This window comes from Pelophylax lessonae (genome assembly GCF_965119305.1).
Source record: "Pelophylax lessonae genome assembly, chromosome: 7".
NCBI classification, from domain to species: Eukaryota; Metazoa; Chordata; class Amphibia; order Anura; family Ranidae; genus Pelophylax; species Pelophylax lessonae.
In genome coordinates, this window is record NC_138774.1 from 237,418,980 (window position 1) to 237,659,500 (window position 240,521).

General features: G+C 43.2%; 2 protein-coding genes across 5 annotated transcripts in view; one reads left to right on the top strand and one right to left on the bottom strand.

The window, feature by feature from the left end:
* The first annotated feature begins 1,256 nt into the window (after positions 1-1,256).
* Positions 1,257-117,483, top strand: AKNA (AT-hook transcription factor). Of its 3 annotated transcripts, none has more exons than XM_082264499.1 (22): positions 1,257-1,314; positions 29,986-30,365; positions 30,473-31,371; positions 39,562-39,636; positions 46,134-46,290; positions 51,662-51,798; positions 55,890-55,949; positions 56,044-56,165; positions 59,405-59,585; positions 60,580-60,719; positions 62,304-62,765; positions 66,969-67,188; positions 70,001-70,101; positions 71,780-72,000; positions 77,859-77,994; positions 89,375-89,485; positions 94,188-94,279; positions 96,320-96,409; positions 98,210-98,311; positions 101,960-102,064; positions 113,617-113,740; positions 117,238-117,483. In XM_082264499.1, the coding sequence occupies exons 2-22, from the start codon at positions 30,038-30,040 to the stop codon at positions 117,464-117,466; spliced, it is 4,092 nt and encodes a 1,363-aa protein (XP_082120625.1). In that variant the 5' UTR covers positions 1,257-1,314; positions 29,986-30,037; the 3' UTR covers positions 117,467-117,483. The 3 variants fall into 3 exon arrangements, with proteins under 3 accessions (XP_082120625.1, XP_082120624.1, XP_082120626.1); XM_082264498.1 differs by lacking the exon at positions 1,257-1,314 and adding an exon at positions 23,213-23,282; XM_082264500.1 differs by lacking the exon at positions 1,257-1,314 and adding an exon at positions 23,490-23,510.
* A 28,346-nt stretch (positions 117,484-145,829) lies between these two features.
* The window catches only part of LOC309560308 (syntaxin-binding protein 1), a 101,795-nt gene continuing 7,103 nt past the window's right edge, over positions 145,830-240,521 (bottom strand). Inside the window, exons 2-20 of one of the 2 annotated variants that reach the window (XM_082263923.1) lie at positions 223,970-224,019; positions 201,740-201,821; positions 198,815-198,891; positions 191,033-191,111; positions 190,792-190,895; positions 187,172-187,320; positions 185,059-185,143; positions 184,798-184,928; positions 183,201-183,308; positions 182,115-182,175; positions 181,962-182,027; positions 178,946-179,026; positions 177,794-177,932; positions 175,756-175,865; positions 174,619-174,720; positions 168,985-169,070; positions 163,505-163,659; positions 157,804-157,940; positions 145,830-147,391 (exon numbers count right to left, since the gene is read on the bottom strand). In XM_082263923.1, the coding sequence (XP_082120049.1) occupies positions 157,831-157,940; positions 163,505-163,659; positions 168,985-169,070; positions 174,619-174,720; positions 175,756-175,865; positions 177,794-177,932; positions 178,946-179,026; positions 181,962-182,027; positions 182,115-182,175; positions 183,201-183,308; positions 184,798-184,928; positions 185,059-185,143; positions 187,172-187,320; positions 190,792-190,895; positions 191,033-191,111; positions 198,815-198,891; positions 201,740-201,821; positions 223,970-224,019 (1,775 nt within the window). In that variant the 3' untranslated portion in view covers positions 145,830-147,391; positions 157,804-157,830. The remainder of the gene's footprint in view (positions 147,392-157,803; positions 157,941-163,504; positions 163,660-168,984; positions 169,071-174,618; positions 174,721-175,755; positions 175,866-177,793; positions 177,933-178,945; positions 179,027-181,961; positions 182,028-182,114; positions 182,176-183,200; positions 183,309-184,797; positions 184,929-185,058; positions 185,144-187,171; positions 187,321-190,791; positions 190,896-191,032; positions 191,112-198,814; positions 198,892-201,739; positions 201,822-223,969; positions 224,020-240,521) is intronic. The other variant, XM_082263924.1, reaches the window with a different exon arrangement.

A 240,521-nucleotide genomic window follows, 5' to 3' on the forward strand; every position in this document is an offset into this window, starting at 1 on the left:
GTCAGTGTCAGGGGTTGTAGGGTGGTCAGTATCAGGGGTTGTAGGGAGGTCAGTGTCAGGAGTTGTAGGGTGGTCAGGGGTTGTTGGGTGGTCAGTATCAGGAGTTGCAGGGTGGTCAGTATCAGGGGTTGCAGGGTGGTCAGTATCAGGGGTTGCAGGGAGGTCAGTATCAGGTGTTGCAGGGAGGTCAGTATCAGGTGTTGCAGGGTGGTCAGTATCAGGGGTTGCAGGGAGGTCAGTATCAGGTGTTGCAGGGTGGTCAGTATAAGGGGTTGTAGAGTGGTCAGTGTCAGGAGTTGTAGGGTGGTAAGTATCAGGGGTTTCAGGAGGAGTTGCAGGGTGGTCAGTATCAGGAGTTGCAGGGTGGTCAGTATCAGGGGTTGCAGGGAGGTCAGTATCAGGGGTTGCAGGGAGGTCAGTATCAGGGGTTGCAGGGTGGTCAGTATCAGGGGTTGTAGAGAGGTCAGTATCAGGGGTTGCAGGGAGGTCAGTATCAGGGGTTGCAGGGTGGTCAGTATCAGGGGTTGCAGGGAGGTCAGTATCAGGGGTTGTAGAGAGGTCAGTATCAGGTGTTGTAGGGTGGTCAGTGTAAGGAATTGTAGGGTGGTCAGTATAAGGAGTTGCTCAGTTCTCAGTTTTAGGGATTGCTCAGTGATCAGTACCAGGGGTTGAAAGGTGGTCAGTGTTAGGGATTGCTCAGTGGTCGGTATCAGGGATTGCTCAGTGGTCGGTATCAGGGATTGCTCAGTGGTCGGTATCAGGGATTGCTCAGTGGTCAGTATTAGGGATTGCTCAGTGGTCAGTGTCAGGGATTGCACAGTGGTCAGTATTAGGGGTTGCTCAGTATTAGGGATTGCTCAGTGGTCGGTATCAGGGATTGCTCAGTGGTCGGTATCAGGGATTGCTCAGTGGTCGGTATCAGGGATTGCTCAGTGGTCAGTATTAGGGATTGCTCAGTGGTCAGTGTCAGGGATTGCACAGTGGTCAGTATTAGGGGTTGCTCAGTATTAGGGATTGCTCAGTGGTCAGGGATTGGTCAGTGTCAGGCGCTGTAGGGATTGCTCAGTGGTCAGGGATTGCTCGGTGTCAGGGGTTGTAGGGAGGTCAGTGTCATTGGTTGCTCAGAGGTCAGGGTGATCGGCTTTGTAATGTAAATCAGTGTGAGTGACTCGGTAGGAGATGTGGGCGGGGCGGGGAGGGCTGCAGTGAGTGTTGGGTTGTCATGGTGACAGAGCTCCTCCCCCCGCCGCTTTGTGTAGCGCTTCTCCTGACAACCCGAACTGCTCCGGAGAGCCGCGGGACCCCCATGGCCGGGTACGGACATTTCTATCCATTCACCCCTCTTCTCTCTACCCCCCCCCATCCCCCATCACCTCTCATCTCCTCTATCCCCCCACCTTCTCCTTCACCCCAAACTCCTATTAACCCCTCACCTCCCACACCGCCAGACAGGGGGGACCTCTCATATATATCTATAGTGCTGATATAGAAGAGGTGCACAGTGCCCCCCCCCCCCATATATACTTTATATATACTTCTCTGTACTTCCTATAGATGAATATACCTTTCTATAAGTTTATATACTTCTGCACATCTACAGATTTTTATATACTTTTCTATGTATGTATTTCTCCTGTACATGTAATATAATCATATATACTTCTATGGATATATATAGATTCTATTTATATACTTTCTAATGTGTTATATACTTGTATTATATACGGTATTATACAGATAATATATCTCCAGTCTCCATTGTCCCTGATTTCCAGCCAAGTCCCTCTGACCCTCATTCCTCCTCATTTGTCCCTCACTTTGGTCCGATCTATAGAGCTCTATATAAAATGCACTATTTATCTTTCATAAAGACTTTCCCAGTGCTAAACATTTCATCCAATTTATAATTTGCTGCATTTGTAATTTTCAAAAACCGATATAAAGGAATAGTTGTGGTAAAACAAACAAACATTTGTGTGTAACTAATCATTTTATATTATTTGTATAATTCTCCTTTAAGGGGGCGTGACAGGGGGTGTGTCCTATGCCTAAATACTTGTGCTGATAGGTTTCCCTCTTTCCCATATCAGAAAGTTGGGCGGTATGTATGTGTATGTATATATATATATATATATATATACACAGTATCTCACAAAAGTGAGTACACCCCTCACATTTTTGTAAATATTTTATTCTATCTTTTCATGTGACAACACTGAGCCCCCGTTCACACTGGGTCGCCTGACAGGTCGCCGTTGGTCGCCTTCCATAGAGAAGCTGTGGACCCGTTCTAATAGGAGCGACACAAGTCGCTCCGACTTAGAAAAAGGGTCCGGAGCTTCTTTGGGGCGACCAGGAGCGACCTGCATAGACTTCAATGTTATGAAGTCCGTGCCGCCCGCTCCGAGGTCGCGGGGCGAGCAGTGCGCCGTGACCTATGAGGTCGCCCCGGCAAAGTAGCGTCGCACCAGTGTGAACGGGGCCTAAAGAAATGACACTGTGCTACAATGTAAAGTAGTGAGTGTACAGCTTGTATAACAGTGTAAATTTGCTGCCCCCTCAAAATAACTCAACACACAGCCATTAATGTCTAAACCTCTGGCAACAAAAGTGAGTACACCCCTAAAAAATGTCCAAATTGGGCCCAAAGTGTCAATATTTTGTGTGGCCACCATTATTTTCCAGCACTGCCTTAACCCTCTTGGGCATGGAGTTCACCAGAGCTTCACAGGTTCCCACTGGAGTTCTCTTCCACTCCTCCATGACGACATCACAGAGCTTGTGTATGTTAGAGACCTTCACCTTCTGTTTAAGGATGCCCTACAGATGCTCAATAGGGTTTAGGTCTGGAGACATGCTTGGCCAGTCCATCACCTTTACCCTCAGCTTCTTTACCAAGGCAGTGGTGGTCTTGGAGGTGTGTTTGGGTTCGTTATCATGTTGAATACTGCCCTGTGGTCCAGTCTCCGAAGGGAGGGGATCATGCTCTGCCTCAGAATGTCACAGTACATGTTGGCATTCATGGTTCCCTCAATAAACTGTAGCTCCCCAGTGCCGGTGTTCTGTCAGAATTCCATACCCTATCAGAATTCCATACCTCCATCATTTCCGGTTGCGGATCAGCTGTGGCTTCGTCATGAATCAGCTGTAGTCGCTTCACAAGTCCTACTGCGCATGCGCAGAATAGGTAGGGCATTTTGATGACCTCGTAAGGTTAAGGCAAAAGTCCTAGTGTGCATGCGCCGGCGCATGCGCACCAACAGGTCGGGCAGCGGGATATCTGATAAACATCCATCCGATCTCCATGGCCCACACTGCACTGACCCGACACTGCGCCGAGCCGACACTGCAGCGACCCGACAATCCGATCTCCATCCCCCACACTGCGCTGAACAGACACTGCGCCGAGCTGACACTGCAGCGACCCGATAATCCGATCTCCATCCCCCACACTGCGCTGACCCGTCAATTAGACAGTGGGCGTGCGCGTGTGGGTAGGGAATAGGATTGTCCCATTGTCGGCTCGGCGCAGTGTATGCCATGGAGATCGGATGGATGTTTGTTATAAAGATGCCGCTACCCGATCCGTTGGTGAGCATGCGCAGTAGGACTTTTGCCTCACCCCCTTACGATGTTATCAAAATTCACTACCTATTCCGCACATGCGCAGTAGGACGTGTAACGCGGCTACAGCTGGTGCATGATGAGGCTGCACCGGAAATGACGTAGGTAGGGAAATCTGATGGGGTAGGGTTTTCTGATAGAACACCAACAGCACTCATGCAGCCCCAGACCATGACACTCCCACCACCATGCTTCACTGTAGGCAAGACACACTTGTCTTTGTACTCTTCACCTGGTTGCCGCCACACACACTTGACACCATCTGAACCAAATAAGTTTATGTTGGTCTCATCAGACCACAGGACATGGTTCCAGTAATCCATGTCCTTAGACTGCTTGTCTTCAGCAATCTGTTTGTGGGCTTTCTTGTGCATCATCTTTAGAAGAGGCTTCCTTCTGGGATGACAGCCATACAGACCAATTTGATGCAGTTTGCGGCGTATGGTCTGAGCACTGACAGGCTGACCCCCCACCCCTTCAACCTCTGCAGCAATGCTGGCAGCACTCATACATCTATTTCCCAAAGGCAACCTCTGGATATGATGCTGAGCACGTGTACTCAACTTATTTAGTCGACCATGGCGAGGCCTGTTCTGAGTGGAACCTGTCCTGTTAAACCGCTATATGGTCTTGGCCACCGTGCTGCAGCTCAGTTTCAGGGTCTCGGCAATCTTCTTATAGCCTAGGCCAGTAATGGTGAACCTTGGCACCCCAGATGTGTTGGAACTACATTTCCCATGATGCTGATGCACTCTGCAGTGTAGTTGAGCATCATGGGAAATGTAGTTCCAAAACATCTGGAGTGCCAAGGTTCGCCATCACTGGCCTAGGCCATCTTTATGTACAGCAACAATTCTTTGTTTCAGCAAGTGACTTTGTTTTCACTGACAAGTAGCTCCCATTGCTGTGCAATGGAACCGTTCTAATCAGAGCGACTCAAGTCGCTCCGACTTAGAAAAAGGATCCTGCACTAGTTTTTGGCAAAGTTGGAGCGACTTGCATTGACTTCTATTATGAGAAGTCGTTTGCAAGCCGCAATGAAATTGTGAGATACTGTGTATACTGTGTATGTAGCCCCCTAATGGGGCTTCTAAAACATTTTTTTTTTTAATTCGTAAAAAAAACAAATAAAATAAAAAATAAAATTGTAAAAAATAATAAAAATAACTGCTGACACCATCCCCTGCCCTACTGACACTGTCAGTATGGCTTACTGCAAGTGAAAACCCCAAATTCAGTATCTCAGAAAATTAGAATATTACAGAAGACCAATAAAAAAATAATTTGTAATACAGAAATGTTGGCTTAATGAAAAGTATGTCCATGTAGAGTTTAGTATGCACTCAGTACTTGGTTGGGGCTCCTTTTTCATGAATTAGTGCATCAATGGGGAGTGTCATGGGGGCGATCAGCCCGTGGCACTGCTGGGGTGTTATGGAAGCCCAGGTTGCTTTGATAGCAATCTGCATTGTTGGGTCTGGTGTCTCTCATCTTCTTCTTGACAATACCCCACAGATTCTCTATAAGGTTTAGGTCAGGTGAGTTTGGTGGCCAATCAAGCACAGTGATACCATGATCATGTGACCAGGTATTGGTACTTTTGGCAGTGTGGAAGGTGCCAAGTCCTGCTGGTAAATGAAACCAGTATCTCCATAAAGATGGTCAGCAGAGGGAAGCACTAACGGCTCTAGAATTTCCTTGGTAGAGGGCTGCTCTGACTTTGGACTTGATAAAACAATGTGGACCAACATAGCAGGTGACCTGACTCCCCAAATCATAACCAATTACACAATGCAGAGGATTACCCCTTGGGTTCCACAATGGGTATAACAAGCATGCTTTACTGCATATACACACTGATGTGACTGTTGTGGGTTTAGTGACACTTTAAACGCTTGCCCAAGACCAGTTGCCCACATGGAATGTTGGGAAGGGGGGGGGGGGGGGTACGGTCGGCCAAAATATTCCAGGTAAGCGAACAAAAACTTTGAGATGGAGAAAAGTGCCATCTGCCAAAGCATCTATCTCCCTGCTAGCTGCGTTGTCGGTCAGCTGTCTGGGGGGTACCTTGTCACACCTCACAACTCACCCTAGACATCACCTAGGAAAATGGGACAATATACTCCATGTCCCCGAGGGATCAGAACACATGATTTAAAATGGAAGTCAGACGCAGCCAGACAGGGCTGCCGTTAGAAATCGCGGGGCCCCGTACAGACTACCTGGCAGGCCCCCCCCCCCCAAGAAAATATTAAAGATATATTTAGCTAAAATAACAACAAAATCACTATTAGCAGAGATGAGAAAAATATACAGGCTGGGCAGTTGGAGCTCCGGGATCAGAGATACAGAGGGAGAGAAACAAAGTTACAAATAAACTCCTGAGCAGAGATAACATTAGAGCCAGTGCTGGGAGGGGGGCCCACACAGGGAGGGGGATTAGTGAGTGACAACTGTCTCTTTCTCAGCAGATAAAAGCTGGCAGCAGGGAGAGCTTGTATTTGTTGTCCATCACTAATCCCCCTCTCTGTGTGGGCCCCCCTGTGTGCTTGGGCCCCCTACAACAGGGCTGGTGGTCCCCCCCTATCAACGGCCCTGCCGCCAGACCACTGCCACACAGTGTCATCCCCACATGCACCCCGCCATGTTTCTTGGGCTCCTCACGCCCATCGGTAGACCTAGAGCCTTAATGACAGGTGCCACTGGGTAGAGGGAAAGGAGATCAGAGTACGTCTGTGGATCTGCGCTCCGTTAGTTGAGGGACAAGTGAGACATTAGGGGTCTCTAGATAAAAGGAAAGGAAAAAAAAAAGTTTAGAAAATTTTTAAAAAAATTACAGTTACACTTAAGCACTTAAAATCCCTCCCCAAAAAGTGTGCCCCTCCCCACATATACACATGTACGAGCGTAAATGTAAGCGTCGGGGGCCCCTACACACCAAAATGTTGATTGCACTACACATGTCACATATCGCCACGCACGCTGGAGTAAGAGCAATAATTCTAGGCCCATTATTTGTGGCTAACTCTAAACTAATGATCTGTAGGGGCGTATAAAGCGTTGCCTATAAAAAAGATAGGGTACTAAAGTTTGTTGCTGTTTCACAGGCGCAAGCAATTTTAAGCCTTGACATTTTGGGCATCTATTTAGTTGGCGCAACCTCACCTTTTATATTTGACCAAAAATTGGGTGATATTTTGCATTTAGGTGCCCTAAAATGAACTTTAGTGTATTTTTTTACTGCAATTTTGAGATCCATAAACCATTGGACTAATATAAAAATTGGAACTACCACTATTTTTATTCTCTAGCCACTTCCGCACTGCTCACTAGAGCTGTACTGCGGCAAAGTGGCTCAATAACGTCTGGCGACGTAGTACTACGTCACCAGACATTCCCCTCTCTCGGCGGCGCGTGTGCACCGCCGGAGGCTCGCTCCCGCTGTATTCAGTCACAGCGGGAGTCAGGCCAGGGGAGGAGCAGCGGCGATCGCCGCTGCTCTTCCCCGATCGCTGGGGAATCGAGTGTGGAGATCCGCCTGCTTGTGTAAACAGAGCGGGCGGATCTCCTAAGTGACAGACAGTGACAGATTGCAGGGTTCAGCATAGCTGAACCCGCGATCTGTCCTTGTGTCACATAGTCCCCTCCCCCCACACATGTTAGTAAGCACCAGGCATACATTAACCCCTTGATCACCAATAAAAATTAACCCCTTCCCTGCCAGTGTAATTTTACAGTAACAGTGCATATTTATAGCACTGATTACTGTAGTAATGTCACTGGTACCCCCAAAAGTGTCAAAAATGTCAGTCAGGGGTCCGATCTGTCCACCGTAATGTCGCAGTCCCGCAAAAAAAAAATCGCAGATCGCCGCCATTACTCGTTAAAAAAAAAAAACACCAAAAATGACAGAAATCTTTCCCTTAGTTAGTAAACGCAATAACTTTTGCGCAAACCAATCAAAATATGCTTATTGCGATTTTTTTTTACCAAACATAGGTAGCAGAAAACAAATTGGCTAAAAATGTAAAAAAATTTTGATTTTTACATTTTTTTGGGGGGGAATTTCATATAAAAAAAAGTGAAAAATATTGTTATTTTTTCAAAATTTACGCTCTTTTTTTGTTTATAGCGCAAAAATTTAAAATCGCACAGGTGATCAAATACCACCAAAAGAAAGCTCTGTTTGTGGGAAAAAAAGGATGTAAAATTTGTTAGGGTATGGCGTCGCATGACCGCGCAATTGTCAGTTAAAGTCGCACAGCGCCGAATCGCAAAAAGTGGCCCAGACGTAAGACAGCAAAATCCTCCGGTGGTAAAGTGGCTAGGGTAGCCAATCTCAACCAAAGTTCTATGGAATCCTAGGGTTCCTCCAGAGAATGCTAGGAGTTCCTTGAGCCATGGGAGATTGACCTGTCATCTGATGGTGCCTGCATAATTTCTGGGCCAATGCCACTTGGCATATTCAACTGCATGACACCAATGATCTGTCTGTAAGGATGGCAATCTGACCACTACTGTAATGGGGGTGTTCTTCCAACTGACCACCAATGTAAGGGGCATGTTTCTCACTGACCACCAATGAACTGGTTTTAGCAGATGCTCCCCAAGGCCTAAAAATGATTTTAAGGGTTCCTTGGGGGTAAAAAGTTTGAGGAAGACTGTTCCAGGGTATCGGAAAATCTATAACATTTAGGGGTTTTCTTGTGCAGTAGGGAAGCTGCAAAGCTTCGCTGCCGGTTTCCCTTACAAGCAATGGCAGCAGCAGCAGCACCCGAGAGCCAATGGAAAAATCGGCTGGGGTGAAAACTGCGGCAGGCTGGCTCGCTGCGCGAAACGACATAGGGATATGTTGGTTCATGTGAATGGTGCTGGGGCCGCGATTGCCGCCGGGCACCCGCGATCGCTCCCCGCTGAGAGAGAAGGACGTTGTAAATTATCACAGAGCGTCTGTGTGATCCTTCTATATAGGATCACAGGTCTCTATGATCATTTCACAAGCCCATCCCCCATACAGTTAGAAAACACTCCCCTAGGCTCACAATTAACCCTTTGATCACCCCTAGGTTAACCCCTTCCCTGCCAATGTCATTATTACAGTAACAGTGCATATTTTTCAGCACTGATTACTGTAGTATTGTCACTGGTCCCCCCCAAAAGTGTCAAAAATGTCAGTTAGGGGTCCGATCTGTCCGATGAAATAAATCTTTCCCGTAGTTAGTAGACTCAATAACATTTGTGCAAACCAATCAAAATACGCTTATTGCGATTTTTTTTTTTTAACCAAAAATATGTAGCAGAATACAAATTGGTCTAAAAGGATGAAAATGTTTTTATTTTTAGAATTTTTTTGGGGGGGGGGGGAATGTTATATAGCAGAATGTGAAAAATATTGTTTTTTTTTTCAGAATTGTCAGAATTTTTTTGTTTAAAGCGCAAAAAATAAAAATCTCACAGGTGATCAAATACTTCCAAAAGAAAGCTCTATTTGTGGGAAAAAAGGACATCAATTTTATTTCGGTACAGCGTTGCACGATCGTGCAACTTTCCGTTAAAGTAATGCAGTGCCGAATCGCAAAATAATGGCCTGGTCATTAGGGAGGCAAATCCTTCCGGTCTAGAACTGGTTAGGTAATCTTCAGGCCTAAAATGTTTTTTGAAACGTGTGCAAAAAAAGCTCTGGCAGCAAAAAGGTTAAATGTCTACATTCATTGAAAGATGTCTCTATTGTGCACCCTGTCAGGGCTGGTGCAAGGATTTTTGACGCCCTAGGCGAAACCTAATTTTGCCGCCCCATTGGCTCCGCCCCCTTGACTACACCCAGGGCCGGTGCTAGACTATGTGCGCCCTCAGTACAGACCCCCCCTCTCATTACAGACCCCCTCTCACTCAGTACAGACCCCCCCCCTCACTCAGTACAGACCCCCCCCTCACTCAGTACAGACCCCCCTCAGTACAGACCCCCCCTCTCATTGCAGACCCCCCTCTCATTACAGACCCCCCCTCTCATTACAGACTCCCCCTATTGCAACTGGGCAGGGGGCAGAGGAGGATACAGTGTGCAGACCCCCTCTCACTCAGTACAGACCCCCTCTCACTCAGTACAGACCCCCCTGACTCAGTACCGACCCCCCCTCACTCAGTACAGACCCCCCTCAGTACAGACCCCCCCTCTCATTGCAGACCCCCCTCTCATTACAGACCCCCCCTCTCATTACAGACCCCCCCTATTGCAACTGGGCAGGGGGCAGAGGAGGATACAGTGTGCAGCCGCTGCCTTGAGAGTTTCTTGCTCTGACTGTCCATCTCCGGGCAGGAGGCTTGTGACAGGAGGCAGCCGCAGCAGCAGTGAGAGTGAGACTGAGGAGTCTCACTCAGGGCTATCGCAGCGCCGGCATGTCCTGGCTGATTCTGGGACCCTCGGCTACCCTTGGGATGGTGTCACCTCTCTGTGGGTGTCACCCAGGTGTGAGCCGCACCCCCACCCCCATACCGCACCTCCACTGCTCCCGTCCTAGTCCTCTGGGCCGCTGTCACATGATGTTGGAGTGGAGGGTGGAGAAGACATTCAAGCTCTGGGAGGCGCCGCTGCCCCACTGCTGCTCTCCTCCCATCCCAAGCTCTCAGGCCTAGCAGCCCCTCACTGTTTACCTTCTCTGCGGCCTCCATCTCTGGGGCCATCCGCTCACATGTGGAGACAGATGCTTACTCCACACGAATGCCGCTGTTTGCTTCCCTGCTTCCACCACCCCCCAACCAGAACATTCCATGACAACCAGCGACCGTGGCTGCGCCCTAGGCAGCAGTGCGCCCTGGGCGGCTGCCTAGTTCGCCTAGTGGTAGCGCCGGCCCTGTATCTTGTAGAATGATATACTGTATGTTCTCTTTATTTCCAGCAGACTCGGAATTAAGGTCACATTGGTGACGCTCGGATGGGACATGGGATTGATATTGTATCCATCTCTTGGTGTGATGGTCTGACCCATTACCCTGTAATCATAAAGCAGGATGATGATGATGGATGATGATGATGGATGATGATGATGATGGATGATGGATGATGATGATGATGTGTAAAGATTACAGCAGATATTATCTCCATAGCGGCCTCTTTGCTACCAGCTGCCCCGTCTGTGTTGGGTTCCTTTTAATTACAGCTGGTGGACCGGCCTGCTTCCTATTCACAGCCGAGATACTCAGTGGTGTCCTGGCTGTGAGCCATAAACGCTGTGTCCCCGGCACAATGATAAATCTGATCTGTATCACAAAGGCGGCGTTGTCTTCGGAACTCCATGTACTGTGTCATTCCATCTGCAGGTACAGAAGACAAAGTACCAATGCTTCTAAAAAGAATTAATTTTTTTTTTTTGAGTCACTGAAAGGGTTAAATGCTAATGAAGCAAGTGATACGCATAATAAATCGCGATCGTTAATAGATTGTGATCAGTATAATAAACAAGGCAGGGTGTTAGGGCGTACATCTTGGTGTGCGTAATGCGCGGGCCGCTGTGCATTGTACATGCATGCTGCAAACACAGCACTTTTTTTATTTTATTTAAATTGCATATGCCTGCATCATTTTATCCCAATGCGCGCCAACGTACTGCGTTGGCGTAAGCAGGCCCAAATGCAAGGCAAGGCTTTTTGCCTTATTTGTGTGTTGGGACTGCATTGGGCATATAAAATGATATGTTCAGGGCCCTCTGATTCCTCCTGTATTGAATTGTACTGTAACTGTATTGTCTTCCCCACACTGTAAAGCGCTGCGCAAACTGTTGGCGCTATATAAATCCTGAATAATAATAATAATATTCCTGTACGCCAATGTAAATCAGTATCAATCCCTATAGTACTACAGTATAAAAGAAAACCACAGAGGGGGAGGAAGAGGGAGGAAAAAATGGGACTTTGTGATACCAAGACTATAGAAAGAAAAATGTTTTACTAAAAATGCTACATTTTTATTGTGACAACATTAAAATAATCCCTGAAATGAACAGCGATGAAATAATGCAGCAAAAAGCAATTACATACAAAATGAAAAAGCTAAAACTCTATATAGTAGAGATTAGGGTTAGGGCACACATGAGGATAATAGCTACGGATGAACAATGAGCCAGAGCCCCGACGTGTTTCGGCTATTTAAGCCGTCCTCAGGGGGGTGGCATCCGCTGATAAAGTAAAGGATCTCTGGAATAAATATATTTGTCAGTATTGCAACCAAGATTAGATTATAGTGTCCAAATGTGATCATCACCCACCATAACATTGATCAACGGATGCCCTATAAGGGGCAAAGGCCCCATCAGTGCAAGGTGGGGGGGGGGGTTTGGGCTGAGAAGGTGACAAGCATAGGGAAGTGGAACCTCAACAGGAGGGGTGGCATTTACTGGAACCAATACCTTGTTGGTTCCCCCCCCCCCTGCAGCAGCTGAAATTTGGCTTTTCTCCCTCTTCCTCCTGCCAGCTTTCAGCTGCCTGCAGGGGGGCAACTACAGGGGATTGGTTACAGTAAATGCCGCCCCTACTATCCAGGTTCATCTCCCTTATGCTGGTCACCTTCTTAGGCATCCCCCCTTTTGAACTGATGGGGCCAGTGCCCCGTATAGGGAACCAGTGGTGCCTCCTTATTGGTGACCCAGCTTACAGTTGCAGACGAAGTCCTCAGATCACAGGGAGTCGCTCACACTCCAGCTTTTGCATTCCAGTTAATGATGCCCCTGGTTCCAGTAAATGCTGCCCCTTCTATCCAGGTTCATCTCCCTTATGCTGGTCACCTTCTTAGGCCTCCCACCCTTTTGAACTGATGGGGCCAGTGCCCTGTATAGGGAACCAGTGGTACCCCCTTATTGGTGACCCAGCTTACAGTTGCAGACGAGGTCCTCAGATCACAGGGAGTCGCTCACACTCCAGCTTCTGCATTCCAGTTAATGATGCCCCTTGTTCCAGTAAATGCCGCCTCTTCTATCCAGGTTCATCTCCCTTATGCTGGTCACCTTCTTAGGCCTCCCCCCTTTTGAACTGATGGGGCCAGTGCCCTGTATAGGGAACCAGTGGTACCCCCTTATTGGTGACCCAGCTTATAGTTGCAGACGAGGTCCTCAGATCACAGTGAGTCACTCGCACTCCAGCTTCTGCATTCCAGTTAATGATGCCCCTGGTTCCAGTAAATGCTGCCCCTTCTATCCAGGTTCATCTTCCTTATGCTGGTCGCCCTCTCAGCCCTCCCTCCCCCTTTTGAACTGATGGGGCCAGTGCCCTGTATAGGGAACCAGTGGTACCCCCTTATTGGCGACCCTGCATACAGTTGCGGATGAAGTCCTCAGATCACAGTGAGTCGCTTACACTCCAGCTTCTGCATTCAGTAAAGGTCTTGCATTCTTTTTAACTGGTTGCTTAACACATACAGTATGTGCGTGGCAATAGGGTAGCCTTTAATGCCATACACCTCAAGGATGCATCTCTGGGCAGCCAATATTTATGTGCTGAGAACACGCACAAGGGGTACTCCCAGCACAGAGACCTGGGAGACGGTCCCAACTAAAGATCAGTAGCCAACAGCCAATCACAATGGTCACATGATCGCTGACCCTTTACACCTTAGCACACATTCCCCTGGGCATTTAGAACCTTTTAAAGGGATGCCAAGGTGGGCAGGAAGTTGTTAAAGAAGGCAAGGTACTCTGTGATCGGAGAAGGCAAGATCATGGCGTTCATCCCTTCATCCAATCGCATTCATTAGGTCAGTTGTACATAACGCTGCTTTCATTTGTTTCACGGGAAACGTAGTAAATAGTTTTTTTGGCTGGAGTTCATCTTGAAATATTCTATTAATGGACAAATCATCTTTGAATATTAATCTCTGGCATGTGGTCATTTTCAGTCTAGTGACCCCATCATTAGCATACACGCTGCATACACTGAAAAGCCAAGTTGGATAGAAGTCAATAGCCCACCAATTAGAGTTTTGGATTTAGGGAGGAATCTCACACAAATGTACGAGAAGCATGCCAACACCATGCAGATAATAACATCCCCAATAGTAATCAAACCAGAGATGCCAGGCAAGAGTGCCAACCACCTGGGAACTGAGCCAGCGCCATAATATTTCAGATTCATAAATATAAATACTTGGTAGTATAATAATAGTATAATAGTTTATTATTTTCTAAGGCCAAGCACAATGATACTGTGAAAAACATCAATGCCGCACAAATTGCTGCATCCAAAGCAAGCAATACAATCTCCCGCTTTCATTTCTCTAACTACAGCCGTCAGGAATAATCCCCGTAATTTGTATAATATTTTCAAAGCAGCTAGGTTCCAAAATCAAAATGTAATGATAAAGGGGGGGGGGGGGTATCTATCCCTAGAAAGATAATAGAAAGTCCATAATGGGACCCATAAGGGGAATTGGGACAATGCCATACCAAAAAGTAAACAAAAAAAAAAAGATAATGAAAAGAATACAAATAAAGATGAGAAAAATAATATTATAAAATACAAAGTTTTATTGGTACAAGAAAAACATTTAAGACATCTCAATGGAAAACCATTGTTAGGTAAGTAATAAAAACCATAGGGATATACAAACTGGCAGAAATGTGCAGGGAAAATGTGTAGTCTATTTTTCATAACATGGAGGGTGGTATATAATCCACAGTTGGCGCTGTAGTCTATTTTTCATAACATAGAGGGTGGTGTTCTGTAAACCATAGAAAGCGCTGTAGTCTATTTTTTTATAACATAGGTGGGGGTGTTCTGAAGCCCATAGGGGACGCTAGGAACAATGTCACTGCTAAGAGTGCTACTGCATTTCTGACAGGATCAACAGGTATTATATTTGCCATTATCAAACAGATATAAAACAAAACAATTAGGGTTCTATTTGTAAAAGAAAAAAAAAATACTATGCCAATGTCTCGAGCATCGCACAGCTATTGCAAATAATCTCACTAATGTGTCTCATATTTATTTTCTATGATCAGCAGCTCCATCTAGTGGCGATAATGTGGTACTTTCTTGATTGAAGTATTTCAGGGAAACATATTATGGCCACTAGATGGAGCTGACAATCATAGGTAAAAAACATATTATAAAAATAATGGAGAGTCCACAATGGGACCAATAAGGGGAACTGGGACTATGCCATACCAAAAAGTAAACAAAAAAAGATAATGAAAAGAATACAAAAAAGATGAGAAAAGTAATATTATAAAATACAAAGTTTTATTGATATAAGAAAAACATTTAAGACACCTCAATGGAAAACCATTGTTAGGTAAGTAATAAACACCATAGGGACATACAAACTGGCAGAAATATGCAGGGAGAATGTGTAGTCTATTTTTCATAACATGCAGGGTGGTATATAATCCACAGGGGGAGCTGTAGTCTATTTTTCATAACATGGAGGGTGGTATATAATCCACAGGGGGAGCTGTAGTCTATTTTTCATAACATGCAGGGTGGTATATAATCCACAGGGGGAGCTGTAGTCTATTTTTCATAACATGGAGGGTGGTATATAATCCACAGGGGGAGCTGTAGTCTATTTTTCATAACATGGAGGGTGGTATATAATCCACAGGGGGCGCTGTAGTCTATTTTTCATAACATGGAGGGTGGTATATAACCCACAGGGGGCGCTGTAGTCTATTTTTCATAACATGGAGGGTGGTATATAACCCACAGGGGGCGCTGTAGTCTATTTTTCATAACATGGAGGGTGGTATATAATCCACAGGGGGCGCTGTAGTCTATTTTTCATAGCATAGAGGGTGGTGTTCTGTAGACCATAGAGAGCGCTATAGTCTATTTTTTTATAACATAGGTGGGGGTTCTGAAGCCCATAGAGGACGCTAGGAACAATGTCACTGCTAAGAGTACTACTGGATTTCTGACAGGATCCACAGGTATTATATTTGCCATTATCAAACAGATAAAACAAAACAATTAGGGTTCTATTTGTAAAAGAAAAAAAAAATTACTGTGCCAATGTCTCCAGCATCGCACAGCTATTGCAAATAATCTCATATTTATTTTCTATGATCAGCAGCTCCATCTAGTGGCCATAATGTGGTACTTTCTTGATTGAAGTATTACAGGGAAACACATTATGGCCACTAGATGGAGCTGACAATCATAGGTAAAAAACATATAAAAATAATGGAGAGTCCACAATGGGACCAATAAGGGGAATTGGGACTATGCCATACCAAAAAGTAAACAGAAAAAGATTATGAAAAAAAATACAAATAAAGATGAGAAAAGTAATACTATAAAATACAAAGTTTTATTGATACAAGAAAAATATTTAAGATATCTCAATGGAAAACCGTTGTTAGGTAAGTAATAAAAACCATAGGGACATACAAACTGGCAGAAATGTGCAGGAAGAACCCCAGTATAGGCAAAAATATTGAAAATTGTGGACACAGAAACCCCAACGCGTTTCGACATAAAGTCTTCTTCTTATCAAGGATATCTAAGACAGATATATAAAGAAAAATAATGACTATAAAAACATGGAAATAATAAAATCCAATGATGTAACAAGGTACAACACCTCAACAGGTATTACGTACATATGGCAGATCAAAGCATGTAAAGGTCTATATATATGATAGGAAGACCAACTGTGTGTCAGAGACTTAGAAAGGGCACCCCAAAGGCATTGACGGAAGTCCTCTGGATCACAGAAGGGATCATGGAGCAAAAAGGAGGTAAAATCCCAAATCTGAAAATATATATAAAAGATGTATTGAAAAGGGGGGGGGGGGGGGGGTTGTATGTCCCTATGGTTTTTATTACTTACCTAACAATGGTTTTCCATTGAGATGTCTTAAATGTTTTTCTTGTATCAATAAAACTTTGTATTTTATAATATTACTTTTCTCATCTTTATTTGTATTCTTTTCATTATCTTTTTCTGTTTACTTTTTGGTATGGCGTAGTCCCAGTTCCCCTTATTGGTCCCATTGTGGACTCTCCATTATTTTTATAATATGTTTTTTACCTATGATTGTCAGCTCCATCTAGTGGCCATAATGTGTTTCCCTGAAATACTTCAACCAAGAAAGTACCACATTATGGCCACTAGATGGAGCTGCTGATCATAGAAAATAAATATGAGACACATTAGTGAGATTATTTGCAATAGCTGTGCGATGCTCGAGACATTGGCACAGCAATTTTTTTTAATTTTTTTACAAATAGAACCCTAATTGTTTTGTTTTGTATCTGTTTGATAACAGCAAATATAATACCTGTGGATCCTGTCAGAAATCCAGTAGCACTCTTAGCAGTGACATTGTTCCTAGCGTCCCCTATGGGCTTCAGAAAACCACCACCTATGTTATAATAAATAGGCTGCAGCACTCTCTATGGTCTACAGAACACCACCCTCTATGTTATGAAAAATAGACTACAGTCTACAGCTCCCTCTATAGACTATAGACAACCCCCCCTATGTTATGAAAATAGACTACAGCTATCTCTATGGACTACAGAACACCCCCCCCCCTATTTAATAAAAATAGACTACAGACTATAGCTCCCTCTATGGTCTACAGAACACCCTCCCCCCATGTTATGAAAAATAGAAAACATACTACAGCACCCTCTATGGACTACAGAACACTCCCCATTAATAAAAATAGACTACAGCTCCCTCTGTGGTCTACAGAACACCCTCCCCCCCCCCCATGTTATGAAAAATAGACTACAGCACCCTCTATGGACTACAGAACATCACCCTCCATGTTATAAAAAATAGACTACGGCTCCCTCTATGGACTACAGAACACCACCCACCATGTTATGAAAAATAGACCACAGACTACAACTTCCTCTATGGACTACAGAACACCACCCACCATGTTATGAAAAACAGACTATAGACTACAGCTCCCCCTGTGGACTATAGAACATCGGCCTCCATGTTATCAATAATAGACTACAGACTACAGCTTCCCCTATGGACTACAGAAAATCACCCTCCATGTTATAAAAAATAGACTACAGCACCCTTTTTGGACTACGGAACACCACCCCCCATGTTATGAAACACAGACTACAGATTACAGCTCCCCCTATGGACTACAGAACACCACCCCCATGTTATGAAAAATAGACTACAGACTACAATGCTCTCTATAGACTATAGAACACCCTTCATGTTATAAAAAAAAAAGACTACAGCACCCTCTATGGTCTACAGAACACCACCCTCCATGTTATGAAAAATAGACTACAGACTATAGCTCCCCCTATGGACTACAGAACATCACCCTCTATGTTATGAAAAATAGACTACAAACTACAGCTCTCCCTATGGACTAAAGAACACCACCCCCATGTTATGAAAACTAGACTACAGCGCCCTCTCAAGACTATAGAACACCCCCCATGTTATAAGAAAAAGACTAAAGCACCCTCTATGGTCTACAGAACACCACCTTCCTTGTTATGAAAAATAGACTACAGTCTACAGCTCCCTCTATGGACTCTATGAACTTCAGAACACCAGCCCCCATGTTATGAAAAATAGACTACAGCTCCCTCTAGAGACTATAGAACACCCCCCATGTTATAAAAAATAGACTACAGCGCTCTCTATGGTCTTCAGAGCACCACCCTCTATGTTATGAAAAAAAAATCACAGACTACAGCTCTCGCTGTGGACTACAGAACAACATTCTCCATGTTATAAAAAATAGACGACAGCGCCCCCTACGGACTACAGAACACCACTCCCTCCCCCTCCCCCCCATGTTATGAACAATAGAACAGGGTTGTTGTAGTCTCATACAAAGGTGACAAGATTGCTCCTCCATAGATACAGCACCAAGAGTTTAGCATTGTCACTAGTGTCATGGTGTCATGGTGTCATAGTGTCATGGTGTCATGGTGTCATAGTGTCATAGTGTCATGGTGTCATGGTGTCATGGTGTCATGGTGTCATAGTGTCATAGTGTCATGGTGTCATGGTGTCATGGTGTCATAGTGTCATAGTGTTATGGTGTCATGGTGTCATGGTGTCATAGTGTCATGGTGTCATGGTGTCATAGTGTCATGGTGTCATGGTGTTATGGTGTCATAGTGTCATAGTGTCATGGTGTCATAGTGTCATGGTGTCATAGTGTCATGGTGTCATGGTGTCATGGTGTCATAGTGTCATGGTGTCATAGTGTCATAGTGTCATGGTGTCATAGTGTCATGGTGTCATGGTGTCATGGTGTCATAGTGTCATGGTGTCATAGTGTCATGGTGTCATGGTGTCATAGTGTCATGGTGTCATGGTGTCATAGTGTCATGGTGTCATGGTGTCATAGTGTCATGGTGTCATGGTGTCCCCATTGAAATGAGTAAAAAACTCACCAAGGATGCATTATTGGTTTATTGAGTCCATGTCCATGTTTCACAGGTGCAATGATTGGAGTCAAGCAACCAGAAAATGTACCAAAAACACATAAAAAATGCACACATGGGGCATCATTTTCAACGGAGCAATGAGAAAGTTGCCCTTAAAGTGGCTCTAAAGGCTCAAGGTTTTTTACCTTCATGCTTTTCTGTGCAACAGCCCCCCAACCCCCCCCCCCCCTAAAACTTTCCTCAGCCCCATCCCGATCCAGCAATGTGTATAAGAACCTCGGTTCTCTGGGGATTCTTCTTCCTCATTGGCTGAGGCAACAGCAGGAGCCATTGGCTCCCACTGCTGTCAGTCACAGCCAGTGAGCCAATGGGGAGAGAGGGGGGGCAGGGCCAGCTTTGTGTATGAATGGGTGCCCCCATTGCAAGCTGCTTGAAGTGAGGGCCCAAGAGCGCCAGCGGGGAACCTGAGAAGAGGAGGATCCGGGCTGCTCTGTGCAAAAACAACTGCATAGAGCAGGTAATTATGACATGTTAAAAAATATCACTTTAAACTGTATGTAAACCCTCACCTTGTAAAACAAACCATTCAGGTTTGTCTTTAGATATAAAAAACATTCTAAATAACTTTTTTCTCTTTTATATACTGTAGGTGATCACACTCCCTCTGTTATCAGCTGCATAAGAGCTAAGGGAGGAGAAACAGCAGGGCACTGAGCTTCCCAGTGAATAACTGTGTAAGGGGGGGGGGTGTCAGGACAAGTCTGATCATTGGAAGAGAGCAGGCTGAGTTGTCAGCATAGCTAGAGAACTGACCACACTGTGCTCTCATGCCTAGTGTGGTCAGTTTTTCATAGAAAAGCAGAGGGACTGGCAGGAACACCTGGGATGTCACACAAAAGAAGCAATACAAAGAATACTTTTTCATACAAGTAAATGGTACAGCAGCTATATATGGGGAATATGAAATGTTGGGTTTACACATTCTTTAATGTGTTACTAAACACACAACAGTAAAATGAATTTACAATTACTTTAAGACCATAAGATTATATAGCGGTCTGTCTAAGCCACCAAGAAAAAGTGAGATGAGAAGCAGGTCCCCCTCTTTGAGAACTAGATTCAGATCCCACATAGTCTTAGTAGAAATATAGTGGTAACAAGATAGTAGAGCGCACAGGGGAATCCACAAGCAGTATTTCATGTATGACCGTCTTAATAAAAACAGGATGTTACTAAACCCACAACAGTAAAATCAGTCTGTATATGCAGTGAAGTAAAGCATGCTTGTTTTACCCTGTGGAACCTAGGGGGTTAATCATCTGCATTGAATAAAAAGGCTGTTTAATCCTTTCTTTTCTGATCCTCCCCTTCTTCCACACTCCCCAGTACATCACCTAATAGTACAGAGCCTTGTATTGCTATAGTTTTTTTTTTTTGGGAGGGTGCATGTGTTTAACTCAGGGTCAATCAGCACTGTCCAGACAAAGGGTCAGGGGTCTTGCAGCCCCATAGGACAGTCAGAGTAGAGTGAAAACCCCTACAAACTTTAAGCAGACACTGATAGAAGTCACAAGACTGCTGTATACTGCTGATGAGAAAAGGTATTTAGCAGTTTATATTTACTAAAATATTTGAATTTCCATGTTCTGTGTACTGTGGGAGACCAGATATAGTGACTGCAGGGTCCTGGGTTTATTAACACTTTAAGGATCGGTAAGCTTTAACCACTTCTGGACCGGAAGGTTTTAGCCCCTTAATGACCAGGCCATTTTTTTGCCATACAGCACTGCGTTACTTTAACTGACAATTGCGCGATCGTGCGACGCTGCACCCAAATAAAATTGACGTCCTTTTTTTCCCTACAAATAGAGCTTTCTTTTGGTGGTATTTGATCACCTTTGCGGTTTTTTGATTATGCGCTATAAACAAAAAAAGAGCAACAATTTTGAAAGAAAAAAGCAGTATTTTTAACTTTCTGCTACTGTATATAACATTCCCAATAAAAAAAATTTAAAAAACATATTTTTTCATCCTTTTTGGCCAATTTGTATTTTGCCACATATTTTTGATTAAAAAAAATCCCGATAAGTCTATTTTGATTGCTTTGCGCAAACGTTATCGCGTCTACAAACTAGGGGATAGATTTATGTCATTTTTATTTAATTATTTCTTACTACTAATGGCGGCGATCTGCGATTTTTAGCAGGACTGCGACATTGCGGCAGACAGATCGGACCCCTAACTGACATTTTTGACAGTTTTTGGGGGACCAGTGACATTACTACAGTAATCAGTGCTAAAAATATGCACTGTTACTGTAATAATGACACGGGCAGGGAAGGGGTTAACCTGGGGGTGATCAAAGGGTTAAATATGTACCTAGGGGGTGATTCTAACTGTGTGGGGGCCAGACTCGGTGGATGGAAACAGGGCTCCTGAGTTCCGGAATAACAGGAATACAGGAGCCCTGTTTCAATCAGTGACAGATGAGTGGTGTGCCATGTTTACAATGGCACACGGCCTTCTGTCAGTCCCTGCAGCGATTGCCGGGTTCCCATTGGCCATTGCGGCCACCGGACCCGTTGCTTAGCTGCAGAGCTAGAGAGTGGGCATGCGCCCAAGTGCCGCTCCGGCGAGCTGCCGTACGGGTACGGTGGTGTGCGCAGGAGAGCCGGCCTTTCGCTGTATATCTGCGGCGGCTGGTCTTTAAGCGGTTAACCACTTGCCGACTGCCGCACGACTAGTTACGGCGGCAGTCAGCCCCTCACAGGCGCTCGCCTGTGAGGCTCTAGGGGGCGAGCACGCGCCGCCGGAGGCGTGCTCCCGCCCCTGCTCGCTCCCTAACATGTCCGCGCGTGTGACCGGCAGACCTGATGTCCGCCGGTCACTCGCGATCGTCTATTACAGAGGGAGAAAGGCAGGCGGCTGATGTAAACAAAGCCACCTGTCATTCCTCCCTGTGTAAGTGCAGAGATCTAACGGTCCTGCTATGTAGGATTGTATATCTCTGTAGTTACACAAACAGCCACACCCCTTTACAGTTAGAAGCACGCCCCTAGGACACACTTAACCCCTCCTTCTCCAATAAAATTAACCCCTTCCCTGCCAGTGTCATTTTTACAGTAACAATGCATATATATAGCACTGATTACTGTAGAAATGTCACTGGTAACCCCAAAAGTGTCAAAAATGTCAGTCAAGGGTCCGATCTGTCCGCTGCAATGTCGCAGTCCCACAAAAAAAATCGCAGATCGCCGCCATTACTCCTCAAAAGAAAAAACAATAAAAATGACAAAAATCTTTCCCTTTGTTAGTAAACGCAATAACTTTTGCGCAAACCAATCAAAATACGCTTATTGCAATTTTTTTTTACCAAACATAGGTAGCAGAAAACAAATTGGCCTAAAATGTTAAAAAATTTGGATTTTTACATTTTTTGGGGGGAATTTCATATAAAAAAATGTGAAAAATATTGTTATTTTTGCAAAATTGTCATTCTTTTTTTGTTTATAGCGCATGATCAAAAAAGCGCACAGGTGATCAAATACCACCAAAAGAAAGCTCTGTTTGTGGGAAAAAAAGGACGTCAATTTCATTTGGGTACATCGTCGCACCACCGTGCAATTGTCCGTTAAAGTCACGCAGTGCTGAATTGCAAAATAGGCCCTGGTCAGGAAGGGGGTAAAATCTTCCGGGGCTTAAGTGGTAAATATAATCTATTTTGTTTTTTGGGTTTCACACCGTAGTTACATAGTGAGTCTGGTTGAAAAAAGACACAAAGGCCGTCTAGTTCAACTGAAAAAAAGGGGGAAAACAAAATAGCACTTTAAGTAAGCCATTGCCTTCGTGTCAAGTGCGATTTTTAGTTCCGATAAAGCTCTTACTTCATCCCTTCGCGGTTGAACACAACATGTCAAAATGATTAAGAAACTCTTTCCTGGATCAGGAAATTCTGATGCAAGTCATTAGCAAGATTCGTAAAGCCCTGCCTTTAGTATTTGGCTCTGAGAGGGGAGCGGGATTTGTTCATTTCGGCAAGAAGAAAAAAAAAATGTACTGGTGCGTAGACATATAAAGTTATATGATTGAAGTCAGAGAAGTCAGCTGGAAGATTTTGCGGGGAAGATATTACTGCATCACTTGTAGAAGGGGAAGTGGTGGAGGGGGGATGTGGAGCAGAGGGGGGAGGGATGGTTAGAAAAAAAAAAGCCTTTTATTTTGGTCAGCTGACTTAAAGAATCAACAGACATGGCCGTAAGCGGGAGAGAGACACAACGAGAGAGGTAAGAGCGAGAGAGAGATGGAGAGAGAGAGGGTGACAACTGGGGACAATTCGAAGGATCTGTATCCTAGAGGGGAACAGAGGGGATAACGTGAGACGGAGGGTGAGACACCAAATAAGAAGTAGAAGGACAGAATTAGAAATAAAGTGAGAAAGAAAGGAAGAACAAGAGAGAAAAGAGAAAAGTGAGATTGAGAAAGAAAGAAGGACGGAGAAAGAAGTTTGTTGGGTAAGCAGCCATCCAAAGCCCCGTACACACGATAAGAAAATCTGTAGGGAAAATTCGTCCGATGTCCGATCTGACGATTTTCGGATTGTTAGTATGGTGCTTTCCACAGCTGACTCCGACTTTTCGGCCGAAAAAATCCTGATGTGCAAGCATAAAATTTTTGTCGTCCGTCAACACAACATCCGATTTTCGTCTCATTAGTACAGATTTCGACGGAAAAAAATCTTAAGAGCAAGACTAGGCATGCTCAGAGACGAAACAATCCAACACATGACATCACTTCTGAAGTAGAATTCTGTCGTACGGGAAAATTCATATGAAAATAACCTCTTCACTTTCCACATCAGACTAGCATGCCACAAAAAACGGATGACAGATCGTTCGATAATCTGATCGTGTGTACGGGGCTTAAGTCAAGGATCTGAAAGATTTTTGAGCAGTAGATCCAGGTGACTCCAACTTAAAAGCTAAACTCTGGGAAAATGGACCTTGCAGTGGGACCCTTGGCACTTCAAGGGTTAGGTTGGCCAATGATTGTGTCCTCCTTTTGACACAAGCTGACCGTGGGGCAATCTGCAGAATTTTGGTCCATCTAGGCTAGCTTTAACGTCTCGTAAAAGAAGAACTTCAAGTTTCAAAATAAAATTATTAGAAAACAGCTACAAATACTGTAGCTGATGAGATTTTAAAAATCTGTGACTTAAAAGTCCATGGATTCCATTGTCGTCTTCCTGCAGTTGGTTCTTCTGCAGTGCCGTCATCTTGGATTTCAAGTTTGGATGGAAGACAGTGCTGGACTGGTGCCCTTAGAGCAGTGATGGCAAACCTTGGCACCCCAGATGTTTTGGAACTATATTTCCCATGATGCTTATGCACTCTGCAGTGTAGTTGAGCATCATGGGAAATATAGTTCCAAAACATCTGGGGTGCCAAGGTTCACCATCACTGCCTAATGGCAGGTTACTATGTTAAGGGTATAGATGGAATCGCTTCCAATAGGTTATAACCCATTGGATGTATTTTTCACCATACCCTTAACATAGTAACCTTCCATTAGCCAGTGATGGTGAACCTTGGCACCCCAGATGTTTTGGAACTACATTTCCCATGATGCTCATGCACTCTGCAGTGTAGTTGAGCATCATGGGAAATGTAGTTCCAAAACATCTGGGGTGCCAAGGTTCACCATCACTGGCTAATGGAAGCTTACTATGTTAAGGGTATAGATGGAATCGCTTCCAATGGGTTATAACCCATTGGATGTATTTTTCTCCATACCCTTAACATAGTAACCTGCCATTAAGCAGTGATGGCGAACCTTGGCACCCCAGATGTTTTGGAACTACATTTCCCATGATGCTCATGCACTCTGCAGTGTAGTTAAGCATCATGGGAAATGTAGTTCCAAAACATCTGGGGTGCCAAGGTTCACCATCACTGCCTAATGGAAGGTTACTATGTTAAGGGTATAGATGGAATCGCTTCCAATGGGTTACAACCCATTGGATGCGATTTTCTCCATACCCTTAACATAGTAACCTGCCATTAGGCAGCCTCCAGTTGTAATTGTAGGTGGTAGGTGACAGACTCTGTTGGGAGCAAGGGCTGCTACCTTTCTGAAAACGTCAATGGGGGCGCTAGTGCAGGAAACAATTTGGTGATTGGAAAAGAGCACCCAGTGTCCAAAAAAAGCCATGTTTGATGATTTTTATGCTTGTTTGTTGAAGATAAAACCATACATGTGAGGCCAACGCGTTTTGAGGAAATTGCCACCTTGGACTTGGTAGCCGACTTTAACATGCTGTTGAATCACAGCCGGCTTCCAGTGTGCATGTGAAAGATTGGGTGGTGAAGGGAAACTGGTCACCAAGCCTCCTGGGATGTGTTTGATGTTTCCCAGGAGGAAACGAGCAATATCATCTTCGCAGGGGTGTAACTACAGGGGTTGCAGGGGTTGCAATTGCAACCGGGCCCCATGCTCCAGGGGGCCCGTGCAGCTCCACTGTATACCTGGATAGGAGGGGGGGGGGGTGGGGGCAGCATGTAGAGAAATCACTGTCCTCCTTTTTCCTCCTGTAGCTGTAGGAGGAAAATGGAGGAGATTGGTTCCTCTGTTTGCTGCCCCCACCACTCCTCCTATCCAATTCACTTGTGTTCTGCTGTCTCTGGGCCCCTGTGTGCTCTCCTGGTCCCCCCCCCCCTCCCTACTGGGCCCACTGCAGAACTTGTGAAAGGGTCCCGCTGTGGGACCATAATAAAGGGACCCGCAACGAGAGTGAAGGGCCCCAGGATCAGTGGGAGGAGCCCCAGGCTTGAAGGGAAGGGCCCCGGCCAGGTGTCCGGGGGCCCTGCATGGTTTCTTGCACCGGGGCCCTGAAGGTTCTAGTTACACTTCTGCATCTTTGTCTAGAAGTGGGAGTGGGTACCGTCAAGAAACAGTACTCCCCCCCCCCCCCCCACAAAAAAAACCTGTAACTCAGTTACAGGCGGGGGGGGGGGGCAGGAGAGAATCAATGTTGCTTTACTTTTTGAGTGAAGTTTTGCTTTATGTCTAGGGGTGCACTCCAGCAGACTCCCTTAATCTGTGCAGTGTGTCCCATGAAACCTCTTGTCTAGGGCGCTCCGGCCTGTGGCACTGCTGCCTCCTCTACATACAACTCAGGGTTAGTAGCCCTGCATTGTTTGTGATGACACCAAGGGATCACCCGTAGCCCAGAGCGCCAGAGGGAGAAGAGGAGAGCACCAGTGCTGGTCTCACTGAGGGTAAAGTGGAACTTCACTTTAATCCTCATGCTGCTAGCTTTAGTAATTTGATAGGAAAGTATATCATAATTACTTGTTTTAAACTTTTTTTTTACTTTTGTTCAGTTACTTCCTGGTTTCCTGCCTAGGCAGATGATGCCATACATCCCAGGAGTCTTCAGGCAGGGAGGAGAGGAGGAGGGTTTTTCTCAGCTAAGCACACTCTCCTGCATGCAAAATTGAGCTAAGGGCAGGAAGTAAATGCAACATGAATAATTTGCCCTTACTCAAGATGGCCGCAGCCAGAAATGCTAGGGAGTGTTTTTTTTAAAAAAAGCATGTAGACATGGATGGATAGGGGAATTTGGAAATAGCGTTTTTGGTTTGTGGCGCTAAGATGCAGTGAAGATCCGACTTGTAATCAACATTCATATGAATGCCAAAAGTGTTCATCTGTGTTGAGGTCAGAGCTCTGTACAGGCCACTCGAGATGCAGACTATACCAGTGGTCTCCAAACTGCTGCCTGGCGGCCATATGCAGCCCTTTGCTCACCTTATACCATGCACCCTCTCAGGCCCATTACTACACTGCCCCCTGGGCACCTGCATTTCTATTGCCCCTGTCCTGCAGTCAGTGGGATCTCCTTAGGAGATCCAATCTGTGGGAATCACTGGGAGGCAAGCTATCAGTTGTAAACACAACAGCCAGACTTCTGTGTTTACAAGTGATAGTGAATAGCAGGGAGCAGAGGCTGGAGTCAGAGGTGGTGAAACTGAGTTCCACCATGTTCCAGCTGAAAAAAAGCCCTGGATACAAGACACTATTCCTCCCACTGAAACCCAACGATGGGGCATAATTCCTGCTACAGACATCAACAATGTGGCACTATTCTTTTAACCGACACTAATGATGAGGATCTATTCCTTCCACCGATCCAATGATGGGGCACTATTTCTTCCACTGATACCAATGATGGGTCAGTAGTCCCCCCATTGATACCAATGATGGGTCACTATTTCTCCCACCGATACCAATGATGGGACACTATTTTTCCCACTGATACCAATGATGGGTCAGTATTTCCCCCGTTGATACCAATGATGGGTCAGTATTCCCCCCACTGATACCAATGATGGGTCAGTATTCCCCCCACTGATACCAATGATGGGACACTATTTTTCCCACTGATACCAATGATGGGTCAGTATTTCCCCCCGTTGATACCAATGATGGGTCAGTATTCCCCCCACTGATACCAATGATGGGTCAGTATTCCCCCCACTGATACCAATGATGGGTCAGTATTCCCCCCACTGATACCAATGATGGGTCAGTATTCCCCCCACTGATACCAATAATGGGACACTATTCCTCCCACTGATACCAATGATGGGTCACTATTTTTCCCACTGATACCAATGATGGGTCACTATTTCTCCCACTAATACCAATGATGGGACACTATTCCTCCCACTGATACCAATGATGGGGAACTTTTTCTTCCATTGATACCAATGATGGGACACTATTTTTCCCACTGATACCAATGATGGGTCAGTATTTCCCCCGTTGATACCAATGATGGGTCGGTATTCTCCCCACTGATACCAATGATGGGTCAGTATTCCCCCCACTGATACCAATGATGGGTCAGTATTCCCCCCACTGATACCATGATGGGACACTATTCCTCCCACTGATACCAATGATGGGTCACTATTTTTCCCACTGATACCAATGATGGGTCACTATTTCTCCCACTAATACCAATGATGGGATATTTTTCTTTCCACTGATACCAATGATGGGACACTACTTCTCCCACTGATACCAATGATGGGACACTATTCCTCCCATAGATACCAATGATGGGACACTATTCCTCCCATAGATACCAATGATGAGGAACTATTCTTTTCACTGATACCAATTATAAGTCACTATTCCTCCCACTGATACCAATGATGGGTCACTATTCCTCCCATTGATACCAATGATGGGACACTATTCCTCCCATTGAAACCAATGATTGGGGCACTATTCCTCCCACTGATACCAATGATGGGACATTATTCCTTCCCTAAAACCAATGATAGGGCACTATTCTTCCCATTGATACCAATGATGGGACATTATTCCTCCCACTGATACCAATGATGGGACACTATTCATTCCACTGATACCAATGGTGGGTCACTATTTCTCCCATTGATACCAATGATGGGACACTATTCCTCCCACTGATACCAATGATTGGGGCACTATTCCTCCCAATTATACCAAGGATGGGTTAATATTCCTCCTATTGATACCAAAGATTGGACACTATTCCTCCCACTGATACCAATGATGGGACACTATTCCTCCCACTGATACCAATGATGGGACACTATTCTTCCCAATGATACCAATAATGGGTCACTATTCCTCTCACTGATACCAATAATGGGGCGCTATTCCTCCATCTAAAAATGGGACACTATTCCTCTCACTGATACCAATGATGGGGCACTATTTATCCCACTGATACCATTGATGGGTCACTATTTCTCCCATTGATACCAATGATGGGACATTATTCCTCCCACTGATACCAATGATTGGGGCACTATTCCTCCCAATTATACCAATGATGGGTTAATATTCCTCCTATTGATACCAAAGATTGGACACTATTCCTCCCACTGATACCAATGATGGTAGGCAGATGGGGAAGAGAAGTTGGCGCAATCAGACAGTGTGGGTGACTGCAGCAGTGTTAACTGTGGGCAGATAATGGAGTGAAATCCAGTGGCTGTACACTGGGATGGCTGCAGGCTTGTAGAGGGTGAAGCAACCCTGTAAGGTACCAGGAGAGAGAGAGAGAGAGAGCCCAGCGCCGATCTGAGTGTAGCACAGCAGTACTTTATTAACACACAAATTGCAATGCTACTCACAAGAGGTGGATAAAAGCAGGCATCTTAAAATCAATAGGGGAAGGTCTCTGTAGTCACATCCACGGTGGAAGGTCCGGTCAGGCGGGAGCACTGTGATGAGGGAGGACAGCCATCGGCTGATCTGTCATCCCTTTCAGAGGACAGATCAGGTGGGCAAATTTGGGAAAAGCAATTTAGTTTTTCCCAAATGCCAGAAGAAACAGGGCGCTAATGCTCCCCCTAATAACAAAGATTGTTTACTCCCAGTGATGCCAGGACAATTTCTACTTCCAATGGCCACAGTCCGTCTCTCCTAAAGTCTGAAGAACAGTAAACTGGCCCTATGTTTGCAAAGTATGGAGACCCCTGCTCTAGACTAAACTCGTAAAACTGTGTCTTTATGAACTTAGCTTTGTGCATGCTGGAACCGAAAAGAGCCTTCCCCACACTTTTACCACAAGGCTGAAAGAGCAGAGTTGTCCAAAATCTATTTGTAAGCTGTACCTTTGTACCCTTCACAGGAAACACCTAAACCCAATCATTTGTAAAGGTATTCGTTTACTTTTAGCAATATAGTAGGTGCAATGTTTAGGTGTTTATATACTCTGACTTTTTGCTTTGTTAAAAAAAAGCTTGTTCAAAAAAGAGGAAGGAGTAGACAGGAAGGATAGAAACAGCGAGTGGGTGAAACAGGAAGAAAAGAACACGACGTTTGCTAAAACAGTCTTATTCGCTCTACTTTGTGTTCGAGGCGTTTCTCGTATTAGTGCTCTCCTAAATGGCTGCCGTCTGATATATCCTTTCTTTCTGTTTGCAGGTGACATGTCACCTGGGGAGGACTTTGGATCCCTGTACTATCCTCCAAGACCATGGACAGCTACAACAGGCAGGAGGAAATTGGCAGTAGTGAAGATGAGGATCAAACATTTGGAAGGTATATGGACGAGAATGGAGTCATTGGATTGGAGGAAAGAAGACAGAAACTTGATAACCAAGAAGAGGGGGAAGAAGATGAACAACAGCAAATGCTAGGCATGGATGTAGGAGACCTGCTTGGACAAGAAGAAGATGGTATTCTGTTCCCAGAATCCCTTTCAGAGGACAGATCAGGTGGGCAAATTTGGGAAAAGCAATTTAGTTTTTCCCAAATGCCAGAAGAAAGAAGGAACCAAGATTTTATTGGCATTCATGATACGGGTAAGTTCATCTCCTACATCAGGCAGGAAGTTTCATTTCATACCATATTACTGCTATATCTAACAAACCAATAACGATTAAATCTCTATGTTTTTCTAACTGTTTAGATGATCTCAGCTTTGGGGACCAACCTAGTAGGTCTATCACTTTGCCCTTTGCACTTGGACGAAGGCCTCCAAGCAGGGACCAACAGCTGGATATGACTGAAGATGAGGTGGATCAAGGGAGTTCCCTAGGAGCATGGGACGGAGAAGAAGATGAAAACTGGAACACACAGCACTATAATGGAACTGAACAGGGAAGACTTGAGGACTTTGATCAAACTTCAGCAGGAGAAGATCAGTGGGACAACTTCCCAGGATCTCCTGGTGAAGATTACTCTAACATTCCAGGAAATCAGGGTGGTGAAGCAGCTATGAATGACTTTATCTCACCACCCCCTCCTCGGCTTCCCAGCACATGGAATACTAGACTACGTGGTATGTTACGACTATCATCTGGTATAGAAGATGAGACTCTTCCAGAATCCTCACATACAGATAGTGGGGAAGGATCATCAGCCATTCCTCCTGGAGATCATGAAAAGATGTCAAGGGTTACACAGGTGTCCAACCAGACTAAATCTTTACAAGCTAGGTCTACCTTGTCACCTTCTTCTTTGACCAAAATGCAGAATGCACAGAATTCCAATGAGAAGAAAAGCAAAAACTCTATTATTGCACAATATGGCAGAGGTCAGCTCAACTACCCCTTGCCTGATTTTTCCAAAGTTGGTCCCCGGGTCCGATTTCCTCGTGACGAGGAGAGTTATCGTCCTCCTCAGCCACGCAGGCCAGAAAACCAAAGCCAAAGTGCCCCTGTTCTCTTTAAATCACCAGCAGACATAGTAAGAGAGGTCCTGCTGAGCAGTGTTGAAAAGCCAGTCCAAGAATCAGCCATTCCACCCATTGTACCACAAGAATTCAAAACCCCGAAGCAAGCTACGGAACTTGTTCATCAGCTACAGGTGATTATATGGAGACTTTACACTTTTTCTTTTAAGGGTCTACCCAGAAACAGATGTATCTGGTGGCAGTAGCGGAGCCAGAGGGCTAGCTGGGGTGGCAATTGCCACCCCAGACGAAGTCCTTGCCACCCCTGTTGCCACCCCACTGAAAACATTACACTGTTTGATTTAGGGCTGAAACAACTAATCGACGAAATCGATAATAACCGATAATGAAAGTTGTTGTCAACGATTGTCATTATCGTTTAGTTGCTCCGTCGATTAGTTGTGCTGCGTTCTGGACTTTCCCCGCCTGTCAGCGCCGTCTCCTCTGTAAAGCCACCGGCTGCACACACTGTGTCTCAGATCTCGGCGCTTACGTGACCGCCCCCTCTCTCCTCCTTGCCTCTCCGCCTTCTTGCTGACGTCAGTGAGGGAGTGAATCAGATCGAGGGAGGAGAGAGAGAGGAGAAAAGTAGCAGCCGATCACGTGAGCGCTATAGCTGTACAGTGTCCATGCAAGAATCAATGCAGCGTGCCAAAAACAGAATATATACCGGTACTTATCCCGATAAAATAGTTAATATTCCTTAAAAAGTCCAATAATATAATAGAAAAATAAGTGATTAAAAACGTCCGTATAGCACATAGCACATATAGTGGGTCTTTCTATGCTACCTATTTTATATCTCTGGCTGACACGGACGTTTTTATTCACTTATTTTTCTATTATAATATTGCACTTTATAAGGAATATTAACTATTTTATCTGGATAAGCGTTTATTATATTATTTAATAAAAAAAAAAGTTTTGGTATAAAAGTACTGGGAGCATTATGTGCCCTGCAAGTGTTACTTTCAATGATTTTATTCCCAAACAGTGCCCCATCTCTGGTGTTGCCGGGGGGGGGGGGGACAGTGCCCCATCACCGGTGTTGACGTGGGGGGGGGAACAGTGCTCCATCACCGGTGTTGACGTGGAGGGGGGAACAGTGCCCCATCACCGGTGTTGACATGGGGGGGGGGGGAACAGTGCCCCATCTCTGGTGTTGCCGGGGGGGGGGAACAGTGCCCCATCACCGGTGTTGACGTGGGGGGGGGGACAGTGCCCCATCACCGGTGTTGACGCGGGGGGTTGAATACCTTGCCACCCCTTTGCCACCCCTGTTTTAAAAGTCTAGCTCCGCCACTGTCTGGTGGATGTTAGTGGGGGAATCACTTACTGCCATTCTCATTGGTAATATCATCCACTGGTTTTTGCCTATTTGAGACAGAATCTCACTCTTTCTTTGGCTGTGGGAAGTGTCTCACATATCTTGCTGGAAAATGTAAGAGAAGGCAAAAAATCCAGCAAGAAAAATGAGGCTGGCCCATGTTGACCATGGCACCAGGGTAGACCCAGAAATGAATTTTTAGAGATGTTCTCACAGGAGTCCTGTGTTATGGAGTACCACAACACAGAAGTGAAAATGGGTGTGGAGTTATAAAGTCTTATTACAAGCACTGAAGAATAAACCAAGCTGCGTATGTGTCTAGCTAGGGAGGTTGCATACTGTATAGTCAATACCTTTAAATAGCAGAAACAGCCAAGCAGGAGCACAGGCCAAGCTTAGATCCTGTTAGTTAGATATGAGATGGGGAGTGTAGTGTTTCTAGTATAAGACATCAATTACACTTGTGGGTGGGGGATATAATCTAGGTTGAGCTGTGTTCTTACCTCCCCCCAACTGTTCCCCTTTAGGTTGCAAGGACAGAGAATAGGGGGGACACATATTAACCACTTAAGCCCCGGAAGATTTTACCCCCTTCCTGACCAGGGCCTATTTTGCGATTCAGCACTGCGTGACTTTAACGGACAATTGCGCGGTCGTGCGACGCTGTACCTAAACGAATTTGACGTCCTTTTTTTCCCACAAACAGAGCTTTCTTTTGGTGGTATTTGATCACCTGTGCGATTTTTTGATCATGCGCTATAAACAAAAAAAGAGCGTCAATTTTGCAAAAATAACAATATTTTTCACATTTTTTCACATGAAATTCCAAAAAAAAAATGTAAAAATCTAAATTTTTTTGCATTTTAGGCCAATTTGTTTTCTGCTACATATGTTTGGTAAAAAAAATCACAATAAGTGTATTTTGATTGGTTTGCGCAAAAGTTATTGCGTTTACTAACTAAGGGAAAGATTTTTGTCATTTTTATTGGTTTTTTTTTAACGAGTAATGGCGGCAATCTGCGATTTTGTTTGTGGGACTGCGACATTGCGGCGGACAGATCGGACCCTTGACTGACATTTTAGACACTTTTGGGGGTACCAGTGACATTACTACAGTAATCAATGCTATACATATGCACTGTTACTGTAAAAATTACACTGGGAAGGAAGGGGTTAACTTTATTGGAGAAGGAGGGGTTAAGTGTGTCCCTAGGGGCGTGCTTCTAAGTGTGCAGGGATGTGGCTGCTTGTGTAACTACAGAGATATAAGATCCTGCATAGCAGGACCGTATGATCTCTGCACTTACACAGGGGAGAATGACAGGCGGCTTTGTTTACATTAGCCGCCTGCCTTTCTCCCGCTGTAACGGACGATAACGAGTGACCGGCGGACATCGGGTCCGCCGCTCACACACGCGGGGATCCCAGTGAGCGAGCGGGGAGTGCGCCTCCGGCGGTGCGCGTCTGCCCCCTGTTGGCTCGCAGGCGAGTGACGTACCCATACCCATGCAACTATGTGGCAAATGAGGTTTACTGTTGATAAATGTAAAGTTATGCACTGGGGGGGGAGGGGGGAAGAATATACATGCATCATACATACTAGGTGGAGTAGAACTGGGGGAATCCATAGTGGAGAAGGATCTGCGTGTTCTGGTGGATCATAAGCTTAATAATAGCATGCAATGCCAAACTGAGGTTTCCAAAGCAAGCAAAGTCCTTTCTTGTATTAAGAGGCATGGACTCCAGAGAGAGAGATATCATTTTGATAGGAGGATTATGATATGAAAGAGGGGGACTCTGATGTGAAGGAAGAGGGGGACTGAGGACTCTAATATGAAAGAGGGGGGCTCTGATATGAAAGTGGGTACTAAGGACTTTGATGTAAAAGGGGGTTGGGACTCTTATAGGAAAGGACTGAGGGGGTGAGGACTATGATATGAAAAAGAGGGACTCTGATGTGAAGGAGGAGGGGGGCTGAGGACTCTGATGTTGTGAAAGAAGGAGTGAGGACTCTGATATGAAGGGGGGGGGCTATGATTTGAAAAAGGGGAACTCTGGTGTGAAGGGGGGACTGAGGATTTTGATTCAAAGGGGAGCTTTTAAATGAACGGGGGTGGGGGCTAAGGACTCTAATGTAAAAATGGGGGGGGGGGACTCTGATAAGAAGGGGGGGGTGAGGTCTGTGATATTCAAGAGGGGAGCTCAGATGTGTGTGAAAGGGTCTCTAATGTAAAAGTGGGGTAAGGACTCAGATGTGAACAAAGGGGGGGGGGGCTCTGAGCGCAGGGGGTATAGAACAGGGGGCGGCTCCAAAAGCAGAGGCAAAGGCGATTGTCTTTTTAGTTTTGTTTCTTTTAATGGAAAAATTAGGATTATTTGTTATCACATACAGTATACAAGAAGGTGATTCTCCGTCATCTCACCACTTCCCATATACACAATAGTAGGAAGCGGTGGAGAAAAGAAAAGACGAGGGGTAGACAATAGGGGCTGACATATGGAACTGTACAGATGTCAGAAGTAATGATATTGTTTCTTTTATTTATTACTTGATGACGTATAACATGTAGACTATTACCATTGTGCTGGATGGAAATATAAAATGACAAACTTGTATGGTGACAAAAGCTGTCCTATGCATGATGGATACTCCAATGACCATTGTATGTCTCTTACATGATGGATACTCCAATGACCATTGTATGTCTCTTACATGGTGGATACTCCAATGACCATTGTATGTCTCTTACATGGTGGATACTCCAATGACCATTGTATGTCTCTTACATGGTGGATACTCCAATGACCATTGTATGTCTCTTACATGATTGATACTCCAATGACCATTGTATGTCTCTTACATGATGGGTGCATGATGGATACGCCAATGACCATTGTATGTCTCTTACATGATGGATACTCCGATGACCATTGTATGTTTCTTACATGATTGATACCCCAATGACCATTGTATGTTTCTTACATGATGCATACTCCAATGACCATTGTATGTCTCTTACATGATGGATACATGGATACATGATGGATACATGGATACATGATGGATGCATGATGGATACTCCAATGACCATTGTATGTCTCTTACATGATGGATACATGGATACATAATGGATGCATGATGGATACTCCAATGACCATTGTATGTCTCTTACATGATGGATACATGGATACATGATGGATGCATGATGGATACTCCAATGACCATTGTATGTCTCTTACATGATGGATACATGGATACATGATGGATGCATGATGGATACTCCAATGACCATTGTATGTCTCTTACATGATGGATACATGGATGCATGATGGATGCATGATGGATACTCCAATGACCATTGTATGTCTCTTACATGATGGATACATGGATACATGATGGATGCATGATGGATACTCCAATGACCATTGTATGTCTCTTACATGATGGATACATGGATGCATGATGGATGCATGATGGATACTCCAATGACCATTGTATGTCTCTTACATGATGGATACATGGATGCATGATGGATGCATGATGGATACTCCAATGACCATTGTATGTCTCTTACATGGTGGATACTCCAATGACCATTGTATGTCTCTTACATGGTGGATACTCCAATGACCATTGTATGTCTCTTACATGGTGGATACTCCAATGAACATTGTATGTTTCTTACATGATTGATACTCCAATGACCATTGTATGTCTCTTACATGATGGGTGCATGATGGATACGCCAATGACCATTGTATGTCTCTTACATGATGGATACTCCGATGACCATTGTATGTTTCTTACATGATTGATACCCCAATGACCATTGTATGTTTCTTACATGATGCATACTCCAATGACCATTGTATGTCTCTTACATGATGGATACATGGATACATGATGGATGCATGATGGATACTCCAATGACCATTGTATGTCTCTTACATGATGGATACATGGATACATAATGGATGCATGATGGATACTCCAATGACCATTGTATGTCTCTTACATGATGGATACATGGATACATGATGGATGCATGATGGATACTCCAATGACCATTGTATGTCTCTTACATGATGGATACATGGATACATGATGGATGCATGATGGATACTCCAATGACCATTGTATGTCTCTTACATGATGGATACATGGATGCATGATGGATGCATGATGGATACTCCAATGACCATTGTATGTCTCTTACATGATGGATACATGGATACATGATGGATGCATGATGGATACTCCAATGACCATTGTATGTCTCTTACATGATGGATACATGGATGCATGAGGGATGCATGATGGATACTCCAATGACCATTGTATGTCTCTTACATGATGGATACATGGATGCATGATGGATGCATGATGGATACTCCAATGACCATTGTATGTCTCTTACATGGTGGATACTCCAATGACCATTGTATGTCTCTTACATGGTGGATACTCCAATGACCATTGTATGTCTCTTACATGGTGGATACTCCAATGAACATTGTATGTTTCTTACATGATTGATACTCCAATGACCATTGTATGTCTCTTACATGATGGGTGCATGATGGATACGCCAATGACCATTGTATGTCTCTTACATGATGGATACTCCGATGACCATTGTATGTTTCTTACATGATTGATACCCCAATGACCATTGTATGTTTCTTACATGATGCATACTCCAATGACCATTGTATGTCTCTTACATGATGGATACATGGATACATGATGGATGCATGATGGATACTCCAATGACCATTGTATGTCTCTTACATGATGGATACATGGATACATAATGGATGCATGATGGATACTCCAATGACCATTGTATGTCTCTTACATGATGGATACATGGATACATGATGGATGCATGATGGATACTCCAATGACCATTGTATGTCTCTTACATGATGGATACATGGATACATGATGGATGCATGATGGATACTCCAATGACCATTGTATGTCTCTTACATGATGGATACATGGATGCATGATGGATGCATGATGGATACTCCAATGACCATTGTATGTCTCTTACATGATGGATACATGGATACATGATGGATGCATGATGGATACTCCAATGACCATTGTATGTCTCTTACATGATGGATACATGGATGCATGATGGATGCATGATGGATACTCCAATGACCATTGTATGTCTCTTACATGATGGATACATGGATGCATGATGGATGCATGATGGATACTCCAATGACCATTGTATGTCTCTTACATGGTGGATACTCCAATGACCATTGTATGTCTCTTACATGGTGGATACTCCAATGACCATTGTATGTCTCTTACATGGTGGATACTCCAATGAACATTGTATGTTTCTTACATGATTGATACTCCAATGACCATTGTATGTCTCTTACATGATGGGTGCATGATGGATACGCCAATGACCATTGTATGTCTCTTACATGATGGATACTCCGATGACCATTGTATGTTTCTTACATGATTGATACCCCAATGACCATTGTATGTTTCTTACATGATGCATACTCCAATGACCATTGTATGTCTCTTACATGATGGATACATGGATACATGATGGATGCATGATGGATACTCCAATGACCATTGTATGTCTCTTACATGATGGATACAGGGATACATGATGGATGCATGATGGATACTCCAATGACCATTGTATGTCTCTTACATGATGGATACATGGATACATGATGGATGCATGATGGATACTCCAATGACCATTGTATGTCTCTTACATGATGGATACATGGATGCATGATGGATGCATGATGGATACTCCAATGACCATTGTATGTCTCTTACATGATGGATACATGGATACATGATGGATGCATGATGGATACTCCAATGACCATTGTATGTCTCTTACATGATGGATACATGGATGCATGATGGATGCATGATGGATACTCCAATGACCATTGTATGTCTCTTACATGATGGATACATGGATACATGATGGATGCATGATGGATACTCCAATGACCATTGTATGTCTCTTACATGATGGATACATGGATGCATGATGGATACTCCAATGACCATTGTATGTCTCTTACATGATGAATACATGAATACACGATGGATGCATGATGGATACTCCATACTCCAATGACCATTGTATGTCTCTTACATGGTGGATACTCCAATGACCATTGTATGTCTCTTACATGGTGGATACTCCAATGAACATTGTATGTTTCTTACATGATTGATACTCCAATGACCATTGTATGTCTCTTACATGATGGATGCATGATGGATACGCCAATGACCATTGTATGTCTCTTACATGATGGATACTCCGATGACCATTGTATGTTTCTTACATGATTGATACCCCAATGACCATTGTATGTTTCTTACATGATGCATACTCCAATGACCATTGTATGTCTCTTACATGATGGATACATGGATACATGATGGATGCATGATGGATACTCCAATGACCATTGTATGTCTCTTGTCTTCACTTATTGTATCTTTTTTGTAAGTTGTACTCAAAAAGTATCTGATTTAAAAAAAAAAAGAGGAGGCTCTGATGTGAAGGGGGGGGGGGGGTGGAGCTCTGATGTGAAGGGGGGGGGGATCTCTGATGTGAAAGGGGGGGGGGGATGGAGCTCTGATGTGAAGGGGGGGGGGTGGGGAGCTCTGATGTGATAAGGGGGGGGGACTGTGGAAAAAGAGGACTTTTGATATAATCAGGGACCCCATTTTAGACTGGGGTGCCTCAAGATTTTGTATATTCACAAAGGGTGTCATCAATGGAAAAGGCTGAGAAGCACTGGTCTGGTATACACATGGAGTATCTATTGTGAAAGTGTGAGTAGTAATAGTGATAATGAAATGATATGACTGCGGTGTATTTCCTGCATCCCCCCCTCCTCCATTGTTTTCCTGTAATTGTAGAGAATATAATCACCTTCCTAACCCGTCCTCTCCTCCTTCTCCCGTCTCTAGGAGGATTATCACAAGCTGCTCACTAAGTACGCAGAGGCTGAAAATACCATTGACCGTCTGCGCCTGGAAGCCAAAGTAAGACTACCATGTGGATGGATTGCCCGGACCTGTCACGGCACATTCATGTTATGGGCGTTTCTAATCTGAAAACTGACATTTGCCACCACATTCGCTGTATTGTTGAATTTAGAATGAAAATCAGGAGACAGTAACCTGTACATTGTACAGCTGAGAAAGTCAATGCACCCTACCAACCTGTACCTCCGCTTTCCCAACATTGGGGTGAATACACTTTTGTCAATCTATGCCCCAATCCAGGAGGGGCACCCATCTTGGCCCAGCAGCACCCGGCTGTCATGGAGCGCCAATGATTATATATAGAGAGACACTTTTAGGGCTTGTTCACTCTAGCAGTGCTCTCTGAAGAGTGATTTGCATTTGGATCGCTCTTCAGAAAGCATTTGCCAGACAGCGTGGAGGCTATATATCACCTCCTCGCCACTTGCTTTGACCCCTTGAACCCTGCACTAACACATTGCACACAGTAGCCCCATTAACTTGAAAGCCGCAGGGGGTATAATTCCTACTGTGGCATGCGTACACCCCCAGCTGCTGCCCCTGCATCCAAACTGATAAGAGGCATGGAGGAGCTCAGCTATGAGGAAAGATTAGAGGAACTGAATTTATTCTCTCTTGAGAAGAGGAGATTAAGGGGGGGTATGATCAACATGTATAAATACATAAGGGGTCCATATAGTGAACTTGGTGTTGAGTTATTCACTTTAAGGTCATCACAGAGGACAAGGGGGCACTCTTTACGTCTAGAGGAAAACAGATTTCATCTCCAAATACAGAAAGGTTTCTTCACAGTAAGAGCTGTGAAAATGTAGAATAGACTCCCTCCAGAGGTGGTTCTGTCCAGCTCAGTAAATTGCTTTAAAAAAGGCCTGAAGTCTTTCCTGGATGGACTTAATATAAATGGGTATTAATATTTATAGGTAAAGTTGATCCAGGGATCATCCGATTGCCTCTCGGGGAATCAGGAAGGAATTTTTTTCCCCTGCTGTAGCAAATTGTATCATGCTTTGCTGGGGTTTATTTTCGCCTTCCTCTGGATCAACAGCGGGTAGAGGATTGTGTATATGGGATTGTATGGTTGGGTTTTCTTTACTGTTTTTTGTTTTTTATTGGTTGAGCCAGATGGACTTGTGTCTTTTTTCAACCTGACTAACTATGTAAAGGGGAAGTGGTCGGGGGCGATAAAACTGTGGCTCAACCACAGGGTTTTATCACCTCCCAACCACTAGTGTGAACAAGCCCTTAATCTGAGCTATCAGTTTGATGATCCGTAGCACTTCCGCCATTGATAGAACACCTTTTATTTTTTGTTTTCACTGAATACAAGGCATTCGCTGATTGGACAAGGTGGAGAGGAGGGATCATGATCTCCACCACATCCAATCAGAGAATTAATTGCATTGAACTATGAACGGTGGCAAGCCATGTTCTGTGTGTGGAGGGGGGGGGGTAACATGGAAGATCACTATCAAACTGGCCCAATGAAACCAACCACATTATTCTTGAAGTTCAGCTGTAAAGCCAAACTTTGGTTTTCTTTTTGGATAGATTACTGAGGGCTTAGTGATGGTGAACCTTGGCACCCCAGATGTTTTGGAACTACATTTCCCATGACGCTCAACTACACTGCAGAGTGCATAACCATCATGGGAAATGTAGTTCCAAAACATCTAGAGTGCCAAGGTTCGCCATCACTGATTCCATCTGTTAGGTTTTATGGGTTTTTTAGGGAGATTCACCTTCTCTCATGGTCCTGGTGACCACTTGAGGGAAAATCCGAAATTTCGAGTTCTCCCCAGAACCGGAATAGTTCCCATTCGGAACAAATGTTCCATGACATCAACTGTCTAAGAGGGGATTTTCCTCACTGAATAATAATAGATTTCTTCTTACTTCCTGTTGTGTCTACAGAACAGGAAGTGGGGAAAATATTCCCAATGGGACACAGACGTCTAAAATAACCTGAAAGAGGTTTTAAACCATCCCCTTCTCTATCCAACATTTAAATGTTTTGGCTGTAGAATATTTTAATATATTTGCATCTTAGCAGCTTGCAGTTCTTTAAAGCCTAACTTCAGGAAACTTGAGAATTCTCCCTTGCAGTGGGACGGTGCCCGCACTGCCAGGGTTAACTGCTCCATTGGGTCTAGGGGGCATGGAAAAGTAGATTTACTTACATGATCCTCCACGCTGCTAGACTAGCCCTCCATCCCTTCTCCCTCAAGCTCCAGTGACAAAGGTGTGCGCAGCCTATTGCATTAGGGTGTGCCCCCCCCAAAGCTCAAACGCGCATGCCTTTCTCTGCAGCCTCAGCTGCACTGGACAGTGAATGAATGGGAAGTGCTCTGTGCGAAGTGGCTTCCTATTCACTCACAAACTGAAGCATAACTGAAGCAAGTTTACTATGCTTCAGTTATGACTGAACACAGTGAGTGAGTGTGTTCACTGTGTTTATTTAGAAAAGGAAGAGGCTGGTGAATGGCACGAATTAGCCCCTTCCCCCACTCTCCATCCTGAAACATCTCCAGCAGCAGCCATGGTGAGAGGAGAGGAGCAAAGCCAGCAGCACTGTGGTCGGGGGGCGTGCAACACGGGGGCAAGCCGGGCAGAGGGGGGAATCTGCACCGCACAAAGTGATTTGGATGTGCTCAGACACCCCATGCACACGCCTATGCCCAGCGATCTAAGGTCTTAACATCATCAAGGCCCATGGCCCTGCATTCGATGTGATGATGCTGAGGGCCAGTCTACTGCCGGAACATGGGGCAGCGCCATCTGCAGGGAAAGCGGAGGATCAGGAAAATAAAAGCCCCACTATATTTTCAGATTTTCTGGAGTAGGGCATTATGATAACAGTGCCTTTTTGCTTATATCTTGTTGCATCTTAGTTGAGTTAACAAATATAATACTGTAAGTAGTTCAAGACTTTTTTTTATGGTTTGAAAACATTGAGGTCGAAGCTGGAAGTCTTACTAGATGTTACAGTCTTGTTATAGAAGGATCTCGGCCATCGATCAGGATCACCAGCAGGAGGAAGGAGGTCCTGATTCCTCTATATAGATCTTTAGTGAGACCTCATTTAGTATGCTGTATCCAATCCAATCCAATTCCAATTCTGGAGACCTCACTTACAGAAAGATATTGATAAGGTAGAACGAGTCCAGAGATGGGTAACAAAAATGGTGAAGGGTTTGGGGGATAATAAATATTGAGAGCGACTTCAGGAACTTAAAGCGGTTGTAAAAGGCTGGACTTTTTTTTTTTTTACCCTGCAAAGTCATAACATGCTAGTATGAATCGCATACTAGCACATTATGTTAAAATTACCTTAAAACGAAGCCCCCCTGCGCTGAGATGTCAGAGCTAGAGGGTGCTTCCATCTTCACCCGTCTCTGCTTCCGGCTCTGTGACTGGCCTGAGCCACGATAATGTCACTCTCACACACGCGCGCAGGAGCCGCCGTTTACGGCACAGGGCTCTGAAGGAATGGCACAGGTGCGCCAGTGATGTCACTGCCTGCATATACACCAGTAAATATCTCCTAAACGGTGCATGTTTAGGAGATATTTACACTACCTATAGGTAAGCTCTATTATAGGTTTACCTATAGGTAAAAGCCAGAGATGGAAGTTAACTTCCACTTTGATATGTACAGTCGGGAGGAAAGAAGAAAAAAGGGAGACATGATGGAAACCTTTAAATACATCAAGGGGGTAAATAAGGTTTAGAAAGGCAGTTTTTTTTTCTATATGAAACCAAAATCAAGAACACAGGGACGTGACCTCAAACTAACTGGAGGGAAGTTAAACAAATCTTATTGTACTGAATATGTCTTATGCCACCATTTATCACTTGTTCTGTGGTATCATTTACAATGTCTGTCTTGTTCCACCATTCATCATACCAGTCCTATGAGATAATTTAATAAAATTGTTCAGTATGCCCTATTGTCCTACTTCTTATCTAAGGTTCCTTCAGAGGTAGCAATGGTTTTCTTGAGCAGTGAGCCATGGCAAAATGATCTTCTGCCTGCCAGTGCCTGTATAGTTGCAGCACCAATGTTTCTTGTCAAAGTCTGTAAGTTACTTATCTTGCCCATGTAGCGCCCTCTTAGTGTGGAGGAGGTTGCTAGGTAATTTTAGTCTGGCTCCCCTGTAAATCCGTAGAGCAGGGGTTGATTGTTTGTCTACTCAGTGTCTCACAGCCTGCTGCTCTGTTACTTCCTCCTGTCTTCTAGAGAATTTTAGAATCATAGTGGGAGGAAGAACAGGGCGTGCACCCTAAATATTTAGGGAACTCCAGCCAATCCCTGGGGAGGCGTGCCCAGAAAGTGGAGGAAGAGCTCATAAGTAGTCTGAGACCTGAGGCAGCAGGGCAGTGTTCCTGGGTCCAGTCCTGCCTGAGGAGACCCCTGTGAGTGAGCCCCCTGGTGCAGAATCCTAGAGGAACCTGTGAGGAGGACATTGAGGTCCCCGCTACGCTTAGCTATGGGGCCTATTTTCAGATCTGTGTCCAGGGACCAAATTGGGTCTGTAGAAACTCACTGGAGAGAGCCAGGAGGAAGTTGGTGGGAGAGAGTCCAGTTGTCCTATAGTGGTGTAAGTCTACATCTCCCTCACTAGGAAGAGCCTGGTGGATATTGACAGGAGGCAACCAGTGATCCTGTGGCTGAGTAGATGTCCCCCAGTGCTGAAGTAACTGTGTGTAGCTTTTAACTCTGAAAGCAGTACAAGTCACCAACAGCATCGAGATCCTGTGAGACATTCAGTCTTGTGCATTGCAGCCAGAAATTGAGGAGTTCTCAAGTTATCCAGTTCTATAGTTTTCAGGGTATCCCAAGCTCCTTCTCTCTATCCCAGTTCCCCAGTTATTCCAAGGATCAACTACCCTTTCAGTAAAATAATACTTTCTAAGATTAGTTTTGAATTTTCATCCAGTTAGTTTAAAGTCATGGGAATGATGAACTGGGATAGGGAGAGGGAGCATGGGATACCCTGAAAATTATAGAACTAGATAACTTGAGAACTCCTCAATTTCTGGCTGCAATGCACAAGACTGAATGTCTCACAGGATCTCGATGCTGTTGGTGACTTGTACTGCTTTCAGAGTTAAAAGCTACACACAGTCACTTCAGCACTTGGGGACATCTACTCAGCCACAGGATCACTGGTTGCCTCCTGTCAATATCCACCAGGCTCTTCCTAGTGAGGGAGATGTAGACTTACACCACTATAGGACAACTGGACTCTCTCCCACCAACTTCCTCCTGGCTCTCTCCAGTAAGTTTCTCCAGACCCAACTTGATCCCTGGACACAGATCTGAAAATAGGCCCCACAGCTAAGCGTAGCAGGGACCTCGATGTCATCCTCATGGCTTCCTCTAGGATCCTAGGGGGCTCACTAACAGGGTCTCCTCAGGCAGGACTGAACCCAGGAACACTGCCCTGCTGCCTCAGGTCTCAGACTACTTATGAGCTCTTCCTCCACTTTCTGGGCACACTTCCCCAGGGAGGTGGCTGGTGTTCCATAAATATTTAGGCTGCATGCCCTGTTCTTCCTCCCACTATTATTCTAGAATTCTCTAGAAGTCAGGGGGAAGTAACAGATTATTTAAACCTGAGAGTAGATCATGACACAGTGGCTCTGAGGAAGATGCGTATGCCTTGAAACGCGTCAACCGTCATCCTAATAGGACAAGGGACATTCGTATGGACTACTCTCGATACTCAAGATTTTGAGTCCGATGTGATTGATTTATACCTTTGCTTGTGAGTAGCCATTTCTATGTTTTAACAATAAAGCCTATATTGAGGATAATGCGCTAGGTTGGTGCGCCTTTCTTTGTGTTTCTTGTTGGAAGTAACAGAGCAGCAGGCTGTGAGACACTGAGTAGACATAAAAAATCAACCCCTGCTCTACGGATTTACAGGGGAGCCAGACTAAAATTACCTAGCAACCTGATCTACACTAGGAGGGTGCTACATGGGCAAAATCAGTAACTTGTAGATTTTGACAAGAAACATTGGTGCTGCAACTATACAGGCACTGGCAGGCAGAAGATCATCTTGCCATGGTTCACTGCTCAAGAAAAGCATTGCTACTTCTGGAAGAACCTTAGTTAAGAAGGCTGGACTATAACAATTAAAATAGGACATACTGAACATAATTATTGAATGATGTCATAGGACTGATATGATGAATGGTGGAACAAGACAGACATGGTAAATGATGCCACAGTACAAGTGATAAATGGTGGCATAAGACAAGTATGGTGAATAATGCCACATAGCAACTAATATGCTAGGTTAAGAAAGTGTAGTGGTGGTTTAATAATCGGAACTATTTATGATTTTCTGTTAGATTTATAGATGTAGATGTTATTGGTTTATCCTACTATTTTTTGCATTTTCTGACATGCTGTATGGTCCCACCAGTATTGGTAGAACAAAGTTTGAAAAGCTATATTTTAATACGAACGTCTTCTTTTTTCCCAGGTACATCTTTACTCTGACCCCGCACAACCAAGCCACAGCGTACAAATGGGAACATTCATGCAAGGATCAAAAGTCATGGAGTTCACCATACCTCATGCACAGGCAGCAACCTTCAGCTCAGTCAATGAGGACAATGTCATAACCAGAAATGACACAGGTACACTGAGAATTTATTTTTGGAGGATATAAATAACGGATGGAAAAAAATCTACACAATTTTCTAGGTGGTCTTGTATGGCTGGTAGTATTTGGTCACATTCAACTTGACTTGTTCTGTAATGTTGAAGATGTTTCACAGCTTCTTCTGTTCTAATGAATGCAGAAGACATGCCTCGGATCAGCTAGTTAACGTTGGTAACATTACAGAGCAAGCCCAGTTGAGTAAGACTAACTACAACTTGATACAGTATATCATGACTTGGATAAATGAGATCCTTCATAGGCCCGTTCTTCTATGGTTTACTAAGGTCCTTCATGCAAGACTTTTGGTTCACTTTTACTGTGTAAAAAAAAAAATGTCGAAGTTTCTAAATTATTTTAAAAATTTTATATAGTTTCAGTGTTTGTCAAAGTATGGGAGGTGAAATTTGAGCTGTTTAGGTTTCAAGTGTATCTAAATGCAGCACTTTTTTATTGGTCTTGGAATTATGTAGAGAAGGGTGTAGTTTTAGGGTACCCCACTTCATTTTTCCCACCCTCCAACTGCTCCCCCTTAAGCTGAAAAGGCAGCGAGTGGGGGTATTTACACATGCCACAGCCACAATGCTATTCTTCATGGCCCAATTGAATATGATCCCCCGTTGTGCTCTGCAGGCAGTACTGCCCTCCAAAGGCAACCCATTCACCTGCCTCAGATTACTCTTCAGAGGGCTAACACTAGTGTAAACTAAAAAATCATAAAAACTTTCTGCACACTGGGGTTGATTTACTAAAACTGGAGAGTGCAAAATCTGCAGCAGCTCTGCATGGTAGCCAGCCAATCGGCTTCTAACTTCAGCTTGTTCTATTAAACTTTGGCAATAAAACCTGGAAGCTGATTGGTTTCTATGCAGAGCTTCACCAGATTTTGCACTCTCCAGTTTTAGTAAATCAACCCCAGTGTGTTGATATGTGCCAGGAGCTGCGCCTACAAACACCCGAATACTAGATGGTAGACAATTCACATGTGATGTAAGTGTGCATCCACATATCAATAAAAAGCCAAAGGAATGTCCTCAAAATGAATAAAAAGCATGCACCAAATAAATGTGTCCAGTGCAGTGGCGTAGCGTGGGGGGTGCAGGGGGGGCCAGCCGCACCGGGCGCAACATCTGGGGGGGCGCATCTGCAGTGTCACTCTGTCTGTCTGACTCTGACATACACAGTTCACACACTGTCTGCGGCTGCCTCCATCTTTAGGCTGGGATATGTCCAGCGCGGCCGCCCTATGGCTGAAAATGGTGGCTCAGGGCGGGGCTGGACTGTGCTTCACCGGTCCAATGGTGTAGGGTGGGGTGGAGTTGCAAGCCAAGCCAAGCCCCGCCTATGCCGCCTCTCCTCACTGCTCAGTCAGTTTAGCAGCTAGTGTGTCAGCAGCCTGGCGCTGTCACAGAGTGGGTTTTTTTATCACCTGATTAGAGCCAGAGGCTCTAATAGGCTACAAAAAAGGGTGGACCCGGGGCGCAGAGCAGTGCGCCCCAAGCCCACCCATTGTGTGACAATAGCGAATGAAAATTCGCTATTGTCACACAGATCCTCCTCCTGGCCAATCCGAGACCCGCTTCATGATTGGCCGAAAGGCGAACGCATGCCATTGGCCGAGGATGAGGTGGGAGGACTCGAGGAGATGCGGGGAACTGAGGAGTCTGCATTGAAAGGGGGCAAGATGATCTCTCTGCATTGAAGGGGGGCACGCTGGTCATTCTGCATTGAAAGGGGGCACGCTGGTCATTCTGCATTGAAAGGGGGAGCGCTGGTCTCTCTGCTTTGAAAGGGGGCATGCTGGTAATTCTGCATTGAAAGGGGGCACGCTGGTCTCTCTGCATTGAAAGGGGGCACGCTGGTCATTCTGCATTGAAAGGGGGCACGGTGGTCTCTCTGCATTGAAAGGGGGCACGCTGGTCTCTCTGCATTGAAAGGGGGCACGCTGGTCATTCTGCATTGAATGGGGGCACACTGGTCATTCTGCATTGAAAGGGGGGACGCTGGTCTCTCTGCATTGAAAGGGGGCACACTGGTCATTCTGCATTGAAAGGGGGCACGCTGGTCTCTCTGCATTGAAAGGGGGCACGCTGGTCATTCTGCATTGAAAGGGGGCATGCTGGTCTCTCTGCTTTGAAAGGGGGCACACTGGTCATTCTGCATTGAATGGGGGCACGCTGGTCTCTCTGCATTGAATGGGGACATGCTGGTCATTCTGCTTTGAAAGGGGGCACGCTGGTTATTTTGCATTGAAAGGGGGCACCCTGGTCTCTCTGCATTGAAAGGAGACAGGCTGGTCATTCTGCATTGAAAGGGGGCACGCTGGTCACTCTGCATTGAAAGGGGGCACACTGGTCTCTCTGCATTGAATGGGGGCACGCTGGTCATTCTGCATTGAAAGGGGACACGCTGGTCATTCTGCATTGAAGGGGGGCACGCTGGTCATTCTGCATTGAAAGGGGGCACGCTGGTCTCTCTGCATTGAAAGGGGGTACGCTGGTCTCTCTGCATTGAAAAGGGTAGCTGGTCATTCTGCATTGAAAGGGGGCACGCTGGTCTCTCTGCATTGAATGGGAGCACGCTGGTCACTCTGCATTGAAAGGAGGCACGCTGGTCATTCAAACTTGTATTTAGATGCATTTTACTTTACATCAGTATTTTCATAACAAACAATACATGTGCTTAGGGGGTAAGGGTTTCTTTAACTAATCTAGTGGAAGAGACTAAAATCCCGTGGGTTAGGGGGCGCAAATTACTTGCCTTGCCCCGGGTGCTGACAACCCACGCTACGCCACTGGTCCAGTGACCGAATCAAATCAATATATTGAACATCTTCCAGGTCAATCTCCAACCATCTACCAGTAAATCAAAATTCACCTTGGTGTGAAATAAACATCTTCTGTGCCGTTCACCAAGTACTCAAGAAACTCTTACCAGACAAATTTGATCTCTTGGAGCAAACCGATCAATATAGCATGTTGAAATAAAACACTCCAGGAACTCTGTAGTATCACACATCCAGGCAGCCTGATATCAAATCCAGTCCAACTTAAATCCTCAGCACACCAGGCAAAGCATCCAAAATGTCGGCATAAACATACAGAGAGACAGCGCCATGCCTCCAGCTGTCGGAGGGTAGAATGACATCACCAATTAAGTCCCGCCAACACGTTTCGCAGTCAATGAGCATCGTCAGGGGAACAGGAGCAAGCTTGGTGAAGGGCACAGAAGGTGTTCATTTTAGTTTATTTTGATTCACTGGTGGATGGTTGGAGAATGACCTGGAAGATGTTCAATACTTTTGATTTATAAATATTCGATCACTGGACACTTTGATTTGCACACTTTATATGGTGCGTGGTTTTTTAATTTTGAGGACATTCCTGTGGATAATTTTTTTATTTTTTTGTCAATAAGTTTTTATTGAAGTATATCAGTTACAATAGAAAATGGAAAAAAACAGAAAGATAACAGCAGTGTACATCACCTAAGCACACGGGACATAATGTATAATAGGTGGGCCAATCATGGGTTACATGCAACTATCATTAGGCAACATCTTCATTAGAAATTCCCCTAATTGAAAGACAAAAACAAGAATTTGATATTACATCATTATATAGGCATCATGAACAGATTAAGCATGGAGGAGCCCAGAGAACAAATATGGATAATTTTCATGAAGGCGTGGCCAATAGACAATTCAGAGAAGGGCTCTACTCTGAGAATCTAGCGGGGCAATTCCTGTGGATTTTTATTGATGTGCTAGTGTAAACTAGCCTTAAAGCCGGCCATACATGGAACAAAATTTGGCTGGTTCAACAGGGACTGCTCGGGATTCGATCAATCTATTTGCAGGCTGATTGTACCCAAGTCAATTCATCGATTGATTTGGGTACAACCAGCCTGTTGGATTTTTTATATGCAAATATTGCTAGCGGCTATAGCCACTAGCAGTAATTATTGTGTTTTGCCGGCTGGGAAGGCTCCCCATGCACCCCACTGGCAGAACGCAATAGCGCTGTGGGAAGCATTCCTACATCAACTCTGACTGTGTTGATGGGAGAATCAAGCGATTTTCTTTCCTTCCATTCGTGGGGAAGGAAAGAAAGTCAAATCCACTAAGTGGTTTTCCCTCTCTATACAGAGATTCCTCTTACAAATGCAGCAGTTGGGGGAGCACGTATGCAGCTGAACGCAACCTATTCAACTAAATGGAGGTGTCCTTCAATTGCATGCATGTGGGGTTCAAAGGGTTAAAGCAGGGTTCTTCAAACTACGGGCCCTCCAGCTGTTGCAGAACTACAAGTCCCATGAGGCATTGTAAAACTCTGACATTAACAGACATGACTAGGCATGATAGGAATTGTAGTTCCTGAACAACTGGAGGGCCATAGTTTGAAGACCCCTGGGTTAAAGCATTATATCACTGTTCAGAGTGCAGAGAGAAATGCTAGTGTAAACTAGTCCTCACTATGGTTTTTCTGAGATAGAAATTAAAGGTAGGTGGCAAAAAAGTTTACCCTGTGTGTGTATATACTGTATATATACTGTGTCTATCTATCTATCTATCTATCCATCCATCTATCTATCTATCTATCTATCTATCTATCTATCTATCTATCTATCTATCTATCTATCTATCTATCTATCTATCTATCTAAATTAGATCCAGTTAAATCTTTAGGGCAGGGGTGTCAAACTCAATTTCATTGCGGGCCACATTAGCATTATGGTTCCCTTCAAAGGGCCAGTTATATCTGTAGGATTAGATGTCCAGAGCACCCCACGCCCCCTTACACCTTTACATGGGATGTCAAGAACCCCCCACTATCAGAAGTCAAGAGTCACCCACCCTTCCTTACATCACAATGCACCCCCTTACCTTGTCCTGCTGCCAGGAAGGAAGATGCAGGTAGATCTGGGAAGAAGTGTAGGGTCTGGAGGATAACCAGAGGAGGGCTGGAGTCAGCTTCCAGAGTCTGCTGAATGCTGAGACCATGGGAGGCAAAGGCAAGGTGGTGTTGTGGCTGCACAGAGAGGTGCAGGATCTGAAGAAGGAGTTATGCCCTCCACTCTGCTGCGGACTGCAGAGAAAAGGGGGGGTGGGCAAAGATGAGCCTTTCTGCAACTGCACAAAGGAGTGCAGGATCTGGCAAAGGAGTTCTGTCCTCTCTGCTGCCGACTACAGAGACAAGGTGGGGCAGAGACAATGGGGGTGCCACAGCTGCAGGAGAGGTGCGAGGGCCACATGAAATGACCTGGGGGCCGCATTTGGCCCGCGGGCCTTGTGTTTGACACCTGTGCTTTAGGGCATACTGATAGACAATTTCTCCACTTGCTCCTAGGTTCCTCTGCTCCTCTGAATCAGTCAGGGAGTCCCTCAGATGCCACTTTACCAGACACCTCAGGTTCTTCCTTTCTTCAGGGACCTGAAGACAGTGCTTCCATTCTAAGATCACACCTGGAGACCCTTCATAGAGAGGTTAGTGTATATCCTTCATGTCTTCCTCTGGAGCCCCATAAGACCGGAATTACCTTAACATTCCTAAAGCTCATCATACACTAGCAGAAATGTGTTTGAAATGTTTCATTTTAAGCACACTCGTTCAATTTTCAACAAATTGACATTGGTTTCCAACCATAGTGAGGAGAGAATTCAAAGGAGCAGGATGGAAACATTTTTTTTCTAGAGAAAATGAAATTCTAAACAGTGAATGTTGTTTTCATTTGGCAAAGTTTATTCGTTCCAAAATATAATGTTAAAAGCGAACTAAATTTTGATGTAATTTTGAAAGACATTCGTCAAGCCATGGGAATGCTCATATGATTACTTGTACAAATGTTTGTTCCAAAAACAGTGTATGGCTTTCTGAAACAACCAGTGCATTGATTACGTCAGGGCTTCCAGGAACACAGTGCAATCCCATTCTCCGGAGGAATAGAAGGTTTCTATGGAGAATGAAAACTGGCAGTACTGATACACACTATTTTTAGTGCACATCTTCTCATCTCAAGCTTTGTATTTGTTATCCAAGGTACACCCAGTAACAGTTGTATGCCCTGCAGAGATATATTATATATCTGGAAGATGTTTCTAACCCAGAAAGCCACGTGTATTCTGCATGTGTTTGCAGCCCTTTATGGAGGTCCAGTACAATGACATACATCAGTGATCCCCAATCAGTGGCTCTGGAGCTTCATATTGCTCTCTGCTGTGTCGCATGTATACAATGATATCCATGAAGCGTGACTAGAGTATAACAACCCGAGTATGTTAGGAAAATTGGGTTAAAATTCCCAGGCATCCAGGAGCCCAATCAAGTCAGGTGAGGAGACAGAATCAGATGCCTTTTGAAGGCCAGCATCCCAACGGGACTGGAGTAAAGATATAACATTACCTGCGTGCCTTACTTGGTTAGAGCCCTGCCTACTAGGAATAAATCTCACTTGATCCTTATGAACATACACATTGACAAAAGATGATACCCTGTTTGTTAAGATTTCGGTTAACAGTTTAAGGTCATTATTGATCAAGGATATGGGTCTGCAATTCTCAACCTCTCCCAGATATGGGTATACAATATGCTTATTCCAGGGCAATCAAGAAACAATGCTACAAGTTTGCTGCCTGAAGTGAACATATTGTATACATGGATAGGTGGGAAGGTCCCAGGTGGACCCTGTTGATCATTATTGGCTATGTACATATATCTGTGATGCACATGTATCAGTTGTTGCTATGCCTGATCACCTAGATCAGTGGTCTCCAAACTGCAGCCCTTTCCTTGCCTTTATCTGGCCCTTGGGACACTATTCCATCCACTGTTGGTGTCAGCAGTGGGGCATAATTCCTGACGCAGACAACAACAATGGGGTACCGTTTCTCCCACTGACATGAAGCAACCATGGGGCACAATTCCATCCATTGATACCAACAATGGCCCACTATTCCTCGCACTGACACCAACAATGGTGCACTATTATTAGTAAATCCTGAAGGCGCCAACTCTAGTAAGATACTTAAATCTAACAAATGACTGCTGCCCTTTTATGTGTAGTGCACACAATCAAACAATCTAAAGCCCCGTACACACGTACCGAATGTCGGCCGAACGATCGGCCGTCTTTTGTCCAGTGCTGTCCTGTCGGCTGAAAAGTGCAAAAGACTGCACACGAATTTTGTCCACCAACAACAGCCGACTGCAGAAGTTATGTCATGTGATGGTTAACTTTCCGTGTGTTTTTTCTTTTCTGAGCATGCCCAGTCTTGCTAATCTGCTGTTTGTCGAATTCTGTACTGACTGGCGAACAATCGGCCGTTCTGGTGACGGCCAACAAAAATTTTATAGCCTGCACACCCGATTCTGTTCGGCCGAAAAGTCGCTGTCGGTTGTCGGAAGCATCATACTAACAAGCCGACAATCGGCCGATCACTCATATAGATATATACATTTTTTGGAGGGACACGCAGTAAAATAGCACAGGTATTTTGGTATATAACAGCGCCTTACTTTACTAGATTAAGATTGTTTGAATGGTGCACTATTTCTCCCACTGACACCAACAAGAGGGTACAAATTCCTCCAGCTGACACCAACAATGGGGCACTATTTCTTCCACTGACACCAGTGATGGGACACTACTCCTCCCACTGACACAAAAGATAGGGCATTGTTTACTGGATGCCAGGACATTTTCTACTCCCAGTGGCCCTAGTCATGTAATCAAATAATAGCCATCATTGCGCAACATCCCATTCAGTTTTATTAAAAAAGCCTTTAAAAGTTTTACACTCGCGTGTAAAAGTGCCCTTAGACCGGCACTAAGTCTATCTAGCAATCCACTAATCCTGTGCAGCCGTCGCTCCGTTCAGTGGAGCCGACGTACGTTAAAAGCCAGGGTTTCAAAGGGGGTCGGGAACCGGGAGTAGCGTGAACCTCACTCCACTAGCCTCAACGCGTTTCGCAATAGCCATGCGTCATCAGGAAGCTTCCCGATGACGCATGTCTAATAATGATGGCTATTATTTGATTACATGATTGCATGAGAGAGGACTGCTCCAAACAAAACAAGGTGGATAAACCACCTATCTCCTGCGCTCAGAAAAGCCGACTCCTTGACTGCTCTGCCCACGGGACTTTCAAAATGGCGTCTTGGATGGCTAGGATCCTGCTGCCTAAAAGGACTGGGGCAGTCCAACAATACTGCAAACAAGAAACACAAAGAAAGGCGCATCGACCTAGCGCATTATCCTCAATATAGGCTTTATTGTTAAAACATAGAAATGGCTGCTCACAAGCAAAGGTATAAATCAGTCACATCGGACTCAAAATCTTGAGTATCGAGAGTAGTCCATACGAATGTCCCTTGTCCTAATAGGATCAAGGCATACGCCTCTTCCTCAGAGCCACCCTCAATACTCCTCTTCCTCAGGCCAAAGCCTATATTGAGGATAATGCGCCAGATCGATGCGCCTTTCTTTGTGTTTCTTGTTTGCATGAGAGGGGAGCCTGTTGAAGCGAACAAGGAGTCAGTGGAATGCCGGTGCAAACATCTGGGAACACAGGAGAGATCCATAAAGGGAATTAAAAGACATTTATATTGACCAGGCCCATACTGCACTGCCGTTTGGTGAGTGTGGATTTTGGAAGGTGGTGGAGATAGGCATGATAAAGTTGGGTGTATCAGCATATGAGCAATTATGCAGACTATTACTATTATTGGCACGGAATGGATTAACGGACACTTCATTTTGTACACAAATATTATAATTTTAATACTTTTGTTGTACATTGTCAATGGTGTTGAAATATTTATATTTCATTTTGATTTGGGTCAATAATAATTAAGGTATCGGTTAGCGCACCTACTTATAGATCTTTGTTCGGTTATACTGCTACCTATAGATTGCTAGACCAAACAATAATTCCTGTGTACCTCAAAGGATGATAAAAAAAAATAGGATTTTTGTACTCAGTGTTTAAAATCATTTTCTTGGAGTCCATTAAGGGTTCCAGGAATTCTTACAATTCTAGACTATCTGGTTCTCCTGTAGGCAGCAGTATAACCAAAAAATCTAGAATCCTCTGAATTCTTGTCTTGGAGTCCATTGAGGGTTGCATGAATTCTTACAATTCTAGACTATCTGGTTCTCCTGTAGGCGACAGTATAAGCCAAAAATCTAGAATCCTATGAATTTCTGCCTTGGAGTCCATTGAGGATTACAGGAATTCTTCAAATTCTAGGCTATCTGGCTCTCCTGTAGGCAGGTATCCTGAAAATCTTGAATCCTACGAATTCCCGTATGTCTCAATGGACACTAAAGAAAGTTTTAGTTATGCATACCTTTTTGGAGTACAAGTCAATACCCCTTAATGGTAATGAACTGGCTCCAGCGCATGCAATACCCACACATGCCTCTACATGCGATCTTCAGCAGCCCCAGAGCCCTGAATCCATATAAATAGACTTTATTAGCATTTTCCAAGAAGAATAGCTGAAATTTCATTGGGTCATTTGTGCAACAGATCCAAATGCACTGTACACTAATTGAAAAATCTTTATCCTTTGCAGGTTGACCTCTTTGAGGGGCTGTTGCAAGGTGGAAACTTGACTCCTGAAGAACAGCAACAGGTACAGGACAATAATTAAAGGGGTCTGGTATCTCTCTAAACTGAATTCATTTTTCTGTGTGTATGACCCTTTATGTTGTATGTTTTCCATCCAGGCTGTGCGAGAGCTCCGTGGCTCTCTAGACGTACTAGAACGCAGGTACTTACAGGCCCAGGAAAAGTATCGCCAAGAACAGCGAAGTGCTGGGCGTCCATTTCAGGAACTGGATCCACAAAGGTAAGTACAGCAAATAGACATTGTATAGAGAAGAGAGTGCTCAATGCTTTTCAAAACCCGTGCAAGTTGGTTTTCAATAATTTATCTGTTCCAGTGGTGTATTTTGGTTTTGTGCTGCCCTAGGCAAGACTAAAATTTGGCACCCGCCCTCCCCTCCTATGTAAATTTGCCCCACCCCTTCCTGTTTAACGGATGTGACTCCCTCCAAAATTGAAGGACTACAAGTTCCAGCAAGAATCCCTGAGACCTCACGAGAGGGGGGTGGGAGAGAGAGAGCACGCGCGTGAGAGGAGGGGATGAAAGAGAGCGAGCGCACAAGCGAGAGGAGGGGTCCTCTGGGCCCTCGGTTAGCCTGTCTTCCTGTTGATGTCCTAGCTGGGAGCAGAGAGGAGGTTTGAGAAGGAGTGCAGGCTCTGGGAGGCGCCATGGATCATGCCCCCGCTGCTGCTCAGGTCAGGGCGGTGCCGTGGCAGTGGAGGTCTTCTCCCTCCCGGGCTCTCGGTCCTCCAGGGCCGGCCGGCTGCCTGCTTAGTGTGTGAAGATGCCGCAGCTCAGCAGCAGCAGTGGCTGCTGTCGGCGGCGGATTGGCAGATTTTGCTCCGTTGCCCTGCACCCCACTGTCACCAGACTGGTGGGACACTTTGGGCACCCCAAGCACTAGGCGCGGAGAAGGAGGAAGGTAAATCCTCCTCCACTTTGAATTCTAGGCAGGGCTAGGGAGTCACAGCTGTGGCGTCACTGGTTGCTAGATGCCAGGCGGCTCTAGCAACCAGTGGCCAATAGAGTTTCAGATGGAGGCGGGGGTGGCTATTTTGCTGCCCCCCTGGAAAGTGCCGCCCTAGGCCTGGGCCTTGTTAGCCTAGGCCAAAATACAGCACTGATCTGTTCAAAACAATCAGCGACATATAGACTTTAGGAGAGGACCATGTCAAATTGGGTAAAGTTCTGTTTTAAGCTGAATAGACAAATAAAGTTAAAGTGTATCCAAACCCAAGAACAAAAATGTAATATATTGCAGGTTACCAGTCCTTAGATGTGATGGCTGAATGGGTTTTTTAGTACACAGTGATAGTTCGGAACAATGTAAATCATAGGAGTGCTGCACAAGTATAGTTCATAAGTTGAAGATAATTTACAATACTTGTTTAGGTTTGGATATTTCAGGAAGGTGTCTTTAACCACTTCCCCTCTAGAGCTAGTTTTTTTCATTCTTTGCATATCTGATTTTGGCTATGAATTTACTTAAAACCCCGTAGAATAAAAAGATAGTTGTTGCAATTTATGTTGCCCGGTGTTTGCACAGCTGTTTGTTTTCATGGATAAAATACACTAAAATGAATTTTAGTGAAACAAACACTATATAATACAACATTTTTGGTAAATATAAAAAAATATAAAAAATGAGGTTGCATCAAGTAAATAAATACCAATATTTCAAGTCTTTAAATTACGTGTGTCTGTGATATCGCAAAAAAATGAAGGTACAAGAAAGATTCTTCATAGGCCACACTTTAAAATTCTATACAGCTCATGGTACCTAAAATTATCCATAGGCAGCACTTTAAAAGCCTTTACAGCTCATCAGTTTAGAATCAACCATGAATTATGGTCCTAGAATTATTGCTCTCACTCTGATGTTTGCGGCGATACCCCACATGTGTGGTGCAGCCTACATACAGGAGTAGGGTTACATTTTTTTTTTTTTTTAATTAAAAAAAGTAAAAAAAAAAAATATATATATATATATATATATATATATATATATATATATATATATATATATAATTTTTATTTGACTTGTGATATCATTGGGCAGTTGAGAGATACTATTAGACCCCCAATGTCTCCCTTGTTCTCCAGTGCAGTAAATCAAGCACAGATCGTACTTGATTAGCTGCATCCCTAGCTACAGCAAGCATGAAATGACCAATCTGAAACCTTAAATATGGAGCTCTTACAGATTTATAAACCACACAGAAAAAGGGGAAAGTTCCTCAATCTCCTCCTCGTCGTCCTGAAACCATCTATTGTGGTCCTGGGCTGTCAGGAAGAGCAGGAAAACCTGGGAATTACGGACCAGGTGGGAGGCGGGGGGTTGGAGGACCGTCACACTGCCCACACTTTAAAATTGATTTAGCGGCTATGCAGCTAGTGCAGTTCACTCTCTGGATGTCCAAAAAGGTGAAGTAACTAAAGTCAGAAAGAGCTGCTTGTCAGAAATAATTGTAGTATATTCTATTTTTCAGGACTTCTTCAGGGGAAGAATAAGGTATATAACTTCTAGAAAATCACATATAAACGTAAAGAACAAAGAAATAACAAAAAAATCTAACTAATCTACTAATTTGGGATGTTATTTGCAATAATTTTTATTGAAATTTTTGTGAAAAATAGAACATCGAAGGTACAGAAAATAATACTGTTAACATAGATGCAACAGTCACGATTGTCCTACTGCAATTACAGAATAAAAAAGTAGAAAATTAACATTCACAGCATAGGCAGCCGCTATGCACCGCAGCCTGGGGAGAGTGAGAAGTCTCTGAACAGTTCCACATGAAACAGAACAATATCAAACGAGAACAAGCATTGGGAATGCAAGCAACATAGTACAATGAGGAATAGGGGCAAAAAATGTGGGAAGTAATAAAAAAGGGAGAAACCCAACCCCCCAACATTAATTTGGGATGTTAACAGGATATCATACTTAAAGTGATACTAAACCTAAAAACGTTTTTTACCTTCATTTTTACCTTCCCTGTATGAAGAGGAAGAGAGGGGAGAAGAGATCTGCGCTGTGTACAGCTGCATTTATTCTCCCCTTTCTTTCTCGTCACACAGCATTAGAGCAGCAGCGGGAGCCATTGGCTCCTGCTGCTGTTAATCAAATGCAATGAAGAGGAAATGGGGGGGCGGGCCTAAGTCCCGCTGTGTAAGTCTATGGAGCGTGGCTCCATAGATACACAGGTCAGGAGCGAGCACGCACCGTATCCCCCCATAGCAAATGGCTTGCTATGGGGACACACAAAAAAAGAGGAGGAACCAAGTTCGGCACCAGGGACCCGAGAAGAGGAGGATTGGGGCTGCTCTGTGTAATACCACTGCACAGAGCAGGTGAGTATAACATGCTTGTTATTTTCATAAAAAAAAATACTTTAGTAACACTTTAAATATATCATAATATATAATTTGGCTCTACACTTCGAAATGTATTGATATGTGGCATCTCTTCTTCACAGAGAACTTGAAGAAGCCATATTCCAACTGGGAGTCCAACTGGATGAACTACTAGAAAGAGCAAACCATTCCACATTGTCCAATCCCAGCACAGACCTCACACGTACTATTCACCATTTAGATAATGCCCCATTACCATCAGCAGTGGTGCCTATTCCAACAACTCAGACCCCGTACCCACAGGTCAGTTACACATGGCCTCATGAATGAAAAGAACTTTTTTTGTTGCCCCTAGCAACTATCTGTATTCTCTTTTTTTTCATTGATAAGGGCAGTACATGTCATGTAGTAGTATTGATGGACAAAATCTGAGATCTCATTTGTAAAGGGTTAGTTCACCATTCAGAAAAAATGAAAATAAAAACCCGCACCCCTTCCCAAGTGCCCACTGTACTTACCACAGTGGGTGATTAGTTGTCAGAGCACACACAGCCGGTGCAGCGGTCCATGGATTTGAAATCCCCACTCTTCTTATCCTTCTTTCTGTATGCTTTCCAGGAAGGATCAGAGCAATTCTGATTCGTTAGCGCCAACACAGGACTGCTTTGACCAATCAGAATAGCTCTGATCCTTCCCAAAAGCCCTACAGAATGAAGGGAAAAAAAAAGAAAAGTGGGGGATTTTAAAGCCCTGGACTGCTACACAGGCTACGTGGGCACCAACAGCTCATCGTCCCCGGAGGTAAGTATAGCGGGGACTGGGAGGGAGGGTGTACAGTAGGGTGCTCACCTTTCAGAAAAGGTGAACTTACACTTTAAATGCTGATTACAAATTAAAGAGTAAATGCACTCTATGTGCACTTTTCATTGCCCCCTTCCCCCACAAATTTAACAAAGGCCTACTCTGATGAGATCTGTCTTCTTCAGCCTTGGATTTGCAGTGTATGGCCTTTCTATTTGAATGAAAGGGGTCACATGTATAGGAGGTGCACTAACTGGCTGTGGGTTACAGGTAGGTATTTGCACTTACTAAATCTATATGGCAGGGGAGTCCACTAAGGGGCACATACCCTTAAAAGAAAACATCTAGTAATTTGGCATCGCCTTTTCATTTTATTTTCAATTCTACTTGTTAGCCTAGTTTCATTCTTCTTATAATTCACATGCAGTTCTGGGCAGCCTTACAATTTTAATATAGTATGTTCTAGATAGAATTATCCTCATGTCTCTGTCTCTAGGTCACATCCCCAGGCCCCCCCGGACTTTCTGGCAATGCTATGGATACATCAATTAAAGAGGATCCAGAAGAATGTTTACCTCAACCAGTCCGTTATAAACACATGCAGCTGGAAAGGGATTATGGCACTTTGCTATCCACGTAAGTGTGCACTGCGTCCACCTCATCTTTTCAACATTCTGCATTGTATCAGGTTAATGAGTATGAGCTTCATTGCATTATAGTGGGGTAGTCATCAGGCTTAGGCTACAAAAACTACATATGAAGTGGGGGTGATAAGAAAGATATGGGGCTGATAAGGAACTTGAAGCATCCCTATCACCGTGTCACATACACGCACATGAACTTTAATGGCATCGCAGTCTTAGTCCGTAGGGTTCAATATTGAGTTGGCCCATCTATTGCAGCAATAACAGCTTCAATCATAGTTACATAGTTTGTGAGGTTGAAAAAAGACATCAGTCCATCCAGTTCAACCTATGATGTGTGTGTGTGTTTGCAGTTAACCGTACATTGTATACCCCTGTATGTTGTGGTCTTTAAGTTGCCCATCTAGTAGTTTCTTAAACTATCGATGCTCCCTGTTGATATGATTGCTTGTGGAAGAGAATTCCACATCCTTACTGCTCTGACAGTGAAGAACCCCTTACGTAATTTAAGGCTAAACCGTTTTTCCTCTAGTTTTAGCCTTCTGGGAAGGCTGTCCACAAGGTTTAGGTGTGTGTCTATGGGAAGGTTTGACCATTCTTCCAGAAGAAAAGGCCTGGCTCGCAGTCTCCGCTCGAATTTATCTTAAAGGTGTTCTATCGGGTTGAAGTCCGGACTCTGTGCTCCACCCCAAACTCGCTCATCCATGTCTTTATGGACGTTGTTTATGCACTGGTGCGCAGTCATGTTGGAACAGGAAGGGGCCATCCCCAAACTGTTCCCACAAAGTTGGGAGCATGGAATAGTCCAAAATGTCTTGGTATGCTGATGCTTTAAGAGTTCCCTTCACTGGAACTAAAGGGGCCACTCCCAACCCCTGAAAAACAACCCCACACCATAATCCCCGTCCACCAAATGATTTGAACCAATGCACAAAGCAAGGTTTATAAAGACATGGATAAGAGAGTTTGGGGTGGAGGAACTTTACTGACCTCAACCCAATAGAACAGGCACCTGCTGTGTGCGCACCTGACTGTGTGAATTATTGCTGCCGCATTACGCTGCACCCCACCAACACTCATTCACTTCTATGTCTTGTATACAAGGGGGTAGTCCTCTCTAACCAATCCAGAAGCAGCACTGAAGATCATAGGGAAAACCAACTGATATATCTGTACAACTGAGCCTTACTTAAAGTAGGTGAATTATGAGATGGCTGCACATTTACAAAACACCTGATCGTCACTATATCGTCTTAAGGGAGGGCCCTGTGTGACCCTAAAATATTAGCTACACATAACGTGTGTGACTTTGTACCAATAAAAGTTCATAATGTTGCAACTTGAATGTTAGTGAGCTTTCCTCACTCCCATCTCTAAGTCAGACATCTTTCTAATAGTAGTTAGAATTGATTTTTTTACACCTGATTTATTAGTTTTTTCCTTCATTATTTTTAATTTTTCATCTTCCTATAAAATATATCATTAGTAGCTAATATGATTTGACTTTTGTTGCAGATACAAGTACTGTACCAATTGGTAATACCTGTATATATTCTTTGTGCTTATAATTCTATAGATATAGCAGTTTTAAGTCCCTTCCAGATGCTCTGGGACTGGAGCAAGACGAATGGCCTCAGCAACCTCCGCAGATTGCCAAATCGCATGATCTCCAAGATAGCAGCCCTGGACAGCAGCAAATTCAACCCTCCAGATCACAGGATCACGCACAAGCTAGAAGACCATCTGGGCTGATGACCCCTCTTAGCAATCAGAGTTATCATGACCATGCACAGGCTGTCAACTCACAAACTAGGGCAAAGCGCCAATCTCCAAGAACCCGCCAGCAGCGTCATTCAAGGTCCATTACTCCTCAGAGCTTTCCACCGGCTGGAAGTTCCACAGATGATAGGCATGCCAATAGTCCAGTTAGTGGCACCAATGTACCCGTCACACCATCTCCCACAGAACAACGGAGAGCATCTTCTGTGTCTAGCAGACATGGCATTGTTCCAGATGAGGAAACATCATCATCTAGAAGGTACTATATCTGTCTGTCCCTCTGTTGAACCTGCTTTGTGTACATATATAAGGTTTAAGGGTAAGTATACCAAAAATAAGTTTTCACACTGCCAGTTTTGATCATCTTCTATCAAAAACTCCTGAATTCCTTTCCCACTCCTTCCCAAATCTTTTGTGACAACCCATACCCCTACCACTGAATCATCTAGATTACCTCTATAACGCCCTGTGATATCAATCACTCCTCCTTGATTCTCCGTACAATTTAATTTGACCTGTAGCTTTTTCCCTTGATTTTCAGAAGACATGAACCTTTCTATATCCACAACAGCAAACGCCAGGAATGCCCAGTGTCACCCCTGCTGTATGCTTTGGTGATAGAACACTTGTTCGTGACTTTGAGAACTAACAAGTCCATCAAAGGTGTATCTTTAGGGAGAGAGTGCCACACACAGGGTACCCTGGTTCCCCAGGATGTAGATTGGTCATGGGACCATCATGTAAAAATAGAACCTTTCTATATCCACAACAGCAAACGCCAGGAATGCCCCGTGTCACCCCTGCTGTATGATTTGGTGATAGAACACTTGGTCTTGACTTTGAGAACTAAAAAGTCCATCAAGGGTGTATCTGTAGGGAGAGAGTGCCACACACAGGGTACCCTGGTTCCTCAGGATGTGGATTGGTCATGGGGCCATCATTAAAAATAATAAATGCTAAAAAAAAAGCCCTACAGGCAGGAAAGAAAAAGCTTAGATATTAAGTAAAAACTAGTGATTATTTTCTATTTTTTCACAGTTAGACGGGAACAATTAATAACATGCTAACATTCAAAGGGATACTTAAGATAACATGGCCTCCACAAGAAATGCCTAGTAAACATTGGCTTTAAAGCCATCGTGTTGGGTCTCTAAAGAAATCCAAATGTCAGTTTCCTGCAATAGAAAGGTAGTATAGTCAACACTCTGGTAGCCTGTGACCTAACTATCCATATGTTCTGCCCTCCATCAATAACTCACTAGAGTATACAGACTGTATTGCTTGATTATATAAGCAGATACAGCGTCCCAAGTGATTTCCAACTCACCTATATAGATGCAGTCTAAAGCCTCGGACACACGCACCGATTGTTGGCTGACCGATGGGCCGACTTTTGTCCAGTGTTGTTGTGTTGGTTGAAATGTGCTCTAGACTGCACACAAATTTTTTTGGCCAACAACAACCAACTTCAGAAGTGATGTCATGTGCTGGTTTACTTTCCGTGTGTTTTTTCTTCTCTGAGCATGCCTAGTCTTGCTCATCTGATTTTTGTCGGCCGAATTCTGTACTGACTGACGAACAATCCGCCGTTCTGTTGACGGCCAACAAAACTTTTATAGCATGCACACCAGATTTTGTTCGGCCGAAAAGTCGCAGTCGGTTGTCGGAAACATCATACTAACAAGCCGATAATCGGCCGATCGGACGTTGGCCGAAAATTTACGGCCAACAATCGGTGCGTGTGTACGAGGCTTTAGTAACTCATATAAGCTTAAAAGACCAGTTGTTATTTTTAATTATTTTTGAATAAAGTTCCCGTGAACAAGCCACGTGGTTCTAATATAATTTCTTTCAGGGGCCTTTGTCCCCAACTTGTCCTCTGACCGCTACACAACTGCTGAGTCTTGTCATGATGTAGGGGTCAGAGGAACCAAAATGCGCCATGGTGGACAAAGCATCCGATACTCCTAAAAATGTGCAATGCAAAGGGAACTGATGGGGGCTGCAGTGCTGTTACAAAGGGAAGGTGGGATTCATGTGTAACCAGAGTGGGGAGTATATTAGCTCTTTTTTATTTTCAAGGAACTACCACTTTGATTTTTATGTAGACCTCTTGGTGACCTAACAGGGTCTCTTAAATGACAGTCCTCATACTGTATTAACGTTGTGCACTCGGAAAATACCACAGTGTACCATAACTTTTGCATTTTTCGAGCAGCTGCCATTATTTCTGTTTCTCTTTGACAGTCCAACTTACATCTTCAGTGTCACTAAAGTTGAAAGTGAAAGTAACACTAAAAAAAATGACATGAAAGAAAGAACAGTTCTGTCTTACGCTGTACAAAATGTAGTGTGAGTACATTCTGGGGAATTCATAAAGAGCATCACTCTGTATGTTTCTGTCATGGCTTTGGACTGAAAATGTTGGTACAGGCGCAATGTGCCCCGGACTGTCCAAACCAACACTCACTGTAATGTTCAGTACAGCTTAGCTTCCTCCGTCCACTGCCTGCTATCACAAGGGAACCAGTCCCTCAGATTCCCCATCAGGCTTCACCCACTGTCATGGTCATTGGTTGCTGGGGGCCGGATGACTATGAAGCCAACAGTGTCCTTGATGACACCCATGCCACCCTGCTAAACAGCATGCAGAGACAGGCACTCTGCCTGTCTCTGTACTCTAAGTTAGAGTTGGTTGTAACTACCTCCAGTTTTATCTATGAACTGGATGTAATGCTCTTTGAATTTAGTGCAACCATAGCGCCACTTTGTAAAAGCAGTACTTTGTATTGGATAGCAAAGTTGTTAGCACTTCCGCCTAGCAGCACTAGGTTTTTTGGTTCAAATCTCAGCCACGACACTACCTGCCTGGCAGCCTGGAGTTTGCATGTTCTCCCTGTGCCTGCGTGGGTTTTCTCCGGATACTCCTGTTTCCTCCTACACTCCAAAGACATTCTGGTAGGTTAATTGGCTCCTATCTAAAGCCTTAATATGTACACAATATGTATGAATGTGAGTTAGGGATCTTATATTGTAACCTCCGTGAGGGCAGGGACTGATGTGAATGTACAATATACACAATATTACCAAAAGTATTGGGACACATGCCTTTACAGTCACATGAACATTAATGGCATCGCAGTCTTAGTCAATAGGGTTCAATATTGAGTTGGCCCACCCTTTGCAGCTATAACAGCTTCAACTTTTTTGGGAAGCTTGTCCACAAGGTTTAGGAGTGTGTCTATGGGAATGTTTGACCATTCTTACAGAAACGCAGTTGTTAGGTCAGGCACTGATGTGGATGAGAGGTTAGCTTGCAGTCTCCTCTCTAATTCATTCCAAAGGTGTTTTATCGGGTTAAGGTCAGGACTCTGTGCAGGCCAGTCAAGTTCCTCCACCCCAAAATTGCTTATTCATGTCTTTATGGACCTTGGTTTGTGCACTGGTGCGCAGTCATGTTGGAACAGAAAGGGGCCATCCCCAAACTGTTCCCGCAAAGTTGGGAGGATGAAATTATCCAAAATGTCTTGGTATGCTGACGTCCTAGGGGCTCCCTTCACTGGAACTAAGGGGCCAAGCTCAACCCCTGAAAAACCACCTCACTGCATAATCCCCCCTCCATCAGTGCACAAAGCAAGGTCCATAAAGACATGGATGAGCGAGTTTGAGGTGGAGGAACTTGACTGGCCTGCACAGTGTCCTGACCTCAACCCAATAGAACACCGTTGGGATGAAAAACAGCGGAGACAGCGAGCCAGGCCTTCTTGTCCAACATCAGTGCCTGATCTCACAAATGCGCTTCTGGAAGACTGGTCAAACATTCCCATAGACACACTCCTAAACCTTGTGGACATCCTTCCCAGAAGAGTTGAAGCTGTTATAGCTGCAAAGGGTGGGACAACTCAATATTGAACCTTACGGACTAAGACTGGGATGCTATTAAAGTTCATGTGTGTGTAAAGGCAGGGGTCCCAATACTTTTGATAATATAGTGTATGTGTTAAGTACTGCGTAAATTGATGGCGCTATGTAAGTACCTGTAATGAAATAAAAATTAAGAACTATATAACTCGGCCTGCACGTGTCGGCAAAGCTACCAAAACTACGGGAAGGGATTTTTTAAATCGGCCACAGGAGATACTTCATTTAATTCCCCATATTGTGGGGCGATCTGTTATACTTGGTCTCCCTAATTTTAAATGTGTGGGTCCTGCCCTTGTATAACTATACCCAGATTCATGGCGGCATAAAGAAATAATGTTAGGATTCTGTTTCATGAAGATGATTTTCTTTGTCTGGGTTTAGCTAACAACTGTCTGAGTGGTTTATCACTTGTCATAGCTCCCTCCATAACCTAGTATGGAAAAGAATGTGCAGTCCAGCACTCCCACAATTTCATCTGTTAGGTTGCCTGTGCTCAGTGTACATGTTAATTAATAGATGTGTGTCTGTGTTCTGTCAGAATGTCGTATGGGTCAAAGACTTTTCCACAACGTGTATCACAGAGCTCCCCATTGCCCCAGCTGAAAGAACAGTCCCCCCGTACCCCCACCACCGAGCTTTCTGTCAGCGAGGAAAGCATCCAGGAATCGCCATCTCATAAAAGCAGCATAAGCATGAAGAATGTCAGCCCTTCAAGTCACAAAGGGTCACCAAGGACTTCTAAAGGAAGCATCGCACAGGTAAGAAGAGGAATCCAACTATTTGCATACACACAAGTGATGGGTATTTACAAATGTCAGCCACTATATGAAAACCAGGGCAGGGAAAAAGGGATATAACATCTATTAGCGGAATGGACAAAGAGATTTTGAAATATATAAGTGAGCAGTTTTATCTGCCCAAGGACTTGTAATTTGCCTCTGTCAAGTCTATTGGTTTTATATTATATATATATATATATATATATATATATATATATATATATATATATATATATATATATATATATATATTGGTTAAAAGAGTCCTTGTCATCCAGTCTTGTCATTCACATATCTCTAGGAAACTGTAAAGCAACACCTATTGTTCCTACTTGAGATCTGGGGCTTCCTGGCTTCTACATGCTCAGTGAACTATGAAAGAGGATCACCATACTACTTATGCAATGTTCAGGAAGTAGTGATGTCACCAATCTTGCTATTGTTGGGTGCCTCCAGGCAAGCGATGCAGGCTTCCCCAAAGTGTGGAATCCAAGTGGCAGTTGGTCTTCATCAGACCTCTGGATGGTGGAGATGGACTGGGATACCCAGTGGTCCTTGTTCACTTTGCTGTAAACTGACACCAGGTCATGGCTCTCAAGATCGCCCCCACCAAAAGGGAGGCAGGAAGAGAGAAGTTACTATTGGCAGATTGTTTTTCAGGGCTGCAGACAAGAGAGTAAACAGGTCCAGGCAATGGTCAAGGCAGGTGGTAGGCAAGAGAGTAGTCAGGTCCAAGCAGGAATCGAGGCAGGTGGCAGGCATGAGAGTAGTCAGGTCCAAGCAGAAATCGAGGCAGGTGGCAGGTATGAGAGTAGTCAGGTCCAAGCAGGAATCGAGGCAGGTGGCAGGCAAGAGAGTAGTCAGGTCCAAGCAGGAATCGAGGCAGGTGGCAGGCATGAGAGTAGTCAGGTCCAAGCAGGAATCGAGGCAGGTGGCAGGCAAGAGAGTAGTCAGGTCCAAGCAGGAATCGAGGCAGGTGACAGGCATGAGAGTAGTCAGGTCCAAGCAGGAATCGAGGCAGGTGGCAGGCAAGAGAGTAGTCAGGTCCAAGCAGGAATCGAGGCAGGTGACAGGCATGAGAGTAGTCAGGTCCAAGCAGGAATCGAGGCAGGTGGCAGGCAAGAGAGTAGTCAGGTCCAAGCAGGAATCGAGGCAGGTAGCAGGCAAGAGAGTAGTCAGGTCCAAGCAGGAATCGAGGCAGGTGACAGGCATGAGAGTAGTCAGGTCCAAGCAGGAATCGAGGCAGGTGGCAGGCAAGAGAGTAGTCAGGTCCAAGCAGGAATCGAGGCAGGTGGCAGGCAAGAGAGTAGTCAGGTCCAAGCAGGAATCGAGGCAGGTGGCAGGCAAGAGAGTAGTCAGGTCCAAGCAGGAATCGAGGCAGGTGGCAGGCAAGAGAGTAGTCAGGTCCAAGCAGGAATCGAGGCAGGTGGCAGGCAAGAGAGTAGTCAGGTCAAAGCTGGAATAGTGGCAGATGGCAGGCAAGAGAGTAGTCAGACCCAAGAGGGAATAGTGGCAAGTGGCAGGCAAGAGAGTAGTCAGACCCAAGCAGATTTCTAGGCAGGCAGTAAGCAAAAGCATAATGATGTCCAAGCAGAAGTCTAGGCAGGCAGCAAGCAAGAGAATAGTCAGGTCAGTTCAGTCAACGAACAGGCAAATATTATAGCTGCTAGGTAGATGGTGAGAAGACAGCTATTTCAAAGGAGCTTAAATAGATTACCTGGTTAGATGACATGCCCATTGCCCAGCATCGTTACTGCAAGTACCAAGTCCTGGCAGACATTCTGCAAGTACCATTGAAAGTCCTGGCAGCGATTCTGCAAGTACCATTAAAAATTCCTGGCAGGGATTCTGCAAGTATCATTGAAAGTCATGGCGGGGATTCTCCAAGTACCATTGAAAGTCCTGGTGGGGATTCTGCAAGTACCATTGAAAGTCCTGGTGGGGATTCTGCAAGTACCATTGAAAGTCCTGGTGGGGATTCTGCAAGTACCATTGAAAGTCCTGGCGGGGATTCTGCAAGTACCATTGAAAGTCCTGGCAGGGTTTCTGCAAGTACCATTGAAAGTCCTGGCAGGTATTCTGAAAGTAGGAGTCCCTGGAAGTCCTGGCAGGGATTCTTAGAGTGCCGTAACAGCTTTACAGTCTTGTAAAGATGGGTGAATCAAAAAACTGGTTGGACAAATCCTTTGGCGATTAAAACTGCCCAAAAAACTCTGTACTTAAAGTGGAACTATAGGCATTTTTTTTCCTTTTGGATAGAGCAGGGGAGAGTTATAACCCCTGTCAGATTTTTTTTCGCCATCTGTGCCCCATTGGAGAGATTTTCCCTCACTTCCTGTCCCATAGCCGAAACAGGAAATACCTGCAAATTAAGGGAATTCCTGGGGGACCCCCAGGTCACCAGAACTAGTGTCCTCATTGGAAGATTTCCCCTCTATTACTTTTCTGGGGACAGCTTAAATTTGGGATTTTTCACTTTCAATGATAATGGTGAACAGGACAAATAGAGAGGGTGAATCTCCCTAACGGGGGCACAGACAACAATAAAAACTGACAGGTGATGGAATCCCTCTGCACTGTATCCAAAACTAAAAAAGTTTTGCCTTTAGTTATACTTTAACCGTTTGTCTGGAGATTTAATACTCCGTTTTAAAAAAAAGTAATCCCCTCTATAAACACGTGCCTTAGTATAATGTTTTATAATATAGTTTACAATGACGATTAGAAACTAGATTCACAGACTAGAATATATCAACAGTAAATCAAAATTTTCAACTTATTTTTATTACAGAGAAGAATTTTGTCCCCAGAGACTGATAGTGGTTTCCTTGGTTCAGAGAGTGGGCGCTCCTTCCCACGCCAGAAACAGAGACATCAGCTCAGTCTAAACAGGTAGGTACACCTGCACTTCAAAGTCCTAATCCTTTACATTCCTGGGTTTATATCCTGCATTTTAGAGGTGCAGATTATCCAAACCAAAAATGTAATACATTTGCAGCTTACCTATCCTTGGATGTGCTGGTGATCCTGCCAGTAATACACTTCCTGTCCCAGTATGACAACACTGTTTCATCATACTGTATCTATGGCGAAGCAGTGTTGTCACCAAAGGACAGGACTTAAAAAATACCACCAAAGCATGGGGAGGTGTTTTATAGTCCACAGAGATTGCTGGGAACAGTGTAATAAATGTGACAGATTCATTTTCATCCATTTCATCTTTTGAAATGTTTCCTTGCATTAAAAATTTGCAAAATGGAATAACTTTGTAAAAAAATCTACACATGTGGGGGGCTGTGACATCATTCTGGCATAGGCTGGAGCCAGGAATTAAAAAAAATATATAAAAAAAGTTTTAATTTTACTTTTCAATACTTTTTTTTTTTCCTGGCTAATGTGCCAGAGGTACAGGGGAGCAGGCATAGAGAGAAGGCTGTGTAAAATTGGGTACAGTTCTGCTTTAAGTCTAGAACAGGCATGTCCAACCTGCGGCCCGGGGGCCGCATGCGGCCCAGAGCCCCAGGCAATGCAGCCCACTGCCCCCTGACAATTTTTTTTTTTTTTGATGGGGAAGAAGGAAGTTGGGTCGGGGGCATGGCCACAGCGGCTTCCAGCTAACTGTAGGACGAGGCTGCCTCGGAAGGGATCATCCTCTAGTTGTGTTAAATTAGTGCTGGGGGGGGGGGCGGCAGCGCGGGAAGGGCGCGGCGGCGTTTTATTACTTGTATATCTTAGCTATAGTATATATTTTATATGCGGCCCAAGAAAATTTCACTACACTCAATGTGGCCCAGAGAAGCCAAAAGGTTGGACACCTATGGTCTAGAAGGTACAGGAATAAGCATTAATATTTACCTTATTGGTGCCAGCAGGCTTCCTCCATCCATGCAACTGGTCCAGGGCTGCCACCTCTCTAAGGTGCTCTCAGCTGCGGGTACATGCTCATTGCCTCTATGTTAAATGCAGAGTTAATAGCCTTGCATTATTTGTGATGATGCCGAGGGACATCACACAGCCCAGAGCACCAGGGAATAGAAGACAGCGCTGGAGCAGGGACTAGGGTAAAAGATACAGCTTCTTCTGATACCTCTTGAAATAACCAGCATCTATCCCTTGCAGTATGGGGGACCCTACCATAAGGCTATTTTTGTTTTATTTTAAAATTTCCAGAGTTCAACATAGTGCCGGTTCACACTACTCCGACTTGTCAGGCGACTTGGTCGCCTGACAAGTCGTGCTCCATTCTGTGCAATTGGAACCGTTCCGACTTACTACTTTTGGCCGAAGTCGGAACAACTTGCATTGACTTCCATTATGTGAAGTCAGTGCATGCCGCACCGAAGTCGTGGTGCACGGCGACTTGTTCAAGTCGCCCCGAAGTCGTGTTGCCATAGTGTGAACCGACACTTAAGTAATATCAAATAACCAAATGAATATGCCAATAGCAGAAATGTAAAACATGCTCTGGTGGTCCTCAAAGACTGGTTAAGAAAAAAAAATTACAACCACAACTATATAGGACTAGCTGTTGTTTCCAGAGTAATTCACTGTAAGCCTTACTTCTTTACAGAGAGGACTCCCCTGTAGCAACACAAGATTCCTCTAATGCTGCTGTGAACAATGAAAGACGACGCTCTAAAAATGGCGGCAGTAACTTCTCTGGGGCCCACAAAGTGTTACGTGACAATAGAGAGCAAAATAACCCCTGGATGGGTCCATTGGAAGCCAGCTCTCCCTCCCTGGGGCCCAAGAGCCTTACTGACAGTGAGAGCAGGGAACAGAGCCACACTGGTGAGTGTTGTACAGTATACGGTTATAGTTTGATTGACAGTTTCCCCGTCATGGAACTTTTTTAATGTTAGAGAAATATGGAGCTTTTTTGGTGGCATTTATTAACCACTGGGTTTTCTTTTACTGTATAAAGAACAAAAGATCAATTAGCACCACAAGATTTGCTAGCCACTGCTACATACACTTATGGCACTTTTCCACTGCAAGTACCGGCTCGGCTCTACTCTGCCCTGCTTGGCCCGGTTTGCTTTTCCACTGCTGGTACCGCATGGTACGGTGTTGGAACGGTTCGGTACGGTACGGTATGGCTTGCTTTTCCACTAAAGTAGTACTAAAGTTAAGTGGGTGGGATAACAACGGGGTGGGTGGGATTCTCTGACCAATCAGTGGCTAGTAGTGACTGCATGCAAAGGATTGTGGGATATGGTACCGGGTATGGTACCTCTTGGAACCACAATCAAGGTGGTACTGTTTTTGAGAGCCGTACCATTCAGTTCTATGCAGTTGAAAAGCGCCGCCGTACCGTACCGAACCGAACCGTTCCTACACCATACCATGCGGTACCAGCAGTGGAAAAGCACAAAAGCGAGCCGAACCGTTCGGTTCCATGCAGTGGAAAAGCGCCATTATAGCCAAGCTCTTCTATTCTAACTGTACAAGGAAAGATACCCCCCTGTAGACCTTTTATGCTTTCATCCTGGAAGAGGGAACATTTTCAGCAGTTTGCACTGGGCAAATGTTTTTCATTGTCGTTTCTGTATGTTGCTTAGATGGCCACCATTGACAATGAAAAGAAAACCAACACACCAAGAAGATTCTAAATATGTACTGAAGTTCCATATCAGCAAAAAAGTTACACTAAGGGCTCTTTCAGACGGCCGCTCCGCTGCTTTAGTCCGCTGCGGGACTTTTTTTTTTTTTTTCACGGAGCGGATGACATTTGTGTCATCCGCTCCGTGTGCCCGCATATCATCCCATCCGTTTGCGGATGATATGCGGACATAATGTAAGTATATGGCACTGCGGATGTCAGCGGATGACACCGCTGACATCCGATTTTCCTTCCTTTCAGTTTTTTACACGGATGAAAAAATAGGGTTCTGTTCCGTTCCAAAAAACGGAACAGAACTGAAAGGAAGTAAATCGGATGTCAGCGGATGGTACTCCGCTGACATCCGCAATGCCATAGACTTACATTATGTCCGCAAATCATCCGCAAAAAAATAGGATGAAGCGGAGCGGCCGTGTGAAAGAGCCCTAAGTTTCAAGTGTCACCTTGAAAAAAGGGCCACCGTGCTCTCGAAACGTTGGTATAAATTTTTTGCTGATCTGGGTGTCAGGAATCAGCAGCTAGCATGACCAGATATATAAAGCTACACCAAGAAACAGGGACTAGACCAAGAATATATATCTTTAAAGTGAGATTTATTTACAGTGGATGTAGGATCAGCAAAGTAATATACATGAAATGCATGAAAATCAAACTGAAAGACAAAATGCAGCAACCCACACAACTAACGAAACAAATATATACAAATGTGAAATGTGCAAGGCAGGGGAAAACCGGAGGAGCGGATGGGAAGGAGGTAAACAAGACTGAGATAGGAACAACAGGGAACAAGGCAACAGGGTACTGAATACTGGGCAAGAGAAAGATCAAAAGGTAATGGCAACATAGTCTGGCAGCAGCACAACAAACGGGGTACAAGGCAGGAGCAGTCAAAACACTGACACAAGAAGCAATAGCAGAAGTGGAACTTAAGGCCCGTACACACGTACCGATTGTCGGCCGTAAATATTCGGCCAACGTCCGATCGGCCGATTGTCGGCTTGTTAGTATGATGCTTCCGACAACTGGCTGCGACTTTTCGGCCAAACAAAATCTGGTGTGCATGCTATAAAATTTTTGTAGGCCAACACCAGAACGGCCCATTGTTCGTCAGTCAGTACAGATTTCATCCAACAAAAGCAAGATGAGCAAGACTAGGCATGCTCAGAGAAGAAAAAACACAAAAGTACACCAGAACATGACATCACTTCTGAAGTTGGTTGTTGTTGGCCGACAAAATTTGTGTGCAGTCTTGAGCACTTTTCAACCAACACAACAACACTGGACAAAAGACGGCCGATCGTTCGGCCGACAATCGGTACGTGTGTACGGGGCTTTAAGTACCCTCCCAGCCGGTGTGGCCCGGTGGAACCTGCTGGGAGACACCTGCTGACACTAAAACTGCAGCTTTACGCCCAGAGAAGCACAGTACCCAGGGCAACTGATAGGGCAGTACAACCAGCCCTGTTGTACCAGGCCCGGGCTTCATCAGCTCTACAAGGGGCCCGGGCAGCATCACAGTTAATTTCTGCATGCTAAAAAAATTGATTTTTTTAAAACCTTTTCTTAATTTTTACTTTCTTGGGGGTGTAACTACAATTTCCCGGGCCCTATTATGTCAACAAAAGGGTCCAGGAGGTGAGTGCAGTGGCGGGACTTTTTTTTCATTTTCAGGGGCGCATGTATTTGTTGATTTGCTACCATACAGTCCCTGCTGCTGCTGTCCACCGCCTTGCCTGGTGGAGGGATACAATAATTCTCTGCTCAGCTCCCGCCTCCTCTACTCAGGTGCCGAGAGTGATCTTGTAAGGCGACAGACGGCTCAGCAGCTGACAGGGAGCAGCAGGAGGACAGCGTGGCTGCATTGGACATAGTGAGTGAAGAACAGAGGATAGAGTCCTCACTGTGTCCTATGACCATCAGCATGAAAATCAGACAGGCTGCAGGTGGCATGTCACAGTGTCACATGGCTGCTGGGGGTGCTGACTTTATTAAGCTATGGCTGTGCTGAGTGGTACTGCATAACAAAGTCAGCACCCCCAGCAGCCATGTGACACTGTGACATGCCACCTGCAGCCTGTCTGATTTTCATGCTGATGATCATAGTACACGGTGAGATGCGACTTTAAACTTGTGTTTGGGGGACAGTAAACATGTGCAGTCAAACCACTCCCCTCTAACCGCTTACTGCCCATTGATGTACCGATGTTCTATCAGAATAGCGCTACCTATCAGATTCCGCTAGCGGAAGTGACGTATGGACTAGAACAACTTACTGCGCATGCGCCATGCATTCCAACATGGCCGCTATGCGTTCTAATAGGTTTCCTAATGTAACAGAACATGAAGCAGAACATGAACATCTTCTTACACCTACGTAAGTCTTGAATTTTACATTTATTTTAGCAGTAAACTCACCTTATATACTAAAATAGACTATTTCACTGCAACCGAGTGAAATAGTCTATTTCACTTTATAATCAGTTTGTCACTGAGCAGTGCGGGGTGTACCAAGATGGCCGTCACCACCTTCTGACTGCAGGTTTCTCACTAAACTTACTAGAATACAATAATACAAATGTAATACTGTTATTTATTCTATAAGGTGAGTTTACTGCTAAAATAAATGTAAAATTCAGGACTTGCGTGGGTGTAAGAAGATGTCTGCCTCTGCTTCATGTTCTGTCACATTAGGAAAGCTATTGGAACGCATAGCAGCCATGTTGGAATGCATGCGCAGTAATTTGTTCTAGTCCATATGCAGGGCTGGCCCAAGACATTGTGCTGCCTGGGTCCAAAAATTAAATGCTGCTCCCCTCCAAAATAAAATTACGCCCATCAAAAGGCACACGCAATTTTATTTTATGTCATGATAAGTAAAATTAAAATGTATCAGGAAGTCAGATTTATATGCAACAGCACCTTGTCTACATTCACAATTATAGGACATACAATTATGTTTAATTCCAAACCACAAACTCCAGTATTATTTTGTTTGTCTGAATGTCTGACGTCATTGCGCACACCACAGTCACATAAGGAATGTTCCCCAGAGGAGACGCTCCGCCTCCTCATACTCATCAGTTCGCACTACGGGCGGCAGTATGAGATGAGGAAATGCCACCTGTAATGTGCCACAAACTGGCGATACACAAAACTGCTGAAAAAAAAAAATTCTTGGGCATCAACTTGCTGCTCCCCTCAAAGTGCTGCCTGGGTCCAATGGACCCAGTGGAACCCATGGTAGGGCCGGCCCTTTCCGTATGTCACTTCCAGTAACAGAATCTGATAGGTAGCGATATTCTGACAGAACACCGGCACGTCCCTGGATTGGAAGGGTGATTTCTTGGTCATCCCTGCAGCATTATAGCCCCAGCGATTTTGCACAAAGTAACATAAATAATAAAATAAAACGTAAAACCTTTTTAAAGCCCCCATTCCCCCTTGCTCATGCGTAATTGCAAACATGCACGTTGGTCCCGCACGTAAACGGTGACAAACCTGCATTTTGTTTTGAGGCGGGGCCAGGGATGGGGTTGAAGGGGGCCCCATGTAGGCTGTACAGGGCCCCATCATTTCTAACAGCAGCCCTGACAGTACCACCAGCAGGTGAACCTGACACTGGGACTTCAGTAGATTCTGCTTCAGAATTTGCATGGTAAAGCCATGCACCCACCATTAAAAAGGTTTACATATGGATGTTAGTGCGGTATGGTTTGATGAATCGCCATTGGTAACAGTCTGAAGATATAAGTGTAAATGTATTTTGCATACCTCCCGAACTCTTTGTGCACAAAATATGGACACACCCACCATGTCAACATCACGTCCTCGTTGTATGAAGAATTAATATGCAAAAAAATGATCCGGTTAACTTTTCTTTATATGAACATTTTGTCAACCAGGGTACCTCCCGAGGTTGTTGGCCATGGCTGATTGACCTACCATTTGTTGGTGCCTATATAATTTTAGGTCCAACAACATTTGGAAGGACACCATGACTTTTTAGCGGTCTGTAAGCGTGGTATGTGACCACAACTGTAGGGAGGCATTTTTTCCTCTGGCCACCAATGTAAGAGTCATTTTTCCCACTGACCTCTCAATGAAATAGCTTTAGCAGGGGTCCTCTGAGAACTTAAATTTTCAAGGGTTCCTCTGGGTAAAAGGTTGGGGAAGGCTAAAGCCCTGTACACACGATCAAATTATCGAATGATTTGTCGTCTGTTTTTTTGTGGCATGCTAGCCTGATGTGGAAAGTGAAGAGGTTATTTTCATACGAATTTTCCCGTACGACAGAATTCTACTTCAGAAGTGATGTCATATGTTGGATTGCTTTGTATGTGTTCTTTCGTCTCTGAGCATGCCTAGTCTTGCTCATAAGATTTTTTTCTGTCGAAATCTGAATGGAAGTATATCAGTGGCTCATGAGCAGGCTTTGCCCCTTCGGGTGCAGTCAGGAGGAATGCGTTTCGGTGAAACCAACCTCATAAACACGTTCCTGCCAACTGTCGATACCAGTAGGGGCAAAGCCTGTCAGTGAGCGGCTAACATGCTTCCAGATTTTTTATTCCACAGTCTCTTAACATCCTTTTGTCCTGGCGGTGTATTCCTTCTCTTGCCCATGGCCAGGGCCCTCAGCCTTGGCAGGGGTTTTGCAAATATCAAAATTCCTTGATGAGTGGATGTCATTCTGGAGGAGTGGCTATTCATAGGCAGGCTGCATTTGCATGAGACCTGATGCTGAGCCTCTATGATTAAAAGGACTGAAATCCAATAAGTCAAATGGGCAGAAGAGGGAAGAAAGGGCTAGATGATGTGAACATCCAAATATGGTGGTCTTAATCTGATTTGCTGCAGCTTCTAATGCTCACAGTGTGCAGTGAAATCAGGATAATCAGAGATTTCAGTACAGGAGAGGAGCCTGTACAACTGTACAAGACTGAAGGAATGGCTGAAGTTCAGCTTTAAACATTCAAAGGAACAATTGATGACTTCAGGGTTCTTTGTAATAATCTCTCTGCTCTTACAGATGAATCAGACTCCGAACAGGAAAGATCAAATGATGTTATTGGTAATGTGTCGTCTGGAGCCTCTCTACTTCCTTCACCTACTGACGAACCATCCCAGCCTCTGCGGAACATTATGGAGTCTCGCGTAGCCAGAGAGTAAGTCAGGAATTATATGTTTTATTAAAAAGGAATTATGATTTTTCTAGAATTTGCTTTGGACCATCTTGTGTGTTTCCTGCTACCCTTTTAAAGCAGTGGTGATTGGTGTTTGGTGGAAGGAACTCTGGTCAGTCACAGAACACCATCATGCCTTTGAACTGAGAAACTTGACCACTCTTTGAATCTATTCCTAGCACAGCTACAGTTTCTCATTCTTCCTGCAATGTATTTGCACTCTCTACTTCTGAGGGTGTCTAGTAACTGTGCTGGCCCAGCTCCTCTGCTTTGCCCCTCACCCACCTACCAAACCCTTTATGTAGCTGACAGGGGAGAAGCAAAGGGGGATACTATATGACAGTGCCCAGCAGCAGTCTCAGGACTTTTTTGATGTCAATGCAAGGGAGGTTTTTGCAGGTACAGAACATGCAGATGCATAATATGGTCTCTTTAAGCCCAAACTGAGATTTTCCTTGTTGCGGATTCACAACCCCTGTCATTCAACTGTCCAATAAAAGAGGTTTGGAGAGCAGTAGAGAATTGGCACTGTCCATAGGGGATAGGGCATATTCAGAGAAATGAACGACCTACATACCGTCTGACTCTAGGATCTAAGGGGTCTCCATCAGGACTAGGGTTGGCACCATTTGTTAAGGCCAAAACCAGACAATTGCCAAACTTTGTCTTCTTTTCTCAAAGGTGTGGCATTACTACGGGTTGTCTTTTGTCACTTCAAATTTTATCTATAAACTATTGAATTCGTAAAAGAAGAATGCTTCCAAGTTACTACATAAATTGCCAGGTTTTTAGAGAAAGAACCATTATTAAAGACTAAAGTGTTAGATATACCACCATGTTACAGATATATGATGCAATACATTCTTGAGTCCCAATATCAACCACACACTCTAGAGCAGCCATTCTCAGTCAGTGTTCGGTTGAACTCCAGGGTTCCTGAAGAGGATACTATGGGTTCCTTGAGCTGTGGCTGATTTGACATCCCATTTGGCAGTACCTGCACAGTTCTGGGGCCAGTGCCACTTGGCAGAGTCAACAGCTGTCTGTAAGAGTGGCATTCTGAACAACAGTGTAAGGGTTGCATTCTTCCTATTGACTATCAATGTAAGGCGTAGTCTTCCCACTGTCCACCAATGTAAGGAGCATTCTTCCCACTGACCACCAATGTAAGGAGTATTTTTCCCACTGTCCACCAATGTAAGGTGTATACTTCCCACTGACCACCAATGAAAGGAGTATTTTTCCCACTGTCCACCAATGTAAGGAGTATTCTTCCCACTGACCACCAATGTAAGGAGTATTCTTCCCACTGACCACAAAAATGTAAGGTGTATTCTTCCCACTGACCACCAATGAAAGGAGTATTTTTCCCACTGTCCACCAATGTAAGGAGCATTCTTCCCACTGACCACCAAGATAGGGCACATTCTTCCCACTGGTCACCAATAATAAGGCACACTCCCCCCACTGACCACCAACATAGGGAGTATTCTTCCCACGGACCACCAGTATAAGGCACATTCTTCCCACTGACCACCAAACAAAGAACCATTCTCCCCACAGACCACCAATGAACCAAGGAATTAGTTTAAGCAGTGGTTCCTTGAGATCTGAACATTATTTACGGGGTTCCTGTAGGGGGGGGGGGTTAGAAAAGCTGCTCTAAAGTTATAGGCTGTGAACTCCCAATGGACTACCTCCAGTCCACACTGATCAGCACAGATTAGTGTCTCTGTCCTCAAGAGCTCCTTGCCAAGATGGTGTATAGTGCGGCACTGTCTGTCTCATCACCCTCAACAATCACAATTGCTGCTCACACAGCCAGCTAGCTGAAACCACCAACTCACTGATAGTTTGAATTTGTTCTGAGAGCATTTCACCACCAGTTCTGGAATATCCAATAAGTAGAAGACTGATCTGTAGGGAGAAGAGACTTCCGAGTGGCGGCTTCTGGAAAACGACCACTTGCTACTAAATGATCTACTAGATATATAATTTTACTACACAGGCTGCACAAAACCAGACAAAAGGTTTAGAGCCATGTAACCTGGACAAAGAGTGATAACTGGGCTGTCCAGTTGAACATTGGACAGTTCGCAACCCTAGCATGGGTACAGAAATCAATTTGATCTAGATGCAGCACTTCAGCTCTGTTGTTACCAAAAAAAATTTTAGGCCAGGTTAAGTTAAAGATAGAAAACATTTTTTTGAGCCTTTTTATATTTAATATGGTAACAGAATTACCCACAAGCACACTTTTTTGTCTAAATCAGGTTTTCGCAAGCTTTTCAGTCACAACACCCTTAAAAAGTATGCAAACTCTTGAGGCACTCCAGTCTAAAATGTATAAAAAAGGTAAATGTTACTTATCAATGGAAAATCTGTGCCTGAGATGATGCACACAGCCACCATGATGAAATTAAACTTCAGAAGCCTCAGGTCAGAGGTGCCCCCATCACATCAGAGGTCCCCCCTTCCCATCATAACCCTATCTTACGACTCCACAAGCATGGCAGAAGGTGGTAGGCAGAGCAGGTCTGGACGGAGGCACAATTCTGTACTCTCTTAAATGCTGGGGGTGGCCCTGCATGCCACCTGCCCTAGATAAGCATCAAGAAAAAAACAAAAGGAGCTATGCCCATAGGACTTTTCTGAGTGGTGCTGAATAAAATGGTACAACGAAATATTAAAAACGTTTTAATATTTTGTTGTACCATTTTATTCACCACCATTTAAAAAAGTCCCATGGGCATATTTCCTTTAATTTTTTTCTGAATACTGGGGACTGAGTGCTACCCTGGTTTGAGCTTAGACGGCCTTCTATTTTTTCTTGTAGATAAGCAACATATTTCTGCCTGTCATGATGCAAGTGGGCCTGCCGCCAGCACCATTGCAATTAATAATATTGTCTGTCATGGCTTCAGAGTGTCATTGGTTGTTATGGCGCTGGCGGACGATCTGCCAACACATGATGGTAATATAGGGCAAACTGTATCCTGTGCTTGTGGCACCCTGAGCAAACCCAAACAGCACCCTGGTTGAAAAATGCTGGTGCAAATACACATTCTCAGCCTTTCCTTATAGTTTAGGTCTTGAAAGGCCCATTCTCCATATCTCTGGTTTAAAGATATCCGTTTTACGAACCGGTGCTCAGTAATGAATTATTTACTCAAGACAGAGTCTGAATAAGGCATCTTATTATGGCGCTTTTCCACTGCATGGAACCCGAACGCTTCGGCTCGCTTTTGTGCTTTTCCACTGCTGGTACCGCATGGTACGGTGTAGGAACAGTTCGGTACGGTACGGCGGCGCTTTTCCACTGCATGGAACCGAACGGTACGGCTCTCTAAAACAGTACCACCTCGATTGTGGTTCCAAGAGGTACCATACCCGGTACCATATCCCACAATCCTTTGCATGCAGTCACTACTAGCCACTGATTGGTCAGAGAATCGTTGTTATCCCACCCACTTAACTTTAGTACTACTTTAGTGGAAAAGCAAACCATACCGTACCGTACCGAACCGTTCCAACACCGTACCATGCGGTACCAGCAGTGGAAAAGCAAACCGGGCCAAGCAGGGCCGAGTAGAGCCGAGCCGGTACTCGCAGTGGAAAAAGTGCCACAGAGTAAAAACCATGCCTCTTTTTTACTTTTTACTTCTTTTAAAAGTTGAAATCGACACAGATATGAAAGACACAAATTAATGCATCTCTACTATGATTAATATGCCATTAAATGTTTTTTTTTTTATGAATGCAAGTAGCTCGCCTTGTTTTATCTAGGCATGTACCTACTATTTCCACTGCATATTGCTGTACCATGTTTCTTTTGCCTTTAATAAAAACCGTTTAAAAAGGAATGCAAGTAGCTCAATAGGACTTTGGCATCATCTTCTTGCAGTCCTTGTGCAGCAGAGAGAGGGAGAAGCAGCACAAGGAGCCAATGAGTGCTTATGTGCTAACAAGGAGCATGCTGGTAGAAGAAAAGAGAGATGTGCCAATCATTCTGCTGCTTCTCCTTTCACTGTCCATTCACAGGGAGGGGCATTACTTGTAAGTTAAACTAAAACTGCAGCAGAGAAAAAGAAAAATGTTTCATGCCCTGTCAGACAGAACTGTGCTATGTGACAGAGCTGGGGAAATCTCAGGACTGGGTGGACAGAAATGCAAATCCTTTGGCAAGTGAAACAGCTCTCATATATGAATTTTCTCCGGTGTATTTAGCGGTTTGCCTAATATAGCAAAAACAGATTTCTATTGCATGTTGTGCTAGAAAAAAAGAGAAGTCTTTTAAGGAACCAAGAGAATAAACTATTAAGAAACAAGATTGTTTTTTCGTTTGTGTGTCAGCAGACCACTTCCAGGTGCTCTGCTACAACTGGGTACACTATATTTGGCGAGAAGCTTTTTTTCCCTCTAATTGGGTCTCTAAAGTATTTTCTAGCTCACTAGGCACATCTGTGTACACTTGAATTAGCTTAATTGTCTAAACCAGTATTTATTAAGTGGAGGATTTGATGAAAACATGGTCTGTTAAGGATGCTTTACCCTAGAGTGCGGCCAATATAGTGACTTACTCTACTTCTCGCTCTGTAAATATAATTTTAGTGACAGAAAAGAGCTGTGCACAGAAGTTATGTTAGAAGATCGGACAGTTGCTGGCTAAAGTGGGAGTTCCACTTTAAAGTAGCATGAGAGCTGCCATTGCTGCTGGAAAACACTAGGTTGTCTAGAATCAGAATCTTCTAATGGCGCTTTTCCACTGCATGGAACCGAACGGTTCGGCTCGCTTTTGTGCTTTTACACTGCTGGTACCGCACGGTACGGTGTTGGAACGGTTCGGTACGGTACGGCGGCGCTTTTCCACTACATGGAACCGAACGATATGGCTCTTTAAAACAGTACCACCTCGATTGTGGTTCCAAGAGGTACCATACCGGGACCATATCCCACAATCCTTTGCATGCAGCTGACTGTTTGTCACTACTAGCCACTGATTGGTCAGAGAATTGTTGTTATTCCACCCACTTACTTTAGTACTACTTTAGTGGAAAAGCAAACCATACCGTACCAAACCGTTCCAACAATGTACCATGCGTTACCATGCAGTGGAAAACCAAACCGGGCCAAGCAGGGCCAAGCAGAGCCGAGTAGAGCCGAGCCGGTACTTGCAGTGGAAAAGTGCCATTAAACACATATCCAACTAAACATGCAGCAAGTAAAGAGTAAAAAGATATCAGCATACTTGTTCCAGATCAGTGACTCGTAAAATATTTATGCCAAAGGGTCAACATGACAGCTAGACAACTAGAATTTCCAGACGGAGAGGTTTGTGGACACCTGACCATCACACCTACTTTATGGCCAAACGTACGTAGACACGCCTTCATATATGTCAGCAGACTAGGTGTTTCCAGTGAAGGTTACAAAGACATTTTGGACAATTGTGCACTTCCAACTCTTAATGGCAATAGTTTGGTGAAGGCTCTTTTCTGTTCCCGCATGACTGGTCCCCTGTGCACAAAGCCGGCTCTATAAAGACTTTGGTGTGGAGGAACATGAAATGGCCTGCAGAGCCATGACCTCAATCCTACAGAACACCTTTGGAATGAATTGGAACAGCAAGCTAGGCCTTCTCATCTGGTATCAGTACCAGGCCTCACCAATGCTATTTTGGCTGGGTGAGCACAAATTCCTACAGAGAAATGCTCAAAAGTCTTATTTAAAAACTTTCTAGAAGAATGGAGACCGATATATCCACAAGGGGAGGGGACAACGCCATAGCAAAGTCCATGGTCATGGAATTTCCAAAAAGCTCATATACAGTAGGTGTGATGGTCCGGTATCAACAAACTTTTGGCCATCTTGTGCATGTACAGTGGGTACGGAAAGTATTCAGACCCCCTTAAATTTTTCACTCTTTGTTATATTGCAGCCATTTGGTAAAATCATTTAGGATCATTCTTCTTCCTCATGAATGTACACATAGCACCCCATACTGACAGAAAAACACAGAATTGTTGACATTGTTGCAGATTTATTAAAAAAGAAAAACTGAAATATCCCATGGTCCTAAGTATTCAGACCCTTTGCTGTGACACTCATATTTAACTCAGGTGCTTTCCATTTCTTCTGATCATCCTTGAGATGGTTCTACACCTTCATTTGAGTCCAGCTGTGTTTGATTATACTGATTGGACTTGATTAGGAAAGCCACACACCTGTCTATATAAGACCTTCCAGATCACAATGCATGTCAGAGCAAATGAGAATCATGAGGTCAAAGGAACTGCCTGAAGAGCTCAGAGACAGAATTGTGGCAAGGCACAGATCTGGCCAAGGTTACAAAAAGATTTCTGCTGCACTTAAGGTTCCTAAGAGCACAGTGGCCTCCATAATCCTCAAATGGAAGACGTTTGGGACGACCAGAACCCTTCCTAGAGCTGGCCGTCCGGCCAAACTGAGCTATCGGGGGAGAAGAGCCTTGGTGAGAGAGGTAAAGAAGAACCCAAAGATCACTGTGGCTGAGCTCCAGAGATGCAGTCAGGAGATGGGAGAAAGTTGTAGAAAGTCAACCATCACTGCAGCCCTCCACCAGTCGGGGCTTTATGGCAGAGTGGCCCGACGGAAGCCTCTCCTCAGTGTAAGACACATGAAAGCCCGCATGGAGTTTGCTAAAAAACACCTGAAGGAGTCCAAGATGGCGCGAAATAAGATTCTCTGGTCTGATGAGACCAAAATAGAACTTTTTGGCCTTAATTCTAAGCGGTATGTGTGGAGAAAACCAGGCACTGCTCATCACCTGTCCAATACAGTCCCAACAGTGAAGCATGGTGGTGGCAGCATCATGCTGTGGGGGTGTTTTTCAGCTGCAGGGACAGGACGACTGGTTGCAATCGAGGGAAAGATGAATGCGGCCAAGTACAGGGATATCCTGGACAAAAACCTTCTCCAGAGTGCTCTGGACCTCAGACTGGGCCGAAGGTTTACCTTCCAACAAGACAATGACCCTAAGCACACAGCTAAAATAACAAAGGAGTGGCTTCACAACAACTCCGTGACTGTTCTTGAATGGCCCAGCCAGAGCCCTGACTTAAACCCAATTGAGCATCTCTGGAGAGACCTAAAAATGGCTGTCCACCAACATTTACCATCCAACCTGACAGAACTGGAGAGGATCTGCAAGGAGGAATGGCAGAGGATCCCCAAATCCAGGTGTGAAAGACTTGTTGCATCTTTCCCAAAAAGACTCCTGGCTGTATTAGATCAAAAGGGGGCTTCTACTAAATACTGAGCAAAGGGTCTGAATACTTAGGACCATGTGATATTTCAGTTTTTCTTTTTTAATAAATCTGCAACAATGTCAACAATTCTGTGTTTTTCTATCAGTATGGGGTGCTATGTGTACATTCATGAGGAAGAAGAATGAACCTAAATGATTTTAGCAAATGGCTGCAATATAACAAAGAGTGAAAAATTTAAGGGGGTCTGAATACTTTCCGTACCCACTGTATAAGGGGCTACTGGAGCAGCCATATCTGCTTGCTGCACTATGCGATTTCTTTCATGCTTGGTAGTGGAAAACAGTGATGATGCTTCACTCTTCTTGACTTTTAAAGGAGAAGGTAGGGGTTGTTAAAAATAAACATACATACTCAACCCCCATGGTGCAGCATCGGTGTGATGCAGAATTTGTCCCCCGCTGGCTCTAAGCCCGAAAACTGAATGATCACATGACCGCTGATCGCTGAGTTCTTGGTAAGCTTAGAGCAGTGAACATTGACTGTCAGTCATCGCTCTCCGTTCTGCCCCTCCAGTGCTCACTGTAGTGCTGGGCTGGGGAAGGGGCGCGAGTGTCTGAATCCGGCGAGAGGCTGAGCCAGCTTGCCGATCAGGCATCTGCATGGATCACGTCAATATGGTCGGGATCCTTCCAGAGCCTAGAGCAGTTCTTTGAGGTCAGCAAACAGCAGGCTTTAGCCCAATGTTGGCCGATTAGAGTCACAGGAGAGAATAAGTAAGTTCAGGCCTATGACCCACAAAAGAAATATAACCAAAAAAAGCTTTGGCCATACTTCTGTTTAAGTCTACTGCTGATCTGACTATTTTGGAAGGATTCAGCTATTATTATTGTATTTGGTAAATGTATTGATGCGCTAAACGTGGGATAAAAAAAGCAGCACCTGAATTCCTGAACCCAGGGAATAAAAATTAAATGTAAAATGTGAAGGTGTGCTAAATATGAAAATACTCAGGGTAAAAAATTCTCCTAAATGGTGATGAATAAATGAAGGTACTCATTTAAAAATGCCAATGTGAAAAAAGTAAACATAAGAAATCACGTCAAATAACACACTCCTGCTTCTTTAAAGCACAAAAGATGAGAAATCAATAAAAAGTGAAAAGTACTGAGTGAAGTGAAAAGTCCAGAGAAAGTTCCACTAAAACATGCAAAAATGTTCAATTTTCGACGAGAACAGCTAAAAATATTATTCTTGTTGGGGATAGCTTTGTAAATGGATCCCTTTATCAGTATAAGCAACTTTTTATACATCTAAGGACCAGTGCTGACAAGTTTTGAGCTTGTGTTTTCGGCATTAGTTTGACATCAGTTTAAAATGATTTTTAAAAATTAAATCAGAATCAATTAACAGGTGCATTTGTCCTGCACCTTATCGCCTTCTGACCTGCATTTACCTGCTTTAAGTGCGTTTTACATTCCTATAGCTTTGTATGTGAATGCAAAATCTATACGATGTGAAAAAAAGCCCATGGACACAGGTCCTTCATTTTAGTCTTCCAGGGATGTGAAGCTCCTATCTCTGTTAAAATGTAGGGTCCTAAATGACCCTGAGTCAAACAAATGGAGGAATAGTACCACGAAGTTGCCCAGGGTAAAGTCTAGAGAGCCCAGGACAGGTCATTGGAGGATATATTGAACAGATTTGGGAGAACATTTCTTTTAAGAGCAATAGCACATGTGGGTCCTATCAAACGAGGGGTCTTAAGGGCTGATTGGAATTGGTTGTGCAGCAGGTTAATCATCTTAGTGGAAGAAGGGGAAAAATATCTTGTTCTGATTGTATCTATTGGTTATATGAGGAACTCTCCATTATTCTCGGTATATAGGCCACTTCTTCATTTTGGGTAGGGTCTGAAAAACCCATTTCCCTTTGACCTTTGGGAGTCACAGGATGGTTCATTTGAACCTATGTCTTTTCTGAGCCCAGATGAAATATAAGAAAGTGCATTCTGTAAGAAATGTTGTTAGTAGTGAGTGAGTCACAAGAGGATATTCATATTTATGATGTTGTTCCTTCCAAACCGTGTAAACATACCCTTATGTCATCTCTCTAGTCTAGAGCAAGCTTGAACATCCAAAGCATAGGTTTCAAGTTTGGTTAATAAAGTTTAGAGAGTTCATCAGATATTGGTTCCCAAATATCTACAGTGAGAGGAAGACCATTTCAGTGAGAAGAAACTGCCATTGAGTCTTTGGATAATAAAGGACGGGAGTAGAACTCCTACAGCCTCTGATAGTTATTTTCGTAATTAGAAGTCATTTAGGAAGCAGGTCATCTGCGCTCACTGCTACTTTGTGGAATTGCACTCAGCAGGGATTTCCATGGTAAGGACAAATAAAGGGGGGAGAGTGGGCAGCCTTGCCTGGTGCCACTGGTAAGATTGAAGGCATTGGATAGAATACCATTCGCTTTGACTGCTGCAGAGGTGGTAAAGTTAAACGTCCGGATCCAATTTATCATATTTAGTACTAATCAAACGTGTGACAGCTGACCCAGTCGAATGCTTTTTCTGCATTGGTAGATAGCAGACCAAGAGTCAGTAGGAGCAAGAGTGGAGGTTTCGTTTGGTGGGCATGATGGACTAGGTTTAGGGTTTGGAGGGTATTCCTGTTGGGAATTAATCTGTCTTGGTCAGCTTAAATCAAGGCTGACGTGTGGTAGAACATGGTTTGCAAGGATTTCCATGAACATTTTCAGGTCTAAGTTTAACAATGCAATGGACCAGTAGCTAAAGCAGTTATCGAGAGTCGTACCTTTCATGTGGATCTGACACATTTTTGGAAAGGGTGTCTCTTGGAAGGCGTTTACCATCTAAAATGGCGTTGAATGCTGTGGAAAATATAACCAGACAAAGTGAATTCAGCGGGAGAAGGAGCCTGGCTTTGCCTGATTTCATGGAACAGATAGCAGAATCTACCTCTTCAACAGGCATTTGTGCTTCTAAGATTTTTCTCCATTGGGTGTATAGATGGGTGGGGGTACCCATCAATCTCAGACAGGAATTTATTAAGGTGTCCTTGTGTATTTAGATTTGATTGCCTCTCCAAGAGTTTACCTATTTGCTGCTTGTTCCTAGTAAGTGCTCTGCATCTGGTCAGTTGAATTTTGACATTACCCAATAAATGGTCATTGAGTTCGTTGCTAAGGGTTTTTAGGTTTAGTGGCTACTACCATGGGTTGTGTCTGTGAGATTATTCTAGCGCTTTGATTTAATCAAGGACAAAGTCTAAGGGTGGGAGAGAGAGTCTAACAGTGGGAGCCAAGACAAATCAACATTCTGCAGATAAAACACTAACGCGTTTCCCATTGGGTAAGGGGTGGTGTAAAGTTGGTGTCTTCCTGGTCATTGGTAACAAAAAAATTATCTAGTCCTTTCTGGTTCACCTTTTAGCTGGAGCTAGAGATTATAATGCTCTATTTCGGGAGAGCCAAGCATCAATCAGTGCTAGAAAGCAATAGGAAGATTCCTGAAAGTACAGTGTGTGACTTGGAAGAGTAGATCTTCAGAGCCAGACATGGATGAGTAATAAATCGGGAATGACTCATGATTCCCTTCCCCATACCATAATCATTCGATAAACACCCATGTCTTTTCTATGCCCCCCCCCCCTTCTTCCTCAGCACTTCCTGACTCATCCCGGATCTCCTAGGGTTTGTGTTTGGTTACAGGTAACTAGGTGTTGCTATATTCCACAGGTGAAAGATTGCTGACTGTTTGCCAAGTTAGTTTGTTAGTATGAACACTATGGGCATATATGCAATCAATATAATATTTGTGAACCTCTATGTTTACACCGATGTGCCTATGCATGTACACAAGGAATGATATTATCAAACTGCACAGATATGGAAGAGTCTGCTAAGAATGTCCTGTAAGTATTAAGAGCAATATCCAGTTTGATTTCCCGGTCGACCGCTGATCACTAGGAAAGCTGACGTATCTTCTGCATTGTAAAAAGTTCTGAGATATTAAAAGCTTGGCAGCTGTAGTATATCATGCCATGGCTTGTTCTGTTATTCATGTTCATTGGATTTTTTGTTTTCTCTCCCTCCAGTGAGGCCATCCACAATTTACAGAAGGAAGTTACTCAGCTTCGTCACCACCTAGAGAACAGCCTGAACCGATCACCAGCCCGAGGGAAGATGTGCAAGCCAGCCATTGTTCAGTGAGTGAATGGAGTTATGAGTAAAAATATCATCAGCCTTGGCATTTTTTATTTATTTCAGGTACATATGTAGCACTGAAAATTTTCTCAGCGCTATATATATATATATATATATATATATATATAAATATATTACATTAATTTCAGTCCCTGCCCTCAAGGAGCTTACAATCTGGGTGCCAAAATATTCATCTGCTAACCGCGCTTGGGGTGCCAAAAACGATTTATGGCACCGCAAGCACAATGTGCATTTTCAACATGTTTCTGAAGGGCGCAGCAAAGCATGCATTTTCTGTGTGTTTTGTCATGGTTTCCGGAAACACTAAGTGTGAAGGCAGCCCAAGAGGTAGCAATGGAGGGGGGGGGGGGCAGCATTAGGTGCCAATCAGGCCCTGTTGCACTGAGAAAACACATCCCAACAGAAGAGATGAAATTGTTGACCTCATCAGTCTACCTCTTTATTGGCCAATCACAGGACAGCCTGGGAAGGTGACCTACCCGTATTAAATAACTGCATTTGGGAAAAGTCAGGTCACAAACTTGGCTATGCTGTCTGGCAGGATTGTGTAAATCTCATGACTGAATGGACAGTATATAAATCTTTATTAGGTCAAATAGCTTCCATATAGTGCTGTGAAAAAGTATTTGCCCCATCCTGATTTTTATTTTTTATTTTTATTTGCATTCTTTTTCACACATACGATAAATGATTCAGATCATTAAACAAATTTGAATATTACACAAAGATAACCCAAGTAAGAATGCAGTTTTTAAATGATGATTTCATTTATTTAAGGAAAAATCCGTCCAAATCTGACTGGCCCTGTGTGAAATAATCCCCCCCCCCCCCCCCCCCACCGAACCGTAGTTACAAAGTTTTTCAGAAAGCGGTGTTAAATTTTTCTTGCCACACCCAGGCCTGATTACTACCAGACCTGTTGAATCAAGAAATCACTTAAACAGAAGCTGAAGCACAAAGTAAAGCACGCTCAAAAATCTCAAAAAGCAACACATCATGCCACTAAAGAAATTTAGGAGCAGATGAGAAACAAAGTAATCGACATGTATCAGTCTGGAAAGGGTTACAAAGCCACTTCTAAGGCTCTGGGGCTCTAGTGAACCACGGTGAGAGCCATTATCCACAAAAAGAGAAAACTTGGAACTTGGAAAACTTCCTAGGAGTGGCCAGCCTTCCAAAATGACTCCAAGAGCATGGCGACGACTCATCCAGGAGGTCATAAAAGAACCCAGAACAACATCTAAAGAACTGCAGGCCTTACTTGCCTCAGTTAAGGTAAATTTTCATATTTGAACAATAAGAAAGAGACTGGGCAAAAATGGCATCCATGGGAGAGCTCCAAGGCGAAAGCCACCGCTGACCAAAAAGAACACAAAGGCTTATCTCATTTGCCAAAAAATCATTCTGATTATCCCTAAGACTTTTGGGAAAATATTCTGCGGACTAATGAGAAAAAAGTTGAACTTTTGTCTGGTATGCGTCCCGTTACATCTAGCGTAAAATTAACACAGCATTTCATAAAAAGAACATCATACCAACAATCACACATGATGGGGGTAGTGTGATGGTTTGGGGCCACTTTGCAGCTTCAGGACCTGGACAACTTGCCATAACTGATGGGACCATGAATTCTGCGCTCTACCAGAAAATCCTGAACAAAAAAAAAAAAAAAAAGGACTGTGCTTGGCACTAGTGATCGACCATTATTGTTTTTTTAATGCCGATACCGATATTTTGGTCATCGGATATCCGTATCGGCCGATATTTTCGGACATGTAAAAAAAATTTTTTTTTCTAAAGGTACTCCTTGTGGAGGGATCTGGGGGTCTAAAAGACCTCAAACCCCTACTCGGCACTGAAAAGCATTCAAAACGCCAAGTTTGGCTGTTTCGAATGCTGTCAGTTTTTTTAATTCGGCACCGAGTACCCGTAAGTGATGTCATGACATCACTTCCGGGTTTTTTACATGGAGACCGGCGCATGCGCACTTGCGGCAGGGATACCGGCTTTCACGGGGACACATCTTCATGCTACACTGGGTCTTCTCTTCGGTGGCGGCGGTGGAGGTAGGATGCCCGGGTCTCCTGGTGGAACCGTGGAAGGCGGCGGGAGGGGGGGACGTCAGCCGCATCGGTTGTCATTGCAAGTCAGCCGACCGTCGCCTATGGACACCGGTACCGGGGTGATGCCTCTAGCTGCAGGCATCACCCCAGGACATGCACTTTCCCTAAATATCGGCAATATCGGTAACCTCAGGGTTCTGATTCCGATATATATCGGGGAAAGTGCATATCGGCCCCCGATATATCAATGTTGCCGATAATCGGTCGATCTCTACTCGGCACCCACAGTGGTCACTGTGGTGAGAGTGAAATACAGGACTTGATAAAGCGCATGCTTGCGAAACGTGTCATCACGGCAACTGACTCAGCCTGTGTTCCACACTGGTTCCCTGAAGCTTCCCTTGGCTCTTCCTGCTTCTAGGGAATAAAAATGGAAGGGGCCAAAGAAAAGCCTCTGAAGAACGGCTGCATAAAGGGATGCTCAGACCAACTTTGTATGAATAATCAAAAATTCTTTATTAAGGATCAAAGTAACACATTGTCTAAAAATTACCCCCGTCATAGGGGAACAGTGTACAAACCATGAAAGGATACAGAAAATGAACTGACCACACACAAGACATAAAACCAAAAAAGAGATCACACATACAAGGCCGGCCTCACACATACACTGGAAGATCAGACCAGCAATGACCGGAGTAAGCTGCATACATTCCAACCGGGAATATCTGAATGCTGCTATCTCATCGGTTTGCTGGTCGGCATGCCACAATGATATATAGTACCTGGTATGATTAATAACCAATATAGCTGCACCAATGGTTCAAAAGGTTGAGAACTTCAAACTTTAAACTCTAATTTTGTCGACCCTATAATTCAAAATATGCTGTGAACTATTGCAATGCAATGCAGATCTAAACCTATACACTTCTACTGTCATTGAGAGGCATATAGGCTCTAAATTATCAACATGATTTCACCATGAAAGAGGGAAGCGTCTAGAGAAATGTCTGCACACCGATTAATATAAACTGTAAATAGAGCCAGTCCTTGACATGGATGATGGCTAGTATCTTGAAAAAGATGAAGTTCAAATCCTCAAATAACTTTTGGTTTGCAGAATCGGGCCAACTTAGAACCCCTATGGCAGAGAGTCTCTTGCTGTAATAGTGAGTGAGGGTGCGGGAGCAAGGGAGAGACGCAGTATATGGGGAGGACTGCGCGGGCTCACACCAAACATAGGCTGTATCCCATACTGGTCAATTGTGCCATTGGCCAGGTGACGGCCGTGAATTGATTGGCATATATCCACTGTATAGCTGGGTCAGCTTGGTGGTCACGGCCTTTTCTCTATCCCCTTTATAATGGATGCTTATGCTCACCATGCACTGGAAGTCTTGAAAGAAGGGACATCTGCACAACTGGCAAGTTGGCAAGATCAAGATCAACACTCTCCAGGAGGTAGGTGTATGTGTGTCAAAGTCAACATTCAAGCGAAGACTTCACCAGAGTGAATACAGAGGGTTCACCACAAGATGTAAACCATTGGTGAGCCTCAAAAACAGGAAGGCCAGATTAGAGTTTGCCAAACAACATCTAAAAAAGCCTTCACAGTTCTGGAACAACATCCTATGGACAGATGAGACCAAGATCAACTTGTACCAGAGTGATGGGAAGAGAAGAGTATGGAGAAGGAAAGGAACTGCTCATGATCCAAAGCATACCACCTCATCAGTGAAGCATGGTGGTGGTAGTGTCATGGTGTGGGCATGTATGGCTGCCAATGAAACTGGTACTCTTGTATTTATTCATGATGTGACTGTTGACAAAAGCAGCAGGATGAATTCTGAAGTGTTTCAGGCAATATTATCTGCTCATATTCAGCCAAATGCTTCAGAACTCATTGGACGGCGCTTCACAGTGCAGATGGACAATGACCCGAAGTATACTGCGAAAGGAACCAAAGAGTTTTTTAAGGGAAAGAAGTGGAATGTTATGCAATGGCCAAGTCAGTCACCTAACCTGAATCTGATTGAGCATGCATTTCACTTGCTGAAGACAAAACTGAAGGGAAAATGTTCCAAGAACCAGCAGGAACTGAAGACAGTTGCAGTAGAGGCCTGGCAGAGCATCACCAGGGATGAAACCCAGCATCTGGTGATGTCTATGCGTTCCAGACTTCAGGCTGTAATTGACTGCAAAGGATTTGCAACCAAGTATTAAAAAGTGAAAGTTTGATTCATGCTTGTTAATCTGTCCCATTACTTTTGGTCCCTTAAAAAGTGGGAGGCACATATACAAACTGTTGTAATTCCTACACCGTTCACCTGATTTGGATGTAAATACCCTCAAATTAAAGCTGAAAGTCTGCAGTTAAAGCACATCTTGTTTGTTTCAACTCAAATCTATTGTGGTGGTGTATAGAGCCAAAAATATTAGAATTGTGTTGATGTCCCAATATTTATGGACCTGACTGTATATCGTTTAATTACCTACTGTCATAAGACTGCTCAGGTCTTCTACTCCAAACTACTCTTACAATTTCAACCTCATTTGGTAAATGGGGCGAGGGAGAAACTGGTTTTAGGGACATGAGATAAACCTTATGTGTTCTTTGCAGGAAGCAACATGATGAGGAAGGTCCGCACTTTTCCACTGGCTTGGAGTCACCCATTTACAGACTTAGGGCTCCAGTTAATGACTCAAGGGAAGGTAAGTGTCTCGGGAAGAGCAGAATTGCTTATTCCAGTGAATTGAATCATTTTGCTTTTTTTAAAAAACGTCCTGTCCAAAATTTCCTGACTCTGACGCGCTCCCAGCACAAAGACAGATACATATATATGTGGCCCCAAGGAAAAAAGCCCAGTCCTGTGAGGTTGCATACTGTTGGCACCAAGGGGTTAATAAAAAAGTTATACCCGCATTTTTGGTACAGCAATGATGCGGGAGGGAAGGATCGCACATGTAAACCACTGCAGAACATTGCCTAAACAGTGGTATGATGCCAAACCCTGTAGCTACCAACAGATGCCCTACAAGCTGATTCTGGCTCGAATGACTTTTTAAAAGGTTTCTTGCCTTGCTGGTGGAAAATACCTTGGGTTTGTGGTCATGCCGCGTGCATTTTGTTTTGTCCCCCACCTCCTGCTATTGGTTAGTTAGGCCATCTATTACTTTAAAGTGTAACTAAACCCCCATCATAAAAAACATAAAAATCAAATGGTGTATTTCATGCTGTTCATACTGAGTCACTGAGATTTATTTTCTATATTCTGTGAAAAAGCTTGTTGATCCTGCTGCTCTCTGTCTCCACTTTCTGTCCATGTCCTCAATTCAACTAGGGATTTTGTAGCTTTGCTGGCAACTCTGCACATGCTCAGTTTTCAGTGAGTTTCTGTGTGGAGCATTTCCTCCCTATCACATCTGAGCAGTCCATAGGACTATAGAGCAGTGATGGCGAACCTTGGCACCTCAGATGTTTTGGAACTACATTTCCCATGATGCTTATGCAGTGTAGTTGAGCATCATGGGAAAAGTAGTTTCAAAACATCTGGGGTGCCAAGGTTCGCCATCACTGCTATAGAGTCACACATGTGGGCCTATACAGAGTGGGTAAATGACAGCCCACTCCCTCCCTCCCTCCTCCTCCTCCTCCATGCCATGGGGATAAGATATTACATGTAGATTGATGGAGGTTTCACCTCCCTCTTATTTTAAGACACAGGCTAGAGGGGAGTGACACAGCCTGTGTCTGGCAGAAATCCACCCACGCCATGTTATTTCCAGAAAATAATAAAGAATTGATTTCAAATATATATTTGTATGCCAATTTAAAGCAGTTTATTGATAATATTTATTTATTTTTTACTCTGTATTCCAAAGGCTGTTTTTTTTTATATTGAACATGTGATCAGCAGCAGAGGACTAGAAGCTCCTCCTGCTTATGTTTCCCTGCAGACAGGCTGGGAAAGAGCTGGGTCATGTGACAGCTGTAAATCGATTAGGAAAAAGGTACTTGAATGTTTTTTTTTATATTAAAATAATTACAATGCCATCATCCACATACAGAAATAGAAGGGATAATGTAAATTAAACAGTGCGTGTTTAGTTCTACTTTGAGGCTAGGTTCTCAGTAGCCTGTGTGGTAAAACACAGCATTTTACCATGCAGGCTAGTGCGGTGTTAGCTTTGGCATCATTTTCTATGTCCCATGGCAGTGACCAGTGTTTATCCAGTGCAGAAAAACACAGGCCAGCCCACTGCACATCCTTAGAATCCAGGTATGGGGTGTGGAGGCTCCTATCAAGCTGGAGCTCAACTTCCTAAAACAACTACCTAATAATAAGTATGGCACTTGTAGGTTATACCCTAATGGCTCGTTTCCACTGAGCTTTCTGGTACGGTTCGGTACGGTACGCTATTTATGCCGTTTCCATTATGAATGGTACCCTAATTCCGAACTGTACCGTACCACTTTTTTGGTACCCTTTCGCACATTAGTACCGTACCAAGAGGGTGGAGCTACACTCTGCAGAACTTGATTGGTTGACAGAGAATCGTCGATCACAGCTTTCTTGCTACCCCACGCCTATCATCACTATTGGCAGTGTAAACGCAAGGTGTACCGTTCCGAACCGTACCGTACTGAACCGAACCGTACCGTACCACTCAGTGGAAACGAGGCATTAGTGACGCATTTGCCTGTGAGGGAAAATCCACCAAATATTTTTATATTGATTATGTGATTCACAGAACACCGGTGGAGAAACTCTGTGCCACATGGCCATGACCGTACTCACCAAGCTACTCAAGGAGGAAAAGGAATCCAAGGGCCATTTACAGGTGAGTTATTGGAACTTATGGTAAAGCTATCATGCGAGAAACATGGTGACCACCATTGCGGACACTCTTTTGAAAATGCTAGCTGTCTGGGTAACCCAATTTTTAAACCACAGATCCAAAACAAGGTATATTTACACCCAGAGCCATAACTATTTCCATCTCCAAGGCCTCCTAATTTCTCTAGCAATACAACATAGTGATTGTTTTCATAGCAATCCTGTAGATGTACTCAACCTATACATACACACACACATGAACTTTATCCATCTGTATTAGCAAATGCTATCTGCGGACATCTCTGTGTAGCCAGACAGCCCCGGGCCCCCTGTTCCAGGACCTGCAGCCGTCAAATAATCTGCAATTACTATAGTGACACCCTTGTTTAAATTTTAATTTCCATCTCTGGTTACCAGGCCTGGCTCTCAATCTTGGAACATTTGTTCTCCTGCTTGGCAAAGCCATCCAAAGAAGTTCATTAATGTCTATTTGTAGCCCAAAATCATAATTTCTGGAGACAAACTATGGTTACCTGGTCTGGCGCCCAATCTTAGAGCTGCTATTCTGTTGCCTGGCAAAGCCATCAAAAAAGTAAATTAATTACTATTAGTAGTCCTAAAAATCATAATTTCTGTAGTCTAACCATGGTTACCTAGTCTGGCACCCTTTCTTCGAACCCTTATTCTGCTACATTGCAAAGCCACCTAAAGTTATTCATATCTATTTGTTGTTCTAAAATATTAATTTCTGTAGTTTAGACCAGTGGTCTCCAAACTGTGGCCCGGGGAGCCAGATGCAGCCCTTTGCTTGCCTTTATCCAGCCCCATTCCTCCCAATGGCACCAACAATGGGGCACTATTCCTCCAATTGATACAAACAATGGGGCGAAATTCCTGTAACCGATACCAACATTGGGGCACTATTCCTCCCATTAAAACCATCGATGGGGTATTGCCTACTTCCATTGTTTCAGTCACTTATCTCCTCTTCTGGGGACCCCTGCAGGCGATATTCGCTCCTCCTCTTCTCCGAGTGCCACCATAGCAAGCTGTGTGCTATAGGGGCACTCGTGCGGGAGCGCTCCTGAGCCAGGCTGTGTGTGTCTATAGACACACACAGCGTGGCTTGGGCCCCCATTCCCTCCTCACAGGATTTTATTGCCAGGAGCAATGATGATTAGCTGGTCTGGTGCCCAGTCTTATAATCCTTATTCTGTTGCATGGCAACACCAACCAGAGAAGTTCATCAATAACTATTTGTAGTCCTAAAATAATTTTTTCTATAATCTAACTATAGTTATCTAGTTTGACACTGATCTTGGAACCTTTGTTTTGCTGCATAGCAAAAACATTTAGTGTCAGATGTGAAAATTCTTCTGGTAGCTTTGTGGTGCACCAAAGCAAAGATTCCAAGATTGGGCACTAGCCCAGGTAACTATATCTAGAGATTCCACAAATAGACCCCAGACCAGGACCTAAAATGATATGTCTGTGATTACTTTCTCTGGCGCCCAGTTCTGCTGTATGGCAAAGCTGCCTAAAGAATCTCCTCCGACTGGCAGGAGAAATGCAGAGGGGGTCATAGACCAAGTCATTCAGTGTCAGATGTGAAGATTCATCAGGTGGCTCTGTGGTGAAGCAACACAGAGATTCCAAAATTGGGCACCAGACCAGGTAACTATAGTTTGAGATTCCACAAATGGACCCCAGACTAGGCATATATAACTTCTTATACTTTTAACCTTTTCCTTTTTTTTTTTTTCTGAAACAGGGTCACATTAAAAATATTTTTTTGCTTCCTTAGGAACACAGTATCGGTTTTCAGATCCCTCACCGATTCCCATAACTGAACATGTCAGTGTGCCTTATTGCCAGAGATGTCAAGAATCTGAAAGAAAGAAGCATGGTATGAGTCACTTAGATACATCTGTATAATCAAGCGTATTTACTGGGATTTCAGTAGAAGATGAAAAAGGTTTCATGTACAGTTGACAGATGCTTTGTCCATCATCTGCACTGAGCTCAGGCTGGAGAGAGGACATCCTTACATTGCAGCTGGGAGGGAATACAATTACATATAATAGTAAGGCCTGATTCACACAGGCACTATGGCTGAAGCGGCTGGGAGCTGTGTGCCGGCAGCCTATGTTACTCTATGGGGATGTAACGGTTGTACAGACACTCGCGAACATCATAGTTTGACAGGCATGCAGGGGCAGGTGAGTGGCACCAAATACAGACTTTGCTGCAGACAGAATCACATTAAAATCTGAAATTCTTCTGCTGTGAATTTTGAAGATGAATTGCTCCACAGTGCCCACAGCTAAAGAGGTTTATTTTACTTAATGTCCATAATCTGGCCATAGGTTCACTTTGTTCCGCTTGAATCGGAGCATAAAAATATCTGAAAAAACCCATGCTAGTTAAAAATGTGATATACACAATTCAATAACCATTAATCTAACGGTAAGTGTAGAAAGTCCACGTGAAGAAAAATAGTGAAGAAGATCTTCGACAGCAAAACTGATCTTTAAAGTTCCAACACCAAAATGAACGGGAGCTCCTTAAGTGACACCCACCACCTCAGTTAACAAGGGTGTGGTCAGGGTGCCAGGAAACCAGACCACATGGGGATGCAGGTAAAATAAAGCAGTTTATTGGAGCAAACAATCATAAACGCACAGCAAGAGTAAGGAAGGGAGAGCAGGAACAAGTCGGAAGTCCAGAAGCGGGTAGTCCAGAAATGGATAGTTATCCAAGCCGGAGTCGAGTCCAGAAGCGGGTAGTCATCCAAGCCAGGGTCGAGTCCAGAAGTGGGTAGTCTACTGATGCCGGGTCATCTTCCAATGTGGGGTCGAGAGCCAGGAGAGTCGTCAGCCAAGCCAGGTCATAGGAACACAGAGAACAGAAGACTGCTAGCAGAGATGCACCTTGGAGCACAAACGCAAGGGCAAGGACTGCAACCCATCAGGTGATAGATATAGTCAGGTTGCAGCATCATCACTATGCGACACCCAGGCAGCAGGCAAGTGATGATGCAATCAGAGTTTATAAGAGGCAGCAGTCTGCACATGTCCAAGATGGCTGCCAACTGGAGGGCAAGGTAAGACATTGACAGGCACTTACTGGATCATGTGAACCTTCTATTGCTAGAAATGTCAACCAAGCTTTGGTAGTAACCCTCAATGGGAAGCTGTAAACAGATATGCCCTCCTATGGTCTCAGACACCCTTCCCTTATCTCCAGGCCAGCCATATCATGTGCCACGGATCAGGGTAGATAAGGGGAGAACGCTCCAATAGTGTAAAACAGTATAAACTCTTTTTTTAAATATTTAGATTGCACTTACATGATTCATGTGTAAAAATTGCCTTGTAAAATAATCATTGCCGGCAAAGAAACAGGAACAGCCCCGTAAGAGATTCGTTTTAAGGAAACATGTTGGACGAGGCCGCATGCTGACATTACTGCATCCCCACTGACCACCAGAAGCGCGGGTGGACTGTTCCCGTTTCTTTGCCAGCAAGCATTATTTTACAAGGCAATTTTTTACACACGAATCATGTAAGTGCAATACTAGTTTATACTGTTTTACAGTATTGGAGCGTTCTCTCCTTATATACCCTGATCCATGGCACATGATATGGCTGGTTTGGAGATAAGTGGCGGGTTTCTGAGACCATAGAAGGGCATATATGTTTACAGCTTCCCATCGAGGGTTACTACCAAAGCTTGATTACCTTTCTAGCAATAGAAGGTCCACGTGATCCGGTAAGCACCCCTGTTAACTGAGGTGGTTGGTGTCACTTAAGAAGCTCCCATTCATTTTGGTGTAAAGACTTTAAAGATCGTTTTTGCTAATGAGGATCTTCTTCGCAATTTTTCGTTTACTTTCTACACTTTAATATTTTTATCACAATAATTATTTCACGGTTGGATTAACAGGTTTTTGAATTGCTTATATCACATTTTCAACTAGCGTGACTTTTTTTTTGGACATAACAGATTTTGAACTGTGGATACATCACATAGTTTAGCCGCTGCTTTCACTTTTATATTGAAGTCTCTACAGACATTAGCGTGGTTTTAAAACTAATTTTACTGTAAAAATATATGAGCCCCATGGTAGCTCTTTGGCATCATGCTGCTCTAGGCACACCAGATAGATGATCCCTTATTGTAGAAGTTCCAGTCTATGTATCATGTAATTTTTTTTTTAGGAAAAGCTAATACTAGAAGGGGTTATTGGAGGAAGCATGCACTATTCTTTATATTTACAGCTAAAATACACCTGTATTTGTGGTGCCCAGGAGCCTCAGCTGCTGCCTAATTCTGACTTTAACACTGAATTACAAAATTTGCTGTATGCGGGCATACGCTGATACTTGTATTTGCTGGCGTACACATAAATTTGTAAACTTGGTGTTGCCTCTCTTTCCCAGCCACCCAGGGCACACATTCGAGATATCCATTATGGCAAATGCAGGGACCGGTTAATGTCACCAATATTATCCATATATGCAGCACTGCAAAGACATAGAATATAATTCATATTCATTATTGTACCTTCTGTGGAACAAATGTTTACCAATGTACTTGCCAGAACATATATGCAGACTTATTTTTAAAGTTGAACTAAACCCCCTCATCCTTTACAGCCAAGGAAGCTACCATCTTAGCCTCTGTTTGATCTGCAGTTGCCAAATTGCTGCACATGTGATCAAATATCAATAGATGTTAGGGTCCTTTCACACGGGCTTTCCGCCAGGCGCACTCAGTTTTGCTGAGCGGGGATCGATCCGCCGATCCCCCCTGAGGTCCGTCCCTGCTTACTTTGCAGAGGTGGACCTGTCAGAATCCCGCTCTCCTCTATGGGAGGTCAGATGAAAACGGACTGCCTGTCCGTTTTCATCCAATTCTACTCGATCTGATCCTCCAGATGGATGGAAAATAGGGTTTCCATCCATCTGGATTTCACAAACCACATTGGATTGGATAGCAGTGGATGTCGGCAGAGATGTCACCGCTGAAACCCCCTGCTCCATAGAGGTGCATGAAGCATCCGATCAGGTCTGCCTGAAAAAACTGACAGGCAGACCTGATCAGAAAGCCCACGTGAAAGGGGCCTAATGGTGCAAAAAGTACACCCTTAGCATCAGAAAATGCTATTGCCCCATTCAGCAGAAATTACTTCTTGCAGGCATTTTGTATAATTGCCCACCACTCTCTGGTATTGACTAAGTGAAATGTTTTCCCACGTCCATGCAAAATTCCTTCAGTTGCAAGACGCTTGCATGAGCTGCCTATTTCCCCCCTATGAAATTTAAATGGGTATCAAATCAGGGCTTTCATTGCATCCAATCACATCCTTCGTCTCATTCTTTAGCCTTCACTAGTTTAAACACTTGAATCCAATTGGTTCTTCTGGGAGCTTGTTGAGATTGGACATTAAAATTTACCAGAGATGGCAATGGAGTACAGAACACTTTGCAACTTTGCATCTATAGTCTGTTCTTTTTTTAAATGTTGTATTCCATAATTGTGTTTTCTGTAGTTACCATGAAAACATCCAAGGAGAAGGAGGAGAGTGTCCCTCCTACACACCCAGCCTGTCCACTATGTAAGGGGAAGAATGGATCTGATAATACAACAAGAATTGGTGAGTTTATTTTAAGATGTAGAACTACAAATTATCCTAGTGATCAGGAAGAGTTTATAAGAGATGGTGTCTGATCCAGAACAGGGATATTTGTGAATGGTAACTATAGAATTACAAAAGACACCAAAGGATATTTCCCAAATTCCTTTAGGGGCTGAGTGGAAGTTGGCGAGCAAAGGTGAGTAGGGATTAGGGAGTTTAATTTATAAGGGGGAATAGAGCTATAAGAGGGGGCTGAATAAAGGTTGGTAGGCAGAAGTGAGTGGGAACCTGGGGGTTTAATTTATAAGGGGGAGTAGAGTTATAAGAGGGGGCTGAATAAAGGTTGGTAGGCAGAAGTGAGTGGGAACCTGGGGGTTTAATTTATAAGGGGTAGTAGAGCTATGAGAGGGGGCTGAATGAAGGTTGGTAGGCAGAGGTAAGTGGGGATCGGGGGGTTTAATTTATAAGGGGGAATAGAGCTATAAGAGGGGGCTGAATAAATGTTGGTAGGCAGAGGTAAGTGGGGATCGGGGGGGTTAATTTATAAGGGGGAATAGAGCTATAAGAGGGGGTTGAATAAAGGTTGGTAGGCAGAAGTGAGTGGAGATCGCGGAGTTTAATTTATAAAGGGGAGTAAAGTTATAAGAGGGGGCTGAATAAAGGTTGGTAGGCAGAGGTGAGTGGAAATTGGGGAGTTTAATTTATAAGGGGGAATAGAGCTATGAATGGGGGCTGAATAAAGGTTTGTAGGCAGAGATGAGTGGGGATCAGGGAGTTTAATATAAGGAAGAGCAGAGGGGAGTATAAGAGGGGGCTGAATAGAGGTTGGGGAGCAGAAGTAAGCGGGACGTTTAAATGACTTCTAAGGAAGAGTACCAAGATGGGACTGGTTGGAGAGCAGGGAGCTATAAGAGGGGACTGAATGGGAGTTGGTGAGCAGAGATAAGGGAGTATACATTACCTAAAAGGGTAAATACAACTATAAGTGGAGCTGAGTGGAGGATGATGTGCAGAGGAAGTTGGGGAACATGGAGGATAATTGACTTATAAGCAAGAGTACTAATGTAAGAGGGGGGTGAATGGAGGTTGACAAGCAAAGGTGAGTGGGGAAAAGGGAGTATAATAGACTTTAAAGGTTGAGTATTTATAAAAAAGGGGGCTTGTAGGTTGAATGCAGCATGTGCGGCAGCAATAATTCACACAGTCAGGTGCGATGTAAAATTTATATTGAAGTAATGTAGCAACAGTTCACAACAAACCCGGTAGGAAATAAGCAGATTCCAACCAGACTGACAGCATTTGTTTAGAGGGTGCATAATGCACCCTAGGCATCTTATGGTCAATCGGGGAGATTTCCAGAAGAGATGTGACTCTATACGCTTTCCCTACTCGTCAGGAACCTTTCTCTAACGCTAATACTGTCCTAACAGGCGAGGTACTTGTCCCTACTCTACTAACCCAGAAATGCGAGTCAAAACTGGGAGCTAGGGCCTTTAATTGGCTCTATAGGCAAAAAAAAAAAAAAGGGTGCACCGACCTAGCGCATTATCCTCAATAAGGCTTTATTTGTACAACATATAAAACATGGCTACTCACAAACAAAGGTAGAAAATAGTCATATCAAGCTCAGTCGCTCCAATGTCAGGAGTAGTTCATGTGTTAGTCCATATTCCTGTAAAGATGACGGCTGATGCGTTTCAAGGCTCAGCCTCTTTCTCAGAGCCACTGTGTCATGACCAACTCATAAGTTTAAATAACAATGCATTGCTCAAACCTCCTCCCTCAGATCTCGGGAGCCCCTCCCTCTAGGGGTGTGGCAGTGATTATATACCCTTCCCTCTTGTACCACTGCCATTTGACCCCCAACAGGGTTGGTTAATGAAACCCATGTGATAAATGCACCGCAGTTATATGCTCAAAACAACATAGCACAGTTACACATACAATCGAATAATTGAATAGGCTCTGCCTGACCTAAGATGGCCACCAGAGTCACATGGGATGGCAGCTACCCCAGTACCCAGTAGGGATGATCGAACGGTTCGGGTCGACCATCGGTTCGACCCGAACTTTGGGTGTTCAAGGTTCGGCCGAATTTAGAACTTTTTGCTGAAAAAGTTTGGAATTTGGCAACCAGAACCGACCAAAATGCAATGGTTCAGGAAATGGGCTTTAAAAGCCTGTGATTGGACCAGAACCATTAGCAAAAGCCAATTGAGGGGGCAGGAGAATGCTAGGAATGTGATTGGAGTGACTAGGGGGTCCATAGTCCAATCATTAGTGAATACGCCCCCCAGTATATAAGATAGCCCCCGCCAAATTCCTAGCATTGTTATACAGGGACATGGAAGAGAGTGGAAGCAGTTCTGTTAATTTTACTTTAAAAGTGTCATTTAGCATTTATTAGTGTGAGGAAAGGGATATCTAGTGTAGTTAGAGTGCTCCTTTACACCTTAGTTAGCTTCAAAAATTTAGTTTCTGTAGGGAAAGTGTGAAGTGTCAGGGTGACCGTAATGTAGTGTAGGGTTAACTGACTGTTATGGCAGGGTGACCAAACCCTTCCATATCAGGGTGACCGTAATGTAGTGTAGGGTGAACTGACAGTGACTGCTATGGCAGGGTGACCAAAAAAAAAAGATAGTTTCTCTCAAGTCACTTTCGCTGCAGTAATATGGCTTCGCCCCCGTCAGCTTGCTTTTTGGCTGCAGGCGTCTATAGTGATTTATTGAGCACATGTTTGGAGTCAGGCATGACATCTGAACATGTGAATAGGGGGTATATATATATATACACACCCATGTATGTATATATACACCTAGACATATATAGGTGTGATAGTAGCAGAAATATATGCTTGCGCTAATGAAATCATTTACACTAATATAGTTACGCTCCTATCACACCTATATATGTCTAAGTGTAAAATACATATAAGTATGTGTGTATATATACCACTATACACAAGTTCAGATGTTTTGCCTGCCTCCAAAGAACCCAAAAAAATGCCCAAAAAAACGCTAGCTCCAAAAAAAAAAAAAAATGCCCAGGTGTGATTTTGCAGGCATTTTTTTGGGGTTTTTGGAGGCAGGCAAAACATCTGAACTTGTGTATAGTGGTATATATACACACATACTTATATGTATTTTACACTTAGACATATATAGGTGTTATAGGAGCAGAGCCATAGTAGTGTTAATTATTTCATTAGCGCAAGCATATATTTCTGCTACTATCACACCTATATATGTCTAGGTGTATATATACATATAAGTATGTGTGTATATATACCCATATACACAAGTTCAGATCTTTTGCCTGCCTCCAAAGAACCCAAAAAAATGCCCAAAAAAAACGCTAGCGCCAAAAAAAAAAAAAAAACGCCCAGGTGTGTTGTTGCAGGCATTTTTTGGGGTTTTTTGGAGGCAGGCAAAACATCTGAACTTGTGTATACGGGTATATATACACACATACTTATATGTATTTTACACTTAGACATATATAGGTGTGATAGGAGCGTAACTATATTAGTGTAAATAATTTCATTAGCGCAAGTATATATTTCTGCTACTATCACACCTATATATGTCTAGGTGTATATATATATATACTACATACATGGGTGTGTATATATACCCCCTATACACATGTTCAGATGTTTTGCCTGCCTGAAAAGACCCCAAAAAATGCCCAAAAAAACGCTTGCTACTAAACCGGCAAGGTGTGAAAAGAGAGAAGCCACTATCCTGTTCTATAAGTGACCTAATACAAACAATCTTTTTTTTTTCTGGTTCTGGACATGCTACAGAGCTGAAACTTCACGGGTACACTTTTTAGACCCCCCAGATACTAAATCCAAAGAAAAAAAATTTTTTTTTTTTCAATAATTGGCTCTCTATCAAAAATGACAATTTTTAAGAACTTTTTTTTGTGTCATTAATAGTCCCTGGGGCATGACCCAGAACCCTAGTCACTTTTTTTTAGGGCTTCAAAATGGTGTTTTTTGATTACCGAAGTTCGGGTCCCATTGATTTCAATGGGGTTCTGAAATCCGGGCCGAACTTTCGGGAAGTTCGGATGTTCTGGCCGAACCGAACTTTTGAAAAGTTCAAACATCCCTAGTACCCAGTAAGTCATAGAGGAACCCTGTTCCTTTTGACTTCCTCTCCTACAATATTGCCACAGCGGGAGGGCGCCACCTGTCACTGATAAAGTAGACTGCACCTGCCTACAGGTTGATGAGCAAAGGTAAGTGGGGATAGGGAGTCACTAATATATCACTTATAGAAAGGGAGGTACAGATTTGAGGGGACTGAATTGAGGTTGACAACCAGAGAAAAGTGGGGAACAGAGAGTATAATAGACTTATAAGCTAGAGTACTAATCTAAGAGGGGGCTGAATGGAGGTAAACGAGCAGAGGTGAGTAAGGAACAGGGAGTATAAGTTACTTTAATAATATACTTATAAAGGTAAGTACAGATATAAGAGGGGGTGAACGGCGGACAGTGACCATGAAGTAAATGACTTATTAGCAAGAGTACTAATCTAAGAGGGGGCTGAATGGAGGTAGACGAGTAGAGGTGAGTAAGGAAAAGGGAGTATAAATTACTTTAATAATATACTAATAGGGATAAGTACAGATCTAAGAGGGGATTAACTGCGGACAGTGATATTAGCAAGAGTACTAATGTAAGAGTGGATGAATGAAAGATGGTGCGCTGAGGTGAGCAGGCAATAGGGAGTATAAATCTCTTAAAAAATTGAGTAGAAATGCAAGAGGGAGTAAATAAAGGATGCTGGGCTAGAGGGGCAAACTAAGGGCTCATGCACACTGGGCATCAAAAAAAGCCGCTTTTACAGGTGTTTGACTTTTTTCAACCTCTAAATGCCCCTCTAGGTGGGCCTATATGCCCATGCACACATAGGCGTTCAGAGGCAGAAAAAGACATCACTTGTGCATTCAGTAGAAGAGCAAAAAAAAAAAAAGATGGATGATAGATGCGTTCAGCTCTTGAGCGTTCATTCATTCCAATTTCCACAATAAATTAACATTCTGGCCAATGGAATGAACTCCCAAATGCTCTGAGGCATCTGAACAGGCCTAAAGGTTTGTGAAATGTGGCTTTAGGTGTGTTTTGAAAGCTGCGTTTTCCTCCCCTGGACACCTTTGCTTCTGCTGTATGTATATGAGGCCTAACTGTGATGAATGAAGCTTTTCAGGAGTCAAGAGTGAGTGTAGAAGGCCAGCGGGACTTTAGCTGTAAGGGGTCGAAAATTTGATTTGTGTTGCGGGGGTCAGTGGAAGTAGCAGGGTAAAGGTCAACAGGGTAATTTAGGCTGTTGTACAGAAGTGATGTGGGAGCGAAGGGGTGAACAAATGTATGCAGAGAGTGGTTAGCCGGGATCAGGGCAGCGTTGACCTGTATTGGGGGAATTAATGGAAATTGCCAGGGAGAGGTCAGCTGTGATGGGGGGGATATATGGAGGTGATAGGAGAGGTTAAGGCAGATTGCCGGACACAGGAGAACTACGAATGGGTGATTCATAGAAATAATAAAGGGGTAAATGTCGTTAGCTAGGCAAAAGTAACCTGTCTTCAGAGAAGTCTATGGTGGGGAAATATTATTTTGCTAAACCAGCCTTTTTGGTAATATGCCTAAAAATTGATCAAAAATTGTATACAAGCCAGCAGGTGGATGGAACCTGCCTTTTAGTTACAAAAAGCCACAGATTTTCATTATGCACCATTATGACTTTCTAGACCAGGCATGTCCAAAGTCCGGCCCGCAGGCCAAATGCGGCCCCCGGGCTGCTTTTATACGGCCCCACAGGTAATTTGGATAAATACATTGGCATCATTCATGACTTTTTTTGCTGCCATCATTAATCATTATCGGTTCATATAGTGCTTATATGTGGTTAACCTTTGTGTGACTATTAGGGAGCACGCATGCTCCGGATTGAGATGAATACATTGTAAAATCTCAGTTAACGTCAGTTGGTCTAAATCAGTTATCAATATATTTGAACACAACATGTATACTTGGTGTTATGTTCCTGTTCATATTTTTTTTAACTTAAAAGTTGACAGACAACCTTTATTACCAATAATATGTAATGTACTTTACAATGTTCCTGACATATATTTCAGCTTCCTGGATTTTTTTTTTAATCTGGCTTTCAGATATGAAAGGCAGAGCGATTTAACATCCGTTTAGATTTGTCATCCATGTGATAAAAGGAAAAGTATGCCGTTTGCAATAAACTTTGCATAAAATAGTTAGTTTGTATTTAATTTGAATGGTCCAAAGAATGTCAGGTAAAATGGTCGGCCCTCACGCATGTTCACTTCATCAAATCTGGCCCTCTTTGAAAAAAGTTTGGACACCCCTGTTATAGACACTGGCATCCTAACAACCAGTGATGTCATTAGTTGATCAGGATGTCTGTCGCCTCCACAGAACTCATGTTTGACCCCCCTGTGCCCCTCTCCCTCAGCACTGGGTCACATTAGCTGACTGATGGAGAGAATTTGAGGGAGACGAGAAACATTGGAATACTAGTCAGTACCAGTGTGTAAAAGTGTTTTTGCTTTGGAAGAATAAATCACCACTAATATTGGGCGTCCTACATGTGTGGATGTTGCTGAATTATGTAAAATTATTAGAATAGTTTCTTACATTTTAGAATGGGGCGCCTCGAGATATAATTTTAAAGGGTGCCTTGAGATTCTCTATAGTTTGACCAGCATTACACTGACACCTACAGGCAAGATTGTTAACTACATAAGGATGCAAAAGACCCAGCATTAGCTAGTTATCTTAGAGCAGATTGGGAAGGAATAGATCCTCTGTCCGGTTTTTATTGCTGTCTGTGTCCCGCCATATAAAGAACTTCCTACACTTGTTGTCCCAGTGACAGGTTGTCCAAGGAACAGGAAATGGGGAATCTCTTTAATGGGGATAGAGGAACTCATTCATTTATTTTTAGCAATGTGGGGAAGGATTAGAACCCATGCTTGGCATGTACTGCTTTTTATTTCTTCTTCTGATGTCTCTAGGATACGAAGGGAGGTTATCCTCATTAAAGTCACAGGCAGAAATCAAATCCTGACAGAGGTTCTAACCCTTTCTCTGCTCTATGCAAAACTAAAAACAATGCTTGTGCTAGAATTTACAAGCAAACCCCACCAAAAATGTTGTCCAGTTTAGGTCAGGGGGTCTGCTGGACTTTTAGCCTTTTGTTTTTCTATAACATGGTGGTGACAACCCTCTGCCATAGTTCCTGGAGTTTCCTGGTTACCTTGGAGCCTTGGGTGTCCCCATCAACCTTGAGTTGTCACCAATCCTCCAGCTGCTCCCTCTATAGTATAATATAGAAACCTCTACTAAAGGTAAATAACAGATCACCACTGACCCGCCTTTCGAAAATACCAAATAGTCTGGCTGTCAGTATTTCTGAAATCACAGAATCGTGAAAGGTATGCAGCAAGTAACGCGATACTGAAGTCAGAATTGCCAATATGCTTACTTGTGCTTAGTCAATGACTCAGAAAGATTAGAAGACGCTGGATCAGGAAGGCTGCCAGGCAACTAGCATTTTTAGATGGTGGTCTAGCAGCCCGTGTATTTCTCTCAGTACAGGCTTCTTTAAAATGGAACCGTAAAGGAAGAATTAAGCCCTGCTAGATCATGTCAGGTTTGCAGGTATAGCTATGTAAAACATTGAAAAATAGGTGCAGATACTGTTTAAAATCCAGAAATGCACTCTCTTACCCTGCTCTGCACATGCTCAGTTGCTCCCTATTTTCAGCCCTGTGCCTAAAATCAGAGCCACAAGAGGCCAATCAGCTGACAGCTTTAAGATTTACTGTTGCTGAAGGGGGAAGAACAACAACAGGAATGACAGACTGTGTGGAGGAAACACAGATAAGGCTAGGTTCACACCTATGCAGGTTGCGGCTGATGCTTTTTCCTGCCATTTTTGCGTTTTTTTTTTTACATGTGTTTTTAATATGTGTTACTGTTGCCAGGGGAAGGTGTCTTGTCATTCAGGAAAATGCACCAAAAACACATGCACATGCATTTCCATTGAAGTCTATGGAGCCAAAACGCAACCTACTGCGAAAAAAATCCCTGACCCTTTCCAAAAAATGCAACAGTTAAAAATGCACAGATGTAATTGTGACTCATAGGAAATCATGTAAAGTGGTTGTAAACCCTCTCATATACCCAGTGAAGTGGACATCCTCAGATGATACACAGAGATGCAACAAATCCTCCTACATAAGTTTTACTTGTTTATCTGCAGTCTTCTCTTCCCTAAACCCCTTCAAAAGGGCAGAATCATGTTAAATTCCTTCATCTGTTGGGAGCAGAGAGGAGGGGGCGGAGAGCTTCAGTTACACTGTGTGAAAGCTGATTGGAGGAAAGGCACACACCTCCCTTCACACAGTACACAGGAGCTAAGGAAGGATACAGAGCTGTGTCCTTAATAGAAAAGCTGTGAGCTGAGCTCTCCTCCCCCGTCACAAATTTATCTCTTTATGTGTCGGGAAAACTTCTCAGAAGTGATTCATGCTGATAAAAGTGGAACTAGAGAGAAACAACAGCGAGCCTTGGAGAGAGAGTAAAGTAAACACTACAGATATATGTGCTTTGTTCAGATTTATTGACTGAGATTTACAACCACTTCAAATGAATTGTAGTGCGTTTTTGCAAATCTGAAAATGCACTGCAATACGAATAGGTGTGAACCAAACCTTAGGGAGAGAGAAAATAAAAGCAGGATAGGTGACAGGACAAACTCTGCCAGGGAGACACAAAAGAGTTAAACTTTGAAGGATAGTGTCTTCTCTTATCTCCCCTCATGGACAGCCGGTGTTCCGTGAAAAAACCATACCCGTGAGAAAACCATACCCTCGTCACTTCCGGAGGGTATGGTTTTCTCACAGTAGTGTTTTTAACGTTATACTTGCCGCGATTACATTAAAACAGCTCCTCTGCAACATTGCTCATCCCCGCTCCTTCCCCTGTCACTTCCCTCATTTCGGCTAATTAATATAAAAGCGGCTCACGGAGCAGACATATCTCATTTCATACACCCGCTGCCGATTTCATATTTATTAGCCGACATAAGGGAAGTGACAGGGATACCAGCGGGGATGAGCAATGTTGCAGAGGAGCTGTTTTATTGTAATCGCGGCAAGTATAACGTTAAACACATACTCCGTATTATTTCCATCCCCTCCGAGCATGCGTACTTCTGATCTTCTCTGCTGTTCCTTGAAGTTTCCGGGGCTCTGAGCATGCGCACTGCTGCGCTGCTCAGCAGTTTCAGACCGGAAGTGACGAGGGTATGGTTTCTTCACGGGGTATGGAAATCTAACGTTACACCGGTAAACTTCAGCACTGTAAAACTTCTGTCAGCCTTCCCCTCTAACTGAGCCAAGACATACAATCAAGGCTGGAAATTTACATATTTTAATTGCCGAAAGTGACAACGTTTTTAGGATCAAGGAGAAGGGGAGGGTTTCCAATAAGGAAGTGACTGCTCTGAGCTTCAACAAAATGGTGGCCTCCAACACAAAGAAACAGGAACAATGCTGGAGGCAATTTACAACACATACTACTTTTGGAAGTAGAATTATTATTGAGGAATGTATGTTTTTGGTAAAGTGATTGTAAAGTCTCCTTTTTTTGTTAAAAACAGAGCAGCCTAGATCCTTATCTTCTTGGTTCCCTCCTTGGCTCTCCTGGCTCCTTCCTCCTGTTGAGTGCCCCCACACCACGCAGCTTGCTATGGGGGCACCTGAGCTGAGCCGAGCCGCTGCTCTGTGTGTCAATTCAGACACAGAGCTGCGGCTTGGCCCCGCCCCTCTTTCTCCACATTGGCTCACTGAATTTGATTGACAGCAGAGGGAGCCAATGGCGCTGCGCTGCCATCTCAGCCAATGAGGAGGGAGAGTCTCAGGCAGCTTAGACACTCCTGCAACATTGCTGGATAGAGATGGGGCTCAGGTAAGTATTAGGGGGGATGGAGCACACAGTAGGCATAGAATGCATTAAGATAAAAAAAAACTTTTGATTTTACAACCACTTTAAGGAACATTAATTATCAAACTTTTATGGGTAAAGTTCCACTGTTTCTTCTTCTAGAGCCCTCCTAAAAGGAGGGGTAGTTGAACTCCCCAGTATCTACTTAATACTGAAATATCCGTTTTGACTGGACTGACTCTTTGCAGTCCCTATATAGTAAATATACACAATACCAAAAGTATTGGGACACCTGCCTCTACAAGCACATAAACTTTAATGGCATCCCAGTCTTAGTCCATAGGGTTCAATATTGAGTTGGCCCACCCTTTGCAGCTATAACAGCTTCAACTCTTCTGAGAAGGCTGTCCACAAGGTTTAGGAGTGTGTCTATGGGAATGTTTGACCATTCTTCTAGATACGCATTTGTAAGGTCTCTGCTCTAATTCATCGCAAAGGTGTTGGGGTCAGGACCCTGTGCAGGCCAGCCAAGTTCCTCTACCCCAAACTTACTCATCCATGTCTTTATGGACCTTGCTTTGTGCACAGGTGTACAGTCATGTTGGAGCAGGAAGGGGCCATCCCCAAACTGTTCCCACAAAGTTGGGAACATGAAATTTTCCAAAATGTCTTGGTATGCTGACATCTTAAGAGTTCACTGGAAATAAGGGGCCAAGCCCAACTCCTGTTAAGCAACACCACACAATAATTTCCCCTCCACCAAATGATTTGAACCAGTGCACAAATCAAGGTCCATAAAGACATGGATGAGCGAGTTTGGGATGGGGGAACTTGACTGTCCTGACCTCAACCCGATAGAACACTTATGGGATGAATAAAGTCTCGTACACATGCACCGATTGTTGGCCGTAAATTTTCGGCCAACGTCCGATCGGCCGATTGTCGGCTTGTTAGTATGATGCTTCCGACAACCGACTGCGACTTTTCGGCCGAACAAAATCTGGTGTGCATGCTATAAAATTTTTGTTGGCCGTCAACAGAACGGCCGATTGTTCGTCAGTCAGTACAGATTTCGGCAGACAAAAATCAGATGAGCAAGACTGGGCATGCTCAGAGACGTAAAAACACACGTAAAGTAAACCATCACATGACATCACTTCTGAAGTTGGTTGTTGTTGGCCGAAAAAAATTGTGTGCAGTCTAGAGCACATTTCAACCAACACAAAACACTGGACAAAAGTCGGCCGATCGGTCGGCCAACAATCGGTACGTGTGTACGAGGCTTTAGAGTGTAGACTGCCAGCCAGATCTTCTCATCCAACATCAGTGCCTGACCTCACAAATGTGTTTCTATAAGAACGGTCAAACATTCCCATAGGTACACTCCTAAGACTTCCCAGAAGAGTTGAAGCTGTTAAAGGCTGCGCCAACCCAATATAGAACCCTACAGACTAAGACTGGGATGCCAGGAAAGTTCATGTGTGTGTAAAGGCAGGCGTCCCAATACTTTTGTTAATGTAGTGTGTATTTTTCCACCAACAGAGGTCTACCCATTCTGACTATTATTTTTCCTACAGGAATGACTGATGGTGAACACAGGCGTCATCGGAGGCATCAGAATTGCCAGCACTGGTATATGAGTCACCCTCCTCCGATCAGCTACATCCCCAGTCCACTCGTGCCTTACAGCCCTCCCGTCATGTGAGTTATTCCTTTCATTACAGAGATGTGACTCTTTACTGTGACCATTTATTAACCTAGTATATGCTTACAAAGCTGTCCATACAAGGATAGATGTATTTTGTTCAGTCTGCAAGCTAAACAAAAACATTCTCACAGATTCCTCCACCTACGCTAAACAGCACGGATAGACAAATCTCCCACTGCCGGCTATTATATTGTGATACGTGTGTGATAGCGCTGGACTATTGCAAGTAGAAATTAATCCAAATAAGTAAGGAATAAAGTGAATATTTCTAGCCAGAGTTTAGTTTATGGTCAAAGTAGGTACCCAATACTGGGCCTAGGCTGCTGCCCTCTGGTCACTGGGGTCAAGTCGATTAACAAGTGGACAATTTGTGGGTGTGTGATTAGGAACTCCTATTACAGATATCTTTTCGTAAATTTGTTTAAAATGCTTGTTTGTTAAGAACATCAATGCGTTTCGAAAGAAAAGGTCTCACCCTTCTTCAGGGCTGAAACAGAGATTTGTAATGCAATTCAGCTGAAATAACACAGAAGGCCTGACTTGAGACTGAACTGAGGCTTGTGTGTCCTACTGACAAAGAAAAGAGCTGGTCTCATTTAAGCCCTGATGAAGAGGGAATCCTCTTCATCCCCAAAACGTATTGGATGTATCTGATGTTCCCAACAAAACATTTTAAACAATTTTCAAGCAAGTTGCAAGTTTGTAGTAGGTGCTCCCAGGGCCGCTGATAGGGGGGGGGGACCACCAGCCCTCTTGTAGGGGGCCCGAGCACACAGGGGGGCCCACACAGAGAGGGGGATTAGTGATGGACAACAAATACAGAAATCTTCCTCCAGCATCTGAATCTGATCTGTCCCTCTCCCTGCTATCAGATTTTATCTGCTAATAAAGATACAGTCGTCCCTTCAGTAATCGCCCTCCCTGTGTGGGCCCCCCTCCCAGCACTGGCTCTAATGTTATCTCTACTCAGGAGTTTATTTATAAATTTGTTTCTCTCTCTCTCTCTCTCTCTTTGATCAAAAAAAATTTTTTTTTTTTAGATTTAGCAGGAATTATGCGAGTTATGTTATATTTGTGTCTGCTAATAGTGATTTTGTTGTAATTTTAGCTAAATATATCTTTAATATTTTCTTGGGTGGGGGCCTTGCCAGGTAGTCTTTACGGGGCCCCGTGATTTCTAACAGCAGCCCTGGCTTCTCCTAACCACATACCTAGAGGCTACTGATTTCTTACAGCCGTGAGAATACCTGAACAGTGACGGTGGCCAATTGGCTGCAGGCACTGTCCACCCTACAATTTTTTGCCCAATAAAAGTATTATTGTGCAAGTTGGTGACAGCAGGTACACACGTGTCGAATCTTAGATGATTCAGCAGTGGCCAGTTTAAAGTGATTGTAAAGCCTCACCTTGTAAAACAACCCATTCAGTTTAAATAAGAAATGAAAGGCAAAACATTTGTGTATAGATAAAAAAAAAAACAAAAAACACACACCTTACAAAATACCCTTTTTCCCCTTTTTGTATAAGTGATCACATTCCCTCTGTTCTCAGCTGCATAAAAGCTGGGGGAGGAAAAGCAACAACACACTGGTCTTCCCGGTGAATGGCTGTGCAAGGGGAAGGGGGTGTCAGCACAAGTCAGATTATTGGAGGAGAGCATACCGAGTTCCCAGCACAGCTAGAAAACTGACCACACTGTGCTTTAATGCCTAGTGTAAGCAGTTTAGTCAGGAAAGCAGAGGGACTGGCAGGAACCTCAGGGATGTCACACAAATGAAGCAATACAAAGAGTATAGGATACTTTTTCATTGAAGTACACTGTACAGCAGGCACATATCAGGAATATGAAATATTTACATGCTGTCATTTACATTTTTTTTTTAAGTCCTTTTCAAGAGCAAGTTCCAAAGGTGCCAGCAATCTATTGGCCAGAAAGCCTCCTCAGTGCACCCCTCTGATTCTGGCTTCACTTTGTTTCCCATGGCTTAACTTCCTGAACAGGAGGGCTAAGCTCCGCCCTCAGATCCATATCATGTCTCCATGTAAAAAATGAGCCAACAACCAGATTAGGCTCCATGGTGTAAAGACCATGTAAAACAGCAAGACGCTTCCCATGCCTGGAGTCTCATAGCTGTATACAGTATCTGCAACGTGAGACAGGTCTAAACTGACCATACTGTACGTGGTTAGGTTTTCGTTCGTTACATTTGTACGAAAATGAGAAAAAACTAATTACTAATTACTTTCCAAAGCCCTTTAAAATTGTGTGCAGACCTGTTATTTTAATGGATTCCCATATTAAACAGGTTTGTTTTTTGCTTACAAGGTCTTTGAAAGACTAATGCAATGTTTGATCTAAAGGGATTTTTTTTTTTAGTAACAACTTGCAGACCAGGCTTTCTCTGGCTTTCTCTGGTGTTTACAACAGCGGACCGTCCTTCTCTCTCTGCGGGGAGCGATCACGGGTATCAGGCGCCAATCGGAGCCACCTGACAAATGCCTTGGTGACGATCGGGGGCGGGAGCGCTCGCCCCCTATCTCCTCCCTGCTGACGATCGGGGCGGGAGTGCTCGCCCCCTAGCTCCTCCCTGGCGAGCGACGTAGACCTACTTCGTTCTGCCTGTACGAGCCAGCCTGCCGCAGTAAATATAACGTAAGCAGTCGGGAACTGGTTAAACAAAAAAAAAAAAGAAGGAATTTTGAAAAAAAATATATATTTTTTTACTTTCTGCTATTCATAATAGCCAATAAAAAAAATGTTTAAAAATCAAATGTATTCATAAATTTAGGCCAATATGTCTTCTGCTACATGTTTATGGTAAAACAAATCCCAAAGAGTGTGTATTCAACGTTGTAGCGTCTACAAACTTTGGGATATATTTATTGAATTTTATTTATTTATTTTTTACTAGTAATGGCAGCGATCGGCGACCTATAGCGGGTCTGCGATATTGCGGCAGACAATCGGACACTGACACTTTGTAAGAACCAGTGACAGTAAAACAGTGATCAGTTCTAAAAAAATTTACTGATCACTGTACTTATGACACTGGCTGGGAAGCACTTAAAAAGATCTAGGGTGATTAAAGGGTTAAATATGTGCCTAGCCAGTGTTTATGTATGGTGTGTGCCGCTTTTACTAGGGGAAGACATGGATTCTAGTCTCTGCTTTCCAGAAACACGGAGAACATCGAGTTCCCAACACCTGCAGATCGGCTTCTGCTGTGAATTTTCACAACAGAAGCGGCCTACTGGGGGTGTGCTTGCGCCCCCTGCAGGCAGAAGTCCGGAATCAGGCATATATACGTGATCGAGCGCACAGTAAAACTGCTGTAGGGTGGTCGCTAAGTGGTTAAAGAGAACTGGTCAATTGGTCATGAATGGCCAAGGTACAAGCCTCTCATTAATTATTCTGACTTGATGTCACAGTTGCTTCAGCCTTTGTTTCACCTTGATATGTATACTGACCCCCTTTCCTTTTTTTTTCCAGATACAGCTCTCCACCTGGCATCTATGTTCCTGCTGGGTATAATGTCGCTGATGTAAGATCTTCATTTTCAAGGGCCCCTTCCCCCAGTTCAGACATCTTGCATTTGGATGATTTAAGCCGGGCATTAGAGTCAGCCAAAGAAATGAAAATAACCAGCAAACGAATGTGCCGATCTCTGACCATGGACCTCAGCATGCAGCGTAGTCTTCGCGGTTCTTGTCTCTTCTAGGGACCAGCAGAGCCTTAGATAATATTTTAATTGCACAATTTCAGAAATTAGCTGTGAATAAATGTTGTAGCCGGATTTCCTAGAAGCATCTGCACTCACCTTTTTCTAGATAGAGCCCCCTTGTAGCACAAAACCTCTGACTTGCTATACAAGACATCTCCAGTCCAACAATCCAGTCTTCATGGGCTCTGTGCATTGGATACAAGTCTAGGCGTGCACATGAATGGCAGTCATAGGGCACTTCAGTCATTTGGTGGTTATAGCATTATCATCTATAGGTGGCCCTGCCTGTGAAATCCATCTCAATGAAATAGGAGATGAGTTGGCCTAGGGACCAGAAGCACTGGCCAAATCTTAAATCAGTCGTAAAATCTGTTATTCCGAATGGTAATGGACTTTATTAAGAACAAGAAATTCAGACATGAAGCTCTCTTTATAACCTCTGCTTCCTACCCATAATCATAATATCTAGGTGGAAAAGGGAAAAGTCCTGGAAGTCGCACATCTCTGCAAAACCCCGTAAGAGAGTGTATGATTAGCCCAGGCTCCAACCAGGCCATGCCCCCAACATTTTGCTCTAACGATGGAGCTTAATCATTGGCAACCCTAGTTCCCCATGACTAAGCTCTGTAAATGGAGTAAAACGTGTTGGAGGTGTGGCCTGACTGGAGCCCATGTTGAGACGGTCATAAAAATTCTTACAGGGTTTAGCAGAGATGCGCAACTTCAAGGACTTTTCCCTCATCATTAGATGTCTAGAGCTGGGACGAGCTGTGTCCTTGTCTGCACCCATACGATTGCTACATACAGTGCTGGGACAAGGTCATCCAGCGCCCAGGGCAAAGATGCTAAACTGCACCCCCCCTTAGGGTTAGGGTCAGGGCACCCCTATCCCTGCAATAAACCATTGCGCCCAGGGCAGCCAGACCCCTCCTGCCCACCCCTTGTCCCGGGCCTGGCTACATAAAAGGACCCGATGGAGCCTTGAGCGGCACCTGTCAGTTTTGTTTGGGCCACATATTATCTAGGTCTTTAGTTCTATACAGTTCCTAACAACTCCATGGTACATTTTGGATATTTTAATACTGTAGCCCAGCCATTCTCAACTAGAGTTCCTTCAAAATAATGGACTATATACTGTGTATTAAACAAACAAAAAAAAATCATACATGGAGCTCTCTTTGTAACCTTTGCTTCCTGCACATGGTCATAATATCAATTTCTTTGATACTATGCAGATTTTGCAACACTGTGATACATTTTGGATATCCATTACTCTAGCCCAGCCACTCTCAACCAGGGTTCCTCCAGATGTTGCTAGAGGTTCCCTAAGCTGTGGCTTGACCTACCCCCTGATGGTGTCATCATAGTTCCAGGCCCAATGCCACTTGGCCGAACCAGCAGCAGACTACCAATTTTTTTTCTGTAGCTGTCTGAAGGGTGGCACTTGTTCATCACTGTAAGGTGAGCGTTCTTCCCTGTGACCACCAATATATGGGATATTCTTCCTAATTTATTAATTTTAGATGGAGTTTCCTGAGATGTGAAAATTATTTCAATGGTTGTTCATAATTGAACAGGTTGAGAAAGGATGATCTAGCCTATTTCCCCTCATCCCCCCATAAAAATAATTGACTATACCAGAGGTTTCCAAACCTTCTAAACAAAGGGCCAGCTTACTATATTTCAGACTTTAGGGGGGGGCAGGATTGTGGCCAGTGGGGGTAGAAAATACCTTGAATTCAGTGGAAATAAACAATGCCTTAGGCTTGATGGTCAGTGGGAGTAAAGGAATTACATAGCACCTTTGGTCAGTAGAACGAATAGTGCCCCATCATCGATATCATGTTGGAGGAATAGTGCCCCATCATCGATATCATGTTGGAGGAATAGTGCCCCATCGTAGATATCACGTTGGAGGAATAGTGCCCCATCATCGATATCACGTTGGAGGAATAGTGCCCCATCATCGATATTACGTTGGAGGAATAGTGCCCCATCATCGATATCACGTTGGAGGAATAGTGCCCCATCATCGATATCACGTTGGAGGAATAGTGCCCCACCATTGATATCACGTTGGAGGAATAGTGCCCCATCATCGATATCATGTTGGAGGAATAGTGCCCCATCATTGATATCATGTTGGAGGAATAGTGCTCCACGATTGATATCATGTTGGAGGAATAGTGCCCCATCATTGATATCATGTTGGAGGAATAGTGCTCCACGATTGATATCATGTTGGAGGAATAGTGCCCCACCATTGATATCACGTTGGAGGAATAGTGCCCCACCATTGATATCACGTTGGAGGAATAGTGCCCCACCATTGATATCACGTTGGAGGAATAGTGCTCCACGATTGATATCACGCTGGAGGAATAGTGCCCCACCATTGATATCACGTTGGAGGAATAGTGCCCCACCATTGATATCATGTTGGAGGAATAGTGCTCCTCGATTGATATCACGCTGGAGGAATAGTGCCCCATCATTGATATCATGTTGGAGGAATAGTGCCCCATCATCGATTTCATGTTGGAGGAATAGTGCCCCATCATTGATATCATGTTGGAGGAATAGTGCCCCATCATCGATTTCATGTTGGAGGAATAGTGCCCCATCATTGATATCATGTTGGAGGAATAGTGCCCCACCATTGATATCACGTTGGAGGAATAGTGCCCCACCATTGATATCACGTTGGAGGAATAGTGCCCCACCATTGATATCACGTTGAAGGAATAGTGCCCCACCATTGATATCATGTTTGTAGTAATAGTGCCCCATCGTCAATTTCATGTCGGAGGAATAGTGCCCCATCGTCGATATCATGTCGGAGGAATAGTGCCCCAACATTGATATCACGTTGGAGGAATAGTGTCCCATCGTCAATATCATGTCGGTGGAATAGTGCCCCACTGTTGGTGTCAGTGGGAACAATAGTGCCCCAAGGTCCGGATAAAGGCTAACAAAGGACTGCGTCTGGCCTGCAGGCTGCAGTTTGGAGACCACTGGACTAAACAGTATACAGAACAAAAAATTCAGACATGGAGCTCTCTTTATAATGTCTGCTTCCTACCCATGACTGTAATATTTGGTACTATGCAATTTTATTTTGAACACTGTGGTACATATTTGATATCTATTACTCATTCCCCTACAAATATTTCCCTGCACCCCCTAAAAATAATGGACTATGTAAAAGAAAACAGACCTTGAGCTCTCTTAATAATTAACTTCAGCTTCCTACCCATGACCATAATACCTCTGTCTTTGGTACTATACAATTTTTTACAACATTGTGGTACATTTTGGATGTCTATCTATTAATCTAGCCAGTCATGGTTTTGCTTAGCTAAAGCACTGATCTTACTTGGATAACAAAAATGCTTTTGTATTTTTCTGTATTTATATTTTTGTATTCAATTTTTTGGTATGAAACTTAAAAAATTTGTAATAATAATTTATGTATATTTATATGTCTGAAGAACAGGAATTGTTTTCTCTCGGCTGCTAGAACAGTTCTATCGTTAACATTTTTAATAGCCCATCGACCTATTCCATGGTTCTGCTGCAAAATACACATTCCTAGATTTGCGCTCATGTTTTTTTGTGTGTCCAGTAGCAAGATGCAAATAAGTTTTGTCGCCTTGATGACTTTAATTATGTGATAAGTCTTACCAAATTAGGAAAATATGTCTGTCCGATCATGTCTAATGTATTTATTGTTGTATGATGCGGTCTTTTTAGTTTTACATTTCAGATTATGTTTGTTTTTGATAGCAATGCAAATCATGTTTGTGGTTTTATTTTTCCTATAAGAAAAGGTTACAGTTTTAAACTGTGAAGGATTCATGATGGCAGCTTTAACCAGAAACTATTTTGGTGTGTACGATGCTTGCTGGTAATGTGAAAGAACAAAAATGTAGATATATTTTTTGTATTTGATTATTAAAAAATAAAAAAAAAATTTTCAGGCCTCTTCTTAGTAATTGCTGCTAAAAATATTAATTTAAATGCATTTACCTGGAGTCTGGTTATGATTATAGCAAAACATAAAAAAAAACTAAGACTTAAAGTGTCATTAAACCCCACTGGCGGCTGGTGCTTAATTTAATAGGGGGGGGGCAGCCCACAGCCCCCCAGACAGCCAATCACATAACCCCCCTATCACTCGATCGCCTGTCAGGCCCCCCGCCAGCTCCTGCACTTACCCCATGCAGGTGGCGACTTCACCCCTGCGAGTCCTGGCAGTCGATTCTCCTCCTGGGCCAATCAGGGATTAGGACTCGCAGCCAATCGAGTCTTAGGACTTCTGGCCAATCGGGACTCAGGACCCACTTCCTGATTGGCCGTGAGGAGAAACAGGAAGACATTGGCAAATATTAATTTGCTAATGTCACAAAACTGGGTGGGCTCTGCGCCCCAAGCCCACCCTTTTTTAATCCAAGCTATAATCATGTGCTTCTAAAAAAAAGACCCATTGGAATCAATGCGTCCAGCATGTAGATTAGGGGTCGGGCGCAGGGATCGGGGGGGCGGCGCCCCTGCGCCCTGTATGGACAGGCCACCACTGGTAAACCCACATAATTAAAAACTATCAATAAATTGTGTATTACATGCTGTTCATACTCTGTCAGTCACTATGGGTTTCATTTTCTGTATTCTGCTAAAAACTGGTTGATCCTGCTGTTCTCTTCTTTCTCCCCCCTTCTATCCATGTCCCCACAGCAGTTTGGGGATTTTGTAGAGCAGTTTGCAGCAGCTCTGCACATCCTCAGTTTTCAGTGTATTTCTATCCTGAGCATTTCCACGCTATCACATCTGAGCAGCCCATGTGACTATAGATTCACACGTGGGCGTATACACAGTGTTTAATGACTGCCCACTCCCTCCTCCTCCATGTACACTAACCAGCTAAACACAACAGGGGTGAGATATTACATCTTGATTGGTGGAGCCTTCACCTCCCTGTTATTATAAGACAGACAGGAGGGGCAAGACACAGCCTGTGACTGGCAGAAATCTGAATGTTATTGCCAAAAAGTAATACAATTTGATATAAAATGTTATAATAAATAATACATTTATTTTGAAATATATATTTATATGACAATTCAAAACAGTTTATTGATAATTAGGTAATTTTACACTGTATTCCAAAGGCTGGTTTTTCATTTTGAACATGTGACCAGCAGCAGAGGACTCCTGCAACTGTTTCCCTGCAGAGAGGCTGGGAAAGAGCTGGGTCATGTGACAGCTGTATATCAATTAGAAAAAAGGGTACTAACAATTTTTTTTTTTTTTTTTATGTAAAATAATTACAGTGCCATCATCCATATGCAGAAATAGAAGGGATAATGTAAAATAAACAGTGTGCGTTTAACCCTCCTCTTCCTAAAACATCCCCTAACATAACCCTTAACAATTAATCCCACCACCCGCAGAGCACTTAAAGCAGACTTTCAACCTATTTTGCTTCTTTGAAAAATATTGTTCCCCCCTCCTTAAAGAGGATTTTTTTTTTTTCTTCGCTGCAAAGTAAATGTATAATGTGCTAGTAAACATCGCATACTAGCACATTATGTGACACTTACCTGCAAATGAAGCCCGCGTTGTCCCTGCTGGCGGCCGCATCCATGTTTGCCCGTCTTCGGACTCCAGCTGTATTACTGGCCGGAGCTGCGTGATGCCACTCTCACGCATGCGCGCGGGTGCCACCGGTTAAGGCACAGGGCTCTGAAGAAACGACATGGGAGGCCATTCTTTCAGCATCATGATGAGCATCATCGGCTGCATGCGATGTGAATATCTTCTAAGGGGTGCAAGTTTAGGAGATATTTACAGTACCTATAGGTAAGCATTATTATAGGCTCACCTATAGGTACAAGTTATAAAGGTGGGTTTACAACCACTTTAGGCAAAATTGCAGATGTATTTTTTTTCCCCTTGTTGGCAGCCATTTTAATTTTCGTCTATAAGAAGTTTTATCACTGCATAGGAACATCATACATAACATAGAAACATAGGCAGGATATACACTATATTGTCAAAAGTATTGGGACGCCTGCCTTTACACGCTCATGAACTTTAATGGCATCCCAGACTTATGGTGCCCATACACTAGACGAAAAACAGTTTGAAAATCTGTCATTTGGACAGTTTGTTTTTCAGCCAGCTAATGGGCATAAATCCGTAATCGCTTGTGACATTTTTGAGCTGAAAAAAACTAAAAAGGACAAGTGATGGGAAATTTCTGCCGATTGAAGGATAAATTGAAAGGTTAATGTGTTTCTCGTCCAAATTGTTTGCACTAAGTATATGTGACAAAATGAACAAATTCATTTATGTTATTTGAACCATTTATCGATTCAAAATTGGTTGTTACATGATGACAAATTAATTTGCTTCCACGGTTGATTGTTCATTATTCAAAAATTAATTTGAACAATTTTTCGTATAGTGAATGGCCAGCCTTAGTCCATAGGGTTTAATATTGAGTTGGCCCACCCTTTGCAGCTATAACAGCTTCAACTCTTCTGGGAACGCTGTCCACAATGTTTAGGAGTTTGTCTATGGGAATGTAAGAATGGTCACCCAGAAGCACATTTGTGAGGTTAGGCACTGATGTTGGAAGAGAAGGCCTGGCTCGTAGTCTCCGCTCTTGTTCATCCCAAAGGTGTTCTATCAGGTTGAGGTCAGGACTCTGTGCAGGCCAGTCAAGTTCCTCCACTCCAAACTCGCTCATCCATGTCTTTATGGATCTTGTTTGTGCACAGTCATGTTAAAACAGGAAGGGGCCATCCCCAAACTGTTTCCACAAAGTTGGAAGCATGAAATTGTCCAATATGTCTTGGTATGCTGGAACTAAGGAGCCAAGCCCAACCCCTGAAAAACAACCCCACACTATAATCCCCCTCCACCATATTATTTGGACCAGTGCACAAAGCAAGGCCCATAAAGACATGGATGAGCGAGTTTGGGGTGGATGAACTTGACTGGCCTGCACAGAGTCCTGACCTCAACCCAATAGAACAACATTGGGATGGATTAGAGTGGAGACTGCTAGCCAGGCCTTCTCGTCCAACATCAGTGCCTGACCTCACAAATGCTTGGTGATTGGTGGGCAATCTGGGACGGCCGCAATGAGAGTGAGTGGAGCTGTCATAGATATATCTCTATATATATATATATATAGGTATATATGTATATATATTAGTGATCGACATCGTTTTTTCGTTGCCGATACCGATATTGCCGATACCAATATTTTGCCGATCACATATCGGTATCGGCCCATATTTTCACACAAATAAAAACTACCCAAAAAAACACATAATTCGACACAAATCTCTTAAACATGTTAATCTTTATTTATTAACTTTTTTTAACATTAAGTGCTCGTTCTTCACACCTTAACTGCGTAAAAACTGATATGAAAACTTCAATTGCAGGGACATTTGCTTTGCATTTCACATCATCTGATTGTGCATTAATGCATAATAAAGTGCTGCAGTAGTGGACTCGCACACTGCAATATGTTACTGCAGTGCAGTCAGTGCAAAACAGCTAGAAAAAAAGCTAGACAACAACAACAGCTACACAAAATACGCATACGCAGTGGATTGGATGGACTGGAGTCAGTGGAAGAGGACTACCTCTGCAGTAAGGCACTGACTGCAACTAATGCAGTGCAGTCAGTGCAAAACTGCTAGAAAAAGAGCAAGGCAACAGCTACACATGTCACAGTGGATTGGACTGGAGTCAGTGGAGGACTACCTCTGCAGTCAGGCACTGACTGCAACTAATGCAGTGCAGTTAGTGAAAAACTGCTAGAAAAAGAGCAAGGCAACAGCTACACATGTCCTAGTGGAGTGGACTGGAGTCAGTGGAGGACTACCTCTGCAGTAGGGCACTCACTGCAACTACAGCAGTCAGTGCAAAACTGCTAGAAAAAAAGCTAGGCGACAGCTAGACATTGGATTTGGACTCTTAACAGCAGGGCACTCACTGCAACTACTGCAGTCAGTGCAAAACTGCTAGAAAAAAAGGTAGGCAACAGCTAGACAGTGGATTGGATTGGAGTGGACACTACTCTTTTCAATACTCCCAGTTAAGTAGAACAATATTATAATGCAGAAAGCAGAACATTTCAGCATGTCCATGGTCACATGTTAAAGGTCTTCTGTTTTGTTCAAACAATGCTGCAACTTCGTAAACATGCTCAGGAGGAGTGGAGGACAGAGGAGCAGAGAGAGAGAGGTATCTTCTAGCATGGGAAGCAAGTCTTTTGTAGCGTGCCTCATTTTCTCTCCACCACTGAAGAGGATGACTTCTTCTGTCAATTACGGCTTCTTTCAAATAGAGATGAAGTTCATCATCCAGGCTCATCGTTGCAGATTAATAAGAAACTGAATCCTCTGCATGAGGCCCCAATAAAACACTGAAAATGTCCTGATCAATTTGAGGGCGATGAAGCAGATTCTTTTCTGTTCGTTGACTTATTTTTGGACATTAGTCTCTTTTTTCAGCATGCTGCTCTTCATAAAAGTAGTGTTCTGGACTTGTCTTTTCGACAGGAACCTCCTGCACCTCCATGTCTTCTGTCAGCCATTGTTTCGCCTTAGCCAGAACATCATCAGAAGAGAAAGCATGGTTCTTGTATCGAGGATTCAAAAGACTTGCAAGCATAGCATTTTTAATCTCTTCATGCTTCTCAAAACATATATCAATCAAAGCTCTTTGGCTTGGCAGACCATTATTTGAAAGTTGGAGGGTGTTGTGTGCCATGATGACACAGAGGTCTGACGTATCAGCAAGCCTCATTCCTTTAGGCATGTTTGCTCCACTGTCTCAAAGTTACGCAAGAAGAATCATTTGGTCTGTGTTGATTCCCCATTCTTCAAGCATGCCTAGAAACATTTCTCTACTGTACTGTGTGGGATCCTTGCATCACTTTTCTAATTGCCTTTTTGTCCATCCGCTGTCAATGAAGTGGCATGTAAGAATGAGTAGTGACTCGGACTCTGTTTGTGACCAGCAGTCTGTCCTGAATGAGAGTGAGTTGCCAGCATTCTCTGGTTGCAGCATAGCATTTACTTTGTCAACTACCTTTTAGTGTAGCTTTGCCAGCATTTCGGTTTGATAATACTTCTCACTCTTCAGTGTGTAGCTTGGCTCAAGCATGGACATCAACCGCTTAAATCCTGAGTCAGACACCATTGTAAATGGCTGGTTATCAGTGACAATCATCTCTATGATTAGTCTGTCCAGCAGTTGCGATCTTCCATCTGAATCTAGACAGTGACATCTGTTGTTTTTTTTTTTACAAACATATCTGGTATTGTTGCCTGGGATAGTGGAGGAGGTATTGAATCAAAATCACATTGATATTAATTTTGTTTTTTTCCGTGCTGCATGATACAATTCAATATGATGAACTCTTAGATGGGCCCAAAGATTTGACGTATTTTTTTTTGCAGTTACTGATCCCATGCTTATGTTGTTTGTACCTGTGTTGCACACTGCTGCTTTTCCTGGAGATGGTTGAGATGAGAAATAGTCCCAGACCACACTTTTACTCTTTCTCTCCTCATCCATCTCCATTTCAACTTGAAAGACACATAAAAGATTAAAGAAATGGCTTGCTGAAGCTGAAGTTGCTGCTGATGATGGCACTGGCACCCTGTTGTGGGTTGGTGGGTGACGCCTGGCAGTGTGGCTGGCTTGGTGTCACCCGGTTCTGGGTGGCTGGCTTGCAGGAACACTGTGGGGGCACTGGCTGGCTGGCTGGCTTGGTGTCACCCTGTTATGGGTGGCTGGCTGGTTTGGTGACTGAAGTCACCTTGTTATTGGTGGCTGGTTTTCAGGAACAGTCTGTGGTGGCTCCAATTTTAGTATATGTGCTGCCGAGGCAAGCGCCTGTGGTGGCTGGTTGGCTGGCTTGGTGTCACCCTGTTATGGGTGGCTGGCTGGCTTGGTGACTGGTGTCACCTTGTTATTGGTGGCTGGCTTTCAAGAACAGTCTGTGGTGTCTGGTTGGATGGCTTGGTGTCACCCTGTTATGGGTGGCTGGCTTTCAGGAACAGTGTGGTGCCTGGTTGGCTTGCTTGGTGTCACCCTGTAATGGGTGGCTGGCTTGCAGGAACACTGGTGGGTGGGTGGCTGGCTTGATGTCACCCTGTTATGGGTGGCTGGCTTTCAGGAAAAGTCTGTGGTGCCTGGTTGGCTTGCTTGGTGTCACACTGTTATGGGTGGCTGGCTTGCAGGAACACTGTGGTGAGTGGCTGGCTTGGTGTCACCCTGTTATGGGTGGCTGGCTTGCAGGAACACTGTGGTGGCTGGCTTGCTTGGTGTCACCCTGTTATGGGTGACGGGCTTGCAGGAACACTGTAGTGGGTGGCTGGCTTGGTGTCACCCTGTTATGGGTGGCTGGCTTTCAGGAACACTGTGGTGGCTGGCTGGATTGATGTCACCCTGTTATGGGTGGCTGGCTTGCAGGAACAATGTGGTGAGTGGCTGGCTTGGTTTCACCCTTTATGGGTGGCTGGCTTGCAGGAACACTGTGGTGGGTGGCTGGCTTGGTGTCACCGTGTTATGGGTGGCTGGCTTGCAGGAACACTGTGGTGGCTGACTGGATTGGTGTCACCCTGTTATGGGTGGCTGGCTTGCAGGAACACTGTGGTGGGTGGCTGGCTTGGTTTCACCCTGTTATGGGTGGCTGGCTTTCAGGAACAGTCTGTGGTGCCTGGTCGGCTTGCTTGGTGTCACCCTGTTATTGGCGGCTGTCTTGCAGGAACACTGGTGGGTGGCTGGCTTGATGTGACCTGTTATGGGTGACTGGCTTTCAGGAACAGTCTGAGGTACCTGGTTGGCTTGCTTGGTGTCACCCTGTTATGGGTGGCTGGCTTGCAGGAACACTGTGGTGAGTGGCTGGCTTGGTGTCACCCTGTTATGGGTGGCTGGCTTTCAGGAACAGTCTGTGGTGCCTGGTCGGCTTGCTTGGTGTCACCCTGTTATGGGTGGCTGTCTTGCAGGAACACTGGTGGGTGGCTGGCTTGATGTCACCTTGTTATGGGGGGCTGGAATTCAGGAACAGTCTGTGGTGCCTGTTTGGCTTGCTTGGTGTTACCCTGTTATGGGTGGCTGGCTTGCAGGAACACTGTGGTGGGTGGCTGGCTTGATCTCACCCTGTTATGGGTGGCTAGCTTTCAGGAACAGTCTGTGGTGCCTGGTTGGCTTGCTTGGTGTCACGCTGTTATGGCTGGCTGGCTTGCAAGAACACTGTGGTGGGTGGCTGGCTTGGTGTCACCTTGTCAGGTGTATTGGGGTGATTAAAATAATAATAGAAAAAAAATGGATTTAAAAAGCCATGTATATTCAGTCTTATATAGATTGTGAACAGCGGAAAGTTCATATGTACTTGTTAAACAAAATTTCTCTTACAATAGGGTCTTATAATTTCAACAGAGGTCTTTAAGGTGATACATTGACATCTCCTCAGATAAGGGTCAATTAACGAGACACCATACTAGTCACTGATTTTAGCCAGACGTTTGTCTGTATTTAACAATAGCCCAGTATACTCTATCAGACATATGAACTATAAGTTTTTAAAGATACATTATTATGTGTGAGAAGATATTAGCAATAATTATGTCATTATATTATGTAAGGCATATACATATATATTTAGGAATGTTATATCACATGTTGGGTTTATATTCTTGCTAAATAACAAATCTCACTTAGGTAAAAGTAATTCCACTTAAATTACTTCATTTTAAGGCATGTGGTAGGAGTGCTTATATAAGCGTTGCTTTAGAATAGACTAAGTAATAGATCTTCCAATCCTAGACGCTATGTCTGAGAACCTATGGCATGGTCAAATAATTAATGGATCTAAACTAGCCAGACAGGTCAAAGGTCATCAGATAAGGATATATTCTAATTATTTTAAATATAAAATTTAATGAACGGTACAATACTGCCCCCTTTGGACACACTGATAAATGCAGTCTTGGGATAATTCAGATATTTCCAATATAAAAATATATATTGTATTAAAAATATAATTATTGAAATGGCATTACTTGCCAGGGTAAATGATGGAGATTAGATGGACATTTATGTATGTACTGAGAGTATGGACAAAGTTTTATGTTGTGTTTTATGGTTACTCTTGAACATAGAGAAATCATCATTTAACTTTATTACAGAAAACATTGGGTTAATTATTAAAGAGGTGTGACTATGACCTCACCAGTTAAGGTATAGAATATCCCAACCACTGGGGATAGTGTTCCTCCCTCTGGGTTTAACTTATGGTAATTTTAATAGCCCTTTGCTCATACCATATAAAAGGAAGAACCCAGATAGGACACATGACATTGCCCAACATACAATACACATATATCACACACACTACTACATCCCTCGATATACTCATCCAGACATACTCCATCTTTCTCCATCATTCATCTGAAACTTTGAGGGAAGCCAAACAAAACTCCTCCCTCACTGACCACCATCTTAAGAAAGGCGTCCATCTTAGGACTCTGGTAACGACCATTTGAAGCTAGCAGCCATCTTAAGTGTGGTAAATATAATCTTGCTGTGTTATTTGATTTTATTCAATATTGTTTATTTCCTTCCTTATATGTTTTATATTGCATATTTAAGGGTAATAAGATTACAATCCCAGCCGTATAAACCATAGTAGACTTTTCTCTAAAAAGCTGATTTTTATTTTTATACATTTTTATTAATAACCGATTTAGTGCATTATTTGCAATTTTAAGTCTTCCGTTTTGCATGGCTTATTCTCACTCCATCTGCAGTGAAGTGACTTTCGGCTATGCGATTCGCAGACAATTGTGGTCTGTTTATATAGAACAATTACCTATGGTTTATGCTATACCTGGAGAAATGGTAATCTTGCTTTCACTTTCATTATTGAGCTAAACATCACATTGCATTGATTGTTTGAAGTTAGTATTTTATGTAGTTATCTTTTTGTGTCATTTAAGTTTGATCATATATTGTGAATACATGTCTGGTGAATAAATATTTTTATATATTCCATACTGTAGACTGTACTCACTAAGATTGGTATATGCTTTTAAAAAGAAATTAATCAATTAAAAAGAATTCGCTACATATTGATTTGTGGAAATAAGTGAAGATTCTCCTTCCTCACAGATCTTTGCTTATTGACATAAATAGACACTGTTATATTCAGAGCAGTATAAATATTCTGACATAATGAAGTACGAGCGCAAGATATTATTAAATATTCTTACAACCTTGTTATGGGTGGCTGTCTTGCAGGAACACTGGTGGCTGGCTTGCTTGGTGTCACCCTGTTATGGGTGGCTGGCTTGCAGGAACACTGTGGTGGGTGGCTGGCTTGCAGGAACATTGTGGTGGGTGGCTGCCTTGCTGGAACACTGTGATGGTGGGTTGGCTTGGGGTCATCCTGTTGTGTGGGTGGCTGGCTTGGCGTCACTCACTCACTCACCCTGGCCTGTTGTGGTGGGTAGCTGGCTTGCTGGAACACTGGTCACGGTGACTTGGTGTCATCTGGGTGGCTGGTTGCTTGCTTGCTGGGCCTGTGGGTGGATGGATGTCTGGCAGCGTGACCGGACCAGACTGCAGCTGGCTGTAACATGAGGCAGTGTGAGGCAGTCTTAAGTGCAGCGCGCGGTGAAATGGCGTCACGTATAGGCGCGCTTGCGTGGGAGGCAGTGTTAGAAGGCATAACTTGTGCGCGCAACATACGGAATGATGTCACGAAAATATCGGCAATATCAGTAAATCAAAAGGCCGATTCCGATATATTGGGGAAAGTGCATATCGGCCCCCGATAAATCGGTGTTGCCCATAATCGGTCGATCTCTAATATACAGTGCCTTGCGAGAGTATTCGGCCCCCTTGAACTTTGCGACCTTTTGCCACATTTCAGGCTTCAAACATAAAGATATAAAACTGTAATTTTTTGTGAAGAATCAACAACAAGTGGGACACAATCATGAAGTGGAACGAAATTTATTGGATATTTCAAACTTTGTTAACAAATAAAAAACTGAAAAATTGGGCGTGCAAAATTATTCAGCCCCTTTACTTTCAGTGCAGCAAACTCTCTCCAGAAGTTCAGTGAGGATCTCTGAATGATCCAATGTTGACCTAAATGACTAATGATGATAAATAGAATCCACCTGTGTGTAATCAAGTCTCTGTATAAATGCACCTGCACTGTGATAGTCTCAGAGGTCCGTTTAAAGCGCAGAGAGCCTCATGAAGAACAAGGAACACACCAGGCAGGTCCGAGATACTGTTGTGAAGAAGTTTAAAGCCGGATTTGGATACAAAAAGATTTCCCAAGCTTTAAACATCCCAAGGAGCACTGTGCAAGTGATAATATTGAAATGGAAGGAGTATCAGACCACTGCAAATCTACGAAGACCTGGCCGTCCCTCTGTGTATATATATATATATATATATATATATATATATATATATATATATATATATATATATATACTTTAACTTATTTATAGATATTTATTATATTATAATTTATGATTTTGTGTTTCAAGGGAGAGAGAGCACACTGTACATGCACAAGTTTTAACATGGCAGAATGCTCGTTCATGTGGTGCTGCAGTTGTGTGTCCAATGTAGCAGCAGGCTTGCAGCTAGACATCTAGGACAGGGAGGGTCGGTCGCATTCATTTTTCTGACAGGCTTGGGAGAGGCCTACAGGTATAACAATTAAAAGAAACTCCTTTTTTAACTGCTGCACACTTTTAAAGCTGAAATTTAGTAATTCTTTTTTTTTTTTTAAGTGTAGCACTGCCCCCTAGAGGACTGCTGGATATTACACTTTGGGGATTCCCCTGAGTTACCCGTAGCAACTGGTTGCAGAAACTTATCACTTTAAGTTCTTGGCTCAGTCAAAGATCAGTCCAGGGGATGTTGTTTTTGTGATTTTAATGTAATTGGGATGGAAGAAGGGATGAATGGGATAGTCCAACTGTTAACTATTCACAATGCTGAGGACTTCTAACTTAAGAATGCGATAGGACCGCTGCTTCATCCTGCCACTTGAATGAAGATGAAGTTAGTGTTTCTAAGGTATGTCTCTTCAGGGTACTCCCCTAGTACCCCCTTCTAACTGGGCTAGCTGACACCCATCCACTGACTCTACACTCCGGAGTGGTCCCCTTCCTGGGCAGACCCCTGGACAAGTTCCTCTGTACTCACGGACACTGTTTTTCCAGATTCAGCTGTGCCCCAACTCCTGTAGTCAGCTTCTCCTGGACCTCTGGGTTCAGACTCATGCCCCTGGTACACCAGCCCGAATGCCTGTGACCACCACCAACTGTTGCTGAAGAGGAGGCAGCCACTACCCTCCTTCTGGGACCTGGCTTCCCACCCAAAGACCTCTGCCTCATGTGCCCATTGCTTTTTACACCATTTCCCATAATGCACCACTGTCTGTGCCAACCCACTGGAACAGTACCTAAAGCCTGTGTACCAATGGTCAGGTTTCCTCCAGCATTCAAAGTGCCTCTCCATTGGATCTGCTGGGGACACTCCCTGAGACCAGATGAATACACATTGGGAACACTGAGCAGGACTAACTACCAATCCTTCTCCCTGATAAGCAGAGTACACCTAGGTTTTGCCTGTTGCTCCTCTGATAAGCAGACAGAGCCAAAACTACTCTTTCTGCCTAGCACCTGACTAGGAGGGTGCTACATCAGCGTACCAGTGATGGTGCTTACAACGAATGATGAGTTTCCTGTGATGCTTGTCATCCTGTCCCTGAAGTCTTCCTAGGTCCAGTCCTTGTACTCTATATGAGTAGAAGAGAGAAGCCGCTCAGGTGAGGCTGAGTATACCGGTGCTGGTCAGATCCGCCACCCAGAACTAGCACAAACCAAAGAAGTTGGACCACACTCTGAAATATATGAAATCAAATATGTCTTTTATTCCTCGTAATCCATACAGACAGTACATCAAGGGACATGCCAGGTTGACGCATTTCACGATACAAATGATCGCTTACTCATAACCACACAATGGAATATCGGTGATAGACTAGCATTTGTAGGCAGAATGTCAGTTGACAACACTGCGTTGTAATTAAACACACCTGAATCAAATCAATACAAAGAGGTCCACAAATGCGAGTCAAAACACCTTCAAACCAGATATTAAAAGACAAATAATCTCAGAGTCCCTCAACCAGGGAGGAAATTGACCACAATCAAACAGCTCAAAACCTAGACAATATGCAAAAAATAAAATAAAAAATAAAAATTATGTTGCAAATGTATCAAAAATCTGTCAATTTGTACTTTGCAGAAAAATCTTGTTGATTGTCAATTAACATTCAAAAATAATAAAAACTGAAAAAGAAAATAAGGAAAAATAAGTCAAATTAAGTGATCTGATTATTATTGATTGTGTATTGTGAAAGAAAAATATTGATGATTAGAAAAAATATATATGTGTAATAAATAATCCACAAATACTGTATATTAATGAATAAAAAATGAAAAATAGTGACCTTAGAAAAATATAATAAATAAAAAATTCAGTGCAACTGTATAAAATAATAATAGAAAGCTGCTATGCACTAAAGGATCAATAAACCAAAAGTCCCAATAACAAATATATAACAAAAAGTGCAGCGCTATCAAATATGGATTATGAAGATGATATCAAGGAGAGCAGTCCACAGGTGCAAATTATGGTGAAGCATGCACAAGATATAAACATTCAGTGCTATTCAATGTCCTGGTAATCCTCCATCCAGTCTCATTAGCCTCTCACCTCACACTTAGCCCCTGTGTCACCAGACAGGCTAGTAAGTCACAGGTCCATAGGAAAACAAAGCGAATGGACTTCATGAAGTCCCGCCCAGTGGGATGTAACGCATGCAAAGGGGGAGGGGCAGGTGACATCACCCGCCATCCATTGGGGTCGAGACCGCTGTGTGTAATACGATCTGCTCATCACATGCACTTGTATAGTGCTTTACAAGGTAATTTTATGATTTTATGCTATGTTCAATAAAGTAATTTATTGCAGTAATGCACTGTCCGGACCTTTGTTTTCCTATGGACCTGTGACCCGCTTTATGGACCTGTGATCTGTTACCTGTGAGCCTTATTTTCTGATGAAGAGTAACAATGATCTGATCTATATTGGTGATATCCTTGGAGAAAGTTTATGTCTTACAAGCCCATCTGATGACACAGGGGCTAAGTGTGAGGTGAGAGGCTAATGAGAATGGGTGGAGGATTACCAGCACATTGAAGAGCACTGAATGTTTATATCTTGTGCATGCTTCACCATAATTTGCACCTGTGGACTGCTCTCCTCGATATCATCTTCATAATCCATATTTGATAGCGCTGCACTTTTTGTTATGTACTTAGAAAAATATAATAAATAATTATGAAAAGTATATATAAAAATATGTATTAATGTGCAAGGTGAATAAACATCAAAAAATTATATTTTTCAAAACAAAGAAAAAACCATCAAAAAGAGACCAAATGACGATCAAAAAACATGCAAATATCTATAGAATCATATAAAGTATACATACATGTACAAATATTTGAACCGACATAGGTCTCACTAACACCATTGGAAAATGTATCTATAGATGGAGTATTTATAAGGACAATAAAAAGTATCTGTCAGGATCTGTGTCATTACATGGGTCACCTGCTGGTGGCACTGTTGTTCCTGGAACTGAGGGGCGCAGTTCCAGGGCCCACCAGCGGGTGTCTCCCAGCAGCTGGACTGTTCTTTTAATTAAGCTGCACCTGAGGAGGACTGCTGAGGGAATATAAGCCCGCCCTTCACTGAGGCTCAGTGCTTCAGTATTTTCTCTGCTAGCCGTGTCCCTGTCTGAAACCTGTATCCTGAAACCTGTATCCTGAAACCTGTATCCTGAAACCTGTATCCTGAAACCTGTATCCTGATCCTGAGTCCTGTTCCCTGCATCCTGCTTCCTGTACCTGGCTCCCTGCTTTCCTTGTCTCCTGTCCCTGTCCTGTCCTGCTATTGTTTGCTCCATCCCTTTGTATATAGTTTGTTAGGTTCTATTGGGGTTTTGTACTGTTATCATTTATATTTTGTTTACTTGTTTATGGTCACTGGTGTTGGTATTGGAGTGTGTCATTTTGCTTAATAAACTTATTTACATCTTTATCCATCTGGGTCCTGATTCCTTGGTGCAGCCAACTGATCTGATCACCCTTGCTGGATGCCTGCATGTGGTATCCCTGACAGAATACTGAAGCCACTAACGATCAGATCGGTTGCACCTGGGAATTAGGAATTTTCTGGTTGTTGCAAGATGCAGTCAGAGGAGGTCTTTTATTTTTCTTTGCTTGTAACAGAAGACAGGGAATATTGTCGCCAAATTTTGAGAACTTACACTAGCGAGCAGTTGTTGGAATGCATCCGTCTGGCCCACTCGTTTGTTGACAAAGGCAGAGTTTTGTTCAAAGAGATTCAGCCACTTATTCAGCTCTGTGCAGAGTTGGCTTTATCTAATACCCCTAAGGGTGGTGATGATTATTCTCCTCCTTTTAGTGTCTCTCAGGTGGTATCTCTTGTGTGGCTCTTGGAAGATGATAAACCCTATTTTATTGAACATTATTCAGTGTATTCTCCAGAGGCCCTGTTGGATTGCATGAATGCTGTATATTCTCTAATCAGACAAGGGGGTTGTAAATTGAGTTTTGTTCAGGCCTTATTGCAAACCTGGTCAGATCTTTCCAATTTAGCATCAGCTAACTCACACCAATCCACTTCTGCCTCTGGACACCAGTTTTCTCAAAGTTTATCCTCTCCGTTACCCGTAGCAACCACAGCTGCAGTTAGGTATGGTTTGCTTTCCACTGCTTGTTCATATCCTGGTTTAACGAGTTGCACTTTTCCTGCATTTAACTCTGTGAAAACTTCCTCTACTACTCTGTTGCCTCTAGCAACCTCTCAGAAATTCTCCTCTGTAACTGTCTCTCCTTTTCCACCATCTCCCAATACTGCCATTTCGCTTCCATCTACTTCACAATCTATTCATAGCCCTGCAACCACTAGCAAGATTTCTGTATCTAAACCTAAAAAGAAAAGGAGATTTTTCCCAACACATACAATTATACCTGTTACCCAGCCTGCTGATCCAGTGCCCGCTGATCTGGTGCCTCCTACTGAGCCTGCTGATCCAGTGCCCACTGATCCGTTGCCTTCTACTGAGCCTGCTGATCCAGTGCCCGCTGTTCTGATGCCTGTTGTTCCAGTGCCCGCTGATCCAGTGCCCACTGATCTGGTGCCTCCTACTGAGCCTGCTGATCCAGTGCCCACTGTTCTGATGCCTGCTGTTACAGTGCCCGCTGATCTGGTGCCTCCTACTGAGCCTGCTGATCCAGTGCCTGCTGTTCTGATGCCTTCTGATCCAGTGCCCGCTGATCTGGTGCCTCTTACTGAGCCTGTTGATCCAGTGCCTGCTGTTCTGATGCCTGCTGATCCAGTGCCCGCTGATCTGGTGCCTCTTACTGAGCCTGTTGATCCAGTGCCCACTGATCCGGTGCCTCCTACTGAGCCTGCTGATCCAGTGCCCGCTGTTCTGATGCCTGTTGTTCCAGTGCCTGCTGATCCAGTGCCCACTGATCCGGTGCCTCCTACTGAGCCTGCTGATCCAGTGCCCACTGTTCTGATGCCTGCTGTTCCAGTGCCCGCTGATCTGGTGCCTCCTACTGAGCCCGCTGATCCAGTGCCTGCTGTTCCGGTGCCCGCTGATCCAGTGCCTCCTACTGAGCCTGCTGACCCAGTGCCCACTGATCCGGTACCTTCTACTGAGCCTGCTGATCCAGTGCCCACTGTTCTGACGCCTGTTGTTCCAGTGCCCACTGATCCGGTGCCTCCTACTGAGCCTGCTGATCCAGTGCCCACTGTTCTGATGCCTGCTGTTACAGTGCCCGCTTGTCTGGTGCCTCCGACTGAGCCTGCTGATCCAGTGCCTGCTGTTCTGATGCCTGCTGATCCAGTGCCCGCTGATCTGGTGCCTCTTAATGAGCCTGTTGATCCAGTGCCCACTGATCCGGTGCCTCCTACTGAGCCTGCTGATCCAGTACTCGCTGTTCTGATGCCTGTTGTTCCAGTGCCCGCTGATCCAGTGCCCACTGATCCGGTGCCTCCTACTGAGCCTGCTGATCCAGTGCCCACTGTTCTGATGCCTGCTGTTCCAGTGCCCGCTGATCTGGTGCCTCCTACTGAGCCCGCTGATCCAGTGCCTTCTATTCCGGTGCCCTCTGATCCAGTGCCTCCTACTGAGCCTGCTGATCCAGTGCCCTTTGATCCGGTGCCTTCTACTGAGCCTGCTGATCCAGTGCCCGCTGTTCTGATGCCTGTTGTTCCAGTGCCCACTGATCCGGTGCCTCCTACTGAGCCTGCTGATCCAGTGCCTGCTGTTACATTGCCCGCTGATCTGGTGCCTTCTACTGAGCCTGCTGATCCAGTGCCCACTGATCCGGTGCCTCCTACTGAGCCTGCTGATCCAGTGCCTGCTGTTCTAATGCCTGCTGGTCCAGTGCCCGCTGATCCGGTGCCTCCTACTGAGCCTGCTGATCCAGTGCCCGCTGTTCTGGTGCCCGCTGTTCTGGTGACCACTACCCAGTCTGCTGACCCAGTGCTTGCTGTTCCAGTGCCCGCTGACCCAGTGCCTGCTGTTCCGGTGCCTGCTGATCCGGTGTCTCTTACTCAGCCCGCTGATCCGGTGCCAGCTGATCCCGTGCCCGCTGTTCTGGTGACCACTACTGTGCCTGCTGATCATGTGTCTGCTGATCCTGTGCCTGCTGATCCTTTGCCTGCTGACCCAGTGCTTGCTGTTCCAGTGCCCGCTGACCCAGTGCTTGCTGTTCCGGTGCCTGCTGACCCAGTGTTTGCTGATCCAGTGCCTGCTGAGCCACGGTCTGCCGCCCTGTTTGATGTGCCACTGTCTGTTGCCCAGCCTGGTGTGCCACTGCCGGATATCCTGCATGCCGCTGGCGCTCCCCTGCTTGATGTCCAGCTTGCCTTCAGTCCCAGTGTTGGGACATGTGTTGCAATGAGGGCAGGTGTATCCCTAATGTTACGCCTCTTCAGGAACTTGACCTGTGGGGTGCCAAGACGGCTTCCAGACCCTGGTGGTGGGGCGCATGATCAATTGCTGGACTCTGGTGGCACGCCTTCCGGCAAGTTAAAGGACTTTGGCCTAGAGAGTGCTAGAAGACCCGCAGACATGGAGGGGAGACCTTTTTGGACTTTTGGGGTAGAAGCACAATGGAGCGTCCGGAGGCCGCTCCTTAAAGGGGGGGAACTGTCAGGATCTGTGTCATTACATGGGTCACCTGCTGGTGGCACTGTTGTTCCTGGAACTGAGGGGCGCAGTTCCAGGGCCCACCAGCGGGTGTCTCCCAGCAGCTGGACTGTTCTTTTAATTAAGCTGCACCTGAGGAGGACTGCTGAGGGAATATAAGCCCGCCCTTCACTGAGGCTCAGTGCTTCAGTATTTTCTCTGCTAGCCGTGTCCCTGTCTGAAACCTGTATCCTGAAACCTGTATCCTGAAACCTGTATCCTGAAACCTGTATCCTGAAACCTGTATCCTGATCCTGAGTCCTGTTCCCTGCATCCTGCTTCCTGTACCTGGCTCCCTGCTTTCCTTGTCTCCTGTCCCTGTCCTGTCCTGCTATTGTTTGCTCCATCCCTTTGTATATAGTTTGTTAGGTTCTATTGGGGTTTTGTACTGTTATCATTTATATTTTGTTTACTTGTTTATGGTCACTGGTGTTGGTATTGGAGTGTGTCATTTTGCTTAATAAACTTATTTACATCTTTATCCATCTGGGTCCTGATTCCTTGGTGCAGCCAACTGATCTGATCACCCTTGCTGGATGCCTGCATGTGGTATCCCTGACAGTATCCTATTATCTATGTCTGTCTGTGGGAAATTTATCATAAATTACCATAAACACTGTTTTACACTTATTTTACACTTTTACAGGTTAGGACATTAGCAATACTCCATTAAAAAATCACTCAGCAAGTGTACTTATTATATTAAATATATAAGACTATAAATAGTTAACAACCCCGAACTACAATTTGAGAATTGAACAGTTATTCATATGTGTCAATCAGTAGAAATATTTAAATAAACATAAACCGCATAATTGACAACATTCTCATCGGTGAAATCTATTCATAAAAGAAGGATATTCATATCGCCATGCAAAAAACATTTTTTCTCATAATCCAAAATATAAAAAAATAATATGTAGTTTTGAGATTGCCGGTAAAATAAAGTGGCAGTGCAAAAATAATAGATACCCCATTATAAATGAATATAATTGATGCACTGTCTGTATGGATTCGTTTATGAGGAATAAAAGACATCTTTGATTTCATATATTTCCGAGTGCGGTCCAACTTCTTTGGTTTGTGCCAGTCCTTGTACTCTTGTCTTCCGGTTTTTCATTCCTGGTTCCTGTCTGGTCCTAGTTCCTGTTACTTGCCTTGCCTGTTATTCCTGCACCGCTGGACTCCCTGGATTTTACCACCTGCAAGACCTCACTAGAATTCCTCCTGCACTTACCTTGGCCATGGTAAGGGCATTGTACACTTCCAAATGTTTTTGTTGTTTTTACCTAGGATGTCGTTTATAGTCTCTGTGTTATCTGTTCGCCTTAACTTGTAATGATGGGCTCACATGTAGTGGCTGCAGATGTAGTGTCATGGCTGATCAATTCCCCTATGTCCATGTATTCATTCACTGAGCTTGTCACTTTTTGTTAAAGGGACAGGTAACTTCTTGTTAGGGGTCACACAATATCCAATCTTTGCCCCATCATTTCACCTGTGTTACATCACAAATGCAGGAGTGGTAGCATGATAAAAGAATGTATTGTGATCTCTCTGGTAATTGCTGTGCCTGCTTGTGTCTGTGTCAGATCTAATTAATGTTTAGCCCTCACCTGCATCAACACACATCAAACAAACATAGGGATTGTGGGATATATAGCTTCTTCACAGGTAATGTCCATTCTTAGACGACAGAGCTCATACCTTAACCTGTGTAGTGCCATTCAGAATCTTCTGTTTGAACACAAACAGAAACTTCTAACACCAGAATATAAAGATTTATTCTACTATAGACTGTGCATACAGAGCAACAAATGAAACCTTGAAACTACATGATCAATGCACACCTTATGCAGATGGAGGTGCAGGTTTCTAATGCCTTTAATGACTACATCCCAGTTCAGTCTTTTGCCCTACTGTTGTTACCTCTGGCAATGACCTTGGCTACCCACTTTGACTATTCCAGTCTTTTACTCAGTTTCATTGGGAAAAGGCCGCCTGTTAAGGTCTGATAATCAGACTTCTGGTTCTAGTTCTTAACCACTTGCCGACCGCCGCAAGTACATATACTGCGACGGTCAGGCCCTCACAGGCAAAGTGACGTATGGGTACGTCACTAGCCTGTGAGGCTCTGGGGAGCGAGCTCGTGCCGCCGGAGGCGCACTCCCGCTCCCGAGCGGTCACGGACCCCCCGGCGCTTGTGACCGGCGGACATCGGGACGATCGTCGGTGGAGAGGGAGAAAGGCAGGCGGCTGATGTAAACAAGCCGCCTGTCATTCTCCCCTGTGTAGAAACAGTGATCATACGGTTCTACTATGTAGGACCGTTGATCACTGTTCCTACAGCTCAAGCCACAGCCAATCACAGTTAGAATCACGCCCCTAGGGACACACACCACCCCTCCCTCTCAAAAAAAGTTAACCCCTTCACTACTAGTGTCATTTTACAGTTACAGTGCATATGTATAGCACTGATTACTGTAGAAATGTCACTGGTAACCCCAAAAGTGTCAAAAATGTCAGTCAAGGGTCCAATCTGTCCGCCCCAATGTCGCAGTCCCGCAAAAAAGATCGCCGCCATTACGCGTTAAAAAAAAACAACAAAAATGACAAAAATCTTTCCCTTTGTTAGTAAACACAATAACTTTTGCGCAAACCAATCAAAATACGCTTTTTGCAATTTTTTTTTAACCAAACATATGTAGCATAAAACAAATTGGCCGAAAATGTTAAAAAATTTTGATTTTTACATTTTTTTTGGGGGGAATTTCATATAAAAAAATTTGAAAAATATTGTTATTTTTGCAAAATTGTCACGGTTTTTTTGTTTATAGCGCATGATCAAAAATCGCACAGGTGATCAAATACCACCAAAAGAAAGCTCTGTTTGTGGGAAAAAAAGGAAGTCAAATTCTTTTAGGTACAGCGTCGCACGACCGCGCAATTAAAAAGAAAGTCAAATTCTTTTAGGTACAGCGTCGCACGACCGCGCAATTGTCCGTTAAAGTCACGCAGTGCCGAATCGCAAAATACCCCCTGGTCAGGAAGGGGGTAAAATCTTCCGGGGCTTAAGTGGTTAAAGTGGAACTAAAGTCCATAAGTACTCACCTCTGCTCTACTCGTAAGTACCAGCAAAGCACATAAAGGGTTGTTGAACAGCTAAAGAAGTGTTTCTCAAACTTTTTTCAATCAAGGCACCCTTTAAAATTCCATACAATTTTGAGGCACCCCATTCTAAAGTTTAAAAATGTAACTAATAGTTTTACATAACGCAGCAACAACCACACACGCAGGATGCCCAACATTAGAGGAGATTATTCTTCCAAAGGAAACATACCTTGCTTTGAACCTCATTATGTGGGATTTTTAGAGGTAATCCAAACAAATTTATAAAAATAAACATTTATTTAAAACATAGTTTCTTATAAAAGGACAATTACATGTAATTTAGACAAAAAAAAGCATATACATTTGTAAACATGAAGGACAAAAATATCAATGAGAGAGAATAATTGGGAATATGGGAGCACTTTTTTTCCTTCCTGCACCCTGGCATTATATCTTGTGCCTGGATTTCCTTTGTGTATATACTGTACATATATACATATGGCTATGATATATTTTCTTATGCATTTCTGCTCTTTCTTTTTAAAGTTGGGCATTGGAATTGGAAACCCCCTTCCAGCGATCTTTGTTGCAACATTACAAGTTGATCCCAGCTAGGAGGTCTTTTAACCTGTGGAAGTACTCTAACCAAATGGTCATATATATTATGTAAGCCTTTCTTTCATTCCATATACTTATGAAATGTTGGTGAATATACTTTTGTAACACACAACTTTAATGTAAACTGTATATTACAGAAGTGGTAGAATTGTCCCTAAGGAAAAATCTGTTACACATTTTGAAACGCGTTGGATTTTCCCCTTCTGTGGTAACAACCATGCTGTTGTCCTTGGATCTACACAGCAACCAGCTGTGAAATGCCACTCTGTAAATCGACCATATTCCCAATTGTTCTCTCTCATTCATCTTTTTTTTCAGCCTGTTAGTGCTCAGACCATACGCTGCACACTGCATCAAACTGATCTGCATGGCTGTCATCCCAGAAGGAAGCCTCTTCTAAAGATGATGCACAAGAAAGCCCACAAACAGTTTGCTGAAGACAAGCAGACTAAGGACATGGATTACTGGAACCATGCCCTGTGGTCTGATGAGACCAAGATAAACCTTATTGGTTAAGATGGAGTCAAGCGTGTGTGGCGGCAACCAGGTGAGGAGTACAAAGACAAGTGTGTCTTACCTACAGTCAAGCATGGTGGTGGGAGTGTCATGGTCTGGAGCTGCATGAGTGCTGCCGGAAACCGGGGAGCTACAGTTCTTTGAGGGAACCATGAATGCCAACATGTACTGTGACATACTGAAACAGAGCATGATACCCTCCCTTTAGAGACTGGGCCACAGGGCAGTATTCCAACATGATAACGATCCCAAACACAGCTCCAAGATGACCACTGCCTTGCTGAGGGTAAACGTGATGGGCTGGCCAAGCAGGTCTCCAGACCTGAACCTTATTGAGCATCTTCAAACGGAAGGGGGAGGAGTGCAAGGTCTCTAACATCCACCAGCTCTGTGATGTCATCATGGAGGAGTGGAAGAGGACTCCAGTGGCAACCTGTGATGCTCTGGTGAACTCCATGCCGAAGTGGGTTAAGGCAGTGCTGAAAAAAATGGTGGCCACACAAAATATTGACACTTTGGGCCAATTTGGACATTGTCACTTAGGGGTGTACTCACTTTTGTTGCCAGCGGTTTAGAAATGAAAGGCTGTGTGTTGAGTTAATTTTTTGTCTAAATTGCTTGTAATTGTCGTTTTATAAGAAACAATGTTTTGAATAAATATTTATTTTCATAAATTTGTTTAGATTGCCTCTAAAAATCCCACATAATGAGATTTAAAGCATTTTTGATTATGTATCAGGGATGATGGCAATCACACCTCTAGCCACCAAGTAATTTTTTTCTTATAAGAAAACATACCTTTGCACACTGGTACTGACTAGTATTCCAATGTTTCTCTTCTCCCTAAGTTTCTCTCCCTCATCTGTTATCACCAGGTATTCATATGCTTGTATCACCAATCAATGCAGGACTTGGCTTAGTGATTCAAAGAACAGTGATTCTAAACTTTATTATATGATGTACCCTTATGTATGCCTAAATGATAGAGTTCCTAAAAGCTAACACCACATCCTCATAGCCAAAAATGATTATACCACCAATCAACACAGGATTTTAACGGTGTAGATATGCAATAGTATTGTATAAAAATAGCAGTTTATTTAATATAATATATATATAAATAATAAAAGTAATAGTACTCCCAATGGGTATGGTTATACCATGATAGGCAACATTCAGGTAAGATTCTAACCCATATACACTACCCTCGACCACTCCCTATCCAGCTATTGTATTCTGAGAAGAGGAAGCTCCTTCTAAAACTAGCTAATGATCAGAAGATGATAGCAGGGTGGTAGTCTTGAAGTAGCCTTGTTCTGGGGAAGGTGTCAAGAAACTACAATCCTCCCCCTATTTTTTGATTATGAGCATATTCTGGAAGGAGCTTCCTCTTCTCAGAACACAATAGCGGGATAGAGGAATGGTTTAGGGGTAGCGTATTTGGATGCATATCTTAAGCTGGCTGTAGATGAATAGAATTTCAAATTCCTTCCAAAATTCTCAGAACATTCAAATGTCATTCATAACATTTTGTTTCCTTTTAACGTTTGATTTTGTAATGAATAGACTTTACCAAACAAAAACCACATACACTCTTAGAAAATTTCCATTCTGCTGCCCAGAATTTTCTTGTCAGTGCAGTCAAGAAACAAATCCCAATTTAACCCCACTAATGATTAGAAAAACAAACTTAGAACTTTCTTTTTCTAAGAATTTGTGTTCAAATTTCTACTCATCCATGGCCAGCTTTACCTGAATATTGTCTATCATAGTAGAACAATGCCCATTGGGAGCACTATTGTCTTTTTATTTATCTGATTCTATTAAATAAACTGACATTTTTTATACATTAATTTTGTATGTGTGACACTTTAAAGTCTCGTGCTGATTGGTGGTACAAGAATATTTGGATATGGAGTTCCATACCGGGCTCATTTCTATTCTGTAGATTGAGAGGAGAGGAAGTCCTGAGATAGGACAATGTTATGTCTTGGACCTTTCTATCCCTTAGTCCCACGTAGAAGTAACCCAATAATTCTTTCTTTGCGGAGTGTAGAGTGGAGCTATCTACAAAACACGTTGACCGCAATCTTGTTCACAAACCTGTGAAATAGGATGTTCAGTATAATGCAAATATACTGTATACAGCATGTGGCCTGTGTTTGTCAACCATTTATCATTGGGGGGCCGTTGTAATAATTGTCAGGCCTCGAGGAACCCCTGCTAATAGTTACTGTATCTACAGCTCATGGTACATAAGCATGAACACTAAGTCAGTTAAAATGAATTCTAAGGTTTCATGGAATCCTGGTTGAGAAAGCCTGTGAATCTTACAAACTTTTATACAATATAAATAATAAATCTTGATTTTTTTTTAATATATCTATTTGTTGAACCTTTATCCTTTGAGTGCCAAAGTCCCCATTTGTATTCTTCTTTTGGTGTACTTATTTGCTAGTTTGGGATGGCAATCTAGGGCTTTAGCTCAGTTTTACCCTTGTTCTCTCCTGTCTTTTTCGGAAAGCATTGGATACAGAGATGTGGTTGTCGACATTAGCTTTTAGGTACTCCATCATTTGGGTAACCATAAGGGTACATCGTATAATAAAGTTCAGAACCAATGTCTTCGGCAACAGAACCTTTCTGTATTATTATAAGATACTTTTAACATAATCACTGCGTACTGTGCATCTTTAAATCTCTTTATTACTTGCAGGCAAAATGACAAACTGTTTCACAGAACAAATATTACAAGAAATGAAGGAGTGAGACTGAGGGCTCCGTAAACTTGTCTAAGATTTATCGTTTATTCATTCAGATGTCAACCGCTTCTATAGCAGCAGAGCAAGCAAGAACTAAAATTGTACCATATAGTGAATAACTGAACACACTGATTTTCACATCCAATAAAACACAATCAGCGCAATTTGAGGAAGTTTTGTTCTTGAGGAGATGTTTTTATGTTGGTATGATGCTGCCCTAGCTCTCCCCCCCCCCCCCAAAGATATAAGAACTGTAACCCCTGCCTTGTGAAATAGATTGGAGTCCACAGTCGCTGTTACAAAATGTTCTACCTTCATAATAGACCAGCTCCTTCAAGGGTAATTTCATTCAAGAAATTAATTTGAGTATTTCCTGATCATAAGTATGAGGCAGTTTGTAACTGGAGTATAACTTATCCTTATCCGTTCTCCGTTAGAACCGGGTAATTTTCAGACCTCCGTCTCACTCCTGCTTTCTAGAAACATAAATATCTCTTCAAATATATTATATATATATACGACAGAACTAAATTCAGACATTTAGTTCGCTACACACAGTAAGGATGCAAGCATTCATTTCCAAGAGCTGGGGCAGGACAAGCTCACTCAGATACAGAAACACACATTTCCAGAACAGTTAACAAATCTGTGGGGAGGTCGAAGGCTTAGGAAGAACTGCAGGGGCCTACGTAAATATAAGCTATGATTGGAAATAGTCATGGGGCACGCATGTTCTAGACAGTGTTTGAGATGCATGGCATCACCAGATTATTACCCCATCAAAAGTTGTGCTTTATAATATGGGGAAAGCTACAGGCTCTAATGTCCTGCCATATTCCTGCACGTCCAGTGAAAACATGGTAGGAATGTGCATTGTGGAAAACATAAAAGTGAATATAAATAAAGCAATGTAAAGAGTAGCAAAATCTGGATACAGATTATATGCTACAGAAATACGACTGAGAGGCAAAGTCAAAAGTGCAACACGGAAGAACTCAAAGTACGAATGGATGATTGGGCATACATCCAAGCTAGCGGCAGATGTGTGAAAAATAGTCAATAATCCAAAAACACAAGATCCAAAATGCGCTGGGATCATTACAAGTTCCAGGACAAACAGACAGAATACAACCTCCACAATGCAGGGCTCACAAGAAAAAGAGGGGGAGAGGAGTACAAAATGGCTGACCTTACATCCATGCCATAATGTAAAGAAGCCTCGATCAGAGGCCATGAATTAGCATTGGTTTAAAAATAGGGTTGGGCTGGAGGAACTCCCTTTCTGCTGGTGGGGCAAAGAATAAACTGAAGATATGTCTTCAGCAGCCAATTGTCAGGTTGGGAGTGGGTAAAAGAAGGTTTGGGGGGAAAGATAGGCTACAACATCTGGGGAGACAGGGGAAATCTAACTGCTGATTTCATCATCTGTCTTATTCATTCTCTTCAGAGCATCCAGGAGTTTTTGAGGGGTGAGGATGTGAGTGGAGCCTGCAACACAACAGAGGAAAAAGAAGAAGAGAGAATAAAGAGAGATAAGTATACAATGACTGGAATAATTGATCTTCGTAAAATCCAAAAACATTCTTCTTGTGCATATTTCTCCTATGTCAGTGCACTGAAAAGTCCCCCCAAACCCAAGGAAAAATAACGGGGTAAAATACAGTTGTTCTTAAAATTCCTCCCTACAATCAGATTTAGTGCCAACCCTAAAAATTCAGTTTTGATCAAAATCCGTGTTGGTTGCTTTAAAAAACAAAAATCCAACCCAACTGGTTCCATTTTGGATATACATACCAAGACAGAATCATCCTCTCCATTCCAGTTGCCAAACCTTCCCACCATTAAAATCTTCATCTATGGAATCTAATGGTTTGGAGAAGAGCCCCAAGACCAGTGACACTACATGGTGGGAGTCAGGACCAGAATCTCTGGAGGAGAAATCTTGCCATTGGTAAATAATATCTCAATGGACAGACCCTGCAGCCTTTATTCAAAACTGATATAATGGTTTGGGTCTTAAACATCGCATTGCTTTATTTATAGAAATGGTTTGAAGACCATAATCTATCTGATGTAATGGGCCAGGCACTCCTCTATACTACTGAGGGAAGGAATACCAGACATGGAATGTAAATTAATTTTTAGCATTTTGCTTAACTATCTTCTGATATTACTAAAAGGGTTTATGTCCTAAAAATGTTTAATTTAATGATCTATATTACAAATTATGGCTTACCTATAAAAGATTAATATATGCTGCTTTCCTTGTCTGTGTCTTAACTATTTATCTTAAGAGCTATAAGCCAGAGGTTATCTGAACTCTGACAGTGCTGCCCTGCCAACTGCCTGATCTCACAATGATATTTATTTACTAAAGGCAAATAGGCTGAATTTTCCCTTAGCTTAGTAAAGGAAGTAAAGCTCTCCTGACTTCTATCATTCAATCATATGCAAGCAAAAAATATTTTTTTTTTCTTTGCATGCAATTGGGTATTCATTACAAAGTTACTTTCCTCCATATTCACTAAACTAGGCAGGGGCGTAACTACAGGGGTTGCAGGGGTTGCAATTGCAACCAGGCCCCATGCTCCAGGGGGCCCATGTGGCTCCCCTGTACACCTGGATAGGAGGGGGCGGCGGGGGCAGCATGTAGAGAAATCACCGTCCTCCTTTTTCCTCCTGTAGCTGCAAGAGGAAAATAGAGGAGACTGGGTCCTCTGTATGCTGCCCCCGCCACTCCTCCTATCCAGTTTACTTGTGTTATACTGTCTCTGGGCCCCTGTGTGCTCCCCTGCCCCCCCCCCCACTTTGCTCCTTCCCCTCTCCTGCCGGCTGCTGCAGGGGATGTGTCACAATAGAGAACCAGGAAGGGGTCGGTAAATATGTAATTTACCAGCTCCTTCCTTTTCTGAATGGACAGAGTCATAGTCAGTGACATTGTAAAAAAAAAAAAATAAAATGATAAAAAATAATATCACCATTGGGTGAACTTCCAGGATCGCAAAGGTCACACTCCTGTGACCGGGCCCTGGCATTCCACCACAGTGGGGAAGCCTTATGATGACAGGAAGGGGGCGCATTGCAGAACTCCCGCTGCAGGACTGTAATAAAGGGCCCCGCAATGAGAGTAAAGGGCCCCAGGATCAGTAGGAAGAGCCCCAGGCTTGAAGGAAAGGACCCCGGCCAGGGTTCTGGGGGGCCCTTCATGGCTTCTTGCAACAGGGCCCTGAAGGTTCAAGTTACGCCTCTTTTTTTTGCCTTTAGTAAATCAACCTCATACTGCCTCTCAGCTTCTGGAAGTGGCTAGCAGCACTAATAACAGAACTCTTTGTTTTTGATACTGTTGTGCACACCCAGAAGCTGGAAAACATGCAGTTGACAAGGGAATAGCTATCACTTCTAGAAACCATTGACCCATTACTCTGAAGCTGAAGAGAAATACATTGTAAATAAAACAAAATAATGGGTGGATAACTAGGCCTTTAAAATTATAAATTTTATAACTTAAAAATTAAAATTAACTTTTATAATTTAAAAATTAAATTTTATAACTAGGCCTTTAAAATTATAATTTAGGACTCATCCACAGCCTTGTATGCTTAGAACTCTTTAATAAGCATATGTGTTATAAGACACAAGGCTTACATCACACCATCATTCCATCTGTTGCCAAACTAAAATTCCCAAACCTAGATCAGCCAGTCCCTTGATCCATGGACATATGGGGAGATAAAACTTGGACCCCTTTCATAGGGACTGTGTCCAGCCTGATCAGCAGGGAAACCGTGAAGACCCCCCTACTGAATCGAAGCAGAACAGAACAAATTTCACTTTTATTGCTGCATTTAAAATCTGGAGCTTTCATGACTCATTTTAGAACTATAGTAAATATGTGATCCCCTGCAGATTTATAAGTTTGCCCACTTATAAAGAAATTAAGGGTCTATAATTTTTATCATAGGTGAATTTTAAATGATAGAGACAGAATGTCAACTAAAAATCCAGAAAAAAACACATTATACAAATGTTATCAAAAGAGCTGCAGTTCAGTGAATAAAATAAGTATTTGATCCCCAATCAAAACGTGACTTAGTACTTGTTGTAGAAAACCTTGTTGGCAAGCACAGAGGAAAGATTCTTGTAGTTGGTTAACAGGTTTGCACACATCTCAGGAGGGATTTTGGTCCACTCTTCTTTACAGATCTTCTCTGAATCCTTAAGTTTTCTTGGCTGTCTCGAGGTTTCAGCTCCCTCCATAAATTTTCTATAGGATTAAGATCTGGAGACTGGCTAGGCCACTCCATGACCTTAATATGCATCTTTTTGAGCCACTCTGTTGTTGCCTTGGCAGTATGTTTTGGGTCATTCTCATGCTGGAAGACCCATCCACGACCCATTTTCAGTGTTCTGGCTGAAGGAAGAAGGTTCTCACCCAAGATTTTACAATACATGGCTCCATCCATTGGCCCCTCAATGCGGCAAAATTGGCCTGTACCTTAAGCAGAGAAATAACCCCACAGCATAATGTTTCCATCTCCATGCTTGACTGTAGGGATGGTATTCTCAGGGTCATAGTCAGCATTTTTCTTACTCCAAACACGGCGAGTCGAGTTAATGCCAAAGAGCTAAATTTTGGTCTCATCTGACCACAGCACTTTCTCCCAATCCTTCTCTGAATCATTTAGATGTTTATTGGCAATCTTCAGATGGGCCTGTACATGTGCCTTCTTGAGGAGGTGGACCTTGTGAGCGCTGCAGGATTTCAGTCCATGGTAGCGTATTGTGTTACCAATGGTTTGTTTTATGACTGTGGTCCCAACTGCCTTGAGATCATTCACAAGCTCCTCCCATGTAGTTTTGGAATCCTCACTTTTGTCATGATCATCCTTACTCCATGAGGCGAAATCTTGCATGGAGCACTAGACCAGTGTTTCTCAACCTTTTTCCAGTCAAGGCACCCTTTACAATTCCACATAATCTTGAGGCACCCCATTCAAGAATTTAGAAACAAAATGAATAGTTTTACATAATGCAGAAACACCCATATGCGTAGGAAACCCAAAATTAGCGGTGATGTATTCTTCCAAAGCAAACACCTTTGCATCCTAGTATTGACTAGTATTTCAATATTTCTCTTCTCCCTCAGTTTCGTTCCCTCTCAGCTAATGTGACCTGTGTACTGATGGAGAGGGGGAAACAAGGGTGTTGTGCAGGTGCCCTATGTCCTCCTTATCAACTGATTAGGTCATTGGTTGTTAGGACACTGGCAGCTAAAATGTTGCAATGGTGCACCATTAAAACCTCTGGCTTTATGTAACTAATAGGCAGGCTTGATCTACCTGCTGGCTTGAATACAATTTTTGGAACAGTTTCTAGGCATTTTGCCGAGGCACCCCTGAAGACACCTGAGGGCACCCTGGTTAAAAAAGGCTGCTTTAGACCGAGGGAGATTGATGGTTATTTTGTATTTCTTCCATTTGTGAATAATTGCTCCAACGGTTGTCTCCTTCTTACCAAGCTTCTTGCTGATGGTCTTGTAGCCCATTCCAGCCTTGTACAGGTCTACATTCTTGTCCCTGAAAACTTTTGACTGCTTTCCGCCCATGATTGTGAGGTTTGAATGGAAGAAAGGGATTATGTGGACAGGTGACTTTTATATACATAACCAGCTGTCAGTAGGAGCACCTTCCTAAATTGACAGGACAAATCTGTGTACCACATGAACAAATACTATAGCCAGTCTGTGGGAGCCAGAATTATTTTTGGTTGGTAGGGAATCAAATACTTATTTTACTTACTGAACTGCAACTCAAATTATAACATTTATATCATGTGTTTTTTTTCTGGATTTTTGGTTGATATTTTTGATATTTTGTCTCTATCATTGAAAATGCACCTATGATAACAATTATAGACCCTTCATTTTCCCTTCAAGTGGGCAAAATTTCTAAATCTGCAGGAGATCAAATATTTATTTTCCCCACTGTATGGGCTGCTGTATATAAACAGGCTTGCATCCTTTAACATCAGACTACCTCAGATCCTTCACATTTAGGTCCATTGTCTTTTTTTGGACCTGGACAGGACCGGAAGGTAATCAGATGTAAACAAACACAAGTCAGTTTATATCCGGCTGCCCCTAGACTAACATGAAGCTTCTGATCAGGTCTGCCAAAAAACCTGACAGACTGGCTTGATTGGACCACCCATGTGAAAGGGGCCTTTGTTATTACAAAAGCAAGTCAAAAGCAATATCCTTTTCGGGTGGTTCTGAGTTAATTTCACTTGTGCTTGAGTTGCTTTTGCGTCCATATTGAACTGATACTTTGCTCCAACCTTTAAAAAAACTTTTTAACATGGAAGAAGCCTTAAAATAACTTTAAGGTCTCAGGGAAGCCCTACTAATAATTACTATATCTGCAGCTCATGGTAAATTAGTGCAGTGATCAGCAGAAAGAATGCTTCCTACATTTATGGTCATTGGAAAGACTCCCTTCCCCTTCTATAGATAGCTAAAAAGATCACTGATATCAGTGGTTAAATATCCGAGGGACAGAAATTGGTAATTGTTCAAGGAACCCCTACCAATCTCTGGAGGAACTCTAAGGTTCTACAGAACCCTAGTCAATAAAATTTGCTCACGGAGACAGCGTGAGCTCCGTGAGGAGAGGCCGTTGGTGATATCACATAGGACCGGGTTCCTCTTTTGGCAATACAATTACCCTTTAGCATCTGCTTTAAAGCGAGGGATGCACTGGATAGATCGATTCCCCTGCAACAAACGGATACCTCCCACTATCATATCTGTGACTACCAATACATGCTTGGCGGCTAATAAGGGACAAACCAGTGGAGCCATATGTGATATGTCCGCACATTAATTGGACACCCCATTTTGACCAAGGGGTTAAGCATATAAATAATGCCTGCTCTGTAGACAATTTTTCAGGAATCGCCTGAGGAATCGACTAAGCGAAACGCGTCGCGATTCCACGTTTACCACAAGTGAACCCCATATCTGTATGATCTCTTATCATGATCTATCATGATTTGTTATTTATCTTATATAAGCTGCCTTAGTAACTAGAGGCATTGGGGCTCCAGTGGTTAACTAAGCTTGTGTTATGACTCATGTGCATGTATTTATTATGTTCTATTGAACACATATCTACTGTTATATTTTGTACGTTTATGTGAAATAAATGATATATATATTTTTAAATGATTATTGTATTTATTCCCACCAGGAACAGCACTTACTAGTAGCCTATAAAGTCCCAATTTATTCGAGAGGTTGAGAGACCCCACTGATTTGTGGGATTCCCTCACTCCCCTCTTCTTTTTTCTTTTTTTCAATACTCTGTACAATGTTGACTTTGGGAAGTCAAAGAATGCAGGACACCATTATTTGGACTATAGATTTATATATAGTAAACAACTTCTGAAATAATAATTATCATAAAAAAATAAAATATTGAAGATCTATATTTTAGGGCTGAATACTTAAAAAAAGAATGCAAAAGCAATTTCATATACAGGACATGCATTATGCCACCCTGCATTAACTCTGATTCTTAGCTTGGGTTTTTTAGTTTGACAACCATCTAACAATGTATGGAATGTTAAGGCTTAGTGAGAATTTTTTTTTTTTACGTCATAATATGTAATCTATGTAGACTGCAATTAACAATTTAAGTTACCAAAATAGGCTGTAATATTAGCTGTCACCATTTTAGGAATACAAAGCAAGTCCCAAGTAGAACAAAGTAGAGCCAATCACAGGCCACAAATGATGGATCAATAAATCAAACTGCAAACTGCCGTTTTAGTATAAAGGGCCAAATGTTTACACGGATTTAGTTATGAATAGAAATAACACTTATATGGGTTGTTCTGATGGGGACTGGCATGAAGAACATCTTATACAAATTTATCACCCATAAACATACAGAAGATATCACACAGCCTTCCCAAAATCCCCGGCATGCAATGTCCTCTTGGATGCCCCACCCGACTCCCCCACCAGTTCAAAAACTGCCTGGGGCTCATTTAATAGCATGCATTTAGGTACGACATTGGCATTAGCTTTCATCTGGTGGACAGTGCAAAAAAGTAGATAATGTAGAGGGTCAAACACTGTTTATGTGTTGTCTTTGCAACCAGATTCCAGGTGTCATCATTCCAGTGCAAGTTACTAAATGGCATGAAAGTTTTAATAGGTTGCTATTAATAATACAGACACTTTGTTCTTTCAGGATCTTTGATTTACCCAAGGCCTATGGATTAGTGGTCATTCTTGCCAATGTTGTCCTTAAATCCATGAAAGTGAGCTCCCATGGTGTCACACATCCCCACCCCCAAAATCAATGCTTGCTGAGCTGGAATCTGTGGCATGCACAGATCCCATGAACGAGCAGTAAACATAAAAAGTGACTCGCATGTGCTGTGGCCCAGTCCCTGCCCAGGGAGAGAAGGAGTTAATGGAACAGTTATCTCTAGTATAATGCTGATAATGCCAAACAGTTGTGGTTCAAACCAAGAAATCAGTACCATTTGAATCATCTTCATAGTTATATTATGGTTGGAATCCAAATTAATACAGCTGTACCCATCCGGGTCTTTTCATTTAGTGGTAATTTACAGTGGGCCCATTGACAGGAGAGTAGACATTTTTCCAGAATTCAGCCTAATTAGGATATAATGGTGGATATTGGGATATGGGAACTCTTGCCTTGTACTTGAATGTTGGTGGTGTCTTGCCAATGGATGGGCAGATTCATAGCCATACAGAAAATGTTTGTGCTACAGGATATGAGCCATGGGTACACAGGTATTAAACAGGTATTGGATGGACTGCTTTGGCATTAACCCATTCTCCACCACAGCAGGGAGAAGTGCATGTTCCTTGCCTTGATTTGTGCGTCATGACTTCATGCAACCAGTGACAATGTTTTTGGTGGCAGCCTACAGCCACCTTCCATGTAATTTATTCTTACAGAGATAGCGGTGGGGCCAACAAGTGAGCCGCTTGCAGAACTATAAGCTTGAAAATGTTTGTCCCTTGATGAATATGACAAAAGGATTTATGGAAAAGGGATGAAGAGGAGCATGTGATGATACGATGTAAGTTGTTGATGCCCTGTGTTACAATTATGTGACAACAGCATTTTCTTGTAATGTTACAGTGTGACTACCATAAAACAGAGATTCTGTATATTATATACTACATTAATTCTAATTTTAATAATGAAGCCAATAGCTTTGCAATAGTAGTAGATGTAGCAAACACTATAGGACTCATGGTCCTTAAAGGGGCAGCTTGAATCTCAGTATAAGGCCCCTTGTCTCTATCTCCTCATTGCCACAATCCAAACATCATCATAATATTTTTATCATCTAGCAGTGGCTTTTGTGCTTTGGAAGTTGCTATATTGTATTAAGTATTTGAGTGTATGGCATATTCTAAAAACATGATATTGTGGGCTTTTCATTAACCCTGAAACATGTAGTCATGCCCCTAAAAGGTGCCCTTAGGCAAAGGTTCTTGCAGCTATTTTCTGACACCGGCCGGGCTATCTATAAAGAACCTCAAAGTGCTGTTGAAGGCCTTCAGATTATCCAGCAGCAGAGACAGTTGGTATAGTGAAGTATGTATCACCATGCTCTGATGAAGAGATGTCAATGAGTGACTTGGACCCTTAGAGCTCTACATGAGTGTGTAGCACTCCTGTATGGTTGCTGACAATAATCAACAGTTATTTGTTCTTGAGAGTGAGAATCATCATTAAAGATAAATGTTTGGGAGCATTTTTATATGAACAAAATGTTTACAACATACTTCACTTTGCCAGCATGATCTTCTGCCTAAGATAGTTGGAATCATCAATATAGAAGCTGCAAGGTTGCATAATTTAGACTGTTTTAGGAGGTTATTGTAGATATAAATTTGTCAACCAAGGCACCAGAACAGCTGTGACATTGGTGTATCCTTAAAAATGCAATCTTGGTAAAAGTGTATTGGTTATGCCCCGTACACACGCATCGATTATTGGCCGGGAATTTTCGGCCAACGTCCGATCGGCCGTTTTTCGGCTTGTTAGTATGATGCTTCCGACAACCGACTCCGACTTTTCGGCCGAAAAAAATCTGGTGTGCATGCTATAAAATTTTTGTTGGCCGTCAACACAACGGCCGATTTTCTGTCAGTCAGTACAGATTTCAGCAGACAAAAATCTGATGAGCAAGACTGGGCATGCTCAGAGAAGAAAAAACACACGGAAAGTAAACCAGCACATGACATCACTTCAGAAGTAGATTTTTGTTGGCCGAGAAAATTTGTGTGCAGTCTAGGCACATTCCAACCAACAAAACACCACTCTGGACAAAAGTCAGACGATCGGTCGGCCGATAATCGTTGCGTGTGTACGAGGCATTAGGTTGGAAATGTTCACTTAAAATATTTCTACTGTCTACAAGCAAAATACAATCATTCTTGTGGATGTAAAGATTGGGGGAAAATATCCACTTGCATCAACTGCACAATTTGTAATTATACCATCAGAACATTAGGCAAATCATGCTTAGGTTCTATAACAGCTCTGTTTGACCAATTTATAATGTTAGAATGTTATACTAATCAAACACAAGATGGTCTTCACTAAATTGTGATGCTGTTGGCATGATTGCCAACGATGACTGGAATAACTGTAATGTACCTTTAGACATCAGAGGATTATCCTTGTCAGTAAATATCAAGGCAATGTCTTTGGAGTTGAGTAGATTATATCTAGACTGATATGGGTGCAAATAATGTCTGGAGTGTGTGCTGAGTATACATAACATGTGAGCATGTATGTCCATCTGCCTTTCGTGTGGCTGAGACATCATTTAGTACTCAGATTGCATCTTAACACCCATGCAAAGTCTATGGTCAATTGTTCATATACTGAGTATTTAAAGAAACCAGTGCAAAGAGAAATATGTTGATTGCTATTGATGAGTTCCTTCATAAAATGCTGAATGCTGGGCTGTCACATTGATTCTCTAAGATGGAGTGTCAAACCAAATGTCAAAAAAATTATGAAGTTTAATTCATCATAAAGTTTAAAAGAACAATCCAACATGTTGTAGGACTTCTTAATTGTCCCCTTCATCAGGTCTTAAAATTGCTGGTAAAGGTCTGGTTGGTCTCGGGCTTGAATGGGTTACCAATTGTAAATTTTAAATGTTAGTATTAACTATTTATTCCATTCAAGGCGATACAATACAGACTCCTACCAGCAATTTTAAGCCCTAATGGAGTGTCTCTTTACAACCTCCAAAACATGTCGGCTTATCCTTTTGAATTTGTATGATGACATAAACTCTCAGCATTTGACCTGGTGATCCTGAGAGAGGGTCTACCACGACAACCATCTAACCAGCATCTTCAGAAGGAGAGGTCAGCACTGGTAACATACAAAGTTCTCTTGCTCAGGATTTTGTTCATCTAGATAGTATATAAGAATTTGAATGTTGATGATTCAATGTCCATAAGGAGTGTGGAGAAAAGGAACAATTATGGAGGATATGGGATGAGAAATGAAAGCAACAAAGGAACACTGAGATAAGTTTGGGTAAGGGATGTAACAATGAAGAAAGCATTACACAGGGTCATAATATAATAAGAGAAAAGAAAGTTGGGTCATATATTGATCATGGGGTGACATGATCAGCTGGAGGCAACAGGACACATTTTCAATTCTTCCTAGAATGACATCTACAACAGAAATAAAAACCAGCAAGCATTTTCCTATAGTAAAAACGAGAGGAATGAATCAGTGACGTCCGAGCTGAGGGTGAGTGGGGCAGAGATATCCACAAAGGGTGGGGGATTTGGGGGTATTAAAGTCTCTCTTTACTTTTTTTTAGTCCCAGCTCGTTAGACCTCACTCCATGATGGGAGACGGGTCCTCGAATGACACCCGACTGCTGTCTCGGAAGTCTGGGTGTCTGAGGTCTCCAAGAAATTTGATGGGTGTTAATATGTGAGTGGAACCTGTGAGAGAAGAAAGGGGGGCTGACAAAGGCCTAAGACGGACAGGTAGGAGCAGTATAGGGATAAAGAGAAGGGATTGTTAAAGGACTAATGCAAAGAATAGGCATGCGGAAGAGAGGCATGGTATAGAAACACAAAATAAAAAAACCAAGGAAGCAGCAAATAAATGAAAAATGCATGGCGGCATAGATAAGAAAGGTAATAAGCATAACCAATGCTGAAAACAAAACAGCAAAATAGGCCTTTCTCATAGACCAATATGAGGCAAAATAGGTAAAAACAGGGTGAGGGGTGAATAGCAGAAGGATAAAAACGACAAGGAGAAAAACTCTAAGGAGGCAGAGCCAGCAGAGATGCTTTGGTGATTCTGAGTTATTAGGAAAAGCAAAGCCAAGATAGGATAGGAGCAAGTAGGAGGATGTTTACAGGAGAAGGTCATTGGGAGGCTAAGATAGAAGGAGGAAGCACAAGGGAGTTTGAGATAGAAGATGAAAGCACAGGAGGCTCAGACAGAATGGAAAAGCACAAGGGAAGATGCTTAGACACACATAGAATGTGGGAGGCTGGGGCAAAAAAAAGGGGGTGAGGTGAGGCTGAGGCAGATAGCACAAGTGAGGTTAAAAGAGGAAACATGGGAAGCTGAAAAAGTAGAAGGAAACACATAGGAAGTAAAATAAAAGAAATAAGGACAGTGGAAGCGGAGTTAAAAAAGGGAAGGACAGGGTAGCTGAGACAGAAGAAGGAAGGACAGACAGGGGAAGCTGAGACAGAAGAAGGAAGGACAGACAGGGGAAGCTGAGACAGAAGAAGGAAGGACAAGGGAAGCCGAGATAGAAGAAGGAAACAGATGGGAAGCTGAGATAGACACACACACGGGAAACTGAAATTAAAGAAGCAAGGACAATGAAAACAGAAAAAAAAGGACAGGGGAAGATGAGACGGAAGAATGAAGGACAGGAGAAGCGAAGTCAGAAGAAGGAAGGACAAGGGGAGCTTAGATAGAAAAAGGAAGGACAGGGGAAGCTGAGATAAAAATAGAAGGACAAAGAGGACTGAGACAATAGAACAGTACAGATGATTCTCAGACAAAAGGAAGAAGCACAGGGGAGGATAAGGCAGAACAAAAAAGAAAATGAAAGACTGGGGCAGAAGGAAAAATCACAGGTACTGTAAGGTTAAAACATAAATAGGAAGCACAGGGGAGACTGAGATAAAAGAAGGAAGCACCGGTATGGCAGAAGGAGCAGATAAAGGGGGCAAAACTGGAAGAAGGAAGCCTCAGACAGAAAGAGGAGACACAAGGGAGCCTGAGACAGAAGGAGGAGGCCCAGAGGTGGCTGAAACAAAGGGAGAAAGAAGAGAGGTGGCTGAGATAGAAGGATCAAGCATATGGGAGGTTGGGACAAAAGAAGGAAGGACTGGAGAGGTTGAGACAGAAAGTTGAAGCATAGGGGAGACTGAGGTTGAAGGAAGAACAAAGAGGTGGCTGAGACAGAAGGAGGAAGCACTGTTACTACAGAAGGAGGATACCTTTGAGGCAGAGCTAGAAGAAGCAAAGGCTGAGATAGGAAAGGGGAGCACAGAGAGGCTGAGAGAAAAAGAGGAAGCACAGGAGGGCTGAGAGAAACAGAGGAAACACTGGGGTGGCTAAATCAATAGAATGAACACAATGGAGGTTAAGGTTCATGGAAGTTTAAGAGAGAGAAGAACGAAGCAGAGGGAGGGTGAGACAAGAAATGATGCATTGTGTCAGAGAATGGAAGCTAAGCAGAGGTTGAAGAAGGAAGAAAGAATCTTATACATTCACATAAATGTGCCATAAAAGTAAAAATATGACTATAATAAATTTGTAAAGCCAATCCATGGCTTTAATCGACATTATGGAATAGAAAAAAAAAACAATACTGCTAATACTGTCAAAAACACCTACTGTCCTCAAAGTTAAAATGTATTATTTTTATAATACACAATGCTGTGTTTAAAAAATGGATGGGCAATACAAAAGAAAAACACTACGGATTCCCTTTAGGGTAAACCATTCTTGACCGAAATGCCTGCACTGCCAATGCTGGCTTCCTTCAGATGAATTTTTTAGTTCTTAAAAATAAGAACTAAAAACTAAGAACTAAAAATAAGATCACTATAAGAGCCTTTTTAAGCTCTTATAGCGATCCTTCTGCATTACTAGTTGAAACAATGTCTAGAAACAAAGTTCAAGTCCACAAACTCTCTAAAGTTGGCCAAACTGATAAATTTTCGTATGAACATCCTCAGTACATTTGACATCAGAGACTTGAATTTTGATAAAAAATATAAAAATTTTGTTCACTTTTAACAATCAATTTTGGAATAAATTAAATTTCCAAAACAAAAACCAAATTAATTTTTCAGGCTTGTTTACACTAGGGGGTAGCATAACCATGTGGTTGAGCCACGTGTTTACAACCCGTTAACTGCTCCTCCTTAAGTTGGAAAGGGGGTGGGGGTGTACACATACCAAGGCTGCGAGGCTGTGCTTAGTGGCCAGGGCAGGAAAGACACCCTCTTTCACATTCGGCAGGAACTGCTGCTTGCTGAACGCGACCCATTCAAGTGAATAGGGCCACGCTGCAATAACAGTCAAGGTATTTATGAAAGGTCCCCAAACAAATATGCAGCTTAAAGTTTCAAACAGTGTAGTTTCTTTGTATTCAAAATGCAAAAAATACATTATAAATCCAAACTTAGCACATTTTTGTGAATGGCATCCCAGGGCTCTAAGAAATAAGGAATGGCAGAAGGAGGACATAAAGCTGAGTAGAGATCACAATGAGAAAAAAGGAAACAGAGGAGCACCAACATAATAGACAGAGATGGCTTACTGCATGACACACATGTATGGGGAATTCATTGGATGGGGTATAGTTCAGCAGTGAAGAAAGGGGAAGCATAGTAAAGACAGACAGACTGACAAGAGACAGTGAAAGACAAAACTCTTAACAAGAAAGACAGAGAAAGACATTAGACGTACACTTCTCTAGAGGTGAGAAAACTGCACAAAACTCAGATTCTCCACAAATATAATTATTTATCATTACATTGGATTGGACTTCTACATCCAATGTCAAAGTTCCATCAAATTGAAACTTCCCTGGTGGGTAGATGGCTGGCACAGCCAATGATAATTTAACATATTAATAGCTTTTATTTAAAAAAATTAATTTTTTAACAATTTTGTAATACTTTTTTGCTTTGGAATAGAGGAAACGAAGCCACATTTTTTTCACCATACGAAAAATGTTCGTCTTAAAGAGCAACATTAGCGATAACAGACAGACGTTTTAAGATTAAAATCACCATAAACAGACGCAGATTTATTTTACAAGGCAGTGCATATAGTACAGCTGCTGTTCAAACTGCTGCAACACACAGCAACAGTTTATGGTCGTCATGGCATTTATAACCCCATGGTTGCATTGGGTTATAGCACTCTACTGACTGCCTTGTTAAATAAAACACACAGACTTCAATGAGACAGGCATAAAGACCGTTCCAGGGTGAACACACATTAATATGCAGTAACACGAAACAGACACCCATTCTACAGATACAGACATACTTCTCTATAAGGCTACAATGGAAAGAGTTGGTATTGCCTACATCATCCATGTTCCACTGGTCATCCTTCCACCAGATGTTAAAAAATGACAGCTGGATTTGGATTTGCGGAGTTGCAGTACTATTGACAACCTTGGGCTTAGTAGAGAATAGAAGCATGGAGGCAGGTAAGGCAAATTAATTTAAATTATACTTCTATAGTGCTTTTCTTCCAGGAGACTCAAAGCATTTAGATCGTGATGCAGCCATCTTGGGTGCACTCAATCAAGCCAATTAACCTACTAGCAGTGTGGAAGGAAACCAGAGTCCTCTTTGGAAACGCACGCAAGCCGGACATACAAACTCTATGCAGAAAGTGTCCTGGTCAGATTTCAAACCAAAGACCCTATTGTTTTAAGGCAGAAGTGCTAACCACTAGGCACCTTCTTCAATGATGAGACCTTTTTCAATGTTATATATGCCTAGGTAATACAGCACAAAGAGCACATAGCTCCTCTATTGTAAAGAAAAAAAACTATCAAAATTGATAGCATATAAAGTTGATGGATTCCAATGGATGTGACATCTGCTTTTATTTTCCTACTTTCATATCATTGTGAACTTGGTACCCACCAACCAAGAGTCATTCTATGTTTGACTAGTATTCTTGGGTCTTTAAATGACCAGCGTTCTGCTAGAAATAAGCTTTTCATTATATTTTAACTTTCTTTACAGAAAACCAATCGTGGCAGCTGGTAAATGAAGATGGTGACTGATAGTGGTCAAGTCATCAACTTGAAGAAGTAACAAGAATGTAAAGAAAACCAACCTGCCAGGTTGACTTTAGGCACACACGTACGTAAAAAGGGGGAACTTAGCATGCCTGCCAAACATCCCCCAATAGCTGGGTATACTATGCCAAACAATTCAGTATACATTGTCAGCATAGCATCGCATCCACTCACAAGTTACATCCAACACCATAACTGTAGGCATTGACTTTCCTTATTTGTCCTGGGGGATCCTATCCTGGTAAAATGATTGCAGTGTCACCCAAAAACTGCCTGAAATAACATGGGTGCTGCACCAAGCACCTGCCGAGATGTAGCCTAAAGAGCACTGGACTGCATTAACTGTACAAGCTTATTAAAATAGGCAAAAGACAATGTAATTATGATAAACTGAACCTGGCAAGCTCTAAACCAGGCATGTCCAACCTGCGGCATGCGGCCCGGAAACGCAGACAATGCGGCCCACTGCCCCCTGACAATTTTTTTTTTTGCTGGGGAGGAAGGAAGTCGAATCGGGGGTACGGCCACAGCGGCTTCCAACTAACTGTAGGCAGAGGCTGCCTCGGATGGTAGCATCCACTAGTTGTGTTAAATTAGTGCTGGGGGGGGGGGGGTGCAGCAGCGCGGGAAGGGTTCGGCGGCGTTTTATTACTTATATACCTTAACTATAGTATATATTTTATATGCGGCCTGAGAACATTTCTCTACACTCAATGTGGCCCAGAAAAGCCACAAGGTTGGACACCCATGCTCTAAACTGTCCTTGGGCTGAGCCCAAACTGTCCTTGCTCCAAATCTTAACCACAGCCCCATCACACTGCATGCCAGGAGCATCCTCTCCAGGAAAGCAGATGATGTCCTATGGGAGGCCAGGAATGGGTTAAACATATAAAAATAAATGTAAACTCACAATCACACAATATCAGTCATATACTGAAATAAAAAAGCACATAGATAGGGACAATCTGAAATGGAGGAGACACAGCTAAACACAAACTATGGGCAATCACAAACACACGTGAAACGCACTCAAAAATAGACAAATATACATAATGAAAGAGACAGACATGTAAGTTATGATGGACGCACATACGCAGCTACATACGCACAGATTAAAGTGTTTCTGTCCACATCCCAAAAGCAGATCCCAGTAAACAGCCCTGTGCATGTTGGGTGATCTATGCTTACGTCACTCACCTATAAGGACTTCCCATTTGCCACTGGCCTGAGATACCTCATATGCACATCGCATCTCACTGAAAGCCACTCCGCCAAGAATGAAGATGATCAGACGTGGACCAGCCCGGTACTCTCCTGGAGCCTTGTTCTTGTGCCAGTGTCCATAGCGGGCACTGAGGATAGAATGTTCAACAAGTTATGATGTTCAAATAATCCATTAAAAAGAAGAGTATATTTTTAACATTGACTGGTATATAGCAGCAAGAATCTTCCTGGTGGAACCACTGGCTTCTTTCTGATTTATTTTGCTTTCCTCTGGATCAGCTGTAGGTGTAGAATTCTGAATTTCTAGTTTTTCTATTTATTTTTCGTTATTGGTTAAACTAAATAGACTTTTCAACCTTAATAACTATGCAACTATGTAATGTAACCTAATTTTAGTGTCTAGGTCAGCCATATGCAACCTTTTTATCCCAAAGAAACCCTTGCTATCACCAGATTCAGGGACAATCCGCCACCGATCAAGGAACCACTAGGAACTTCTAGGGTTCAAAGGAACTTGGGTTGACAATGACAGTTTCAGGTAATGGCGCAAGGGCTATCAAGTTTTGTTAAACAGTAATCAGCACGGATTTACAAAAGGGCATTCTTGTGAAACCAATCTATTAACATTTTAAGAGGAGGTGAGCTGTGAGCTAGATAGGGGGAGACCTGTGGATGTGGTGTACCTGGACTTTGCTAAGGCGTTTGATACAGTCCCCCACAAACGCTTAATATATAAAATAAGGTCTGCAGGCATCGACCACAAGGTCTGCTCTTGGATACAAAACTGGTTAAAGGGGCGTGTCCAAAGGGTGGCAATAAATAATGTATACTCAGACTGGACTTGGGTGGAAAGTGGGGTCCCCCAAGTCTCAGTCCTGGAACCAATCTTGTGCAATTTATTTATAAATAGCATTGAGGACGGGATCAGTAGCTCAATATCAGTTTTTGCAGATGACACTAAATTGAGCAGGTCAATAACCTCACATAGTGAGGCAGGAATTCTACAGAGCGTCCTGAAAAAAATCACAGAGTGGGCAACTACATGGCAAATGAGGTTTAATGTGGAGAAGTGTAAGGTTTTGCATTTGGGGACAAAAAACATAAAAGCACAATACACCTTAGGGGGGAACCTCTGGGGGAATCAAAAATGGAGAAAGATCTGGGAGTCTTAGTAGAAGATAGACTTAACAATAGCTTGCAATGTCAAGCTGCAGCTGCCAAAGCCGGCAGAATATTAGCATGCATAAGGAAGAGGATGCTTTCCAGAGACAAAGCTATATTCCTGCCACTTTATAAAACTCTGGTCCCACCGAATCTGGAGTATTCTGTCCAGTTTTGGTCGCCAGTCCTAAGAAGGGATGTGTTGGAGCTGGAAAGAGTCCAGAGAAGGGCAACTAAACTGATTAGGGGATTGGAGGACCTTAATTATGAAGAGCGCTTACAAGCGCTTGATTTATTCTCTCTAGAGAAGAGACACCTGAGAGGGGACATGATAGCAATTTATAAATACCTCAATGGTGATATCAACATAGAAAAAAAAACTATTCAGTCGCAAAGAATGTATGATGACACGAGGACATACAATGCGATTAGAGGAGAAGCGATTTAACCTCAGACTACGCAGGGGGTTCTTTACAGTACTACAAGACTGTGGAATTCTCTACCACAAATGGTAGTTACTGCAGGGAGTATGGCTATTTTTAAAATACTCTTGGATGTACATCTCAAGGATAAAAACATTCAGGGACATGAGAAATTAATACGTCCACGCACGCCGACACAGGTTGAACTGGATGAACTATTGTCTTTATTCAACCTTAACTACTATGTAACTAAAAACATAGGTTGGCCTACAGTCTGGCTAGGGAGCATCCCAATTCAGTATACTAATTTGGAAAGCAGGGCAAGTATAATTTTTTACATGTTCAAAGCCACTGACTATAACATTGACACTAAATACTGAATGATACAAATAGTTATAATATAGCCAAATACTAAGATTCTGTGATGATTTTTTTTTCCTGGTATCTCAGTGAAACATATGGTCTCACTATAATACCATTTATTCAGTCAATCCAAAATTGTTATCGTTAGTAAACTGGTAATTCCGTCCTTTGGAAAAGCAAATAAAGTTGCATATTAATGTCAAATTGATGCAAAAGTGTGCTATAATGTGCTATTGTGCTTCTATTGTCAGTGAAAATTATCAGTTAAGTGTGAATCTAGTGATAGCTCAGTAAGAGTGTAGTGACCATTCATTTTTACTTTAGTGTCTGTTTTGTGAGTGTAGTGTGACCATTCTTTTTTACTTTAGTGTCAGTTTAATTTGTCTGGGCAGGTTTCCTGCAGTACATATCAGTGCATTACTGCACGTTTAACGCAGTATATATCCATGCGCTACTGTACGTTTGACCCAGTATATATCCGCGTGTTACTGCACGTTTAATGCAGTACATATCAGTGTGTTACTGCACGTTTAACGCAGTATAAATCAGTGTGCGTTACTGCACGTTTAATGCAGTATATATCAGTGCATTACTGCATGTTTAACGCAGTATATATCAGTGCTTTTCTGCACATTTAACGCAGTATAAATCAGTGCATTACTTCACGTGTAATGCAGTATATATCTGTTCATTACTGTAAGTTTAATAGAGTATATATCAGTGCATTACTGCACGTTTATACATACAGTAATGCACTAATATATACTGCATTAAATGTACAGTAACACACTCAAATGTACTGCGTTAAAGTGCAGTAATGCACTAATATATACTGCATTAAACGTTTAGTAACACATTCAAATATTCTGTGTTAAATGTGCAGTAACGCTCGGATATATAGCGGGTTAAACGTACAGTAACTCCCTGATATATACTACATTAAACGTGCTGTAACACACGGATATATACTGTGTTAAACATACTGTAACCCGCTGATATATACTGCGTTAAACGTGCAGTAACGCATGGATATATACTGCATTAAACGTACAGTAATGCACTGATATATACTGCATTAAACTTACAGTAACGAATGGATATATACTGCATTATACGTGAAGTAATGCACTGATTTATACTGCGTTAAATGTGCAGAAAAGCACTGATATATACTGCGTTAAACATGCAGTAATGCACTGATATATACTGCATTAAACGTGCAGTAACGCACACTGATTTATACTGCGTTAAACGTGCAGTAACACACTGATATGTACTGCATTAAGCGTGCAGTAACACACGGATATATACTGCGTCAAACGTACAGTAGCGCACGGATATATACTGCGTTAAACGTGCAGTAATGCACTGATATGTACTGCAGGAAACCTGCCCTGATAAATTAAACTGACACTAAAGTAAAAAAGAATGGTCACACTACACTCACAACATTGACACTAAAGTAAAAATAATTGGTCACACCACACTCACAAAACTGACATCAAAGTAAAAATGAATGTTAACGCTACACTCACAAAACAGACACTAAAGTAAAAATGAATGGTCACTACACTCTTACTGAGCTATCACTAGATTCACACTTAACTGATAATCTTCACTGACGATAGAAGCACAATAGCACATTATAGCACACTAACTCGCTAGCAGCACTAAACAGAGCCCTGTTCTATCTCTCTCCATGCCAATATCACACTGCAAATAGCCGCTCTGGGGAAAATATTTTTATAGTGTGGGGCGAGACTAAGAGCAATGAGCCATGATTGGATAGAGTCATTATTACTTTCTCCAATCATGACTCTGACAGTGCTCTGTGCCCTGACTGGGCAAAGCTTTTATTGCTTCAGCCAATTTAGGGCTTCCAATGCACTGTGCAGCGGCGCAGTGCATTGTAGTCATTCAGCGGGCCGAACAAATGTTTGAATGCTCCGATAATTCGGGTGTTTGTCGAATAAGTGAACATCCAATGTTCGACTCAAACTCATGCTCGGGCCAAACCGCTCGCACAACTCTAATGTACAGGTTCCAAGCTCCAAATGAGAAGTATGAGTTTACATTAACCCTTACTAGGAAAGGTCCCTGAAACTGAGTCACTGACACTAATTTGTTTTAACTTTTGAGTGCACTGGCAGCCGGCAGGGCTTTCCTGTGAAGTGCAGGGGGGGGGGGGGGCTGCTATATAATGTAAATTGGCTGTGTTATGTCAATGTGGGGGCTGTTTTATGTCAATTGGGGTTGTGTTTTGTCAATGGGGGGCTGTGTTATGTCAACTGGGGGGCTGTCTAATGTTAATGGGGGGCTGTGTTATGTAAATGGGGGCTGTGGGCAGTAATCATGATGCATCTATAATCGTTCACATGATAATAGTAATCGAATCGTATCGTGAAACCAGTGAAGATGCACAGCCCTAATGGACAGGCACTCGAGGCAGAGCTGGGGGAGAAAGAGGAGGATTTCTTTTCCTCTGAAGGCCCGCTTTATGCAGACACCATTATTCCTTTGCCACAGAACACACAAGAGGAGAGGGAGGAGAAGGAGGAGGATTCTGGCAGCTTTGGAGGCATTGAACAGAACAAGACATACGTCAACCCTTAACAAATGTTTTTCCCTCCCCAGAACCCTTGGGAGTAGTACCGACTAGGAGGAGGCAATTCCAGATACTGTAATCCTCAATGACCCAGAGGAGTCTGGTTCTCATGCCTCCGCAAACTTGCAGTGCATGGGCTCCCTCATTTTTCAAAGCCTGCAAAAGGACCCGAGAATACGTGGTATCAAGGAGAAGGATCACTATTGGTTGCCAAACCTCCTTGACCACCATTACAAGGGGAAAGTCTCGGAACTCATCCTGTCCCCACAAAGGGAGCCGACTATCAAATCTCCTGAGGACACATTAAAGAGGAGTTTATGTAATGCCTCTCCCGACTCTGGTAGGTTACAGTCCCGTGGAAAACATTGCTTTAAAGCTCCTGTTGGTCAAGAGAATTGGTGGAGAAGGGGGCTGCCTCAGTGATGCCTTTCAAAACTCTTTTAGTCCTCGGCGCCCAGGGCTATCAGACTACACATCTCAGTGGCACCCCCCCCCCCCCACTGCACGCTCCAGATGAGTGGCTGGCAACCAGTGGGTCACAGCTTTATGTCTACTCTAACATGTACTGCTGTCACACCAACATGCCCACTCCCCATTCTATCAGCCCCTGAAAAACACACCTTGCATGTGTAGCTACCTTCTACGTGCTAGAAAGCAACTGATTGGCCATGTATGCACAGTGCACGCTTTATGCCAACAATGCCAACAATGGGCAGCCAGAGCATTAGCAGCCGGAAAGTTGAGTGCAGTTCTTCATACCTACCATGGGCTCTGGATGATCCTGTCACAGGACTGCTACCATATGCTCGAATTATCTTTATGTTTTTGGAATTTTTGCACTTATTAATTGTTCCACCTACTTAAGCTCAATTTTTCATATACAGGGCAATTGGCATACCAACCTCACAGCCGTTGTACTAAAAGAAGCAGAGGAGCGTGTGGAGATGTATGGGTAGTGTTTTGTGTCCAGCTTGTCCTCAATGGTATCCTAGATCAAAGAGAAATAGGGAATTTAGAGATCCACTCAATGAAAAGGACAGATCCTGGACAGATCCAGGAGAATGATCAACTAAGGACACACTGAAGATAAAAGAAAACAAAATACTCCCTAACTTCTCTCACTTCAAGAATACTTCTCTTAAAGAGGTATTAAACCCAAAAGCAAACATTTATTATATTGCAGCCTACCAATTCTTTGATGTGATGGATGCATTCGTTTTCTTTTTTAAGCTTTCTCTCTTCTATTTTCATCCTGTGATCTAGCCTGTTGTTTTTCAACAGCACAAGCTCTCCAGCAGAATGTATCAGTTTACATGGATGAGACAAACTGTTTAACACTAGCAGGGAGGATTAAAAGCATCAGCTTCTATTCATGGAAAACCTTTATCCCAAAACGGAAAAAAACAGTTAGATGTAACTGCTTATAAAGTGTGAGATGGAGTTTGGCTTAAAGTGGAGTTTCACCCAAAAATTGAACTTCCGCTTTAAGGCCTCCTGACCCCCTCACATGCCACATTTGGCATGTCATTTTTTTTGGGGGGTAGCAGGTACCTAGATTTGACAGGTACCCGCTTCCACTTCCCCTCGGGCCGCCTAGGCGGCTCAATCGAAGTTCTCCTCTCCCCTTCCCTCCCTGCAATCTTCTGGGACACATCACAGGTCCCAGAAGATTGCCCGTCCACTCAGGACGCGCATGCACAGTGCCCACCTGGCTGTAAAGTCGCAAGCTGTCACAGCCAATTGCCCACACTAGGCGGCGCAAGCAAAAGTTCTCCTCTCCCCCTGCAATATTCTGGGACACATCACAGGTCCCAGAAGATTGCCCGTCCACTCAGGACGAGCATGCGCAGTGCCCACCTGGCTGTAAAGTCGTAAGCTGTCACAGCCAATTGCCCACACTAGGCGTCGCAAGCGAAAGATCTCCTCTCCCCCCTCCCCCCCTGCAATCTTCTGGGACACATCACAGGTCCCAGAAGATTGCCCGTCCACTCAGGACGTGCAGCGCGACACGCGCATGCACATTGCCCATCTGGCTGTGAAGTCGCAAGCTGTCACAGCTGGTTGCCCACACTAGACGGCTCAAGTGAAAGTTCTCCTCTCCCCCTCCCTCCCTGCAATCTTCTGGGACACATCACAGGACCCAGAAGATTTCCCATCCACCCAGGACGCGCAGCGCGACTTGCACATGCGCAGTGCGCACCCGGCTGTGAAGACGCAAGCTGTCAAAGCCGGGTGCCCAAACTAGGGATTCCAGCACCGCCGGGAGAAGAGGGAGAGAGCCAAGGCTCCGGCCGGCCGCATCACTGGACCGTGGGACAGGTGAGCGTGTGTTTATTAAAGGTCAGCAGATACACTTTTTGTAGCTTCTGACTTGTAATTAACACAAACATGGGTGGAATTCCTCTTTAAATTTGACAGTGTCTTTAAATATGCTAATACATTTAACACTATGCTCCCCTCAGACTAAAAATGCTGCTGATCCTACTGTTCTCATTCCTCCACTAAGTGTCTCATTAATGCTGAAATATTCCATGTTACAGTACAATGTAATAATAGAAATAATGTGATTTGATCGTCCTAAAACCATATCAAGTATGGTGTCGGGATTATTTAAGTGATAACACAGCCATTTGCCCGACAAACAACGTGCCACTGAATTCCCCTTCAACCCCAAGACTACATTTCCCCCTCCCCCCTCATCTTTTTCTGGGAAGGGGGGTGTCCCTGAATGGCAGTTTTGAAATGAGGACACCCTAACAGGCACTGATGTTGGAGAGAGGGCCTGGCTCATAGTCTCCACTCTAATTCATCCCAAAGCTGTTTTATCGGGTGGAGGTTAGGACTCTGTGCAGGCCAGTCAAGTTCATCCCCAAACTGTTCCCGCAAAGTTGGGGGGCATTAAATTATCCAAAATGTCTTGGTATGCTAACACCTTAAGAGCTCCCTTCACTGGAACTAAAAGGCAAGCTAAACCCCCTTGAAATACAACCCCAAACCATAATCCCCCCTCCAACAAATGATTTGGACCAGTGCACAAAACTGTCCTGACCTCAACCCGATAGAACACCTTTGGGATGAATTAGAGTGGAAACTGCGAGCCAGGCCTTCTTGTCCACATCAATACCTGACCTCACAAATGCGCTTCTGGAAGAATGGTCAAACATTCCCATAGGAATTCCCATTAGATTACACTCTTGAACCTTGTGGACAGCCTTTCCAGAAGAGTTTAAGCTGTTATAGCTGCAAAGGGTGGGCCAACTCAAGATTGAACCCTACGGACTAAGACTGGGATGCCATTAAAGTTCATGTGCGGGCATCCCAATACTTTTGGTAATATAGTGTATCTTACCCCTCCCTATGCAATCAGCACTCCCCAACCCTTCAAGTATAAGAGTTTCCATTGCTGACCTACTGAAAATACTAGTAGCCTGGTTTAATGTTAACTCATAGGCCCTAATACTTTATCAATGACTGATGCAGAACAAGTACGCAAATCAGGAAAATCATAGGAAAGTCAGGATCCTTATTGGCATACTTCGTTCTGGCGTGTGACTCAAATTATTGGCAACTCGTTTTTCAGAAGCAGATTGAAACAATGGCAACCTCCATGTTTCTCTCACGATAGGCTTCCTTTAAAGTGGTTGCAAACCTCGGAAATGAAAAATTAGCAAAGCATATCTTTCTATAATGTATATTTTTTAATTACAGGTACTTATATAGCGTCGTCAGTTTACACAGTGCTTTTTATATACAGTATATTGTACATTAACTTGCCTTGATCCAAAGCACCTAGTGTGATTTCCATTTCCTCTATCATTCCTTCGCTATCTGCATGAGTCACTTCTGAGAGTCTATGCCGACACCAAGCAATCCCGGGAGATGGCCCTACCACACCCCCTCCCCTCCAGCACACTGCACGTGATTGACAGCCTCAGCTGTGCATGTTTTCCTATGAGACTGTGTAGAGGGATGGGAGTGTCCATTCCCTCCACTTAGGTCTCTTGTGACATTTAGCCCCCTTCTCTATGCTGTGCAGTTTATGACATTATGACATAAGATTCTCACCCCCCGCCTTCTGGAGCTCAGAGATGCTGTGTAAAATGTGTGCTATAGGAGGCTGTTGAGTAGACCAAGCTGCAGACAAACATGTACAACTTATGTAGGAGGATTTGTTTCATCTCTGTGTATCACCTGAGGCCAATCACTTCACTGGGTATATGTAGGGGTTTACAACCACTTTAAGTCATCTCCTTAGGTAGAGAATTTATATTGCTACAAGCAGTATACTGTTATATTTCTCTTTCGCTATCACATTGCTTCTTCAAGCCAATGCATATACTGTATAACAGGGGTCTCCACATGTTTCAGTCTGAGGGTCATATCCACTATTTTACAACTATTTGGGGGGCCAAAAACAAAAATAACAATCAGTTTTGTAAATGACAGATTAAAATCTTTTTTTGTAACATGATTCAGAATAAAAAAGAAGGATCTTTAGTAAAACATTATGGTCCCCATCAGATCCCTGCCTTTCATCAGGGTTCCCATCAGATCCCTTCCTTTCATCAGGGTCCCCATCAGATCCCTTCCTTTCATCAGGGCCCCCATCAGATCCCTTCCTTTCATCAGGGTCCCCATCAGATCCCTTCCTTTCATCAGGGTCCCCATCAGATTCTTGCCTTTCATCAAGGTCCCCATCAGATCCCTGCCTTTCATCAGGGTCCCCATCAGATCCCTGCCTTTCATCAGGGTCCCCATCAGATCCCTGCCTTTCATCAAGGTCCCCATCAGATCCCTGCCTTTCATTAGGGTCCCCATCAGATCCCCGCCTTTTCACAGGGTCCCCATCAGATCCCTGCCTTTCACCAGGGTCCCCATTAGATCCCTGCTTTTTTCAAGGTCCCCATCAGATCCCTGCTTTTTATCAAGGTCCCCATCAGATCCCTGCTTTTTATCAAGGTCCCCATCAGATCCCTGCTTTTTATCAAGGTCCCCATCAGATTCCTGCCTTTCATCAAGGTCCCCATCAGATCCCTGCCTTTCATCAGGGTCCCCATCAGATCCCTGCCTTTCATCAGGGTCCCCATCAGATCCCTGCCTTTCATCAAGGTCCCCATCAGATCCCTGCCTTTCATTAGGGTCCCCATCAGATCCCCGCCTTTTCACAGGGTCCCCATCAGATCCCTGCCTTTCACCAGGGTCCCCATTAGATCCCTGCCTTTCATCAGGGTCCCCATCAGATCCCTGCTTTTTTCAAGGTCCCCATCAGATCCCTGCTTTTTATCAAGGTCCCCATCAGATTCCTGCCTTTCATCAAGGTCCCCATCAGATCCCTGCCTTTCATCAGGGTCCCCATCAGATCCCTGCCTTTCATCAAGGTCCCCATCAGATCCCTGCCTTTCATTAGGGTCCCCATCAGATCCCCGCCTTTTCACAGGGTCCCCATCAGATTCTTGCCTTTCATCAAGGTCCCCATCAGATCCCTGCTTTTTATCATGGTCCCCATCAGATTCCTGCCTTTCATCAAGGTCCCCATCAGATCCCTGCCTTTCATCAGGATTCCCATCAGATCCTTGCCTTTCATCAGGGTCCCCATCAGATCCCTGCCTTTCACCAGGGTCCCCATCAGATCCCTGCCTTTCATCAGGATTCCCATCAGATCCTTGCCTTTCATCAGGGTCCCCATCAGATCCCTGCCTTTCATCAGGGTCCCCAACAGATCCCTGTCTTTAATCAGGGTCCCCTTTAAAGTCCCCCTCTTACATCAGAGTACTCAGATTCCCCCTTACTTAAGTGTCACCATCAGAGTCTACCCTATAAAATGGTCCCCATTAGAGTCCCCTTTACATCATGGTCCCCATCAGAGCCCCCCCCTTTACATCAGGGCACTCGGAGTCCCCCTTTTATCAGTATCCTCATCAGAGTCTACCTTAAAAAAGTCCCCATCGGAGGCCTCCCTTACATACGTGTCTCCATCAGAATTTCCCTTACATTTGGGTCTCTATTTTAATTCCTCATTACACTAGTGTCCCCATATAGAGTATACCTTACATTAAGGTCCCCATGAGAGTCCCCCCTTACATCAGGGTACCCATTATAGCTCCCCCTTACACCAGTGTCTCAATCAGAGTCCTCCTTACATCAGGGTCCCCTATCAGAATCCCCTCTTTTTTATATATCCCCATGAAACCTGCCCTGGAAATTGCAGGGAGGTTGGGATAGGGAGGGAACAGAGACCAACTAATCGGAATCCTTAGTCTGCCACTGACCCTAGCTGCGGGCCAGATAAAATCTCGAAGCAGATCCCTTGTAATCCACAGGACATAATTAGGAGATCCCTGGAAAATAGCTAACTTGTTCCTTGACCTATTTTTTTACTAATTATTTTACTAAACGATAAGCTTGTACAGGCTGAGCTCTCAGTCCCTGATGATATCCCTGTACCCCTTTTATACCCTTTCTACACCCAAAGTAACAACTAAAAGACAAGATTCATGGTACAAATCCAAAAATCCAGCAAAGGCGTATCTACTCACCTCCATGATATCTTTGACAACCGGAGTCCATCGAGACAACTGATAGGTCTGTTCGCTGATTCTCTCTTTCCGGTCTGGTTTGCTCCTGCGGCGAAGTGTGGACTAAAGATTGAGCAAATTATTATTTTGTGAAAAGACAAAGTGACAGTTTTAGGAAAAAAATAAATATTTCCAATATACTGGCCTGATCCTGATCAAATTAATTAAATTAAATTAAAATTGAATTAAACTGCCCTCAAAATTCAGATGATGTATTTATTATGTGAAGACCAATCACAGTGTGCAGCAACCCACAGCAAGCAAACAGGTTTTATTTAAATCAGTGGGGATGAATTCTGACTGGTTACTACACCTTACTCTTATTTTATGTTTTTGTGTAGCGCCAACTGCATGTATAAAGTTAATAAATATATACATACACATATACAGTAGTATTCATTGCATACATAAATACGTTTTCTTTCACTATTCTAAATAGTAATCAGCTAAGGTACAGCAAGCTGTCACATAGCAGGCCGTTGGTCCAATCAGTGAAGGTGGCGCATAACAAAGGGACAGGGATGATGGTGACATCATTGACCTTGTGACATCATTGATGTCAATGGCATTGTCTAAATATGACCATGTAGCCATATTTGGATAATTACATCAGCCAGCATGGGTGCCAGTTAGGGAATTTCACAGCTGCAGCTGATTGGGCCGGTGGCCAACTATCCCATGGGCTTGGCCCAAAACTTAGCTCATCACTAATTCTGTCATAATGTATAGATGTGATCTATTCTACATGAAAAAACAGGAGCTATTCATATAAATTGTGAAATAGGGCTCCTTGAAGAAAATGACCAGACTCCATTCTGTATGATATATATATATATATATATATATATATATATATATATATATATATATATATATATACACACACACAATATACAAAATAAGATGATTGCAGTGATCTTCGTGGTTATAGAGAGACAGCCTATGAAGGAGCATCTCTAAAAATGAGTTGTGTGTGTGTATATATATATATATATATATATATACACACACACAATATATGTATACAGTATATACAGTACATATATACATATACACACGCACATACATACTGACCTTACCATTTAGAAATATACCTACATCAGTAATGATGGGAACTCCTAAATGACCCATGTTGGTGATGATCTCACTGTCTTCTGGTGGGATCTGTGCATGCTGAATCAGCTTATTCAAATTCTCTTCAGTGATCCCTAATTGGGAGAGAAAAGAGACACATTTAAGCAAACTATACAAGAGGGCATTGGAGATGAAGAAGCAAGATCTGTGGTCAGATTTTGCCATATACATGATCTGGTACATTTATGACAAGGCATCAGATGCAGCATAGACCTTATTATATTGGTGTATCTTTTATGCTTTATACCAAAATCTAAGAACTACCATACATGGATTACGATTATAAAGTACTATTCATTACATGAACTAAACATTTAGACCAGTATGTTGGTATCACGTGTCTGGTATATGAATGATTTCCGGTTTCCTTCCCATCGTCACCCGGTATAGCTGGTGTTACCTTAAACAGGGCCGTCTTTAAGGCAGGGCAAAAGGGGAAGCTGCCCCGGGCCCAATCATTGTTGTGGGGCCTAAGGCAAGTGCCCCTTGAGCCTGCACTGCCTGAGAATAGTTGATAAGTGGATTTGGGAGGGCCCAAGTAAATTCTTGCCCAGGGATCAATCAATAATAAAGACGGCCCTGACCTTAAAGCAGCCTTTCTCAGCCTTTGAACATGGAGGAACCTATGAAAAAACTTACCAGTCTCAAGGAATCCCTGCTTATAATTACTATGGTATATCTACAGCTCACATATCTACAGCCTGGAGTGATGGCCATTGGAGGGAATACTCCTTACTAAAGTTCATTAGTGTCAGTGGTAACTGTTCTAAGAGGAAGACATCGCTCACTGCTCATTGCTCGAGGAACCCCCTACCAATCTATGCAGGAACCCTTGTCTACCCCAACAACCTGCAGTTTAATACTATGTATTAGATCATAAGCTTCTGCCTTGCAACACTGGGGTCATCAGTTCAAATCCCAGCCAGGGCTATATCTGCATGGAGTTGGCATGTTCTCCCTATGCTTGAGTGGGTTTCCTTCCACACTCCAAATACATGCTGGTAGGTAGGTTACCTAGCTCATGTCTAAAAGTTGGCCCAAGTATGTAGGCAGGGACTGATGTAAAAGTTCAGTATGTAAAGCCCTGCGTAAAATGTCAGCACTAAATAAATACCTAGTTACATATAGTTACATAGTAGGTGAGGTTGAATAAAGACCATAGTCCATCCAGTTCAACCTGTGTAGGTGTGTGTGGCTGTAATCATCTCACATAGCCCTGAATGTTTTTCTCCTTGAGATGTAAGTCTAAGAGTCTTTTGAAAGCCACCATACTTCCCGCAGAAACCACCTCTTGTGGTAGAGAATTCCACAATCTTGTAGCCCTAACAGTAAAGAACCCCCCACGTTGCCTGAGGTTAAAACGCTTCTCCTCTAATCGCATTGTATGCCCCCGAGTCCTCATGCAATCCTTTCGACTGAATAGCTTTTTTTTTAAATATATAAGAACATCTGGTGTGTATGTAGGGTGCGCAGGTGCTTCATTTGACCATTCTGTTTATGTACTGTAAGATGAAGAAGGGGGCGGATTGAGTAGTTTCCAAGTTGTCAAGCCTATGGACCACTGAACGTTTATGTTCAAGGAAAGGGAAGCAAAAAGAGGTACCTCATCAGTGCCAAGCTAGATGGACTGATGAAGGACAATTGTTGGCAGCTGAAAGAAGAGTTGGGTACAGTCTGGTGTGTAGGACACGGGTGTTCACAAACCAGGAATGTCACCAGGCACTGACCTCGGGTTGTGCAAATTTTCAGTGGACTGGTGGACATAAGAGGAACAAAAACCACAACGTTCAAATTGTTGGGGATGAGATCCAGAGGAATTTATCCTTTTTTACTACTAAAAGGGTTCTCCCGGAGAAGTTGGACTTTCCTGTGTATGCTTGCCTCGTGTTTGAAGGCCCCCTAAATATTTGGGATATACTAGTAATGTTGTGGGCATTTCAATATATATGGCAGATAAGGAGATAGGGAAGAACATGCATTCAAACACAGTCATTGCACTTACCGTTCTTAAGGAAGATGTAAAGGAGAATGATGCGAATTTTATCATATGTACTGACATTTCCATCCAGGAGAATGGGTACAATTGCCCTCATAGGATCTTTGATCTTCTCACCCTCTGCATCCGTGCCCATAGCGAGATCCTGAGGAAAAAATCATACAATATTATGGAAGTGTCCTCCTTCTCCTAATATTAGAATCAGAAAAGTAACAATGTGCTAATACCATAAAATAATGGGAGCCAGTCTCCTATGTCAGGAATACCATAGAGTACAGAAGGTGCAATGACAACAGGACACATGAGGTCAGGCTGGGAGGCACAGATATGACTGCTTTACTACAAGCAATGTGTTTATATTACATAAAGTGCATTTAACCCCCAAAAACTAAAATGTTATGGATTGCAGCTTTCCAGTCCTTAGATGTAATGGCTGCATTAGTTTTCTTTTTTTCAGGCTTTTTTCTTTTACCTGGAGATCCTGCCAGTAACACTTCCTGTCCCAAGGTGACATGTTCTCTCTCACTGTACTGTATCTACAATGAGCAGCTTTTTTCACCCTAGGACATGAAATGTGTTAGGACTGTAGAACACCTCTGTCTATTATCATCTTCATACCAAAGGGGATGATGTTCTGTAGTTCACGTAGATGAACTCAGCAGAGCTGATAACACTATTTGATAACACTATAGGATGGGACTCCAGGTCCGGGGTGATACTAGGACCTGATATACCCTAACTCTTTTCCACTGCCTGATCAGCCGACCCCTGTTTCAAGACTCAAACTCCGCCCACTGAAGCTTGCATTAAAAGGCCTCATGCAAACCTAGATTTTTGCAAACACAAATTTGTTTGCACTTTTGTTTTTAGCGTTTTTCGCAAAGTAGTTCACGGAGCTTATTGCAGCGTTCATTTTTGCGCATCTTTTACTGCACTTAGGTAATGTACTAGGAGGTGGCTTAAACTTAGGTATTGCACTAGCAGGTGGTTTCAATTAGAGTATAGCACTAGGAGGCTTCCTTCAACCTGGCATTGCACTAGGAGGTGGTTTTAACTTGCAGAATGCACTAGGAGAGGCTTTAACTTGGGTATTGCACTAGAAGGGGGCTTCAACTTGGGTATTGCACTAGGTTCCTGCAGCGTTACATCATGTCTCACCTGCTCCACGCGGCAGAGTTTATCCACGGTTCCCTGGTAATGCTTCATGCAGTCCTCAGCCAGGTGTAGGTGAGTGGAGTACTGCAAAGAAATCATACTCTTTACTAATTACAGTATAGCAATGCAAATGTTTACAGTCATGGCCTGACAGAACTGGAGAGAGTATCATTATGACATTGACACATGAAATAGCGCTAGGCACTCTGGACTTAGGAGTCAAAATTAAATGGGCTGGTTTTAAAAGAGGAAAGCGTGTCCATTGGAGGGATACGTGATGAATGTCACTGGAGAACTGGGTGAGGGACATTTGGCCTTAGGCCAATACCAATATTTAGGGCAGCCATCAGAAACTTTGGGGCCCCTTACACAGCTTTAAGCCTGGGCCCCTCCGGGCCTGACCACCAACATTCCGTAGGGCCCATCCTCTGGCCGTCCCACCGAATCTGCCTACTGGCCATCCCGCCGAGTCCTTCAGTGCACCCACTTCTATTTTAACACTCTTACAACTTAATAAATGAAAATTAATACAATCCATCAAAGAAACATCCCCATATTATTAAGCAAAGAGACATCCCAATCCAACAAAGAGACTGCCTCATATATTCAGCAAAGAGATATCCCAATCCATCAAAGAGACATCCCCATATATTCAGCAAAGAGACATCCCAATCCAACAAAGAGACGGCCTCATATATTCAGCAATGAGATATCCCAATCCAACAAAGAGACGGCCTCATATATTCAGCAAAGAGATATCCCAATCCAGCAAAGAGACGGCCTCGTATATTCAGCAACGAGATATCCCAATCAAGTAAAGAGACGGCCTCGTATATTCAGCAACGAGATATCCCAATCCAGCAAAGAGACAGCCTCGTATATTCAGCAAAGAGATATCCCAATCCAACAAAGAGACTGCCTCATATATTCAGCAAAGAGACATCCCAATCAAGTAAAGAGACAGCCTCATATATTCAGCAAAGAGATATCCCAATCCAGCAAAGAGACAGCCTCATATATTCAGCAAAGAGATATCCCAATCCAACAAAGAGAGCCTCATATATTCAGCAAAGAAATATCCCAATCCAACAAAGAGACTGCCTCATATATTCAGCAAAGAGACATCCCAATCAAGTAAAGAGACGGCCTCATATATTCAGCAAAGAGATATCCCAATCCAGCAAAGAGACGGCCTCATATATTCAGCAAAGAGACAGTGCAATCCAGCAAAGAGACATCCCTTCAGCTGCATCCGCTTACTCTGCAGCCGCCATGCTTTAGCAATTGCTAGGTACTACAGCTGCAACTACTCTGTCTCCTTGGTTGGGGCCTGGGCGGCCGGCCCCTCGGAACGCCTGGGCCCCTTACACGTGTATGGGCTTTCCCCCTCTGATGGCTGCCCTGCCAATAATATATGTTCCGACCCTAAGAGGGAATGTTTTACTGTTCAGAAATGAATCAAAGTAGGGTGCACAGATAATGACATTTGCAGAGAGTTGTTTGGAGGTTTACGATTACAGCAGTGGCCATTGACTTCCCTTATATCTTTACCATATACCAAATTTTTAAACCACAAAGAAAGCTGATGCTGGAATGTAAACTTGACCATACACGGTTCAATTTCTGTTGACTCAGACAAAATTCCCCTGGTGTTGACTCAACAAAATTCAACTGAAAAGTAGCCAGGTGGAAAGTTGTCAGCCAAATAGCGACTAGATCCAATCAGATTCAGTCACTGTTTGGGTATTCAAGCTAATTCTATAGCTGAACACAATAGGAAGCTGTGCTGATTCCTCCATCTACACTGTTCAGTATGGATGGAGGAATCTATTGATTTTCTCTCATTCTGTTCATGATCTAAACAAGAGAAATCTAGCCACGTATGGCCAGCTTAAAGCTGTACCTATCATGAAAGAGCCACTTGGCTTTGTTTGCCCCCCCAGGCCAGAGGGTCTCAGTCCACCCCTGATTAATGTCTACAGAAAACATTGAAGCACAGTGGAGGTTCCCTGCAGATTTAGAAATGCAAACATTAACTTCATCACTTTCAGGGAGGCTGTAATATGAGTTGTAGTGCTGATTTTACTATAAGTATGGTTGAGATCCTGTCCAGTAGTAAAGTGATTGCTATGTCTGCTTATGGTAGTATGACCATGGACATTGGTGTGCACAGACTATTGCATTAGGGTGTGTACCCCAAAGTTCAAACAAACATGTGTGTGCGTATATATATAGGGCATATATGGGGCAGTGATGGTGTCAGTAGGGCAGAGATTAGTGTTAGTTGGGCCGTGGGCAGTGTTAGTATTTTTTTTTACAATTCTTTCAGGAGCCCCATTGGGAGCTTTGGTGAAATTTGGGGGGTTTCATTTTTGTGACAGAGATGTCTCTTTTGTGTGACAGAGAAAGAGGCTGAGGACAGAGATTCCCCAGCCCCTTTCTCTGCAGCGTCAGCTGCACGGGAGAATGAATGAATGGGAAATGCTCTGTACTGAGCGGCTTTCTGTTCATTCACAAACTGAAGCCTAGTAAACACAGTATACTAGGCTTCAGTTATGAATGAGCACAGTGCGTGATCTGTACCAATTACTTACTGTGCTCATTCAGAAAAGGAAGCGGCCGGTAAATGACACAGGCCCAGGCAGCAGGGGGAATCTACGCCACACGGGGGTGATTAGGGTGTGCCCAAGCACACCTGGTACACCCCTGTGCATGCCTATGACCATGGATCAGATCTGTTGCAGTAGTAGAGAGACTTCTTTGTCTGCTGACCTTACATGGATAACATCAAGTGCAGAGAGATAGCTATGTCTGTTGACTATTCAAGGAGCATTAGAACGTATTAGAAGTAGTAGTAGAAGGATTGCTATTTTCGCTGACTATACTATGAGTGTGGATCACAGTATAGTAATAATAATAATAATAATAATAATAATAATAAAGATTTTGCTATGTCTGGATCAAATTAGTGTAGCAATAATGAGATTTCTGTGATATGTTATTCAATATCTCCACTTACCTTGCTTAGCTCTTTTTGGTACTGTGGCATCTTCTTCAGCATTTGAGAAAGATCCCTCATGGTTGCCTAGGACAAACAGAATGAATCCATTAGTACTACTGTGGATAGGTTACCTAGTGGTGTTACCCTGTACCGGTATGAAGATTCAATCACCTTGTCACCTGTGTTCATCCTCTTGCTGGAAGAAAAGTCCTTCAGAGAGCGGGTCACCTCCCTAGAATTCAGAAGAACAGAACAAGTCAGCTAAATAGGAATAATCTTATAAGAACCGTTAATAATTAATTTTTCTTTTCTTTTGCTGTATCCCACTGAGATTTTCCTCATTTAATTTCTCTAGAAAGAAATATAATTGGAAGGAAATCATTCCTTCACCTTCAGGACTGAGTATTCTCCCCACTCCCTTTTGTTACAATTGCTAGGACCTGGAGATCATCTGCTCAGGCGCCTAGCACTGCATTACAGGAGGAAGTGGAGAGAGTCACATGTGCCTCCATATCAGGAAGCACTGTTTATTTCTCTTTTCTCCATGAGAATGAAAGAAATGGTTAAATGTCCCAAGGGAAGGACACTATATGCAGGGATGGGAGGGGATGATTTAAATGAACTTGTTTGTAGGCAGGTGCAGTCTACTTTCTTCACTGCAGGTGGCGCTCTTTCACAGTGGCACTGCAGTTGGAGAGGAAGTCAAGGGATACACAGTTCCTCTATGGTTTCCTGGGTCACTGGGGAAGCACGCGTTTGGATGCTGATGCCCCATGTGACTCCAGCAGCCTTCTCGGGCTGGGCAGAGCTTACTTAGGACCCTGGCTCCCAGGCTTGGAGTGCTTTTGGCATGTTGGTAGAGTAGTGACAAGTATACCACCTGTTAGGGACAGTACTAGCAATAGGGAAAGGTTCCTGATGAGGAAGGAAAGCGTAGGATCGCAACCCCTTTGGACATCTTCCTGTTTGGGGCACTGGACGGCCAGGCCACATTCCACTCTCTCAACAGACGCTATCAACCCAGATGCCTGACATCTTCACACCGTTGGAATTTGTTAGTGTACCCAGCTTGGCAGGCATCCCCCTGGGGGTGTTGTGAACTGTTGTTTCTTTATTACCATTTTCTATTGCACTTGCCTGTGTGAGTAACTGCCGCCGCACACGCTGCACCCCACCTACATGTTGGTTTGCCCTCCGTTGCTAACCCACATGTTCACTTTAAGGTCCTATCTAGCCTCTTTAGGCCAAAGTACTTACTGGGAAACCTCTGCAATGTGTTTGTGACGTAAGGTCACCCAAAGATCATCATCTTCATCTAAGAGGACCTCCTTGACTCGCTGTTCTCCTATACCACTCGTTTCATACCTAACAAGACAAAGATATTTTAGAGACTTAAAACTATAAAACTGTCATTACAGAAAAACAGGGCTTCTGCTCACAGCAAACAATCAGATCCATTTTTCATTTTTATAGAAAAATTATAGATAACCCTAACCTGGTTGCTACAGACAGTGGATCTATTTAAAGAGGAACTTCAGATTCATTCAGCCAACAGTAAAATATACATTTGCATGATATTGTTTAAATATAGGAAAAACTTATAACCCTGAAATGAAGAAACACTACAACACATGTCAAAGTGAAACCATACACTAGATTTAGAGAAATACAAGTCATCGAACTAATGTAATCTAACAGCTAGAATAAATAACTGCCTGGACAAGTACTGTATTTTCTGGCGTATAAGACTACTTTTGAACCTCAAAAAAATCCCCCAAAAATGGGGGGTCGTCTTATATGCTGAGTATAATATCTCCAAGGTAAACCTAAGTATAAGTATTACCGGTAGATGTAATTTCTCAAGACGCTGGCTGTGTGGGAATCTTGTACCGGTATACCGTATGTACCGTAGCTTCAGCTACATACAGTGTACCGCGCTGAGCCAATCAGGGAGAGCGATGTATTCTATTATTGAATGCAAAGCCTGCTCGGATTGGCGGAGTAACATCAGCCCGCCTCTCTTACTCTGTCAATCCGAGCAGGCTTTGCATTCAATAATAGAATACATCGCTCACTGTGATTGGCTCAGCACGGTATACTGTATGTAGCCGAAGCTACGGTACATATGGTATACCGGTACAGGATTCCCACACAGCCAGCGTCTTGAGATTACATCTACCAGTAATACTTATACTTAGGGTACCTTGGAGATATTATGAGAGATTACATGTATTACAGTACTAGGGTACCTTGGAGATCTATGAGAAATCTGATGTTTTTCAATGGTGTTGCCTTGCTTCGGAAGGGGGATAGTCTTATACGGCGAGTATAGCCCAAAACCTATGTTTTAACTTGAAAATTAGGGGGGTCATCTTATACGCCCAGTCGTCTTATACGCCGGAAAATACGGTACACGGAACTGTACAAACACATTAATTTATCAACAGTCCACTAAGAGATTATTGAAGAGAGTTGTTAAACAGTAAACTGTGGCATCCTCAGCATCTCTGTTCAAGGTCTTGTCCTACAGGTGATGATGATAATAAATGCCGCATGCACAACACCATCCATAAGTTTAAGAGGAGAAGCAGAGCCAATCCATGAAGGAAGGGTGCTAGAAATGTTGTGCAGAGAAGAAAAATACAGATTTTTGTATTAAGTTATATTTCAGTGTCTGTCATGTGCACCCCAAAAGAAGTAAGGGTGCGCGCCCTATAGAACCCAAAAATCAACATTTATCTCTGAAGCTACAGAGTAATTTAATCTAGACACTTAGATAGGAATAGTGCTGTTTCCTAGAGTCTTCTTTAACAACCAGTTTTATTATATCTGATATGTCAACTTTTTATCTTACTTATAAACATCATTCTCCACCGGCAGAAGGTCATAGCTCATGGCCTGGAAGGTTAGCTCATGCAGAACGGGGGAGGCAGGATCGAAACCCCGATCCAAGATAATGAGTTGTGAACGAGCCTTGTCTGGGCCCTGGAATTGAAGAGAAGAAACCAAACGTAACTAAAGAAGTTCACTACAATATTTATTTATTTATTTTAGAATGGCCTTCATTAATGAGATCTTTTCCATTCCCAATGACTGTAGTTGTTTAATGCCTCACCTCCCCCATTGTGGGATCATCAGCCTTGTATGCATCAAGCTTATCTTGGATCAGCTGCGCAAGCATTGCGTTATCCTTGTAATCTCTGCGGGGAAAACATACGGGGTAATCACTTTTCTTATGTAACCTACTAAACTTCTATAACCAGTTGCACTACACAGCATCCTACAGCCTCAATCCTTCATACACATAATAAGTATACATCACTGTTTAATCTCTATCCCGTTCCTTTTTCAATCATTGGTATTCTCCAATGCAATATGCTCACTCTTTGGAGCTACTGTGTCTATACCTTTATACTGAACTTAATCCCAAAACTAATCTGTTTTTACGTGAATTTATAAATAGACACTAACCCCTAAATCCCAATTAATTCATTTGCTGTATTTTTTCCTGTTTAAAGATTACAACATACAGTACCTGATTCATTGCCGATGCTTTCAAGCTGTAAAAACTAAAGAGTAGCTAGCTTAAGATATCAAGGTTAATTTACTAAATGCAAATAGATGGTTTACTTTGCAGGGGAATATGTACTTTGCCTGGGAAATTTCCCTTAGCTTAGTGAAGGAGGTGACTTCCATCATCCAAAAATTACCAACCCGGATGCACTGCTTTTGTTGTTATATTAGAAGACATTGAAGAGTTGATTGAAGGAAAATAATAACCTAGCTAGGCTAAGAGTGAATTCTCCGTAAGGGCAAGAGGTCCATCACCCAGGGGCATGTCCTCAAATGCTATGCCGATGTCCAGTCACCTGAAGTTATGAGTCTATAACCCAGGGTCTATGAATATAAAGCATGTGTCCTGTACTGTACAATTAACCTTTTCATGCAGGCCATACGCATATATGCAGCCTTCCGGCAGGTCTTAATGCTGAGAGGCCGCATTTATGCATATCAAAATGTAAACAATGCTGTGCTGAGAGCTCACTCCCTGCGCGCTACCGGCACAATTACCGGCTGTGACCGCACTGACTGCCAATCACCGAGGTCACATGATCGAAATGCCCTTCTCTGCCTCCCGGCATCTGAAACTTCTTAAAGGGCCGGGAGGCACCAGCACTAAGGGGTTAAGGGATACTGCTTTTTTTCCTTGCACATGACTAGTTATACTTTGATAAGTACATTTTCCACACATTCACTAAGTTAAGAGAAAAATTGCGTACAAAGTGAACACCCTATTTGCCTTTCAGTAAATCAATGCCATTGTTTAATGCATTGTAGTAAGTAACTATAACACTTACAAGGAAATATTACCTCTCAAAGCGATCTCAGACCACCACTGATGGTACAATTATGAAAACTCTGGATTTTTACTTTATTTTATTGGGTGTGTGCACGTGTTCACATTTCGGACTTTGCTGCTTCCTCTGTCACTATGTTAGTAGGGTACAAATCTATCACACCCAAGACAGCTCAGCCCCTTTCTACTTCTAAAACTGTTCTAAAACTGTGACAGCCATGGTAAAAATCTATTTCACTAAGCTAAGGGAAAAAGATCCCAAGGCTTGGGTGATGCATTGTCCACTGTTTAAAAAAACTGTCCATCAATCTGTCCCCCTAATTGCACACTGCAAGCTATCTGCAAGCTATTCTAAACAATAGAAGTTGCCTACAGGGTCCTACATATAGTACTACTGCAAAGAAATTACTAGAAAGGTAAGAGATCTTTTTTTTTATTATTTTTAGGACTTGAGGAGATACCGCCCCATGTTATACCGCTCCTGAGTTATATGGTTTACTATTGATTTTGTATTTTTCCATTATTTACGCCAATGTTATTGGCTTAATGTTGCATTCTCTTGTGTTTTTTAAAGCCTAAAAAAAATGTATTAAAAAAAAGTAATATAAGGTATACTGTGTGAATGAGAACACATAACAAACATATAGTGGGGGTTTCTCAAACGTGACTGCCTATAAGTAGCCTATATAGAGTAATTTGTCCAAATAAATAGTCAGGTTAACAGTTGTAGCCAGGATCATCCTGCAGAAGGAGAGCCTGAACGACTAATTCCATTTTTCCCCTAAATTCCTTATTTCTGTTTACAAGTAACTGGTTCCATTGTGCCCTAAGGAATAACCTATCCCCTGACAGATCTGCTGTAATAACCCACCCGCGGTAGCGCACAGCTGGATATTCTTTCAAGGTGGCACATAAAGTGGCGAGCTGCTCTGCAAGACGCTCCAGGATTGGGTTCTTCATCTGAGCTTTATGAGGACTGTAGAAACTGTGGAAGGAATCTGGGTAATCCAAGGAAAATACCTAGAAGATATGATTAGTAAAAGTCTAGTGAAAAAAGACATTAGATGGGTCAAGGCATATAATTAAGGTATACCATATATACACTGTATGGCTAAAAATTGACACCCTTCCATTTCATTGAGCACTTTCAATCTTGTGGTAACAGTTTTAGGAGGGATCTTTTCTGTTCCAGCATGACTAAGTTCCTGTTAAGCCCCATAAAGACATGGTTGGGTGAGTTTGGTGTAGAGCAGGAATCCTCAAACTACGGCCCTCCAGCTGTTGCGGAACTACACATTCCATGAGGCATTGTAAAACTATGATATTCACAGCCATGACTAGGCATGATGGGAATTGTAGTTCCTGAACAACTGGAGGGCCATCGTTTGAAGACCTCTGGTGTAGAGCAACTTAAGATGGCTTACACAGAGCCCTGGCCTCAACTTTATTGAACGTCAGGATGATTCTGAAAAACGCCTATGAACCAGGTCTCTTCATTGAACATCAGTTCTTGACCCCCACCAAATGTTCTTGTGGCTGAACATGCTCAATTTCCCACAGAAACACTCCAAAATATTATGGAAAGCCAAACTCGAAAAATGGAGGCTGTTTTAGAAAGGGATGGGGGTTGGGGGCAACTATAAATGAATGGCCATGGTTTCGGAACGGGATATCCAATAAGCTCATACACTGTAGGTCTGGGGGTTCCAATTAAAGCGGAGTTCCAGCCATTTACTCACCTGTCCAACGGTCCAGCGATGCAGCCGCCGGAAGCCTCGATCCTCTCCCTCGGCGCCGGCATCACTGCTGTGGGCACCCGGCTGTTACAGTTTGCGGCTTCACAGCCGGGTACCCACTGCGCATGCGCGAGTCGCGCTGTGCGCCGTGATTGGCCGGCAATCTTCTGGGACCTCTGACGTGTCCCAGAAGATTGCAGGGAGGGAGGGGGAGAGGAGAACTTCCTCTCAGGGCGCCGCGGCGCTCCGAGCGGAAGTGGGAGTGGGTACCTGTCAAAACTAGGTACCCGCTCCCCCCCCCCAAAAAAATGACATGCCAAATGTGGCATGTCGGGGGGTCAGGACTCCCTAAAGCGGAAGTTCCACTTTTGGGTGGAACTCCGCTTTAACATGATTTACGTACGATGCTAGTGGTTTCTTTTTACCTTGCTATTCTGGAACTTTTTTCTACTTGTGCCTGATTACAAGTTCTACTATTCCTTTCTCTTTTTTACAATGTACTTTAAACAACGTTATAAATAGCATCGAAAACAGCTCAGCTCTAGGAGTCCAGAAGAAACCTGCTAAAGTAAGACATTTTCGACTCTTAGACGTACATCTCAAGGATCAGAACATTCAGGGCTATGTGAGATGATTACAGCCACACACACCTACACAGGTTGAACTGGATGGACTATTGTCTTTATTCAACCTCACCTACTATGTAACTATTCTCAATGGGGATCTCGGCATAGAAAAACAGCTATTCAGTCGAAGGGATTGCATGAGGACTCGAGGGCATACAATGCGATTAGAGGAGAATCGTTTTGACCTCAGGCAACGTGGGGGGTTCTTTACTGTTGGGGCTACAAGATTGTGGAATTCTCTACCACAAGAGGTGGTTTCTGCGGGAAGTATGGTGGCTTTCAAAATAGAGAAGGTGCCTGATTTTGTAGCTTATTTATACAGACCTCTATTAGTCTTAAAGCTGAACTTTAGGCAAACAGCTACGTACATAGATTAAAAACATACAAAGGAGTGTTTTTACCAATACAGCAAACAGCTCAGCTAGGCAGATAACACCACTTACAGGTAAGGAATACAGTGGTGTCCTTCCTCTGCCTAAGCCTGCAGATTGGACAGTGAAAGAACTTATGGGAGGGAAGGGGGGGGGGAGGGCGTGGCCATCCTTTTACTCACTCTAGTTTCTCGTCTTACCAGTATGTCCTTGGCAGCACATTTTCATGCAGAACACTTGATTGGTTCCCAGTCCCACCCTTCCCCTTCCCAGTCTCTGTGTTACTGTATAGGGCAGTGATGGCGAACCTTGGCACCCCAGATGTTTTGGAACTACATTTCCCATGATGCTCAACTACACTGCAGAGCGCATGAGCATAATGGGAAATGTAGTTCCAAAACATCTGGGGTGCCAAGGTTTGCCATCACTGGTATAGGGCATGGGTGTTCAAACTGTAGCCCTCTAGCTGTCCCATGAGGCATTGCAAGTCTACCAGTTACAAGCATGAGTCCCAAAGGCAGAGGCATAATGGGACTTGTAGTTATGCAACAACTGGAGCACTTTGCCACTTATTGTTCTTTCTGCAGTCCCTGCAGACAGTTGTCTGTGTTTCCCTTACTTAGGTACTTACAAAGGACAGTAGACAAGTGTTTGGATTTATTTCTTTCACACTATCTTATTTTTTTCTGGTGCTATACATCCCTTTTCTATTTTTTTTCTATGAAAGATCTTGCGAAACAGAATATCAAAGGTGGCACAAATCATATTAGGGGGGCTGAAGGGAGCACAATTGTGGAAGCATTGACTTGTAAAGGTGCTGTAATAGCATTGATGTCTAGCAGTCTCATACAGTGTGCCACTAATCAATGACTGTTGCCTGAAGCATGTCCTTAGTTTCAAACCAGGCTTTTGAAGTGGTTGTAAAGGCTGAAGGTTTTTTTTACCCTTATGCATTCTATGTATGAAAGTAAAAAAACGTCTGTTTGCAGCATCCCCCCATCCCCCCCAATACTCCCCTGAGCCCCATCTTGATCTACCGATGTGCATTACAGCAGCGGTTCTCCCAGGTCTCTTCCTCCTCATTTGCTGAGACAAAGCAGTGAAAGCCATTGACTCACGCTGCTGTCAATTGCACCCATGGAGGAGGGAGCTGGGGGCAAGGCCAAGCCGCACTCTGTGTGTCTTATGGGCACACAGAAGCAGCTCGGGAGGGAGCAGTCATGAGTGCCCCCATAGCCAGCGGCTTGGTATGGAGGTACTTGGCAAGGAGGAGAGGCCAGGAGTGGCGGCGGGGGACTATGCAAAACCACTGAACAGAGCAAGTAAGTATCACAAGTTTTTTTATTTAAAGAAAAAAAACCTTAAGCCTTTAATATCACTTTATAGTGTCTGCAGCCTCTGACCCTCTCTTGTAGCTCTTCTATAGTCTTTGACCATCTCCTGTTGCATGCCTGCAGTGTCTAACAGCTTTCTGAAGCATTCACTTAACATTACGGTCAGCCCTTTTGTGATGTCAGGGGCCACACTTGAGGCCACCTACAGTATATCAAGAAAGTTGACCACCACTGGTATAGAGAACTACAAGAAACTGATACCAAATCAAGCTCATGTACCTACACAAGTTGCATTTAAAAATATATTTAATGATATATTCATGAAAACTAAGCTAATCAATGTAATAATATTATATCTGCCTGTAGATTAGCCTTAAAATACAGAAAGCCCTCACCGCTCAAATTTTTCTCACGTGACACTTACCTGTGACTCATAGGGAAGGAATGCGATGTTGATTTCGGTCAACGTCTTGATAACTTTGGATGCTCGTGACTTGACCAGCTCATTAAACAGGGTGTCTGGACAGGCTGTGGAAACAGGTTATAAAACAATAAGCACAATGGCTGATGGAAGAAACTAAGGGTAAGATGCGGGGGGGGGGGGGGGGCACCAGACCGGGGAGGAGATAGGAGGGAGATCATCTCAGTGTTAGTGACACACTTACAGTCTGTAAAGAAGACGTGTGCTGCTTTGTACTTAGAGGAAGAAGGATCTTTGAAGTCATTGATGAGGGAATGAACAGACTGCAAGAGAAGGAAGGAGCGTGAGAGGAAGCCGAAGGTACAAGGTGACAAAGATAGAATAAGAGATTGCAACAGCAATGTGCACAAGCTATGGATTTGAAATTAAAGTTCCTGTATGGCCAAAACTCTTCTAAAGTTTTGGATAGAGTTTGGAAGAACTGAAACCCCTGCCAGATTTTTTTGGCCTGTGTATATTTAAGGAAAATTTCATCCACTTCCTGGCCAAGATGCAACTTTATAGGAAATCCCTCAAATTAAGGAACTGTCCCTTTAGAAAGGTGTTCCCACTCTGACCCTTGTTCAAGGAACAACTTCAAATTTTAGATTTCGCCTTTCTTTCTTGGTGACAACCATCACCAGTACAAATAGAGGGAAAAATCTCCCCTGTGGGCACACAAGACAGCAATAAAATTTGACGGACGGTCTAACCCTTCTCTATGTTATCTAAATGACAAACAAGGTTTTACCTAGAGATACACTTAAAAGTGTCTATAGACCCAAGTGTAATATATCAGCTTTTGTTATATGCAAACAGTCAATAACCCCATTGGCTTCTTATGTTTTCTAAGACTCTGGCAGCTTGATATCTCTGTACCAAACTTCCCAGACTCATCCTCCTGATTGTCCATAGGACTGCCAGTAGATTCCATAATGAAAACAATATGACAGTCAAGACGGTATGCATGATATGACCATGCTTAAGCATTCGAATCATGGAGAGAACATTCATTATTGAAATAGGGAGGATGACAACAGTGAATTGAAGATACTGCTGATACTACTTAGAGGGAGGAACAAAAGTGATTGCAAAATGTTCTATAAATTGTCCAATTGATTGATTTGACCTCCAAAAAGTAGTTGACTAAAGGTTGTGAACATGTCCCAAACACATACGGTTGTTAATACTAATGCCTATGGCTAGCTTTACAAGCTGTTTTCAATAAAGGCAGCAGGAGGAGTGAGACATTGACATCCCAAAAAACACAAGAAGCTACTGGTGAAAAAAAATATTTATCGGAAACCAACATTTAAATGATCTTTTAAAAATACATTTTTAAGGAAGGCCACCACCCACCCACTAACATTTACCTTCCCTGATCTGTCTGAGTCTAATCCCTGTTTAAGCTTTGAGTAGGAGCTTATATGGGGCCAATGATCTCATGTCTCATATGTGATTGCGTTTTGGTCTGATGATTGAATTCTGAGTCCCGAACATTGCACCCCGGGAGTGAGGAAAAGGTCACATGCTCCCCAGTACCCAGAAGTACTGGGTATTTCTGAGAGCCCCTCACAGGCAAATAGAGTAAAGGGGGAACATAGCAAAGGTGGGTTCTAATGGGCGAGGGAGGTTGGGTGGACTGTCAACAGAATCTTTCACTTACCCAATAAAGAATGATGTGGTTCCATTTGAAATTTGTCAAATAGCATTAAAAACTTTAAATGGCTTTACCCTCTGTCTTTAGTTCCCCCAAAGAAAGCGCAGGAACACCAAAATCCAGGCTGCTCTTTAATGCAAACCCTCTATGGTTGCTGATCTGATCCTATTGCCTCCTACCTAATGTGCAATACTACTGGCCCATCACATGATGCATGTCCTCACTAATCAATATTAACATGCATAAAGCAGAGACTGGTGGGAAGGTAGGGATTAGAGTACAGGGGCTTGTCAATTTTAGGAAAACCTGTCATTTTAACCAGAATTTGAATGGTGTCAAAGTCTCTTTAAATGCTTTAGGAAAAATCTCTATATCTAGAATACTCCTTTTAAAGGAAGATAGAAATATGGTAGCTGCTATTGTTGACTTGTTTTTAAGTGTACAGGCTCAAGGGTTACATATTTACATAGCTAGTAAAAAAAAAAAAAAAAAAAAAACACAATTTCGTTCAACTAATTGAAAAAAAAAAAAATAGAAAACTTCCATATACAGGATCTTATACCCATAGTAGATCCAGAGGAAGGCAAAATACCCCAATGCCCCAAGCATGATTCAATTTGCTCCAGTGAGGGAAAAAGATTCCTTTACTGGGCCCAGGAGGAAATCAGAAATTCTCTGGACCAACAATCCCTGTTAATATTCATTTATATTTTGTGCACTTAGGAATCAATCCAGCTCTTTTTTTAAACAATCTACTGAGCCGGCCGGAACTAATTCCTAAGGGGGCCCTACCTTGAGGGTAGTGATCTATATCCTAGCTTCACATCCTAGTGAGCCATTAATCTGAAGTGCCTTATTGCCTGTCCATACTTGTTCCAGGTCAGTGACTCTCAAGGACATTAAAACAAGGATCAAAATGAAAATAGTGGAGCATGCACCGAGTTAGCAATGGCAGCTCTAATATTTCTGTGCTGAAGTCCTATCGTTAAAACAAAATAAAAAAGGTAGGATAATAGAAGTCACCAAGGACCAATAACTGCTGTCTGTATATTGTATTATACAAACAATTGAAGGCACATTACAGCATGAGTTATGACAATAGTCTTGTGTGTACTGCTCCACAGCCACCAATTAAACGGAACTAGATTGCATCTTCTAGGCGGGCAGAAATCTGACGGGTGTTTGTAGGCAATATAAAATGTTCTGTGAGGGGCTAAGTCTTGTTTTCCATCAGGAAGTTTTATTGACAGTAAGGAAACCCTTCCTGCTCTTCTACATATAGTCTTCAAAGGATTGATAGACGTTAGGTATTATTTTAGCAAGCTGATTAATAACAGAGTTAATGTAAGGAAAAGCAAGAGCCAGCAGGGAAGGGAAACATTGGTTAAATACATATTCATTTTACATTGATACTGTTGCAGTTAGTTCGGTACAGCCTAGCCATTCAATAATACGATACTCAAGAACAAACAAAAGCCCGACGTATTGAAGCCAATGCATGGGTACTTTTACGTTGCTACTTCCACTAGGCATGACTCCTCTATTGATGTGTTTTGCCCTCAATCAGGGTTTAATCATAGGGATCAGGTCATCCCTATGTTAAGCCCTGATTAATGGTGAAATGTGTCACCCATTGGGTCCCACACTGAGCCTAGCACTTGTGGCCATTGGCTATATTGAAGCACAATCCAGAAAGTATTAAACATAAAGTTTGCAAAGACAAACTCCAGAAGTATTTTTTTTTCAGTTTTGGATAGAGCAGGTAAGGGTTGGAACTACTGTTCATTTTTTATTGAGGTTAAACCGATACCGTCTTTTTACCGGAGAGAATGAGTACTGATACTTTGGTCAAGTGTTTGCCAATACCGTGTACCAATACCTTTGCGGTGCCATTTGAGCCCATACAATATGAATAAGCTCAAATTGCACTGCAAAGAATTTCATGCAATTTGAACTGGAAGTCATCACAATTCCTGCCTGAATTGCATGCTGTGTCCCGCACCGCTCCTGTGTGAACCCAGGCTGAAGTCACTATTGGCACTTTTCCACTGCAAGTACCGGCTTGGCTCCACTCGGCCCTGCTTGGCTCTGTTTGCTTTTCCACTGCATGGTACCGCATGGTGTTGGAACGGTTCGGTACGGTTTGCTTTTCCACTAAAGTAAAGTGGGTGGGATAACAACGATTCTCTGACCAATCAGTGGCTAGTAGTGACAAACAGTCAAGGCTGCATGCACAGGATTGTGGGATATGGTAACGGTACGGCCCTCTTGGAACCACAACTGAGGTGGTACTGTTTAAGCGAGCCGTACTGTTCGGTTCCATGTAGTGGAAAAGCGCCGCGGTACCGTACCGTACCGAACCGTTCCAACACCGTACCATGCGGTACCATGCAGTGGAAAAGCGCAAACGCAAACCGTTTGGTTTCATGCAGTGGAAAAGCGCCATATGATAAACCTGGGTTCACGCAGGAAGGGTGGGGGGAACCGCAAGTGATTCAGACAGGAGTTGCACCGCATTCTTGTTCAAATCACATGCAATTCTTTGCAGTGCGATTTGAGCTCATTCATTTTGTATGGGCTTAAATCGCACTGCAAAGGTGCAAATAGTACAAATACTCATGCAAAACCCTTTTTTTTTATTGCTGTTTCCTTACTTATTTCTCTTCATTTCCTACCCATTGACCACAATAGAAATGACAGACAACAACCGAAACCTGAGAGATGTGGGCGGAGGCATACCGGAGGTGACGTCTGACGAGCTGGAGCTCGTGGAGTTTACAAATTTTATATTGTGTAAAAAGTGAGTACCCAACCTGTTTTTTAATCAATAAATATTTTAAAAACTATAATGGACTAGGGGAACCCTTTTTATACCCGCACATACAGTATTTCACAAAAGTGAGTACACCCCTCACACTTTTGTAAATATTTTATTATATCTTTTCATGTGACAACACTGAAGAAATTACACTTTGCTACAATGTAAAGTAGTGAGTGTACAGATTGTATAAAAGTATAAATTTGCTGTGTATATGGCATGGATATGAAGATTGTCTTGGATTATAACATACAATATAAGAAAGTGGAACAAATTATCACCAAATACTGGCCAGTATTAAAACAGGATAAAATCCTTGGACCACTGTTATCAGACAGACCTAATTGTGTTTATAAACGGGCCCCTAACCTTAGGGATAAAAAAAGAATGTTATCGAACCTCTGAAAATGAATAGTATGTTCAATTGGAGGATCAAAGGATTCCGTGCATGCGGACACTGTTACAGTTGTGTAAGAGTACCCGAAAATATTAAAAAGAGGACGTGTTTTGAGAATCCCCTTACTAACAAAGTGTATGAAATCAATGATTTTGTGACTTGTGACACGGAGGGCGTTGTGTACGCCATTAAGTGTCCCTGTGACAAAATATATGTAGGTCGTACAAAGCGAACTCAAGAAGAAAGTATACAAGAACATGTCTATAATATTAATAGAGGTTTTGACAAACACTATTTATCTCTGCTTTTTTTAGAGAGCGACATAATCAAAGTTGTAAGGGTTTACAATTTTGGGGAATTGAAGCTCCCAAAAAGCATTGGAGAGGGGGCAATTTTGTTAGAGAATTAAGCAAGAGGGAATCCTGGTGGATATATCAGTTAGGTTCATTAGCTCCTGGGGGTATTAATAAAGAATTTGATTTAGAATGTTTTATTAGTAATTATTGATTTTATTTCAAAGTGACTATCTTTTTACATAACATATTAGTTTTATTTTAGAGTTTTTATATATTTTTATAGATATCCCCCCCATTATTAGTATTATTATTTTGATATATTTATTATAATAGCATATATTTTTTTTATTTTGGGGTGATGCATATATTTATATATATATATGTTTTTATTCTGATTGTTATATTGGGGTGTCTAATTCACATATGCATTTATTGTATTGGTTATTTATGTTGTTTAAATCGTGATGGTGAAGGAGAGGAGATTACTGACAGCTGCTTCTGGCCGTCCTTTATGTATAAAAGGGAATATCATACACAAAATGGTGGCGCCCATTGAACTACGATAAAATGGCGACTGATACTCACCATATAAATACAGAGACAGCCTTCCGTCCAATCATATCCCCCTGAGGAAGACACAAGGTCCCTGTGTCGTCACGCGTAGGGGAGGGGCAAGGACGGACGGAAAGCTGCACTGACCGAGCCTGTGACTGAGAGGCTGTCGGCTGTTGCCGCTCGTGCTAGGCTGTTGGTCTCACCGCACCACCACGATACCTGCTTATTGATGCCCATGATAGATTGGTGCACTCTAGCATGTGAGTAGTTTATACATTTATTTAATAAAAAATTTTAAAAAGATTTCAGCACTATCAAGCTTCTTTTCCTTTATATGACACCAAGGGTGTGCACCAGACGGAGTGATACCCTATAGAGGATCTCCACCTGGGGGGATTGAATAGATCCTTTTTCAGCCCAGGGAGGCATTAAGCGTTTTTTACACGAGCTCAATTGAAAAGTCACACGTGATAAGTTGAGCGCCCAATCACCCCTGAGGAAGGAGCTGTATGGTTGACTTTGAAACGCGTTGGGTATACACCTCAGAATACAGCGGTTTCCATCTGCCGTGTGATTTTATGTATCGTATACAGCTTGCCATTTTTTAACCCATTGTTAATTTTCTTTAATAAATTTGTTTGTTCTTTAACGTTGTGAGCTATTCATATTTAATACTGTATTTGTGCCTGAAAAGTCCCACCCCTAGGGGAAATTCTTTTCGTAGTTTATATTCCGGATGTGGCACACCTGAGAGTGACCCAACATGAGCACACATTTTGTTTTTACACTTCATACATTGGGACTTATTTGCACATTACGGATTTTTGTACATGTTTGCTTACACTATTATTTATTAATTTATGTACAGTATGTGATTGTACACTATTGATGGTATTTATTTTTTTCACTTCTATGATATTTATTGATTTATTTATTTATTTATATATTTGATCACTGGTTGTTTCACTATTGATTGCGCAGCATTTTTTGATATATTGACATTTGACATTTCCTCTTTTTCCCCAGTGAACTGTTCCTGACACCTATTAACTTTAAGCAGAATACATCATCCACCCCAACCCATCATGGTCTGATTACAGCAAACAGATTTCATACTTTACTGATCTGAATGCAGTTAGCTGAGATCTGATCAGGTGGTATAAATTGTTAAAATTTAGAGTGTTTCATTGGTCTTTGAACTATTTTTTAATAAGCAAGACTTGATTTATTGCATTTGACAATTCACCAGTGTTTGGCCAGATCAGGTGGGCATCTAAATTCTGTTTCAATATTCAAACTTGCATTTTCAAGGAACTAAAGATCAACAGTTTTACTGAGCATTAAAAGGAAAAGTACGGTATATCCAGGGCTATGAGAAACTAGGGTGGGTATTTAGAAAATAATGCAAAACTATCAGGACACCAGCAAAGGTGATCCACATTCCAGGACCCACATGCAAACAATGGCAGCCCATAGAGGACACGGGTTGAATGAAAAAAAATTACTTGTTTCCTCCATCCACACATTCAAGGTGAATGGGGGAATTCTCCCTGCTGAGCTATTGTATTCTGATGACAAGGAGGCTTCCACGCCATCAGAAAACACTGATCAGCCCTGCCGGTTATATACTGCAGCCCTAATCGAGTGGGGAAAATCCAACAGAGCGGTTGTACAGAAGTTGATTGGTAGTTCATCTTCTGTACAACCTCTCTCAAAAAATCTGCCTTTCCTCTCCTGAATTGGCGAAATCTTAATCCATGTATGGCCAGCATTATCTGTAGATTGTAAAGGCCCACGATAGCAATGGGGGAAAGGGAAGTGAAAGGGGACAGAGGAGGCAGGAAAAGGGTTAATATAGAAATACATTGTGGAAAAAAACAGAAAATAACTAATACCCTCCATGAGCCCAAAACAAAGGACAAAACAAAATAATTATAGGAAACTGAGGCTAGATGGATTCAGCATTTCATTTCCTTCAGATAATGCCAGATAATGCCAGAGAACCATTCTGAAGGTGATATAAATCAGATTTAGAAACTTTTTCCAGTTTTTTTGTCTTGCATAGATAAGCAAGCTGTCAGCCCTTACCTCTCTCCTCCTTTACCCTACTATTGACATATGCTTGGCTGAGCTGGCCAAACTGAAACTACAAGCTATGAACCAATGCTTGTAGCAGTTGTATTGGATTTGCTCATCTGACCTCCTTCGGAAACCCATACATACATATAAAAGATAAATATGGAGTTCAGTTACACTGGTACCTTTTCAGAGGGTGTGATCAGGTATACTGCTTCCAGGCTTGGGAGTGGTTCCCTCCGCTTGTTAATGTCCTCAACAACTGCAATGAAAAAATGATTATTCGCAACAAGCCGCAATATACACACACACAGTGCCTTTAAAAAGTATTCATACCCCTTGAAAGTTTCCACATTTTGTCATGTTGCATTCAAAAACATAAATGTATTTTATTGAGATTTTATGTGATAGATCAACACAAAGTGGCACATAATTATGAGGTGTAAGGAAAATAATAAATGGTTTTCAAACATTTTTACAAATAAATATCTGAAAAGTGTGGTGTGCATTTGAATTCATCCCCCTTAACTCTGATACCCCTAACTAAAATCCGGATGAACCAATTTCCTTCGGAAGTCACCTAATTAAGTAAATAGAGTCCACCTGTGTGTAATTTAATCTCAGTATAAATACAGCTGTTCTGTGAAGTCCTCAGAGGTTTGTTAGAGAACCTTAGTGAACAAACAGCATCATAAAGACCAAGGAACACACCAGACAGGTCAGGGATAAAGTTGTGGAGAACTTCAAAGCAGGGTTAGGTTATAAAAAATATCCCAAACTTTGAACATCTCATGGATCACTGTTCAATCCATCATCAAAAAATGGAAAGAGAATGGCACAATTGCAAACCTACCAAGACATGGCCGTCTCACTAAATTGACAGGCCGGGCAAGGAGAGCATTAATCAAAGATGCAGCCAAAAGGAGAGAATCTGTCCACTGGACAAGTATTAGTCATGCACTCCACAAATCTGGTCTTTATGGAAGAGTGGCAAGATTTGGTGCACACATATTCATGTGTTTAAATTACCCAGTCAAAGTCCAGACCTAAATCCAACTGAGAATCTGTGGCAAGACTTGAAAATTGCTGTCCATTAAATTTGACAGAGCTTGAGCTATTTTGCAAAGAAGAACGGGCAAACATTTCACTCTCTAGATGTGCAAAGCTGGTAGAGACATCCCCAAAAAGTCTTACAGCTTTGATTGAGAAAGGTGGTTCTACAAAGTATTGACTCAGGGGGGCTGAATACAAATGCATGCCACACTTTTCAGATATTTATTTGTACAAAATTGTAAAACCATTTATGTTTTTTTGTTAAATGCTGCAAATACAGAAAAATAACTGTTAGTCGGCTAGATATCCAGTGTGCTCCTAAATTATGCTGGGCTAAAAAGAAGTATTGTCAGCCTGCCCAAATTGTTTTCTTTAGCAGTACCATCCTTTTCCTTTTCTCCATAGTATGGGGTAGTACAGCAAGGGAGGGAGAACTTGGCAGAGCTGACAACAATGCTTGGGACTTCAGTGCAACAGAGGCACTGTTTTGTCAGTGCTGGCTGACCCCTCTGCCTGCGGGTGCTCGGACTGGGCAAACACATAAAGACAATTTAATGTTCCAAGGCATAGTCCACTTTAAAAAAAAAAAAAGAATAAATCCACCAACATTAAAGAAAGAAAAATTGTGCCTTTATTAATTTGTTGCATTGGAGCCTGCAAAGCATTTCAACTGCAATCAGATTTACAGGTGGAATTTACTGGCTTCCTTCAGCCCTAGGTGTGTACAGAGCAGCAGACTGTCTCCTATGGAGCTGGAGGAAGTGAACAATGGACTATCAGTGCGGTGATTTTATCGCAATTTTCCTCCATTGGGTTCTACAAGTTCCTCTGCCACAGTGGTTGATGGGACAAGTGGCCTTTCCATTCACAGATCCTGTGAATTGATCTGTGAATAAAAGGTACAGTACCAGTTCTTAAAAAGGATATTGGGGAACTGGAGAAAGTGCAGAGAAGGGCAACCAAACTGATAAGAGGCATGGAGGACCTCAGCTATGAGGAAAGATTAGAGGAACTGAATTTATTCTCTCTTCAGAAGAGGAGATTAAGGGGGGATATGATCAACATTTATAAATATTTATTTTATTTCAGGTACTTATATAGCGCTGTCAATTTACGCAGCGCTTTAATATACATAAGGGGTCCATATAGTGAACTTTGGTTTGAGTTGTTCACTTTAAGGTCAACACAGAGGACAAGGGGGCACTCTTTCTGTTTTCTAGAGGAAAACAGATTTAGTCTCCAAATACGGAAAGGTTTCTTCGCCGTAAGAGCTGTGAAAATGTGGAATAGACTCCCTCCAGAGGCGGTTCTGGCCAGCTCAATAGATTGCTTTAAAAAAGGCCTGGATTCTTTCCTAGGTGTACATAATATAAGTGGGTACTAAAATTTTTTTTTTTAGGTAAAGTTGATCCAGGGAATAGCCGATTGCCTCTCAGGGGATCAGGAAGGAATTTTTTTCCCCTGCTGTAGCAAATTGGATCATGCTTTGCTGGGGTTTATTTTCGCCTTCCTCTGGATCAACAGCGGGTATAGGATTGTGTATATGGGATTGTATGGTTGGGTTTTCAATACTGTTTTTTTTTTTTATGGTTGAACCGGATGTACTTGTGTCTTTTTTCAACCTGACTAACTATGTAACTATGAATAGGTGGAGCCACACACAGTCACACTAAATACAAATAAAACATGGTGTTCCGGAGAGGAAAACCCAGTGATTCAAGTAGGTGTGGGGCAGTGGCGGTTTGAGGGTGGAGGGCTGGGAAATGTGACCATGTTTAATGTTATGCCCTAAATATGGGTGTACCATGAAAAATGGTCAGAAATGTTGACTATTTCTATAAGGGTGGGCTAGTGGCAATGACCTTGAGAACCAAATTGGGCCTGCTCCAGTTTCCAAGAACTTATCGCAGAAAAGGCGAATGGTTAGAGGTCAGTAAGTTAGAGGTGACAACAGATTTTCGCATTAACCTGAATTAGAGGTAATACCGATTTTTTTGCAGGTTTATTGGTTTACCCAAGCTATTTGCATCTACAATTTCTCCTTTCCTATTCCTTACTTGTTATCCCTTCAGTCATTATATCCGTCATCTTGCAGCATGATGATAACATGCGTGTGCTCAGCTGGTCCACTACCAGAACCTGCAAAAAAAACACAGAAAAAAAAGGTATGAGGTGGTAAAGAAAGCAATAGAAAAATAGAAAGAGCCCGACGTAATGATTGAAACCGTAAACAATGTTTATGACAGCTAATCCGGCTCATTTTCTAAGCCATTGACCTAGAACAAACATGTAGGTCAGGAGTTCGGACTTCATCCTGACTTTTAATCATCATGTTTGTTCTGGGTCAGTGGCTCAGAAGATATTAAAACCAGAGACAGTCATATAACCAGTACAGAACAGAACAGGTTTCCATTGTGTCCTAAATGGCTCATTCAAGTACAATTCCAACCAAATGTTCAATTCAAATTTTGTATTGTTGTTTGAATGTGGACACCATGGTGGAACACCCCCATCAGAAGTGCCATCAAGGCAAAGTATGATGATATACCTCCTTCCTTATGGCTTGGTTTTTTTATTTCTATTGTAAAAATAAGCAGAATAAAAAAAATACTGTAAACTGATACATATGGTCATCAGGATCATATGGGCTCAATTAATGGTGTGCAGATTTTGAAAACTTAGGAATAGGAATTATTCACATAACAATGTAGAACAGCTCACACTGATATGTCGAAGTAACTATGTACTATAATGTTGGTGGATGGGAGTGGTTTGAAGCAGTGGGAAGATGGATACCGTATGGCCATGTTTGCTGGATAGAAGATGTTTTGGAGAAGGAGGTAAAAAATTTGCAAAAAAAAATAAAAAAGTGGTGGGGGCGGTGGGAATGGGGAATGCAATGGATAATTTGGGGATGCAGAAGGACTAAAGCTGGCCATACACAGTTTATTTTTTTTTTTTTTTTAAAGGTTTTTTATTAAACAAACAAAACACAGTACACCAAAAGAAAAATGGCAGTGCAACATAAAAGAGAGGATACAGAACATACAAAGCATCCTCTCCAATCATCTAACAAAATAAAACCACAGTACAGAGAATACCCAGTAATCGTGGTAAAAGGGGGGGTAACACATTATTATAAGCAAGATATAACGACACATGCGGAGCAAAAGAAGGCACTGTAGACATCGCCTAGGAGGCGTCAGACACCGAGGAGGCAGTAAGATCAGAGTCTACCCAGAAGGACCAGATTTTATTGAATTTCTTCGGACATCCTCTGGCCTCATACGTCAGTTTATACAGAGGCAGAGCCTGATTAACAATAGAGACCCAAAATGGAACGTCAGGGGGTGTGGAAGATTTCCAACGGAGAGCAATAGCTTTCCTAGCATAGAAAAAGAGCAAACGCAGAAATAGTTTCGTGCGAGCCGGAGCATCCTCATCATCCACATATCCTAGGAGACAACGAAGGGGGTTACAGACATTGGACAATTGAGAGATATCAGTTATAAAGGCCGTCACCCCTGACCAAAAGGCACGGACAGGGGGACATTCCCAGAACATGTGAAAGAAGGATCCCACACCATCAGAGCACTTAGAGCAGAGAGGGGAGGATAATGTACCAATTTTATGAAGGAACAGGGGAGTGTAGTAAGCCCTATACAGGAATTTTAATTGTATGACTCTATCCCTGGAGGAAATTACAACCGGGATTTGTTCAGGAAGGACGTCATGCCAAACCTCCTCCGTCAAGTCCGGGACGTTTTCACGCCACTGGGACTCAACCACCGCCAAGCGCTTAGACTTAGAATGCAAAAGCCTACGATAATACGTGGAGACCAGTTTCTCATGTGAAGAGTCAGAGAGGAGATATTCCAAGGGGGATGGCTCCAGCGAGACATCCCGGAGGCCGAACTGCGCAGCCGCCGCATGTCTCAGCTGGAGGTAGCGAAAATGAGCCGTAGATGGTACAGCAAAAGTGGACTGCATGTCCGCAAAGGACCGGAAGGTTCCCCGGACATACAGGTGATCAACAGACTTCACCCCAAGACGGGCCCAAAAAATACCGTCGTCCCGACCGAAAAACTCCCGAAACCGAGGATTGTGCCAAAGGGGGGCATTAGGGGAGTACGACCCCGGAGGGTCGGCCTCACCCAATGCGGTAGCCGCAAAAACCCGTAGAGTGACCGAGATAAGCGCAGTGTTCGGCCTGCCCATAGTAGATCTACGGTGCAGCAAATTTTGCAGAGATTCATAGGACGTGAAAATAGCCGCCTCCAAGGCCGCCGCAGCATGATTGTCCTCGGGATGGAACCACCAATGTGCGTGTGCCAACTGGGAGGCAAAATAATAAAGGCGTAGGTTGGGCGCTGCCAGTCCCCCCGCTAATACAGGTAACTGTAACGCATCTCTGGCCACACGTGCCGGCCGACCCCCCCAGATAAATGAAGTGAAGAGCGAATCGATGACCTGGAAACGACGTTTGGTAACATATATCGGGGAGTGACTCAACACATACAGAAATCGGGGAAGGAACATCATTTTAAAAATATTGATCCTACCCAAAACCGTGAGAGGAAGCTGGGACCAGAGCTGCAAAGAAGATTTAAGTCGGGCAACCAAGGGATCTAAATTATTGGGGAGGAAACGAGACAAGGGAAGTTGAATGTCAACCCCCAAGTATCGAAACCGATCTACCACCTGGAGAGGGCATAATGCGAGAGAAGGGGGCAGAACCTGGGGATCCAGGGGGAACAGAGTAGATTTACTCCAGTTCACCCGGAAACCCGAGAAGTGACCGAAGCGATCAATAATGGACAATAGAGTGGGGAGGGATTGATGTGGATCCGCTAGATATATCAACATATCATCCGCATACAAGGAAACCTTTTCCTCCAAGCCATTGATCACAAAGCCCGCAACAGCCGCACACTGGCGGATCTGCGCAGCCAAAGGCTCAATGGCCAGGGCGAAAAGCAACGGGGACAACGGGCACCCCTGCCTAGTACCCCGAAAGATGGGAAAGGAGTCAGACACGGAATTATTGACCCTGATACGGGCACGAGGGAGATAATATAGAAGTTGTACCCATTTTATGAACCCCGGTCCGAATCCAAATTTCGCCAATACCTCCAAGAGATAAGGCCACTCCACTGAATCAAAAGCCTTGTGAGTGTCCAGGGCCACCACAACCCTGGCCCCCACAGAATCATGAGTCGTCTGAAGGTTGGTAAAAAGTCTACGCAAGTTGATCGAGGTAGACCGGCCAGGAATAAACCCCGACTGGTCCGCCCCGACCAAGTCCGTGACAACCGTATTCAGCCTCCTCGCGAGGACCTTGGCCAAAATCTTCACATCTGTATTAATAAGTGAGATCGGACGGTACGATTCACAGAGAAGAGGGTCCTTGCGCGGCTTCGGGATGAGTACTATAAGGGCTTCCGTCATGGAGGGTGGCAGACGTCCCTCCTTCAGAGCACAAGTAAACACTTTCAACAAATGGGGGACCAGCAATTCCCTATAGTGAAGATACCATTCAATGGGGAAACCATCCAAGCCAGGTGTCTTATTATGTGCAAACGTAGTTATGGCCTTGTCAATCTCCTCTGTGGTCAAAGGGGAGTCTAAGAAGCGAGATTGGTCGACCGACAATGCGGGCAATTCAATATCATATAAAAAATCATCAAGTTCGATAATAGTGTAATGGGCCTGGGTGCGGTATAAAGAGGAATAAAATTCAACAAAACTATGAAGAATATCAGGAGTTTGTTCTACAATGACACCGGCCTGGTTGGTGACCCGGGGAATGATACAAGGTTGAAAATCCGGCCTAGCCAAGTAGGCCAACAAGCGACTGTTTTTGTCCCCCAGTTCAAAAATTCTTTGATTCTGATATAACAGTTTTTTCTGGGTGCGCTCAATAAGGACGAGATCCAAATCACGGGCTCTGGCCCGCCAAGCGGCGTGATTCTGAGGGGAGGGGTCGTCAGAGTATTGCCGTTCAGCCGTATGCAATGCCCGTTCGGCGTCAACCAACTTGGTCTGACGCGCCTTCCGAGCATGGCCTATGGCAGACGAGAAGGTGCCCCGCATAGTGGCCTTGAAGGCGTCCCAGGTCAGCAGTGCCGACCCCTCCCGTCCATTGAGCGCCCAGAAAGAATTCAATTCCGTGAGCCCCTGATCAGTCACCGCAGGGTCCGCCAGCCACAGAGGGCTTAGTCGCCACAATTTATAATTAGGTGGGGACCCCAAAGCAAGGTCCACCAGCAAAGGGGAGTGGTCAGATACCGCCCGAGGGAGGTACCTGATCCCCGAGAGCGGACCCAGCAGTTCCCGAGAGAGCAAACAGAGGTCAATCCTAGATAGAGTGTGGTGTGAGCTCGAATATCAAGAAAACTCAGTAATCCCCCCATGTTTCCACCTCCAGGCGTCCGTGAGGTCCAATTTGTCTAAGTAGGAGCGCAGGGGGGTATGTTGGGAAGAAGCAGCCCCAGAGCGGTCCAAAGCATTGTCGAGGACCGTGTTAAAGTCACCCGCCATAATAAGAGGGCCCTCCGCCATTTCCAAAACCAAACCCAAAACACGGTCAAAGAATGACTTAGTAAACGGCGGGGGGACATAAACATTCACCAGGGTATAAGGTTTGCCTAAATATTCAATAACAAGGATAACAAAGCACCCCGAGGGGTCCGTCTTTAAATGTTTAATAGTGACTGGAGCGGATTTGGCAATCAAAATGGACGTGCCTCGGGCATAGGAAGAGTATGTAGAGTGTAGCGCATACGCCACGTGTGCCCGCTTAAGGGCCATAACCCTGGACCCCTGGAGGTGTGTCTCCTGTAACAAAACAACGTGAGGACTATGGCGTTTTAAATAGTCAAACATCAGAGACCGTTTCACTTTAGAATTTAGCCCCCTGACGTTCCATGAGATTATACGTAGAGTAGACATAGGAATATACCAACAATCAGCGTTAGCGCCCCGTAGGTCAGCCCAAAAACAGGCAAACCCCGAAGGGCCAAGGCACAACCAGCATCTGAGAGGAGCCCAGAAAAAGGAGTACACATAAGACATAAAAAAAGTGACCACAGTAACATAGTAAACAAAATCAACTGCATCGCATAAGGAGAGAGCATGACCCCAGAAACAAAAAAAGGAAAAACTGTACCGACCCTGTGGATCAAAATGGTGCAAACAAACAAACCAAAAAGAAAAAACCCGCCTAGACCCGCAGGTTGCGGATGGCAATGGTAACAAACACCCCCTCCCCCCACCCTAGCCCACCCGGCCCTCAAACCCCAACAATTGAGAGCTTTGTAGCCCATAACAACAAAAGGAAGTCAAATGCAGGGAAACGTGGATCTGCTCGTCCTGTAGTAGACAAACGAGAAAAAACAATAAAAAGGAAAGAGATGAGGGGGGAGCCCCCCCACCCCAAAAATGCCCATCAGAAAAAACAGAAAAATAGGAACCCCGACCCCCAGAAAAAGGGAATAGCCATCTGTCCCAAAAAATCAATCAGGCGAGAGAGGGTCCATGAGGAGCACCAGGACGAGCCCAGAGCCCAACCATACTATCAGCAGACAAACAGTCTTTCATCTAGGAGGAGACCGCCGGTCCTGGCGGCCAGGAGAGCCACGGCCCAAGGAGTCCACCCAGTGCGCAGCCTCCCGAGGATCCTGGAAAAAATGAGCCTTGCCTTGAGAGATGATCCGGAGACGGGCAGGATAAAGCATACTATATGGTAACTGGAGATCACGCAGCCGCCTCTTAACTGCCATAAAGGAGGCCCGCTGCTTTTGGGTGGCTGCAGAGAAGTCAGGAAAGATGGAGATAGCATTATTATTGTAGGAGACACGGCCCTTCTCCCTGGAGGCCCGTAGCACAGCCTCCCTGTCCCGGAAATGCAGAAGTTTAATGAGAAGAGGACGAGGTGGCGCCCCCGGTGGCAGGGGGCGCAGCGGCACCCTGTGCGCCCGTTCAATGGCGAATAATGGAGAAAAAACATTCTTCCCAAAGGTGTCAAGGAGCCACTTTTCCATAAATGATTCGGGGGTCTTTCCCTCCGCCCCCTCAGGGAATCCCAGAAAGCGGAGGTTATTACGTCGGAGGCGATCCTCCATGTCAGTGATCTTATCAATGGTGGCCGTGTGACCCCTCTGTAAATCAGACACAGTGGCCTGCAAGGGGCGGTGGGCATCCTCCAGGTCGCCAATACGTTGCTCCGCGTTGCCCACCCTATGGCGGAGATTATGGACATCCTGCTTCAAGAATGACATCTCCATCCTCACAGACTCAATTTGAGTAGTGAGAGAGGCCTGACAATGGCGGATGGCATCCATGATGGCAGCAAGGGATGGCTCAGGCCTATCCACCCCCACCCCTGCCTCAGCAGTGGGGTCTACGGGGGATGAAAGAAGAAGGTCACTCACAGTCTCATGCCGGTGCAGGGAGGAAGAGTCGTCAGGCTCCGAACCACCTCCGTGGGAGAGAGAGGCGGATGACTGCAAGGATCGTGCAGCAGCAGCTGGCTGGCTCGAGCTCCGTGGCGGGCCGGCGCCATCTTGGGACCGCTCGAGGAGGGAGGCCGACGGCCGGGATCCAGGCGCCTCCGGACCAGGGGGACCGATCTTCACCATCTCCGCTGATGCACCGAGGGATCAGGAGTACACGGGCGTCGGAATCAGGTGAGTAGCGGCTCGGGGTTCCACAGGATCACTGAAGGATCAGGGCAAGCAGGAGAGAGCTCCGGGACCGCGCTGCTCTCACATCAGTAGCCGGCCACGCCCCCCATACACAGTTTATTTTACTTCATTCAGCTAGAAATTAAATTTGTGAAGTTAAGTGAATGGGGGAATCTCCCCGGCAGGACATGCTCTCTTTATTATATAAAGTGCCAATACACAGTGCAAAAAGGTATGTGATATAACAAATAATCACACCAAATAGTTATACATAATCATAAAGTGCAACCTGCAAACCATGTGCAAAAAATTGCTGTGAAATATACTGTATATATGAGATGCACCTAGTCAGGGTATCACAATAATGAAATAATTCAACGTGATAGTCCAATAAATATATAAATAGTGCTATCAGCAAGTGCCCATACGTCTTTGATAACGCCCAAAGGGGAGGGCGAAACGCGTCAACGCAATTTCCGGCTTACAGCTATCGTTACGTCACTTCCGGTGCGGTGGAATGCACCCGGGACCAAGGACTCGTCCCGAGCGCACACTGCTTCCAGGAATTTTTACCACACCGGCTCCTTATCCATTACAAGCCTGAGTTTATTCTACAAAATGTGAGTGTTACTCTATGTGAAACTTAATAAAAGCATTATTACGAAGTTACACTATTGTGAGTTTTTCCCTTTAAATATGCATACCGGGCCACTATATCCATTGAGAGCTACAGACATCAGCCTTCCAAGGATTTTCCATCAGGTTCCTTACTAGGACACAAGCTCCTTTTGACCCTCTTGGCTATATAGCTCAGAGGTCATCTGAATCCGGTAAGTTAAACATTCAAAGGGGGAGGATTGGCACATCCCACTGCACTGGATTGCTGGCATGATTTTGCACTTTTCTCCTGGCACTTGAGCACTTTTGGATTTCTTTGGACACTTGCTGATAGCACTATTTATATATTTATTGGACTATCACGTTGAATTATTTCATTATCGTGATACCCTGACTAGGGGCATCTCATATATATATTTCACAGCAATTTTTTGCACATGGTTTGCACGTTGCACTTTATGATTATGTATAACTATTTGGTGTGATTATTTGTTATATCACATACCTTTTTGCGCTGTGTATTTGCACTTTATATTGAGGAATTTGGGTTTACCTAATTTTTGAGCAGCAGCATTTAGGTTAAACATTTATTTATCCATAGCGCGGTACACTTTTGTTTATATATCTCTTTATTATATGCTATACCTTAAAAATCCTGTTTATTGGAATTTTTTTTCCTATAAATTCTGTTTATTGGTACAAGGTCACAAAAGACGAAAAAATAAACCAAATAACACAAAACTGCAGTCAAGTGGCCTTCTCAGGGGCTTCATATTATTGTAATCCCATGAGAAATTAATAGCAAACAAGGGTAACACTTAGAGCCTGTTCACACTGCCGCAACCTCTAAGTCGCCTCATAAGGGGCGACTTGTTAGCGTGACTTTCAGCGTGACTTCAGAGCGACTTTGCGCGTTTTCAGCGCGACTTGTATGATAGACGACTTTGTACGACTTTGTATTTGGCCAATCAGAATATGATGGTTCTGGGTCATGCTCAATCACACAAAAAAAAGTTCTTAAAAATTGTCGTATTTGATAGAGAGCCAATTATTGAAAAAATTATTGAAAAAAAAAAAAATGACATTTTTGGATTTAGTGTCTGGGGGGTCTAAAAAGTGTACCTGTGAAGTTTCATCTCTGTAGCATGTCCAGAACCAGAAAAATAGATAATTTTTCTTAGAATTTTTAGAAGCACAGGCATAGGGCTCCTCTCCACCTGGGCGTTTTTGTTGCAGGCATTTATCGGGCATTTTTGGAGGCAGGCATGACTTTTTTTGGATTTAGTGTCTGGTGGGTCTAAAAAGTGTACCTGTGAAGTTTCATCTCTGTAGCATGTCCAGGACCAGAAAAAAAAGATAATCTTTCTTAGAATTTTTAGTAGCACAGGGATATGGCTCCGCTACACCTGGGCGTTTTTGTTGCAGGCATTTTTTGGGCGTCTTTGGAGGCATGCCCAAAACGCCCAGGTGGAGAGGAGCCCTATGCCTGTGCTACTAAAAATTCTAAGAAAAATTATATTTTTTTCTGGTTCTGGACATGCTACAGAGATGAAACTTCACAGGTACAATTTTTAGACCCCCCAGACACTAAATCCAAAAAAAGTCATGCCTGCCTCCAAAAATGCCCGATAAATGCCTGCAACAAAAACGCCCAGGTGGAGAGGTGCCCTATGCCTGTGCTACTAAAAATTCTAAGAAAAATTATCTTTTTTTCTGGTTCAGGACCATTTTAATGGAAAGTCGGATCACAAGTCGCTTCAAATAAGATAAGGAGACGACTCCCATTGAAGTCTATGGGACAAGTCGGATACAAGTCGCCTCAAAGTAGTACAGGACCCTTTTCAGAAGTCAGAGCGACTTCAGTAGTGCCAATTAAGATGGCACTCATTGATTAACATTGGTTTTGTTATGTCAAGCGACTTGGGGCGACTGGAGGGCACACAAGTCGCCTCACAAGTCGCGGCAGTGTGAATGGACTCTTAGGCAGGCCATACATAGTTACATAGTTACATAATCAGTCAGGTTGAAAAAAGACACAAGTCCATCCGGTTCAACCAAAAAAAAAAAAACAGTATTGAAAACCCAACCATACAACCTGTTGATCCAGAGGAAGGCGAAATTAAACCCCAGCAAAGCATACACAGAGTAAATTTCTTTCCTGCAAGCACAGACAGTGTTGAAAAAGGAATCAGCAACTGTCTTCTCCTGGCAGTGACGGTTCCCCCCCCCCCCCCCCCCACCTGGGAGAAGACAGTGATTACCGCTAGTGGGTATCTGGAAAGTAATCTGTCAGGCTGGTTGTACCCAAGTTGATCGATTGATTAACTTGGTACATTCACCCTGCCCACTAAAAGATTGAATCGAGAATCAAACTGTGTATGGCCGGCCTTAAGACATATAGGTGTGGCCCGCACTGTCAATAAACAGGAAGGCAAAAGATCTGTACCCCAAACAGATGGGTGGCCCCAGATAGTGAAAGTGTCCACGTAGAGAACTGGTATCCCCTACAAGGAGCATCTGCACACCTCAAACATTGTCCATTGCAGAGGCCGTGGTGAGTTCTGCTAACAACTTTGAGCAAACCCTTTCATTATTCCTCGGGCAGCCCCGGTTGTTGTAAGTATCCTTATATGTATAACAGTAAGCTAGCATTTACTAATTGCTTCCAGAAGGAAAGGTATAGGGGAGCAGGTTTCTTTCAGGTCATGGTGATGGACTTCCTGGTGTAGAAGAGAAGACCAATCATAGATCATTTTGCTACCGTGGGTATCAAATTGTCTACTAGGCCCACAAGCAAATACTCATAGATGACATCAGAGAGGTATGTGAAACTCCATTATTTACACCCATCACTAACTCCCAATAGCTGGTGATTGCAGGACATGTCCAGAAAATATAGGAGAAATCTCCAGGAGAATGGCAGCACCTCCAACACCCCTGGGAGTGTCCATTTTTAGAAGTCAATAGGGAGTAAAGTAGGCCCTATGGGCTACTCTGAACAAGGGTTCAGAAAAGGAGATCCCACATGCCCTCCTAGTCTTCATGATCTAATTCTAGGATGTTCCACAACTACTGGTGCCAAAGCCCAGACAAATCAGGTAGGGACACTGAGATGAGGTGAGCATAGAGATGGGAGGTAGGTATCTCAGAGCAATTCATCCTAAGTAGATCAGACTGCTGCACCATCAGGGATGCATGAAGAAATAGACTGTAAAGCATGGGACAACTGCACGTATCTAAAAAAGTGAGAGGTAGGACATTGTCGTCTAAAAAGGGCTGGGCTAAAGGTCACAGAGGTTGGTTCACTACTACATGTGAAATGACTTTAATCTTGTATTTAGCCCAGGCTCCAGGTTCAGGCAAAATGTGAAAGTGGGGTAGAGTGGGATTAAGCCATAGTGGGGCATTTGGAAATACAGCAAACTTTGGAAAACCCTTGCACACCAAGCCCACCTTCCAGACCCTAAGTGTGGAAAACATGGAAGGAATCAAGGAGTGGGGGCTCTGGGGCCTCTAATTAGGAGAAACTGTTGGACTTCTAAGGAATGCACCACTGCATCCTCCAGTACTGTAGAGGTGTTGGACATATCTGGGTATAGCCACAAAGAGGCTGTAACCAATTGGAAAGCAAGAAAATATTTCTGGCAGTCTGAAGGGGCCAAACACCCTTAGAAAGTAGGATGCATTTAGGCCTGGTTCCAAGTATAGAGGGTGCAGGAATCGCACCTGTTCCCTGTTCTTCCAGAAGCGCATTTGTGAGATCAGGCACTGATGTAGACAAGAAGGCTTGGCTCAGGGTCTCCCCTCTAAATCATGCCAAAGGTGTTCTATCGGGTTGAGTTCAGGACTCTGTGTAGGCCAGTCAAGTTCCTTCACCATAAACTCACTCATCCATATCTTTATGGACTTTGTTTGTGCACTGGTGCACAGTCATGTTGGAACAGGAAGGGTCCATCCCCAAACTGTTCCCACAAAGTTGAGAGAATTAAATTGTCCAAAATGTCTTGGTATGCTGACAGCTTAAGAGTTCCCTTCACTGGAACTAAGAGGCCAAGCCTAACCCCTGAAAAACAAACCCACACCAAAATCCCCCCTCCACCAAATGATTTGAACCAGTGCACAAAGAAAGGTTCATAAAGACATGGATGAGTATGTTTGGGGTGAAGGAACTCGACTGGCCTGCACCTCAAACCTGAAAGAATACCTTTCGGATGAATTAGAGCAGAGACTGTGAGCCAGGCCTTCTCGTCTACATCAGTGGCTTACCTCACAAATGTGTTTCTGGAAGAATGGTCAAACATTCCCAAAGACACACTCCTAAACCTTGTGGACAGCCTTCCCAGAAGAGTTGAAGCTGTTATAGCTGCAAAGGGTGGAACAACTCAATATTGAACCCCACAGACCAAGACTGGGATGCCATTAAAGTTCATGTGCATGTAAAGGCAGGCGTCCCAATACTTTTGGTAATATAGTGTAGCACTGATGCCACAAAGTTAACACCACAACAGCATATTTGCCATGAGGATCAGTATGTACAGCCTCTATCACACAAGGGAGAGATTTGCTGATCAGCACAGAAACCCCTCTAGAGAATGTAGAATAGGGGGCGTGAAAGGCCTTTTGAACTCAGGATTTTTTTAACCACTTTAACCCTGGAATATTTGGCTGCTCAAAGCACAGGCCCTATTTTGCGATTCGGCACTGCGTGAATTTAACGGACAATTGCGCGGTCGTGAGAAGCTGTACCCAAACGAAATTTATGTCCTTTTTTTTCTTACAAATAGAGCTTTCTTTTTGTGGTATTTGATCACCTGTGCGATTTTTATTTTTTGCGCTATAAACAAAAAAATAGCGACAATTTTGAAAAAATAATAATATTTTTCACATTTTTTTTATATGAAATTCTCAAAAAAAAAAAATGTAAAAATCAAATTGTTTTAACATTTTAGGCCAATTTGTTTTCTGCTACATATTTTCGGTAAACAAAATCGCAATAAGCGTATTTTGATTGGTTTGCTCAAAAGTTATTGCGTTTACTAACTATGGGAAAGATTTATGTCATTTTTATTTTTTTATTTTTTTAACTAGTAATGGTGGCGATCTGCGATTTATTTTTTTGTGGGACTGCGACATTGCGGCGGACAGATCGGACCCCTAACTGACATTTTTGACACTTTTGGGGGTACCAGTGACATTACTACAGTAATCAGTGCTATAAATATGCACTGTTACTGTCAAAATGACACTGGCAGGGAAGGGGTTAACTTTATTGGTGCTCAAGGGGTTAAGTGTGACCCTAGGGGCGTGGTTCTAACTATCAGGGGGCGTGGCTTGTTAGATCATCACAGAGACATATGATCCTACATAGCAGGATTGCATAGCCTCTGTGATGATCTAAGGGAAAATGACAGACGGCTGTGTTTACATCAGCCTTCTGTCTTTCTCCCTCTGCTGCGGGAGATCGTGAGTGACCGGTGGCCATCGAAGCCAACGGTAACCCGCGGTAGCTTCCCAGGGAGTGAGCGGGAGATGGAGCGCGCCGGCGGCGGTGCGTGCTCGCCCCCTACAGGCGGCTGAGCGAGCGACGTACGGATATGTCGCTTTGCCCAGCAGCGGCAGAGTGCCGTAGTATATGCACGGTGCGCGGGGGTAAAGTGGTTAAGCACCATAAGTTTGCTGCCCAAATGATGTGTCTTTTGCATGCCTGTTTAAATCTGAAGTTAGGGTCCTGGACATTCCAGGAAAGAATTTATTATTTCTTTTTTTTATTTAAATTGTATTTATTTTCTCAGCACAAAGAAGAATCACATACATAAAAATCAAATACAAATCATGAATAACCCCCAAGAACATTTCTATTACCCCTCCTTCCTCCCTCCCACTCTCCCGTCCTCCCTTTTATTCCTGTGCCTCTCTCTTCTGTTCTTTCTCCCCACCTCCCTATATCCCTCTCCTTCTCTCTCTTTATCTCTTATTCTATACATATTTCTACGTATTTACTTGTTTTCTTCAAATCCATCCACTTTTCCCAAATTCGTATACATTTTCCATCTTATCCTCTTCCCTACTGCATAGATACTCCATGTTGTATATATGATCCACTCTTTTAAACCATTCCTTTACTGAGGATCTATCTGGGTCAAACCATCTCTTTGGAAACAACTGTGCTGCTCCCATATTGTTTTATCGTTTTTATTGTTACTATGAAATAAGCAGCACCATGGATCATCTGGTATTTCTATACCTGTATTTCTGTAATGCATTGTCCTACATCTTGCCAGTACTCCCGGATTTTAGGACAATCCTACCTTAAGTGGGTCATTGTCTATTTCTCATGACAGCCTCTCCAACACTGTGATGATTCATCTGGTTGGTATTTTTGTGCTCTCTCTGGTGTTACCATCTTGACATACATTTATAATTCGTTTCAATTGTATTTATGTTAACCGCCATGCTATGTGTTGCTCTTAGTATTTTACTTATTTGTCTTTCTTCTAAACGTGTTTCCAGCAACCTTTCCCATTTTTTAATGAATGGGGGTAATTTCGGCTCTGTCAACTCTGTAAATATTTTGTAGATCTGGCCAATAGAGTGCTTTGCACCCATCTGTGTATTACAAAGCCGTTCAGCAGGGGCGTAACTACAGGGGTTGCAATCGCAACCGGCCCCATGCTCCAGGGGGCCTGTGCAGCTCCCCTGTACACATGGATAGGAGGGGCGGCGGGGGCAGCATGTAGAGAAATCACTGTCCTCCTTTTTCCTCCTGTAGCTGCAGGAGGAAAATGGAGGAGATTGGTTCCTTTGTATGCTGCCCCCACCGCTCCTCCTATCCAGTTCATTTGTGCTCTGCTGTCTCTGGGCCCCTGTGTGCTCCCCTGCCCCCCCCCTTACTGTGCTGCCTCCCCCAATGTGCTCCCTCCCCTCTCCTCCCAGGTGCTGTAGGGGATGTGTCACAATAGAGAAGGAAGGGATCGGTAAATATGTAATTTACCAGCTCCTTCCTTTTCTGAATGGACAGAGTCATAGTCAGTGACATTGTAAAAAAAAATAAAATAAAATGATAAAAAATAATACAATTAAAACCAAAAAAATAAAAACTACTGACACCAGTGGGTGAACTTCCAGGATCACAAAGGTCACACTTGCGACTGGGCCCTGGCATTCCACCACCATGGGGCCCCAAGATGGCAGGAAGGGGGCCCACTGCAGAACTTGTGAAAGGGTCCCACTGCGGGACCGTAATAAAGGGCCCCGCAACGAGAGTAAAGGGCCCCAGGATCAGTGGGAAGAGCCCCAAGTTTGAAGAGAAGGGCCCTTCCTGGTTTCTTGCACCGGGGCCCTGAAGGTTCTAGTTACGCCTTTGCCGTTCAGATTGGGTTTAAATCTTCTTCTGCCTGAATTGGCTGTGGCAGGGTTGATAAAAAATGCTTTAGCTGTAAGTACATAAATTCATTCAATATCATCTGATCTCCCTTGTGTTTTAGTTCTTGATATTGCCAACTCTTTCCTTTTTTTTATTATATCTTTCAACTGTGTGTTCTTTATCTATTCCCCAAATTGTGCTCCATTACTTGGTGGAAAAAAATGTGTGCCTGTTAGTGAAATAGGTGGTGAACTATATTCCCATTTTGCTTGTCTGTAAACTTTGTCCCATATCTTAAATACATTTTTAGTCAATTCATGTGTTTCTGCATCTAGTGTTCTAAACCTCTTTGGGATCCATATATTGTTCAATAATGCCTTACTAAGTGTATTTTCTATCTTTACCCACCTTTTTCCACTTTTAATCTCAGTCCATCCTACCATTCATGCTAACAATACTGCTTCACAATATCTTTTGAAATCTGGTGTAGCTAAACCCCCGTGCAGTTTGCCGTTACTTAATACTGAATATTGGATTCCCCGGTTTCTTATTTTGAAAATTAACCAAACGAACCTTGAAATTACTGATTATATTGTTCTAAAGTATGTCTGTGGAATTGTTATTGGCAGAATCTGGAATTGTCTGGATATTGTGAATTGTGTTATTGTGAATCTGGATTTTATACAGAATTTTCGGTAATATTACCATCTTTACCTATTTATTCGTCCGATCCAGGAGATGGGTCTGCTAGATATTTTTTTAAGTTCTATTTTTATCTTGTTTAATAGTGGAATAAAGTTTACTTGGTATAGTTTCCCCAGTGATGGGGTTACATTTATCCCAGATATTTTATATCTGCTTTCCCTCATGTAAAAGGAAATTCATTCCATAGGGCTTGATCTTCTTCTTTACTCCGACTTATATTTAGAATTTCTGATTTTACTGGGTTTATCTTTACGTTAGACAGTTCTCCGTATAGTCTTAATTCTCTTATTAAGTTTGGTAATGTTATTCTGGGATTAGTTACGTAAACAGAACATCATCAGCATATGCTGCAGTTTTATGTTCATCATCTCCAATCCTTACCCCTCCTATGTCTGTACAGCTCCTTATAGTTGCAAGTAGTGGTTCCAGAGACAACACAAACAGGAGGGGCAAGAGTGGACATCCCTGTCTCATTTCGTTGAACATTTCAAAGGGTGGTGATAGGCTCCCATTGACTTTGACAGACACTGTAGGGTGATTATGAAGTGCTTTTATCCATCTTATCCTAGGGCGCATCCCTAAGTCCTCAACTGTATCATCATAAATCTTCAGTCTACCCAGTCAAATGCTTTTTCGGCATCTATTGACAGGAATAGACCCGGTGATTTCCCAGTTTTCAATTTGTGTAATAGGAGTAGCGTTCTTATCCCATTATCTTTCCCTTCCCTTGCTGGGATGAATCCTGTCTGGACTGTTTGGACCCATTCTGGCATCAGCTCCTTTAATCTATTAGCTAGAATCTTTGCATATAACTTTGTATCCACGTTCAAAAGAGTAATTGGCCTATAGCTGGAGCACAGAGTTGCATATTTCCCTTCTTTGGACATAACTGTAATATAAGCCTGCAATGATTCTTTCCTCATTTCTTTACCTTCCCCCAACCTATTGATTTAGCTGCAGAGTTTTGGAAGCAGTTGCTCTTTGAACTTTTTATAATATTGGATTGTTAACCCATCGGGTCCTGGGCTCTTCCCTACTGCTGTATTATTTAATGCTATATTAATTTCTTTATATGTAATTGGGTCTTCTAAAACTTGTGCTCTTTCTTTTGTTATCTTAGGAGGATTTGCTTTCTTTAAATATTTTTTGTATTTTTTGCTTGCTTATAAACTCACTTTCTTGAGTCCATTCTTGCCTTACAGCATATAAGGCACTATAATAGTGTAAGGTTCTGGCACTCTCAGTGCCTCCTATCACATTATTTCCGGGTGATTTCCATCTACCTAGATAGAAGAAACACATATAGGTGTGTTTCCCTTTAAGACTGATGCTGTCATCACTCAGCGCCGGACTAGATGGCTATTTAAATCGCCGGTTCTCACTCACATGTGTTCGTTCAAACACCCTTACCTGGATGCTAACTTGGCTTGAAGCTTTCATGCTTGCAAGCATACCTCGCTGACGGAACCTCGCTGCGCTGATCCCTGTATCCCGCTTCCGGATCATCCGCTCCTCCTGAACCAACCTTCGGCTGTATTGCTATTAGTGCTAAGTACCCCGCAGGGGAACCCTCTATAAACTTATACTAAGCTTACATTATCTAGCTCTGCATAGTAAAGACTATTTATCACATCTGCATATCTAGATTGCTAGCTCTTAAGACTACTGCTACTTATTCCTGCACTGGGTTGATCTCTCTTGTATGTCCACCTGCTACTCTGTCATCTGCTACCATACATAATTGCTAAACCTACCTGCATCCATCTGCTACTCTCTTACCTTCAAGTGTCTGTCACCTACCACCTCCACTCAACCTGTCTCTTAAATCTTCATCACTGTGTTACTACATACATAAAGTCACTCTAGGAACCAGCTTGTTGAGTGTGTGTATTTACTAGCTGAAGTAAGACCTTCCACACATGATGAGTCATTGAGGTTGGGAATGGTATCTCAGCATCTCTCTTACATGACTACTGAAGTGGAATATTTCTGCAGCTGAAAATCCACACCATACATGAAACGCAGGAGCGTTACAGATTGAACGAACCTACAAATGGATTCAGCAGAAATAACCACTCAGGTGACACAATTAAAACAGCAAGTAACTGGGTTAATACACGCACTTGCTGAATTAAAAGAAGACAATCAGGCTCTGTCGCAGCAGGTAATTAGACTGACACAACTTACCTCTGCTCAGTCCTCTGAACCCAAAATAAATCCTCCTTTGGTATTTACAGGCGATCGCAAAAAATTTCGCGAATTTAAAAACGCATGTGAGTTACTTTTCTTGTTAAGACCCCGTACCTACCTTACTGATCATATTAAGGTTTGTACTATTATTTCTTACCTAACAGGCGATCCTCGGGCCTGGGCAGACTCTCTTTTTGAGAAAAACGACCAGCTTCTTAGCTCCTATGCCTTGTTTCTAGCAGAACTTACTAGCCTATATGATGATCCCAATAGGCAGAGTACTGCCAATTTTCAATTAAGATCCTTGAACCAAGGTGGGAGACCTGTGGAAGACTTTGTCGCAGAATTCAAGAGATGGACCCTTGATTCAGAATGGAATGATGCATCTCTGAAAACCCAATTTAGGCTTGGCCTATCAGAGGCTGTTAAAGACGAGCTGGCCCGAGCGGATCTGCCAAAAACCCTGGATGCATTGATACAACTCAGTATCACCATAGATAGAAGACTACGAGAAAGGAAGTCTGAAAAAATGGGAATGCCATTATCCAGTTCTTCTCGGATTTCGGCCGTTGACCCCATTCCTAAACCTGCTCCAGGTAACCACAGACCCCGGCTACCTAGGGAAAATAGGAAACCAAATAAATATGGTGATCCTGCCTGGTCATGGTCCAAGCCTGCCTTAAACAGTCAGCCTTGTCACTCTGACACATCCCATTTGAACCCTGATCCTACAGAGATGGATGAAGAGCCTATGGAGATTGGTGCCGTACATACTAAGTTGTCCTTACAAGAAAAAAGAGATCACAGGAGAATCTGTGGCCTTTGTTTTTATTGTGGTGAAGGAGGACATTTCATTACATTCTGCCCAATCAGACCCCATAGGCCTAAGGCTCTCCCAATGGAGGCCAGGCGAATCCGAAGGGTCTTCCCTGAAAAACAGTCTGGAAATTACCAAGGCTGTTGCCAGCCCTGTCCCCGTTCTATATCAGAAAAGGACACCCAGAAATTGGCAGATGTTGGTATAGATACTCCTATTTTTGCAAGCACATTTTTAGCTTCCAATGAAAACATTGAGATTCTTGCACCTGACTGCGTACGCGCTTCTAATGGCACGGTGGTATGTAGGAAGGATCTGAGGATGTTTGAAGAAGCATTGGTTGCTAGGACTACTAGGATTACTTCGGATGGTTATGCGTCCGATTCTAGTGAGGGGTTCATGTAGCAGACACCCTAACAACAAGTGATCCGATTTTCATATCGGCAACAAGTGATCCGATTCTCAGATCGGTTACCAACCTGATCCGATTTTCATATCGGCAACAAGTGATCCGATTCTCAGATTGGTTACCAACCTGATCCGATTCTCATATCGGCAACAAGTGATCCGATTCTCACATCGGTTACCAACCTGATCCGATTCTCATATCGGCAACAAGTGATCCGATTCTCACATCGGTTACCAACCTGATCCGATTTTCATATCGGCAACAAGTGATCCGATTTTCATATCGGCAACAAGTGATCCGATTCTCACATCGGTTACCAACCTGATCCGATTTTCATATCGGCAACAAGTGATCCGATTCTCAGATCGGTTACCAACCTGATCCGATTCTCGTATCGGCAACCAGTCTTATCCGATTCTCGTATCGGCAACCAGTCTTATCCGATTCTCGTATCGGCAACCAGTATTATCCGATTCTCATATCGGCAACCATTTTTTTTTTCCCGATTTTCATATCGGAAACCAGTCTCATCCGATTCTCGTATCGGCAACCAGTCTTATCCGATTCTCGTATCGGCAACCATTTTTTTTTTCTCTTCCCGATTTTGGATCATCCGCTCCTCCTGAACCAACCTTCGGCTGTATTGCTATTAGTGCTAAGTACCCCGCAGGGGAACCCTCTATAAACTTATACTAAGCTTACACTATCTAGCTCTGCATAGTAAAGACTATTTATCACATCTGCATATCTAGATTGCTAGCTCTTAAGACTACTGCTACTTATTCCTGCACTGGGTTGATCTCTCTTGTATGTCCACCTGCTACTCTGTCATCTGCTACCATACATGATTGCTAAACCTACCTGCATCCATCTGCTACTCTCTTACCTTCAAGTGTCTGTCACCTACCACCTCCACTCAACCTGTCTCTTAAATCTTCATCACTGTGTTACTACATACATAAAGTCACTCTAGGAACCAGCTTGTTGAGTGTGTGTATTTACTAGCTGAAGTAAGACCTTCCACACATGATGAGTCATTGAGGTTGGGAATGGTATCTCAGCATCTCTCTTACATGACTACTGAAGTGGAATATTTCTGCAGCTGAAAATCCACACCATACATGAAACGCAGGAGCGTTACAAATAGCTGTGAAAAACCCTGGCTATTTCAGTTGTTGTATGTACTATCTCCTTTTTTTCATTTTCAATTTTCTCTATATAATTTATCACCTTTTTTTATTTAGGATTCTTCCTAGATGTTTTCCAGGTTTTTTCCCCCATTTACACCTTTCTGTAGCCACTCTTTTAAAAACCTGTCTTGTTTCCTGTTCTATTACCTCTTTTAGCTTCTCCCTTTTTACTACCAGGGCACCCTGTATCTTTTTATCTGCCTTCTTTTTATGTTGTTGTTCTAACTCCTAGATTTCTGATATTATTTTTTTCTTATTTGCCCCTATGGAGATTAGCATGCCCCTAATATAAGCTTCATGGGCTTCCCATATTGTGACTTCTGTGGCACCTAGGGTTTCATTTAACTGAAAATATTGTTCTATTTCTTTTTTTATTTTGTTTAACACCTCTTCCAAGAAAGAATTTTAAACAACTTACAAGCACGCAGAGTCCAGGTGAGAAACATATGCTATTAGTTTCAGGGTAACTGTGTCTGGGGGACATTGACATCTGATGGGCAACAACACCACAACACAACACAACCAATCCCTGAGAGATCCCAAGAGGCGCCTCCAGGGTATTGAAGAAAGGGGTTTGATCCCCATCTATTACCCAGAGCTTGCTGGGATAAAGAAGGCTGGACTTGATGCCCTTGTCCCAAGGATGCTTGCAGATCTCCATGTATGATCTGCAGATTTAATGAATCTTATTGGGGAAGAGTACCATCTTTGAGTTTTCATACTGCATGTCTAACTTGGTTCTAGAAACCAGCAGGACAGTCACAGTAGGTAAGCAGGAGAAGTAAGAAGGGCCATGGTGATGCCCCTGGGGTGGGAGGCATATAGGGGACTATATGGGCCCGTTCCAGCACGAAGGTTGATCGCATATTAGAAAGTTTAGAGAGCCTGGTCAGTAGCTGTTTGTCGAACTCCAAGTTTGGTCCCCTCTGCTCAGTCAGGCAGGCCAAGGATTCTGATGTTGTTTCTTCGGAGCCTATTCTCCATATCAGTGGCCTTCTCCTTGAGTGCCTTGACCTGGAGCTGGAGGGCATTGAGTTCCCTGAAGTCTGACGGAACTGTGCCTTCCATCTGCAAGATGTGATCCTCTACTTCGGTTAGGTGGGAGAACTTTTCTAGATGATGACGGATTAGACAGGACAGGGGTCAGTGGCCAGAAAGTCTATCTTAGAGGTAATTATCTCTTTGCATTTTGTAATCACAGCTTGCATGTCCACACTTGAGGGGCTGTCCGCTTTACCATCCCCCATGCAGGCCTGGGTGCCGACCAATATGGCTTCAGCTGGAGACTGCGTGGTCAAGACAGCCACCATAAGAAAAGAGTGGGGAGTACTAGCCCGGGCCTGAGTAGTGTGCGGGTTGCACAGAGAAATCTAAACAGCTGGAGATGGAGCATGGGCACACAGGAGACCTGATGCTTAGTCCCTGGGGTGAAAAAAGAGGAAATCAGCGCTCAAGCAACTGGTCTTGTTCACATCCCAGCCACACCCTGTTTATTGGAAATTTGTTGGATAATCTACTATTGTGGTGTCAAAATGTATTATAGATCGGCATATTTTGTTTACAGGATTGGAGTTGAGCTTTAATTTTTTTCCTAGATACTTCCTAGGCAAGCTGTCAAATGCTCTCAGTCAGGACCCTTTCTCCAGGCTCATTTTCTGGAGCAGCAATTCTCAGCCAGGGTTCCATGAAACCCTTGGGTTCCTCCAGAGGTTGCTTAGGGTTTCTTTGAGCTGTGGCTGATTGGCCTCCCACCTGATCATGTCTGCGTAATTCTGGGGTCAACACCACTTGGCAGAGCTAGCAATGTTTCACCAATAGTCCTTTTAACTGTCTGCTATGGTGGCAGTCTCACCACCATTGGGGGTGGGGGCATTCTACCCATTGGCCACCAGCATAAACGGCATTCTTCCCACTGAATTGATTTTAGCAGGGGTTCCCCGGAACCTTAAAATTACTTCAAGGATTCCTCTGGGGCAAAAAGGTTGAGAAAGGCTGTTCTAGAGTAACACACAAGAAATGTATCTCCCTACATGTCTGCAGTATTGCATTTTACAAACCTTGAGATCTAGCGAGCTAGCTCAGGATACATTAACATTTTTTTCTAGCAGCCATGAATGCTTTTTTTGTTAGAGGTCAGGAAAGACAGAGTGCTTCTCACGCCCCCATGCCCTCTTCTAAAAAGTGCCATCTCACCAGTGGCATCACTGACCCTTCATACATTTCAAGGACAATGCCTTAGAGCAAAACAAAAAAGCAACTGCAAACTTCACATCTGTAAAATTTAATGTAATGATAATATAAGGCACAGTACCTTCCATTCTCCTTTCTTCTTAACCTTCCTGATCACATCATGCATGATCTCTGTAACATAAAGTAGCATTTTTTTAATTATCATAAAACATTTCAACTCAAAAGTCAGATTTTTTTACTTAACATGCTTATAGGAAACAAAATAATAAAGAATTTATTGCAAACATAATCCAACACTGAAAGAGTGAAGAACTACGCACAACTGGGCAATATGTGCATGGTCACGATAAATAGCACCTATATAGATTTTAAATAATGCTGTCACCCATGTAAACATTTCAGTGATTTTTCTAACTTCTGTTTCAATACATTTTTAGCAAAAGTTTTCAAAATTAAAAATAAAGATGTCCAGGGTGTAGACAATGCTACACATAAATAAGCTAAAGGGCCACCTGTAAGTCCATGGCTACACAATCAATATTGTAGCTAAAGACTTTTGTCAACTATTCACTACTAGTCAACTACGTAATCAGTTGCCTCATTGAACTATTGTCATTTAAAATTAAACAAATTAATTTAAACTTAATTAAATGTAATTTTACAATCAATGAATTTAGTGTGTGGATATCACCAGATATGAAAAATAATAAATATAACCAGAGGAACACAATGAGCTGTGAACAGCACTACATGTGATGCAGATTTTTTGGAGATATGCTAACATATGCCCCCATTCCTTCATTCTGGACTCCCTATGTCTCAGAACCTCTACCCTACAATTTTAAAACAGCTGGGATTACTGCAGCAATGCCGTATCTAATAATTATCAGAACACATTTACATTTTAATGTACCAGCTGAGAACTTGAAGATCTGTTTGCTGTTTATCAGGAATTTACATATATACTGTATATATTTTATATATTTGACACAACTTGCTAAATAAATGTCTAGTAGAAGTGCCCAAGTATCACCTGGATGAATTATACAACCAACAAAATTCAGCCCCATACTACTTTCCCAACAGCAGCTGCAAGGACTTCACCTGCATTGTTTGGTAGGGGGCTTTGTGAACCATATCCTATTGTTCTCTAGAGATAAAAATGGTACCTGAGGGCATATGCCGTACATACACACTGCTCATAGAATATTAGCATGCATGTCTATTTACTTAATGGGGAAGAAAAGATTTCAATATACAGTAACACAGTTGACAGATTCAAACACAGTGCATTACTATCTTGTAGAAGCATAAATTATTCCAGAAATGTTTTTTTCTTCATGTTTTTTTTTTACTTGTTCTTTGTTCTTTTCCTTCAATTGTAGGTATGGGCTGCCACCATCCCTATATATTCTTCATGGTCAACCCTACAAAAAGCTCCATTACAATAATCCACTAAAATAAAGGATAAAAAGCCACGTCTGCTTTTTTCTATACGTTTTCTTAATGGGGTGTGCTCCTAATTTTAGGTACAAGAATTAATACTGTCAAGACTCCCAATTTTGGCAGGGCCAGAACATGGTGGCATGTTTTGGGTCACATATGGCACTTTTCTACTGCAAGTACCGGCTCAGCTCTACTTGGCCCTGCTTGGTTTTCCACTGCATAGTACCGCATGGTACGGTGTTGGAACGGTTCGGTACGGTTTGGTATGGTTTGCTTTTCCACTAAAGTAGTACTAAAGTAAGTGGGTGGGATAGTGGGTGGGATAACAACGATTCTCTGACCAATCAGTGGCTAGTAGTGACAAACAGTCAGCTGCATGCAAAGGATTGTGGGATATGGAACCGGTATGGTACCTCTTCGAACCACAATTGAGGTGGTACTGTTTTAGCGAGCTGTACCGTTCGGTTCCATGTAGTGGAAAAGCGCCGCCGTACCGTACCGTACCTAACCGTTCCTACACCGTACCATGCGGTACCAGCAGTGGAAAAGCACAAAAGCGAGCCGAACCGTTCGGTTCCATGCAGTGGAAAAGCACCTTTGGAAAGATATGAATAATCAAGCTTGATGATATCACAAACATAGAACAAAAAGTCGAATGGCCATTGCACTGTGTTCGTAGGTATCAGAAACAGTAAACTGTAAAAAAATATCTGTATTTACTGAATCTGAACTGAATTTATCTGTATTTACAAAATGGTCATATTTTAGTTCTCTTTAATAATTATGTTTCACTAGGTCCCATTTTGTACAAGGCACAGAGACTAAAGAATATGCCATGGTAAAATTTGTGCTCAAAAATATGTTGGATATTTACCACAGATCTCACATAATGCAGAGAGGTATAGGCACAAGACATCATATAATACACAAATATTGAGCATTAGGAGATTGGCAATATAACCCAGGCTTTGATGAGTTGTGTGCTAACACCATCATATTTGTAGTGTCTATATGCTTCTGTGTGGATCAGTGGTTCTCGACCTAATTGACACAAGGACCTGGGCAATTCTTCCAAAACTTTCAATGCCCTAACAGTAAAAAAAAGTTATAATAACATCATAAAAGTATGGGAATACACAAAATGTATTGGTATGCTGGGAGACTCTGGATGGGCTGGGTGTCATTGTGCGAGGATAGGGGTTCTAAAGGAGTTTTTGCTCCTAAGATCTATGGCAACTGTGGGGGACTGGATCTCTGTAGAGAGCTGTGGGTTTCTTCATAAAGCTAAAGGCATTCCAGGGGAAAAGTGGGAAACTGGTGTGCACTGTGGGGACTGGGGGCACTGTGGGATACTGTTGGAGGCTGGGGCACTATGGGGGGCTGGAAGTTCTGTAGCAAGCTGGGGGCACCGCAGGAGATTAGGGGACACTTTGGAAGCTGAGGGCTGTCAGGGGGCCTCAGGACACTGGTAGGTTAGGTGCATGGTGGACCACTATGGGAGGTTAGGTGGCACTATGGAAGCTGGGAGGCACTATGGGAGGTAGGAGATCTGCAGTAACCTTAGGACTGGGTGGAGGAAATCTAGTGACTAGCGAAGCCACAGGCTTATACTGTTACTTCCAATGTTTCTAAGGTCTTGATAAATACACTGTTATCATGTGCCAGAGATGTGTAGTTATAAAAGACACAAAAGCCACATAACAAAAATGCTTACATTTAAAAAAAGCACACTACTCCAAATAACAACTGTGTACTGTCCATGAATTTACTGACGGGTGGCTACCCTGCAGGTCGCAGTTCTGGAAAGACCCTGCTAGAGCACAGGATTAGGTAAGTATTTTTGCTTCTTATTCAGAAGCCCTAGACTTAATGAGCATTCAACCCTTGAAATGTGTTGTCCCAAAGCCCTGGACAGCAGTATAAACCCAAGGAAGAACTGAATAACAATTCTCATACTGCAAGCCATTGGGAGTGGAACAGCCAGGTAAAGCCTGGTCCAGACTATCAGTTTTTCTTTTTTCATTCAACCCAGTGGTCTGAACAAAAAAAAAAAACTGAAGAGATCAGAAGGAGATCCTGTATTAACAATCTGATGTTAGTACAGCGATCTCCCCCCCCCCTTCTGACAGGGAGATGCCGCCCTGCCAGAACACATTGGTCAGCACTCTCAGCCATTGGCTTTTTCGGCCATGCCTCTTCGACAGAAGCCGTACATTCCCCCGGCTTCTTTCAGTCTGGTTGCCGTACAAACGGACCGAATGGCAGACACTTTCTTTGGAACGGCCAATATTCGGCCTGTGTGTATGGCCCTTAAGAGATTTAACATTTTCATTTTGGACTTAGCCTTCAAGGAATGAACTAAAATGATAAAAGGTGTGCTTTTGTATGAGGTTTATATCAGATCTCCACATCCAAAGCTAAACATTTTTCCCCTGGAGAAACTTACGGTGTAGTGAGCACAAAACAAAGGAAGGGGCCCTATTTAAGTGATTAATTACTGCGTCCTTTGAGTACAAGCTGATTACCTACTTACAATCTGTCACTGCTGAGATTGTGGGAGGGTAATAGAATTCCAAAGACCAGACTCCACAACAACTGTTTCCTTTCGGCCTTCATTATTAACTCATCCTGATTTCTATTGGCTGTCCCAATTATTTGAAGGTTTGTCCCTGGAAAGGCCACCTATTTTCAGGACCATTTATTAATTTATACAGTGACAATTCTGCAGCACTCTAGGACTTAACAAACCCATTCACATTAATTCCTGGGAGAATACAGCCTATTTTCTCTGCCATGGTAACCCAAACATGCTATAGTCAATTCAAATTGGAAAGAAGATGATTACAAAAGATGTCTCTTTTAGGACAATGGACAATAAGATATGTCCCAGAAATTCTCCTGCATTCATGGAACCCTGAGATTGAAGCTGGCCATAAAAGGTGAGATTTTCATTTGAAAAGCCCTTACAATGTAATCCAAGCTTCCTCCCTGCCTTTCCAATCAGAGAATGCTTTGCATTAATTCAGAAAATGCAAGCCATTTGTCATAGTCAGAGGTCAGTCTCAGAGACCTATAGCTATAGCAGAAGAGAGGCTCCCACCGACCAGCAAAATAAATACACAAGCAAGTCACCCTGGTGGCGGATGACACGGCTCATCCAGGAGAAGGGGTCTAAGCACTAACCGGTGTTCACCAGAGCTCCTGATGGTGAGATGATTTGCTGCGTGCTAGCGCCAGGTCGCAATCCTCAGGATCGCCCCACCAGGAGGTGAGCAATCCAGGGTCTGATGGCAGATGGAACAGGTTGGGAGCTAGTGGAAGTGTAGTCAAGGAACAATCCAAAATTTGGTAACATGTGGTAGTGAAATATGGACAGCAGCAAGATGCACAATATTTGCTGGAGAGAGCACAAAAATCTGGCAAACAGGAAGTGCAGAGACATGGCTTAAATCAGGAAGTTCATGGGAGGAGCAAAGGGTACAAGGCTCACCAGAAGCAAGACACAAAGCAAGGATGTCCAAGGAATCAGGCTGAGACCTGTCCAGCACCTTAGGTGGGACAGTTAAAAGAAGCACAGCCAGAGACACCACAGAGGTACAAGGTTTAGAATCGCATCCTGACAGCATTCTCTGAATGGTGCCCATGCTGAGAGGCCGAACTCCTGTATTCTAAATGCACCAGGGCAGCACAGGACCCACAAGCAAGTGGAGATCACTGGAGTAGCAGTGTCTACTTCAGTGATTTCCAGCTGCCAGGGGCATCAGCTACGTATGGTATATACTGTAGTTACATGGGTCCTTGGTGTGATGGCAACATATACTCTAGCTTAAGGTGACAACACAGGAGCACAACTTGGGAGTGGAGGTGGGAGACAAAGCCCTGTCACTCTATAACAGGAGGGATCACCAGCTATTTTAATAAAAGCTGCAGATGAAAAAATATTGAAAATTAAATTTTGGTATTGTTTTACATACAATTTAAGCTTGCCATAGATGAGTAAGAAAATGAATGAAAATTCGAACAAAAATTGAAACATTCTTTCAATATAGCATTCGATGGGCCAGTGGTTCCATCAGAAATTTTCCTGCGAACTTCAATTTTTTTCTGATCGTTTTCAACATTAAACTTTTTTTTCTCTGATTGATTTTTACTACTACCCCTACAGCTTATGCGCATTTCACTTAATTTTTACATATTTGAAAATCGTTTATTTAAAAAAAAAATACATTTCCACCATGTTTGTTCCTTCATTTTAAAACAGAAAATTGACTGCCGCATTAAGCACGCTAGCCATACGGAATTCAAATAATTGGTCTACCAACTTGATTTCTGTCCAGAAATGGCCAGCTTCATGTGGCCAGCTCATTCAGAATGTATCTTTTGTGAACAGCTGAGCAAATAAAAGCAGGCGAGGATGACACACTGCAAAGAGACCTTACAATGAGTTTTTACCAGGAATTTATCTCTTTTGTTTTTATAGCAAACTAGTTCTTTTCCAGCCTGCCTAATATAAAAATATATTAACCTACCTATGTACAATTATCTTAAAGTGGACTTGTCACTAAATACCACATTGTAAATGAATCTGCTGAGTACACACGGTCAGAATATATACCGGTTCAGCAGGAGCTGGCTGACATTTGGACCATGTGTACAGCTGTCTTTCTGACAGAAGCCGGTCTAGAGATCTGCTTGTGTTGAAGGGACCTGCTGGAAAACCAGCATCCGATCAGTGCTCACAGCCAATGGCTGCAAGTGCTGATTAGTGTATTCTGGTAAGGAACAAAAATGCACAGTTGGAGAGTTTGCTGCACTAGCATCGCTTAGTTAGTACAGCAATCTCTCTGCTTCTTTTTTTGTTCAGCCTGCTGGGTTGAAAAAAAACAAAAAAACTAAATGTGTGTACCAGACTTAAAGCATTTTTCACCTCAAAACTTCATATTCCTGATATGTGCCTGCTGTACCATGTACTTGTATGAAAAAGTATCCTGTTCTCTTTGTATTGCTTCCTGTGTGAAATACCTGGTGTTCCTGCCAGTCCCTTGGCTTTACTTTTAAAAACTGACCACACTAAGCAGGAGAACACACCGTGGTACAGTTCTCTAGCTATCCCAGGAACTCAGTGTACTCTCCTCCAACGATCAGACTTGTCCTGACACCCCCCCGCTGCACAGCCATTCACTGGCAAGCTCAGTGTGCTGCTCCTTCTCCTCCCCCAGGCTTGTGATCACTTCTAAAAAAGGAAAAAAAAGGTATTTATATTGTTTTTTGTATCTATACAAAAAGTTTTGCCTTTCATTTCTATTATAAACGGAATGGGTTGTTTTACAAGGTGATCGTTTACAATCACTTTAAGGCTTAGGTCAGCTTTACTAAATTGAAATGAATGTTTCGATGCTATGGTGAAAAAAAATGTTACTCCCATGCCCCTTCTAATTTCCAGGCAGGCAAAATCACAGGGTCTCTGACATTTAAGAGCATTGTGGGTTTTTTTATGCATTTGAAGTGTTACTAGAACCTGCATTCATTATATCTGGTCTTCCACAGTACATAGAACATGGAAATGCAATTAGTTTAGTAAATATAAACTGCTAAATACCTTTTCTCATCAGCTGTATATAGCAATTAGAGCAATCTTGTATCAATGAGTGCTGGTAGTTTTCATTTCTCCCACGATTGTCCTATCAGGCTTCAAGACCCTTAATTCTCTGTCTGAACATGTCTGGGCAGTACTGATTGGCCCTGTGCTGATCACATGTACACTCCCAAGAAAAAAAAAATCATCCATCAATCAAGATGTGACATCCCACCCACTGTGTTCTTTTTAAGTTACTGGGTATGGAGGAGGAGGGAGGGACTGGGCTGTCTTTTAGGATCTGTGTACACACCCAAATGTGTGATGTTAATAATACCATGTGACCTGAATAGCTCAGCTAAAACCAGGAAGTGTTCTCTGAGAAATAGAGACCAAACTGAGCATGTGCAGCTGAACTACACTTATTGTGCTTATCTGGACTTGTCCAGTGTGAACATGCAGGAGGGGGAGGATCTGGGCATACAGGATCACACAGCCTTTTTACACAATGCAGAGGATTAATCTCTTAAGTTACACTGTGAGTATAACAAGCATGCTATTCTGCATCTATAGACAGATTTTACACTTGTGGGTTTAGTAACACTTTAAGGACAGCAAACAGGCTACTGTTTTTGAACAGATTTTGGGGCATATTTACATTTGTTTTTCTAACAAAAATGACACTCACAAGATGTGAATGTTTTTTTCTTCTTTTTTTTTTACAAAAAAATTGCAAATGAAAAAAAACAAACCCGTCCAGAATAAAAAAATAAACAGCCTGGCATGTTGGGCATGCAAGCTAGTTTCTCTAAGTAAGCACACCCTTACCATTGTGTTACCATCGCTAAGTGCCGGTTCACACTTATGCGCTTGTACTGCGAATGCTATGCGTTCTAAATAGTCTCCAATCGCATGCATTTACAAAATTCATTGAATTCGTGACACTCGTTCACATCTATGCGTTGCGATCCAGATGCGAATGTGATGCGATGATAAAAAGGGTCTTGTGCGAGTTTACAGAGTTGCGTTGCGAATTTAGTCTCCATAGACATCAATGTAAATCGGTCTGGACTCGCATTATCAGTTCAGATATGTGCGAATTCTTATGTGCGAATTTTTATTTTTTGTTTGATTTTCCCCTCAGCTCCACCCCTCCTGAGCTTAATTAACATAATCAACGCAATAAAATTTTCATTACAATCGCGCTGGTACTATTGAAAAACACAAGGGAAACTCGCACTGCAAATTCGCATTGCAAGCGCAAGCGCATAAGTGTGAACCGGCACTAAAGCCCTTCAAGCATTGGGAAAACTTTTTCAGATGGGCCCCCAAAAGGACATACTCCTCCCAAAGCATGGGTGACTCCCCAGAGTTTTCTGCCACACGGCCAGCTAAGATTTTCACTCCTACAGGTCCTTTCACAGCTAAATGGCAAATGAGGTTTATTTCGATAAATCTAAGTTATCCACCTAAGAACAGAACACTTAGAAGTATCATACAATCTGGGGGAGTATGTAAGCAGGTGGATGCCAAATGCTTGTCTTTTATTAAAATCCTCTATTGTTTTTCAGTTGATGTCTATGATTAGATTTGTGTGTTATAATATTGCATTGTTTAGTTGTGCTTGCCCTGCCTTCGGTGGTACTCGGTAAGGGCTAACTCCGCTGGTCAGCTTTTTGGGGAAGTACTGCCTCTGCTGGAGCAAACACATAAAAAGGAATTAATTCACCTATTGGGGGGGCGCCGTAGTTAGCAAGACCCCCTACGGTATGATTCCAGGTCTCCCCATTCAAGGAACAGAATGGTGCTAAGGATGTGATGCTCTACTTTGCACGTGACCACCCCTTGTCATGGTTCCAGGAGTATGTACTCTTGTCTAAAGACTTTCTCACCTATCAAAGGTATAACTACTGTATGGGGCAATCAGGAGAACCATTGGACTAGCTAAGGAGCAGGGAGAAGATGGTATACAGGAATGTGTATTGAAGACACTTTTGTTGAACTGTTCATTTGCTACTCCTAACACTTCAGTAAAGAACATTTATTGTTATTTAATTTGGCTTGGACTGAAGTTACTTGAAGTTACTTGAGGACCTTAAAGGGGCACAATGCATGTATGGCATATCAGAAGAACAGGGATTAAAAAGGGGACAGGAAGAGAAACAGAAATCAGAGGAGGCTGTATTGCCGTTGCTAAGGATTACAGTTGTAATGTTGAGTACAGAAGCAACCAACAGGGCGGGAAGCCATGTGACTTGGCAAAGGTGACGGAAGGCTCTGATAGTGAAGGAACCTGTGTGCTTAAGCTCCTTCCCTAGTGATCAAAACCCCAATGCTCAGTCAGACTTGTGGCAAGGAATGTCTTAGGGACCCAGCCTGGAAGTCACGGAAGACAGAGTGAGGTTTTGGGAAAAAAAATAAGGACAGGATATGTAGAAGAGTTCAGATTTCTAGTGTTCAAGTGTATAATATGAATCAATGTTACTGGGAGTGAAGTGATGGGTGACTGGGCTGGTGGAGTGTGGTATAGGCGCAGTGGTACCGACTCAGAAATATTGCACAATACAGAGAGAAGAGCTATCAAGTATATTGTTAAACTGTTATCCATAGCGTATAAAGTGTAATGAGTTAAATAACTGTGCCACAATTTACAAGGTTTTGAAGCATCGAGAAGCATCACTTTTAAGTTGAAATGCTGCTTAATGCCAACTTTGCCATAATTGGCAGCCTCAGCCTGCCGTTGGGGACAATAGCGAGCGCTCTCACTGAGGCCCCACTTGAGCGCGTTAAGCCCCACCCACAAGTACATCCAGATAAGTCGAAGATAAAGGGGGTATATGTTTCTTGGTAAATCGTGGATCTATTAACAGCATGCAATGCTAATTTGTGGCCTTTAAAGCAGCCTTTCCCAACATTTTTACCCCAGACGAAGCCCTAAAATAATTTTCTGGGGGAACAATTACTTAATCCAATTCATTGGGGGTCAATATGAACAATCCCAACCTTAAAGACAGCTAAAAAGATCATTGGTTTCATGCTGCTGGTTCTGCCAAATGGTATTGGCCCTGGAACTATGCAGGCTTCATCAGATGGGAGGCTAATCAGCCAAAACTAAAGAAACACCTGGCAACCTCACAAGGAACCCAGGGTTATCATGGAACCCTGGTTGAAGGTGGGTGTTCTAGAGCAGTCTTTTTCAACCAGGGTGGCTTGAGGTTTCTTCAGGGTTGCCTTGGTAAAATACCTAAAAATTGTCCAAACATTGTATAGATGAAGCCTGCCTTTCAGGTTACACAAAGCCACAGGTTCTCATTGTGCACCATTACAACCTTCCAGCTGCCGGCGTCCTAACGACCAATGGCATCATCAGTTTATATGGAGGATGTCAGTTGCCTGCATAGCATCCTTGTATCCCCCTCCCCTGCCCCTCTACATCAGCACTGGGGTTACATTAGCTGAGTGATGGAGAAGAGAAACATTAGAATACTAGTCAGTACCATATTGCAAAAATGTATTTGCTTTGGAAGAATAAATCCCCTCTAACATTGGGTGTCCTACTTGTGTGGATGTTGCTGCATTATGTAAAATTATTGTAAAATTAGAACATTTTAGAATGGGGTGCCTCAAGACTGTCCATAATTTTAAAGAGTGCCTTGACTGAAAAAAAGGTTGAGAAACACTGTTCTAGAGCAAGCAAGGTGCTTTCTTGTATCAAAAGAGGTATAGGCTCCATAAAGAGTATCATATATTTGATCTTGTACAAAACTATTAGTAAGTTCCGTTTTGGGCACCAGTTCACAAAAGGGATGTTGTGGAAATATGCAACTGATTTATTAAGGGATATGGAGGACCTCAGCTATAAAGAAAGATTAACAGTACTGAATTTATTCTCCCCTTAGAAGACGTGATAAAGGGAAGATATGATCCCCCCTGTATACAGTAAATATATAAACAGTCTATATAGTAAACTTGGTGCAAAGACAATCAAACTCCTTGTTACTGAAAAAAAGAGATTTAACTTTCACACACAAAAAAGATTCTTTACAGTAGGAGCGCTGAAAATATAGAATAGACTTCGACAGAAGCCATCTCTGGCCAACTCAGTAGATGGCATTGAAAATGGCTGGATGTGTTTAGAAAATGAACAAAAAATAATTGACTATACTCATAAAATCCAGACATCATCTGATTGCCTAAGGGATCGGGGTTTTTTTTCAGTCAGAGCAACCTGAAAAGTTAAACCATTCTTCATGATGGGTTTTTTTTAGTTCTTCTGGATAAGCTGCAGGCATGGGGCTCTGAGGATGCAAGGTTCCCTAACTATTGACACTACATCACCACTGAACCAGCACTAACATTGACATACTTGCAGATTCTGTATTTATATATTTTGTGCCACATACTAAACGCCTCATAGCCTTTATATTCACAGCCGCTAAAATAGCAATAGCCCGTTCCTGGCGGACTCCGGTGGTACCGATAGGGCTGCTGAAAGCCAAGCTGACCTGGATCATGATATATGAGGGGATGGTGGCCTTACTCAATGACAAAATGCACTTCTTTGAAAAAACTTCGGACCCCTGGATGAGATATCTGGCTACTCCTTCTTAGGTGAGGAGAACAGCTGACCTTTATGACCACAAAACTTAGATGTGCACCCCGATTCGGGGATAAGAGCCTTGGCGCCGACCCCTCCTTTTCCCACCGCTAATGTTCTCTTTTACTACCCATTCCCTACTGCTCTTTCCCTCTTTTCTTTATTTCTGGATCCCACTTTCTTTTTTCTTTTTGATTATAAGTTCTAATGCCTGTCACAGAGCTTTTACTGGTGGAGGACCATGGTTGGTCCGAATTTGCCCTTGACCATGGCCTCTGCCATGGCTCAGTGCACAGAAAGGTTTCTTGTGGAATGGCAGTTGGTAGATGCCTCCCCCAGTCAAGTAGGTGACATTGGGGTCGGGGGGCCGCCTTCCCTCCTGGGCGCAGTAAGCTCCCATAGGGGCGCCGGGGGGGGGGGTGGCGGGGCCCGGACTAGCCGGCCTTGAGAGTGAGGGATGGGGGGCTATACATATGTTACAGTTTAAGCCAGTATCCCACTGTTTACATTTTTTCAGTTCTATATTTTGAAGATGCTTTATTATTTCTATGTTTAATGGCCGTGACCTGACGGCATACTTTGCACTGTTGTGACTTTCTTTTTTCATGAAAATCCAATAAAAATATTGAAATATATATTTTGTGCCAAGTGTGTTTGCAATGTAGCACCTTTTTTTACTATATTCAAATTCCAAACAGAATGAAACGTAAAAGTGCATGATTCAACCTACTGAGGTCTACTTTAAACTGAAATATGAGCTTTGGGTTGGCGTGGACTCTCATTATGATTGCTCTGCTTGCCCACAGATAACAAGGTCACACAGAGAGCAAGGTCACATGCAGATTAGGGGACATCTACAAGGGTTGCTTGATAAAAGTATGCACAATTGCCTTGACTTGTACACATAAATCAACGCTAGCCAAGTGACCTAATCAATACTTTCAAAGTAAGCAAAATCTGAACTCTACAAACAATGCAAAATGTGCTAGTCTTGCCCATTTTAATCCCAAGTGCACCTGTTTATTGAGAAGCTCTTAGATCACTCACTTTGTTTCCACCCAGTCTAATTTTTATCCACCACACAGATATGTAGATCTCGACCAACATGCCTAACGCTGTGAAAACAGTGATCCCAAGACTTGCAAAAGGACCAATGCGACCAACGTGCAAGACTGGTTTGACTGTATAGATTTTGCTGCAAAAATGGAAGAGATGATTCACATTAGATGTGACAAAAAGATCCCCTACATTCATGTATGGTCAATGTTCAAGGATACTGATGTTATTATGTGTCCTAGTGCTGCTTTAGCTCCCACGCCGTAAGGAGGCGCCTACATTTTTAGGAGGAACTTAGTACACTGGTGGGACCTCAGTTAGCACCTATTGATGACCTTACTTCCTATCCCTCATGCCCCTCTCTACCATTGACCCCAACCTCCTAATTCTTCACCCCCACCTCTGTACATCTTCACCTAAATACTGGTCCCCCTGATATCTTACAGCCACAATACCCATTTAGATAGACATTTCATATCCCTTGGGAAATTCCATCTCTTTTCTGTAGGCACATACTCACTATCCAGCTATTCCAGAGCTCCTGTCCCTCTCACGCCATCTCGACCAGTCTTTCTCAACAAGGATTCCATGGATCCCCAGGGTTCCTCTGTACCTTGCCAGGGGTTCCTTAAGCAATGAGCAACTTCTCAGATAAGCAACCACTGACAACAATGATCTTATTAGCTATCTGTAATGGGGGATTCTTTCCAATTATGACAAATGTAAGCAGCATTCTTCTCAATAACCATCATGTTAAAAATTTGTGAACTGTAGATATAGCAATTATAAGCAGGGGTTCCTTGAGACCAGAAAGTTATTTCAAGAGTACCTCCATATTAAAAAAAAGCTAAACAAAGGCTGATCTAAACCATTCATAAGCTCCAGCCACCATAACCACTCCAAAGGAGTAACTATGAACAGTTTTGGTATAAGAGTACACCAAACCCTATGTCTGTTATACAGCCTGGAACAATCATACATGGCTTCACCAGAAGCACTACAAAGCGTAATACTAGAATTTCCATTGTATTCAATGATGCCTGTTCACATCTGGACATAGCGTTTCTTGAAGCTTGTCGTTTGAAAAAGTCCATGAGCTTCTTTTGGTGCAGAGTGTTTTGTCTTCAACAGACTTTAATGGTCACCATGTCACCTTGAGGAAGAAACCCTGCATGTGACTTTACACTAGTTAAAGTGTACATTATTTGCATAATAATTCTGGTGATGGCTTAACTTTCATGCTGTGGGCTATATGGCACCATCTGCTAGCAACACTACAAATACCCACCACCACCATTGTCAAACACTGGGGTGGTCACTATGTCGCCCTGAGAAATGAACCCTGCATGGACCTAAAACATTGGTTATTTACACCAAAGTGCTGATGATGACTAATTTTTCTTACTGTGGTCTACAAGGTGCCATCTGCTAGCGTCGCTACAAGCACACACCGGTCACCAAGGTCAAAGGCTGCCTATACCTACATTGCTGCATCAAAAATGTGTGAAACGCCCAAGGAAAACTCATTTATGAGAGTGTCTTTTGTCAAGTAACTAGCTTTAAATTGGCTAATGATATTAAAAAAAATTCTCAAGCCTGAAATATCTTCAAAAACATGCAAAAATGCCTGTGCAAACACTCAGCTTCCCCTGAAAAACTCATCTTCGATCAGTAATATTTTTTTCTGTGATATTTGCTGTTACATATTTTAGCTAAGCTTTGGTCATACTGTATGAACAAAGTTTTTACAAGCAGTCAGCCTTTAGCTTTCCAGGCCAACTGCAATTTCATGCATCAGAAATGCTGTCTTCTAAACATCAGGATCTTCTGCATAATAGATTATTTTTTAGATGATCAAATATTTAATGATTGTTACGGGAGATTTAAGTGGTCTTTTTAGATTGACTGAATACAGATTATTTCCACATCCATTGAGCCAAATTAGTGAATTAGTCAAATGTACGCAGTTAGTATTTATTTTCTCTTGCTTGAAAAATGCATGTTAGAAATATTTCCCTCTTACCAGCTACCAATGCAGTCTTAACATAAGATCATTTCACACTTGTCTGTCAAATTCCACCTGCTGACCTAGCGCACCTCTCATGAACGCCAGCACTGAGCCAATGCAGAATTGCACTAGCTTGTGTATGGGAGTCACCCATAAAGAGTAAACTATGGGGACTTTACTTTATGTCTATTATATTTAAATAGCATACAGGCACTACATTTGCTTAACTCTACAATGGCCAATTATTTCAGAGCCCATCAGATCAGAATCCAAGTCTACTACTCTATCTACCAGCAATGTGCACACATCACATTCTGTACCAAATCAAGCAGTATCCCTCTTTTTTAAAACTTAAATTTTGATTTTTTTGTTGTTCTGGCTTTTTAAAAAAAAAAATAAAAAAAATCAATAACCTATATTTATATATTAGCAGTTGCAGGGCAGAACTAGGCCACCCTAGGTTGTAGCACATGACATTACATATTGACTTTTATAGGTTTTAGCTAGTGGGCTAACTGCTTTTACCTATTATTAGCTACACAAAGAGTGTGTGTGACTGATGGTGACATTAGACTGTTAGCTCTGCAGGGCTGCATAAAGAGTGGTCAACTGTCATGCAATACTATTTAGGGCCAACTACCTATCTATCTATCTAGATGTAATGAGAGAAATATAGACATACTGTATATACAGCTGTGGCCAAAAGTTTTTAGAATGACACAAATATTTCATTTTCACAAAGTCTGCTTCTTCAATGTTTTTAGATCTTTTTGTCAGATATTACCATGGTATACTGAAGTATAATTACAAGCATTTCATCAGTGTCAATGGCTTTTATTGACAATTACATGACGTTTATGCAAAGAGTCAATATTTGCAGTGTTGAGCCTCCTTTTTCAAGACTTGGCATGTTGTCAATCAACTTCTGGGCCACATCCTGACTGATGGAAGCCCATTCTTGCATAATAAATGCTTGGAGTTTGTCAGAATTTGTGGGGGTTTTTTTGTTCACCTTCCTCTTGAGGATTGACCACAAGTTCTCAATGGGATTAACATCTGGGGAGTTAGCTGGACATGGACCCAAAATTTTGATGTTTTGTTCCCCAAGTCACTTAGTTATCACTTTTGCCTTATGGCAAGGTGCTCCATCATGCCGGAAAAGGCATTGTCCCTCACCAACCTGTTCTTGGATGGTTGGGAGAAGTTACTCTTGGAGGATGTTTTTGTACCGTTCTTTATTCATGGCTGTGTTCTTAGGCAAAATTGTGAGCGAACCCAGTCCATTGGCTGAGAAGCAACCCCACACATGAATGGTTTCAGGATGCTTTACTGTTGGCATGACACAGGACTGATGGTAGTGCTCACCTTTTCTGCTCCAGACAAGGTTTTTTCCAGATGTCCCAAACAATCGGAAGGGGGATTCACCAGACAAAATGACTTTACCCCCAGTCCTCAGCCGTCCAATTCCTGTACCTTGTGCAGAATATCAGTCTGTCCCTGATATTTTTTCCTGGAGAGAAGTGGTTTCTTTGCTGCCCTTCTTGACACCAGGCCATCCTCCAAAAATTTTCACCCAAATGTGCGTGCAGATCAACTCACACCTGCCTGCTGCCTTTCCTAAGCAAGCTCTGCACTGGTGGTGCACCGATCCCGCAGCTGAATCAACTTCAGGAGATGGCGCTTTCCAGACTTTCTTGGGCGCACTGAAGCCTTCTTCACAAATGCAGTGGAAATGTTTTTTATGGGATTAAGTTCATTTTCATGGCAAAGAGGGACTTTGCAATTGCAATTCATCTGATCGCTCTTCATAACATGTTGGAATATATGCAAATTGCCATCATAAAACTGAGGCAGCAGACTTTGTGAAAATGTTTGCCTATGGCTGTACAGTATCTTATATATATTTATACACTATATTACCAAAAGTATTGGGACATCTGCCTTTACACGCACATGAACTTTAATGGCATCCCAGTCTTAGTCCATAGGGT

Coding starts and splice junctions, on each gene's coding strand:
- AKNA (XM_082264499.1), top strand. CDS start 30,038: ATGGACAGCTACAACAGGCAGGAGGAAATTGGCAGTAGTGAAGATGAG. Junction 55,950..56,043: donor CTCCTGAAGAACAGCAACAG/GTACAGGACAAT, acceptor TTTTCCATCCAG/GCTGTGCGAGAGCTCCGTGG. Junction 94,280..96,319: donor AGTTAATGACTCAAGGGAAG/GTAAGTGTCTCG, acceptor TGTGATTCACAG/AACACCGGTGGAGAAACTCT.